Source organism: Ranitomeya variabilis, chromosome 6, assembly GCF_051348905.1.
Source record: "Ranitomeya variabilis isolate aRanVar5 chromosome 6, aRanVar5.hap1, whole genome shotgun sequence".
Lineage (NCBI taxonomy): Eukaryota > Metazoa > Chordata > Amphibia > Anura > Dendrobatidae > Ranitomeya > Ranitomeya variabilis.
The window spans coordinates 157,734,039-158,022,396 of record NC_135237.1 but is presented as its reverse complement, the minus strand read 5'-3'; the positions used below and the strand labels follow the sequence as shown (position 1 = coordinate 158,022,396).

Here is a 288,358-nt window from a genome sequence, read left to right as displayed (position 1 = left end):
AATAAGAAAATGGAAGACATACATGACCACTGATAATCTCCCTCGATCTGGGGCTCCACGCAAGATCTCATCCCGTGGGGTCAAAATCATCACAAGAACAGTGAGCAAAAATCCCAGAACCACACGGGGGACCTAGTGAGTGACCTGCATAGAGCTGGGACCACCTTAACAAAGGCTACAATCAGTAACACACTACACCACCAGGGACTTAGATCCTGCAGTGCCAGATGTGTCACTCTGCTTAAGCTAGTACATGTCAGGGCCCATGTGAAATTTGCAAGAGAACATTTGAATTATCCCGAAGAGTATTGGGAGAATGTCATATGGTCTGAAGAAACCAAAGTAGAACTGTTTGGTAGAAAAAAAAATCATTGTGTTTGGAGGAGACAGAATGCTGAGTTGCATCCAAAAAACACCATACCTACTGTGAAGCATGGGGTTGGCAGCATCATGCTTTGGAGCTGTTTCTCTGCAAAGAGACCAGAACAACTGATCCGTGTACATGAAAGAATGAATGGGGCCATGTATCGTGAAATTTTGAGTGCAAACCTTCCATCAGCAAGGGCATTGAAGATGAAACATGGATGGGTCTTACAGCATGATAATGATCCAAAGCACACAGCCAGGGCAGCAAAGGAGTGGCTTTGTAAGAAGCATATGAAGGTCCTGGAGTGGCCTAGCCAGTCTCCAGATTTCAACCCCACAGAAAACCTTTGGAGGGCGTTGAAAGTCCGTGGTGCCCAGCGACAGGCCCAAAACATCACTGCTCTAGAGGAGATCTGCATGGAGGAATGAGCCAACATACCACCAACAGTGTGTGCCAACCTTGTGAAGACTTACACAAAATGTTTGAACTCTGTCATTGCCAACAAAGGATGTATTCAAAATATTGAGATGAACTTCTGTTAATGACCAAATACTTATTTTCTACCATAATTTGCAAAATAAATCTTGCCAAATCAGACAAGGTGATTTTCTGGATTTGTTTTCTCATTTTGACTCCCATAGTTGTGGTCTACCTAAGATGTCAATTACAGGCCTCTCTCATCTTTTTAAGTGGGAGAACTTGCACAATTGGTGGCTGTGTAAGGAGGTTGCTTTCCCTGCTCCTTGCCTGGAACCACATAGTCAGACAGCTGGGTTGTTGGGGGGAAGACTTTCTGCCCTGGACAGAGGGGACATGGTGACTGCTGGGAAGAGAGAGGTGTGGTCAGAAAAGAGCGGGAGAGCAGAGAGAAGGCAGCGCGCCAAAGAGAGGGCAGGCTGCAGCGCCGTGCTCCCCTAAAAGTAGTGCTCCCCGTGAGGGCACTGAGGCTGAGATACCCACCAGAGTGAAGGCTGGATGTGGGGGTGTAGATTTGGAAGCCTCCTGAATCAGAGACAGTGACTGTGCAGCCCTGGTGACCGCAGTGACAAGCAAAGATCCCTGAGTGTGATAAGTAACTGCCCAGTGTGTGTGTGACAGCGTTATTACAGAGAGACTGTCAGCCTGGTACACAGAGGCTCCTGCAGCAGCGACGGAGGCTGTGCTATTTCCTGGTTCCAGTTTCACTTTGAGAAGAACAGGCTGCAGAGGCTTAACCCCGGACTTTCCAGGAGACACAGAAGAGACTTCAGGATCTCAAGCCCTGCTGGTGACTGTATCCACATTGGGAAATAAGGACCCTCCAGTCAGGACCTCCCTGGGCTGATAAGTTACCAGAACACTAGAGTTAACCCTTTTGATTCCGCTTAATTGTTGACTGTTTACTCCCTGCGAGGAGAATTTTACCCCTGTTAATAAATCCCCTTCAACAGTTGGTCTGTCTGTTCCGTGGTGACATACGCAACCCTGCACTCTATTACAGCTGACTAAATACTTTATTTCCCCACTGTACATGCACGCCTTGGCATGCTTTCAATGTGGATATTATTGATAATCTGAGGAATGTTCTAGATAATCCAGAGGTGCTGCAAGCCATGGCAGTTTGTTTAGACCTTGCAGATTGCTCATGTATCATAAGCAACATGTGGTCTAGTGTTGTGGTGTTACAATATGGCTCATGGGACACTGTGGAGAAATGGCCACACCACCACCAAATCAATGGTAATCAATGGTTCAGTGGTTAGCACTGTAGCCTTACAGTGGTGAGGAGCTGGGTTCAAACCACACCAAGGACAGCATTTACTCCCTGTTTTTGCATGGGATTCATCTGGGTACTCTGCTTTTTCCATACTGATAATGCATTTAGATTGTGAACTTTACAAGGGATAGTGATGATAATGTCTGTAAAGTGCTGTGGAAGTCAATGATATAATATAAGCAAATGAAATAAATATATAAGTGTGTAAAATAATGTAATTCCAAGATGTTAGGGTACCTGGAATGAAAACTAGATGGGTCTGACTAATTTACGTTATGTCATCCCACATCATAATCCCAGGAGCAAGACCAGTGTGACATTCCATCACAAAGGCCTGATTATGAAGTTGTACAAGTGGTCTCCAGACAAATCTTTGGCTATTATTGTGTCCAATACAAAAGCAAGACTCTTTGCTGAAAAGCTGCCAATGCTTCATTCCAGCCTCTGGTCTACATGAAGAGGTCTGTATGTCAGAACGCCACACCGGTTCTAGTCCTGGGGTTATGGTGTAGGGTAGCTTAATGTATGGTGGCTGAATCTCTAGTCTTCATTGCAGCTACACTAACAGCTTGGCGTTACATTGATTTGTCAGTAGAAACAATGGTATGGCCATTTCTTCAAAGTGTCATGGAAGCCATTTTTGAACAAAAAAACACCAAGACAAATGTTCATGCTACCATGAGCTGTATGCATGGCCTATGTATGCTGCTATGGCCTACATCATCTCTGGACTTGTTTCCCATTGAGCACATCTGGGATGTCATTGGTTGGCAATTGCAAGGGAGCAGTAAGCAGTGGATCTTAATGATTTGCGTGCTTATGTACATTCAGCGTGGCAGAACATTCCTCACACAACCATTAACTTCATCAATAGCATACAAGACATGTAAGTGCCTTAATTTCTGCACATGCTGCTAATACGGCAACAACTGCAACAACTTTAATGGTATAGACCTCTGCTTGCTGAATCCTTGCTTTAATTCATCTGTTGCATTGTACTCAATACTCACTGCTGTATATCCATGGCTGTGATCACTGTAGATATTATCTTGGGAAGGGTTAAAGCATAGAGATGGAGCCAGGACTAGTGTCTTTGATCATCTATCCACCCCCTGGTGTGTTGAGGAGCTGCTCAATTATCCCAAACCAGCTCCCACAATCCCTGTCTCCTGACCCTGTAGTGTGGTCTATAAATTTAGAAGCATTCACAGGGGTGCGCACTGTGTGGGGTGCATGCACGCATCCCCTCAGCAAAGCATCCCAACAGCTAAGCATCTGGAAGCAGTTAACCCATGGTAGTTAGTCAGGGCAGGAGACAGGTAACCCACACTTTGCTCTCCCTTTTATCCATGTGCTTTATTTCTATCCTCCTGCATTCCCTTGCCATCCACATTAACCGCAACATCCCCGCCCCATCACGACTCATACACATCAGCCCCTCTATGCTTCCCTCTCCCATGTACATGCAGCGCCCCAGAGTCCTGGTTGCTGCAGTAATGTTATTCTTCCACCAGGAGGAGTGATATTACGTCTGATGGCACTAAAGGAGTTCATCTTTCCAGGTATCACAGCATCACACCACACTTCACACTCCAATCCACCAGGGGGAGCCATGCTCCTATCTAGTAGGGCACTCCTCACAGAAGGGTAAAACTGGTGGTTTGGATAGAACGTTAGAGAGAAGCTGACTGGGCTTTGCCCAGGCAACACCTGTCAGGCAGACAGGGGGAAAGGAGGAACATCTGAGCTGCAGACAGAGGGTCCCTGTCAGGGGTGGGATCCTGGCAGAGGCCTAGCACGAGATAGAAAGCTACGGAGCTGCGCCTGTCCCACGTGTGGCAGTATCCTAAGAAAGGACATGAAGAGAAGTGTATTGTAGAGAGTGAGAAACGAAGTCACAGCACAAGGAGAAATCACCGGCAGGAGTTCTGCCCCGAGACAGGCAGCCTCCTTCTGAGGCGCGTAGCCGGTGGCCAGAACACCGAGGGAGTAATTGACTCTACGCATTACTTCAGAGAATGGCAGGACAGTCAATTTCAAGTTGGCTGCCCGACCTTAATACCTAAGAAGACACAGTGGCAAATTGTGGGGGTCGGGGCATCTCTAGGGTCCCTATAAACAAGCCTCAGGCCATCCCAGTCAAACGGGTTTGTCCTATCCATACCATCTGGGGGACAGAGAGGAAGACATAACATCTAGAAGCTCTACAAAAGTTGTGAGGACTATCCCGTGGTGCTCAGCAGGGAAGTACTACAACACACACAGGCGCTAGTAGGAACGCTACTGATTTCCACCTGGTTAAGAGAACTCTGGGATTTGCCTTCGGACCGTCCGGACTCTGCCTGCTCTGTGAATGGTACTCTGGACTGTGGACGCTGAAGTCTTCAGTAAAAGGTAAAGAGACTGCAACCTTTGTGTCCTCGTTATTCATTGCGCCTTACATCATCCACCATCATCACCTACACATCTGGGAAGCCCTGGGGACATACTTCACCTGTAGGAAGGTATACCATCTAGCTGCCATTCCATCACCCCAGCGGACCCCTATGCAGCGTCGGTCACCCTGGCCGAACACCACAGGTGGCGTCACGAACACCAGACAAACTACACCTTTAATTGGGCGCCCCTCAAAGGGCCACGGACCGGATCAGGCCACCGTGACATCCCCAGAACCGAGAGGGACCCGGTACCGAGTACCCCATTGCCCTGACGTGGGGGCGCTCCATACAGCTCCCATCCACTTCTCACTTTCCTGAAAAACCTCAGCCCATCTTGCCCAAACACATCGCATAAAAAAATTCTTACAATTTCAATAACTACTTGCTCTTTATCTTCTTACTCCTACTGATTTCGAGGGACATCTCCCCCAACCTCAACCCCTACCTCACATTGAAACCTTGCTAATCTTATTAATATTAGTTGCACTCCTTCATCTCCATCTTTAAATTGTGCCCTCTGGATTCCACGGTCTGTATGTAACAAACTTCCTTTCCTGCACAATTCCTTTCTAAACAACTCTCTTAATCTGTTGGCCCTCACCGAAACCTGGCTTCAGGATTCTGATGCTGTCTCCCCTGCTGCAATTTCCCATGGTGGCTTACAATTCTCCCATTCCCGAGACCCACAAACAGACTTGGTGGTGGAGTCGGCATACTCGTGTCCCCATACTGTCCAGGTCATCCCCCCAGTTCCATCACTCTCATTCCCTTCTTTTGAGGTCCACAACATCAGGCTCTACCGTCCCCTCTCCCTCAGAGTATACTGGCCCCCAGGCTCACCCACCCACCCACTTCCTTGACCATTTCTCTGCCTGGCTGCCGCACTTCATGTCCTCAGTAAACCCAACCCTTATCCTGGGAGACTTCAACATCCCCATTAACAGCCCCACTTCCACATCTGCATCCCAGCTTCTATCACTAACCACTTCTCTCACCCTCTCACAGCTCTCAACCTCTGAAACACACAAAGACGGTAACACCCTTGACCTGGTCGTTGTCCGACTCTGTTCAATCTCCTACCTAGATAACTCACCGCTTCCCCCCTCTGACCACAAAATTGTAGATCCTTCACGCTCACAAATCCTCACCCACCCCAGCACACTCCTACCTACCATACATCCCAGGGTCCGTCACTGAATGACGGCACACCGCTAGCGCACGCCCATTGTGGGCTTGCGCTAGCGATGCGTCCCACATAGGACTTAATGGCGGCGTTAACGGACTGCGTTACACTGCGGACGCCTCTAACGCAGTGTGAACCCAGCCTTAATTAAACACAGCTGGACTCCAATGAAGGAGTAGAGCCATCTCAAGGAGGATCACAAGGAAATGGACAGCCTGTGACTTAAATATGAGTGTCTGACAAAGGGTCTGAATACTTATGACCATATGATCTTTCAGTTTTTCTTTTTTATTAAATTTGCAAAATTTCTACATTTCTGTTTTATTCAGTCAAGATAGGGTGCAGAGTGTACATTAATGAGAAAAAAATGAACTTTTTTTGAATTACCAAATGGCTGCAATGAAATAAAGAGTGAAAAATTTAAAGGGGTCTGAATACTTTCCGTACCCACTGTACATGGCTTCCTTTCAAGTCTCTGGAGGACCTGTCCCCTCAATGTACATGGCTTTCTTTCAAGTCACTCTCTGAAGGACCTGTCCCCTTTATGTATTACATGTAGGCCATCCATTTTGCATATAATGCTACATTTCCTTTTTCCATGTGCTCTACTAGAAATCTATAGAAAATGTATTTTTACCTGGCAACAATAGTCGATGTGGAAGTGGTGTAAAGAATGACGCTTCAATGTATGGAGAAACTGTCATTTTATACCATCTGCTTCTGGAGGGTAAAATCCCTTTTCTTTTTTTCGTTATCATCAGGAGCATTACTGTATATGTGCCATCATTTTATAGTCCCTGGCATTAATTTATGTATACCCCTAAAGTTTCCATTATTATAAAGGAAGATCAGAAAGAGAGACTTACAGCTATTTATCTCTCCAGCATGAGTGCGGCTTACACTGCAAGCAGCAGGGACAGATTTATCATCTGTGCATTGCAGTTTTGACTAAGAAAGTCATAATCTTTCCTGTTGCAAATGGACTTCCTGCTGGGCCTCTCTGAATCATCTACAGCATCAATTAAACAAGCTGAACCCTCATAAATATTAATAAGGAAAATCACGATGCATCCATCTTATTAATATGGATACAATATCCTTTGATTATTACTGTATGAAAAAGCTTGTTTATGATTTGAGAACGATGCAGCAAAGTCACATCTAAACGACAGCACATAAAAGCAACTCATTTATTAGGAACATTGCTTTCATCCAATACATTCAGAGTTTTATAATGGCGCTGTCCCTCACCATTGGTCATGCAGAGCCCCATGCTTCAACATAACATTTCCATAATATCTGCACGTTGTCAATCACAAGGCTGCAAAATGCACTAATATCAAAGACTATAATGTCAGCAGAGTTCTATGAATCTGCGGCCATCTGACCTGGCCTAATGCAAATACTGCTGTTCAGCTGCTGACCGTCCAGGTGGTGGGTATCATGTCATATGTCTAGTGGAGTTTCACTATAGCTACCCTCTTATTACTGAGCCACCATAAAACATCCATTTGTCTACACTACACTATCAGATATTACTACTTTCCACCACAACAAATATTAAAATGGTTGTCCGGTCATCTAATATTGATGATGAGCTATCCATAGTATATGTCATCAATATGAGACCGATGGGGTCTGACACCCGGCACCCCTACTGATCAGTTTTTATTAGCTACTGTGTAGCTCTTGGCTGCTGCTGCTTCGCATTGAATTGATTTCTGCTGATCAGCTCCATTTAATGCTTACATCAGGTCTCTAATAACAGCTGATCACTGGGGATGCCATGCATCGGACCCCCACCAATCTGAAATTGACGATCTATAGTAAGTGGAGCTCATAAATATTAGATGCTTCGACAAACACTTTAATATATGTACTGGTGAAAAAGTAGTAATATGTGGTGGTGTATTCATCAGTGTTAAATGCCTTGGCAACCCTTTAAATCTCCTTTACTTCTGACTGACCTGACATCCTCAGTTCTTATATTCGTAAAGAGTTTCAGGGCTCATGTGGTTGATATACTTGCATGAAAATGCAGCGCCCCAGAGTCCTAGTCGTTGCAGTACTGTCGCTCCGCCGCTAAGGGGAGTGATGGTATGTCTGATGGCACTAAAGGAGTTCACCTGACCAGGTATCACAGACACACATTACACTTCACACTCCGGCCACCAGGGGGAGTGGTTCTATCTAGTAGGCCACTCCCCACACATTGGTAAAACTGGGGGTTGGACAGGAAGTCAGCGAGAAAGTAGCTGGGAAGAGCTAGAGAGAGGACCTGTCAGGGGTGGGATCCTGGCAGAGTCCTAGAAAGGGGACAGATCGTTACGGAGTTGTGCCTGTGCCTTACAGCGGCAGACTCTTAAGGAAGGACGAGAAGCGAGGTTTACTGTGGAGAAGTGAAGAACGGAAATACATCGAAAAGGAGATAATACCAGAAGGAGTCGTGCCTCAAGATCAGCAACATCCTTCTGAGGCGCGTAGCCGGTGGCCGGAACGCCGAGAAAGTAAGAGACTCTAGGCATTACTTTAAACCATGGGCGGGCAGTTAACCATAGGTTGGCTGTCTCACCACTACACCTAACGAAGACAACGGAGGCAAACTGTGGGAGAGGGGCGTCCCTAGGGTCCCTATAAAATAGCTCCAGGCCTACCCCGTCATACGGGTGCGTCCTATCCATATCATCTGGGGGATGAAGAGAGAGAGAGGAAGAACAGGTATATACACGACAGTTGTGAGGACTATCCCGTGGTGCGCAGCAGGGAAGTACTACAACACACAGGCGCTAGAAGGTAGACACTGATTTCCACCTGTAAAGGGAACTCTGGATGTGCCTTTGGACCGGCCGGTCTCAGACAGCCCTGTTAGCAGTGCTCTGGATTGCGGACCCCGAAGCCTTCAGTAAAGAGGTAAAGAGACTGCAACCCTGTGTCCTCGTTATTCATTGCGACCTGCACCACGCACCACCACCTACAACTTTCATTGGACGCCCCTTAGCAGGGTCACGGACCGGGTCTAGCCACCGTGACAACCCCAGAACTGATGTAAAGTAAGCTGCGGAGACACCATCACGTGTTTCTCAACGCAAGCAATGAATAGCCAGGCCTTTCTCCGGGAAGGAACAACCACGGGAAGGGCAGCATCCAATAAAGGAGAATATCCAATAAAGGAAGACCACCTATGCCAAGCATGGTATCCATCCACAAACAGCTGTTTCGGGGTTTTTGCCCCTCATCAGTGTGGAGTAGGAAACTCGCTATTAAAGAAACACGTGATGGTGTCTCCGCAGTGTTGGATGTTTTGGTCTCCCCGAGGTCATTCATCTGTTCCTTCATAGCCTTTCACCAGGCACTGCTCCTAATAGCCAGTTTCCTACTCCACACTGATGAGGGGCAAAAACCCTGAAACAGCTGTTTGTGGATGGATACCATGCTTGGCATAGGTGGTCTTCCTTTATTGGATATTCTCCTTTATTGGATGCTGCCCTTCCCGTGGTTGTTCCTTCCCGGAGAAAGGCCTGGCTATTCATTGCTTGCGTTGAGAAACACGTGATGGTGTCTCCGCAGCTTACTTTACATGCGTTTGCCTATTTCCCATAAGGGATGGGGGCAGTGTTCTGGATCACTGCGTTGAGAAACACGTGATGGTGTCTCCGCAGTGTTGGATGTTTTGCTCTCCCCGAGGTCATTCATCTGTTCCTTCATAACCCCAGAACTGAGACAGAGAGGCCCGGTACCGAGTACCCCACGGCCCTGCCTCTGGGGGCGCTCCAAAAACTAAAGTGCAGAACTAGTGTGCAGAACTAGCAATCACATCCAGACCACGGAGCCTAGAAGCCCAAGGACCATTCTGCCATATTAAAAATACCAGTATTATACTGTAAGTAGAACATCTTTGGCGTGAGCTCTTGTGTATACAATTGATGAAATTCACCAAGTAAATATATTTCTAATGGAGCTATTGATATGAAATTCTTACCAGATGTCGGTAATAATAACCCATCCAATCAACACAGGCAAATAAATCAAACCATATTTGTCCATAAATTAAGTTATGTGTGATAATGACAAATGAAATGACAATGGGATAATAATTTAACATGCTTAATGAAATTGAAGTAATACTTTGTACAAAAGCCTTTGTTGGTAATGACAGCTCCAAACGCCTCCAGTATGAAGAAACTAGTCACATGCATTGCTCAGATGTGATTAGGGTGAATTCTTACAAAAAAATACACTTCACACCCTAAAGGTTCTGTGGGCTCATTATATGAACTCTGAGCTTTTGTTCCTTCCATAAATTTTCTATTGGCTTCAGGTCAAGTGATTGGATGGGCAATTCTAGCAGCTTTAGTTTATCTCTCAGCCTAACTGAGGTGACAAAAGACTGACTGGCACTTTCAAGCTAATGTGAACAGGTGCATACATGGAGCAGCCATCTCCATATACAATAAACAAAAAAAGTTGCACTCTGTAGTGCTAAAGCATGTCTATGTGAAATATGTGAAATATGAATAGCAATACTGCTTCTGGATACTAGGAATAAATTGAGAAGCTTAGCACACAATTAGGCCAATTTATGCATGCCCAGCAGCCAACGACAAGGCGGTCTCAGATCTGCTGGGTCCTACATGTCTAGTGTAAATACCTCTCTAAGGCCACGTTCACACTTTCAGTATTTGGTCAGTATTTTACCTCAGTATTTGTAAGCCAAAACCAGGAGTGGAACAATCAGAGGAAAAGTAAAATAGAAACTCGTCACCACTTCTATATTTATCAGCCACTCCTGGTTTTTTCTTACAAATACTGAGGTAAAATACTGACCAAATACTGAATGTGTGAACAAGGCCTAAGACTGAAGTCTGAATTTCTGAGAAATTTAGCCTTTTTGGACATGTGCACTCCCACTCCCAATAGCCACAGGTGATTTTATGTAGTTAGCTGGTCCACTCCTGACCCATAAATTGTAGGCTTTTTTTTTGCCCAGGAGAGGTGACAAAACAGGACAGGGACCCAATTATGAAGGGCGCTTTGACGTGGCCATTGGGCTCACATACATTGGCCAATTTATGTGCGAAGTACCTTCCTTTTTTTCATAGCAATTTTCGCAGATACATTTTTCATGTGTACATTATATAGCGCTTTTTTCCTATTTTCAATGGCAGTAATGCATTTTCAATGTACTAGAGTAATCATTCTTGGTAAATAATGCTGCAACCTTTATAGTTTTTCAACTTATATGTTTTTTTTGGTTGTTCACACTAGCTTGGATGTACTGGTCTTGTTCTCTATTTGAATTTCTGAGTAGACATGAACACCTCTCTTCAAAGCCTGAATTTATGGGTAGGTAGGATCCTGTTGCAATTAAAATCCACCACATGCTGAAGGGCGGAGTGCTCAGTCAGAGAGCTAACATACAATGACAAAAAGACTGACTGGCACTTCCAAGCTAGTGTGAACAGATTCATACTAGGAGCAGCCATCTCCATATACAATAAACAAAAAAGTTGCACTCTGTAGTGCTAAAGCATGTCAATGTGAAATATATGAAATATGAATAACAATACTACTTCTGGATACTAGGAATAAATGAGACACTTAGCACATAACTGGCCAATTCATGCATGCCCAGCAACCGACAACAAGGCGGTCTCCGATCTGCTGGGTCCTACGTGCCTAGTGTGAATATTGTATATGGAGGTAGCTGCCTTAGTTGGCACCTGTTCACACTAGCTTGGAAGTGCCAGGCAGTCTTTTTGTCATTTGTATATTAGCTCTCTGACCGAGCACTCCGCTCTCCGGCATATGAAGGATTTTAATTGAAACAGGGTCCTACCTACCCATGGCCAAATTATGTGATAAGCATCTCAGTTTTTTAAAAGTACCCATAAGCAGTATTGCTATTCATATACCAGACATTAGCTATCTTCAGCAGACCAGCTGAAGATAGCTGAGCACTGTACTTAGTCCCATAAGCAATAGCTAGCCACAGATTTTAAAGCCACAATTTTAGAGCAACTATGGTGTATGCCAAAAGTTGTAATTCTCTCTACTGCCATAGACGCGGCTCCTATTGGTTTATAATTTCCCCTTAGGTCTGTATCTAACTTTATGGCTTTTGCATATTTTTTTAATCACTATAAAATCTTGTTTTAATCTAAAAAAGCAACTCATATGTACCTTACTTTTACTGCATATATTTATTATACATTCTTGCGTTGTTATATGATGAGTCTGTTCTTTTTATTATATGCTTGCTGACGCTACAAATTACAAAAGTTGCTGGAAAGGAAATTCAAGCAAATATGTCAAAAGTAGTAAACTTGGTGCACACCACAGTTATAAACAAAAAAACCTGTTACTTTTATCCCCCATACCAATTTTAGGATGAAAAATAGGTAGGGTTAACCAAGCAGAACATGGCTTGCTACAGTCTGAAAGATTTATCTGTAAGCAGCACAAATCTATATCAGCTAACAAAAAACACATGAGTGGACACATTTTCCTGCATTTCAATAAATATTCCAACCACTATAATAGATTGGTTGACATCCTAGACCCAGGGAATCTCGATATGGATAAACAGCAATACTAATAACAACTATTGATCTACAGCAGCTTTATGGTTCTTTTGAGACAGTGTTTAGTGTTGTAAATGATGAGTCTGCAATACAATGTGATAAAATAATCTGAGTTAAAGAGAATCTAACTAATTTATAATGAGTCTCAGGATGGATGGATGGATGGATGGATGGAAATGTAGATGAATGGATGGATGGATGGATGGATGGATGGATGGAAATGTAGATGAATAGATGGAAGGATAGATGGATTGATAGAAATAGAGATGGATGGATGGATAGAAATATAAATTAATGGATGGATGGATACATGGTTATCTAGATGAATAGATGGATGGATGGTAATGTAGATGAATGAATGGATGGAAATGTAGATGAATAGATGGATGGAAATGTAGATGAATAGATGGAAGGATAGATGGATTGATAGAAATAGAGATGGATGGATGGATAGAAATATAAATTAATGGATGGATGAGTAAATGGTTATCTAGATGAATAGATGGATGGATGGTAATACAGATGAATAGATGGATGGATGGATAGAAATACAAGTGAATTGATGGATCAATGGATGGATAGAAATATATATGGGGTAAATGAATTGATAGAAATATAGATGGATGGATGGACAGATGGTTTCAAACCTTTGACCAGCATAAACGTATATTCAGAAAAGAGACAGCACTTCATAGCAACTTTAGCTGCAAAAAACCCTTTGCCTTTTATTCACCCGAGTGAGATGTAACATTTCAATTCAACGTGTACATGCCCTTTTTAAAGAAGCACTCCTCCCATCAAAGTTGTTATACCAGTGATTCATTGCAGTCATCATAATATACAGCACTATGTACTTACAATTGCTCATTTTGCCTTTTTACCCAGTAAATTCTTCTCTTTTCTCTGCTCTATGTAGAAGCAGGAAGTCTTTTGTCCCTGCATCTATCATTCTCCTCTTTAACTCCTGACCCAGCTGCTCCGCTCCTTCCTCTACCAGGAACTTTTGCAGTGACTCATGACTCATACAGGGAAAATATACCTGTTTCTACATAGAGCTTAGAAGGATTGTCAATTTTTAATCATGTGAGGCCATACACCTAACAGAAAAGAGAATAATTAACTGGGTAGAAAGGCAAAATAAGCAAATGTAAGTACACAGTGTTATATGATATGATGACTGCAATATATTATTAGGATAAAAATTTTGATGGGAGTGCTTCTTTAAGGTTTGACAAAAGCTTCTACACAGTGGGCCGAAACACTGCATATCACACAGGCGAATAAAAGTATTTTTTTTTTTTTTTTTTGCAAATTGAAAGAAAAAGAAGCAATACTGTGTAGTCATGGTGGAATAGGTTAAAACAAGCCTTATCCAGATTACATAAAAGTTACCCAACAGGCAGTTAATGGTCTAAAATCAGTAATGATTTTATACTCGACTGACTAAAACCATGTCGTGTTCCACTGTCACTTATATTGTGATGCCTGTGATTGACCAAAGTGTTCAGGCAACTGGAATCCGATGACGTGATGCAAAACCGATGAGTTTCTCTTCCAGTGAACTGACTGCTGGAGCCCATCACAGGCCACCATTGCCAAGTGACAAACGAATGGGTGGCCATTACTTTATGTTCTAGCCAAGAGCACCTTAAGCCATGAGGGAACAGTCTGTTGTTTATAGCATCATTCATTATTCAAGACCATTACGGGCCTATTGGGTAATTTCTATTTAAAGGGAATCTGTCAGCTGATACAGTGGCATGTTAAAGTTTGGGCACCCATGGTCAAAATTACCGTTATTGTGAATAGTTTAGCAAGTTGAAAATTAAATGATCTCTAAAAGGCCTAAAGTTAAAGATGACATATTTCCTTTGTATTTTCTTATGTATTTCCTTTGTATTTCCTTATGTATTTAAAATAAATATATGTTTTTTCATCTTTTACATTCTAAAAATTTCAAAGGAGACAAAGGAAAATGGGTGGATGCAAAAGTTTTGAGATATGTGTGCTCAGATAACTTTGACTAAGATTTCAGACCTTATTTAGCCTGTTATGGTTATGGTTTGTTCAGTATCATTATTAGGAAAGGCCAGGTGATGCAAATTTCTCAGCTTTATAAAAATCCACCCTCCTCTAACCTTGTTCCAAAACCAGCAGCCATGGGTTCTTCTAAGCAGCTGCATAGCCCTCTGAAAATGAAAATGGTCGAGGTCCATAAAGCAGGAGAAGGCTGTAAGAAGATAGCAAAACGTTTTCAAGTTTTCCTTTTCTCAGTTTGAAATGTAATTAAGAAATGGCAGTTAACAGGAACAATGGAAGTCAAGATAAGGTCTTGAAGACCAAGCAAAATTTCAATGAGAGCTGCTCATAGGGTTGATAGAAAAGCAAATCAGAACCCCCACTTGACTGCAAAAGACCTTCAGAAAGATTTAGCAGACTCTGGAGTTGTGGTGCATTGTTCTACTGTTCAGAGACACCTGTACAAATATGGCCTTCATGGAAGAGTCATTGGAAGAGTCGTCAGAAGAAAACCTCTCCTCCATCCTTACCATAAAATTCAGCATCAAAATTACGCAAAAGAACATCTAAACAAGCCCGATGCATTTCGGAAACAAGTCATGTGGACTGATGATGTTAAAATAGTACTCTTTGGTCACAATGAACTAAGGTATGTGTGTAGAACAAAGGGCACAGAATTTTAGGAAAAGAACATTTTTGCCAACCATTAAGCACGGGAGTGGAACAATCATTCTTTGGGATTGTGTTGCAGCCAATGGCATGAGAAACGTTTCACGGGTAGAGGGAAGAATTCAATGAAATTTCAATACATTTTTTGTTTGCATCAAGAATTTATGTGACTCATCCCCTTAAAGAAAAATACATAAAAATATACCTAAAAAGAGTATTGGATGTTTAAAGAATTGTATAATAGCTTAGAGTAGAGTAGGGCCAGGCGAAAAGAGTCTGCCTTGTTGTGGTGGCGACTTAAAAAATTTTTTTTGGCCAGAACAAAAGCTGCTGGCTATGTATATGATATGGTGTTTTATGGCAACTACTAATATCTGATTAGTGAGGATGTGGTGTAGAAGAGGAGTTTTTCCAAAAGTGGGTGATGAGACTGTGCAAGGTTCGAGGGGTGGAGCCGGAGATGGGGTGGAGCATGGGCAGAGTCTCAAGGAGGCCCGAAAATGTTGTCAGTATTGGGCTCTAAAATTCCTAGTGGCAGCCCTGCTACTGGGGACTAACTAAGCAGGGTGCCCAAACTTTTGCATCTGCCCATTAACCTTTTAAAAATGTAACAGCTTGCAAAAAAGAAGACTGAGAGGAGACTTAATAGCTGTCTACAAATATCTCAAGGGCTGTCACATTCTAGAAGCATCATCTTTATTCTCATTTGCACAAGGAAAGACTAGAAACAATGGGATGAAACTGAATGGGAGGAGACACAGATTAGATATTAGAAAAAACTTTTTGACAGCGAGGGTGATCAATGAGTGGAACAGGCTGCCATGAGAGGTGGTGACGAGTTCTCCTTCCATGGAAGTCTTCAAACAGAGGCTGGACAGACATCTGTCTGGGATGATTTAGTGAATACTGCTTTGAGCAGGGGGTTGGAACAGATGACACAAGTGGTCCCTTCCAACTCTATTATTCTATGATTCTAGATGAATATATATATATATATATATATATATATATATATATATATATATATATATACTGTAGATATATATATATAATTGTCTAAGGGGTACATCCGTCTGTCCTTCTGTCTGTTTATCTGTCACGGATATTCATTGGTCGCGGCCTCTGTCTGTCATGGAATCCAAGTCGCTGATTGGTCTCGCCAGCTGCCTGTCATGGCTGCCGCCACCAATCAGCGACGACCACAGTCCGATTAGTCCATCCCTACTCCCCTGCAGTCAGTGCCCTGCGCCCGCTCCATACTCCCTGCAGTCACCGCTCACACAGGGTTAATGCCAGCGGTAACAGACCGCGTTATGCAGCGGGTAACTCACTCCGTTACCACCGCTATTAACCCTGTGTGACCAAGTTTTTACTATTGATGCTTCCTATGCAGCGTCAATAGTAAAAACATCTAATGTTAAAAATAATAAAAAAAATAAAAAATCATTATATACTCACCTTCCGCCACCTTTCCCGCTCCTCGCGACATTCCGGTGCCAAGGATGGTATGCGAGAAGGACCTTCCATGACATCACGGTCATGTGACCGTGACGTCATCACAGGCCCTGCGCGCCTGCGCGAGAAGGACCTGCCATGACGTCACAGTCATGTGACCATGACGTCATCACACCCTGGGACCGGAAGCTGCCGCCTCACTGGGCAATATACTATGTGGCTGGGCAATATACTACGTTGCTGGGCAATATACTACGTAACTGGGCAATATACTACGTGCCTGGGCAATATACTACGTCACTGGGCAATATACTACATAACTGGGCAATATACTGCGTGGCTGGGCAATATACTATGTCACTGGGCAATATACTACATCACTGGGCAATATACTACGTCACTGGGCAATATACTACATAACTGGGCAATATACTACGTCACTGGGCAATATACTACGTAACTGGGCAATATACTACGTGGCTGGGCAATATACTACGTCACTGGGCAATATACTACGTGGCTGGGCAATATACTACGTCGCTGGGCAATATACTACGTAACTGGGCAATATAGTACGTGGCTGGGCAATATACTGCGTCAGTGGGCAATATACTACGTCACTGGGCAATATACTACGTTACTGGGCAATATACTACGTAACTGGGCAATATACTACGTCACTGGGCAATATACTACGTAACTGGGCAATATACTACGTGGCTGGGCAATATACTACGTGGACATGCATATTCTAGAATACCTGATGCGTTAGAATCGGGCCACCATCTAGTATATATATATATATATATATATATATATATATATATACATACATATATTTGCCTAAAATACAAAAAAAATGTGTCATCTTTAACTTTAGGCCGTTTAGAGATCATTTCATCTTCAACTTACTTTACTGGTCACAATATCAGTCTGAATGGGCCTCAATACAAATGCACAAGCAGGGTGCAGCGGACCCAAACAAAATGGCAAATGCACAGGTGCAATACCTAATGAAACAGCCAGCCTTCAATCAGGGTTTGGCCGTGTGGTACACCAATGCACTGAGATACATACCATTGGCCCAAATGGTTCTGTACACTGTGGCCTCTGTTCACACAGGATGCACTTTAGCACTGGGCAGCCCACCATAGGGCGTCATTAATAGGCTGGAGCCAGATGCTTGCATTCCTTATGTGAACACGCCACATACAGAGTATGTATCTCAGTGCATTGGTGTACCACACGGCCAAACCCTGATTGAAGGCTTCCTGTTTCATTAGGTATTGTACCTGTGCATTTGCTATTTTGTTTGGGTCCGCTGCACCCTGCTTGTGCATTTGTATTGAGGCCCATTCAGACAGGTAAGCATCTCTGCCTTTTTTGGTGTCTTTTCTTGAATTTTTCCTTTTTTGGTGTTTTTCATTTTTCATTTTTCTGGTCACAATATCAGTAATTTTGACGAGGGGTGTTCAAACTTTTACATGCCACTGTACATGTTGCCCAAACGGTGGTCAGCAGCATGTATAAGCCACTGGCTGTGCGATCACAGTTATTTATGTTTGTTTCTAAAATGCTGCGGGGACCCACCTGTATGACTAGTAAATAGCGCGGTTCAATTCCCGGCAGAAATTAAAATTACCATATTTTTCGAACTATAAGACGCACTTTTTTCCTCCAAAAATTTGGAGGAAAATGGGGGTGCATCTTATAGTCCGGATGTACCTGCTGTGGATGGGGAGATGGGCAAGCAGCAGCGGTGGGACAGCGAGTCACAGGAAGCAGGAGCCGGATGCTTTGGTTAACATCTGTGCCGACTGCTAAAAAGAAATGATTATTCACTGCTCTCCATGCCCATGGGAGTGGAGCGCAGTGAATATTCATTTCTCTTTAATAGCGGACACGCTGTAAGCCACAGCCGACTGCTTCCTGCATGCATGGGCTGGGCTCAGGAAGTGTGCCCGCTACTTAAGGGAATGAATAATCACTGCTATCCACTTCCATAGGTGAGGAGAGCAGTGAATAATCATTGCTCTTTAATAGCTGGCACAGTAGTTGTAGTCGCCGGCTTCCTGCAGCTGCCAGGCGATCACATGTGCCCATTATTAAAGATCAATGAATATTCACTGCTCCACACCCCCATAGTCCTGGCATTGAAAGCAGTGGGTATTTCGGCAGATATTCTTTGGTTGTAAGCAGTGCATGACATCACTGTCATGCACAGATTACAAGCATAAATCAGCTGTTGGCATCAGAACAGGATGCTGCGAGGGAGCACAGGGAAGGTAAGTAGAATGGTTTATGTTTTTTAATGTTTTTCAGATGGGTGCCATGCATACCAGGATAGGGATGAGGGGGCCATATGTACCACGATAGTGATGAGGGGGCCATACATACCAGAATGGGGATGAGGGGACCATACATACCACGATAGGGATGAGGGGGCTATGCATACCAGGATAGGGATGAGTGGGCCATACATACCATGATGGTGATCAGGGGACCATGTATACTAGGATAGGGACGAGGTGGCCATGCATACCAGGATAGGGATGAGGGGGCCATGCATACCAAGATAGGGATGAGGGGACCATGCATACCAGGATAGGGATGAGGGGGCCATGCATACTAGGATAGGGATGAGGGGTCCATGCATACCTGGATAAGGATGAGGGGGCCATGTATACACAGATTGGGGGCATGTATATATACCAGGATGGGGGGATATTAGTACAGAATTGACCACATTTTTTGCTTCAGTTTCTTTTTTCTATTTTCCTTCTCTAAAACCTAAGTGCATGTATCACAGCTATTACAAACATACATAGCTGTGATACATGCTGTCCACAGTTGTTCAGGATGAATCAGCTGACAGGTAACCCGCACAACCCCTCTGAGCTACTGTCACAATAATAGGAGAAAAAGCAAAAAAACGCAGCACTGCAACTCGGCAAATGAATGAGTGAAGTCCTTTATTCACCTATTAAGTAGATAAGTGGATTGATAGATTAGATAGATAGTTATTGCTTGAGAAAGGTTCTGTGATAGGACCGAAATGTCATCACGTGGGCTAATACATCTTGCCTATTAATGGTAAAAAGCCACTTTTATCTCGATAGATAGATATAGATAGATGGATAGATAGATTGCATAGTATATCAAAAAGAACGGGTGGACATCATAGTGAGTGGCTTCTTCTTTCTTCAACACCCCAGTATCTCCAGTTTCAAATTGGAAAGACTGTGGCCAGCAGTGTAATCAGCCTCTTCTTACCTCAGCACTTTGGGTATCCCCAGTATTAGATCAGAGTATCCACAACACAAAAAGAGAGGGGAAGTATCTTCTGACTGCATTTGCTCACAGGCAGGGCCGTATTTAGAGTTTCTGCTGCACTAGGCACTTTTAGAGCTGCCTCCCCCTTTGGTGAGTATGACACTATCGGCAGTGACTTTGGCAAGAATCGCTGATGTGAAAGTCGCCTTTTGCAGCAGATTGGGCAGTTTTTCTGCATCTGCCGCGTAACAGATCACTTACGGCAACACTGTGTTCGGCCTCATTCATTCCCTATGGGATTTGCGGCACTTGCCATGATCTGGCAAATGTGGTACCATACCTCCCAACTTTTGAAGAAGGGAAGGAGGTATAAAGTTTGCAGCGCGCGTAGTGCGCCGCGGCAAATTTTAGCCCTTGCCTCTGACCACACCCATTTTACAACTAGTCACACCCATATCCACGTCCCAACCACAGCCATTTAGCACTGCTGATCACACTGTTTCATATACAATAATTATAAACAAAAAAAAATATGGCCACAGTGCTCCATACTGTATAATGGCCACACATGATGCTCAATACTGTATAATGGCCACACATGATGCACCATACTGTATAATGGCCCCACATGATGCTCAATACTGTATAATGGCCACACATGATGCTCAATACTGTATAACGGCCACCACACATGATGCTCCATACTGTATAATGGCCACACACAGTTCTCCATACAGTATAATGTGTTGTGAACTCTATTTTTGTGCTCCCTCTAGTGGTCACAAGCGGTACTGTGTAGTGTTGTCTTTCTGCAGGTTGGCAGCATCAGCTGGTTCGTTATCCTTGGTTGGTTTCCTATTTAGCTCACCTGGATACTCAGTTCCTTGCCTGCTATCAATGTATTCAGTGCTCTTCAGATTCCTTGTGTCTACCTTGCTCCCAGTCTCTCCAAGACAAGCTAAGTTTTTGTTTGATCATTTTTTGATTATCAGCGTTCATTATGTTTTTAGTCCAGCTCGCTAAAATGTGATTTCCTCGCTTGCTGGTTGCTCTAGGGGACTGAGTTTCTCCCCCCACACCGTTAGTTGGTGTGGGGGTTCTTGAAATCTCAGAGTGGATATTTTGTAAGGGTTTTTTACTGACCGCATAGATTCCCTTTTCTATTTTCTGCTATCTAGTATTAGTGGGCCTCATTTGCTGAATCTGCTTTCACCCCTGTGTATGTGCCTTCCTCCTACCTCACCGTTATTATTTGTTGGGGGCTTCTATATCTTTGGGGATTATTTCTCTGGAGGCAAGAGAGGTCTTTCTTTCTCTCTAGGGGTAGTTAGTTCCTCAGGCTGGCTCGAGACGTCTAGGATTTTTAAGCACGTTCACCGGCTACTTCTAGTGTGTTTGGATAGGTTCAGATTTGCGGTCAGTCCAGTTTGCCACCTCCCTAGAGCTTGTCCTATGTTTGTTACTTAGCTGGAGTAATTTGTGATCCTCAACCACTAAGGATCATAACAGTATAGCAGTCCCAAAAAGTGTTTAATGCATCGCAGAAGTGGGATAAAAAGAAGACCTGAGTACATTTTTTTTTTTCTCCTCCCGCTTTTCCTTTGCTGCAGTCTGTTTAGCTTCTTTCATCCCCTTGAACTCTGGGTGGTTTTGAGCTCAGCTGCAGACATGAATGTTCAGACTCTGACTTCTAGTGTGGATCATCTTACTGCACGGGTGCAAAGTATTCAGGATTTTGTTATTCATAGCCCTATGTCAGAACCAAAGATACCCATTCCTGAGTTGTTTTCTGGAGATAGATCTAGGTTTCTAAATTTTAAGAATAATTGTAAGTTATTTCTATCTCTGAGACCTCGTTCCTCTGGTGATTCCGCTCAGCAAGTTAAAATTGTTATCTCCTTGTTGCGTGGCGACCCTCAAGATTGGGCTTTCTCTCTGGCGCCAGGAGATCCTGCATTGCTTAATGTAGATGCATTTTTTCTGGCTCTTGGACTGCTTTATGAAGAGCCTAATCTTGAGAATCAGGCAGAAAAAGCGTTGCTGGCTATCTCTCAAGGTCAGGATGAAGCAGAGGTGTATTGTCAAAAATTTCGGAAATGGTCGGTGCTTACTCAATGGAATGAGTGTGCCCTGGCTGCAAATTTCAGAGAAGGTCTTTCTGAGGCCGTTAAGAATGTTATGGTGGGGTTTCCCACCCCTACAAGTCTGAGTGATTCTATGGCTTTAGCCATTCAGGTTGATCGGCGTTTGCGGGAGCGCAAATCTGCTCATCCTTTGGCGGTATTTTCTGAACAGAGACCTGAGTCTATGCAATGTGATTGAACTCTGACCAGAATTGAGCGACAAAGTCATAGACGTCAAAATGGGTTGTGCTTTTACTGTGGTGATTCTACTCATGTTATCTCAGCATGCTCTAAACGCTTAAAAAAAATCGCTAAACCTGTCACCATTGGTACTATACAGCCTAAATTTATTTTGTCTGTTACTTTGATTTGTTCTTTGTCGTCCTACCCGGTTATGGCTTTTGTGGATTCGGGTGCTGCCCTGAATCTGATGGATTTGTCGTTTGCCAGGCGCTGTGGTTTTGTCCTGGAGCCTTTGGAATTTCCTATTCCTCTGAGGGGAATTGATGCTACGCCATTGGCTGAGAATAAGCCTCAGTATTGGACGCAAATGACCATGTGCATGACTCCCGTACATCAGAAGGTGATTCGCTTTCTTGTTCTGCATAATTTGCATGATGTTGTCGTTTTGAGTCTGCCATGGCTGCAAGCTCATAATCCAGTTTTAGATTGGAAAGCTATGTCTGTGTCAAGTTGGGGTTGTCAGGGAATTCATGGCGATACTCCGTTGGTGTCTATTGCTTCTTCCACTCCTTCTGAGGTCCCTGAGTTTTTGTCTGACTACCAGGATGTATTTGATGAGCCCAGGTCCAGTGCCCTGCCCCCTCATAGGGATTGTGACTGTGCTATAAATTTAATTCCTGGTAGTAAATTCCCTAAGGGACGACTTTTTAATTTGTCTATACCAGAGCATGCCGCGATGCGGAGTTATATAAAGGAGTCTTTGGAGAAGGGACATATTCGCCCATCCTCTTCCCCTCTTGGTGCAGGATTTTTTTTTGTGGCCAAGAAGGACGGTTCTTTGAGACCTTGTATAGATTATCGTCTTCTGAATAAAATCACAGTCAAATTTCAGTATCCTTTGCCACTATTGTCTGATTTGTTTGCTCGGATTAAGGGTGCCAGTTGGTTCACCAAGATAGATCTCCGTGGTGCGTATAACCTTGTGCGCATTAAGCAGGGAGATGAATGGAAAACAGCATTTAATACGCCCGAAGGCCATTTTGAGTACTTAGTGATGCCTTTTGGACTCTCTAATGCTCCTTCTGTGTTTCAGTCCTTCATGCATGACATCTTCCGAGATAAATTTATGATTGTTTATCTGGATGACATTTTGGTCTTTTCTGATGATTGGGAGTCCCATGTGAAGCAGGTCAGGATGGTGTTTCAGGTCCTGCGTGCTAATGCTTTATTTGTGAAGGGCTCAAAATGCCTCTTCGGAGTACAGAAGGTCTCCTTTTTGGGTTTTATTTTTTCTCCTTCTACTATGGAGATGGACCCAGTCAAGGTCCAGGCTATTCATGACTGGACTCAGCCCACGTCTGTTAAGAGTCTTCAGAAGTTCTTGGGTTTTGCTAATTTTTACCGTCGTTTCATCGCTAATTTTTCTAGCGTGGTTAAACCTTTGACGGATTTGACCAAGAAGGGTTCTGATGTGACTAATTGGTCTCCTGCGGCCGTGGAGGCCTTTCGGGAGCTGAAGCACCGGTTTTCTTCAGCTCCAGTCTTATGTCAGCCAGATGTCTCTCTCCCCTTCCAGGTCGAGGTTGATGCTTCTGAGATTGGAGCAGGGGCTGTTTTGTCGCAGAGAAGCTCTGATGGCTCTGTGATGAAGCCATGTGCTTTCTTTTCAGGAAAATTTTCGCCTGCCGAGCGGAATTATGAAGTTGGTAATCGGGAGTTGTTGGCTATGAAGTGGGCATTTGAGGAGTGGCGACATTGGCTCGAAGGAGCTAAACATCGTGTGGTGGTCTTGACTGATCACAAAAATCTGATTTACCTTGAATCTGCCAAGCGTCTGAATCCTAGACAAGCTCGTTGGTCGTTGTTTTTCTCCCGTTTCAACTTCGTGGTCTCATACCTGCCTGGTTCGAAGAACGTGAAAGCTGATGCACTTTCTAGGAGTTTTGTGCCTGACTCTCCGGGAGTTTCTGAGCCGGCTGGTATTCTCAGAGAGGGAGTGATTTTGTCTGCCATTTCCCCAGATTTGCGACGAGTGCTGCAGAAATTTCAGGCGGATAGACCTGACCGTTGTCCACCAGAGAGACTGTTTGTCCCGGATAGATGGACCTGCAGAGTTATTTCTGAGGTTCATTCTTCGGTGTTGGCGGGTCATCCTGGGATTTTTGGTACCAGAGATTGGTGGCTAGGTCCTTCTGGTGGCCTTCCTTGTCGCGGGATGTGTGTTCCTTTGTGCAGTCTTGTGGGATTTGTGCTCGGGGCTAAGCCTTGCTGTTCTCGTGCCAGCGGTTTGCTTTTGCCTTTGCCTGTTCCGAAAAGGCCTTGGACGCACATTTCCATGGATTTTATTTCGGATCTTCCAGTATCTCAGAAAATGTCTGTCATCTGGGTGGTGTGTGATCGTTTTTCCAAGATGGTCCATTTGGTGCCCTTGCCTAAGTTGCCTTCTTCCTCCGATTTGGTTCCTCTATTTTTTCAGAATGTGGTTCGTTCGCACGGCATTCCTGAAAATATTGTGTCTGATAGAGGATCCCAGTTTGTGTCCAGGTTTTGGCGGACTTTTTGTGCTAAGATGGGCATTGATTTGTCTTTTTCGTCGGCCTTCCATCCTCAGACTAATGGCCAAACCGAGCGAACTAATCAGACGTTGGAAACTTATTTGAGATGTTTTGTTTCTGCTGATCAGGATGATTGGGTGACTTTTTTGCCATTGGCCGAGTTTGCCCTTAATAATCGGGCTAGTTCTGCTACTTTGGTTTCGCCTTTTTTCTGCAACTCTGGTTTCCATCCTCGTTTTTCCTCGGGTCAGGTTGAGCCTTCTGACTGTCCTGGGGTGGATTCTGTGGTGGATAGGTTGCAGCAGATTTGGAACCATGTGGTGGACAATTTGAGGTTGTCACAGGAGAAGGCTCAGCGCTTTGCCAACCGCCGCCGCGGTGTGGGTCCCCGACTTCGTGTTGGGGAGTTGGTGTGGCTGACTTCTCGGTATGTTCCTATGAAGGTCTCCTCTCTTAAATTCAAGCCTCGCTTCATCGGTCCTTATAAGATCTTGGAAATCCTTAACCCGGTGTCTTTTCGTTTGGATCTCCCAGCATCGTTTGCCATTCATAATGTGTTCCATAGGTCTTTGTTGCGGAGGTATGTGGTACCTGTGGTTCCTTCTGTTGAGCCTCCTGCTCCGGTGCTGGTTGAGGGCGAATTGGAGTACGTGGTGGAGAAGATTTTGGATTCTCGTATCTCTAGACGGAGGCTTCAGTATTTGGTTAAGTGGAAGGGCTATGGTCAGGAGGATAATTCCTGGGTTGTCGCCTCTGATGTTCATGCGGCCGATTTGGTTCGTGCCTTCCACACGGCTCATCCTGATCGCCCTGGGGGTCTTGATGAGGGTTCGGTGACCCCTCCTCAAGGGGGGGGTACTGTTGTGAACTCTATTTTTGGGCTCCCTCTAGTGGTCACAAGCGGTACTGTGTAGTGTTGTCTTTCTGCAGGTTGGCAGCATCAGCTGGTTCTTTATCCTTGGTTGGTTTCCTATTTAGCTCACCTGGAGACTCAGTTCCTTGCCTGCTATCAATGTATTCAGTGCTCTTCAGATTCCTTGTGTCTACCTTGCTCCCAGTCTCTCCAAGACAAGCTAAGTTTTTGTTTGATCATTTTTTGATTATCAGCGTTCATTATGTTTTTAGTCCAGCTCGCTAAAATGTGATTTCCTCGCTTGCTGGTTGCTCTAGGGGACTGAGTTTCTCCCCCCACACCGTTAGTTGGTGTGGGGGTTCTTGAAATCTCAGAGTGGATATTTTGTAATGTATAATGGCCACACAGTGCTCCATACTGTATAATGGCCACACATAGTGCTCCATACTGTATAATGGTCACACATAGTGCTCCATACTGTATAATGGCCACACAGTTTTCCATACTATATAATGATCCCACATGATGCTCAATACTGTATAATGGCCACACATGATGCTCCATACTGTATAACGGCCACACATGATGCTCCATACTGTATAATGGCCATTGGCCACACATGATGCTCCATACTGTATAACGGCCACACATGATGCTCCATACTGTATAATGGCCATTGGCCACACATGATGCTCCATACTGTATAACGGCCACACATGATGCTCAATACTGATATCCTGAGACACAAAAATACACAAAGAAAATGGGAGACATTTATTAGCATCCTGGATAGGACCTGTGCACAGTATATACCGTATGGGAATAAACATACTAGAAATAGGAGGAAACCAATATGGCTAAATAGAGCTGTAAGGGGCGCAATAAGGGACAAAAAGAAAGCATTTAGAGAATTAAAGGAAGTAGGTAGTGAGGAGGCATTAAATAAATACAGAAAATTAAATAAATTCTGTAAAAAGCAAATCAAGGCAGCAAAGATTGAGACAGAGAGACTCATTGCCAGAGAGAGTAAAAATAATCCCAAAATATTCTTTAACTATATAAATAGTAAGAAACTAAAAAATGACAGTGTTGGCCCCCTTAAAAATAGTCTGGGTGAAATGGTGGATGAGGATGAGGAAAAAGCCAATATGCTAAATGACTTTTTTTCATCAGTATTTACAAAAGAAAATCCCATGGCAGACAAAATGACTAGTGATAAAAATTCCCCATTAAATGTCACCTGCTTAACCCAGCAGGAAGTACAGCGGCGTCTAAAAATAACTAAAATTGATAAATCTCCGGGCCCGGATGGGATACACCCCCGAGTACTGCAGGAACTAAGTACAGTCATTGATAGACCATTATTTTTAATCTTTAAAGACTCCATAATAACAGGGTCTGTACCACAGGACTGGCGTATAGCAAATGTGGTGCCAATATTCAAAAAAGGGGCAAAAACTGAACTCGGTAATTATAGGCCAGTAAGCTTAACCTCTACTGTGGGTAAAATCCTGGAGGGCATTCTAAGGGATGCTATGCTGGAGTATCTGAAGAGGAATAACCTCATGACCCAGTATCAGCACGGGTTTACTAGGGACCGTTCATGTCAGACTAATTTGATCAGCTTCTATGAAGAGGCAAGTTCCGGACTGGACCAAGGGAACCCAGTGGACGTAGTATATATGGACTTTTCCAAAGCTTTTGATACGGTGCCACACAAAAGGTTGTTACATAAAATGAGAGTAATGGGGATAGGGGAAAATATGTGTAAGTGGGTTGAGAGCTGGCTCAGGGATAGGAAACAAAGGGTGGTTATTAATGGAGCACACTCGGACTGGGTCACGGTTAGCAGTGGGGTACCACAGGGGTCAGTATTGGGCCCTCTTCTTTTTAACATATTTATTAATGACCTTGTAGGGGGCATTCAGAGTAGAATTTCAATATTTGCAGATGACACTAAACTCTGCAGGGTAATCAATACAGGGGAGGACAATTTTATATTACAGGATGATTTATGTAAACTAGAAGCTTGGGCTGATAAATGGCAAATGAGCTTTAATGGGGATAAATGTAAGGTCATGCACTTGGGTAGAAGTAATAAGATGTATAACTATGTGCTTAATTCTAAAACTCTGGGCAAAACCATCAATGAAAAAGACCTGGGTGTATGGGTGGATGACAAACTCATATTCAGTGGCCAGTGTCAGGCAGCTGCTACAAAGGCAAATAAAATAATGGGATGTATTAAAAGAGGCATAGATGCTCATGAGGAGAACATAATTTTACCTCTATACAAGTCACTAGTTCGACCTCACTTAGAATACTGTGCACAGTTCTGGTCTCCGGTGTATAAGAAAGACATAGCTGAACTGGAGCGGGTGCAGAGAAGAGCGACCAAGGTTATTAGAGGACTGGGGGGTCTGCAATACCAAGATAGGTTATTACACTTGGGGCTATTTAGTTTGGAAAAAGGAAGACTAAGGGGTGATCTTATTTTAATGTATAAATATATGAGGGGACAGTACAAAGACCTTTCTGGTGATCTTTTTAATCATAGACCTGAGACAGGGACAAGGGGGCATCCTCTACGTCTGGAGGAAAGAAGGTTTAAGCATAATAACAGACGCGGATTCTTTACTGTAAGAGCAGTGAGACTATGGAACTCTCTGCCGTATGATGTTGTAATGAGTGATTCATTAATTAAATTTAAGAGGGGACTGGATACCTTTCTGGAAAAGTATAATGTTACAGGGTATATACACTAGATTCCTTGATAAGGCGTTGATCCAGGGAACTAGTCTGATTGCCGTATGTGGAGTCGGGAAGGAATTTTTTTCCCCATGGCGGAGTTACTCTTTGCCACATGGGTTTTTTTTGCCTTCCCCTGGATCAACATGTTAGGGCATGTTAGGTTAGGCTATGGGTTGAACTAGATGGACTTACAGTCTTCCTTCAACCTTAATAACTATGTAACTATGTAACTATACTGTATAATGGCCACACAGTTCTCCATACTGTATAATGATCCCACATGATGCTTAATACTGTATAATGACCCCCCTCCTGTATGCATGGCTCATATTCCACCCCCCTGTATGCATGGCTCATATTTCCCCCTGTTTGCATGGCTCATATTTCCCCCTCCTGTATGCATGGCTCATATTTCCCCCTCCTGTATGCATGGCTCATATTCCCCCCCCCCTGTATGCATGGCTCATATTTCCCCCTCCTGTATGCATGGCTCATATTTCCCCCTCCTGTATGCATGGCTCATATTCCCCCCCTGTATGCATGGCTCATATTCCCCCTCCTGTATGCATGGCTCATATTCCCCCCCTGTATGCATGCCTTATATTCCCCCCTGTATGCATGGCTCATCTCTCCACCCCACCCCCGCTCCCATCTTGAATGGCGCGGCTTACCGTCCTCCTTCATTCCCCCTCCCCTGTCCCCCCGTCCCTCCGTCCCTCATACTTACCTGTTCCTCACCGCGCGGCCGCGCCGACATCCCTCTGGCTCTGTCCTGACTCCCGGCGCAGCACCTTCTTCCTGCGTGAGCGGTCGTGTGATACCGCTCATTAAGGTCATGAATATGTGCATATTCATGGCCTTAATGAGCGGTACCACGTGACCGCTCATTCAGGAGCGCTGCAGAAGCCGAGACCAGGCATCGCTGGAGCAGGGTGAGTATCGTCTTCAAGGAGGGTGGGTGGGAGGCGGGCGAGTGTCCAGGGGGGGAGAGGGGGGGCGGGGCGGGGTCGGTCGGGAGGTGACCCAGCTTTTATATAAAAAAAAACAACAAACCTTGCTCAGGTGCCGCCCCCTGCATTGTCCCCGCCCTAGGCACCTGCCTTCACGTGCCTAGTGGCAAATACGGCCCTGCTCACAGGCACCTACTGTATAATAAGATTTCATGACAAAAAAAGGTAAAAATAATATTTTTTCTTGTTCAGTACCACCATTCTTTTTTTTTAGGTTTCTTTGCCTGCATTGTGATCTGTATATTAAATTATTTATTGCACCAGCAACGTTTTTGTATTGACACTGGTATTGGCGAAGTCTAACGAGGAAAGCCACCAACCGACCCCCACCTTATCATCAACCCACCCGAAAATAAACCAATTAAAATAAAACCAGGACACCAAATTCTTTTTGGAATAATTATTGCCCAGCAGCCTTTATTTAAAACAACAAACATAAAAACAGTCAAGAATAAAATAACATTAAACGCTGGGAGGAGTCTTTGAAGCTCTCAAAATCTGGTGATTAACAAATATATAAAGTGAACACAAGTCAGCCCACAATTTTATTCCCAGCCGTTACCCCACTGGCTCAGGAGCACCATAACCACAAGGGTTCCAATGTTCACTCAAACATCCTGGGGATCCGACAACCTTGCTGACTTCCCCACCCCATTTCACCAAATCCAAAACATATTAAATGCCAAAAAAGAGGAAACCATATTCCCATGGATGCCCCATACCAATTTCCAACCAACTTCAAGGACTCCCCCAACCTCCACAACGCGGGCCTTTGAACACCTCAAAGTCCCGAGGCCCCACCACACCGAAAAGCCATGGCCCTTTCAATGCCCTCCTGTAAGCCAAGTGCCCAAATATCATTGCCCACAGCATTCAAATGAACCCCATTCCCCATCAGGCAACCAAAAATCGTCCACCCCTTTTTCCAACTCAAAGTGCCTCACAGCCACACCCCAATTCCGCAAAATGAATGCAGACACTGCCCTATTGACCTTAATCCTGGCTTTGTTAGTTTTGGCCACTGACCTCGCATTCCGCCAACATAGTCGCGGCACAATCTTAGACCACACAGTGGTAATCCTGGAGTATGACAACCACAGCCGCAACAAGTCATGCTTAATATCCTTTACTAACTCCCTGAAAGGCTGGACCCCCAAATCATTGTCACCCACATGCAACACCAAAATGTCCGGGGCCCTGTCCAACCGGGCGCTGCCATAAAATACCTGATTCCAAGTCATTCCCCGGAAGCTGAGCAACCTGATGACAGCCGCACTCCTGGGAAAACCAAGCTGTCTACCTTCCTTCCTCACATCAGCTCACAAAGCTCCCCAATGGACATACGAATGGCAAAGAAAAACAAGGCTCTAAGAATTCAAAAGGGGGGAAAACCATTAAACAGAAACTCTCACAAACTAAAGCTCGAAACCACCCCCTCCGGCCTGACATAACCACGATAACACCTGTACCGCCATCTCCCAATATGCTGTACTGCTGCAGCTCCGAGCCCTCCTAATGCCGCCTCCATTGCCGCCCCAATATGAAATGAATGAGGCGCAAAACGAGATTCATCCAAACCCAGCCTGCGCACACCCTTTCTAAATATAGCAGTGAACTGGTACCTGGACAAAAAGGACCCATCCGCATGACATAATAAAGGACCAACATAGCTGGGCTTCAAGGAATGAAAATGTTGCAAACACTCAACTGGACACATAAATGAACCCTGGACAGGGCCCAAAACGACCAGCTTACCCTTACCCTCTTGGTCCGTTTTAGACCTGCACAGCCAGAACTCCGCTCTATTTGCAGTAATCACCACATCCTTGGCTAAAAGACCCCCCGATGAGCTTTTACCCGGCACCACTAACTCACCGGCCCTAAGAGCCCCAAAAAATGCGAGGGAAAAGGCCAACCTAAAAAGACAGATTTCGAAAAATGAACTGCAAATTGATCCCAACACCCCCCCAGCCTTTCCAAAAGGCCAAAAGAAACTGGACGCCTAACATCGCCATGACTCTTAACTCTATGAAAACCCCTGGCAGCCTGTTTCACCAGGAACAGTTTAGTCAGATCAGGTTTCCCCTGCATTCTAAAACCGAACGCCAGGGCGGCTGACAGCAGCGAAACGTTCGCCGAAGACCAACCCTCTGCCAAACCACTACCCAGCCACAAAAGCAATACTCACATCTGATGCTCTGCAGACAGTGGACCCACGCTCGCAGCCAACAAACCCTCCCACGAATACCAAACCGCCTGGTAAGCTGCCCAGGTCTTAGGAACCAACAAAGCCCTGGTCAACGACTCCGTGGCACGGAGACCACACTCCAAAGCACTTCCGGGCATTACAGCCCCACTACCTCCGACTCCAGAGCCAGCATGCGAAAACAGTCCAACTGTGAACGAGAAAGAGAATCAGCAATAGCATTCTTGACCCCTGGCACATGAGTCGCCATCACATAAGAATTCAAAGACAAAGAAACCTGTACCAGTTGACGAAGTACTTGCACCACCGGAGGCGATGATACCGTAAGGCTGTTAATCGCACACACCACCCCCATATTGTCACAATTGAAACGCACACGCCTATCTTAAAACTCCTGCTTGCACAAGTGAACAGCCACCAAAATCGGAAAAATCTCAGTGCAATATTCCTGACCAAGCCCGAAAAAAACCAAGCCTCCAGCCAATGTGCCGCACACCACTGACCCCTGAAATATGCTCCAAAACCAATTCCACCAGACGCATCTGTGAACAAATCCAAATTCCCATTATCCACTGTCTCCTCCATGAGCATTGAATGACCATTGTACTGCTCCAAAAACGTATTCCAAACTGCCAAATCCTAAAAATAAAAATTGTTATGCGGAAAACCGAATAAAGTGATGAGGAGCAGAAACACCCGCAGTGGCACTGGCTAACCTCTGCGAAAAAACTTGCCCCATCGGGATAATCCAACACGCAAAATTCAGCTTTCCCAAAAGCGACTGCAGATCACGCATGGACAGCTTCATCAGACGTTGCGCCCTAGCAACCTCCTTCCTCAAATCGATCACTTTTTCCTCAGGCAAAGAAATTCCCATTCAACAGTGTCAATAACAATACCCAAAAAACGTAAACAAGTAGATGGACCCTCCATCTTACCAGGGGCCAGCGGCACCCTGAAATGCCCTGCAACGCACTCTAATGTCCTCAAAAGTGTCTGACAGCATGGTGGCCCATCCGGGACAACGCACAAAAAGTCATCCAGATAATGGATCACAGAGTCAAGACTGGAAACATCCCGAACCACCCATTCCAAAAAAAGAACTGAAAGCCTCAAAGTACACACAAGACAATGAACAGCCCATAGGCAAGCACCGATCTATGAAAAATTCCCCTTTACAAAAACAGCCCAACGACTTAGACCTATCCAGATGCAGTGGCAGTAAATGAAAAGCAGACTCATTATCCATCTTCGCCAACAAAGCCCCTTTATCACACGTTTTGACCGACCGATCTGCCTCATCAAAAGAAGTGTAGACCACGGAGCAGAGCTCCGGATCAATTCGATCGTTCACTGACATGCCCCGGGGATAAGATAGATGATGAATGAGCCGAAACTTATTTGGTTCTTTCTTGGGCACCACCCCCAAGGGTGAAACTACCAAATCCTCATATAAAGGACAACTAAACAGACCCGCCATATGACCCAAAGCAACATCCTTACCTACTACATCCCCATAAATTTCAGCCAACCAGAGGTTTTTAAGCACCCGGGGGATGATAAAAGGAGGGACGGGGATCATAAAACCAACTTTAAATCCTAGTAACAAAAATGCTGCTTTCTCCCTATCAGGGTATTTATTTAGATAGGTGACCATCCTTTCCAACGTCACTGGAGTCCCCCCATGAGAATTAGTGCCCCCTGCTCTGGGCTTTCCTATCTTGAAGCATCTGGCAGCCCCATGCGAAGAGCCATTGCAATGGGAGCAGAGGTGTTTAAACTTACAATTGGCTCTGAACTTGTACTGGCTATCGTTGAACTGTCAGCATAATTCAAATTTTTTACTTTCAGCCAGCCCTGTCTGGCCCCCGGCCCCTGCAGTGCAGGACTGACTGTTGACGTGGCCTGCAGACCTGGCCCACACCTGAAAGGAATTACCCGATCTATTGGCTGCAATAATCCTCAGCCACAGGCCTATATCTTTTTGATCCCACCTAATCGCAGGCCTTATCGCCTTCCTCTGCCGAAATTGCTCATCATAACGAAGCCAAGCTTGTCCCCCATAAGTCCTACGGGCCTCCCCAATGGAGTCCATGTAACAAAATAGGGGAGAGCAATTCTCCGGAGCCTTTTCCCCAATCACGCTCACCAAAATGGCAAAACCCTGTAACCAGTTCACAAAAGTTTGAGGGATCAGCCACCACCTTCGCTTCTGCTCTTCCTCCTTCTTACTATTGTCCTTCTTTCCCTTGTCTAAATTGAATTTCTCCAAAGTAAGCAGGGAAAAAATCTCAGCATAATCATCCTTCCAGACTTTTTCCCTGACTTCATTTTTAAGGTGCGCCCCCAACGGACCCTCGAAGCACACATAAACTTCCCCATGTGCCCTGTCATCTAAATTAATTCTGCACTCCTTTTCTTTCTCTGTCTGCACCAACACTGACATGGGATCAGAAAGCCTACACAGCCCCTCAAGCGACCTCTTCGGCCAAACATACCCTCCAGCTTTCGGACCTACCCAAGCAGCTAAATGCCCAGGTACCACCACTCCTCTTTCCAGACGGGTAAGCAAATCCCGCACGTTATTCAAAACCTCCCTTACACTCCCGCTAACTGGATCCTCTGTACCCCCAACTCCCCCCACAGGGGCCTACGTCAACCCTTTCACTATCCCTTAAAACAGGGGACAACAATATCTGTGGAGATGGACAAGACACAGTAATACTCACAGGGCTGTGTGGGGGCTGTGAGGGGGCTGTGACCCCTCCAGCCGGAAAAGAGGAATCCAGACGTCCATCCGCTGCGCTGTTCCCACTCCTCATGCCATCCAGAGGCCCCAGCATCCCAGATGTTCCTGACATCCCGGGAAGATGATACAGAAGGGAAAAGGAAGATCCCGACCGATGCACTGCACCAGCAATATGTGCCTGCGCTGGTGGACCCGCAGCGCACGGCCCGCTGTCCGAAACCCCCAGCAACAGGGGAGAAGATGTCACCAGCTCCACACTAGGTGCAGGAGAACCCCTGTTGCAGACAAAGAACGAGCCGCCACCCCCAAGCCCGAATGGATGCCGCCCACCGTTGCCCCGTCTCATCGCAGTGAAGTGTCTCTCCATGGTGCAGAGGCAGGCCGCCCAGCTGGTATCTCGCCATGGCAGCCCCTGTGATGTCACCTCTCCCAGAAGGCCTGGCGCGCGTTGACTCCGCCCACACTGCTACATGTTAAAGGCCTAGATGCCGCCGCCAGACCCAGTCTGACATTTGGATTCTTCCCAGACCAAGGCCTGCTGGCACGAGATCTGATTGGCGTCCAGCCTGGAGGGTCCCCGGAGGGGTTCCTGCTCCTCTGCTGGGTCCTGGGAGCAGCATCCGGCAACAGCCTGTCTGGAGGCCTCATCCGACAAGGACGCCGCTCACGGGAGGGGGGCTCCCCAGCAGACCTCCCTGTCCCTCCGATGATACCGGTCACCTGCTTCTCTAGCCAGCCATGGAGCTGCAAAGCTGCCGCGGCCCTCAGGCTCTCCAAGATCTGGTCCACATCGGCCATGGTGAGTGAAGGATGTGGGAAGAATCGATCGTGACCCCTGGAGAGTGGGAAGTGATAAAACCCTCCCCAATCCCTGCCATATAACCAGCCCCACCAACCCCCACCCCCTCATGAATATCCTCTACCTTCCCCAACCACTGTCATGCCGGCCTCCACCCACGCTGGGGGGGAGGTGCAGCTTTGCTCCAGCCTTTTCTATCTTTCAATAACTCACAAACTAACAAGCTATATAAAACAAGAAGGGAATATAGGGAGAGAAATGGGAAGCACAGACTTCTGAATGTAGTAGTTAGTTTCCAAAGGTGTATACTCAGTGTGAATCCACTCACCTTTTGGTGTCTTGAGATACTGCGTATAGATTCAATCCATGGATCACTCCATTCCTCTTTCCATTCAGTTTGCTGCAGAGATCTGGGAACTGATGAGCGCACTGAACAGTGCTTTCATAGGCGATAACACTTTGTAAATATTTTTCCCAGCAATATGTGCTCCTGAAGGATGATGATGGAACTCGATATTCTGATTCAAGGATGATTTTTATTTCAAACTAGAATTCAACCAGTTTTGACTTCTTAGAGTTTTTCTCAGGTATAATGTCATGCATGACATTATACCTGAGAAGACTCTAAGAATTCAAAACTAACAAGGTAGAAAAGACATTGAAACTAACAAGTTAGATTACATTTACTTTATGTTTTCTGAACCCTTCTAAAAATTGTAGCACATTAATAAATATATCTACCTCATAGAGGACTGCCTACAACTCTGTTAGACAGGAATTTAAAAAGTATTACATTTCATTTATTTCCATGTTTGTTCTGCTAAAAAATGTGACGACTGTATCATCTGGCATCCAAGCAACATAAAACGTGTTACAGTGCATGGAGTTTGTGTAACGTGTTGCGGAGCAGCAGCCATGGGTGGGGGAACTCGTCTTCCATGACCTGGCAAGCTACATGAAAATAAGCGTCTTGGCTGGGTGTGTGGGCTTTGTCTGAGGTGGTGCTATGCCCTTGCAGGCCTCATGATGTCGGCAAATTTAGCAGGCCAGGACCGGATGTTGTTGTAACGAATAGAAACGGAGGCACAGATGTAGAAGTTCACATTCGTATTTATTAAGGCTTGATGTGGAACCACTAGACCACAGTCCGGGGGGGCTCCAAAGGGGGAGTTACTGCATGAGCCCCAGACACCCGTAGTAAATCCCCTCGAACAGGGACAGAATGGGATGCCTGGAGGACACGGGTGCTACCTTCAGTTAGACCCCGTACTCGTGGCGGCTGTCCCAGCGGAACAGACGGACCAGCAAGGTGTTGCAGAGCTGACTGGAGGATACCGGGTGTATGAGTAGAAGCTGGCACCGGGAGTACTGGCGTGGTCCGGAAGTGAGGCTGCCGGACTGGCAGGACTAGACGGGTCCAGCGTAGATACTGCGGATGCAGTCCAGAATAACTGGGTTACTGGTAGCAGAAGATCTGTGGAGACAGACAGAATAAGCGGAGTTCCTTGCAGATACTTCAGAAACAGAAGCGCATGATAACAGGAACCAGAAGTTAGCAACAGTAGATACTTGTTGCTCCAGCGCCCTCCCTATGATGGAAGGGCTAGAAATAGTAGATAAACACACATCATTGGTTAGAGGCAACATTTGGAAAATGCACACTGTCTTTTTTAGAGACCGGGAGCGCGCGCGCGTGCGACATAAGAACCCTGCCAGGGAACCTGCTGGCTGCATGCCAGGAAGCAGGAGAGGAAGGAGGAGTGGGGGCTGTGTCCAGACAGCGTGAAGCCAGCACAGAGTGAGAGTCCTGACGGAGACCCCCTGGAGGTACAGTAAACAGACCGGGTGTAACAGTATCCCCCTCTTTACGCCCCCTCTTTTTCAAGCCTGCATAGAATTTTTTCAGAAGAAGAGGAGCACGGATATTCTCTCTAGGCTCCCATGACCTCTCCTCAGGACTAAAGCCCCTCCAATGCACCAAAAAATATATCTTACCCCTTATCCTTTTAGTGGCCAAGATATTCTCTACCTCAAAAACATCCTCCTCACTGACGGGATCTGGAGTGGAACCAGGATCTTTAAAAAATGAACTCAAAAGTACGGGTTTGAGGAGGGAAACATGAAAAGAATTAAGCACTCGTAAGGAAGCCGGCAGTTTCAATTTGTACGAGACTGCGTTAATCCGTTTCAGGACTTCAAATGGACCGATGAAGCGGGGACCCAGTTTGTAAGAGGGCATCTTCAGACGGATATACTTGGAGGAGAGCCATACCTTATCCAATGGCCGGAAGGAGGGAGCCTCCAGACGTCTTTTGTCCGCATGCTTCGTCATACATAGTGAAGCTCTCTCTAAGGTAACCTTGGTGTCGCTCCATACTTTCGAGAATTCCTCCGTAAAGTTATCAGCTGCAGGAACGCCAGAAGACCCAGAGATGGGAAGCGGAATCCTGGGTTGGAGCCCAAACACAATCTGAAAGGGAGATTTACCAGAAGACTCACTTATTTGATTGTTGTATGAGAATTCTGCCCAAGGCAGCAACATGATCCAGTCATCATGATGTACGTTGACGAAGTGACGCAATCCTGTCAGAATTTGATTGGTCCTCTCTACTTGCCCATTGGATTGAGGGTGATATGCAGAAGAGAAGTCCAGCTCCACTTGTACAGACTTAAAAAGTGCTCTCCAGAACTTGGAGGTGAACTGGACACCCCTGTCGGATACGATGTGGACAGGAAACCCATGAAGACAGAAGATATGTTGAATGAAATGATCAGCGAGCTCTGAAGCAGATGGGAGACCAGGTAATGGAACAAAATGCGCCATCTTCGAAAAAAAGGATCCACCACAACCCAGATGACTGAACAGCCAGAGGAGACAGGGAGATCAGTAATAAAGTCCATTGCGGTGTGCTGCCAGGGTACTGAAGGAACAAACAGAGGTAATAACCGCCCGGAGGGCAAACGCTTATCAGTCTTGTTGCGAGCACACGAAGGACAGGCAGCAACATACTCCTGAACATCTTTGCCCATGGTAGGCCACCAGTAGTAACGGGAGATGAGTTGCAGAGTCTTCCTTTGTCCGGCATGACCGGCCAACTTAGAAGAATGACCCTACCGAAGAACTCGTTTCCGATCTGAAGTAGATACAAAGGTTTTACCTGGAGAGAGTCGAGCAAGATTAACCGCGGCCACCAACACTAATCTGGACGGTTCAATGATGTGGTGCGGTCCTTCCACTAAATCGGGAGACAAAAACGCTCTGGAAAGTGCATCGGCTTTAATGTTCTTATCAGCTGGTCGGAAATGAAGAACAAAATTAAATCGAGCAAAAAACAAGGCCCACCAGGCTTGACGAGGATTCAGTCTCTGAGCAGATTGAAGATAAGCAAGATTCTTATGATCTGTGTAAATGATAACCTGATGAGCAGCACCCTCAAGAAGGTGACGCCACTCCTGCAGAGCTAACTTGATAGCCAATAATTCACGATCTCCTACGGAGTAATTTCTCTCAGAAACGGAAAAGACTTTCGAGAAAAATCCACAGGTGACCATCCGGCCGGACGACGACTTCTGGGTGAGAACTGCACCAGCACCTATGGAGGAAGCGTCTACCTCAAGCAAAAATTGTTTTTCGGAGTCCGGTCGATGAAGTATGGGTGCGGAGGAGAAGGCCTGCTTTAGGGAAGTAAAAGCCTCCTCAGCCTCAGGTGTCCATCTCTTGGCATTCGCGCCTTTCCGGGTCAAAGCCGAAATGGGTGCCACTCGAGTGGAAAAATTTGGAATGAACAAACGGTAATAGTTGGCGAACCCCAGGAACCGTTGTATTGCCTTCAGACCGCATGGGCGAGGCCACTTTAGAATGGCGGATACCTTCTCTGGATCCATCTTTAAACCTGTAGATGAGACAATATAACCCAGGAAAGGCAGAGAGGATTGCTCAAAGAGACACTTTTCAATTTTAGCATAAAGTCTGTTCTCCCTGAGTCTTTGTAAGACCATACGTACTTGTCTCCGGTGGGAAGCTAAATCAGCAGAGAAGATCAGAATGTCGTCCAGGTAAACAACAACACAAGAAAAAAGCAGATCTCTGAAAATGTCATTTACAAATTCCTGAAACACTGCTGGTGCATTACTTAGCTCAAATGGCATTACCAGGTATTCGTAATGTCCGTCCCGGGTGTTAAAGGCGGTCTTCCATTCGTCTGCCTTACGAATGCGTATCAGATTGTAAGCCCCTCTGAGATCCAGTTTGGTGAAAATTTTAGACCCCCTAAGATGACCAAACAATTCTGAAATTAACGGCAACGGATACCTGTTCTTTACCGTATTCTGGTTCCGACCCCTGTAATCGATACAGGGTCATAGAGATCCATCCTTTTTCTTCACGAAGAAGAATCCAGCTCCAGCAGGCGAGGAAGACTTCCAGATGAATCCTCTGTCCAGGTTCTCCTGAATGTATTCAGACATGGACTGAGTCTCTGCTTGAGAAAGAGGATAGATCCGTCCACGTGGAGGAGACGCTCCGGGAAGCAGATCAATGGGGCAATCATACGACCTGTATGGAGGTAATCTCTCTACCTCCTTTTTCCCAAAGACATCAGCGAAGGACCATTAAGGAGACGGCAAACCCGGCAGGGCTTTAGGTTGTACTGGAGGAAGAGCAGGACAAACCAGAATGATACATCGATCAAAGCAAGAATCTCCCCAGCGCAGGATCTCTCCCGTCCTCCAATTTAGAACAGGTTCATGCATCCGGAACCAGGGTAGACCTAGAAGCAAGGGGTGAGACAAAAACAGATTCTTTCAGAATGGGTTAGACCTACCCAAAAGGCACAGTCTGGAACCATATGGACTCCGACAGGGGTCTGCAATCCACAGATGTCACTTGCAACGGTTCCGATAAATGCTGGAATGGAATCTGATAATGATCCACTACCGCCTGCCGAATAAGGTTCCCGGCGGCACCAGAATCCAGGTGACAGAACTCAGAAAATCTCGTCTTGCTGAAGGCCACAGAGATTGTTATTTGCAGAGCTGGAGAGAGATGATCCTTACCTAGGGTAGCCTCTCCTACAAACCCTAGGCACTGGAGTTTCCCAGTCTCTTAGGACAAGAGCGGATATAATGCTTGGCACTGCCACAGTAGAAACAGCTCCCCTCCAGGCGACGCGCCTCCTGGCAACGGTTGACCAGATTTACACGATCCACCTCCATAGCCACAGGAGTGGAAGACAAAGATGGTGAGTTCGCAGATTTAGGAGCACAAGCAACCTGGTGATTGGATTCTTTTTCACGTCTGATCTCGTTGGACCGTTCCTGAAACCATAGATCAACCCGAACTGCCAGGGAAATCAGGTCATCCAGAACAGTAGGCAAGTCTCGTCCTGCCAACTCATGCTTAACTCGTCCAGATAGTCCCTGCCAGAAGGTAGCCACCAAAGCCTCATTGTTCCAGGAAAGTTCAGACGAAAGAGTATGGAACTGCACCGCATACTGAGCCACCGTAAGAGCCTCCTGTCGTAGTCGAAGAAGAGCAGAAGCTGTCGACGTAGTATGACCAGGTTCGTCAAAGGTCTTGCGGAATGCCTCTAGAAAAGACTGGAGATTAGTAACGAATGGATCCACCCTCTCCCACAGCAGATTCATCCAGGCGAGCGCCTCTCCATCAAGGTGGGACATGATGAAGCCAACTTTGGCCAAATCAGAAGCAAACCTATGCCCCAATAGTTCGAAGTGCAGTGTGCACTGATTTATGAACCCTCGACACAAAACGGGGTCGCCGCGGAAGCGGGTGGGAGCCGCCAAGCGAGAATCCTTACTTGCTATGCAGTTAGATACCTGGACACAGGTGGCAGGAGCAGGTGCAATCGAAGAAGCCAGACTATCCAGGCGAGCAGATATGTTGTGCAGGAAAGGCATGATTTTATCCTGTTGCTCCCTCAGCTGGGAGATCTCCTGACGTAACTCCATGACTGGTGATTTCTGGGATCCAGTGGATTCCGTGGCCGGAGCAATCTGTAACAAATGGAAACTGAGGCACAGATGTAGAAGTTCACATTCGTATTTATTAAGGTTTGGTGTGGAACCACTAGACCACAGTCCGGGGGGGCTCCGAAGGGGGCGTTACTGCGTGAGCCCCAGACACCCATAGTAAGTCCCCTCGAACAATGACAGAATGGAATGCCTGGAGGACACAGGTGCTACCTTCAGTTAGACCCCGTACTCGTGGCGGCTGTCCCAGAGGAACAGACGGACCAGCAAGGTTAGCGGGTGTTGCAGAGCTGACTGGAGGATACCGGGTGTATGAGTAGAAGCTGGCACCGGGAGTACTGGCGTGGTCCGGAAGTGAGGCTGGCGGACTGGCAGGACTAGACGGGTCCAGCGTAGATACTGCGGATGCAGTCCAGAATAACTGGGTTACTGGTAGCAGAAGATCTGTGGAGACAGACAGAATAAGCGGAGTTCCTTGCAGATACTTCAGAAACAGAAGCGCATGATAACAGGAACCGGAAGTTAGCAACAGTAGATACTTGTTGCTCCAGTGCCCTCCCTATGGTGGAAGGGCTAGAAATAGTAGATAAACACACGTCATTGGTTAGAGGCAACATTTGGAAAATGCACACTGCCTCTTTAAGAGACCGGGAGCGAGCGCGCGTGCGACCTAAGAACCCTGCCAGTGAACCTGCTGGCCACACGCCAGGAAGCAGGAGAGGAAGGAGGAGTGGGGGCTGTGTCCAGACAGCGTGAAGTTGGCACAGAGCGAGAGTCCCAACGGAGACCCCCTGGAGGTACAGTAAACAGACCGGGTGTAACAGTTGTAAAGTTCAGTGAAGGAGACCACCACTCAAAAATAATCTGTCTTTTACTGAACATCAGTGCAGATAGGGGTATATACAGTGGATAGCATGTACAAAACTTTATGGACATTTCTCTTAACACACGGAATATCTTCATACACATTCTCTTTTTCCTTTCCTAAACTCACTCGATTTGGCCTCAGTTATTTCCTTTGTCTTCAACACCACCCAGCACAGTGCTTCGGGAGCATTCCTTGTCCCTGCACTGCAGTGCAGTCAGCAAGAGTCCTGTACTTCCACCTGTTGCTCCGTATCCTTATGTCACTTTGGCCTTTACTTAGCTTCCCTGTTTGTCGACGCCTTGGAATTACCTCTTGGGGCACTCTCTTCGTCTCGTGCTCCCTGCTCCGATTCATCCCGTTACCTCGTTAGCTTGTGAATAGCTAGGCCTCCTGTCCCTGGTCCAGTAAATAACTCACTCCGGCTATCACTATGCCTCTGTCTCTACTCTGGTCCTCGCTATCCGTTGCCTCAGTTTGCCTCTTATTTCAGGGACACCCAGTTCACGTAGCTCTGTTCACTGATCTGACCATAGGTCTGCTTCTAGTGGGCACCGGACCCTATATTTCTTCCTAACAGGAAATCCCCACTGTCCCTTCAATTTAGTTCCTCCAACTTCGGGCTAGTCCCAACCATTAACCGTAACTGTCCATATTAACTCCCTAGTGCTGGGCATACGACAACTCTATTACTAATAACATATGTCACTAAACATATTACACATTCAAAAGCATTATAACAATACATGTGTCTTCAAGGGGGAACATGGGCAACATTTCCATCTTCTTAGAGGATCTTCACATGCCATTTTAAGGGTATGTGCACACGTAGAAAAGTCCACTGTGGATTTTTCCGCAGCGGATTTGATAAATCCGCAGGTCAAAAGCACTGCTTTTTTCCTGCGGATTTATTGCGGATTTACCGCTGATTTACCGCGGTTTTTGTGCGGATTCCACTGCGGTTTTACACCTGCGGTTTTCTATTATGGAGCAGGTGTAAAACTGCTGCGGATTCCGCACAAAGAATTGACATGCTGCGGAATGTAAACCGCTGCTTTTCCGTGCGTTTTTTTCCGCAGCATGTGCACTGCGGATTGCGTTTCCCATAGGTTTACATTGTACTGTAAACGCATGGGAAACTGCTGCGGATCCACAGCTGCGGAAACGCTGCGGATCCGCAGCAAAATCCGCAGCGTGTGCACATAGTCATTTACACAGAAATGTAATTCAGATGAAGATAGAAGATAGAGTAATTTTGCTGGAATTCACTTAGCCCTAAATGCAGAGAGTAAGGCCTCTTTCACACTTCCGTCTTTTTGTTTCCGTCAAAATGTGTTGTTTTGTGGAAAAAACGGATTGTGCAAATTTGCCCGCTGGATCCATCTTTTTCTTATAGACTTGTATTAGCGACGGATTACGACGCATGGCCTCACGTTTCGTCCATCGTGCGCAGGATCCATTGGAACTTGTTGATCTGTCGTTTGGAAAAAACTTACAAAGAAACATTTTTTGTCTGCGTCGGAAAAACATACAACGACGTCGTTGGCTAGAATGGAAGCCTATGGATGCAGGATCCGTCACTGTCCATCAAATGATGGAATCCAGGGCTGGATTCCATTTTTTTACACTGAGCATGCTCCAAATTTGTATTTAGTAGCCAATTGGCCAGACAGCCCCAAATCTATATAAACCAGCCATGTGGCTTCATTCCTCAATGTGCCAGCAAGAAGGATAGAAGCCAGCAAGAGGACTACCAGCCAGCCGAATACCAGCCAGCCAGAGGCCTGCAGCCAGCCAGTGTCCTGCCAGCCAGAGGACTACCAGCCAGCCAGAGTCCTGCCAGCCAGCCAGCAAGGGGCCTGCCAGCCAGAGGACTACTAGCCAGCCAGAGTCCTGCCAGCCAGCCAGCAAGAGGCCTGCCAGCCAGAGGACTACCACCCAGCCAGAGGCCTGCCAGCCAGCCAGCCAGCCAGCAAGAGGCCTGCCAGCCAGGGGACTTCCAGCCAGCCAGTGTCCTGCCAGCCAGCGTGAGTCCTGCCAGTGTTTTTTTCTTGTGTGTGTGTGTCCAGCTGTGGTTGCTTAGTTTTATTATTGCTGTCATGTATTTCCAAAGTAGTGTGGCGTGTCTGCGGCGTGTGTGGTATGTGTGTGTAAAATGCGGTGTGTGTGCGGCGTGTGTGGCATGTGTGTGTATTGACAGTGTGTGTGTGCGGCGTGTGTGGCATGGGTGTGTAATGGCGGCGTGTGTGTGTGTGCGTGTCTGTGTGTCCATGTTTTGTTTTTTTTTAACAACTTTACATGTATTTTAAACAAAGTTCCGCGGTGTGTTTGTGTGTGTGTGGCATGTGTGTGCGTAGAGTGTGTTCCTTTTTTTGTTACAAAATTTGCATTTAATGTACTTGCATTTAAAATAAAGAGCAGTGTAACTCCTACTTGTGATGTTAAAAACTAAAATTTTAAACAAAAAAAAAGCAAATAATAATTTTTTTTCCTAAAACTGTACGTAATATCATTTCACAAAGGTAAATTTTACAGTGTGGTTTATGTAAAACTGGAACGCACAACATGCAATACAGAGTTGGTTGAGGGTATATTTGTTTAAATAAAATGTGTATGAAAATGTGGATAGCAGAAATTGAGAATTTTAATTTTTTTAATGGATTTTTAAAAATAGCATATGTGGTCAATAGATTTTCAACTGGGCTTTAGGTTTTTAAACTTTGAAGGAGGGTATTGTTTGCAAGGATTAGGTTTTTTTTGAGGGGGGGTAAGGGTTTGCCAGCTTGCGCATAGCGCATATTATGGAAGGAGGATATCAAGCTCAGACTTGTGTGCCTTTGGTATATTTTTGGGGGTTACAGAAGGGTAATTTTTTTGCTTACTTGCACATTGCTCAGATATAAAATTTGAGCGGGGTGGTTTATAAACCTATTAAATTACTTAGCTTTTTTTTTTGTTGTGGGTCCTATGGGGATTATTTTAGGGGGAGATTTTTAAATCCTACTAGCTGTGGAGCAACTTTTTATGTTCTAATTCAGCTGCCTACATATAATTTTATAATTGTGTTTATACTTGCAGTACAAGGCCATACCAGACAAAACATCAGGGTGCAACCGGACAAACAAGCCAGCAGGGACCAACCAGGCCAGCAAGCAGAACTCCTGATGTAAGTATTAAAGAACACAAAGCTTTGCATATAGTTTGTATAGTAGCTAACAAGTGTCTTTATACTTGCAGTACCAGGCCATACCAGGCCAAACATTAGGGAGCAACTGGACAAACAAGCCAGCAGGGACCAACCAGGCCAGCAAGCAAGTGTCTTTATACTTGCAGATCGAAAAAAAACCCCATTATGTCTTCTTCTGGGAGCCCTCCTTCACAGCTTCAGCGTATTGAGTTAATTTAACAATAATTTTTTTTCTTTTTGTTCTTGTTAAAATTTTGAGTTTAACGCTATATGCATTAATTATGTTTTCACAGGAAGCTGAAGCAGCAGAGGGCCTCCCAGAAGGAGACCGGGTGGGTGGAGAAATGCCCGGAGCGAACACGCAGAGTGTAAGTTGTGCAGAAACAGTTCCTACAGACATCACAGTGCACCCAACACATAAAAAACAGATCATCATACATCACAGTACACACAAAACATATGCCTGCATCCAACATAATTTTTTAATTTTTTCTAGTCTGCTGCACATTCTGGCCAAGGCCGTCAAGGTCTTCCCAGCAGCTCCCAAGGTCGGTGTCATGATCGCAGCTGCGGTCAGCCTCCAGTAAGTACTTTTTTTTAATTCGATGTGGATTTCAGTTTAATTATTATTTTTTGTTTGTTTTTTAACAGTCTTCACAGCGTGCTCCCGACTCGGATGGTGAGGATGGGGGTATTTATGTGGACCGCCTCATCGAAGAGGTACATGAGCCATTAGCCATGCTAATCAATTTATCACCCGTCGGCTCTGGGAGCAAATATGCATCATCGTTGTGGACAACTGGGAGGACCGCGAACCTAGGCAGCAGACTCAAGCACCTAAGTATTCCCTTTTCAGTAATTTAGGTTGCAGGACGGAATGTGTTGTAAACAAAATATTTTTTTTTTCACTTTACAGGTGAAAGGGTAATGAAGCAGTGGCGGTCACTCAGGGATCGCTTCAAGAGGGAGTTCAACAAGGAGATGCAGGCCCTGAGTGGATCAGGAGGACACAGGAGCCAATATAAGTACAGCAGGGCCCTGTCGTTCCTCCGGTTGACAATGGTTAGCAGAAGGTAAATATTCCACAGCCCATTTATGAAGTCACAATGTTTACCTGTCTAACCTTATTTTTTTGTTTCAGCCAGGGCTATGTAATATCAATTTATTAATTTTCGCTTTTCTTTCACAGCACCATCTGCAGCACACGGGAGCCTGCTGCTGCGTTGGACCCCTCTGGAGCGATCCCACAGGAGTCCGCCACCGGGGACCATGTCCCTAGACACCACCCCTCTGACACTTCATCTGACCCTTCCCTCACATCTGATCCCTCGGCCCCATCCACCAGCGCTGAAGGATCATCTCAGACTTCTTCACATGAAGCTGCTGTTGACGAGTTAGCTTTCCCTTTACTCCACCCCTCTGATGCTGCCACCTCTAGAACACCTTTAGGTTCTGGGCGGCAGCACCAGAGGGGTCAGGAAAGGAGCTATTCGCCTGACTTCTTGCATCTGAATACAGCCTTCCAGAACTCGATCAAGCTTTTGGCCGAGCAAATGACTGCTGGGTTCAACATGTTGAATAAAAGCATCCTTGAACTCAGCAGTCGACTGGAAAGGATGCATTCAGATGCAAGTCAGTCGCCGAATAATATTTTTTCAGGCAGTACTAGCGCGCATGGAAAATCTAACTCCTGACAAGCAGATGCATGTAATGCAAGGCTGCCATGCTGCTAGCGCAGGCCACCTCCCAAGCCCCTCCACCTACCCCGGTAGTTGGTCCCACACTTCCCCCAGCCACTGTCTCTCCTACCAATCCTTCCCAGTACCAAAATCCTCCCCAGTACCAAAACCTTTCCAGTACCAAAATCCCTCCCAGTACACAAACTCTTGCCGTTTCCAAAATCCGTCCCAGTTCCAAAATCCGTCCGAGTTCCAAATGCCTTCCCACAGTTTCCTTCCCCATTACATATTCCTTCCCCGACCCAGCTTCCTGTACCTTATAATTTCCCACCTACAACAACCCAACCCCCCGCCCAACCTGTCCTCTCTGCTCAACCTCATGTTTTCTCCCCCCCTTCCACTTCTGATCAACCCCAACCCGGTCGCCTTTCCCCCACTATTGAAATGGTCCACCCTGCCAGCCCCTAGAATACTATCTCCACCCAACAGTTTACCAATCTGTAAAATTGTAAATAAAAACATTTTTGGTTTCAAAAAGCATTTATTGTCAATTGTATTTACAGGTCCTTCTCAAAAAATTAGCATATAGTGTTAAATTTCATTATTTACCATAATGTAATGATTACAATTAAACTTTCATATATTATAGATTCATTATCCACCAACTGAAATTTGTCAGGTCTTTTATTGTTTTAATACTGATGATTTTGGCCTACAACTCCTGATAACCCAAAAAACCTGTCTCAATAAATTAGCATATCAAGAAAAGGTTCTCTAAACGACCTATTACCCTAATCTTCTGAATCAACTAATTAACTCTAAACACATGCAAAAGATACCTGAGGCTTTTAAAAACTCCCTGCCTGGTTCATTACTCAAAACCCCCATCATGGGTAAGACTAGCGACCTGACAGATGTCAAGAAGGCCATCATTGACACCCTCAAGCAAGAGGGTAAGACCCAGAAAGAAATTTCTCAACAAATAGGCTGTTCCCAGAGTGCTGTATCAAGGCACCTCAATGGTAAGTCTGTTGGAAGGAAACAATGTGGCAGAAAACGCTGTACAACGAGAAGAGGTGACCGGACCCTGAGGAAGATTGTGGAGAAGGACCGATTCCAGACCTTGGGGAACCTGAGGAAGCAGTGGACTGAGTCTGGTGTGGAAACATCCAGAGCCACCGTGCACAGGCGTGTGCAGGAAATGGGCTACAGGTGCCGCATTCCCCAGGTAAAGCCACTTTTGAACCATAAACAGCGGCAGAAGCGCCTGACCTGGTACTTTTTTCTGATGAAAGCAAATTTTGCATGTCATTCGGAAATCAAGGTGCCAGAGTCTGGAGGAAGACTGGGGAGAAGGAAATGCCAAAATGCCTGAAGTCCAGTGTCAAGTACCCACAGTCAGTGATGGTGTGGGGTGCCATGCCAGCTGCTGGTGTTGGTCCACTGTGTTTCATCAAGGGCAGGGTCAATGCAGCTAGCTATCAGGAGATTTTGGAGCACTTCATGCTTCCATCGGCTGAAATGCTTTATGGAGATGAAGATTTCATTTTTCAGCACGACCTGGCACCTGCTCACAGTGCCAAAACCACTGGTAAATGGTTTACTGACCATGGTATTACTGTGCTCAATTGGCCTGCCAACTCTCCTGACCTGAACCCCATAGAGAATCTGTGGGATATTGTGAAGAGAAAGTTGAGAGACGCAAGACCCAACACTCTGGATGAGCTTAAGGCCGCTATTGAAGCATCCTGGGCCTCCATAACATCTCAGCAGTGTCACAGGCTGATTGCCTCCATGCCACGCCGCATTGAAGCAGTCATTTCTGCCAAAGGATTCCCGACCAAGTATTGAGTGCATAACTGAACATTATTATTTGATGGTTTTTTTGTTTGTTATTAAAAAACACTTTTATTTGATTGGACGGGTGAAATATGCTAATTTATTGAGACAGGTTTTTTGGGTTATCAGGAGTTGTAGGCCAAAATCATCAGTATTAAAACAATAAAAGACCTGACAAATTTCAGTTGGTGGATAATGAATCTATAATATATGAAAGTTTAATTGTAATCATTACATTATGGTAAATAATGAAATGTAACACTATATGCTAATTTTTTGAGAAGGACCTGTATATACGATTTGGTATAAAAGGTACAAAGCATAAAACACTAGTTGTAAAGGTAAAAAAAGGTTGTTTTACAAAAAAACATACACAACTTTACAGAAAGATATAAAACTTGGTGTAAAACAAAAAACATGGTATAATCACAAGTAGGGTTGAGCAAAACGGGTCGGCCATTTTCAGAAGTCGACGACTTTTGGCAAAGTCGGGTTTCATGAAACCCGACCCGACCCCTGTGTGGGGTCGGCCATGAGGTCGGCGATCTTCTGAATCTGGTATCGGAATTCCGATACCGAGTTCCGATATGTTTGCGATATCGGAACTCGATATCGGAATCCACATTTAAGTGTAAAATAAAGAATTAAAATAAAAAATATTGATATACTCACCTCTCCGACGCAGCCTGGACATCGCCGCTGGTAACCGGCATCTTCCATTTCTAAGAATGGCGCTTGAAAGACCTTTCGATGACGTCACGGCTTGTGATTGGTCGCGGCGGCCCACGTGACCGCTGAGCGACCAATCACAACAAGCCGTGACGTAATTCTCAGGTCCTAAATTCCTCATTCTAGGAATTTAGGCCATGAGAATTACGTCACGGCTTGTGATTGGTCGCTGAGCGGTCACGTGGGACGCCGCGACCAATCACAAGCCGTGACGTCATCGAAAGGTCCTTCACGAGCTGATTCTTAAGAAGGAAGGCTGCCGGAAAGAAGCAGGGTGTGTCCGAGGGTGAGTATATACCTAATAGGAATATACTCACCCTCGGCTTCTTTCCAGCAGCCTTCCTTCTTAAGAATCAGCGCGTGAAGGACCTTTCGATTACGTCACGGCTTGTGATTGGTCGCGGCGGCCCACGTGACCGCTCAGCGACCAATCACAAGCCGTGACGTAATTCTCATGGCCTAAATTCCTAGAATGAGGAATTTAGGACCTGAGAATTACGTCACGGCTTGTTGTGATTGGTCGCTCAGCGGTCACGTGGGCCGCCGCGACCAATCACAAGCCGTGACGTCATCGAAAAGGTCTTTCAAGCGCCATTCTTAGGAACGGAAGATGCCAATTACTACCAGGGCGCGTCAGAGGGTGAGTATATCAATATTTTTTATTTTAATTCTTTATTTTACACTTAAATATGGATCCCAGGGCCTGAAGGAGAGTTTCCTCTCCTTCAGACCCTGGGAACCATAGTATCCCATTGCACTGCATTGGGTTTCGCGTTTCGGCCGACCCCGACCCCGACTTTTTTATAGGATCGGACGATTTCACTCGACCCGACTTTTGAGAAAGTCGGGTTTCGTGAAACCCGACCCGATCCTATAAAAATAAAAGTCGCTCAACCCTAATCACAAGTGTTACTTCAGCAGGTATAAAATCAGAAGTGTGACTTCAGCAATAAGTTTGGTAATCCAAACATACATTATATAAAAACACAAAACATATCAAACCATGTTATCCTGCCATTCAACTGGTGACATAAAGTAATCTGCAAATTTGTCCCTCACTCTGGAAACTGCAACAGTGCTATAAAAAGTTATATTTTGATAGACACGCAAGGTGGTTTCAGACTCATTTTTCTCCATGGCAAGCTGTTCCTTGGATAGGACAAAATTGTGCAGCACCACATAAGCCTTCACACCACCTCATCCACAGTCTCAGTTTTCAGTTTGATAGCAGTCAATAGAACTCGCCATTGTGCAGTTAAAATCCCGAAGGCACACTCCACCACTCGTCTCGCTCTTGTTAACTGATAATTAAATAAGATTTTCCTTCGTGTTAATCCACTACTCGCATATGGTTTGAGCAGGTGTGGTAAAAGTTGGAAGGCTTTATCACCAACACACACAAATGTCATTGGTGGGCCAGGGGTTCCAGGGAGTGGTCTTGGAGGTGGAAAATGATATGTGTCTCCGTATAAACAACGCCCCATTGCAGACATTTTAAAACCTGAGAATCATTGGCGCGGCGATAGGCACCAATATCCACCACTATGAATTGCATTACAAATAATAACTATTACAATCTACCAGCAACAACATTACAGTTAGTCTGATGAATGAGGAACCATAAAAAAAATAAATAAATAAAGGCTTACCGAAGTGTCACCTCACCATCAAACGCTCCGCTGGTGATATTGAAAAGCGCAAATAGGTGTCCTTTCTCCGGATTAGTTCTCCAACCCGTTCCACCAAAACATCAAAATTTTCAGTTCTCATGCGTACATAATTGAAGAACTTCTCTGGGTTTTGCCTCAATTCCATGTACAGCGTTGAATGGACACCATAGGTCAATCGCTGTGCAGTGATCGGATGGATCCAAAGGCATCGGCGACGTCGCTGATGAAGGATGCGCTGTCTTGTTTCCTCCTTTTCATGAACAATCACTGCCAACCTATTGGCCTCAAAAGCAAAATCCGCATAGATGGTCACAATATTTGCTATAACTCCTTCCATTTCTGCTACTTGCTCTAAAACCTCTCAAAGATGGGGTGTTAAAACACTCAATATATAGGTTTCCATTATTTTCCAGTAGCCAATCACATTTGAGAGCCTCCGATTTGGAGGTATGAAAACGGATCTGCCAAAAAAAGGATGAAATGGATAGAAAAGACGGATGCGGCAGATGCAGCAGATCCTGTTTTTCGACAGATCCGTCTAACGGATCCGGCAAAAATCTGAATCCGTTGCATCCGTTTTCCACTATTTTTGATGGATCTGTCGCTCAGTTGTGACGACTGATTGTGACTGACGCCAGAAGAGGGAAATGTGAAAGAGGCCTAACACTAAAATCACCCCATGACATTGCTGGCTAAATATGGAATTTAATGACTTAAAAATTTCCTACAGAGTAAAAACAATATGAGAAATTCATGAAGCTACAGTCCATTCTGTAAACATTATCTTTTAGAACAAAATATGCTGAAAAGATCAATATCTCTGTTAGGTGTCGAGTTCCCGCCTCTGCACAGGGGGAATATTGAACCATCTCCACTGCGGTCTCCCATTCTTCTCCAGCCGCGGTGGAGTCTGCTCAGCAGAGACATCGGTCCCAGCGTCTTGCTCAGTCTTACTCTGTGCATAGGGTTACTGCTACTTTTCCAGCTTCTGCTATTGAAGCCAATGCTGGGCAGCGGCGAGCAGACGCTTTTGGGACAAAATCCTGCTTTTCCCCTTCTGAGCATGCCCAGGGCAAGATCTCCCATTGGAGATCGAAGGTCACATGCTCAGATACTGCAGCAGATCCCATTGGTCCTCCAGGAAGGTCCTGAAGGTGCTCAACTTCTGTGGCAGCTTCCCATTGGTCCTTCTGGGAAGGTCCTGTACATGCTGCATCTATAAAAGGTTCGCATGACCGCACGGCCATGCGCTAGTGTACATTTGTATACGTGTGGGTGTTGATGTGTGCAAGTCGTTCTTAAATATCCCCTCCCTTGTGTATGACTGCTCGCGAAAGGTGGATGCTTGCTGTCTAGCCCCCGACTAAACTGTCAACATAAAGACACACGATACAGCGTCTATTGCTGTAGCCACCAGTGCGGCGCCGTGCGCTTATAGAGCGCTTTCCTATCCCTAGTTTGGGTGGTTAGTGGCGTCCGCCAAAGCGGCACAGCACGCACTCTTGTGCTTTAAATTATATTTTTCTGTTACTTTGACACCCCAGTTGCGGTGTCGAGCGCAAGTGGTCTGAACATGCTCTAATCCTGTGTCTTGGGATAGAGTCCTAAGACTCCTTGCTTGCACTCTTGCTGCGGTACCGCGGCCCTGTGACGCAACAGGGTTTGCTTCCTTCACACAGGGTGAAGATAACCCGTGTGTGTATCCACATTGTACCGCCATATAGTCCGTCATTACTCAGCAGGTTCCATCTCTGCACAGTGGACCCCGGGCTGCGAACGCACCTTATACCATCTCTCTTATAATTTGGTGCGTTCCGCTAGTCCTAACAATCTCTTTCTGTGAAATGACTATGTGGAACTAGCAATTTATTCAATAAACCCCTGTTTCTTCTGGCCTTAGGAGTTCAATGGGGGTCTTAGTCATACTTAGTGATTGAAAGCTATCTATTGTGGCAGTTCAACTTGCTCAGCGGTATACAGAGTTATAAAACAGAAACACTATCTCTTTAAATCTTCGGTTGGTTTATTAAATGGTGGCATAAACCAACAAAAAGGGGAAAGTAAACATAGCCATTCAGGCAAAAACAGGAAAATAACAAAGAAAAACAAAAATGCTGTTCACAGTCCATACATTTGTGGGGAGCTTCACACTCTATAGCACCACAGGTTCAGTCTTTCCTCAGGACACAAACCAATGGAGAATCCTCCCTCCAGTCCTGCTGAATAAAGACTGCTTCTGGAGCCCAACTATTTAAGCCCCAGACCATGTAACTCCTCCCTCATGTGACTGACCACATGACTGTGACATCACATATGTCCTGTCTGCACACGGCGGTGCTGGCTCTGCAGGTGGAGATAAGATGGACATCCTCCCATGCACTTTACAGATGGACACATAAAAACCAGTCCATTTATGCAACTTAGCTTAATCCTCACAACACTTAATATGTAATACTCTGGATCTCACATCACTGACGCCATTAAGCGTAGTGACACATATTTCTACTCCAGTACTTTACCAGTGTCTTTGTCTGTACACTCATACAGAGAAAGCTCCCCATCACTGAGTGGGACCTTCCATTGGACTTTAAAGCCTTGAATGAGCTGGGATTTAAATGATTAGATTAATAGTTACACTGAGGCTTTTCCTACAAATCTAGACATCAATCTGCTCTGCTCCTCCTGCCTTATAATATGCTCAATGCAGAGTAGACTGCATTTTCAACATGTGATATTCCCTTTAAAATGCAGTTACAGTATATTTTAGATGTGTTGACGTTACTGCAAAGGTCCCAGGGGCTGAGGTGTTCTGTCGAACACTAGGTACCACTGAGATGGCTTCTTATGGGTGTGTTTGATGTTATTCATTCATGTTTCCCACTCAGGCTGCATACCACCATATGACTCAAGAACCTCAGATGTAGTGTATTAGCAAAGAAAGATTCGGTCCATTTTATGTAAATAAAGTGAACTTTTCTGACGAAACAGATGTAACTTACAGTGGTGGAAAATAAGTATTTGATCTCTTGCTTATTTTGTAAGTTTTCGCACTGTCAAAGACATGTACAGTCTATAATTTTAAGGGTAGGTTAATTTTAACATTGAGAGAATATCAAAAATGAAATCCAAAAAATCAAATTGTATAAATTATATAAATTAATTTGCATTTTGCAGTGAGAAATAAGTATTTGATCCCACTGGCAAACAAGACTTAATACTTGGTGGCAAAACTCGTATTGGCAAGCACAGCAATCAGATTTTTTTTGCAGTTGATGATGAGGTTCGTGCACATGTCAGGAGGAATTTTGGTCCACGCCTCTTTGCAGATCATCTCTAAGTCATTAAGATTTGAGGCTGTTGCATGGCAACTCAGATCTTCAACTCCCTCCATAAGCTTCCTATGGGATTAAGGTCTGGAGACTGGCTAGGCCACTCCATGACCTTAACCTTTTTGAGTCACTCCTTTATTGCCTTGGCTGTATGTTTTGGGTCATTGTCTTGCTGGAAGACCCAGCCATGACCCATTTTTAATGTCCTGGTGGAGGGAAGGAGGTTGTCACTCAGGATTTTTCGGTAGATGGCTCCATCCATTCTCCTATTGATGTGGTGAAGTAGTCCTGTGGCCTTATCAGGGAAACACCCCCAAAACATAATATTTCCACCTCCATGCTTGAGAGCAGAGACTGTGTTCTTTGGGTTATAGACAGCATTTCTTTTCCTCCAAACATGGCGAGTTGAGTGAATGCCGAAGACCTCAATTTTGTCTCATCTGACCACAGAACCTTCTCCCAATCATTCACACAATCATCCAGGTGTTCATGGGCAAATTTCAGACGGGCCTGCACATGTGCCTTCTTGATCAGGGGACCTTGTGGACACTGCAGGATTTTAGTTTTAGGCTGATCTCTCACCTTCCTCATGATCAAGGATACCCCACGAGGTGAGATTTTGCATGGTGCCCCAGATCGATGTTGATTGTCAGTCATTTTGTATTTCTTCCATTTTCTTACTATTGCACCAACAGTTGACTCCTTCTCACCCAGCGTCTTACTTATGGTTTTGTAGCCCATTCCACCGTGACATGCTTATAAAGCTCTTTGTTCTTGCCCATGTTGTAGAGGTTAGAGTCTGACCGATTAATTGAGTCTGTGGACAGGAGTTTTTTTTTTATAAAGGTGACTATGTAAGACAGTTGTCTTTAATGCAGGTAGCAAGTTGATTAGGAGCGTCTAACTGGTCTGTAGGAACCAGAACTCTTAACGGGATCAAATATTTATTACTGCAAAATGCAAATAAATTTATATAATTTATACAATGTGATTTTCTGGATTTTATTTTTGATATTGTATCTCTCAATGTTAAAATTAACCCACCCTTAAAATTATAGAGTGTTCATGTCTTTGTCAGTGGGCAAACATACAAATTCAGCATGGGATCAAATACCTATTTCTCCCACTGTATATTCAATAGCTAGCAGGTATGGAGCTTGTTACTCACAACTTCTGCATTGCACAGAGGCACAAATATATCAGTTCCATGTGGCGGCACATCACTTGTTAGCAACAACAGTGTTGTAATACATCAAACAATGCTTGAATGCTCCATCTTTGCTAACTGTTCTTCACTGACTACAGCCCTTTCCAGCTGTACCCATGTCTGGCCTGGCAAGTCCAGGATTCCTTCATTAAGACTCACAGGTCCGGCCTACAATTTGCCTTCTCAGACCCAACTTTGGCTGTGTTGTCTCAGGGTTACCAACAACTGACATCTATATCTCCGTACCCACTGCAGCTGAGCTCTCTTTTCCCATCTGTTCCAGTTATCCGACTGGGATATGTCGTCATACCATAAATTAACTAATACCATTATCATATAAAAGGTCCTGCAATGCCTGCACATGAGGAAAGAGACATAGCAAATCAGAAAAAGTATACTACATTTCTAATTGGAGGTGTTTGCTAATATTATTACACCTACAGCATATTTGGGTAGGATCTTGGAGATGGGAATACTCCTTTAACCCTAGCCTATAACGGCCAGCTGACTGGCTACTCTCCTAATCCAACCACCATTTGAAGACACCATGGATGTGCAGAGAGAGACTTGGTGGGAAGGGTGCCTTTCCCACCAATTAACCCCTTCGGGAGAGGGACATCTAATACATGGTAGTACCATTTGTTCTTCTCCTGAAGGTCCAGGGTCCACCACGGCATTACACTGTAAATTAACAAATACCATTACTATATAACAATGTATAAATAATTACATGATACGCTGACTTAGTGGATAAAATTTTGGCCACGGCTTTTATTTATATTATATAGAAATATTCCAAAATTCATCAAAACTCATGTATCAGACTCGTACATGTCATGCTCCTGGATTCAATCCCTTGAGTTTGTGTTCTGTGGTTGGCTTCTCTTTCTGCCGAAACACACTTTTTCTTTGAGTGTTTGGGTTCTGTTCTCTGGCTGCAGTCTGTCTAACTTAATACTGGTGTTCTTCATTTCCTCTGTTTGTCTGTCCTATCACTTCTTGGATGCAGCCTTAACTACCTTCCCCTGCTGGTGTTTCTGCTGGTGATAGATTTTGGCTGCAGCTGTTTTGTGTATGATTTCTGTATTCCTGGTAAGCCGCCATTGTATGGTGGCGCTATTGCATTGTCTTAGGGTGCCAGCCTCCGTAGTCAGGCAGGGACAGACCAGAGTCAGAGAAGGGCTTTACGTTGCCTGAATAGGGACCTGTCAGGTTCAGGTATTTGTCTCCCTGGTTTGTATGTTACCTGTGTAACTGTGCTTTGGCAGTCATGACAGTACACCAATAACCAAAGCTTAGCTAAAACTCAAGCCCGATAACCCAAAAAAGACATGCTGTCTATTAAGTTATCTGAATGACTGACCCCAACTGTCCATCTTGCCTTAAAGGGAACCTGTCACCAGATATAAAGCTGTTAAACTGCAGATTAACCACATATTTGCAGGTTAGCAGAGTTATGATGCTATCTGGCATCTGCACGTGGCCAAATGCAGCAGGGAGAAAATTATCTGTATTCTCCCCACCAGCATTCGGTATTCAGTCTCAGGGGCGGCGCTGGTTCAATCACCGCTGAGTATACAGAGCGGCTGCTGTAAGCGCTCCTGGCCCTCACTGACAGCTGGCCTCAATGTCAGTATCAGTCAGAGCTAGGGGCGTGGTTACAGTGGCCACCCTGTATACTCAGAGCAGTGACTGAAGCAGTGCCGCCCCACCACTATAACTGAATACCGAATGCTGGCGGGAAGCATAAAGATCATTTTGTCCCGCTACGTTTGGCTGCGTGCAGGCGCCGGACAGCATCATAACGCTGTTAACCTGCAGATTAACCCTATATCTGCAGGTTAATAGCGTTATTCGTGGTGACAGGTTCCCTTTAACTAGACAAGCATGGCTCCGCCCCACCAAGGGCTATCTCTATCATAGCCTGTAGACTCAAATTAAAAATATTATTACCAACTTCAGATGAATGCACCAAATCCTCGCGCAAAAGGTCAGGCACACCACCATCTAAGTCAGCGTGACAAAAGGAGAAACAGTCAATTGTTGGCATGAACTTACACATAGATCTATTTAAACGTTTCCATAATTTTTTATTTGACCAAAAGCAATCTAGAAACAATTTCAGAAAAGATCATTTTGACACCAGGAATTAGTCTTCAGATTTCCAGCAAACTTTTCTTCATTTGGAATAATAGTTCCACTGTCACTACTTTCCCAATGTCGTTTCCTCCTAAATGAATGATAACAATATCAGGTGCTGGAGATCAGCCGCTCATCATGAGTACTTGATTAATTAAGCTACCCCAAACTTTAACTTTGTCAGAAGACAATAATAGGTTTGGCCCATAACACTACTGCTGCGCTCTGCATTCCGCCCAGGGAATGAAGGAACTACCCAAGATCTAGACTGTATAACCTATAAAAACTATAAAAAATATATTAGTGCCAATATTAATTCCTAATGTACAATTGATAACAAATTGACTCCCATCTACCTAGCTTCTTTATCACTTCTTTGCTCAAACCCAATTTGGCAACCTTGGTTGCAGCCACAATACGGAAGGAGTATGTAGAGAAATACGTATTGTCTGGACCCAAGTTAGACACTTATGTAGGATACTCCTAAACTGAAACTGGGTCAGTGGTTCACCAGACTGTATAAGCAATTGATTACCCCCTGCCAGGTGCAAACTTACATATGCTTTGACTAGACAAATTGCACATATATTGTGAATACATTAATCTCAACCAATTGCCCTTTCCTGACTGATCAGTTCTCATCTAGTTATATGTAGTATAGTATAGCCCGCCCTGCCCGATACATTCATAAAGCCTAAACCACCTATTCCCAGTTTACTGCTTGGTAGCAATTCCCCTATAAGCAGAGAGCTGAAAATAGTAGGGAAGCAGCTGTGCAAAATAGTAATGTTTCAAATGAATGAAAACATCATGCATGTGCCATGATGCATAAATCCCGTAGCGTAGACGCAGTAAAGTGACATCTGCCATCCTGGGCACAATGATCCTTCTTGTAACCCTTTAAAACTTGCTTCACCAAAAAAATAACTGTTTAGTGGCCGTTGACTAAAAAAGAAAAAAAGACACCTATCAAATTTCTCACTACGGAGGAATATGCAAGCCTTTTTTAAAAAAACACCAAACAGCAAGGTGTCCTGCTCCAAATTTTTGAACATACTGTATCCCAATCTCTGCTTTTACAGAAACTCGACCACAGCCCCCCGTGCTGTCAAATAACCTTTCCATGTCGACGTTACCTCTGAGCGCTGAAAAAGCTCCATCACTAGGACCAGACTAATCCCCATAGATTCTCAGGACAATCCTCGCCCATGAATTAGGCGTCTGGCAAGACTGGAGAATTTGTTGAACTGGAATTGAGAAAGCGAATCTGCTATTAAATTGGATTTACTCTCAATATATACCACCTTCAACCAAAAATAAAATTTAAACATACAGTAGAAGGACCAACTGCCTAATCAATTTTACCACTGGACTACATCTCGACGATAAACAATTTATTGCAAACACTGCACCTTTATTATCTGATGTCAGCCAAATGCGTTTGTTAGCAAAACTTCATCCCCAAATAACCACATCTAGTACAGGTGTTCCATCGATAATTCGTTACTCTGATGATTTTTTTTTGTGTTGGTCCAGGTCAGGTTCATTGGTATGTTCAGTTTTATTGGTGACGGTAAAAAGGTGGCTGAATTGTTTTTTATATTGATTTTGATTGCTAATATAGCCATGGATTGTAGACTTCCAGAAGACAAGCTTGTTGACTTGCGGCTGGTGGTAGCGGCTTTGATTTTAACCGAAAAAGTTAAATTGAAAGTGGTACAGACTTTGTTGGGTAAGCTTAACTTTGCTTGCCAAATTATGCCAGTGAGCTGGGTGTTTTCAAAGCAATTGACAGCAGCCATATCAGGGAAGTCTGACCAGCATCATTTTGTTCACATTACTCAGGAGATCAAGGCTGATTTGGTGGTTTGGGATTCATTTTTAAAATGGTCGCACATTGTGAATGGATAAGGTGGTGTTCAATGGTTGATTGCAGCTTTACACGGATGCTGATCGCTCAGTTGGTTTTAGTGTATTCTTTCGGTCTCACTGGTGTACTGTAAATTGGCCTCTGTCATGGCATGCAGCAGGTTTAGTGAGGAATTTGTAATTGTTGGAAATATTTCCTCTTGTAGTGGCTCTTGAGCTGTGGGGGTCAGAATTTATTGGAAAAAATGTGTTTTTATTGTGACAATTTGTCGGCAGTGTACGCAATAAATTAACTTTCAGTAGGTTATCTGCGTTATTTGGTGTTGCGGTGTTTAGAGTGAAATGTGTGCATAAGGGCTAGACATGTTCCAGGGATGTCCAATGAAGTGGCTGTCTCGTTTTCAGGTCAACAGATTTTGAGATTTGTTACCTTGGGCAGACAAAGTAGAAGCAGAATGTTCTAATTTGCTGTGGAACCTGGTGAAAGTGTAGTGTAGTTATTAAGGGAAAAAGAAATTCAAACCTACAGGAACATGTGTGAAAGTGATTGCCCTCTAAACCTAATAACTGGTTGGGCCACCTTAGCAACAACAACTGCAATAAAGCATTTGCGATAACTGGCAATGAGTCTTTTACAACACTCTGGAGGAATTTTGGCCTACTCATCTTTGTGGAATTGTTGTAATTCAGCCACATTGGAGGGTTTCCGTACATGAACTGCCTTTTTAAGGTTATGCCACAACATCTCAATAAGATTAAGGTCAGGATATCGACTAGGCCATTCCAGTCTAAATTATGTTTTTCTTAAGTCATTCAGAGGTGGACTTGCTAGTGTATTTTGGATCATTTTCCTGCTGCATAACCCAAGTGTGCTTGAGGTCTCGAACAGATGGCCGGACATTGTCCTTCAGGATTTTTTAGCAGATAACAGAATTCACAGTTCCATTTACCACAGCAAGTCTTACAGGTCCTGAAGCAGCAAAACAGCCCCAGACCATCACACTACCACCACCATATTTTACTGTTAGTATGATGTTCCTTTTCTGAAATGCTGTGTTACTTCTACGCCAGATATAATGGGACATAAACCTTCCAAAAATTTCAACTACACAGATTATTCTCCAAAAGTCTTGTAGATATCAAGATGTTTTCTGGCAAAACTGAGACAAGGTTTTATATTGTTACTGCTCAGATTTTTTTCTTGGAACTCTGCCATGCAGGCCATTTTTGCCCAGTCTCTTTCATATGGTGGAGTCATGAACACTGATCTTAACTGAGGTAAGTGAGGCCTACAGTTATTGGAATGTTGTTTTGAGGTCTTTTGTGACCTTTTGGATGAGTCGTCGCTATGTCGCTATGCTCTTGGGGTAATTTTGGTTGACCGGCCACTGTTTTTCGCCATTTGTGTATAATGGCTCACACTGTGATTCACTGGAGTCCCAAAGCTTGAGAAATGTCTGTATAATCTTTTCCAGACTGATGGATCTCAATTCCTTTCTTTCTCATTTGTTCCAAAATTTCTTTGAATTGCGGCATGTCTAGCTTTTGAGGAACTTTTGGTCTACTTCACTTTGTCAGGTAGGTCCTATTTAAGTGACTTCTTGATTGAGAACAGGTGTGGCAGTAATCAGGCCCCCGTGTGCCTAGGGAATTTGAACTCAGCTTCCCAAACATTTGATAAAGCACAGTTAACCCCTTCATGACCTTGGGATTTTTCGTTTTTCCGTGTTCATTTTTCGCTCCTCTCCTTCCCAGAGCCATAACTTTTTTATTTTTCCATCAATATGGCCATGTGAGAGCTTATTTTTTGCGGGACAAGTTGTACTTTTGAACGACACTATTGGTTTTACCATGTCGTGTACTAGAAAACGGGGAAAAAATTCCAAGTGCGGTGAAATTGTAAAAAAAGTGCAATCCCACACTTGTTTTTTGTTTGGCTTTTTTGCTAGGTTCACTAAATGCTAAAACTGACCTGCCATTATGATTCTCCAGGTCATTACGAGTTCATAGACACCTAACTTGACTAGGTGATTTTTTATCTAAGTGGTGAAAAAAAATTCCAAACTTTGCTAAAAAAAAAAAAAAAAATTGCGCCATTTTCCGATACCCGTAGCGTCTCCATTTTTCATGACCTGGGGTCGGTTGAGGGCTTATTTTTTGTGTGCCGAGCTGGTGTTTTTAATGATATCATTTTGGTGCAGATACCTTCTTTTGATCGCCTGTTATTGCATTTTAATGCAATGTCGCGGTGACCAAAAAAACGTAATTCTGGCGTTTCAAATTTTTTTCTCGCTACGCTGTTTAGCGATCAGGTTAATGCTTTTTTTATTGATAGATTGGGCGATTCTGAACGTGGCAATACCAAATATGTGCAGGTTTGATTTTTTTTTTATTGATTTATTTTGAATGGGGCGAAAGGGGGGTGATTTAAACTTTTCTATTTTTTTTATTTTTTTCACATTTTTCTTTACTTTTTTTTTTTACTTTTGCCATGCTTCAATAGCCTCCATGGGAGGCTAGAAGCTGGCACAACTTGATCGCCTCTGCTACATAGCAGCGATCATCAGATCGCTGCTATGCAGCAGAAATGCAGGTGTGCTATGAGCGCCGACCACAGGGTGGCGCTCATAGCTACCGGCGATCAGTAACCATAGAGGTCTCAAGAACCTCTATGGTTACTCTGCAGAAGCATCGCAGCCCCCGATCATGTGACGGGGGTCAGCGATGCTTCATTTCCGGCCGCCCGGCCGGAAGCGCCGGTTAAATGCCGCTGTCAGCGTTTGACAGCGGCATTTAACTAGTTAATAGCGGCGGGTGAATCGCGATTTCACCCGCCGCTATTGCGGGCACATGTCAGCTGTTCAAAACAGCTGACATGTCCCGGCTTTGATGCGGGCTCACCGCCGGAGCCCTGCATCAAAGCGGGGGATCTGACCTCGGACGTACTATCCAGTCCGAGGTCAGAAAGGGGTTAATATATGTTTTAAGTGGGAGGGGCAATCACTTTTTCACATAGGGCACTGTAGGTTTGAGTTTTTGTTTTTCCCTTAATAATACAGACCTTCATGTAAAAACTGCATTCCGTGTTTACTTGTGATATCTTTGTCTAATATTTAATTTTTTTGGTGATCTGAAACATTGAAATGTTATAAACATGCAAAAGAATAGGAAATCAGGAAGGGGCCAAACATTTTTTCACACAACTGTAGGTTATTTTTAGTATTATCGGTTTTGAGGCAGGATTTTGTATCCGGGAGATTGGTTTCAGTGGTGTCGCAGAGGTTAGTGGCATTGGCATTTTTGTTTAAATTGGAAGGCGTAAGTGATGTAACAAAGGAATTTAAGGTGAACCAGGCGCTGAAACGTTTTTGAAAAAAGCAATAACTTGGGATAGAAGGAGACTGGTTTCCTTTGATCATTTGGCTAGGTTGATATGTTGTGTGTATCCCTCTAAATATGAGGTGTTGTTATTTTCAGCAGCTTTTGTTTTGGCTTTTTATTGTGTTTTTCGTATTATTGTATTGTTTAGACCTTCATGGTTAGTTGAAGGGATGTTTGCTTATTACCGTATTTTTCGGACTACAAGACGCACTTTTTCCCCCCCAAAAAAGGGAGTAAAATAGGGGGTGCGTCTTACAGTCGTAATGCAGGCTTACCCGGTGTGGTGGTGGCGGCAGAGGTGCGGCGACAGAGGTGCGGCGGGAGAGGTGCGGTATGGCGTGCGCAGGGTCCCTTCCACCGGTGAGGTGACGCAGCGGCCCGGAATGCAATGTGAGCAGCAGAGCAGGGTTGATCACCGGTTTATCCGTGGCGGCGGCCATGTTCCTGAGGCTGCTCGTGCGCAGATGGAGTGCTCTGCTTCATGGGGCTTCAGGAAAATGGCCACGGGAGGCCGCGCGTGCGCAGATGGAGATCACGGCGGCCATTTTCCTGAAGCTGAGTTTGCAGATTTAGATCTTGGCTTCAGGAAAATGGCCGCCGCGATCTCCATCTGCGCACGCGCGGCCTCCCGCGGCCATTTTCCTGAAGCCCCGGGAAGCAGAGCACTCCATCTGCGCACGCGTGGCCTCGGGAAGATGGCTGCCGCCACCGATAAACCGGTGATTAACCCGGCTCTGCTGCTCACATTGTATACCGGGAAGCACCTGTGGAAGGGACCCTGCGCACACCATACCACTCATCATCCCTGCACCTCTTCTACCACCACAGCACTGCTGCAACCCCTCCATGGACACCAGGCCGTGGCGTCCCCCACCTAAGCAGGAAGGGACCCTGCTCAGGTGCACGCCACACCGCATCACCCCACCTCTGCCGACACCATGCCTCCTGTGACCCTGCTCTGCCACCGCCAGCCCTCAGGTAAGATACTGTAAATTTGGACAATAAGACGGACCCCCATCTTATAAAAATCTTTTTTTGCAATTTTCACCCCAAATTTGGGGTGCCCCTTATGGTCCGGTGCGTCTTATAGTCCGAAAAATACGGTAACCGACAGGGTGGAATATTTTCTACGGTGTTCTAAGGAGGATTAGGATGGTCGAGGCAAGCTGGTGGTTTTGTATGCAATTCTTAGTCATGAGGCAATGGTGAAATGCTTTGTGGAAATCCGAGATGGTTTTCCAGATTTGTTTATGAGGCATAGGGTGGTTCTACACTTTCAAAATATCAATTCAATGTGGTTTTTAAGCAATGTTTGTTGAGTATGGGTGAGAGACCCAAGGAATATGGGTCACATTCTTTTTGTATTGGGGCGGCGACAGAGGCTTCACGCTGGGGTTTGGGAGAAAAGATTATTCGCCGTAATGGGCGTTGCGTATCAGCATGGTTTCGTTCCTATGTTCGCCCTCACCTTGTTTCTGTATAAGGATGAGTGGGCCTGGACCCGTTTTATGTGGTTTGGTGATAGTAATTTGTGTATTAATATGATGGCTGCTTTGTTTCACAATAGGTGTGTGCTTAATTTGGATTCTGGGCCACTCTGATGTGTTCTAGGGGGTGTTGCGGGACGATGTTCATCCAGATGATCAGCAGCTCGGGAAGGCCAGTTTCACGGCACGGATCTAATGGCTTCGAATTCATGGTATGACTTGTGGGAGGATTTTACCCAAAGTCTCATATTATTGCAGAATGGATCAACCACCAAATGTACTGGTATTGCATGTGTGAGGAAATGACCTGGCAGTTAGATCTTATTGGGAGTTAATTAGAGACATCAAGTTTGATCCTTAAAGGTTGTGGTCATCTTATCTGGGAATTATTATCATTTTGTCTGCTATTGTGGCACGTGTGAGTTGGAAGAATGCAAAATATTAAGACCAGGATTAAATTCAACAAAACAGTGTCTCGTTTTGTGGCAAGGAATGGCAGAATTATGGTGAGACACAATGATTTGGAGGGAACACTTGAGGTCGGATGGAGTTCATCTCAATACGATTGGCATTAACTTATGGATGTTGTTCTTAAGGGATGCTATTGAGCGAGTCTTTGGGGTTTAGCGGAACCAGGCCACGTAAGGTGTCATTTGGCCAGGTTTGTGGTGGGGATAGGACTAGTTCAGATGCTGGTTATTGATAAGGTCCATTTTGGTGGGAAGTCACTAGTGAGAATAGTGGCTTCTGTTACAGGTCAAGGTAACGTGTGGGCGTAGGTTCTGCAAGGGTAGGGGTATTAATTACGGGATATTAATACCTCATCCCTGAGCTGGTGTGTTGTGATTAGGTTATCCACTGGGGTTGCTTCTGGACCAGACTTATCTGTTGTAATTATATATGTAATGATTACATGGTTATTGTTTGTAATGTTTTGCAGCACCATTGCTGGGGCTGCCTCAGGTTGTGTGTGTAATTTTTAATAAAAGGCTGCTCTGGCCATTTAACCCAAGCAGTCGTGTGTTTTATTTAATGGGGTTTGTAAGAAAAGAGGTTTGTGGGAACAGTATGACTAAATCCTTTCTTGGATTGTCATGTCTTTATTGTCTTTATAAGTACCCCCTGAATTGTAAAGTGCTGCAGAATATGTTGGCGCTATATAAATAAAATTGTTATTATTATTATGATTATTTGGGACTACAAAATCTGAAGTAAACTGCTATGACAATTATTAGTAAAACCTAGTGGACATAACATCGGAGATGCCAATAAAGCTGTAGGTGCCTGGGGAACCATGAATGCTTCTATTTAGAGCCATATAGTAGACAAATGAATGATTGACTGACAGGTATCACAATGAACTTCAGGGGCCAAGAGAGTTGGCCAACCTGCCAGGCATTTATCTGGGTAGTTGTGATGACCATTTGAGATTGGAAACTGGCAGGTGAGCAAAGGTTTGCAGCACATATGTGATATACTATATAACTATAGTAGATTCAGATATTGCCATGGCAATTGTGACGGGCGCAAAGTGTAATACATGACATAAAAGCTGGATTATATAGTGTAATGCCACAATCACTATCTTAAGATGTATGTGTCTTTTACCAGATATGTACTTTCTTTGTAGCATGTTATCACTACATACTGTACATTGAAATCTCTGATCTTGTAATTTCAGGTTTAGTAGGGGGCATCAGCACGTCCCAGCAATATGCTGTATGTGTATGCAGGATTAGGGTGAAAGATTTTCTACTATTTCTTTTTTAAGAAATGCAGTTATTTCATAGGTCCTGTAAAATAATCCAGGGTTATCCTCATTTTTACAGCATTTATGACTGTGAGAATAAAAAACAAAGAGAGCACTTTCCTTGGACGCATATTAACCCAGACTCCCACAAGGCCTACATTAATGTGAATATTTAATGCCCTCACTTTGAAGTCTTCACACAGCGCAGTACCGGCAGAATCAAAAGGAAATCCTAGTTACGAGGTGTGCAGGAACTGTGTGACATGTTACTATCTGATCCCTCGGTCTCCTGATGAGCCAGCTTATTAAAGTGGCCACATTCATAAACTATAGACTTTGAATACTGCTGTACAGATCAATTACTACATTATAACTCAAAAATTGCTTCGATGGATAACGCCATGTTTATTGCTCTATGCTATGCTGATAAAAGGCATCCTTGAGTTTTGGCTAGCTAGCGTGTGATTCATCTCTTCCTTCTTCCGCAGTGGTGACAAATTACCCTTACAAGAGATGAGTAAGGACAGTCCATGGACAGTCATCAGATCCGTAGCACCACTGTTCACATTGGGGACCTTGTTATATGGATTGGGTTCTGCCTGTACGCCAGCAATAAAGCAGACAAGTCTTAAAATGCCAATCTTTATAAAACCATTCGGACAAGATATTACTTCAGCCACTCTCACCTTTCTCGGGCTTACTATTCTCACCACCACATTTTTATATGATATTTTAATGATAATTCCTCTATCTGAAGATGAAAATTGGATAAAAACACTGATTAACATCAATGCATTTTTTTCTATATTTAAAAAAAGAACAAATGCCTGAATGAGGCCTTACAGCATTAAACATATTGCCTAGATGCCAGTAGGTCACCAAATCCCTCCCCCATCCTGGTATAATATCCCCCATCATGGATATCCTTCCTGGTATAATGTCCCCCATTCTATAGCAATGTCCAACATCCTGGGCCTCTTCCTGGTATAATGACCTCTATCCTGTACCCATCTGCTATACTAACCCCCATCCAGGGCCCTTCTGATGTATTGTGCTCCATCATGAGCCCCTTCCTGTTAATACCCCCATCCTGACCCTTTCCTGTAACCATGTCCTCTATCTTGGTATATAATCCTCCATCATAGGTCCCCTTCCTGGTATAATGTCCTCCATCCTCTAACAATGTCTCCCATCCTGGGCCACTTCCTGTTATAATGTCCCCCATTCTATAGCAATGTCCCCATCCTGGGCCTCTTCCTGGTATAATGACCTCCATCCTGGATCCATTCTGCTACACTATCCCCCATCCTGGGCTCTTCCAAGTGTAATGTACTTCATCCTGGACCCCTTCCTGTTATAATACCCCTCATCCTGGTATACTGTCCCTCATTCTGAAATCCTTACTGGTATAATGACCTCCATCCTGGACCCATTTGGCTATACTAACCCCCATCCTGAGCCCTTCTGGTGTATTTTGCTCCATCATGGGCCCCTTCCTGCTATAATACCCCTCATCCTGGTATTTGCCCCTCATCCATGACCCCTTCCTGGTATATTGTTCATGTTGAAAACATTTTAAAAATAAAAATAAACAACTCTTCTTACCTTCCTCCACTCCCACATCTTGCAGCGTCCTCTTCTGGAGCCAGAAGCTGACTTCAGTGTGCACATGATGTCACTGCCATGTGCTGCTCGTGACTGGCACGCCAACGTCAGCTGCGGACCTCTGATTGCCCGGCCACATGTACTGCAGTTCAGGGTCCCTATGCTGCAATACACTTCAGCTGAATGTGCATCCTCAGACACACATCCAGATGAAATAGGCTCTGCCATCGGCGCTTCCCCTTCCCACACTACGCCCCTGTTAATTATATACCACAATACATCTTACTTTTATCAATATCTTCCCCCTTCCTCCTAATTTTCTGTGTGCCCCTTCTATCTCCCACCTCCTGATTTACCCCCTTCCCACCCTACCTTTTTTCAGTGTGCTTTGTTTTATTGCCCCTATCTTTATAGTTCTGAGGTTATATGCCACTGTTCTTTTTCCATGAGTTGCTGTGACATGATCGGTATGAAGTGGTGAAGTTGTATATCTAATTAAACTTTTGCTTGCACTGATAAAACACAATAACATACTAGAAATAGATATAATAAGTAATGTAAATAAATAGATAGTTAAAAAATAATAAAACAAAAAGGTTCCCTGCCCAGAACCACTTGTTTCAAGCCGAATTCTACAGAGAACTCTCCTCAATGCTTTTAGCCCTATACAAACATGCTACTTTTTTAATAAGCAGCACTTTGATGGCAGCTTTGTGTAGTCCCGAGGCTCAGAATGATTCCAATTGGTTTTGGTGCAGTAGCCTTCACTGTCAATGTCCAAAGACCACTACTTTGAAAATTTGAAGTTTCATGCCCCTTTTATGTCTAATGTACACTTTTTACCATCTTGTTACAACGTACTCACTTATATGGCGCTATCATATTCCACAGAACTTTACAGACATTATCATCGCTGTCCCCATTGGGGCTCACAATCTAAATTCCCTATCAGGATGTCTTTGGAGAGTGAAAGGAAACTGGAGTACCCGGAGAAAGCCCAACAAACAATGGGGAGAACATACAAACTTCTTGCACATGTTGTCCTTGGTGGGATTTGAACCCAGGACCCCAATGCTGCAAAGTAACAGTGCTAACCACTGAGCCACCGTGGTGCTGAGATAAGTTTTCACTTTCACATTTTTAACCATGTTTTTATGCACGTCTGAAACCAATGAATACTGATAGGATGGAGGCCAGATGGTGTGCACAGTAAGTTGGGATACAGTTTTTTGGGGAATCTGACGGAAACCCCGGTGTGGAGCACTGTATAAGGGTGAACCTATATAATGAGGTAAAGGTAACCCTATTGCAATATCTCAGCTCAGTGAGCTCCAGCAGACACCCCATGAGGAGTGGAGCGCTCGGTGTTAGGTGCTGTATAGCCATAGACACTGCATTACTCCCATGACATGGAGCAGAGCCCGGCAGTACAGTCTGTACCATCACTGGATGCTTCACAGGCCACTGACACGGCAACAATAATAATGTAATATGAAAGATCTCATTACTGCTGCCATAAAGAAACACGACAGGGAGGGAAGGAGGGAGGGAGGTGTAAAAGGCCAGCACCCCCTCCTCCTAATCCCCTCCTCGCTGTGTGTTCTCAGGCTTTCCTCTCCGTCCATTTCCATCAGGGATCAAGCTTACAATTCCATCCTGCCTTCCCTTCCCAGCTGCTATTTCTTTCTTCATTTTTCCCGTCCCCTCCCGCATCCTTTTTTTTGTGTTCGCTTTCGCACATGATCAGCATCCTCGCCCCCTCTGTCATCTGATGAGGATGAGCCTGTAACCAGCGCCGGAGTCCCACGATCAATCTTCTATACTCTGCTTTTGTTTTGATTGTCCTGATGATCTAGAATCCGCTATGTGAGTCCACAACAAATGGAGGACACCCTAAACTAAAGGCTGGAGCAGTGAGTTGTTTGGGGGGACTCTACTGCTGTCATTACTATCTGTGGAGAACTAGCCATCGATGCTGGGCGAAGAAGGGCTGATCACTGGGTTGATGTCTTAAAGGAAGTGCTTGAGACATGAAGAGTTTGCAGTGTGCTGGTTTCTTCTTGCTGTCACTGCTGCTGGAGGTAAGCACAGGTCACAGCCAGGACTACTGTCACACTGCTGGGGGTTGTCCTCAATTCTGGATGTCATCCGCTCACCATATTGCAACATGATGTGATATTACAAATGATGGAAAGCAGTTTCTATTCCAGAGATCTCCCAACATCCACCCTCCTTTGTTCCACAAACTGCTCTCCTAGCTTCTATATATGGCTCTAAAATCTTCAGCTAAGGCGCCCAGTGACACCCTCCTACTATGTCTATACCTGATGAGCAAGGGTGTCACTTCTAACAGATTAGTCAACTTGTATAATTCATTGTGTAAGGAAGCATTGGAAATATCCGAAATAACAAAATCCCTCTTGACATTAGTTCATGCCTCTCCATCCCCGATACCTTTTCTCATAGCCCACATTTACATATTTACCAATGAAATAATTTTACATCCTGTTCCAGCCAATAATTGCAAAGTAATAACTGCTGCAGAACATCTTATATACTCTAAAAGAAATGGCACTTCTAAATACTTTTAGGAACACCGTCATTGCTGTCTTTCAAGAGGCTCCGCAGCAGCTGAGATGTGCATTAGTAATGTAGCTAGGTGTCTGGACTCAGGGGCAAGGCCATCTAAATGTCTTCTTGCTTCTCTTGCCAGCTGCAGCCTTTCCTTTGTTTCATTCATTATTTACAGCAGGAAAAAATAAAAGCCTGTACTCAGCATAGTATGAAATGTAAGGCCTTACTGCTACTGTACTCTTCCTGCATGTGTGCGTCCATTGTTCTCCCAGAGCGCTGTGATTTCTCGCTTTTATTCTAAGCTCCTTTCTTCTCCCACGCGTTTTACATGCGTTATATTTGTTTACAAGCTAGTTATTGTTATGTGACATGTGTGGATGCATTGTATTCACTGTGTGAATGGACTAGTGTAACTTTAACCGGTTTGTGCCTCTTCCCCTGGAAAGCATAACAGATTTGTTAAGGCTCCGGGTTATTAATAAATTCTGTTGCTGTCGTGATCAATACTCCTCTGTTGTACATGTAAATGAGGTCAAAAAGTGAAACTCAAACAGAGCAGCTGTGTATCCGGTACGGCTAGAGCGAGGCACAACCTTATAGACGTCTGACGGTCTCGGATAAGTAAAAGAATGCACTTGTCATTTGACATTTCGGAATGTAGACGACAGGTTTCTAGAAAGATGTGCTGCCTGGGTCATGAATATAATTACAATTATCGACAAATATCCCGCTTCTCCAATTATCAATAAATATTCCGCGTCTCCAATTATCAATAAATATTAATAAATATTCCGCGTCTCCTTCCGCTCTTCACAATCCCTGAGTTTTATTTCTTAAAGTCACATTTGTGTATTTGTGCCCCACGCCCCTACAGACAATATGACTCCACCTTTTTAAAAAAAAAAAATTGAGCCACAGACAAAGAATCTATGACCCACCTTTATAACGACTGGCATGTCACGCACTATTCTAAAAGACAAGTCCGTTTGGAGGGAATTTTGCCAAATGTATTAAAAAACTCACAACTCATAATAATTTGTTGCATTTTGGTCTGTCCTAAAGTAAGAAGCCTAGCTATACACCTGGTATGAGTATGCATAAATTTGCATAATTTTCTACTTTAGGTGTTAATAAATGTGCCTAAAAGCTGCAGACCACACCCACTTTCAGTACATTATGACTTATATATTGTTATAGCAAAAATAATGGCGGAACTAAGATGGTCTTTGGAATGAGATGTAATGTATAATTTCCAATTTGGGGAGAACCCCAAATAAACCCTCACTAGACGACCATAAAACATGGTGAAACATGTCGGGGGGAACCTGGTGCTAAAATTTGTTGTCCTATTCTGTCAATATGTATTAGCATACCGGGTGCTATACACTTTCTAAATATAAATTATCAGGAATACTGGATAAAATAACTGCAGACTTCTGAGACAGATTAGGGACAAAACATTTTATACATACATATGAAGCGCCCCCACACCGCCGCAGGGCCGAGGGGTACCCGGAGCCGGGCCTCTAGGTCTCAGTCCTGGGGTTGTCACGGTGGCTAGACCCGGTCCGTGGCCCTGTCCGTCAGTGGGGGACGTCCGGTGCAATAAGTGGTAGTAATGGTAGCGATGGAGCGGTACGGTTGTGGGGTGTAAGTCGCGGTAAATAACGAGGACACCAGGTTGCAGTCTCTTTACCTCTTTACTGGAGATCTCTGAGTCCTCAGTCCGGAACACGGTTCACCAGGCTACGCAAGTCCGGCCGGTCCAATGGCACCTCCAGAGTTCTCCTCTCAGGTGGAAATCTGTGCCTTCCTTCTAGCGCTATGTGTTGTAGTCCTTCCCTGCTGTGCTCACGGAAAGTAACCCCACAACGGTTGTGTCTGTTTCTTAAGTTCCCTCACAACTCGATTTGATGTTCCTCTGTAATCCACCCCTTCCCTGTATTCAGGTTGGAATGGCACCCGTTTGTCAGGTAGGCCTGGAGTTCTTCCGGGACCCTAGAGTCGCCCCTCTCCCGCAATTGCCCCCCAAGACTTCATAGGTGATATGTGGTAGACAGCCCGCCTGAGACCGACTGTCCTGCCGCTGTTTGGAGTATGGCTTGAAGCTGTATTCTAATCCACTCCCTCGGCGTTCCGGCCACCGGTATTGCGCCTCAGCAGGGTGCTGCCTCTTTCAGCACAACCCCTGCTGGTATTCTCCTTCTGCTTGATCTCGTTTCTCACTCAGCACAATCTATCTCGCTTCTAGTCCTTTCTTGAGTCCCGCCGCTTCCAGGAGCCTGCGCGGACCCGTTACGTTCTTTCAATGCCAAGCCTCTGCCAGGATCCCACCCCTGGCAGAGACCCTACAGTCTCTCCCTTCACAACACCCCCTGCCACAGGGTGTTGCTCCGTTCAATCCCGTCAGCGTTCTCTCTAACTTCCTGCCTGACCCCCAGTTTACCCACTATGGTGGGGAGTGGCCTAATGAATAGCACCCTTAGCTCCCCCCGGAGGCCCAGCTGTGAAACATATTGGTGTCTGTGATACCTGATTGGAGGAACTCCTTCGGTGCCATCGAACGTACCATGGCTCCCCTTAGCGGCGAAGCCACAGCACTGCAACGACCAGAACTCTGGGGCGCTGCACATACATACATACTTTATTTTCATTCACAGAAATAAAAGTTACATTTTATGGTCTTCTAGTGAGGGTTTATTTGGGGTTCTCCCCAATTTGGAAGTTATACATTGTTGTCCAAAAGTGCGCCATCATTTGCAACTTTTTTTATCTCAGTTTTTAGCAAATATTTACTTAAACTGTGGTACTTTCTAATAAAATAATTAGAATAACCGACAGATCGTTCCTCATGTCATGTACTGTACATGCATGGGAGAGACTTGACAAGTCACTGGAGAAGGGTTCACCAGACTTGTCGGGCCCTTTTTGTGACTCCAGGCCAGCTTTTCAAACTATATTTACTCTGAAACTCCACAGCATTTCACAAGTAAAGCTAGCGATACATTCTATGGCTGGAGGCCTAATGATGTTTTGGCTGATCGTTCAGCTGGCAGCCATCTCTCCCACTCACTAGGCCACACTGTGTTCTCTACAAGAAAGCTGCCACCTGATACGTTGGCTTATCTCTGGGAGAACATTGTGATTGGGTGAGAAATTGGACATGCGCTATCATCACTTCTCCAGACAATAAATTGGCACCCCATTACCCACTGGACCATCAGCCTAACCTGTCAATATCATCAGGTTGGGCTGATATTAGTCAGATGTGTATGGGGGCTTTAAACTTACCTGGCAACAATCATGCAACCAACCCATGGTTTGGACAGCATCAATCTAGTGACAGGTTCCCTTTAAAGTGTGTTGCAGATTGAACAATTGTTTAAAGAACAAACTTAATGCCAACACAGCCATACATATTTTAGTCTTCATTTGCTCAGGTACAAACAATCATTCTTTAAACATAAAAAATCTTTTATCCTACATTGTGAGGAAAAAAATCAAACTTTGACTACTTTAAAGGGTGACTGGCTGTGATCGGTCCTTTGAATGCTTGTCTTCTGCTTATCAGCCTGACGGAATGGATCTTTAGGACCCTAGGCCAACGTCCAAAAAACAACCCCACTGCATTTTCCTTCCTCCATCAAACTTTCCAGGTGGCACAATTTATCCAGACAGGCAATGTTCTCCAGACTCATTTTCACTGGCGCAGTCCAGCTTTGCATGCAGCTACTCGGTCATGGACACCCATGCCATGACGCTCGTGGCTCACCATTTTTGTGTTGCTGTTAATACCAGGGGAGGTTGGAGCTCGGCAGTCACTGAGTCATCAGAGCGTTGGTGACTTTGAGGTTACTGAGGGTGCAGCGCCCCAGAGTCCTGGTCGTTGCAGTAATGTCATTCTTCCACCAGGGGGAGTGATATTACGTCTGATGGCAATAAAGGAGATCTCCTGTCCAGGTATCACAGACACACCACACACTTCACACTCCAGTCCACCAGGGGGAGCAAAGGTTCTATCCACTAGGCCACTCCTCACAGTTAGGTAAAACTGGTGGGTTGGTTAGAAAGTGAGGGAGTTCCTGGCCGGAGACCGAGAGAGAAGGGTCTCCAGACCGAGCTGGCTGGAGTGGGTTCCAGCCAGATCCAGACTGCGGTCTGTGGAGGATGAGGGTCCACGGAGCTGTGCCTTCCCCACGTGCGGCAGCATCCAAAGAAAGAGACATTGAAAGGAAGTGTGTTGTAGTGAGTGAGAAACGAAGGCGTGTCAACAAGTGGATACCAGAGAGGATAGTAGACGAGAGGAGCTGCATCCTTCAGGTGCGCATTCCGGTAGCCAGAATACCGAGGGAGTAAAGTGCTCTATGCCATTGCTTCAGAGACTGGCAGGACAGTCGATTCCAAGTTGGCTGCCCTACCTTAATACCTAAGAAGACACGGTGGCAACTTGTGGGGGTCGTGGGGTCTCTAGGGTCCCTATAAACAAGCCTCAGGCCATCAGTCATACGGGTTTTGTTGTATCCGACCACAGGGAACAGAGAGAGAAGAGTAATAACAGAGCTTAAGCAAGTGAGGACCTACTGTGTTGCTGTGCGCATAGGAAGGCTATTGCATTCCACCTGGATAAGGAGACTCTAGATTTGCCTTCAGACCAGCCAGACTCTGCCTACCCTGTGATCCGGCGCCCAGGACTGTGGACACTGAAGCCCTCAGTAAAAGTTAAAGAGACTGCAACCTTGTGTCCTCATTCTTTACTGCGCCTCGCACCATCCAGCAACTACACTCTGGGAAGCCCTGGGGATACACTCCACCTGAGGGGAGGTATACCATCAAGCTGCCATAACATCACCCCAGCGGACCCCCAAGCAGCGTCGGTCACCCTGACCGAATACCACAGGTGGCGTCAGGAACATTCATTCTATAAACTCTTGTGCTGTCATTACTGGACGCCCCTCAAAGGGCCACGGGCCGGGTCGGGCCACCGTGACATCCACCGAACCGAGGGACCCGGTACCGAGTACCCCATTGCCCTTGCATGGGGGCGATCCAAGTGCATAGTACATACAGTACAGACCAAAAGTTTGGACACACCTTCCCATTTAAAGATTTTTCTGTATTTTCATGACTCTGAAAATTGTACATTCACACTGAAGGCATCAAAACTATGAATTAACACATGTGGAATTATATACTTAGCAAAAAACTGTGAAACAACTGAAATTATGTCTTATATTCTAGGTTCTTCAAAGTAGCCACCTTTTGCTTTGATGACTGCTTTGCACACTCTTGGCATTCTCTTGATGAGCTTTAAGAGGAATTCCCCACAAAGGTTTGCTTCATGGAGAGAAACTGAACATGTAGAGCCCGATGCAGCCTGGGCGCCAGTGCTTATAAGTTGTGGGTCCATGTACTACTCTGGGCACAGCTATACAGTAATCATGATCCCTCTCAGCCAAACATGCTTTTGAATGGATGTTCAATAGGTAAATTAACCCCCAGGGGCACCATTTAGATAGACATTAAATAGCTACACTAGTTCAAAGAGGATTATCTGATGAAAGTTTAGCGCCAGAATTACACAACTCTGTTCTGAGGGCCTTCTAATTCTTCCCTACATGTTCTATTTCATTGGACTTCATTTTGACAAGTTTAAAAACCCTTCAACTTTTTTTTTGCAACTTCCATGAAACTATCATTTCATATTCTCAATATAAAAGGTTTGTAGGGCTCCAAACTTATTATCTGTTTGACTTGGCACTTTGCTGATTTCAATTTTTGGAGCTGTTGTCTGCATTATGGATAACCCCTTTAAAATGTATCGTTAAGCGAAAGCTGACAATTCAGTGAGTGTTTCCTAGAATCTCATGCGGTCCAAGGCATTCCACTGAGGGGGCTATGCATTTTCTATTTAAATATTTTTAGGCATAAGTACACATTAGAGAGCTAAATCTGAATAATGTAATAATAATGTATGACCTAAAAAAAAGAAACAAGCTGAGATGGAAATCTGTAAAATCAAGCCAAATATATATTTAGAGTTTTCATTCAGAATCGATTATATTTAATGAGAATCTAGACAGGGATGGAGGCTGTGTCTTGTGAAGGTCATTGGCAGAATATCCAAAAAATATCCAAAAAAGGAAGGATACAAATCTTTAGGATTTTCCTCCTACCAAGAAACTTTATAGAGGAGCTACAGGTTATGTATTATAGATATTTTACTGCTATAGTTTAATGTTGAATGGGACATTAAAAAATAATCTAAATGTAAAATGTTGATATCTTGCTTAGAATTCAGATTAGATTTTATGTAGCGGCAGTGGTGTCTATTTGCATGGATAAGTATTGTAAGTCCACTAGAATTTGCTCTTCTTAAATGGAACTTGAAGGATCCAGATATGGTTAGCTCTTGCCTTCTTATTTTATCCTCGTTTTACCCGTGTTACCATTTTACATTTTGATCAAGTGATTTTTATGAGGTCCACCAAGATCAAATTCCAATTTGTCTCTAGTATCCATTATGTGTAACATTCGTTCTCTCTTTGATAGAAATCAATAAAAGGTTGTCAAAAGCCCAATAATATTATCTTCTCCAATATTGAATTATAGTGCTTGAAGCAATGGGTTTCTTGCAGGGCAGCAGAAGATCATAAGTGCAGTTGTTGTAATGCGCAGTACAGTGGGTCTATTCATTCTGGAGATTTTATTAGAAGAGTCAACCAAGGCAGATGCTTTTGGGCTCTATGTGCCATGAAATCTCCGGCTATACAAATATAATTACATTGATAATGACAATATCACCTAGATAGTTGTTTGGGATTTAAAGAGCACTTATCACCAATCTGTGGCTTTTGTTTAATAAGAGAGTGGACAGCCCCAGACTGGGGATTTTATTTAAAATTTTACTGTAAAAATTGATCACAAGTGCTCCTAATGCCACCTGAAAGGGCCCAACCTTCTCTCAAAGTCTGGCCCAATCATCTCCCAAAGTCTGGCCCAACCTTCTAACAAAGTCTGGCCCAACCTTCTAACAAAGTCTGGTCCAACATTCTCCCAAAGTCTGGCCCAACCTTCTCCCAAAGTCTGGCCCAACTAGCAAACAAAGTCTGGCCTAACCTTCTAACATAGTCTGGCCCAACCTTCTCCCAAAGTCTGGCCCAACCTTCTCCCAAAGTCTGGCCCTACCGTCTACCAAAGTCTAGCCCAACTTTCTAGGTTGTAGGACCCGTGCATGCAGAGCACTTACATAGTAACACAGTAGCATAGTTAGCAAGGCTGAAAAAAGACATTTGTCCATCCAGTTCAGCCTATATTCCGTCAGAATAAATTCCCAGATCTACGTCCTTCTAAAGAACCTAATAACTGTAAGATAAAATATTGTTACGTTCCAGGAAGACATCTAGGCCTCTCTTGAACCCCTCAACTGAGTTCTCCATCACCACCTCCTCAGGCAAGGAATTCTAGATTCTCACTGCCCTAACACTAAAGAATCCTCTTCTATGCTGGTGGAAAAACCTTCTCGCCTCCAGATGCAGAGAATGCACCCTTGTGACCGTCACCTTCCTTGGTATAAACAGATCCTCGGAGAGATATTTGTATTGTCCTCTTATATACTTATACATGGTTATTAGATCTCCCCTCAGTCGTCTTTTTTCTAGACTAAATAACCCTAATTTTGCTACTGTCTCTGGGTATTGTAGTTCCCCCACTTCATGGCCACTCTTGCAGTGAAAGAGTAAGGTCTTGCGAGACCTCACGATATCTTGCTCTTTACACTAATCCAACGCTGCTGCTACTTTCCTGAGCTGTTACCTAATGGTAACCACTTTATTGATGTCATTGTTCGGTAACACTGTGAGGTGACCAGAGTGGTAGTCATGGCGAAGGGCTGTTGTGTTCCCACACCCTGGCAACCCGCAAAGAAATTATGAAGTCTTATCTGTCGTGTGATGTGTGTGCAGTACAAGTCACACACTATTGGGTTAGAGTCCTCCTCAGGTTGTAGCGTCCCGATTTCCATCAGCATCACACAATGATTATCAGAGTCCAAGTTCATTTTCAACAACACAGCTTTACTCAGCTCATCCAGTTCAGTCACAGGCCTCGCACAGTAAATCTCATTGATCATATATCCTTTCCTCTGTGCTGTACCTTGTCCTCCTGAAATTCCTTGTTCCCGTACCGTACCTTCCGATACCGCAGCTTCCAGACTAGCCAGATTAGTTTGTGCCTGGGATACCCTGGCCGTTTTCCCCTCCGAGGGCGAAACAGAGAATGGCGCTTTCCAATCCAGACTGTAGGCCTAGGACATTCCGGTTCTTCCCACCTTACCTAGCTGCTATTACTCTCTTGCTGCACTTGTCCTCTCGTGCTCATGTAACCTTCGGCCTTGAGGCCCTGGACCGCTGGGCTCCTCTTGAACATGTTACTGCAGCGACCTCACTTTTCATCATCCCACACTCTAACTAAACCCAGGAAGTATCTGAACTATAACTACCCTGGCTCCTTCTACCCAGAAATCCTCTACTTCTTATCCTAACATAATCTTATCTCCTAATCTATAGTGCCCCCACTGTACTAAACTGTATATTACCCATTACTTTACTAAACCTTACTCTAACACTGTATCTCCCTATCTCTCTCCCTAGTCCATAAAGATACATAACTTACACAGTACACAAACATCATAACATTATTTAGCGTATTACTACACAATCAAACAGTACCGCATAACACACCATTTTACACATAAAACTTACCCACTTTATTAGGAAGGAACATGAAGGGATGCAGGGCATAACTTTGCCCCCCAGCACACCCCTTACAACACCTCAGTCAAATATATGGCAGCACTTGGCTAGCACAAAAAGCAAGATTTTGCGAATTCGACAGAATGTGTATATCTATTTAGTGGTACTCAGAATACATCTTTTTGAGGTAAGACAATAGTATTTTTAAATTAAGTGACTTACAAATTGCCTATATAGCACATTAGCTATGAATTAGCTTGGGCTGTTTAACTGTATAGTGACCAATTCTAGATGATATTGGAGAACTAGATTAATAATAATTCCCTAATACAATATTTTAATAATATATTAATACAATATTTTATTTGCTGAAATGTATAATGGAAATGGTTACTACAATAATGGGTATATTTCAGGCTGTTGACATGAATGTGAAATTACATTTTAGACATGTAGTATAATTTTAAAGGATACTTCCAATCCTACATGACTATCCTTGGCTTGTTTTCTTTGTATCACTTAGTTTACTGGATGCAGCAGCTGTGACAGAATCAGTTTTCTATGCTGCAGATTTAGCAGAACTTGTAATGTTAGCCCTACCCCCACCACTGCTCGACAGCTTTCTCTGTACACTGTATATTGACAGAGAGCCACTAATTGGTAGTGGGGAATGGTTGGACTAGTAAGCACAAGGAAGCTAGTCAGGTAGTGCTAATCTCATTATAATTAAATACTGATTTGTATTTTTTAAACAGAAACACACAACCCAGTAAGTGACACATCCCGGGAATCAGGGTCTCTTTGCCTACATTATGCTGCTCTCAGAACTCATAGTAAAAACTTGCTGACAGATTCCCTTTAAAAAAAGAGTGAGCAGCCCAAGACTGGTTATTTTATTATACATTAGTTTGTGTCAAAACTACCCAAAGAATGTCTCTGAATGTGCTTGACTTTCTACCAAAGTCGGACCCGAGCTTCCATGTTGTTGGATTTCAGCATGCAGAGTGTGTAAGGTTCGGCCAGGCTGAGGACACCGGGTTCTCTGTGTCCTGGCCTCCCCTCACAGAAAAATAATATTCTTCTGTCAGCATACCTGTGTCTTCTCTCTCTACACCGTCAGGGACTCCTCTGCGGTGCTGTGGACTTTCTGTAGTCGTCTTTACAAGAATTGAGACACAGTCCGTTTCAAATGCAAAACGAAGAACTTTACTCAATTCACTCTGCAGAACATTCTTGTCAGAATCAGCATACACATCATGCTCCATACTGTACACATCCTGCATCTTCCCTGTACTCAGCCCCATGTCCTTCAGTACGGGGTAATAATGCCTTAGGCACTACCGCAGCATTCTCCTTGTCCAGACTCACTACTTATGGGTTCTTCCTCATCTGTTTCACCCCAGATTTGAGAGTATCTGCCCATGCAATGATCTACCACATCTTGAACTATCTGCGCCCTGTACTTTCCCGGACCGCTTCCTTTCTTCCACTCCGAACTGCAGTAGCTCTGCTGCTGTGTACTGTCCTTCTGACCCTATAGGACTCTGAATGACTGTATTCTCCACTAGCAACGTTATGCGGCTGCTGCGGTGTCCTGGGCTTAGAGCCCGTGTGGATGCTTCAGGCGCCTTAGCCCTTCTGCACTTCCTAACATAACACACTTGCTTACCACACAGCAGCCCCTCCTACAGTAACCATTTACTTACACTAAGTTTCCATATATACTATAAATGCTATAGTGCCCCCCATCTAGTGGTCAAACATTAACACTACACTTTCCCTATTAAAAGTACAAAATACAATACCTAATATTACAACACTTGATATTCATTACTGCACAAAGAAACATATTATAATATGTATGTTTTACAGGAAACGGTAATACACGTATTAGTGTAGCAGTACCGTTATTTATAGGCGGTAATACATACACTCATGTAGCAGTACCACAGTATAGCAGCAAGTACACACTAACTTATGTTACACTAGAACATACGGTACCGGGACCTATTAAGGAGGAAAGGTAGAGCATAAAAATTATTCAATCCCCATACAAGTGGATCCCACAACCTTCAACTCTTGTCAATCGGTCTCTAGCAGCAGAGATACTGAGACGGATTAGTGGAAGTTGGAGTCCTTTGCATACAGTTCAACTGGACAATGTCAAATGCACTACATGCTGGGAAGTGAAAACAAAGGAGTTCCAGCACCCATAATGCTGGGAGAATGCTGATCAAGAAAAACCTGCCCATTCAAAAATATTGGGTAGCAAGTTACAGAGTATGAGAACTGGTTTGGTTCCTAGACATATTACGGTAGATGTGCACCCAAAGCAGTTTTACCTATATGACTACTCTTTAGGCAATACTGTCACTTTTCAGAGAGGAAAGGTGGCAGTGGGGGGCATATTCAGAAAAACAAAAATTTCACATGACATACTTTTTTATGCTTTCCTTTTTCTTTTTCCTTTTTTTGTACAAGTCTCTTAACTCAGTACTCAGTACAACTGTATGTATATCACCTAGTAAAAATGAAGTTGCAGTACACAGCCAATATCTAATGGGGACTGAGGCAGTTGTGGTGCTGTAATACAACTTTCCTATTCACATCTGTGCAAATGCAGCACAGATGGAAGAAGTAACAAGACTCAATGTCAGATGTCACACACCCAAAAGTTTTCGTTTAGCTAAACAGAACATAAATATCCCGTACATCATGTACCAGGATAGCTAAGAAGGGGTTGTCCTTGTGGTGGAGAACCCCTTCATCAATCAGGTGCATCATATATTGATCCAATCCGAATTGCTAAGTTGCACCTCTCATTGTTAACTCTCCTTGACTATACTGACCCTGTGAAAATGTTTCACAGTCAAGAAATCACAACAATAGCCAGTTAGATATTTAGGAAAGTAAGTGGCACATGACGCAAACAATTCATTACCCCCAACCATTCCCTGATCATCATGGGACAATTAGTTGGTTCAGGTTTAACGACAAGCTTCACTTTATAGTATACGTTTGGAAACTTTTATCTATAAATGCCGTATTACTGCTCAACTGTTAAGGCGGAAATTCACTTTGAAATCAGCAGAAAGGTACAAGGTTCCCTGCAGATATCTGTCTGATAAAATACATGTATATATTCATGTAAAGGCTACAACTTGTATTTTCTACTTGGATTGTGAGAAGTTTCCTTACAATTACAAATGAACATCTTTCTCCGGCTGATCTCTGGCTGCGCATTGTCTCTTGGCAGACGTCCACCTGGGCATCAGTAAGAAGACTTGCACTTCTCAGCATGCCAGTGTTTTCAATTCAAATCATTTTTTTTCTTGTTCCATCCATGCAAGTCAGTGCGTCTTGCGAGATTATATCCATTACTATTCCTTAGCAGTTTTATTAATGCCGTTATGTACAGCCCCTTGTACAAATATTAACTGTATAACTACCATATCAGTCAACTGCTGGTTTCTCAATTATTGGAGATCTTGGACTATTAGTTTTTTTGGAATAGGAAGCTTATAAACAAAGCATAAAGAATGATAAATGATATCATTTGGAATTTTAGTTTCATTGATATGCCTATTGCAGTTAGTTGTGATTGGAAATTACCGTGTTTCTAATCCATATGCGGATCTGCTGGCTGGTATGCATCACAAATCCAATTTTCACTTTCTGTTTATACTAAGGATTTTTTAAGGCTATGTGCACACGTCAGGATTTCTGGCAGAAATTTTCCTGACAAAAACCGGACATTTCTGCCAGAAATCCACATGCGTTTTTACTGCGATTTTACCGCGTTTTACCGCGATTTTACCGCGTTTTACCACGGTTTTTTTGCGTTTCTTCCCAATGCATAGAATAGCAGGAAAAGTGCGATAAAAGCGCAAAATTAGTGAACATGCTGCTTTTTTTACCGCAATGCGTTTTTTTCGCGGAAAAAAAACGCATCATGTGCACAAAAATTGCAGAACGCATTCTAAATGATAGGATGCATAATGCATGCGTTTTTAATAGCTTTTAATACTTTTTGTAGCGTTTTTATCGCAAAAAAACGCGAAAAACCCTGAACATGTGCACATACCCTTAAAAAGCCACAGTAGATTTGCTAAGATAATTAAAGGGAGATTCTCAAGTTATCTCTCGAACAGCACACGAATCTGCACTCTCCTTAGTTTCCTTACTTTTCCTTACTGTTTTTTAGCAGAGCGGCTCTTTGTTAAGTGACAGTTCTGGTGACTAGTAGAATTGTGGTATTAGTAGAACTATAAAGCTCAGCACAAGTTCTGCTGTAACACATTCAGCTATCAGTATTTTGCTCTGGCGTGTACACTGCTAGCTCTGCATTTACACATTAGTGATGGTCCATCCCACTCTCTTGGTGATCTGGCTCTCTTGGCTCCACTCACCAAAAAAAGCAGACTGTTTTGGATCCTTAATGGATCCCTATTAAATATGTGTTCACCGCGGGTGAACACATATTTAAGATGACATTAATGCTGCCAAAACTCCATCTACCTGCGGCCTCTTCCCTGCCTACTTGCAGCTAGCCAATTAAATTGATGAGTGGTGGGGTTTGATTTGGGTGGGCAGGATTACATTCGTCGAACACCCTAATTTTACTCCAGGTGAGACCCCTGATTCACATTAGGGAGCTAGCTCTTTGTCTCGGTTCCTTCATGAACAACCCATCACTATTACACATAAAGATAACAGGGAATTTGGACAAGCACATGGTTCCAGACAGCAAGTGCAGAGAACCATGATTAGGAGACCTGCTCTAAAAAACTACTAGCTGGGGATTTATAGCAGCATCTCTCTTCAGAAGATGAGAGGGAGAGTGATGAAAGGAGTTGAGAAGCTAACTGTTGTATAGAAATCAATGGTTTTAAAAAGCTGACTGGAATGTTTAGAATTAACTCCTCTTCTGGAATGTAACTGCTGTGCACAATAGGCTCTGGGTAAGCACTTGTGGATGAGCTCCATGGAAATCAGCTGTACACTATAAAAGACAAAAGCTCTCATCACAGGAGAATGACTGTGGATGCAAAAGGTGAGTCAATTGTAGAGTTGCTTATTTTCATGCTTTCTAATTAACTAAATCAATTTAAGAACGTGAGAATATTCCTTTAAGTTCCTTGTAAATATGGCCTTCATTGTAAACTTCTGTATTTTTTAAATGGTTGCCTTGACTTGACAAACACTTACTATGACTGATAAGAGCGTAAGGAATATCATAGATCCTTGGAAACCAAAGTGTAGAGATGAAAGTTATCAGAAATACCATTTATCTATGTGCCATAACGTTACCCACAGCATCCTCTAATGAAAGTAGGTGATCACTGGATTTATAGTAGTCATACTAATTGTCATGTTTAATGGTAAAGAGGTTAACCAATTTGGGCAATTGTAATAAAGTGGGTTTTCAGACTCTGCTGAAAGAGTCCTTTCATAAATGAAGACTAATAAATATAACCTAACATTCATTCACCCAAAATCACCAACTAACCTGAGGCCCCAATTATCTGAACGCCATATGGAGAGAAGAATAACTTTTTTTAAATTTGTTTGCCACTTATTTTTCAAGAACAGAACAATAACCTAATAGAAGCCCAAAACATCACATTTAAAGCAATACCCACAGTATAACTTTGGATTTGGCTAATTTAAAACGTAACTATACATGTAGACTAAGTCTGCTGTAATAATCCATGTATTCTATACTCATCTATGGCCTCTTTCATCAAAAATAGAAGGGTATTATAATTTCAGTGCTCTCATGTTAGCTAGGGTTAAAACTAAAGGATGGCAAGTGGTCATTGAAAACAATGTATGTGATGGGCAACCATTGATTTTAATGGGCGTCTGTCAACATTTAAATAAAAAATCCTGAAATTAAAAAAAAGGAAAAGTGGTTTGTGGCGCTAGTCACTACTCGCGGATAAGCTGGGAGGCTGGGTAGTCAAGAGGTCCATAGTCAAAAGCCAGAAGAGTATGTTATAGATGGAGGGTTGAGAATAGGGTTGAGCGAAACGGACAGGACAAATTCAAAAATCGCCGACTTTCGGCAAAGTCGGGTTTCATGAAACCCGACCCGATCCTAGTGTGGGATCGGCAATGCGGTCGGCGATCTCCGCGCCAAAGTCGCGTTTCATATGACACTTTCACCGCCATTTTTCAGCCAATGAAGGAGGATGCAGAGTGTGGGCAGCATTGATGACATAGGTCTCGGTCCCCACCATCTTAGAGAAGGGCATGACAGTGATTGGCTTACTTTCTGCGGCGTCACAGGGGGTATAAAGGGGCGTGCACGCCGACCGCCATCTTACTTCTGCCGATCTTAGCATAGGGAGAGGTTGCTGCAGCTTCATCAGAATAAGGGATATAGTTAGGGAGGGAAAATTAACCCCCAAACCGCTTGTACTGTAGCGATTTCCACTGTCCAACGCCACCTTTTTTTTTGCAGGGACAGTGGAGGCTATATTTTTGTGCATCAGCTCTGTAGCTTATTAGGCTGCCTTATAAGGCTCCCTGATAGCTGCATTGCTGTTTGCACGGTGCTGTGCAAACCAACTGCTTTTTTAAAAGCAAAAATCCTGTTGCTCCTTTCTGCACAGTTATCTTGTTTATTTGTCCACAGTGCACTTTTGTGTGCAGCAGTCCTTTTTATTGCTGCCATACTTGTCCTGAGATCATTGTAGGTAGATTGAAATTGTACTACAGTCCTTGTATTTTTTCATATATCTTCCAGTCACTTTCTGCCACTTACATTGTGTTGTTTTATACATTGGGCCTGAGTTTTGGTTCATTCTCCCCCCAAAAAAGGGAGATTCAAATTCTCACAAAGTGGATATACTACAGTCCTGTTAGTTTGTCGTATATCAGCCAGCCACTTTCTGCCACTTACATTGTGTTGTTTTATACACTGGGCCTGAGTTTTGGTTCAGTCTCCCCCCAAAAAAAGGGAGATTCAAATTCTCACAAAGTGGATATACTTCAGTCCTGTTAGTTTGTCGTATATCAGCCAGCCACTTTCTGCCACTTACATTGTGTTGTTTTATACACTGGGCCTGAGTTTTTGTTCAGTCTCCCCCCCAAAAAAGGAGATTCAAATTCTCACAAAGAGGATATACTACAGTCCTGTTAGTTTGTCGTATATCAGCCAGCCACTTTCTGCCACTTACATTGTGTTGTTTTATACACTGGGCCTGAGTTTTTGTTCAGTCTCCCCAACAAAAAAGGAGATTCAAATTCTCAGCAAGTTTATATACACCTTCTACCTTGTTTTACAGTACCATATAACGGTTGTTATTTTGGTTAGATTTTCAAAAAAATGAGGAAGTCTGGTGGAAGAGACCGTGGGCGGTCGTTGCCAGCTGGTACTGATGGTGGTGGTGGTGGTGGTGCATCTGGTGGTAGTGGCAAAAGCACAATAGCACCTAAGGCTGGAAGTGTTGAGCCAGCGTCATCGTCAGGCTACACAAGGCCTTGAAGGCTCCCTTATCTGGGAGTAGGAAAACAGCTTTTAAAGCCGGAGCAGCAGGAAAAAATTTGGCTTTCCTTGCTGACTCAGCCTCTAGCTCTTTCGCCTCCTCTTCAGAAAGTTCCAAATATAAAAGCAGCGAGTCGTCAGTGGATGCTCCCGGTCAGGAACAAGACGTTTCCTTGTGTCCTTCACACAAACCAAAAGTGAAGGATGCGTCAGGCGACACTGCAGGGTACTCCATGGAGCTCTTTACACATACCGTGCCCGGGTTGGAAAGGTAAATTGTTAACTGCCCATTACAAGATGAATCGGACATGGAGTGCAATGATGCACAGCCACAGCTAGATTATTATGCTGTTCCATTGACTCAGATCACTACATTGCCCTTGCAGTGTACTGAGCCAGAATCTGACCCTGATGAGACTATGGTGCCCCGTCCTGAACGCTATAGCACCTTACACGGTGACACAGAGGAAGGTGCACATGACATTGAAGAGGAGGTGATAGATAACCCAGTTGTTGACCCAGATTGGCAGCCATTGGGGGATGAGGGTGCCTCTGCCAGTAGTTCAGAAGCGGAGGAGGATGATACGCAGCAGCCATCTACATCGCAACAGCTGTCATCTGGCATGCCCGTATCAGGCCAAAAACGTGTGTCAAAAACAAAAACAGTTTTAGGACAGCGTGGCCATCCGGTGAAAGTAGCACAGCGTGCAATGCCTGAAAAAGCATTCAATAGTAGGAAGAGTGCAGTGTGGCAATTTTTTAACCAAGATCCGAATGATCAGTCAAAAGTTATCTGCAAGAAATGCTCAAAGACCTGTAGCAGAGGGAAGAATCTTCAAAATGTAAATACAACGTGCATGCATAGACATTTAACCAGCATGCACTTACAAGCCTGGACTAACTACCAAACTTCACGTACCGTTGGTGCACCTGCTCAGAATGAAGGTAGTCAGCAACGCTACATTGCTTCCTTCACTGTAAGCCCACCGGTTAGGACACCACCAGCAGCAAATGTAGAGGTATCGTCGCAAGGCCAAAGCAGTCAGGGAATCACAAGGTTATTGGTAGGAAACACTGTATGTAGGCCAACATCAAGAATACCATCACCAACCCTCTCTCAATCCGCCATGTCCACCACCACTGCTAATTCCACCATATGCAGCTCTCCAGTCCAGCTCACCCTACAAGAGACTCTCGTTAGGAAAAGAAAGTACTCATCCTCTCATCCGCGCACACAGGGTTTGAACTCCCACATTGCTATACTAATCTTGTTAGAGATGATGCCCTACCGGTTGGTTGAAAGCGAAGCTTTCAAAGACCTGATGGCCTACGCAGTACCACGCTATGACCTACCCAGTCAGCACTTCTTTGAGAAAAAAGCCATCCCAGCCCTCCACCAGCGTGTCAAAGACCGCATTGTCCATGCACTGAGGCAATCAGTCAGTGGAAAGGTGCACCTCACAACAGATGCATGGACCAGTAGGCATGGCCAGGGATGTTACGTGTCCATCACGGCACACTGGGTTAATGTGGTGGATGCAGGGTCCACAGGGGACAGCCATAGTGGGACAGTTATGCCTAGCCCACGGTCTAGGAAACAGTTGGCTGTAGTCGTTCGCCACCCCTCCTCCTCCTCCTCCTCCGAAAGCTCATCCACAGAGCGCAGTCGCACGACCACTCCATCCGCAGCTGCCAGTGTTGAACACGAGGTGTCCCATTATCCAACAGCTAGTGGTAAGCGTCAGCAGGCTGTGTTACAAATTAAGTGTTTGGGCGACAACAGACACAGCGCGGAAGTACTGGCCGAGTACTTGCAGCAAGAAACTCAGTCATGGCTGGGCAGTGTACATCTTGAGGCAGGCAAGGTAGTCAGTGATAACGGAAGGAATTTTATGGCTGCCATAGCCCTTTCAGAACTGAAACACATACCTTGCCTGGCTCACACCTTGAACCTGGTGGTGCAGTGCTTCCTGAAAAATTATCTGGGGTTACCAGCCCTGCTCCTGAAGGTGCGAAGACTTTGCTTGCACATCCGCCGGTCGCCCGTACACTCCAGCCGTATGCTGAACCATAAGCGATCGCTGAATCTTCCCCAGCACCGCCTAATAATCGACGTTGCAACAAGGTGGAACTCCACACTGTACATGGTTCAGAGGCTGTGCGAACAGAGGCGTGCTGTAATTTATTTGTGGGAGGATACACATACACGGGCAGGCACTTGGATGGCAGACATGGAGTTGTCTGGTGTGCAGTGGTTGAAGCTACAAGACCTCTGTCAAGTCCTTCAGTGTTTTGAGGAATGGGAATGCACATGGCTGGTAAGTGCAGACGACGCCATCATAAGCATGAGCATTCCACTAATGCGTCTGCTGATGCAAAGTTTGACGCACATTAAGGAGCAGGCGTCTGCGGCCGAGGAGGAGGGAAGCCTTGATGACAGTCAGCCATTGTCTGCTCAGGGAACTGTCCTGGACGAGGTGGCGGATGAAGAGGAGGAGGATGATGGGGATGAATATTTATTGAAGGAGGATGCTTCTCAGGGGGCAATAGAAACTGGTGGCGTTGCAAGGTCAGGCACTGGGTTTTTGCGGGACACAAGTGATGTTGATTTGCATGAAAGTGCTCCTCAACCCAGGACAAGCAGTGAATTGACACCTGGAACATTGGCCCACATGGCTGAGTATGCCTTGCATATCCTAAAAAGGGACCCCCGCATTATGAAAATGATGACCGATGACGATTACTGGTTGGCCTGCCTCCTGGATGCACGATATAAAGGAAAATTTCAAAATATCATGTCACATGAGAACCGTGAGCAAATATTGGCTACCAAACAAGCAACTCTTGTAGACCGTTTGGTTCAGGCATTCCCAGCACACAGCGGCGGTGATGGTTCTCACACGAGCCGTAGGGGGCAACATGGCAGAGGTGTTAGAGGTGCACAAATCCAAAATGGCGTTGGACAGAGGGGTTTTATGACCAGGTTGTGGAGTGATTTAGCAATGACCGCTGACACGACAGGTACTGCTGCATCGATTCAAAGTGACAGGAGACAGCATTTGTCCAGTATGGTTACGAACTACTATTCCTCCCTTATCGATGTTCTCCCTCACAGGTCATTCCCCTTTGATTACTGGGCATCTAAAATAGAGACCTGGCCTGAATTGGCAGAATATGCATTACAGGAGCTCGCTTGCCCTGCAGCTAGTGGCTATCAGAAAGAGTCTTCAGTGCTGCTGATTCAATACTGAACGAAAAAAGGACACGTCTGGCTACCCGAAATGTTGATGATCTAACCTTCATTAAAATGAACCAATCATGGATTTCAAATTATTTGGCCCCACCTTCCCCTGCTGACATGTAGCTTGCCTAAAAAATGTCTTGCTTTTGGCCTCCTCTTACTGACTGCTCCATTTCCTCCATTTGCAGCTGCTGAATGTCCACCATAGGCCATTTTTATACCTCCCTAAATGGGCTGACTCCCCCCACAGGGCCGTAGTCACCACCTGGCGCAAGCACTCGTGCGAGTGCCGTTTGCCTAGACAGGTGGGTGTGCCCACTCTTGGGCGACGGCACTGGCACAGGGTCCCTCATAGTACAATGAAGTGTCTCTGACGGTGGTGGTGCACAACCAACGTCAGACACACCGTCGTAATATGAGGGGCCCTGTGCCAGTACCGCCACCCACGAGAGAGTGTCCCCCCCCCCAGCTCGAACAGTGCTCTACCACTTGCAATACTTACCTCTCCCTGCTCCACCACTGTGTAGTCTGGGCTGTTAAATCCTTCAATGGCACTGCCAATACAAATTTGTTGAAATGATAGATGATAGTTAAAATACACAGGGGCCCTGGCCTCCAGTTAGACCAGTTAATACTTTGCGCCTACTACCACTGTCTGCTACTCAGCAGAGGAGCCCACCCCTGTACCTAGCTATGCCACCTGTTTATTTATGAACAATTTTTGGGCAGACATTTAGCCCACTTTATTATTTGGGCCTACTAACTGTGTCTGCCGCTCATTACAGTTGTCCTCCACTGAACAAATCAATGCCGCCTGTTTAGTCCTGTTACCACATTTGAACTGCATTTAGCCCACTTTATTATTTGGGCCTACTAACTATGTCTGCCGCTCATTACAGTTGTCCTCCACTGAACAAAGTAATGCCGCCTGTTTAGTCCTGTTACCAATTGTGAACTGCATTTAGCCTACTTTATTATTTGGGTCTACTAACTGTGTCTGCCGCTCATTACAGTTGTCCTCCACTGAACAAAGCAATGCCGCCTGTTTAGTCCTGTTACCAATTTTGAACTGCATTTAGCCTACTTTATTATTTGGGCCTACTAACTGTGTCTGCCGCTCATTACAGTTGTCCTCCACTGAACAAAGCAATGCCGCCTGTTTAGTCCTGTTACCAATTGTGAACTGCATTTAGCCTACTTTATTATTTGGGTCTACTAACTGTGTCTGCCGGTCATTGCAGTTGTCCTCCACTGAACAAAGCAATGCTGCCTGTTTAGTCCTGTTACCACATTTGAACTGCATTTAGCCCACTTTATTATTTGGACCTACTAACTGTGTCTGCCGGTCATTACAGTTGTCCTCCACTGAACAAAGCAATGCCGCCTGTTTAGTCCTGTTACCAATTTTGAACTGCATTTAGCCTACTTTATTATTTGGGCCTACTAACTGTGTCTGCCGCTCATTACAGTTGTCCTCCACTGAACAAAGCAATGCCGCCTGTTTAGTCCTGTTACCAATTGTGAACTGCATTTAGCCTACTTTATTATTTGGGTCTACTAACTGTGTCTGCCGGTCATTACAGTTGTCCTCCACTGAACAAAGCAATGCTGCCTGTTTAGTCCTGTTACCACATTTGAACTGCATTTAGCCCACTTTATTATTTGGGCCTACTAACTGTGTCTGCCGGTCATTACAGTTGTCCTCCACTGAACAAAGCAATGCCGCCTGTTTAGTCCTGTTATCAATTTTGAACTGCATTTAGCCTACTTTATTATTTGGGCCTATATCTGTGTTTCCTCCTCATCCTGCCCATTGCCCAGCCACTGCTAGATGAGTCTACTGGTATATTGACCCAGACCACTACATTCCCCTTGCACTCTACACAGCCAGAATCTGACCCTGCTGAAAGTCAGGTTCCCCTTCCCGCATACTATACCACCTTACACGGGGACAAAGAGGAAGGTGCAGCTGAAAGTGCAGGTTCCTTCATCAGGTGGGGGGCATACTCATTGGCAGTGTTACTGGCACAGGGCCCCTCATAGTACGTAAAAGGGAGGCGCCACCCGCCGTCAAACACACCGCCGTACTATGAGGGGCCCTGTGTCAGTGACGTCGCCAATGAGTATGCCCCCCCCTCCTGATGAAGGAACCTGCACTTTCATCTGCACCTTCCTACGAACGAGTGGGCCCCCCCTGCTTGCTCAGGATCACAGCACTTGCAAAGCTGAAATACTTACCTCTCCCTGCTCCACCGCCGTGACGCCAAATGACCCCCAGTTTTCAATGCCTAACTATTATTATAAAGTAAATTAAGATTGACAAGCTTAAGTAATAAGAATTGATGTTTTTGGCATTAAAATGGGCACTGTAGGTGTTTTCCTGTCCTCCACTCACTGCCGACTTTGATTCCCCATTGACTTACATTGGGTTTCGTGTTTCAGTCGGCCCCCGACTTTTCGCAATAATTGGCCAATTTCACCCGACCTGACTTTTGACAAAGTCGGGTTTCGCGAAACACGACTCGATCCGAAAAAAGTAAAAGTCGCTCAACTCTAGTTGCGATGAAGGCATAGTCAGGAAACAGTCCGACGTCAATATTCCAAGAAGGTAGCAGATCACGACAAAAGGGCTAGGCAAACGGATGGTCAAGACAAATCCTAGGTCAACCAGCACAGATCAGAATATGTGGCTCTGAGCACTGAGGACACACACACCTCATGAGTAAAGCTACAAATGGCAGCAATCAAAGGCAGAGAGCTGGTTAAATAGCCAGGTAATTACTCTGGACAAAAGACACATGGATGAAGCCCTGCACACTCTAGGCCTGATTGAACAACTAAACGGTCACTCCAGACATTGACAGCTCAGCACGACCCATTCCTAGGATGGCAGAACTGCGTCCATACACTCAGATAGGTGGAATTCTTGACATGTTTCCTGAAGAAAATCCTACAGTACAGGGACTATTCAAAATTTAAGAAAAAGACTGTGTATATGTAGTGAGCACAGAGGTGATACAATTTAACAAGTCTGCGAATGCCATTTCCATTTTCAGATCTCATTACTCAGCAGGACAGCTTATATGTGATGGTCAGCTCTGTCTTGAGCATTGTGTGGACGCCATTACTTTTGGTGACAGTGTTCTTAGCTATTCATAAGTTAAAATCGGCTTTCAATCCTTATACTTTTTTGCACTTTGGTATTAGTAGACTTTTTAAAGTAATGGATTAATTCTGTATATAATACGACATATGGGATTTTCTCCAGCCACATGGTGCTAGTTGTCATATTTAATTCCACTGCTGATACACACTCAATTAGTGAAAATATTCTTGTGAATTTAGTCTTAGCTTGTCCAAATATCCAGAGTCTATAGTCAAAATATCATTTAAATACACAAGAAAACTATAAAGATGTAATCAATATTTCATCATTTTTTCTACAGAGATAATAAGAATCAGGCATGTTGAATTTTGATAGCCCAATGCTATGTTGTCAGTAGATAAGCAGAGACCAAAGGGACATGTCTCTTATCTCCCTTTTTCTTATGGTAATAAGCATAAGCTTGGTTGAGGCCCTGTATCTACAGTAATGATTCACCGCTGAGTAATATGTCTGATGCAACCCAACCTGTTTACATTTTGGGCTAAAGATGTTCCCTAGCCAGTGCTTACCTCCTGAACTGGGTTTGTCAGTGTCTGACATATGTATACTAGAAACAGTAACTTATGTCACGAGAAAAGAGAGACTTTGCTGAATTGTAAAAATGTTTTGTAAAGGCAACTCTATAATTTTTTTAGGGCATAGACCAAATAAATTTTGAACATATACCCCTCAACAATGAAGGAAAAGTTGTGAAATTATGGAAATCACAGGACTGATAGACATGTTCCAGGTACACTAACAGCTTGGCATTACATTGATTTGGTCATGAAACCAGTGGTACAAACATTTCTTCATAGTGTCCGAGGAGCCATTTTTCAACAGGACAACATTAGATAGCTTGTTGCTCATGCTAATGTGAGCAGCCTGTGTGGCCTAAAAGTACTACCATGGACTTCAGCATCTCTGGACTTTTCTTGTATTGAGCTTATCTGGAATATCATTGGTTGGCAATTGCAAAGGATGCTGCCAGCAGCAGATCTTGATGATTTGCATGCTCAAGTGCATTTAGCATGGCAGAACATTACGCAGACAACCACTAATAGCAGACAAGGAGTGTAAGTGCATGTATTACTACACATGCTCCTCATACATGACGCTGAACAAATCAAGATGTTTTGAATATTTTTTGTTTCCATTTTTTCATCATTTGCATATCATTAACATATTTATCAGACCTGTGACTTCCATAATTCCATGACGTTTCCTTTTCCTTCTTGGTGTTGAAGTTTAAATGTTGAGGAGTGTATGTATATGGAACCATCATTATAGCTGTATTAGGTGATAATTGTTGAACATTTCAGCAGAATCATTATCATTCATTGTTGGAGAATGAAGTATTACATGTGTGACATACGTCAACCATTACCACCATCATCATCACCAATGAATTCAGGAAGATATCTGATACAATAAACTGCTAAGAGGTTGAGCAACACAGTCTAGGGAGGATCTACAGACATATGAACAAGCTGTAACAACACAGCGCTGTTCCATAGCATAAGCCTGCAGCTGTTGAATGTTTGAACAATAATATGCTGAGCTATTTCCCACATCAGTAACATTAAACATACTCCATTTTAAGATTTTGGTTCACAGTTACATTTGCATTTTCCATTTTTGAAGTTCAGATCCAGTAAGAACTACAGTCTTAAAAGATGCTAGCCAAAATGAAAGCAAAGGGAGCTTTTACTTTGAAACTGCTAGAGTAGTGTTCAAGAAACGTTACCTAGCAGCCTATGTGAAAAGTAGGTCAAAATGATACTGCTGCGTTGGTGTGGCTTTTATTTATAACATCTCAAATAATCTATAAAAAATAACATGGTGCTTCTCACTGAAGACAAGTAGCCCTCATTCACACTTCAGTTTTTCATCTGTATTTTTGTTCTATTTTTTGATGGGTGGAAATCAGAAATGGATTCAAGACAGAGAATTCACTTTTGGTTTTGGATTTTGGAAAAGAAGAACAGTGATCAAATACTAAAATGTGTGAGCCGCCCTTGTGTTTCATCTCTTTCTATGCCAAAGCCCAGATGTGTGTTTCCGTATGGGCATGAATTGCCATCTATAATGTATACTGTGCTGAAACATACAAACCTATCCAACCATGATAAGATATGTTTTTAATAAGACAAAATGTTTTGACAGGTAGGTTTAACCTCTTCTGTGCTATGTTAGCCTCAGGTTTCAGAATGCTTCCAAAACATTGCATAACCAATGCTTGGAGAGGCTTTACTTTAAGGATGTGACCTGTGCGTGGATTATTCTTTGCTGGGTGGACGCCAGGTTCACTGTGGCTTATTTAGAGCATTACAATAGATTTTTAAAGTTGGCGAACTCCTTCCTGGTCCTTTACATAAAATCTATGTATGGAAGTCTTATCCATTCTTAAATTGTACAAAGTAGGGAAAGAAAATTATTATTTAAAGGATCTTTCCAGTTTTCTGTAAATCCACCTTTAACTATTATGTTTTTGAAATATCTTTTTGGTATACTCTGGCCCTTATTCATCATTGCCTTTGCTCCTATTTTTTGCCTAGTTTTGTGTATTTTATACCTTTTTGTTTGCACCTTTTTTAAGTTTATTTTATACATGCACTGCTCGTCTGTTTGTTATTCGCTTTGTGGGATAAGTTTGATGATTCAAGATGTTTTCGGCTGATTCATCAACTGCGACTTTCGAAAAAGTTTCAAATTTTGGTGCAACTCCACTTCATTTTCCCCCTGATGTGGTTTTATGCTCATCTTTTTTTTACAAAAGTCACCTGATTTTTTGAAAAAGATTAGACTTTTTGCTCAAAAAGACGCAAAGGCAGTTAATGATAGGAAGAATCAGGGGCCACAGGATACATTCCGTTGTCACCATGTTTATGCACCACACTTATGAACCTGTCGCGTATATGACCCTCGGGTATGAGGCTGTCATGTATTAGTGTCACAAGACTACCTGAGTCTAGTAGGGAGTAGTGATGGGGGAACCCCTGGATGTTTGGGTCTGGACGAACAGTTAAAAAATGTTAGGTTAAGGTATCTGAACCTGAACCCCATTCACTTGAATGGGGGTCCTGAACACCCAGTGTTTGCCACGTTGTCTTGTGCATGACAGCGCTGCAAACACTGCATCTGATCGGCTGTAAAATCATTACTGCCAGTCAGAGATCTGCGGTTCCCATTTTGTCATTTGACAGAGTGAGCCCGCAGCTGTGATCGGAGGTAAAAAGTTTACCTCTAGTCACTGGCGTCAGCTGACTACTTCCATCAGCCTATGCCTGCTGCCCCTAATAAAGTATTATATTTGCAATAAAAACACACTTTTACTTTTTTATTTAAAAATAAAAAAACACAGTTTTTCTCTCCTAATGCCCATTCCACTAAAGTCATGGTCTCCTGTATAAAAACAAAAATAAAAAACAACCATATCCCTCACCACCAGTCCACTGTTCTGTACCACACCATAATCCATGTATTTTGTAATTCTGTCCCATTCCATTTTTTTTTTAATTATTAGTTTAGAGAGCAGGCGTCGGTGGTATTAACTTACGTCTGGTCAGAGCCGCTGGTGTTCAGGGTGTCAAACCCGAACAGTAACACGTCTGTGAAATCCTGGTAAAATCCTTGTTCGGGGTCCGTGCTTGATCAGTAGGTGTTCGGTACGGACCCCGAACTTTACTGTTCAGGTTTGCACGTCTTTAGTAGGTAGGTGACAGGACAACCATTCAGTCTGATTTTACACACTTGTGGCTCAGTCATGACATGACCGAACTCACAACACCTCCAACACTGGACCAGCCTGGGTTTTCTAAACAAGGACCAGAATTTTTCCTGGCAGCCACTTCCATCACCCCTTGGACAGTGAGACATTTCTGATTGAGAGTTGGTTGGCGGCTCCTTGCGGGTGATGGGTTGGGGGAAGCATCCTGGAGATTTCCCTCCATAGTGACAAATCTCTCCACCAACTCCACGAGTTGATCCACACTCCAGCAATCACCATGGCTGACCCAGCGCTGTAGTTTAATGGTAAGGCCATGGGGTCGTTCCATGATTTGTGCTGGTGTGCAGACATCGGGTTCCAAACATTTCTTTACCAAATGAAATAAATCAAACATGGGGAGATCTGTCTGACTGGTATTCCCAGGCCCGGACCTGTCTAGCCCGCACCATTGCCATGACCACTAGGTGAGCAAGAATCTCAAATTTCAGTTTAGCATAGTCTTGCATATCTTGCTCACTAAGATCATGGTAGGCTTTTTGAGATTCTCTAATCAAGTAGGACACAAGTACATCCACCCATTCTTCCGTGAGGAGCTGCTCCCTTTGGGTCACCGGTTCAAAGATAGTGAGATAAGTCTCCACATCATCATCTGGAGTCATTTTTTGCATGATGCATTGAATCACCTCCCTGGCATACCACAACATGGGGCCTCTAGCTGGCCTTGTCTTAGAGCGCACCACAACTACATTCTTTAAACAATGCCATATTCTCCAGGATTAGGCGGGTGGTCTGCTCCTGGGCCTGGCGCTGTTGCTCCAAGGCTCGTTTCTGGGCTTGGATCAGAGTTTTGATCACTTCCTCCGTAGTCCAGGCTTGTGACTGCATAACATTCAGTGACTGGCCTCAGGACATCAGCCGGACACTCCCCAAACCGCAGGGTAGACAAACCTTTGGAAGCACATGGATTCCCCATAAATGCTTCTCCTGCCTCCAGGAGTCTTCTTGAACTTATCAATTCACAGCAACAGCACACTGCAACCCTCACTGTCCCGTGAAGCATTTATGTCATATCGTTGCCCTTAGAAACCTGAATGCCCGCATTCTCCACAATATTGTAAAACACTAGGGGTGTTGTAGGATGGCATGGCAGGGACATACAGTACAGACCAAAAGTTTGGACACACCTTCTCATTTAAAGATTTTTCTGTATTTTCATGAATATGAAAATTGTACATTCACACTTAAGGCATCAAAACTATGAATTGACACATGTGGAATTGTATACTTAACAAAAAAGTGTGAAACAACTGAAAATATGTCTTATATTCTAGGTTCTTCGAAGTAGTCACCTTTTGCTTTGATGACTGCTTTGCACACTCTTGGCATTCTCTTGATGAGCTTCATGAGGTAGTCACCGGGAATGGTCTTCCAACAATCTTGACGGAGTTCCCAGAGATGCTTAGCACTTGTTGGCCCTTTTGCCTTCACTCTGCCTCACCCCAAACCATCTCGATTGGGTTCAGGTCTGGTGACTGTGGAGGCCAGGTCATCTGGCATAGCACCCCATCACTCTCCTTCTTGGTCAAATAGCCCTTACACAGCCTGGAGGTGTGTTTGGGGTCATTGTCCTGTTGAAAAATAAATGATGGTCCAACTAAACACAAACCAGATGGAATACCATGCCGCTGCAAGATGCTGTGGTAGCCATGCTGGTTCAGTAGGCCTTCAATTTTGAATAAATCCCCAACAGTGTCACCAGCAAAGCACCCCCACACCATCACACCTCCTCCTCCATGCTTCATGGTGGGAACCAGGCATGTAGAGTCCATCCATTCACCTTTTCTGCATCGCACAAAGACACAGTGGTTGGAACCAAAGATCTCAAATTTGGACTCATCAGATCAAAGCACAGATTTCCACTGGTCCAATGTCCATTCCTTGTGTTCTTTAGTCCAAACAAGTCTCTTCTGCTTGTTGCCTGTCCTTTGCAGTGGTTTCCTAGCAGCTATTTTACCATGAAGGCCTGTTGCACAAAGTCTCCTCCTAACAGTTGTTGTAGAGATGTGTCTGCTGCTATGCTAAAACTCTGTGTGGCATTGACCTGGTCTCTAATCTGAGCTGCTGTTAACCTGCGATTTCTGAGGCTGGTGACTCGGATAAACTTATCCTCAGAAGCAGAGGTGACTCTTGGTCTTCCTTTCCTGGGGCGATCCTCATGTGAGCCAGTTTCTTTGTAGCGCTTGATGGTTTTTGATACTACACTTGGGGACAATTTAAAAGTTTTCCCAATTTTTGGACTGACTGACCTTCATTTCTTAAAGCAATGATGGTCACTCATTTTTCTTTACTTAGCTGCTTTTTTCTTGCCATAATACAAAGTCTAACAGTCTATTCAGTAGGACTGTCAGCTGTGTATCCACCAGACTTCTGCACAACTCAACTGATCGTTCCAACCCCATTTATAAGGCAAGAAATTCCACTTATTAAACCTGACAGGGCACACCTGTGAAGTGAAAACCATTCCCGGTGACTACCTCTTGAAGCTCATCAAGAGAATGCAAAGAATGTGCAAAGCAGTCATCAAAGCAAAAGGTGGCTACTTTGAAGAACCTAGAATATAAGACATAATTTCAGTTGTTTCACACTTTTTTGTTAAGTATGTAATTCCACATGTGTTAATTCATAGTTTTGATGCCTTCAGTGTGAATGTACAATTTTCAAAGTCATGAAAATACAGAAAAATCTTTAAATGAGAAGGTGTGTCCAAACTGTTGGTCTGTACTGTATACAGAAACAGTCCTTATAAAGGAAACCTAGAGGTTTTATTTTCAGACAAAATGCAGCAAACAACAAAGACTTGCCCAGCTAGATGCTAACAAATACAACATACCTCTGACTATCGCTACCAGGGATGTGTGCGGGGCTTGGCTCTCCAGCACCTCAGTGTTTAGCACCATCATGCATCTCCTTCTCAGAGACACACCATATCAGTCCGGAGGCTGTGTTTCTCTGAAACTTTTCCTTCAGCCTTTTCTGTGTCTGTAATGAGACTACCTGTCTCAGTTGAGCTGGCTAAGCCTCCAATACTACCCGTACTGGACCAGGAGTAGGAGTGATGAGTCCCACTACCAAATCCTAGTCCTCACCACTCCATTAAAAACTGGCCCGGAGCTACAATGAATAAAACGGCTCAGCACCTAATCTGCTGCACCAACCTGTACTAAACGGCTTTTAATATCTCTCCCAGCTTAACTTTCTGGGAGAGATATGCACTCTGTCCAGTATACTCCATGTCGTCCGCCTACTATCTATCTATCTATCACTGTGCTAAGGCTGAACAGTGAATCCACTGTGCTGAGCGATCATAATGTTGATATGCTAAGAATGTAGTAGAAGGGATGGAAATTGCAATTACAGGAAGGATGGATTAAAACATTTTTACATCATGCCTTATTATTTTGTACCATCTTATAAGTTTCCTCTTAAAGGGAACCTGTCACCAGAATTTGGCGGGCCATTTTTCGGTCCGATGGGCTGTGTTTTCGGGTCTTTTATTCACCCCTTCCTTTTCCCGCTGGCCGCACGCTGGCTGCAATATTGTCTTGAAGTTGATTCGCTTTCCTCCGCAAGATTGCCTTGCGCACGCACAGTATGCTTTGCCCAACTGCGGGCAAAGCTGAAAAGCATTAGTGCGCATGCGACGGCGCACTATGCCCCGGAACACAGCAAAATACTTCCAGGACATAGTGCCCGCAGTTGGGCAAAGCATACTGTGCGTGCGCAAGGCAAGATTGCCTTGCGCACGCGTGTTCTACGGAGGAAAGCGAATCAACTTCAAGACAATATTGCTGCCAGCGGGAAAGGAAGGGGTGAATAAAAGACCCGAAAACACCGCCCATCGGACCGAAAAAAGCGCCCACCAAATTCAGGTGACAGGTTCCCTTTAAATATTTGTTTCCAGACACTTCAGCTTAATAATGGTATCTTAGCACCCACTGAGACACAGTATAGAGCTTTATTCTCTGCTCCAATAGAGCCCATTAATAGCTTTCTTCTTCATCTTTGTATATAGAACCGTGGAGGTGCTTTGTTTTGCAGTTTTTTTTGTTATAAAATGCATAAATTTGTGTTGAACTTTTGTAATGAACTTGACACTTGTGAATAAGCATTTTCATACAAAACAAAGGGCTTTGAGCTAATATAGTGCTGGTGGGCCTGTATGTGACCCATTTTTCTGATGGATCTCACACTTCGTATTATGCAGTGGGAGATGTAAGAACTTGCTATGACATTGGATAGGACTGCTCATTTTGTATGTAATGAATAAAAAGCAACCATATGAAGATTGTATGGCAGTAAATGGAGGACCTCTTGCTCTTTGCACCACACACCCTCAGGCACTCTGGCGGTGGAGGGGGGGGGGCAGATTTATCATGACTGTAGTATATACAGGTTTAAAAAAATTGAAAAAGCAGCAAATTTATCAAAAGCTACATTCCACATAATAAATCTAGTGCAAGTTTAGACTGTTCTAACATCAAAGAATGAAATCTATACCGACAATAAGCAGGTGCAGATTTGCATCACAATTTGCAGTAATTTTGGTATAAAGCCTAAAGGGAACCTGTTAGGTCCGATAATGCTATTAGCGTGCAGATATAGGGTTAACCTGCATGTTAATAGCCTTATGAAAGTGCCTGACCGCTGTACTGAAAATTCAATACCCAGGAGAAAATGTGCTTTATTTCTCCTGGAAGGTGCCAGCTTTCAGTCATGGAGGAGTGCCTACACAGCTTCAGTCATCGCTCACAGCACCATGAGCGGCAACTGTACATACCCCTAGGCACAATGACAGCTGCAGTCAATCAAAGTGCCAGGGTGTGCTCATAGCCGCAGCTCTCTGTGTACTATGTGGTTACTATAGACACGCCGGCACATCTATATGACTGAAAGCCGGTGGATCCAGGGAAAAATAAAGTTAATTTTCATCTGGATGCCACATTTTCAGTATGGCGGTCAGACACCTTCATAACACTATTAACCTGCAGATTAACCCTATATCTTCAGGTTCATAGTGTTATCTGACACCAGAAATTCACTTTAAATGGGATGTCCTCAAATGTAAAAGTTAACCATAATGGGCCTAAGATGGTGTAAGAAATTAATAAACTATACTTTTCTACTGGACCTAACTCAGTACTGTGACCCCGCTGGTCTACCTACATCACCTACAGGGCCTATCAACATCTGGATGGGGGTCACGCATGGTGGCCGCAACTAATCATCAGCCACTGCTTGACTACAGCCTTCACATTTTGTCTATAGAGCCAGATAGCTTATTCTTCCAGTTCAGACAGAACGTGAAAGCTGCAGCCTATCTGTGGAGTACCATCACCTCTACAAACAATTAGTTGTAAAGGGTGCCAAAAATCAATCTCCCATTGATCCAATATTGATGCTCTATCCTAAGAATTGGATAAGAAATGAATAACCCAATTTAATATTGTTTATGATTTGTGGTGGTGAATTTTACCCTATAATACACCTCAGATGCTGCAGAAGAGTCAGAAGATAATTCCTGTTATACCCATGAATGATAATGCTTCTATTCTTTTTTTTGTCTAAAAGTGATTGGCACTGGAAAAAAATATTAATTCTGGAGGAAGAGCTAAGGAATGTCTATATAGCACCGCTCATCTGTATAATGGACTTAGAATGATGACATCAGAATTGTATTGTTTATACACTCCTCAATAGTGTACATTCATAAGCAAGAAGAGAAAGTTGAGGAATTAAGGAAATCATATGATTGATAGACATGTTAATGATATGCACATTATCCGCTAATAGTAGCTCACTTTACAATTGCTGACCAATGAATCCCCAGATTTGATGGGAGGTCTGTAGACACTGCAGGCCATGGTAGCATGTTTAGGCCCCACAGGCTGTTTACTGTAGCATTAGCAATATGCGGCCTGGCATCATCTTGAAAAACATCTTCTTTGACAAATTGGAGAAATGGCCATTCCACTGGTTCTATGATTGATCTGTAGTAGTGGTAGAGGTGATGATCTGCCCCCTGACACTCAAAAGGGGTTGAATGTGTGTTTCTGAAGGTAGAGCTCCCTGGAGCTGCAGTTTAGCCTAGGTAGGGTTAACTGTTTCGACCGGCCCAGTAGAGGAAGGGGGAAGTCTTAAAGGGAAGGTGCCACCAGTTTTCTTGTAGTTTGTTTTTTTGTGAAATTAAGCTTAAAATAGTAAATAAAATGTATTAATGCAATGTTTGCACTGTTTGCAAACATTTCTATATGAAAAATATTATATATTTTCTTACAAATATATATATTGACCACTAGGGGGAGCATTTTCCGTTTTAGACCTCAAGCAGCTATAGTAAGACTTACCAGCTTTACTGTTAGCTGGAAAATCTGGGCAGTAACTGCTGACATCAGCATTTCCCTCCCCTTTTGGGTGGTCTAATATCCCTGGGGCAGAATGAAGAGCAGCATTACAGGGCAGCGCCATTTTGTGTGTGACTGACCTGTGATCTGCTATCACCAGCAGTTAGTGCATCAGAAGCACAGTTAAGGCCCCGTCTCACATAGCGATTTACCAACGATCACGACCAGCGATACGACCTGGCCGTGATCGTTGGTAAGTCGTTGTGTGGTCGCTGGGGAGCTGTCACACAGACAGCTCTCTCCAACGACCAACGATCAGGGGAACGACTTCGGCATCGTTGAAACTGTCTTCAACGATGCCGAAGTCCCCCTGCAGCACCCGGGTAACCAGGGTAAACATCGGGTTACTAAGCGCAGGGCCGCGCTTAGTAACCCGATGTTTACCCTGGTTACCAGCGTAAATGTAAAAAAAACCAAACAGTACATACTTACCATCTGATGTCCGTCAGGTCCCCCGGCGTCTGCTTCCTGCTCTGACTGAGCCGCCGTACAGTGAGAGCAGAGCGCAGCGGTGACGTCACTGCTGTGATCTGCTCTCACTTTCCGGCCGGCAGTCAGTCAGAGCAGGAAGCAGACGCCGGGGGACCTGACGGACATCAGATGGTAAGTATGTACTGTTTGGTTTTTTTTACATTTACGCTGGTAACCAGGGTAAACATCGGGTTACTAAGCACGGCCCTGCGCTTAGTAACCCGATGTTTACCCTGGTTACCAGTGAAGACATCGCTGGATCGGTGTCACACACACCGATTCAGCGATGTCAGCGGGACCTCAACGACCAAAAAAAGGTCCAGGCCATTCCGACACGACCAGCGATCTCACAGCAGGGGCCTGATCGCTGGTACGTGTCACACATAGCGAGATCGCTACTGAGGTCGCTGTTGCGTCACAAAACTAGTGACTCAGCAGCGATCTCGCTAGCGATCTCGCTATGTGAGACGGGGCCTTTAGTTTATGTGGTGTTTATGTATGGAGCAGCATTGTCTGTGCAGAGCTGTCTGTGACTCATCCCTCAGTAAGATAAGAAGGAGCTCCAGGTCTGCAGTGAATGGCCAGGCATTGTGGAGGGAGGGGAGAGATACATTGTATGGCAGAGAGAGGTGTCAGGTGTCACCTCTCTCTGCAGGCTGTGAATGCAGCTTAATGGAGTGAATGGAGCTCCTGTGATAGAGAGTAAGTGGAGCTCGGCAGAGAGCACTGGGCTATAATGAAATGGCTGCTAGTCACACCTACAGCAGTGAGTTGTGCAGCCCACAGAGGCGTGCCCAGCTCACTGCTAACACCTCTCCAATGTTAAAGATAGGGTCCTCGCCGGTCTATTATCTCCTATGTCCATGGGGTGCTGTAAAATTACACTGTTAGTGCCCTGCTACTGCTGCAAAACCAAGATGTCAGCCCCCAGTTCCTTCTTTAAACACATATAACACACGAAATCTGTTTCACATGCATTTAAAACTTGGTTATAGCAGCATGTTATGCTACATTACAGTGATTTATTAATGATCTACAAACGCGGTACCTTACCTTTAAGAGTATTAGTGGCAAGTCCAGGAAGTGACAGTCGGTTGTGAGCAGTGACAAGCAGCAGGCTCAGGTCTGGGGCTGCTAGGAACAGCATAACCTAAGAACCTTGAGGCAGTGGATTGTCAGAGAACCCCTCCGCACAAGTCCCCATTGCCGGCCTGGGAATCTCTAAATAGATGTTGGGGCCTGGGGGCACATTGTGCCTGTGAAGCTGCAGGAGAAATTGGATTGAAACCCTAAGAGGCAAAGTGAGATGGAATCCAGAATTACTGATAGAAAAGGAGAAGATTCCGTAAAGCCTGATAAAATAGTAAGGGGGATGTTCTACCTATACCGAGAACCAGGGCTGAAGTTTTGTCCGGTACCTGTGGGAAAGATGACAAACCGTTGGGTCTTATGTTCTATACCTGCCTGTAAATACTGCCAGTCTCCAAGTAACAGTTTGGTTGTTTTTATGAACTTCGTGTCTCCTGAATTGATTGCTGCCCTGTTTCCAGAAGAGGGTTTCCTGGAGTCAGAAGAGGCTTGCAGTCCTGAAGTAAGTGTGATGCGCCCCACACACAGCAGTGCACCGGGACTGGCGCACGTGTTGTCTGTAGGATGGCAAAGTGATTATCAAGGAAGATAGTGGATTATATCCGCGCTGCCAGACAATTCAGAATGCAAAATATGGTTAAAGGATGATGGTGGTTTATGCTACGCGTTTTGTATAACGTGGGATAAGACCCTATTTGCGCTCCTTGTTTTCCTACAGTTTGCACTACTAGGATGCCAAAGTGAATCAGAACAGAATGTTGCCCATAACTACCTCACTTGGACATCTTGCATTTGGCAGAGCCGGCAGGATGTACCGTAGCCAGACCCCTATAGCCTTCATTCAACGTACACTAACAGCTTTGTGTTACATTGATTTGGACAAGAGATCAGTGGTACTGCCGTGTCTCAGGATCCAGTTATTAAAACAACAACGCCAGGCTACATGTTGCTCATACTACTGTACGCATCCTGTGTTGACTAAACATGATATCATGGCCTACAGCATCACCAGACATGTCTCCCACCCAAGCACATCTGGAACGTCATTGGCAGTTGCAAAGGGGGCTGATTCTTTGCCCAAGTGCATTCAGCATGGCAGAACATTCCTCAGACAAACATTATTAAGTGCACTTACAGATGTTTTGACAGTTTTTTAATTTTTTTGAATATAATTAACAAATCTATCATCAATCTTCAGATTTCCATACTTCCACAACTTTTTCTTCTTGAGTAGAGTTGAGCGACTTTTACTTTTTTTGGATCGAGTCGGGTTTCGCGAAACCCGACTTTGTCAAAAGTCGGGTTGGGTGAAATCGGCTGATTATTGCGAAAAGTCGGGGGCCGACTGAAACACGAAACCCAATGCAAGTCAATGGGGAATCAAAGTCGGCAGTGAGTGGAGGACAGGAAAACACCTACAGTGCCCATTTTAATGCCAAAAACATCAATTCTTTTTACTTAAGCTTGTCAATCTTAATTTACTTTATAATAATAGTTGAAAACTGGGGGTCATTTGACTAAAGTTGTGGGGGGGTAGGGCTGGCTCAAAATTTTCGTGGGCCCAGGAAACGCGGAATACGTCACGGCGGTGGAGCAGGGAGAGGTAAGTATTTCAACTTTGCAAGTGCTATGATCCTGAGCAAGCAGGGGGGGCCCACTCATTGGCACTGGCACAGGGCCCCTCATAGTACGGCGGTGTGTTTGACGGTGAGTGGCACCTCCCACTGGCAGAGACACTTTTGCGTACTATGAGGGGCCCTGTGCCAGTGACGTCGCCAACGAGTATGCCCCACCTGATGAAGGAACCTGCACTTTCATCTGCACCTTCCTCTTTGTCCACGTGTAAGGTGGTATAGTATGCGGGAAGGGGAACCTGACTTTCAGCAGGGTCAGATTCTGGCTGTGTAGAGTGCAAGGGGAATGTAGTGGTCTTGGTCAATGTACCAGCAGACTCATCTAGCAGTGGCTGGGCAATGGGCAGGATGAGGAGGAAACAGATATAGACCCAAATAATAAAGTAGGCTAAATGCAGTTCAAAATTGGTAACAGGACTAAACCGGCGGCATTGCTTTGTTCAGTGGAGGAAAACTGTAATGAGTGGCAGACACAGTTAGTAGGCCCAAATAATAAAGCAGGCTAAATGCAGTTCACATGTGGTAACAGGACTAAACAGGCGGCATTGCTTTGTTCAGTGGAGGAAAACTGTAATGAGTGGCAGACACAGTTAGTATGCCCAAATAATAAAGTGGGCTAAATGCAGTTCAAATGTGGTAACAGGACTAAACAGGCGGCATTGCTTTGTTCAGTGGAGGAAAACTGTAATGAGTGGCAGACACCTTTAGTAGGCCCAAATAATAAAGTGGGCTAAATATCTGCCAAAAAATTGTTCATAAATAAACAGGCGACATTGCTTTGCTCAGTGTCGGAAAATTGTAATGAGTAGCAGACTAAGATAGTAGGCCCAAATAATAAAGTGGGCTAAATGTCTGCCAAAAAATTGTTCATAAATAAACAGGTGGCATAGCTACTGTAGGTACAGGGGTGGCCTCCTCTGCTGAGTAGCAGACAGTGGTAGTAGGCGCAAAGTATTACCTGGTCCAAATGGAGGCCAGGGCCCCTGTATATTTTAACTATCATCTATCATTTCAACAAATTTGTATTGGCAGTGCCATTGAAGGATTTAACAGCCCAGACTACACAGTGGTGGAGCAGGGAGAGGTAAGTATTGCAAGTGGTAGAGCACTGTTCGAGCTGGGGGGGAACACTCTCTCGTGGGCGGCGGTACTGTCACAGGGCCGCTCATATTATGACGGTGTGTCTGACGATGGTTGTGCACCACCACATCAGAGACACTTCATTGTACTATGAGGGACCCTGCGCCAGTGCCGTCGCCCAAGAGTAGGCACACCCACCTGTCCAGGCAAATGGCACTCGCACGGGTGCTTGCGCCAGGTGGTGACCACGGCCCTGTGGGGGGAGTCAGCCCATTTAGGGAGGTATGAAAATGGTGGACATTCAGCAGCTGCAAATGGAGGAATTAGAGCAGTCAGTAGAGGAGGCCAAAAGCAAGACATTTTTTAGGCAAGCTATGTGTCAGCAGGGGAAGGTGGGGCAAAATAATTTGAAATCCATGATTGGTTCATTTTAATGAAGGTTAGATCATCAACATTTTGGGTAGCCAGACGTGTCCTTTTTTTGGTCAGTATTGAACCCGCAGCACTGAAGACTCTTTCTGATAGCACACTAGCAGCAGGGCAAGCGAGCTCCTGTAATGCATATTCTGCCAATTCAGGCCAGGTGTCTATTTTAGATGCCCAGTAATCAAAGGGGAATGACCTGTGAGGGAGAATATCGATAAGGGAGGAAAAGTAGTTCGTAACCATACTGGACAAATGCTGTCTCCTGTCACTTTGAATCGATGCAGCAGTATCTGTTGTGTCAGCAGTCATTGCGAAATCACTCCACAACCTGGTCATAAAACCCTTCTGTCCAACGCCACTTCGGATTTGGGCACCTCTAACACCTCTGCCATGTTGCCCCCTACGGCTCGTGTGAGAACCATCACCGCCGCTGTGTGCTGGGAATGCCTGAACCAAACGGTCTACAAGAGTTGCTTGTTTGGTAGCCAATATTTGCTCAAGGTTCCCATGTGGCATGATATTTTGTAATTTTCCTTTGTATAGTGTATCCAGGAGACAGGCCAGCCAGTAATCGTCATCGGTCATCATTTTGCTAATGCGGGGATCCCTTTTTAGGATACGCAAGGCATACTCAGCCATGTGGGCCAATGTTCCAGGTGTCAATTCACAGCTTGTGCTGGGTTGAGGAGCACTTTCTTGCAAATCAACATCACTTGTGTCCCGCAAAAACCCTGAACCTGACCTTGCAACGCCACCAGTTTCTATTGCCCCCTGAGAAGCATCCTCCTCCCATAAATATTCATCACCATCCTCCTCCTCCTCTTCGTCCGCCACATTGAAGAGGACAAACTAACAGGACTGAAGTATATCCACTTTGTGAGAATTTGAATCTCACTTTTTTTTGCGGGAGACTGAACCAAAACTCAGGCCCAGTGTATATAACAATGCACTGTAAGTGGCAGAAAGTGGCTGGCTGACATACGACAAACTAACAGGACTGAAGTATATCCACTTTGTGAGAATTTGAATCTCACTTTTTTTGGGGGGAGACTGAACCAAAACTCAGGCCCTGTGCATAAAAGAACACAATGTAAGTGGCAGAAAGTGGCTGGCTGATATACGACAAACTAACAGGACTGAAGTATATCCACTTTGTGAGAATTTGAATCTCACTTTTTTTTTTTGGAGACTGAACCAAAACTCAGGCCCAGTGTATATAACAACGCAATCTAAGTGGCAGAAAGTGGCTGGCTGACATACGACAAACTAACAGGACTGAAGTATATCAACTTTGTGAGAATTTGAATCTCACTTTTTTTTTTTGGAGACTGAACCAAAACTCAGGCCCAGTGTATAAAACAACACAATGTAAGTGGCAGAAAGTGGCTGGCTGATATACGACAAACTATCAGGACTGAAGTATTTCCACAGTGTGAGAATTTGAATCTCACTTTTTTGGGGGGAGACTGAACCAAAACTCAGGCCCTGTGCATAAAACAACACAATGTAAGTGGCAGAAAGTGGCTGGAAGATATATGAGAAAATACAAGGACTGTAGTACAATTTCAATCTCCCTACAATGATCTCAGGACAAGTATGGCAGCAATAAAAAGGACTGCTGCACACAAAAGTGTGGACAAATAAACAAGATAACTGTGCAGAAAGGAGCAACAGGATTTTTGCTTTTAAAAAAGCAGTTAGTTTGCACAGCAGCATGTGTAGCGCCCCCACTGCTGCAGGGCCGAGGGGTACCTGGTACCGGGCCTCTTGGTCTCTGCTCTGGGGTTGTCACGGTGGCTAGGCCCCGGTCCGTGACCCTGCTGAGGGGCGCACAGTGAATGATGTGACGGATGTAGATGGTGCGGTGCAGTAAATAACGAGGACACCAGGTTGCAGTCTCTTTACCTCTTTACTGAAGGTTTTAGAGACCTCAGTCCAGAGCGCTGTCCGCCGGGTTGTCAGAGACCGGCCGGTCCAAAGGCATATCAGGAGTTCTCTTTACAGGTGGGAATCAGTGTCTACCTTCTAGCGCTGGGTGTTGTAGTCCTTCCCTGCTGAGCTCCCGGGATAGTCCTCACAACTGAATCTGTCTGTCTCTGATGTTCGTTCTCTCCGTCCCCCAGGTGATATGGTAGGACGCACCCGTATGACGGGGTAGGCCTGGAGTTCTTCCGGGACCCTAGAGTCGCCCCTCTCCCACAGCTGCCTCCGATGTCTGCTTAGGTGATTTGTGTGAGACAGCCAACCTATAATTGGCTGCCCTGCCGTGGTTTGCAGTAGTACTTAGAGTCTCTTACTTGCTCGGCGTTCCGGCCACCGACTGTTTGCGCCTCAGAAGGATGTTGCCTCGGTCTAACAGCACGACTCCTTCTGGTCCTAATTCCTCTTTTCTGTATTCCCGTTGTTCACTGGTTAGTTCTGCTCTTAGGAGTCTGCCAGGATCCCATCCCTGACAGGTCCTCTCACCAGCTCTCCCCAGTTACTTCTCTCTCTGTCTTCCTGTCCAACCCCCAGTTTTACCAGAGTGTGAGGAGTGGCCTACTAGATAGAACCGCCCCCCCTGGTGGCCGGAGTGTGAAGTGTAGTGTGAGTGTTACCTGGTCAGAGAAACTCCTTTAGTGCAATCAGACGTAACATCACTCCCCTTAGTGGCAGAGCGACATTACTGCAACGACCAGGACTCTGGGGCGCTGCACTCCCCCCCGGTTAAATCCAGTACTCCCGGACTGGGAAAACAAGAACAATAATACATGTTAACAGAAAACACACACAATTTTGAAATAGCATAAACAATTAAACATAACAGTGCTTCCCTTTATGGGAGGTGAGGACTCTTGAACGTTGCAAAAGTTAGGTCATGCACAGTTTATGACTCCCAGTTCAATGGTTGAAACAGCGGGGACCCCGGGTAAACAAAGGGGTCCCCCTTTTGAAAGTTTTTGAGCAATTCAGCGTCCATTACTCTATTGTCCATTTTATAACCTGTAACAAAAATATGTGCACAAACATTTTCAACTAGATAGCAGCCCTTATCAATACCTCCAAGTTTTGTAGCGGAGGGGAGTTTGGTTCTGAGTGCTGCGTGTGGACCTTCGCAGCGCAGGGGTTGCTATTGGCCTAACAGGGCCCGCTATGCTTGCTACCGCTGGTGTAGTGCACTGTCTTCTAACTACACTTCTAGTGAGTCTGGGTAGCACTGGCAGGTTGGGGCTCTCTGAGCTGCTGCTATCAACAGTAGGTACAGCAGGTTCACCGATAGCAGAGGGAGGATTTGCCGGTTCAACGGTTGGCATGGCATTTTCAGGTAGGGCTTGTTGAGGTTGCGGGGCCGGATGATCCGGTACCACCATCGCTTCTGGTGGGTCCGGCTGTTCAAACGTTAGAACAGGTACCACGATGGCCTGATTTATCTGAGTCCAGGACTGGGGAAAGTCACCAAGGACGGTATGGATCATCTTCTCCTTTCCCACCGGCGGGGAGATTCTTGGGGCCGTGTCCCTCTCTCTCAACTTATCGGGGCAGACCTTAAGGTGATCCCTGGATACCGCTGTCGAGGTCTCCCCTCTGTCCTTGCTGATGAGACAGACCTTTGTGTTGTTGAAGTCGGATGGCAGGATGGTATACGGTTCCGCTTCCCATTGGTCATCGAGCTTGTGTAATCTCCTCTTTCGTTTAAGTACTTGCTCACCAGGTGACAGGGGAATCGCAGGAGCGTGTTGGTTGTAGTCCCTTTCTTGTTTCTGCCTAGCCTGGGCGAGACTTCTTTCTACACACTCCTGTACTTCGCGGTACCTTCGCTGCCTCTCTGCATCCCAATCTGCATCCGGCGAGGTATCTTCGGGTACTAGGACCCCCATGTCCAGATCAACGGGTAACCGACTAGATCTTCCTCGCATCAGGTACGCTGGAGTACAGTTGGTGGAACTTACTGGGATGTGATTGTACATATCCACCAAGTCAGGCAACTTTATTGGCCACAGGTTCCGTTCCTCCACAGGCAAGGTCTTCAATAAATCGATTACCACTTGGTTCATCTTCTCACACATCCCGTTGGGTTGAGGATGGTACGGTGTGGTTCTGATCTTCTTACACCCGTACAGTTGACAGAATTCTTGGAACACTTCCGCTTCGAATGCAGGTCCCTGATCAGTCAGTACCTTCTCTGGGTAGCCATGGGGCCTACAAAAGTGCTGCTGGAAGGCCCTGGCGGCAGTCCTGGCCGTTAGATCCTTGACAGGTACAACCACCAAAAACCTGGAGTAGTGGTCCACGATGGTAAGGGCGTAGATATAGCCCGACCGGCTAGGTGTCAGCTTCACATGATCCAACGCGACCAGTTCGAGCGGCCGTTTGGTGATGATAGGCCGCAGGGGAGCCCGTTGACTGTCACGGTCCTTCCTGCGCAGACCACATGGACCACACTCCCGACACCACTTCTCAATGGTTCTCTTCATGCCAATCCAATAGAACCTCCCTCGGAGGAGCCTTTCCAGCTTCCTCCATCCGAAGTGTCCGGCTCCATCATGGTAGGCTCCCAGAACCATGGGTGCATCTCTCCTTGGCACCACTATCTGCCACACCAATTCGTGAGTACATGGGTCGATGCTCCTCCTGCACAACTTGCCATCATGGATAAACAGTTTGCTTCTCCCCTTCCACAGCTGTTGGGTCTCTTGTGGGTCATCTGGGCCAGGGTGCGACCCTGCCTGCGTCAAGAGCTCTTTCACCCGACGGACCGCGGGGTCACCATCCTGGGTTTCCGCCCACCCGTGATGGGGCAGGAGATTCAGCGTGTCATCCGGTTGGTTCTTGTGCTTGTTCTTCACATGATGAGAGCTCTGAGTGGCTTTGGGGTGATGGAATGCAGGCAGCTCCACCTCTTCAAGTGCCTCCGGGTCTTCTCCCGCTTCTGGCAAATTGGGCATTCGGGACAAGGCATCGGCATTGGCATTCTCGTGTCCTGCCCGGTACTTGATGGTGTAATCGTAGTTGGACAGCCGGGCCATCCATCACTGTTCCAAAGCCCCGAGTTTGGCAGTATCCAGATGCGTTAGCGGATTGTTGTCCGTGAAGATGGTGAATTTTGCGGAGGCCATGTAGTGTTTGAACCTCTCTGTCACTGCCCAGACAACGGCAAGGAATTCCAGCTTAAAGGAACTGTAGTTGTCAGGGTTCCTTTCCGTGGGACGGAGTTTCCTGCTGGCGTAAGCGATCACCCTTTCTTTGCCTTTCTGGACCTGAGACAGCACGGCTCCTAATCCCACATTACTGGCATCTGTGTACAGCACAAACGGTTGGTCGTATTCAGGGTAAGCCAGTACCTCTTCTCCCATCAGTGCCGACTTCAAACAGGTGAAGGATTCCTCCAGCTCCTTGTTCCAATCAAAGGGGGTGTTTCTCCCCTTGGTCTTCTTTGGTTGGCCCACCAACAGGTTTTGCAAGGGTGCGGCCTTCTTGGTGAAGTCCTTAATGAACCTTCGGTAATAGCCTACCAGCCCGAGGAACTGCCGGACTTCATGGAGGTCACTGGGCTTTGGCCAGTCCTTGATCACTGTGACCTTGTCGGGGTCTGGGGCCACTCCTTCAGCGCTCACCACATGGCCCAGGTACTGCACTTTAGGTTTCAGCAGATGACACTTGGACGGTTTCACCTTTAAGCCGAAGTTGGACAGGGCTTCAAACACCTCGGCCAGGTGCTTCAGATGGTCTTCGTAGGTCTTAGAGAAGACAATGACATCATCCAAATACAGCAGCACAGTTTCAAAGTTCATGTGTCCTAGGCAGCACTCCATCATCCTCTGGAACGTCCCGGGAGCATTGCACAATCCGAAGGGCATGTAGTTGAACTCGCAGAGACCCATTGGTGTCGTGAAGGCCGTCTTCTCTTTGTCCGCCTCCGCTACAGGAACCTGCCAGTACCCACTGGTGAGATCTAAGGTAGAGAAGTAGTTAGCAGATTTTAAGGCAGCCAGAGACTCCTCTATCCTGGGCAGTGGATATGCGTCCTTATGTGTAATGCGATTCAACTGCCTGTAATCAACACACATCCTCATGGTACCATCTTTCTTTTTAACAAGGACTAACGGAGCTGCCCAGGGGCTACAGCTGTCTCTCACCACCCCAGCCTCCTTCATTTCCCGCAGCATGTCCTTGGCACACTGGTGAGCTGGGGGTACAGGGCGATATCTCTCTTTTATGGGTCGGTGATCTCCCGTGGGGATGTGATGTTGGATCCCTTTCACCTGCCCAAAATCTAAGGGGTGTTTGCTGAATACCTGCTCGTACTCGTGTACCACCCTGTAGGCCCCCTGTTTTTGATGGGATGGGGTAGAGTCAGTGCCCACATGCAATTCCCGACACCAGTCTTTCGAGTGCTCTGCAGAACCTTTGTTCTCCGCCACGTTTGACGGAACCAAGGGTTCAGGTGTCTGTATCACACTATTATTGACAGTGAACAGTTTGGCGAGCGTGGTATACTTGGTGAGGTGAATCTCTTCCTCCCCACAATTGAGGACACGTACGGGCACTCTCCCCTGGCGGACGTCGACCACCCCCCGGGCTGTCAGAACAGTAGGCCTATTGTCTGAATATACGGGTTCTACCAAGGCCTGGTAGTCCTTACCCCTGAGGCCTATGGCTGCCCGACACCATATTAACATCTCACTCCTAGGGGGTATCGCGATGGGATTTGAATCACTCACAGTGACACGACCAATCTCACCACCAGTCAGCTCTACCTGCTGTCTCTGCATCAGAGCTCTGATTTCCTTCTGCAGGGCCCGTTGCTCGCTGTGGCCAGCGGTTTCTGCCACCTGTTGCAACAAAACAATAACTTCTGCAAGACAATTTTCTATAACATTAGTACCGAGAGTCATCATGGGATTACATTCTCAACGATCAATATCAACAATCACAATCCCTTGGGCTTTCAATTCCACCCGCCCCACCTTGATGGTGACCTCCTTATACCCCACTTGTGGTAACGGCTGACCATTACTGGCTATTATGGTGAAATCATCGTCAGGGCCACGAGTAATATCAGCGTCCTCCCAATACCGTTTATAAAGCACGTAAGGTATAGTTGTCACCTGAGAACCGGTGTCCAGCAAAGCGTTCAAGGGGATTCCATCAACCACTACAGGGAGAACTGGTCGTCCTCCAATATACTTGGTTCTCCAATGCTGCGGGCCTGACCGTCCTACTCCTGGGGGTTGGCCCTTTGCCCCAGGGGTTGCTCGTTTAAAGGACAGTACCTTGCAAGGTGGCCCACCTGGTGACATCGGCGGCAGATGGGTCGTCCATCCTGATGGAAGCGATCGCTGTCCCGGCCTCTGGTCGGTGGGGTCCTCTTCTGTCGCGTCCAGGGGACATCTTCTGGTCCGGAGGCTAGCTGGATCTTTTCCTTGGGGGCCTCCTGTAGGGACTGCACCGTCCGGGCTAGGGCAGCAACGCTCTTGGTCAGCTCCTGCATCTGAAGACGGAGTCCTGCAGGGGAGTCGTCCTCGAAGCTCTGGGCGTCGGCCTCCGCTGCAACTGGGGTATCCGATGCCACCTCCTGGTGGTATGTGAGAGCGGGGCGCCTGGGTGGTATTACGCGGCTGGGCTGTCGCTCCTGCAATGCCTGGATAGCCTTATCTTTGAATTGCGCAAAAGTCAAGTCTGGATTTTGCATGGCCAGGAAGTGCAATTGGCCCCGCTGGTGACTGCACAGAAGCCCCTCAATGAACCGCTCCTTCAGAAGTTTTTCCTCATCTTGCATGCTGCCGGGGTCACTCTGCTTGATGGCCCGCATCGCCTCTTGGAGATTAAGGGCATAGTCCCGTAAGCTATCCTGCGGCCTTTGTTTGCATCCATAGAAAGTCAGTTTAATTTCTGTAGCAGTGCGAGTATCGAAGGTGGCTTTCAGCTTTGCAAAAATCTGTTGTGCAGTTCCCTTATCCTCGGCGGGCCAGGACTTCAATTCTCTCAGAGCCGCCCCAAAGAGTTGGCCGGTTATCATATGAACCTTCTGAGGCTCTGTCAGGGGATAGAACTCGAGCAGGCTGCAGAGCCCTTCTTTAAAGTCAGTGAATGTATGCGACTCCCCCGAGTATCGTGGGAGCCAGGTCGCTCCGGGCAGGTACGGCATGGAGAAGGGCATTATAGCTTTTGTGTTAGCGGCAGTGTCCGACTGGATGAGGGGGACAGCGGGTTCTGTGGCAACTGGTGGTGGCATTAGGGCCGCGGCTTCACTCGCTGCGGGGACCGGAGCTGCCCCTGCGTCCGCGGCTGCGGCCGCCACCTCCTCTCCTCCCGACTCGGACATGGCTGTCCCTTCCTCCCACTAACCTACTGAAGGTCGGAGTTCCTCTTCCGGGATTGGCGTCTTACTGCGCTTTCCGTTCCGTGCTTCTTTTGGCTGGTTCCGCCCACGAAGCTAAGGCTCCTCCCTCCGTGCGCGGCAATGGCGAATTTTTGGCGGTAAATGGCAATACACAGTCCAAGCACAATAAATCACAGTTCCAAGGCACACATGACCTGATTCTTCAGGCTTAAGTAGATCCTGTTCGTGACGCCAAGTTGTAGCGCCCCCACTGCTGCAGGGCGAGGGGTACCCAGTACCGGGCCTCTTGGTCTCTGCTCTGGGGTTGTCACGGTGGCTAGGCCCCGGTCCGTGACCCTGCCGAGGGGCGCACAGTGAATGATGTGACGGATGTAGATGGTGCGGTGCAGTAAATAACGAGGACACCAGGTTGCAGTCTCTTTACCTCTTTACTGAAGGTTTTAGAGACCTCAGTCCAGAGCGCTGTCCGCCGGGTTGTCAGAGACCGGCCGGTCCAAAGGCATATCAGGAGTTCTCTTTACAGGTGGGAATCAGTGTCTACCTTCTAGCGCTGGGTGTTGTAGTCCTTCCCTGCTGAGCTCCCAGGATAGTCCTCACAACTGAATCTGTCTGTCTCTGATGTTCGTTCTCTCCGTCCCCCAGGTGATATGGTAGGACGCACCCGTATGACGGGGTAGGCCTGGAGTTCTTCCGGGACCCTAGAGTCGCCCCTCTCCCACAGCTGCCTCCGATGTCTGCTTAGGTGATTTGTGTGAGACAGCCAACCTATAATTGGCTGCCCTGCCGTGGTTTGCAGTAGTACTTAGAGTCTCTTACTTGCTCGGCGTTCCGGCCACCGACTGTTTGCGCCTCAGAAGGATGTTGCCTCGGTCTAACAGCACGACTCCTTCTGGTCCTAATTCCTCTTTTCTGTATTCCCGTTGTTCACTGGTTAGTTCTGCTCTTAGGAGTCTGCCAGGATCCCATCCCTGACAGGTCCTCTCACCAGCTCTCCCCAGTTACTTCTCTCTCTGTCTTCCTGTCCAACCCCCAGTTTTACCAGAGTGTGAGGAGTGGCCTACTAGATAGAACCGCCCCCCCTGGTGGCCGGAGTGTGAAGTGTAGTGTGAGTGTTACCTGGTCAGAGAAACTGCTTTAGTGCAATCAGACGTAACATCACTCCCCTTAGTGGCAGAGCGACATTACTGCAACGACCAGGACTCTGGGGCGCTGCACATGCAAACAGCAATGCAGCTATCAGGGAGCCTTATAAGGCAGCCTAATAAGCTACAGAGCTGATGCACAAAAAAATAGCCTCCACTGTCCCTGCAAATCAAAGGTTGTGTTGGACAGTGGAAATCGCTACAGCACAAGCAGTTTGGGGGTTAATCTTCCCTCCCTAACTATATCCCTGCTTCTGATGCAGCTGCAGCAACCTCTCCCTATGCTAAGATCGGCAGAAGTAAGATGGCGGTCGGCGTGCACGCCCCTTTATACCCCCTGTGACGCCGCAGAAAGCAAGCCAATCACTGTCATGCCCTTCTCTAAGATGGTGGGGACCGAGACCTATGTCATCACGCTGCCCACACTCTGCGTCCTCCTTCATTGGCTGAGAAATGGCGCTGAAAGCGTCATATGAAACGCGACTTTTGCGCGCAGATCGCCGACCTCATGGCCAATCCCACACTAGGATCGGGTCGGGTTTCATGAAACCCGACTTTGCTGAAAGTCGGCGATTTTTGAATTTGTCCTATCCGTTTTGCTCAACCCCATTCTTGAGATTATATATATATATATATATATATATATATATATATATATATATATATATTTCAATGTTGAGGAGTGTATAAATATCATACAGACATGTCAGTGGAAGATTTTCATCAAGAGATGAGACATCTCTGACCTTCTACTGCTCTGCAGTCACAGCCTGTATTATACTCCGGAGCAGCATTTATAATGTGTCGGAAGCGCATTTCATCCCTGTGACCCTGTGTATTTGTGTGTTACATAATGTAATGTATTATACAGTTACTTCTGCCCAGAAATACTCTTTCAACTTTCATGCGGACACAATGTTTATTAATATAGACTATATTCATTCATAATCATGACTTGCTTACATTTTAGAGGGGTTAAACCACAAGCCGCAGAAGCTTGTGAATCAGAGCTGTCTATCATTGATATATTCTGTGTCCTAATAGCAGTAATGTTAGGATGTGGCAGTGTCACATCTCTGCAAGCTGAACTCATTACAATAAGGTTAAAAAGGTTGACTTTATACGTGTTACTAAGGGTTTAATTGACTCATTTTAACTGAGTGTTCATTTCACCAGCAGAGGTATAATTTCAGACCCCATCTTCCGCCTTCCTGGATTTTTCCAAATGATTTTCACCTACGTTTGTTTTAGTTACTTCTTTTTTTTGGCATATTATTATTATCTTCCTCTCGGTTTCTGTAAGACTACTTTAAAGTACCCTTTTCTTTTTCTTTTACCTCCTGCTATTTTTACATTATTCAGGTCATTGCTGCCATTTTGAAAAAAAGTTTTACGGAAAATAATAAAAGTGGCTGTTTTAAAGTCTATTATATTAGAACAATCAGCCTGAAATAAGAACTGTATGCAGGAGTTGAATAGCAGGAGCTCTTCAGACTGGAAAAGAGACTAATTCCTTGGTTTTTAAAAGGGAATGTGTCATCAAAAAATGACATATTACCGGTATTTAAATCAGATTTTTATGTTAAATATACAATTTAAAGAATTTTGATAGTTTTTTTAATAAATTTCTCATGACATTAGCTTTATTAAATATTATACTAGGCCACTAGACTCTCACCTTAGAAAAGTATTGCACGTTTTTCAAATGGACATTAGCAGCAATAGGTGGGGAGGAGTGGAACTGTTGTAAGGGGTTACAAAAGACAGTATTATTCCTCACACTTGTCCCGGTAAATTGATGATTCTTGTCTTGCTGTGTAAATAGTGTTGTATACTGCATACTGTAAGATATGCATTATGTTGTAGCTTAGGGAAAGTGCAGGTAGTAGTTAGGACACTAGATGGGGCACAATAGTGTATTTAGATAACTAATAGGAGGAGTCTGTGGCTAAGCCAGGAGCATTTCCTGAATGTAGGCGAAGGTACAGGGAGCCCAAGGCGTCCTGTAGGGCTGTAGAGCCGCCAGGACTCTGCAACAGTGACTCTGCAATGTTTTAAGCAAAGGGCCCAGCCATCCAGGGCCAGTGAGCCAGAAGTGCAGCAGAATAAGAACGCAGGTCGTTCCAAGATATGGCAGCTTTCTACATGGGCAGATGCCCTCATGTCTGATGTGAAACAGAAAAGGGAACTCGTGAACGTAGTGAAGCTGAACAGGGAGGACCCTGCGGTATCGGTTGAGATGGGACGAGCCAGGTACAAACTGAAGGACATAGGGAACAGCACAGGGAAAGTGAAGGATGTGAACGGTTCAGAACTCTGTGTTGATGCTGTAACTGATGTGGACGTGCTGTGATTGAAAACAAGTAAACTTCTATGTTTAAAGTTGAAATTGGACTCTGTCTCCATTTGTGCAACAAAGCCAGCAGCAGAACTTCAGCCGCCCAGATGGGACCCTGACAGTGCAGATGGTGTAGCTGAAGGTACGCTGAAAAGGGGACACTGTTTTCATGTGGCGGGAGACCAGTGCGCATGTAAACAGATATTCTCAGCCATGACTACGGCCCTGGCGCTCCCTCACACTGTGACCATCACCAACTGTGAATGGTGTAACCTATGTTATATATTGTGTATAGAGGCTGGGGCGTTCCGTTCATAGGAGCAGACCATCATTACAATTTCAGCGGTATCCGCTTCTTCATTGAAGAGATTGGTGGATTAGGGAGCCAACAGCCCGCTCATCTGAGACAAAGTACTTTGCATGTGCAAAGACGTCATTACATTGCGCCTTCAGGGAAAAGCCTCAGTGCTCACACTGTACAGACCCAAGCAATGAGCCGAAGGAATGTGGCTAGTTGAGTGGTGTTGTTTTTTTGTTTTTTTTAAATGTCAATACTTGTGTTGGAAGCATACTAAGTGAGATGCTCTAGTAGGGGCATCATACTGAGTGAGGGCCTGTGGGGGCATCAAACTGAGTGAGGGGGTTTAGTGACATTATACAAAGTGAGGGACATTGAGGACCATCATATTGAGGAAAGCAATGTAGAAACCGTCATACAAATGCGGGAATGAGGATGAGGGAGCCATTATATTAAGTGAGGGGCTGTGGGAGCCATCATATTGAGTGAGGGGCTGCGGGAGCCATCATATTAACTGAGGGGCTGTGGGAACCATCATATTAAGTGAGGGGCTGTGGGAGCCATCTTATTAAGTGAGGGGCTCTGGGAGCTATCATACTAAGTGTAGGGCTGTGGGGGCCATCATACTGAGTAGGGTCTGTGCATACTCTATAATGGCCATGAAAGAGGTATCATAGGTGAAAACACTAAGAGGTTTAGAGGCTTCAATAGGGGCATAATCACAGTGAACCTGCTTCCATGCATGTCCAGCTCTGTTTATAAAAGTTGGGAGATATGACCCCCCTCTTCCTTTAACAAATATTTTGGGGGGAGAGGCGTAGGGGTAAGATTAGAGATTTTTTATGGGCCCTATGATTTCTATGTACACCTCATTGTAATCTTGTCGGTAATGATGAGTCTGAATGTACACAAGTGCCGCTCACAAAATTAGAATATCATCAAAAAGTTAATTGATTACAGTTTTTCAATACAAAAAGTGAAACTCGTATATTATATAGAGTCACTACAAACAGTGATCTATTTCAAGTGTTTATTTCTGTTAATGTTGATGTTTATGGCTTACACTGAATGAAAACTCAAAAGTCATTATCTCAGTAAATTAGAATACTTTAAAACACCAGCTTGAGAAATAATTTTAAAATCCGAAAAGTTGGCCTACTGAAATGTATGTTCAGTAAATATACTTGGTCGGGGCTCCTTTTGCATCAGTTACTGCATTAATGCAGTGTGGAATGGAAGCGATCAGCCTGTGGCACTGCTGAGGTGCTATGGAAGCCCAGGTTGCTTTGATAGCAGCCTTGAGCTCATCTGCATTCTTTGGTCTGGTGTCTCTCATCTTCCTCTGACAATACCCCATAGACTCTCTATGGGGTTAAGATCAGGCGAGTTTGCTGGCAAATCAAGCACAGTGATACTGTTGTTTGTAAACCAGGTATTGGTACTTTTGGCAGTGTGGAGAGGTGCCAAGTCCTGCTGGAGAAAGATGAATTTCCATCCCCAGCTTGTCGGCAGTGGGAAGCATGAAGTGCTCTAAAATTTCCTGGTAGATGGCTGCGCTCATTTTGATAATGATAAAACACAGTGGACCTACACCAGCCGATTACATGGCTCCCCAAACCATCACTGATTGTAGAACCTTCACACTAGACCTCCAGCACCTTGGATTGTGTACCTCTCCACTCCTCCTCCAGACCCTGGGACCTTGATTTCCAAATGAAATGGAAAATTTACTTTCATCTGAAAACAACACCTTGGACCACTGAGCAACAGTCCAGTTCTTTTTCTCCCTGGCCCAGGTAAGACACGTCTGGTATTACCTATTGGTCATGAGTGGCTTGACACAAGGAATGCTACACTTTTAACCCATGTCCTTGATACGTTTGTGTGTGATGGCTCTTGAAGCAATGTCTCCAGCAGAAGTCCACTCTTTGTGAATCACCCCCAAATTTTTGAATGGCCTTTTCTTAACAATCCTTTCAAGGCTGTGTTTATCCCGGTTGCTTGTGCACCTTTTTCTAACACACTTTTTCCTTCCACTCAACTTTCTATTAGTATGCTTGGATAAAGCACTGTGTGAACAGCCAGCTTCTTTAGCAATGACCTTTTGTGGCTTTCCCTCTTTGTGGAATGTGTCAATGACTTATTTCTGGACATCTGTCAAGTTAGCAATCTGGGTAGTAGGTCTAGGAGAGCTGTCCTTGGCTGTAGGGCTAAGAGTGCTGTTCCTGGATAGTAGGGCTAAGAGCGCTGACCTTGGCTTGTAGGGCAAAAGAGGTTTGCCAGACCTCAGAGTCCAAGATGGACTGCTCCCTATGCTGTTCCTGGGTAGTAGATCTAGGAGAGCTGTTCTTGAGTAGTAGGGCTAAGAGTACTGTTCCTGGGTAGTAGGTCTGGGAGAGCTTTCCCTGAGTACCAGGACTAAGAGCCCTGTCTTGTCCTGTCTAGTTGAGCTATAAGAGCTATTCCTTGGTAGTAGGACTAAGACAGCTGTCCCTGGGCAAATAGTCTAAGAAAGATGTCCCTGGGTAGCTGGCCTAAGAGAGCTATTTCTGGGTAGTAAGGCTAAGAGAGCTGTCCCTGGGTAGTAGGGCTAAGAGAGCTGACCTTGACTTGTAGGGCTAAGAGAGCTGTGCCAGACCAAAATGGACTGCTCCTTACGCTAAGTATTGGCTGCATCTGCTCTGATTCAAAGATAGAAACTGCTCACTTGCTTGCCGTTCCCCCTGCTAAGTACTGGCTACTTCAGTTCTGATTTAATGATTCAAAGATTGAGCCTGTTTCCTTTCCTTTTGCCACCCCCTTTCTTAAATGTAGGCTGACTTCGTCCTCTCAATTTCAAAGATTGTGCCCTCCTCTACTAAGTGCTGGATGCGTAAATTCAGATTCCAAGATAACACCAGTTTCTCCACCCCCTCTGCTATTTGCTGGCTGTGTCAATGTAGAACACAGCCAGTACTTAATAGAAGGGATGGTGTTAGTACATGGGGAGGGTGCTATCATGGAGTTTGAGCTCTGGCGCACTCCTTCACACTGCTCTTTAAAAGAAATGAACAGGCAGTAGACACAGAAGGACTAGCTCCATGCTGGGAAAATAAAGAGCTGGTCCTTCTGTGTTCTGACCTTGCAGGCCACATAAAATGTTGTCGCGGACGTTGAGTTTGACACCCCTGCTATATGGCCATCATACTTCTAGTAGCTCACTTCTCCAATTCAAATGAGCTTTATTGCCAGGATCAAATACACATTAGCATTGCCAAAGCAAGTGTGGTGCTACCAACTCTGCTTGCTGCCCCTCCCCTACACTAACTGTTGGAATGTTAATCACACTGAGGTCTGCTGTGCTCCAGCACATGTAATCTCTCTGCAGTGAGGAGAGCAAATTGCATCATTACGTCTAAAGGCCCCGTCTCACACAGCGACGCTGCAGCGATACAGACAACGATGCTGATCGCTGCAGCATCGCTGTTTTGTCGCTGTGTGGTCGCTGGGGAGCTGTCACACAGACAGCTCTCTCCAGCGACCAACGATCAGGGGAACGACTTCGGCATCGTTGAAACTGTCTTCAACGATGCCGAAGTCCCCCTGCAGCACCCAGGTAACCAGGGTAAACATCGGGTTACTAAGCGCAGGGCCGCGCTTAGTAACCCGATGTTTACCCTGGTTACCAAAAAAAACAAACAGTACATACTCACCATCTGTTGCCCGTCAGGTCCCTTGCCGTCTGCTTCCCGCTCTGACTGTGTGCCGCCGTACAGTGAGAGCAGAGCGCAGCGGTGACGTCACTGCTGTGCTGTGCTCTCACTTTACGGCGGCAGTCAGAGCAGGAAGCAGAGATCGCTACTGAGGTCGCTGTTGCGTCACAAAACTTGTGACTCAGCAGAGATCTCGCTAGCGATCTCGCTATGTGAGACGGGGCCTTAAGGCTACTTTCACACTAGCGTCATGCACTGCACGTCGCTATGTGACGTTGCGGCCCACCGACGCTAGCAGTGAAAGCGCCACACAACGGGGGCAGCGGATGCTGTTTTTCAACGCATCCGCTGCCCCACTGTGAGGTGCGGGGAGGAGGGGGCGGAGTTCCAGCCGCGCATGCGCGGTCGGAAATGCTGCAGACGACGCACCAAAAAACGGTACATGCAACGTTTTTTGGTGGCAACGGTCCGACGGAACACGACGCAACTGTCGCACGACGGTTGCGACGTGTGGCAATGCGTCGCACTGCGTCGCTGGTGCAAGTCAATGGAGAAAAAACGCATCCTGCAAGCACTTTTGCAGGATGCGTTTTTTCTACAAAACGACGCATAGCGACGTTTAGTGCACAACGCTGGTGTGAAAGTAGCTTAACACAGAGCCTGTTCAAAGTGGATGTATGTAGATAACTGTTTAGGATTGGCAGAGCCGGCAGTACTATGAGAGATGAGTTACTAGAAGCTTTTGCAATGATACTCAACTATGCAGCACTGCCCTGCTCCCCATACTTTTGGAAATGAGAGAAAAAAGTTGTTACTTAGTCATCATGCTCAGATCTGCTGTTCTCCAGCATGTTATCACTTTGTAGTGAGGAAAGCAGACTGTCTGTCAATACATGTCTCACACTGAAAAATATGTGAAAGAATGAGCTCAGCTTTCAAATGCATACATACCATATATGAAAAGCGTTCAGTCACACTGCTCTAAGAAGGGATTTTCTACTGCCTATGAGATTGCATGTAAAGGACTGAACTAATGGTTTTCATTGCTCAAGCAAATGCATTGCAGTCACTGAACAAGAAAGGCATGCTTAAGGGTATAGTCAAATGTGGTACATTTATTCCATAAATTTCAGCAACTGAAAATTAGTTATTTACAGCTGAATGGAGTTTTTTTTCAGTGGAAGTACCATATATGGATTTCTGTATGTCTCATTCCGAAAAATGGTCAGTTGTAGAATTCAGATCCAATATTTGGATGAGCACTTGCTATAATTCAGTATTTTTTGTACCATTATATATATAGAAACTAAAAAACATTAATATGATTATCATCAGCATCCAAAAACTGCAACTCATGGAGACTTTTTGGGGTAAAGGAAGTCTTTCAAGCATTAAAGGGGTCAGGTAAGAACACCCTAGACTGCTATTTAGATTCTACCAAATGTTATAAAATGCTCCATCATCTCCATGTAATTAGTAACATCACAGGAAATGTTAATAAGGACTATTGATGTTGTGGCCATTCTCAAAATGATTTTCATGTACGGCACGTTTGGTGATGTGTGACTAAATGTAGAGAATCTCCTAGCTACAATGCTATATGACCATCAATAGAATAAAATAATGGTGTGGTAGTTGTATAGACTAGTGCCTGTGGTGGCTGTCTGATGGGGTGGTAGTATGGTATTACAGTTGTATTATGCTGCTGTTGTATTGTACACCAAAAGAGGCCTACAAAAATAATTGATCGGGCCACAGAATGTTCAGTTCAAACAAATAATTTATTGTAAACAGCTGAGATAAAAATTCATTGCTTAACATATACAATTTTCATAATATACATTTTTCATAGTATACAGAATGCCTCCAATCCAAAAACTAGTTCCATGTGTAGTGCAATACACAATAAAACAATAACCCAATTATGGTATACAATGAGGTAAGTCAAAAATAGCTTATTCCCCAGTTATTATTAGCATAATTAATAGGTACTATACCAAATAATTTACCTAAAGAAGGGAGGGATAGACCATGCTAAACTGCCAATGTACATAGATATATAACTGTTTTTTTCCAACAGCCTGTAAGGCTTGTATAGTAATATATACCAGTTAATCCATTATAAATATGGTCCAAACCATATGTTTAAGTGCCAATGTGCATTCATATATAGCTATTAAGCCGAGACAGCCTGCAAGGCTTGTATAATCATATATACCAAGGTTAGTCCGTCATAATATAACCAAAACCATAAGATACTAATTGGCACCCAAGTTGTCAATGCTAACAGAACGGTCAAACATAGACCGCAACTACGGTACATTCATAAGGTCATAGTTACCTCCTGTGCACTCACACAGAACCAGCAAGAAAACCCCTACGCGCGTTTCGATAAGTTCTTCCGGGGGCGTCTGATGAAGGGAGGAGGTGAGGGTCTATTTAAACCAGTTTCCAGCCAATCATCCTTGCACTATTTGAATAAGATCTTAATTACCATACATATATGAAAAGGTCCGGTGTTATATCCGGAGCGCCAGACACCTGGTGACGTAACTATGCTGTGCCGGGTTGCCTAGCAACCCTGACGCTCCTAGATGGAAAAGCCGCCTCATAACCACTCCATATATCTAGCCGCCCACCCTGTGTAGTGCGCAGCTGCAGAGATGGAATGTCCTCTTGCCAGGTAACCATGATGTTACAAGTAAGCCGAACCGCCACACATTGGAGCGCCATTGCGCCGCTGCGGAAATGAAGTATCCTGTTACCCGGCAACCAACATGTTACAAGTGAGCCGGACCGCCACACATTGGAGCGCCAGACCTCTAGTGACGTAGCTATGCTCTGCCGCGTTGCCTAGCGATAATGACGCTTGCAGCTGAAAAAGCCGCCTCATACCTATTCGGTATACCCGTGGAAGTGGAGTGTTATGTTACCCGGCAACCAGAGTGTTACAGATAAACCAAGCCGCCACACAATCTAAAACAAACAAATATCAAAATCACGGCATATAAATAAGTCGGAAGGAATTCCTAAAAGCTTATAAACACGCCCTAGGTTGCTAAACGCATGATAATACCCTATGAGGCAGCATAGCACTCAGGCCATATTACAGAGACCATCTCATGGTTACACCTATAACAGGATATGTAAATCATTCCCCTGGATCATTACCCAATAATTTAACTGTTATATTATATCCTTGAGCTATCTAGGTACACCATAACCGTCACCACGTTAACAAATAGTACAAGGAAATATAACACAATTAAGCCTAAGATATTGTTAAAAGTCCTAAAACTAAAACGAACCCATGACATAGACAGGATATCAATTGTTATATTCAACACACCTAAATTTAGTTGTTGACTCCAAAAAGACTTAACCCCACCAACACCGAGTTCCTTGGTTAACTCCGGTTCGTTTTAGTTTTAGGACTTTTAACAATATCTTAGATATTTATTGGGTTGCTGTTGTATTGTGTAGTGTTTTTATGTGCTTCTGTTAATTGATATCGAGGGTGTATAGTGTGCTGGCTGTATGGTGTGGTAGTTGTATAATGTAGCAATATGTTATATGTTCATGTGGCCTCTAGGGGTCTCACTACTTTTATGTGTGTTCTATATTCGTTGTTTGGGAACTTGTTGGATGTTGTTGCACACGGGATTCATGTAATGGAGGTTGAGACATGATGTGAATAAAGAGCCTGGAGATACTCAAAGAGTGTGATTCATGACAGGATTCATCAAACAGAACATGGTGGCAGCCGGGCACAGAACCTGCAAATTCTCAGAGCTTATATGAGGCTGGAACTGCACAGATCACTGCAACTGTAAGTACAGATTCCCTGACAGTACAGCAAAATGGAGACTGGTCTGAAGCCCCCTCAGAGACTGGATGTCACTTCATGTAATCTGTCCCAGACCTGGAGACATTGGAAGGAAGAGTTTACACTGTATGTGCATCTGACTGTGGGCCCCACTGACGACAAACGGAAAGTAAAGCTGTTTTATTACCTAATTGGGGAAAATGGCAGCGAATTAGCCCACACCTTGCTCCTGCAGCGCCCCAGAGTCCTGGTCGTTGCAGTGCTGTGGCTTCGCCGCTAAGGGGAGCCATGGTACGTTCGATGGCACCGAAGGAGTTCCTCCAATCAGGTATCACAGACACCAATATGTTTCACAGCAGGGCCTCCGGGGGGAGCTAAGGGTGCTATTCATTAGGCCACTCCCCACCATAGTGGGAAAACTGGGGGTCAGGCAGGAAGTTAGTGAGAACGCTGACGGGATTGAACGGAGCAACACCCTGTGGCAGGGGGTGTTGTGAAGGGAGAGACTGTAGGGTCTCTGCCAGGGGTGGGATCCTGGCAGAGGCTTGGCATTGAAAGAACGTAACGGGTCCGCGCAGGCTCCTGGAAGCGGCGGGACTCAGGAAAGGACTAGAAGCGAGATAGATTGTGCTGAGTGAGAAACGAGATCAAGCAGAAGGAGAATACCAGCAGGGGTTTTGTTGAAAGAGGCAGCACCCTGCTGAGGCACAATACCGGTGGCCGGAACGCCGAGGGAGTGGATTAGAATACAGCTTCAAGCCATACTCCAAACAGCGGCAGGACAGTCGGTCTCAGGTGGGCTGTCTACCACATATCACCTATGAAGTCTTGGGGGGCAATTGCGGGAGAGGGGCGACTCTAGGGTCCCGGAAGAACTCCAGGCCTACCTGACAAACGGGTGCCATTCCAACCTGAATACAGGGAAGGGGTGGATTACAGAGGAACATCAAATCGAGTTGTGAGGGAACTTAAGAAACAGACACAACCGTTGTGGGGTTACTTTCCGTAAGCACAGCAGGGAAGGACTACAACACATAGCGCTAGAAGGAAGGCACAGATTTCCACCTGAGAGGAGAACTCTGGAGGTGCCATTGGACCGGCCGGACTTGCGTAGCCTGGTGAACCGTGTTCTGGACTGAGGACTCAGAGATCTCCAGTAAAGAGGTAAAGAGACTGCAACCTGGTGTCCTCGTTATTTACCGCGACTTACACCCCACAACCGCACCGCTACATCGCTACCATTACTACTACCTATTTCACCGGACGTCCCCCACTGATGGACAGGGCCACGGACCGGGTCTAGCCACCGTGACAACCCCGAGACTGAGAACTAGAGGCCCGGCTCCGGGTAGCCCTCGGCCCTGCGGCGGTGTGGGGGCGCTCCAACTTGGCGTCACGAACAGGATCTACTTAAGCCTGAAGAATCAGGTCATGTGTGCCTAGAGACTGTGATTTGTTGTGCTTGGACTGTACTTTATTACAAAGACTGTGCTGCGCCAGTTGCCGCCAAAATCCGCCGCCATTGCAGCGCTGAGGAGAGCGCAGGAAGAGAAGAGGGGCGTGGAGTGGGCGTAGACGAGCTGGAGAGCGCGAACAGCAATGGCCGCCCAGTCTAAGTATTTTTGTGTCCTGAGGACGTGCCCGTCAACAGCTGAGGTACGCCTCCTGATCTTGGTCGGAGGGTGGAGACCATGGGGACGGGGCCGCCCACGGAAGAGACCGCGGGAAGAAGACGCGGGAAAAGAGCAAGAAATGGCGGCACCAGAAGCACCATGCGGAGCTGAATCGGCCCAGTCTGAGGCCGTAGCATCTGAGATAGGCTCCGAAACGCCGCTGCTGCGAGGTCTGACCCTTACCGAGCCCCCGATGGGCCGACCTCCGTTGCCGCTATCGGAGGAACGTGTGGCTGCAGCCGAGGCCCGCCAGCTGGCCCGCCGACTGAGGGCTGATGCCCGCGTACTCACCAGGGGAGGCCAACCCAGCGAGATCAAGCTGTCTCCCATTGCCCCTTACCCGGTCCCGGCTGGAGGCACCCTACCTACACCGGGTCTGAAGATCATGCCGGATGCGGAGCACTTACGGCGCCTTATGGCAGGGTGGCGGAGCCGGCCCCAGCCTGCAGAACAAGTGGACTTGGTTGGTGTCCCCGAGATCCCGCCCTCACACTGGGGTGTTGTGGTGGCCTTCCATCCCCAGCAAGGGAGAGGGGTCATACAGGAGATCGGGGAGCCGATCCAGGTCCGGGTGGACCGAGAAGAGGTGGAACCTTCTGGCAGGCGGTTTGATTGTAACCTGGAGCCGGGGGACGCCGTCACCTATACGAGGTGGAGAAGGAACACCAGTGAGACGGGCTGGTTTGCCCGGGGGGTCCAACGATGTGTCGCCCTCCAGGCTGCTGCTGGGACACCAGAAGAGGATAGTCCCGGAGGAAAGGCAGCGGGACCCGGCCCTGCGAAACCGCAAGAAGTCCAGCCTCGCCGCGCACCAGAGGGACGTGTGCATCTGCCGGCAAGGAGGACCTCCCGGCGGGGAATTCTATCCTTACTGGGACCAGAACGGCGTCCTGGCTCACCGGGCCGATCTGTTGGTCTGGTGAGGCCAGAAAAGAGATCACCTTCCGCTGAACCTCAGTAAGATATTGCTTCAGAAAATGTAAATAGTTGCTATTTTATTGTTTTAACTGTTCCTGTTGCTGCTAAACCCGTCCAGGGTAAACTTTAAAAGGTGACCCCTTTGTTGACCCGGGGTCACTATTGTTGCTTTTCCTTGAAGTTTTGCACAAAAGTTACACAAACTGTGAAATCATGGACTGTGCATGATTCGAACTTCCGTTGTAAATAGTTTGCACCTTCTTAAAGGTGCTTCCTACTGGTTTTAGCCAAAGACACTTTGCGAAGATGTTTGCCCTATTGGTTTGAGCCAGAGACACTTTGTGAAGATACCTTTTCTACCGGTTCTAGTTAAAGACACTTTGCGAAGATACCATACTGGAACCTTTGCGTGGGCTGGTAGGCTGAGAGAACGAGCTACCTCAGAGAGACTTGGTCCCCTCTTAAAGGGGATGTGAAGAATTGAACTTGAGAGAGATACTGTTGCAGAACAGTAAAGCTATAATGATGCTAGAAAAGAATGTAACTGTTTTCCATGAAAAGTTAAATGTGTTCAATTTGTTTGAAATGTGAAACCTGAATAATGTTTTGAAAGGTGCAGAGAGCCCGTAGGGGTAGATGTAGAGATCTGCATAGCTGAAAGTAAAGAAGTAATGATGAAGGTGAGGATAGAAGGTAAACCCTGCGTCCCCATAGAAAGTTACTTTGTTACTAAGGACAGAAAGTGAACCCGTAGGGGTTAGAGAGTGAGTCCTTAAAGGAGCCGAGAAGAGCGGGCTCAGAGTTCTTTAAACGAAAGGAATGTTATGTATATACTATGTATAGTAGCGAAAGGCAGTAGGCCCTGGCTGAACGGGGCGGTCCTGTAAAAGAAAGGAGAGGCAGTAGGTCTGGTGCCATAGGGACAGGCGGTCCTGCAGGTTCAAAGTAGGAGAATGTGAAGTTACCTTACCCTGTAATGTGATTACAGGAAGGCCTTTGGTAAACTAAGAGTGTATGTTTCTTAAAGGCAATGTTAATTTATTGTTCCAGAATTTGCACTAAGTAGAATACCCGGTTGGGTAACAGGAGTTATGTATAGCCTGTAATTTATAAAGTTGACTATGTTTGTAACGTTAAAAGTGTCCTCACCTCCCATAAAGGGAAGCCTGTTCAAGTATACTTATCGTTTTGCACTCAACAAAATTGTATGTCTTTTTGCTAATCTGTATTGTTGTTTTTCTTCCCAGTCCCGGAGTACTGTGTTTAACCAGGGGGGAGTGCAGCGCCCCAGAGTCCTGGTCGTTGCAGTGCTGTGGCTTCGCCGCTAAGGGGAGCCATGGTACGTTCGATGGCACCGAAGGAGTTCCTCCAATCAGGTATCACAGACACCAATATGTTTCACAGCAGGGCCTCCGGGGGGAGCTAAGGGTGCTATTCATTAGGCCACTCCCCACCATAGTGGGAAAACTGGGGGTCAGGCAGGAAGTTAGTGAGAACGCTGACGGGATTGAACGGAGCAACACCCTGTGGCAGGGGGTGTTGTGAAGGGAGAGACTGTAGGGTCTCTGCCAGGGGTGGGATCCTGGCAGAGGCTTGGCATTGAAAGAACGTAACGGGTCCGCGCAGGCTCCTGGAAGCGGCGGGACTCAGGAAAGGACTAGAAGCGAGATAGATTGTGCTGAGTGAGAAACGAGATCAAGCAGAAGGAGAATACCAGCAGGGGTTTTGTTGAAAGAGGCAGCACCCTGCTGAGGCGCAATACCGGTGGCCGGAACGCCGAGGGAGTGGATTAGAATACAGCTTCAAGCCATACTCCAAACAGCGGCAGGACAGTCGGTCTCAGGCGGGCTGTCTACCACATATCACCTATGAAGTCTTGGGGGGCAATTGCGGGAGAGGGGCGACTCTAGGGTCCCGGAAGAACTCCAGGCCTACCTGACAAACGGGTGCCATTCCAACCTGAATACAGGGAAGGGGTGGATTACAGAGGAACATCAAATCGAGTTGTGAGGGAACTTAAGAAACAGACACAACCGTTGTGGGGTTACTTTCCGTAAGCACAGCAGGGAAGGACTACAACACATAGCGCTAGAAGGAAGGCACAGATTTCCACCTGAGAGGAGAACTCTGGAGGTGCCATTGGACCGGCCGGACTTGCGTAGCCTGGTGAACCGTGTTCTGGACTGAGGACTCAGAGATCTCCAGTAAAGAGGTAAAGAGACTGCAACCTGGTGTCCTCGTTATTTACCGCGACTTACACCCCACAACCGCACCGCTACATCGCTACCATTACTACTACCTATTTCACCGGACGTCCCCCACTGACGGACAGGGCCACGGACCGGGTCTAGCCACCGTGACAACCCCGAGACTGAGAACTAGAGGCCCGGCTCCGGGTACCCCTCGGCCCTGCGGCGGTGTGGGGGCGCTCCACTCCCAGACACAGACAACCTCCTCCTAGCAGACATTGTGCAGGCATTTGATAAACACTGTGACCCAAAGAAGAATGAGACAGTGGAAAGATATAAGTTTTTCACAAGACATCAGGAGGATGGTGAAAATGTGGACAGATATCTGACAGAGCTGAGGAGACTTGCAGAAACATGTGGCTTTGGAGAGATCAGGGACAGTCTAATCAAGGACAGAATGGTGTGTGGCATAAAGGACAGTCATCTCAAAGAAAGATTACTGAGAGAGGAAGGCATGACTTTAGAGAAATGTATGCAAATCTGCAGGGCTGCTGAGCTCACACAGCACAGCCTGAAGATGATGGCAGGCACCAGTGAGAATGATGATGACAAAGTACATGCAGTATCTATGAAAGGAAAGACAGGACCAGACTACCCTATAAACACTGTCCACTGCAAGTATTGTGGGAAAAGACATGAGAGAGACAAAACCAAGTGTCCAGCATATGGGGAAACCTGCAGGTCATGTGGCAAGAAGAATCATTCCTCTGCTGTCTGCAGGCAGGGAAGAGGCAAACAGTACAGACAGCTCCACGCTGTGACACCAGACACTGACAGTGCAGAGGACATTACATGGCTACAAATGCAGTCTACAACAGAGAAAGTCAATGTAGTCGGGCAGTCAGTAGTGAAGGATGCCAAGCAGCTTTATGCAACATTCTTGTTGGATGAGAAGCCCATTAGATTTCAGCTGGATTGTGGAGCAAGCTGCAATGTAATTTCATTTGATCTGCTAAACAAACAGGTTTCTATTGAGCCAACTGACAAGGTACTGGTGATGTACAACAAAAGTGTTCTGAAACCAATGGGGACATGTAAGCTAAAAATACGAAACCCATGTAACAGAAAGAGTTATAGAGTTGAATTTACCGTGTTACGGGGTGGTAACCATGTACCATTACTGGGAGTAAAAGCAGTTCAGGCAATGGACTTAATAAAAGTACAGTCTCAGAACATTATGTCTGTTGAAGTTGCCCAGGATATACAAAATCCAAAACTAAATGCAGAGCACAACTTGGACATGCAGAAAATAAAAGCAGAGTATGCTGATGTATTTGAAGGTGATGGGTGCCTTGAAGGTAAATATAGGCTAGAAATTGACAACACAGTGCAGCCCACCAGATTACCCACAAGAAGAGTGCCTGTAGCTTTAATGCAACCGCTGAAAGTAGAACTGCAAGATCTACAGAGAAGAGGCATGATAGCACCAGTCCACAAGAGCACAGATTGGATCAGCAGTTTGGTCATAGTGCAGAAACCATCGGGCAAGTTAAGAATATGTATTGATCCTAAGCCACTCAACAAGGCGTTGAAACGAAACCATTACCCAATGCCAACATTAGATGATGTCCTACCAGATTTATCAAAGGCTAAAATATTTTCTGTATGTGATGTAAAAAATGGATTCTGGCATGTGGCCCTGACTGAAGATTCAAGTTTATTGACAACATTTTCTTCACCATTTGGACGCTTTAAATGGCTGAAAATGCCCATGGGACTAAAACCTGCTCCAGAGATATTCCAGCAGAAATTGATGCAGGCTTTGGAAGGACTTACTGGAGTGAAGACAATAGCGGATGATATCCTGGTAGTGGGAGAAGGTGAAAATATGGAATCTGCAATCAAGGATCACGATCAGAAGATGATACAATTTTTGGACAGATGCAGAGAAAAAAACATAAAGCTGAATTTGGACAAATTCAAATTGAAAATGACAGAAGTGGCCTATATTGGTCATCGACTGACTTCAACTGGGGTCAGAGTGGATCCTGAAAAGGTGAGAGCAATACAAGATTTGCCTACCCCTACTGATGTTTCTGGAGTACAACGATTTTTGGGCATGGTGAATTATCTCTCAAAATTTTGCGGACATCTGTCAGACATGTGTGAGCCACTGAGACAGCTAACCCACAAAGATGTGCGCTGGGAATGGACAGAAAGCCAGGAAACTGCTTTCCGAGCAGTAAAGAATGCCATTGCAGATACAGCAACCCTAAAGTATTTCGATCCAGATCGAGAAGTGGTGGTACAATGTGATGCTTCGGAAAAAGGCCTTGGAGCCACATTAATGCAGAACAAACAGCCAATTACATTTGCAAGCAGAGCCCTTACAACAACAGAGCAGGGATATGCGCAGATTGAGAAGGAACTACTGGCTGTGGTATTTGGGATGGAGAAGTTTCACCAGTACACCTATGGTCGACGGGTAACAGTGCAGTCGGATCACAAACCATTGGAGAGCATTACAAAGAAACCATTACTAAATGCCCCAAAGAGACTACAGCGCATGCTGTTGCGACTTCAGAAATATGATGTTGACATCGGGTACTGTCCAGGAAGAGACTTACTGATTGCAGATACGCTAAGCAGAGCTTACCTTCCTAGCACAAAGGATGAGGAGGAAGACATTGAAACCATCAACATGTGTAACTACCTTGCAGTGTCAAAAGAAAAGGTCAAGCAAATCCAGACTTTTACAGAGAAGGATAAAAGTCTCCAGAGTTTAAAAACTGTCATCTTGCACGGCTGGCCAAAATACAAGCAGCATGCTCCGAGGGAAGTCTCACCATTCTTCCACATAAGAGATGAATTGTCAGTGCAGCAAGGAATCATCTTTAAAGGAGACAGGGCTGTTATACCTGAAGTTCTCAGAAGAGACATATTGAAAACATTGCACTCTTCTCACTTAGGCATGGAAGGATGCCTACGTCGTGCACGAGAATCAGTTTATTGGCCAGGAATGAATGACCACATAAAAAATTACATAGCACAATGTGAAATATGTGCATCCTACAATGATAAGCAACCAAAGGAGACATTGCAACCTCATGAAATTCCACATTGGTGCAGGACACAAGGGCGAGAACAGTGATTAAAAAACTCAAGGCCCATTTTGCCAGGTATGGCATTCCAGATATCGTTTTCTCTGACAATGCGGCACAGTTTACGTCGGAAGAATTCAAAACTTTCAGTAAGAAGTGGGAATTTGAACACCAGACGTCTTCTCCGAGATATCCTCAGAGTAATGGGAAAGCAGAGTCAGCAGTAAAAACGGCCAAAAGACTCATGCAGAAAGCACACCAGGCGGGTGCTGATGTATATCTGTCTATACTGGATCATAGAAACACACCCACCCAAGGCCTAGACAGCAGTCCGGCACAGAGGCTCATGAGTAAGCGTACAAAGACACTCGTACCAACTGCGTGTCATCTGTTAGAGCCAAAGCTGCTGGGAAACATCGAAGCTAAATTACAGAAGAATCAAGCGAGGCAAGCTTTCTATTACAATAAATCTGCAAAGGATCTGCCTGAGCTCCAGAGAAATGACAACATTCGGCTGCAGCCAAGCAGCACATTTGACACACACTGGCAAAAGGCGAAGGTTGTCCAGAAACTGGGACCTCGGTCCTACGAAATTCTAACAGAGGACGGAAGAAGACTAAGGAGGAATCGGAGATATTTGAGGAAAACGCGAGAAAGAGATGATTCATGGCCTTTTGAACAGTATTCATGGCCTTTTGAACAGTATCCAGACACCCAAGACAACGAGGCAGAAAGTACAAGTCAGGCACCAACAGTGACAGCTGACCATCAGGGTGAGGACTCTGGCCAGAGACAGACAATATCAGAAGAACTACCAGATGTACCAGATGTAGAAAGGGACACATCTTATATCACCAGAGCTGGCAGAATTAGCAAAAAGCCGGCGCACCTCAAAGATTATATCTAACTGGATGTACTAGGGAAATTTCTAACTTTGTCATAGTATACTTTAGTTTAGTATTTTTTATTGTTCCTCCAGTTAAAAGAGAAAGGATGTAGCAATATGTTATATGTTCATGTGGCCTCTAGGGGTCTCACTACTTTTATGTGTGTTCTATATTCGTTGTTTGGGAACTTGTTGGATGTTGTTGCACACGGGATTCATGTAATGGAGGTTGAGACATGATGTGAATAAAGAGCCTGGAGATACTCAAAGAGTGTGATTCATGACAAGATTCATCAAACAGAACATATAATGAGGTGGCTGTATGGTGTGGTGATTACGTATAATGTTGTGGATGTAACGTAATTTTTTTTAGTGCGGTGGCTTGTACATATTGTGTTGTGCATGGTGGCGGTATATTGAGGTAATTGTATGGTGCAGTGTGTGTATTGTGTGGTGGTTGCATGGTTTGGTGGTTGTTTGGTGGTGCAGCTGTATTTTGTGGTGGTTATATGGTGTGATGTTGTATGGTGTAGTGGCTTAATGATGTGGTTGTATAGTGCAGTGGCTGTGTAGTGTGGAGATTATGTATAGTGTGTTGGATGTATGGTGTGGGTTTTTTTAGTGTGGTGGCTTTGAAATTGGTGTTGAGGTTGTATGGTATGGTGGTTGTTTGGAGTGGTGAGTGTATGGTGTGTTGGCTTTATGGTTTGGTGGTCGTATGGTGCTACAGTTGTATTGTGTGGTGGCTATATGGTGTGATAGTTGTATGCTGTGGTGGTTTTATGATGACGTTGTATATTGAGATTGCTGTATAGCTTTTTTGGCTGTATGCTGTGGTGGTAGCACAGTGACATGGATGTATGGTGTGCTGGTTTTATAGTATGGTGGATTTAATGTATAGTGTTGCGGTTGTATGATGTGGTTGTTTGGTGTAGTAATTGTATGGTGTGTTGGCTGTATGATTTGGTGGTTATAAGGTGTGGTAGATGTATGGTATGGTGGCTGCATGGTGCTGTGATGTCATGGTGTAGTAGTTGAATGGTGTGATGGCTGTATGTTGCAGTGGCTCTGTGGTGTTGTGGTGGCTGTATGCTGTGGTAATTTTAAAGTTAGATTAGTAATCCAGGGTACCTATCAAATATATAAATCATAACAAACCCTATAAAATACAAATTTTATTCCTTAATTTAAAATGCTACCAAACCTGTGGCTAGTGGCTACCACCACACAAACTAACAAACACAGTGAACCAAAAACTGATTTAAGGGATACTATTTCCCTGTTGTGGTGCCTACACTGATACTTTCCTAGCTGCGGGGGTTGACACCCTAGGGGAAGCGATGTGGCGTCCCCGTTCAACCATGGCTAGCGCTAGGGTCCCTAGATACACCCTGCCAAATCCATTGGGCCCCTCTACTCAGATAAGTAGCTAAAGAAAGTGTCTAAACAAAGGTCACACCTATAACTAAGGAAATCCTGATTCCCAAACCATAGAGTTAATAATAGAGAACATGTATCTTAGCATAAGGCGGCAATATACATAGATTTGGCATGATACCGGTCTATACTTTTATATATATATATGTAACAATATAGTACCAATACACAGACCTCCGTGCCCAAAATTATCAGCACCTAATCATCATCTAGATATAATCGCCACAGATTTTTCTTATTTCTTATGCCGTGCTTTTGAGATACTGTGACAGGTAGAATGGTACAATCAGAACAAGCAGGGTACTCATCCTTAGACCGTATGCCGCCCGCCTTCGATAAACATCGCCTCAATGCGTTTCGCCCCTGTGGCTCATCAAAAGGCCCGATCTCATAACATGTGTCTCGATAGTATGTGATGTATTCAATCTCAATATACTAACCTCGGTTTAAAAAGGCCCGCTCGAGTGCATATGATGCCGCCCCACTTCCTGTTTGTTGACAGGAAGTGCGCCTCTCCCTCTGCACCATGGGTAGAGGATGTGTATTGTGCATGTTCCCGATGGAAAGCATCTCTAAACACGGTGTTCCAATATAGTGCAGCTCGTAGGTACTTTCCTTCTCCTTGCGCATACGTGAAGTGGAACGCAACTCCATCTCATCAGCGTTCCACCCCTCCTCTTATTTATAAAGCCGGAAGTGCGCCTCTTAGTGGATAGAGAGTATTCATTGCGCATACTCCCGGTGGAACGCAAATGCAGCTATTGCATTTCCCTGTCATTCAACACACATATTGCCGGCTTGTAAGTAATCCCATATCATTGCGCATGCCTCAAATGGAGCGCATCTCAATCTTTTTGAGCTCCAACAAAGAATAGCATAGAAAATCGCCGATTAAGCAAATTTATGAGATATCGCAAAAACACTCACATATATATTTAAATATTACAGGGCAACTATTACCCTCCAATCCTGGGCTAAATCAGAAACCAATTAAAAACTTATGCGATTCCATTAGGTTACCTATAGACAGCGGGTCAGTAAATCCGAGGAATATTTTTTATCACAAGGTTCTTCACAGTAATCTGTGTAACCCCCTAAAAAACGGGGGGATCAACTAGAGTAAAGCATAAGTAGATTCCTCATTAAATAGTCATAGTCCCGCTACAAACATAAGGAAAACAGGATGGGCCGAGGAAAAACAAAGACCTATAAAGAAAAATCTATAAACAATGGCTGTATGCTGTGGTTGTATGGTGTGATGGCAGTATGGTGTTATGGTTATATGTTGTGGTGGCGCTATGATGTGGTTGTTTGGTGTTGTGGTTGTATAGTGTTGTGATTTTATGGTGTGGTGGCTGTATAGTGTGTTTGTATGATGTGGTTGTTGTATTGTGTTTTGGTTGTACAATGAAGTGGCTGTATTGTGTGTTGGCTTTATGATGTGGTGTTTGTATGGTGTAGTTATTGAATGGTGTGGTGGCTGTATGTTTTGGTGGCTCTATGGTGTTGTGGTGGCTGTATGCTGTTGTGGTTGTATGGTGTGGTGGTAGTATGGTGTTATGTTGCGGTGGCTCTATGGTGTTACAAAGTGCAAAGCAGAAAACAGGAGCAAGGCACACACGCAGAGGAACAACGATTACAGACAAATAATCTGGGTCACCTATCTCAAACCGAGTAGACTGAAGTATAACCGACTCAGAACCCAGGAACTACCAGCATTAAATAGCCGCCCCAGAGCCAAAGAGAGATGGACTAATATAACCCAGACCTGACCAGGAAGGAGCCAGAACCAGCCCATCCAGAGTCATGACAACATCTCCTCTACTTATAAATCTTTGCAGGCATCTCTACAATTTATCTTCTAAAACAAACTTTATCATTCTGCTAGACAGACGTAGACATCTTGAAATATTGATTTAGCTTGGGTATCACTACTTTATGTACAGTAAAGTGGCGTATTCTTTGTGCTTTAGCGTTCCTCATATTGTCCTGACAGTGATGTATTCTCCAAACACCTGGGCTGACGTTTCATTTCAGTGTATCCTTCCATCCAGTCTCCATGGGCCTCTTCTGGCGTTAGTACAGCTGTGTTGTGACAAGAACTCGTCATTTCCATAGAGAGAGATGGCATCAGATTACTCATGGGAGTACTTCAGCAACAGGATGGAGAATTATCATACTGGCTTTATCATTTTCCTGACAGAGTGGTTTTATTACAATGTAGATACATTTAGCTATTGTATTAGATTAATGTAACTTTTCACTTTCAGAATGCCATATATAACTGAGGAGGACCTAATATTCTTGTCATACTGACTGTGGCTTTTGAAGGATCCGTGTCAAATATTACAGATCTTTTTAGTTCTGGTTAAGATCTATGAGCTGATCATTGTTATGAGTAGTGTATTCTTATCCAGAATAAGGTAAAGATTTCAGTTTTTGTGCCATTTTTTAAGTCCGTGTGCGCATAATTTTGCTCCTGATTTATTAATTTGACATACGATATATCAAAAACGTTGCACAGCAAAAATTATTTGTTTAATTTATTTAATATTCCATTAGTGCACACCAATCGTCTTTATGCCAAGTACAGTTGCTCAAGCAGTCACAAATAATAATTGTCATATGCTCACCCTTGTCAAAAAATGACAAACTTGGTACATAGACATTAAAAATTAAAAAAAAACAAAACAACGAAAAAGGATCAGAAAAAAACTCACTACAAAAAAGTTAAAAAAAATGCCCAAAATTGGTGCAAAGATGATAAATTCTCTCCGGTTGGCTAAAGTATCTTCTAAGTAATGTACAATGTTGTATTTCATTGAACAGGCTGAATACATGTGGAGATTCCCTAACAAACAGGCAACCCCCACATGTATTCAGGCTGTCTAGCAGTCGCAACTCATGCAGCTGCAGTGACGAAAACTAAATCTCCGAGCACGCCGAAATACTCAGAGACCACCCGAGCGTGCTCAGAGAAGCTCGAGTAACGAGTATACTCACCCATCACTAATTGCCACTGACCATGGATTTATTTTTAGACCATTTTATATAAGAAAAGGTTACATAATACATTGCTCCCCAGATTTAAAAATGAATACTTTTTTTTGAAGGGTTATTCCAAAACAAGCATTTTTGCAAGAAAGTAAAATCTTAACATTTCTTATAATGTTAGTAGCATTTTCTACAGGGGATTTTTTTTTTAATTTGAGACAGCTCCTCCAGCAAGTCTCTGTCTCTCCTCTCGCTAAATTAGAGTAGAGGTGCTGCTAAAGAGCGCAGTGCCACCTCTGTAATCTCATTCACTGCCTATGTAGAGCGCAGCAATCAAGAGGAGTTTTTCATTGGCTGCTTTGCTCTGCATAGGCAGCAACTAACATGACAACTCCTTTCATTATACTGAGATCTCTTACAACTCGGTTGCTGCCTATGCAGAGGGCAGAAGCTGATGCCACTTTATCTTGACTGTTGTAGTCTTCATAGGAGCCTGTAGCACCAACCAAGATGCCAAAGCAGCCCCTAGGTGCTTCATTCATCTAGCTTACTGAAGGTGGGTGACATCCTTGACATCCTCAGTGGCCAATGCAAATCCTTGCTAAACAGGTATGCCAGGAGAGCAGGCAGGTCCTAGTGATATAGAATTAAGGCAATAATGATCTGTAAGATAAAAAATACTCAGTTTTGCTCTTCCCTTGGAAACAAGATGTGTGAAGCATGCCCTTCTTTCCTATTAATACAGCCATCACGCAATCGAGGTTAATGCTGCATCAGCTTGTCTGTGACTGTGCAATTAGGGCAGAATCCCTGGAGAAAGATAATTACACTCGCTGCCGTATTATCTCACTTTCTGCTGGTCGCCCTACGGCAGCAGGTGTTCTCTGGGCTTTTTTTATTAAACTATAATTATCTTATTTGTAATTCATATACTATAAATCATGTCCTGCAGTCTTGTTGCTGATTAGTTATATTAGATTTTGCCAGCATTAAATTTGAAGCCAAAACAATAACTGAACCTCATTAAATGCAATAGTAGTCAAAAAAAAAGTCAACATGGATATACTAATTTAATTTCAATTACTTTTATATTTGTTACATTTTGTTAAGTTGTATGCTAAATGAATCATAGTAATATAATAATATAAAATAATGATTTGTCCATTTTTTCTTGTGAACCCCTTTTGTGTCGACCTCTGGTTTCTTGTAGTTGACAACTCACTATAAGGTTGGGGTCAGACGAGCGTATGGCATCCGATGCGAGAGCATCAGATGCGATATGCTAATGACCCTTGGCTCCTGCTCTGCTGTGAGCGTGAGCCGAGTGTCACGCGTCTGTGCTCCGAGCCTCTCGCACAGTGATTATCGGAGCACAGCGAATGAATTTCTCCATCTCCTCCATTGTCGGGGTAAGCATATAACACACATCACTCGGATGATATCCGAGTGATGTGCGTTGTCTCATTCTCACCCATAGGCTTATATGAGTGCGACTGAGACAAGAAAAACGAGGAAAAAAAAGATGTGAGCTGCCCCATAGATGAATACTGGTCCGAGTGCTAGGCAATGTTTTATCGCATAGCACTCGTCCATATTATACGGTAGTGTGACTCCGGCCTTACACAGAGGCTCAACTTCAATCTGGGTGGGAGTTCTCTAGAGATCCAGGAGGGTCTTCTTCTTCTGCATGGAAACCCCAGCCTGAACTCTGGGCATACTCATGCTTAAAAGAAAGGAGAATGAAGCAAATATGAGGATTATGTTTTAGGAGGTTAAATTGTGTTAGACCAAGTAGAAATAATACAAATATAGAAAAAAGTACAAGAAAATACATAGCACAAAATAACAACAATGTTACAAAATCGCAGGTTGTGGAGTGCCACTTGGAGCAGCAGGGATGCCAATGTAATTGGAAGCAGAATAATCCTCGGAGGTGGACCCTGGTACCATGGGCGGACATACCGCTGGTTAAACCGGTGTGGCTGCATCAGGGCCCGGAAGCTCCAGGGGGCCCCTGCAGGGCGGCTAATAATAAGGGCAATCTGGCCAGTTTATCCAGCCCCGAGGCTCCAGGGAGCTCCTGGCCAGATTGCCCTCATGTGCGGTGGGCAGGGTGCAGTCTCTGCAGCTCCGCTGCCTGCAAGAGAAAATAGCAGCGGAGCAGAGCTGCAGGGAATGGATCCATCCTGCTTCCTGCCCGAGCTTCCTGTCTCACACAGCGGCTGCTGAATGACATCATCATTCAGTGCCGCGGCTGTGCGAGACAGGAAGCTGCAGGCGATGGCTTCAGGATACCATGCGCAGAGGTGAGGTGTGCGTTTGTGTGTGTATGTATGTGTAGAGAGGTGAATGGTGCTGTGTGTGTCTGTGTGTGTGTGTGTGTGTATGTGTATGCAGAGAGGTGAATGGTGTTGTGTGTGTCTGTCTGTGTGTGTGTATATGTATGCAGAGAGGTGAATGGTGCTTTGTGTGTGTGTCTGTCTGTGTGTGTATGCAGAGAGGTGAATGGTGCTCTGTGTGTATGTGTATGCAGAGGTGAAGGGTGTTGCGTGTGTCTGTCTGTGTGTGTGTGTATGTATATGCAGAGAGGTGAATGGTGCTCTGTGTGTGTCTGTCTGTGTGTGTATGTGTATGCAGAGAGGTGAATGGTGCTCTGTGTGTATGTGTATGCAGAGAGGTGAATGGTGTTGTGTGTGTCTGTGTGTGTATGTGTATGTGTATGCAGAGAGGTGAATGGTGCTCTGTATGTGTGTGTCTGTCTGTGTGTATGTGTATGCAGAGAGGTGAATGGTGCTCTGTGTGCATGTGTATGCAGAGAGGTGAATGGTGTTGCGTGTGTCTGTCTGTGTGTGTATGTATATGCAGAGAGGTTAATGGTGCTCTGTGTGTGTGCAGAGAGGTGAATGGTTCTCTGTGTGTGTGTGTATGTGTATGCAGAGAGGTGAATGGTGCTGTGTGTCTGTGTGTGTGTAGGTGGAGGAGAGGGCAATGATGGGGTGATGGGGCAGAAGGTAATGATTGGGTTGATGGAGAGGGCAATGATGGGGTGATGGGGCAGAATGCAATGATTGGGTTGATAGAGAGGGTAATGATGGGGTGATGGGGCAGAAGGCAATGATTGGGTTGACGGAGAGGGCAATGATGGGGCAGAAGGAAATGATTGGGTTGAAGGAGAGGGCAATGATGGGGTGGTGGGGGGGAAAGCAATGATGGGGTAGTGTAAAGGGCAATAATGGGGGTGGTGGGGGAGGAGGAAATGATGGAGGTGATGTAATGGTCAATGATGGGGTGGTGGGAGAAAAGACAATGATGGTGGTGGAGGAAAGGGCAATGATGGGGATGGTGGGGGAGGAGGAAATTATGGAGGTCGTGGAATGGGTTATTATGGGTGAGGAAACAATAATGATGGCAGTCGAAAGGACAATGATGGAGTGGTGGGGTGGATGCAATGATGAAGGTGGTGGATTGGGTAATGATGGGGGTGGTGGAGAGGAGGAAATGATGGAGGTCATGGAATGGGTAATGATGGGGGTGGTGGGAGAGAAGACAATGATGATACCGGTGGAAAGGACAATGATGGGGGTGGTGGGGGAGGAGCAAATGATGGAGGTGGTGGAATGGGTAATGATGGGGTGGTGGAGGAGAAGGCAATGATGGTGGCAGTGGAAAGGACAATGATAGGGTGGTGGGGAGGAGGAAATGATGGAGGTGGTGGAATGGGCAATAATGGGGTGGTGGGGAGAAAGCAATGATGGAGGTGGTGAAGAGGGCAGTCATGGGGGAGAGGGCAATAATGGGATGCGGGGGGAGGAGGACAATGAGGGGTGTGAGGGATAGATGGAAGGGGGATTTATAATGGATTTAGTATCAGGGGGAGGTGGAGGAAGACGTTAATATCGATTATTATGTCTAACACAGTCCCTTAGTATAAAGTGTACTCACTTATTATGTATAGCCCAGTCCCTTAGTATATAGCGTACTCAGTTATGTATAGCACAGTCCCTTAGTGTATAGTGTACTAACTTATTATGTATAACACCATCCTTAGTTGCATAATTTCCTCTTTTGTTATGTATAACACCATCCCTTATTACAGTACGTACCATCGTCTTTAGTTATATATGATGCCCTCCCTTATTATATAGCTTCCTCTGCTGTTATGTACAGTGCTGTCTCTTACATAGTGTATTCTTGTTATTTTTGTTATTCACAGCTCCCTCTTTTATTACATAGTACCCTCTCTTGTTAGATATAAAGTGACTACTGATGGAGGAGCCGGTGACTAGACGACCAGTCATCAGCTCCTCCTTTAGAAAAGAAGCTTTCCCATGCTCCATCAGCCATCATTGCATTATACAGCTAACAAGACAGGACGGTATGTATTAAAAAACAGTGCTCTATAAAATCCAATATGTAAGGAACGGTGCTGTACATAACAAGAGAGGGCACTGTATAATAAGGGACAGCAATATACATAATAAAGGAGACTATGTATTATATACTTATATACATGTATGTGTGTGTATATATATATATATATATATATATATATATATATATGTAGCTTCTTTGTCGCCTTAAAAGGAGGGGGGCCCTCCTGAGGCTCACACTAGTTTATACAGATTCTGTATTTGTACATGCACTTTATCGATATATACTTTCTTTTCTGCCTCATACCTGTCTATGTAGACTCAACATTTGCACATGCATTGGCACTTTTTTCGATATTTATTACAGCTGAGTATGTACTTTTTTCTATTTTTATTGTAGCCAAATTGTGTTGGCACACTTTATTTACTAATTATTTTTGATGTTTGTCCACTTTTAGGACTATTGATTAAGATATTTTTTGTGAGAACTCTACTGACACCTGCTGGTGTATATGAAATATATATATTTATTGTCCTCTATTTATTGTATATGATCTACTTAGGGATATATTCTCGGTTAATTTATTGGATTGCTTTGGGGTTACTCTGCCTTGTCCCCATTTTTTATGTATTATGTATATTCTTTACTATTGTTGTTTTTAATCTTCACCAATAAAATATTTTGTATTTTATATTTGGCTAGTACTTCCCCTTTCTTTTGATATACTGTGTCCAACCCTGCCTGGTATTCATGGTGACTCTCGGGACTGGTGGGTTTGTAGAGGTCAGGCCTCTTCAGGATTGTTGTCCCTCCCGTTAGAGTGAGCTGGGGAGCTTTCAGGGCTTTCTATGAGCCTTTTGCATGTATTATCGGGTGTAACAATCTCTGAAGATCACACACAGCTTCCCTTTTAAACAGGTCATTTGGCTTTTTTCTTGTTCTTTAAAACAGGCGTTCTACAGGCCACTGGCAGTCGCACACAGAGGAAGGCCTTTGTCCAAGAACAGTATATGAGCCCTTGGTAGCCCAATAGCTCATCAGAATGGACAATGCCACCTGCTTTGAAGGTGGAAATAGTCCCCTTACCTTGGAATGCCAAGACTGCTAACCACTAGAGCATCAGTGTGACTACTGTTTAGCTTTTTATTTATATATTTTGTAACATTTTTTAGCCATTTTAAAAGATTTTAATAGAAAAAGTTGGACAAACTTTTAAAATAAACGGTACAATCTTTTACACTGATTTATGGATCGACATATTATTAGTCTGCTGGTACAGCTATGTTTGGGCTTCATAATGACTACTTGATTCTATTCACGTAAGGAACAAATTGATTACTTGATAAGAGAAGAATATACAGTATCTTACTGTTGCTTACACTAAATGCCCAAAATGTGCACAGCATGATGGGTAAAAAGGCTCTCATATAGTATTAAGGTTCTTTACTAAGTGAGAAATTACTTTACCAAACATAGTTATCACTATAGTGAAAACATGACAAGTATCCATTTCCAATAACTTCCCAGGATGCAGAAAGATGGAAAAAAAATCGACTTTCACAGGTTAAAGTGAAATCTGTCACCAAGTTTTTGCCACCTTATCTGAGAGTAGTAACATTTAGCTAAAGAGACCCTGATTCAAGCAATGTATCACTTAGTTTGCTGGATGCAGCAGCTGTGACACAGTCAGAGTTTTTATATGTACCATGAAGCAGAGCTGCGAAAGCTATCCACACCCACATCACAGCTTTCTGTGTATATTGTATATTGACAGTGAGCTGCTTATCACTAGTCAGACCAGGGCTCATGGAGCTGTAGATCAGGCATTGATAATCTATTGATAATCTTCTGTTGATAAAACATGTATGGAAACAGCACACAGTCTAATAAGTGACACATCCCTGAAATTGTGTCCCAGCCCCTACAACATGCTGTCCTCAGACAGATTCCCTTTAATCTCTCCTGGATTATCATGACATATTGAAATGAATTACTATTAAGACCCTGGCATGAGTATGTGTGCATTACTATACACAGTGCCGCCCATAAGGAGAATGTTCCCATATCATTGTAACTCTGTAATTAAACTTCAAGTTCAGCTACAAAGGAGACTCATTTCAGATGGAGAGGAGGTGACTAATTTTTATTTTTGCATTTGAATTCTTACTACTTTATGGTGATTTTAGAGTATTTTCTCGTATCTACCTGTACTTACAGCGCCTCTGAAAAGTATTCATACCCCTTGAACTTTTACACATTTTTTCCATGTTACACACAGAAACTGAAATGTATTTCTTTAGGTTTTTACGTGATATACCAACACAAAGTGGCAAGTATTTTGTGAATGTAAGGCCGGCGTCACACTCAGCGTAAGACAATACGGTCCGTTTTTTACGGCCGTAATACGGCCTTAATACGGAGAAATGTTCCCAAAATAGTGATCCGTATGTCATCTGTAGGCAGGGTGTGTCAGCGTATTTTGCGCATGGCATCCTCCGTATGTAATCCGTATGGCATCCGTACTGCGATATTTTCTCGCAGGCTTGCAAAACCGACATCTAATGGATTTATGTGCTCAAATGTTCGTTAAAACATATATACAGTATATATATATACACTCACTGGCCACTTTATTAGGTACACCTGTCCAACTTCTTGTTAACACTTAATTTCTAATCAGCCAATCACATGGCGGCAACTCAGTGCATTTAGGCATGTAGACATGGTCAAGACAATCTCCTGCAGTTCAAACCGAGCATCAGTATGGGGAAGAAAGGTGATTTGAGTGCCTTTGAACGTGGCATGGTTGTTGGTGCCAGAAGGGCTGGTCTGAGTATTTCAGAAACTGCTGATCTACTGGGATTTTCACGCACAACCATCTCTAGGGTTTACAGAGAATGGTCCGAAAAAGAAAAAAAATCCAGTGAGCGGCAGTTCTGTGGGTGGAAATGCCTTGTTGATGCCAGAGGTCAGAGGAGAATGGGCAGACTGGTTCGAGCTGATAGAAAGGCAACAGTGACTCAAATCGCCACCCGTTACAACCAAGGTAGGCCTAAGAGCATCTCTGAACGCACAGTGCATCGAACTTTGAGGCAGATGGGCTACAGCAGCAGAAGACCACACCGGGTACCACTCCTTTCAGCTAAGAACAGGAAACTGAGGCTACAATTTGTACAAGCTCATCGAAATTGGACAGTAGAAGATTGGAAAAACGTTGCTTGGTCTGATGAGTCTCGATTTCTGCTGCGACATTCGGATGGTAGGGTCAGAATTTGGCGTAAACAACATGAAAGCATGGATCCATCCTGCCTTGTATGGAGCATCTTTGGGATGTGCAGCCGACAAATCTGCGGCAACTGTGTGATGCCATCATGTCAATATGGACCAAAATCTCTGAGGAATGCTTCCAGCACCTTGTTGAATCTATGCCACGAAGAATTGAGGCAGTTCTGAAGGCAAAAGGGGGTCCAACCCGTTACTAGCATGGTGTACGTAATAAAGTGGCCGGTGAGTGTATATATGTCATTGAGACACATATATATATATTCTGTATTTATATTTAATTCAGCGCGATATATGTGAAAAGCCGGTAATTCAATTGCCGGCTTTTTATTTCTCCTTCACAAACCCGACAGGATATGAGACATGGTTTACATACAGTAAACCATCTCATATCCCCCTTTTTTTTGCATATTCCACACTACTAATGTTAGTAGTGTGTATGTGCAAAATTTGGGCGCTGTAGCTGCTAAAATAAAGGGTTAAATGGCGGAAAAAATTGGCGTGGGCTCCCGCGCAATTTTCTCCGCCAGAATGGTAAAGCCAGTGACTGAGGGCAGATATTAATAGCCAGGAGAGGGTCCATGGTTATTGGCCCCCCCTGGCTACAAACATCTGCCCCCAGCCACCCCAGAAAAGGCACATCTGGAAGATGCGTCTATTCTGGCACTTGGCCTCTCTCTTCCCACTCCCGTGTAGCGGTGGGATATGGGGTAATGAAGGGTTAATGTCACCTTGCTATTGTAAGGTGACATTAAGCCAGATTAATAATGGAGAGGCGTCAATTATGTCACCTATCCATTATTAATCCAATTGTATGAAAGGGTTAACAAACACACACACACATTATTAAAAAGTATTTTAATGAAATAAACAAACAGGTTGTTTTAGTATTTTATTGCTCTCTCAATCCATCCGGAAGACCCTCGCTTGGCAAAATAATAAACCAACAATATACATACCTTCGGATGAACTGTCAGGTCCCACGAAGTAAATCCATCTGAAGGGGTTAAATCATTTTACAGCCAGGAGCTGCGCTAAAGCACTCGCTCGTACCTGTAAACCCCGGGTGCTGAAAGGAAAGCTGGGTGATCTGTACTTACATTGAGTCGCGGTGAGGCGCCCTCTGGTGGATGAACTCATATGAACTCGAGCGTGGGAACTTTTCCAAGGCTGCAGTTCATGAGAACATGTGTGATCATGTGTGTGTGTGTGTGTTTTTTAACCCTTTCATACAATTGGATTAATAATGGATAGGTGACATAATTGACGCCTCTCCATTATTAATCTGGCTTAATGTCACCTTACAATAGCAAGGTGGCATTAACCCTTCATTACCCCATATCCCACCGCTACACGGGAGTGGGAAGAGAGTGGCCAAGTGCCAGAATAGGCGCATCTTCCAGATGTGCCTTTTCTGGGGTGGCTGGGGGCAGATGTTTGTAGCCAGGGGGGCCAATAACCATGGACCCTCTCCTGGCTATTAATATCTGCCCTCAGTCACTGGCTTTACCACTCTGGCGGAGAAAATTGCGCGGGAGCCCACGCAAATTTTTTACGCGATTTAACCCTTTATTTTACAAGCTACAGCGCCCAAATTTTGCACATACACACTACTAACATTAGTAGTGTGGAATATGCAAAAAAAAAGGGGATATGAGATGGTTTACTGTATGTAAACCATGTCTCATATCCTGTCGGGTTTGGGAAGGAGAAATGAAAAGCCAGCAATTGAATTACCGGCTTTTCACTAACAGCGCTGCGTATTTCTCGCAAGTCACACTGCTGGTCCGTGTGGAATCCGTATTTTTCTCGCCCCCATAGACTTTCATTGGCGTATTTTTTGCGCAATACGCTGACAAACGCAGCATGCTGCGATTTTGTACGGTCGTAGAAAGGCGTATATTACGGATGCGTTATATACGGCTGATAGGACCTGACCCATTGGGAATAATTGGGCCGTTTGTTAGGCGTGTTTTACGGACGTATTTTATGCGCTCTTACGTCCGTAAAACTCGCTAGTGTGACGGCAGCCTAAAGGAAATGATACATGGTTTTTCTAATTATTTAAAAACATAAATCTGAAAATCGTGATGTGCATTTGTATTTAGCCCCCCTAAGTCAATACTTTGTAGGACCACCTGTTGCTGCAAGTCTTTTGGGGTAGGTCTCTGCCAGTTTTGCTCATCTAGGGGCAATAATTTTGCCTATTCTTCTTTGCACACTACCTGTACCTCAGTGAGATTGGACGGAGAGCGTCTGTGAGCAGCCATTTTCTCGTCTTGTCACAGATTCTCAATAGGATTTAGGCCTGGACTTAAAAAAAAGTCTCATTTTCTTTACACTTCACAAATACTTGCTACTTTGTGTTGGTATATCACATAAAATCTGAAAAAATTACATTCAATTTTGTGGGTACAACATGAAAAAAAATGGAAAGGTTTACAGGGTATGAATACTTTTTCAAGGCATTGTACATTATATAAGGTGCTGTGAGTAGTTCTGATAAAACAGCAATGTACAAAGCGTCCTAGTCTGGCCCGCACAGATTTTGCGCTGAATATTCGCATGTGACATGTCAATATGATGGCCTTAGAAGGCCCCTGCTCAGGTCTCCAGCGCACGTTAATAAAATCTGCTTCACGCTGGAATGATTTTTTTTCCTTTCGTGATTTCACTAGCAGGGATTGATATCTACCTCCAGGGAGAAGGCTTTCAGAATTTGATAGCTTTGGTGCATTTTAGACAACCATGGGAAGGAAGCAAGTTAATAGCTGACCGAGGCATCTCAATGTCTTCTGGGAGTAGACATCTGTCGGCTGTTCTGTGCCGTTACACATACAGTATGTATGCTGCTCACACTCTTCTGGCATTACATACAGCACACAATAATGTTTATTTTTCGTCAAATAATACCTGATTATAATGCATTACATACAGCACAGTGGGTTGTGTGGGCATACGATGCGTTGGAGGTTTCCTAACGGCATTAGTCATCGAAAGGTTTTCTGAACTCTTATTATTCCTCCCTCTTTCTTTAGCTGTTATGGAGGAAACTTGCCATGGTTTACTGGCTTAATTATTTCTAAGACATTACAATTGGATTAGATTTCAGTTTTTTTGATCTTTTTTTAGTTTTCACAGCCATAGGACTGTGTGAAGTTCTACCACTGGCTAATAAGCACTGTATCATTAGCACTTCAAATCTACATTTTTGGGGATCGTTGTTGCAAGAGGAGAGGATGTAGCACTTACATGTAGCGCTTCTTTACAGGTGGCAATATGATGGAGGGATTGTAGGGATTCACATTCATTGGCAGCCATTAGCGTACACACAAGCAATGGGTTCTTGTCCAACAATGAAATGTTTATTGCTCTCAAAAACTTTGAAGGACTCAGCATAAAAATAGCCTCTTCTCGGCAAAAAGGTATATCAATATAAAGTAAAAAGTTCATACAGCAAATACGGGATTACCCGCTCAGATAACAGTCCAACTCTCTCACTTTTCCTCTTCCCATGCACAGACACCTCTGAGACAGCCCAGCTTTCTTAATTAGAACTTGCAAAGCCCGGACTGGAGGTATGGGAGTGACTATTCCCTCCTAAGCTCTTCTGGTCGCTCCTAAAACATGGATCCCTTATTTGGTCCCAATACAAAAACTCCCAGCAACCTACTGTTGCGGGAGCCTTCACCTCCGGGACTTACATCACTGAGGCTAGCCGCTTCTGTGACACATACCTTCCATCTAGGACTTTACTTCTGGCTTTTCTACACTATCTATTGTTGTATTTTATGTGTTAATAGAGATTGCATTTTGACACTTTCACAAATTCATAACATATTGATTAATCTCATCATGTACCTTTTGTGACTGGAGCTTAGTTTTAATGAAATGGTAATCCAAATATTTATCTGAATTACAGTGTATAGCTAAAAGACAAAGTTCTACCACCACTACAGGGAGCTTGGGAGCTTACAGCATACTGTGTTCAATGCGGGGCTGTCTAGGTTTGGTATGAAGGTCTGCAGTCATTCTACTTGACTGTAGACTGTAGAATCCTCGCTGAGCACACATCGCAATGCTGTCAGGAGTCCCTGGTGCAGGCATCGAGAGTGGGCGGTCATGTGACCACAAGTAAGCGATTTGCATATTTCCTGCCACATTCTGACTAGCAGTGTGCGGCCTTGCTCAATAAAATTAATCGAGGCTGAGCACATCTAGTTCGCACATGACCTCATGTATGCAAATCACATACTTGCAGTCACATGACCGCCCACACTTGCCAACAGGACCAAATCATGCTGTGCACACGCTATGAGGATTGACTACAGACTTTCATCCCAAGCATGAAAAACCCTTTAATAGTATACGGGAATCTCTTAAACTTCGCCTAGTGGTGGCATTGATATATCACTTAGCTATGACTGCAATGAATTGTAAGGATTGAATTTCAGCTCAGTTTCAATCCATATGTTTCTTTTTAGAAATCATTGAGTTTTAGTTCTTTTAAGGAAAAAAAACACATCAAATTGGTATTAACCTCTTATTGACTGACCAATCCAACTTTAACCTTAATGCCCATGCCAAATTTTTTAAATCTGACCAGTGTCTCTTCATGTGGTAACAATTCTGGAACACGTTAATGTATCCCACTGATTCTGAGCATTTTGAGCTCATAGGTACTACACAGAATTTGATAACATGAGGTCTTCATATTGAAAATGTTCATCTTTTTCATGAAAATATTGATTTATCCCAAATTTTTATTTTTTTCAAGAGGTGATATGAAAAAGCGGACCACTCCGTTTGTTACCCACTTTCTTCTGAGCGCAGTTATACCCCAAAGTCTGTTTGGACACACGGCAGGGCTTGGAAGAGAAGTGGGAACATTTGGTATTTGGAATGTAAATTTGGCTGGAATAGATTGCATTTACAGAGCCCCTGAGGTACCAAAACAACAGAAACCCCCACAAGTGACCTCAGTTTGGAAACTAGACCTATCAAAGAATTCATCTAGGGTTATGTTGAGCTTGTTGAACCAGTAGGCGCTTCACAGAACTATTTAAAATGTGGATGTGAATACTAAAATTATGTTTTTTTCAGCTAAAATTTTGTTCTCACCCCAAATTTGTAATTTTCACAATTGATAGTAGGAGAAAATGAACCTTGTAAGTTGTTATGCAATTTCTTCCAAACATGAAGATACCCCATATGTGGTCAAAAACTGCTATTTGGGCACTTAGTACATTGTGCCCTCTTACAGTGTAGAGCCCCAATATATTGCAGCACCCCCAACTTTTGCTTCTGACAACAGGCACCCCATGAATTGTTAATTGGGCTCTCCTCACTACAATAATGCCAAACATATGGCTGCTTACTGTGGTGTGGGCACAGTGGGGCTCAGAAGGATGTGGGCATTTAGATTTGGGAACAGAGATTTCACTGGATTTTATTTGAAGTAACATGAAAACCCCCTATATTTTCAGTGACAGACCACCGACCCGAATTGGGGCTCGTTTTGTGTGGATACGTTAGGGGTTTTATTGGTAATGGTAACATTTCGGGGTTCATAACATTTTTTGATCACTTCCAGTATAAGGCTGGATGTGTTCTACACTGAGCACTTACATCAGGTTTCCGTGTAAATCCAATAAAAATGTGATTCAGAACCCAACACAAACTACAGTATAATGACGCAGAGTGAGACACATTGGAGTCCGTCTGACTTCTGTTCCGGTGGTATCCTTCTTTTTAGATTTTTTTTAATAACATTTTATTACTTTTTTTTTAGATTTTTCAGACACAGAATGAACAAAAACCAGCAAAACAGTTATTGTTTTTATCTTTTTTTTGCACCATTCACAGTGTGGTAAAAGTGATAAGACCGATGTATTCTTCTAGTCCGTACTATTACAGCGACACCAGATTTACATTTTTTTATGCTTTGCTGCTTTTACACACTAAATACAATATTTTACAAAAATGTATTTATTTTTGCATCGTCATATATTCTGAGAGCTGCAACTTTTTATTTTTTTCTCAAATGAGCCATATTAGGGCTTATTTGCTGTGGGACAATTTGGTGTTTTTATTCATACTATTTTGTTTTTTACATATGAATTTTTGATCTTTATTTGTTCAATTGTTAGTGTGTTAGTTTGATGAATAAGCAACATTTTTGGTGTGTTTTTTTTAACGGTACTCGCAGTTTGAAATAAATAACATACCAGTTTTATTAATCTGATTGTTCTGGATGTGGCAAAACCAATTTTGTGTAATTTTTTTGTTTATCAGCTTTTCGGCATTTTTGTGTGCATTTTTTTTACTGTTTTGCACATTCTATTTTACAAATTTTTACTTTTTCACTAAGTCCCACTGTCGGACATGTAGAATTTTAACTTTGATCATTGATCTCAGGCACTGCAGTACTCATGTACTGCAGTGCCTGAGACCTGTCAGTGACTTACTGACAGAGTCTGTGAGACCCTGTCTGTTGATCTCACAGGCCACCGTACACTGAGTTTATCAGATGACCTCGGGTTACCATGGCAATGATCAACACCCAAGATTATGATCAGGGGGGAATATCATGGTCGATCCTGCCATAGGGAGTCTTTTAACCTCCTTTTAACCACTTAGATACTGATGTTGTGATTTATAGCTGTATTTAATGGGTTAATCTGTCCCAATCAGCTCCAAAACCGGCCAGGGCTGATACCGCATGGTGTCATCTCTCATACACAGTTGTCACCCACAGGAATTTCGGCAGAGGGGCGGCATCTTTCTCTTATTCCCGATGAAGGATTAAGGCCCATTTAATGTATATCGGTGGTTATGAAGGGGTTAAGGGTGGACTTTCACTTTACAGGAACTATTCCCATATGGGGCATGAGGGTCAGTACATAAGTCAGGGAATCTCAATCATTATATTTGATTTCCTGTGACCTCAACTCAGGTATCCAGTTTTAGTACTAGGCTGTCACAAGTTTGTCATGTCCTCCTGGGAGATCTGGGGTTAGGCATCTTAACGAACTGTGAATTGTAGGTCTTCCATTTAGCCTGTGTGTTTGTTCCTCATATTAAATGGACTTTGTTTCCTGTGGCGCTGAAGAGGTTAACAACTCTTTGTATGCTGGTTAGAGACATGCAGCTCCATCTCACAGCTGTTCCTGACCTGGTTTTAACCCTCTATAAAACCTGGATAGACCTTATCATTCCCGCCTGTGAAAGCTTTGCTTCCTGGCTTGCTGGAGTTGGTGTGCTGAAGTTAGAGTTCGTAGTTGCTGCTGGAGATTGTTGTCTGCTGCTTTTGGGTGTATGCTTTCTTCATCATCCTAATCCCATTTGGTTTGTACCTTCCTACCCTTCCCTTTATTCCTTTCTACCCTTGGTGAGTGTTTTGGTATTTAAGTTGCTTTGTGTTCTCCCTGTTTGTCTTAGGCTACTTTCACACTAGCGTTAAATGCATTCCGTCGTTTTGCCGAAAAAACGCATCCTGCAAAAGTGTTTGCAGGATGCGTTTTTTCGCCATTGATTAACATTAAGCAACGCATTGTGACGGATTGCCACATGTCGCACCCGTCGTGCGACGGATGCGTCGTGCACTGGCGGACCGTCGGGAGCAAAAAACGCTACATGTAACGTGTTTTGCTCACGACGGTCTGCTTTTTCCGACCGCGCATGCGCGGCCGGAACTCCGCCCCCACCTCCCCGCGCTTCCCCGCACCTCACAATGGGGCAGCGGATGCGCTGGAAAAATGCATCCGCTGCCACCGTTGTGCGGCGGAGACAACGCTAGCGTCGGGAACGTCGGCCCGACGCACAGCGACGGGCCGAGCCCGACGCTAGTGTGAAAGAAGCCTTACATGTATTTACACTAACACATCTGTCCCTGGCCTCCTGGGAGGGGGGAGCAGACAGCTTAGGACCTTAACAGGAGCATAGCAAGGTCAGAAACTCTGGCCACTCTACCTTTAAGAGTACCCCTGGGACAGGGATAGTTAGGGTACCTTCACACTAAGCGACGCTGCAGCGATATAGACAACGATGCCGATCGCTGCAGCATCGCTGTTTGGTCGCTGGAGAGCTGTCACACAGACAGCTCTCCAGCGACCAACGATGCAGAGGTCCCCGGGTAACCAGGGTAAACATCGGGTTGCTAAGCGCAGGGCCGCGCTTAGTAACCCGATGTTTACTCTGGTTACCAGTGTAAAATGTAAAAAAACAAACAGTACATACTCACCTTCGCGTCCCCCGGCGTCCGCTTCCTGCACTGACTGTGAGTGCCGGCCCTAACAGCAGAGCGGTGACATCACCGCTGTGCTGTGCTTTCACTTTACGGCCGGCGCTCAGTCAGTGCAGGAAGCGGACGCCGGGGACGCGAAGGTGAGTATGTACTGTTTGTTTTTTTACATTTTACACTGGTAACCAGGGTAAACATCGGGTTACTAAGCGCGGCCCTGCGCTTAGTAACCCGATATTTACCCTGGTTACCATTGTAAAACATCGCTGGTATCGTTGCTTTTGCTGTCAAACACAACGATACACGGCGATCTGACGACCAAATAAAGTTCTGAACTTTAACCAACGACCAGCGATATCACAGCAGGATCCTGATCGCTGCTGCCTGTCACACACAACAATATCGCTATCCAGGACGCTGCAACGTCACGGATCGCTAGCGATATCGTTTAGTGTGAAGGTACCTTTAGGGTCCCAGTTCTAGATACAGTTGTTTGTCCCCCCTTCCTTACCGAAAACAGTCACAGCATGACCTAGGCATAGGCATACTACAGTTTTCTCAGTGTTCTTTTAAGAGATCAAAAAGTGTAAGCAGATTATTCACCGTGTTCGACCAGGATTCCAAGGGCTTATCAGTAACATTGACTCAGGGGACCACTTTTCAGCTACATGCAAATATTACATTACCTCATTCACAAATTTACTTCTGCTTCGTTATAAAAATAAACTGGGTAGTTTCTTAAATGATTGATGAGATGTTGCTTTTGTCTTTTCATAGTGAATCGAGTATATGTAGGCAACAATTGCTCATATAGGATGGTAGTGAGACACCTGCAAAGGTGCCCACCAAGGGGTTTACTTGTCCCCCTGTGGTCCAGACCGAGCCTGATCAAGGGAATGTGTTGTCAGAAAATGACTTATTGTTTGACTTGAGCTATTATCGTTAACATATTTTGTCAATTTTGCTTGTCATTATTTATATTGATAAAAATAATTCTAAAATCTTGCAGAATTTTTTCCCGTAATTGTCACTTTTCAGAAATCATGATATTATCATCACAGGCAGGATTATAAATAAAAGTATAATCCTATATATAACAAACATAGGATCACATTACAAACAATAGATTATACTTGCAGATCACATCCTACCCCTCCCTGCACAAGGACACCTGCACAGATCACAGAGCATTGGTTGTGTTTAGTATTGCAGATGAGCCCCATTTAACACAATATTGCTTACGTTCAATAGATAGTCTATTAACTAGGTCTTTACTATTTCTAAAACTAAAGCACACAAGTTCTTCTAGTCTTGTACAAACCATTCAGGTTTTCCATACATTGAGGGAATTACAGGGAATCTATTGATAGGATTAACCCTCCTAAGTCGCCTATATGGGAATGTAGGTCATAGGAAGCTGAATAAAGTGATACACTGTATCTGTAATACGATGTCTAATTCCAGAGAAATCCAAATTTTTCTTATATGTAATAAGCTGTTTAGGACTATGGGCCGGACACTGATCTGCATGAGAATCTGCCTCCAGAGCCTATTTTACATGAATTAGGGCATTACCAGTGTGATGTGTAATGGCCGCTCTCTGCTCTCCTGATCTCACTGCAGAGCTGTGTGTGATTATTCCTGACATCTGCAGGTTCCTCTCAGCTTCAGCTTCCAGCTCACAGGCAGACAGAGCTGCAATAGTGTTACAATGCAGCAGAGCTGTGAGAGTTGCAGCTGTTAATGTTTGCTATGAGACAAACTTCAGTTCTACTGTTCTTTCTTTGTTACTTGTCTCTCACTATTAATGCCCCTTTAATTAAAAATAATCTCTGGAGGCAGATTCTCATGCAGATCAGTGTCCGGCCCATAATCCTAAACAGCTCATTTCCATGTAAGAAAAGCATGGATTTCTCTGGAATAAGACATCAGTTCACAGGTATCAAGGTATCATTTTATTCAGCTTCCTATGACTTACATGCTCATTTAGTTGGCTTTAGAGGGTTCAACCTACTGACAAATTCCCTTTAAAATATAAAGTTAGCAGCAAACATTGTTTACCAGTTATATTCCTCTACAGCTTCAGCCACTATGCTCCAGTAATCTCTAACTGTCCTGGGGCCAGTCAACATTTAAGAAAAGTGATTGCTGAGGCCAGTGATTGGATGCAGTGGTCATATGGTGGTAAGAAATGTAATCACTGCCGAAAGTAGACCAGTGGGGACAACTGGAGCATGGGTGCTGCAAAAGCTGGGGATTTAACATCCTTTGTGTTTATTTTACAATTCTCAGATAACCCCTTTAATTAATCTGAGCTCCCTTTTGATGTATCATGTGCTGCATTATATTTTCACTCTTATTCTTTATCAGACAAGTTTTGTTCTTAATAATTTGAAACCCATGGCAGATTCTCATCCAGCTGTTTTTTTCCAACTATAACAAGGTATTTCCTCAGTCATTCTGCATTATTCAAATAATAAATTGTAGCGTTATGACATTGTTGTTGGAATTGACATTTTACTTGTCATTCGTGTCTTACAGATGAGTACAGTGGAGTGCAGGATTGAAAAGTAGTAATTTCTAAATCAAATGCTATAACATATTTCAAAATAATGATGGTAAAGATTAGGATACAAGACATATTTTTCTCTACAACAGAATAATAAATACTGTTTTTAAACTATTGATCTAAGGGAGTTCTTTATTCGCTAGAGAAGTGCTTCCCATCCATTCCAGGCTCAGTACCCTGTAGGCGAAGAACTATGTGCCCCCAAAGCTACATTACATCACAATCTAATGTCAGATAGACTGCAAATTAGATTGGAGGCAAATTACACAGCATTGTAGCCATTAGTGCCAATTAAAGGGAACCTGTCACCCCTAAAATCGATGATGAGGTAAGCTCACCGTCATCAGGGGCTTATCTACAGCATTACAGAATGCTGTAGATAAGCCCCTGATGTTACCTAAAAGAGGTTAGATTATACTCACCCAGGGGCGGTCCCGTTGCAGTCCGGTCCGATGGGTGTTGCGGTCCGGTCCAGCTCCTCCTATCTTCATTCCATGACGTCCTCTTCTGGTCTTCACGCCGCAGCGTATTTTGTCTGCCCTGTTGAGGGCAGAGCAAAGTACTGCAGTATGCAGGCACCGGGCCTCTCTGACCTTTCTGGCGCCTGCGCACTGCAGTACTTTGCTCTGACCTCAACAGGGCAGACAAAGTATGCCTGCACCAGAGCCGTGGCATGAAGACCAGAAGAGGACGTCATGGAATGAAGATGGGAGGCGCTGAACCGGACCTGAGACGCCTATTGGAGCGGGACCGCCACTGGGTGAGTATAATCTAACCTCTTTTTCTCATCTTTCAGGTAACATCGGCGGCTTATCTACAGCATTACAGAATGCTGTAGATAAGCCCCTGATGACGGTGAGCTTACCTCACCATCGATTTTGGGGGTGACAGGTTCCCTTTAACATTTAAATCTTACACAAATGTATACGTATAAAGAGGGGCATACTTAGAAATCACACAGCCCTACAGCAAAAGTTATAAATCCCCCTCTTGCCCTAGAAAATATTCAGCAGGGGTCATAACACACAGTAATTATGCAACTATTGAAATCCCTTAGTGTTCTAACCCACAGTACTCCTTTCATTGCCGTATGATACCTCCACAGTGATCCCTCCCCCACAATTTTACCCCACAGCCCCCCACACCATTACACTAAGATGACACCACGGTGCCTCCAGCAAGGTATAACACCCCACAGTACCCCAAACACAGCATAATACCTCCACAGCATGATGCCACTGAAGTACAACCCCCCATAGTATTATGTCATGATAGCTCCCCCACACACAGTATCATGGCCCCCACATAGTATGACGACCTGCCAGTATTATGCCCCACAGCCCCCACTCAATATGATACCCCCACACAGTATCATTACCACCACTGTGCTGAGACACATTAAGAACGGTCACTTGGTATAATTCTCCCACAGTCCCTAATCAGCATGATGGCCCCTTACATAGTAAAATGACCCCCTACAGTCCTCCACTCAATATGATAGCCACGATTATCCCCCACTCATTATGGTTGCCCCCACAGCTGTTTTTTTTTTAAAATTGCAATTATGCTGACCTTTTCTATTCTGGCGTGCGGCTACCCAGCTACTCCCACATGGTGTGTTTATGCCACCTGTCTCCAATTAGTACATACAGTATATATAAGAGTTGACCGCACTCCATATTGAAAGCTGTGACAAAGACGCCGGAGTTGCGGCGTTTGAAACGCATTGCATTGCCCTCCCACCTCTCTATTTTTTCATGACAAGGATGTATTTTTAAAAAATCTATTTTTTAAATAAACACATTGGTTTTACCTGGAGCTGGACTTTCCTCTTGTTTTCTGCACACCCAACTCTTTGCTGCAGGGTTTTTAAATGGAATCTGTGGCTATGGGCCACTTGTTAGACCCAGCCTGGAGGGAGCAAACCGCCCCACTACCATCCTATAGTTCGCGCCAAAAAATAAAAGCCCTTGCTGGATTTTCTTTAATCTGCCATGGGCAAAAAGCTTGTCAAAGACCAAACTAATTCTGCATTGCAACCACAGCTATACCTGTGACTGCAATGCACTCCAGGAGCCTTCATACGCTTCCATGTGCATCCTGGGGGACACATAGCGACCCTCTCATATAACATCTGTCACTGTCTCACAGTGTGCACCGTCCAATTATCAGATGTACTTGCAGCATGCTGAGATATTTTTCTCATGCCAAGTTGGCATAAGAAAATAAAGCAGATCTGCCCTACCCCATGGTATAGCATTGGGCCTAGTGCTGATAAAACATCAGATAGCACTTGGCTGTGTTAGACGCTAGTGTGAGAGAGCCCTTAGAGTCAGTCCATGCTGCAGATAGCACAGGTACAACTCCTGCGCCCGTACCATCCCCGAGACAAAACCGTGCACCCGATTGTGGGAAGTAACCTGAAATATGAAGCTAAAGTTATATTTTTCCATTTTATTTTCCTTTTACAAGATGCAGAACAGTTACCAATTATGCAATGTGTGCAAGAAGCTTAAACGGGTAAAACTCCAATCAATTGAAGAAAGCAGGAATCGTTCTAATAAAGTTTAAGTTCCAGACAATTTGTAGTATTCCGTTGTGGGCAATTCACTTTAATAAGAAGCAGGAAAAAACAAAAATCGGATTTCTTATTATTTTTATTGTAGAACTGTAAAACTATAGTGTCATATGTCTAATGCGGAACACGTTCTCATGAGATCATCATCCTTTATGTCTGCTTTATTAGCTGCTGTGATTGTTCGACTCCTTGGTAGCAGCTTGGGCCATTCTCCGAGCATGGAATGTATTAGGCCTTTTAACACGCAACTCCCACGCTCCCGGATGCTAATTAGACACTACAGAGCGGATAATAGAAAGATCCGCAGCCAAGACAAGGACAAAAGAAAGTTCAGATGTGGTGTAAGTGTTATTATTCTGTGTACAGACAATAAGTGTGGTCGTGTATGTGTGAACCTTATTCCGCCGTTGTGACGCCACTGCCAAGATGTTACTATGGAGTTTGCCACACAGCTGGGCCAATAACCAAGCTAAAAGTGGCTACTGGAATAAATGTCCTTTGCTTTTTAACCCCAGAGTATGCAGGTGTTTTACAACACTTTATTAAAATCTCAATTTGTTTTTGTGCTGCTAAAAAAAAACCAAATTAAAATATCATAATATTAGTTTAAAGAGGGAGTTACGGAACTTTAACACGTCAGGACAAAGTTGGGCAAAATTTTGACAATTTTTGCCTATTACTTATGTTTTCATTTTGGACACAAATGATGTAAGCAGATGTCAAATAATAATTGTTACCTGCCCACACTTTGATTAGTTGCATTATGTTTATATTATTTTCAGATTTTTATTCTGGCACCATCATGTGTTCATGTCAATACCAGCACTTAGCTTTTAAATTCACTGCACCATTTAAAGAAGTTGAAAGCAAGCCAATTATCAATGAGTGTTAATAAATGCAAAAATCTGTAATATTGTAATTTCCATACATGCAGATTGAGAAAGTGGGAATCTTTTATTTATTTTTAAGACCTTATAGAAGTTATCAAACTTTTAACAAACAGCTAACTATGTGAATAAGTTGAATTGACTCTACATCAGCTAATGGTAGGAATTTTTTTAAGTACTCCTTAGGAAATGTATTGTTTTTGCTTTTGAAAGCAAGTGAACACGATAAATAAATCAGTTTAGATATGTTTATAAGTAAACATATTAGTCCAAATAAGCAAAAACCACATTTAAGATATCATAAATACACAAGGCTAGCCATAATTAGACAGGCCACACGAATGTATAGTTCAAAATTAATAATTTTATTAGTATCAACAATGATTAAAAATTCAAGTACATATATACAGACCAATTATATAGTTAGAAAGTACCTCCGATCAAATAAACAAGTCCCATGTGAGTGTCTCCTGTAATCTAAATTAATCAAATTAGCGGCTATCCACAAAATGGTGAATTGCTATTCAAGGCATAGTAATGATGGTGAACGATACCTAGATAGCACAGTACAGTACAAGCTTTACCATATACACTCCACTGACTTTTTGGTGTGCATAAATTGTTGTATATACCAAACATGGTGCACAGTGGTATTTAGATTCCTCCATATATGCATTTATAGCTATTTTTTGCATCTGCTATTTTTGGTTTATATCAAGTGGTAGTTTTTATTGGCAAGCCATACCGGTGTTTAGGTGTTACCCTCGGTATTAACTATTTAGCCATACATACTCCATTGACCTTTTTGGCACGCATGAAGGATATATACCCATAGTATACTGTACTGTGCTATCTAGGTATCGTTCACCATCATTACTATGCCTTGAATAGCAATTCACCATTTTGTGGATAGCCGCTAATTTGATTAATTTAGATTACAGGAGACATTCACATGGGACTTGTTTATTTGATCGGAGGTACGTTCTAACTATATAATTGGTCTGTATATATGTACTTGAATTTTTAATCATTGTTGATACTAATAAAATTATTAATTTTGAACTATACATTCGTGTGGCCTGTCTAATTTAGATATGTTTATAGTTGTAATCTCCAGAAGACATAAAATGTTATTGAAACATCTGAACCAAATACAAAATAAAACCCTTTTTTTACAGTACTGCAGTGCAGGTGGTTTATAAAAGCCCATTCATGACATTTCTAGATTAATTTTCTTAGTTCTAACTTAATTTAAAGCAACAACAAAAACTGAATACGCTAACAGGAAAGATATATATCTTGGTACCGTGTTAGCCAGTGGATAGAAAAATATTTAAAATTGAGAGTCCTCAGTGGTTTATACCTTTCAATGGCTAACTGAAAAGACGGTAACAAATTGCAAGCTTTCGAGACTACTCCGGTCTCTTCATCATGCATAGCCTAATAGAAATTCTGAAGAATCACATATATATGCACAACATAGCATAGAAAAATGCCATAGATAAGACAGGTGATGTGAAGCAGAATTACCATTATGTGAGTGATAAACAGTTATGTTCATAAATATTGGATTTATGCTTTTTTTTACATCAATTAAGGAATTTGCTCCTCAGACCGTGTGGGGCCATCACAACATAAAACCAGACCCCAATCAGAGGACAATAAAACATTCACACTCCTTATCTATGAACTGTTCCAATATTTATGGACATAACTGCTTATCTCTCACATAATGGTAATTCTGCTTCACGTCACCTGTTTTATCTATGGCATTATTTCTGGGCTGTATTGTGCATAAATATGTGATTCTTCATAATTTCTATTAGGCTATGCCTGATGATGAGATCAGAGTAGTCTCGAAATCTTGCAATTTGTTACCATCTTTTCAGTTAGCCATTAAAAGGTATCAACCACTGAGGACTCTCAATTTTAAATATTTTTGTATACGCTAATAAATGTATCTTTTATATCTGATGAGTCTGATGAATTTTCTGTGACAATCCATGCCGGAATGTCAAAATAATTGTGATATTAAAATGAGCATTTAATAAGGAGAGAGAGAGTTCATGAATTCAAGTGTATTCAGTCTTTGTCCACCAAGCCTGACAGTGGCAGCTTGTTCTGAGCACTGAGAGAGTTCATCTGCAGCAAGAATGATGGAGGAGCTGTTAATGAGACAAGGTCGGTGGTAATTTATTTTAAACATTCAGAAAATATTTTCACATCTAGTACACCTGCCTCATAAGGTCTAAGATCTCCATTTAATAATGTATCCAGTGTAATTTTGATACCTGGTGACAGATATGCTGTAATCATATAAAATAAGAAAAAAGTAGTGACACAATAACACTGACGTCTGTATATGTGCACTTCAGTGTCAAGCTTACATGAAACTTTGGAACCGTAGTGTAAGTCAATATCTCCCCATAGTAGTGGTCAGAATGGATAATTTTTCTAGTCAGATCTCCTATATATGTAAATATTTTACAGTACTTTTGGACATTTTGCAGTACGGTACTTTGAGTCAAGAGTGAGAGATAGGCTAAGGTTTGCTCAGTAACAGAGAAACAGACTGGCAATGTAAAGTGTGCCTGGACTTGTCTGAGAAAAAGCTACATGGGCATATAAATAATTTGGGTGGTAAAATCACCCAAATTATTCATTTTCAGTAGCCACTAATAAAAGCAAATGGTATGAAACACAATGTAAGATAGACATTGTTGTAATGTTTCTCCAACACCATCACGTCTCTGTTACTCTGCTTGTATTATTACTGTAATGGCAGGTGCACTGTACAGAACTAAGAACAAATGACAAGAATCAACACACAGGTCAATCTTCAGGGATCTTTCTTCTCTATCAAATGTACAGCAAACCAAAGAATTCCACATTTTTTCCGCAGAACACTGCTCTGAGTCGTTGGCCGGGCCAATTCTAGCTTCCCAATGCCTGAGTCAGAGATTAAAAATGTTCTCCTCTCACTGTACCACATTCCTACAAAAAAATGAATAAAGAATCAATTTACATGTAAAAATCTCTATCTCTAACTTACATTAAACGTCTCTGTGATTGTATTGTCTCATGATTCATGCACAACCCTCATTTCAGTGGCGGACTCTAGTAGAAAAGGTCCCCTGTGCAAGAACAGTATATGGGCCCTTTGCGGTCCAATAGTTCTGTTTTCTGACTCGTAAAAGGTAGTGGCCCCCTTATCTCTTGGACCCCTGAGCAGCTGCACCAATGATATGTCCGCCCATGTCTTAACTCTTCCTATCAACCTCTTTTTTAGTATCTTCTATTACTAGCACGTCTCTGTGTGGGTCACATAACTATTTGTCTTCCTGCTCTGTCACTCCTAATCCGAGCACCAGAATCAGACGGAATGGCAAGAGGGCATCACTGATGAAGTAAAGCAACGCTTCAATGATTGACAGACTTCAGCACTGCAGGAATGCCAGTGGGTTGCAAAGGCAACCTGAGGCCTATCCCTTTGCCTATCACACCCTGATAGGTTAATTGTCAGTCAAACACTGAAAGGTTGGATAATATGATGAAAGGATTGCACGTTCAAGTACCCTTGTTTGACTAATAAGCAATGAAAAAAAAGAAAAAAGTAAAAAGTAAAAAAAAAAAAGTTTATTTATAAAAAATATCAACCCCTCCCCACAGAGAGCCACATTCATAACAACCGGCACTGTAAAACTATACTGTTTTTTCAACTTGTATAGTGATCGCCATTGAAAAAAACCCATGCAGAACAATGCTATTATTTATTGGCTCAAAAAGAATTAAATAAAAAGTGATTCAAAAGTCGTATATATTCCAAAATGCTATCAATAAAAGCTATAGAAACCACATCTCGTTACACAAAAAGCAAGCCCTTATTTAACACTGTAGACAGAAAAATGAAAAGTTAGGGTTCTTATGATATGATGACCCAAAAAAATTTGTTTTTCTTTTTTAAAACAGTAATTTTTCTTATATAAAAGTAGTAAAACATAAAAAAGGTTTTGACACAATCGAATCCACCCGCAGAATAAGACTACAATCACACATGAGTGAGCGTTATCATCCTAGAGAAATGGACAGATTTTTTTCTCTGTTTGTGATCTTAGTTGCTTCCATTTTTTCTCATCCATTTTTTTCACTGAACATTTTTCATCCATTGATTCTAAATAATGTATAAGTAAAAAACATATGAAACGTGGATGGAACTTTGTAGTATGAAGTATGTCTTCTGTATTTTATCTGTTTTACTTGGATCCACAAAGACTTTAATTGTGATCTGTAAGTTAGATAAGAATAGGACACGCTCTGAGCCTCATGGACCGGAGACACCGACCTGTTTTTAAAAATGATGTTTGTATAGATCAATGACATTCTATGGGTCAGTGTGCTGTCTGAGAAAAAAAAACAGACAGAACTAGGACATGTCACACTGATGTGTGAAGTTAAAGTTTCGATTAAATTGCGCAGTGATCTCTGTGCAAAATGATTTTTGGTTCATGTCTAATGCCAAAATAAAAGAATTAACAAGTGATTAAAAAGTTGAATGTTCCCAAAAATAGTAACTGTATAAGTACAGCTTGTCCTGTAAAAAAGCCTTAATATAGCTCATATATGGAAAAATAAGAATGTTTCGGGCAACAGAATATGGTGACCCAAAAAAATATTTATTTTTAAAGTCCTTTCTTGTGCAAAAGTGGAATTTTTTTTAAACGCCCTGTATAAAGTTGGTATTGTTATGATTGTATCAACCTGAAGAATAAATATAAGGTCAGGGTCACACTTGCAACTGCAATGCGAGAAACTCGCCTCAATACCCGGTACTGCCGGGACCGGAGTGTGCGGCTGCATGTATTTCTATGCCGCTGAATGTTCCGGTCCCGAGTGCCGGGTATTGATGCAAGAGACTCACGCGAGTTTCTCACATTGCAGTTGCAAGTGTGACCCCGGCCAAACATGACAATTATATACAATAAAGAAGGATGTTTACCAAAATTAAGTAAAGTATAGAATTGCTGATTTTTTTGTTATTTTTCCTTCCCAAAAAAAGTCATAAAAAATGATCAAAAAGTCGCATCTACAGCAAAATTGCACCAACGAAAACTACAGCTTGCAATGAAAATAAAATAACCCTTCACATAGCCCCACTGACGGATGGAGAACTGGCTTTTAGAACATGGCAGCAAAAAATCTACTTTTTTTCTGCATAAGAAATAAATAAAAACATAGAAATTTGGTATTGTGATAATCATGCTGACCCAAATTTAAAACACAAAAGAAAAGAGTGTTAGATTTGTTTATATTCCTTACAATACAAAGTTTTTAAAAGTTATTATTTATTTTAAAGGACTATTAATTCCATGGTGCTTTACATGTGAATAGGGTTAGATACATATTACATTTAAAAAACACAGTAAATAAACTGACAGGCTGGTTCAGAGGGGAGAAGACCTTGCCCTCACCGAATTACAATCTACAAGGTAATGGGGACCAGACAGTAGGTGGAGGGAGTTGCAGCAAAATCCTGAAAAGATTAGTCTTCAGGTTGTGTCTGAAGGTTCCAAATGTGGGACACAATCAGACCTACTAAGGCATTGAATGCCAGAGGATGGGGGATGCTCAAGAAAAATCTTGGAGGTGATTCAGTGAAGAACATACGAGAGCAGAAGAAAGAAGGAGGTTATGTGAGCATCAGAGATTATGTGTGGGAAGTATGGGGAGATTAGTTTGGAGACATATAGAGTAGACAGATTATGGACAGCTTTATAGGTCACTGTTAGTATAATTTAAACTGGATTTCTTGGGGAATTAGAAAGGGCAAGGGCAGAGGTAAAAGAGTAGCAAGGGGAGAGATTGATTAATTGGGCCAGAGTTAAGGATAGACTGGATGGTATGAGAGTGTTAGTTAGATCACAGAGGAGGATATTGCAGTAGTTGAGGTAGGACATGAAAAGAACATGCACTAACATTTTAGTATATTTTGGGTTGAGGAAAGGACAAATTCTGGAACTTTTTTTACTTGGAGGAGGCAATAGGTGGTAAGTGCATTGATGTATGGTTTGAACAACAGGGCAGTCACCCTGACTTGGGATACATGGGAAAGTGTGATGCCATTTCATTAGAAAGACAGATGATGAGTAAGGATTTGTCCACATTAAGTTAAAGAAATAGTGATGAGAAGGAGAACATGGTTGAAACTATGGAATTCTGGACAGCAGAAAGATGATAATTGGGCCAGAAAGGTGGATGTGATTATAATCAGCATATAGGTGGTGCTGGAAGCCATGGGACTTTATGTGTTGAGTTGTTCTGATTCAGGGTTATAGATGGAGAAGAATAGGGGGTCACAGGACAGAGCCTTAAGGAGAGAGGGGGTGGTGGAAATGGGAGATGCTAAATATGTAATGTAGGCAGAGATTCAGTAGATGGCACTGTCTTTGATGCCAAGGGAAGAGAGGATCTGGTCGAGAAGGAAGTTATCAGCTGTTTCGTAGGAAGAGGCAGGATTAGAAAGAGGAGTACAAACTAGTGCTTGCTAGCTTTGGCAGTTAGTAAGTCTTTTTTTCCAGCTTTGTTTAGGGCAGTTTCAGTGGACTGGTAGGCATGGAAGCCAGATTATAGGTTGTCAAAGAGTGTGTTAGGTGAGAGATGAGAGGAAAGTTAAGTTCAATGTGGACATGCCCCAAAATGATACCACTGACAAATACAACTCATCCCTAAAAAAACAAAGCACTCATATGACTATGTTGCTGGAAAAAATAAAAAAAGTAATCATTCCTGGAAACGCCACAATAAAAAAGTAAAAAATAAATAATTATTTGTCAAAAAGGCAAAAACAGGTTGTGACACTAAGGGGTTAATAATGATATAGATATACTGTCTGCTGAAAATGTGGACAGCCCCTTTTTAAATTAAGTAGTCTTCCTTTTAAAATAAAAACACCATATATTCAGCTCTCACACCGACACCGTTCCAGCAATATCGGCATAGGGTCTCCCTGGAATCGATTGAAATTGTTATGCCAATTGAGCCTAGCAGTCAATCATCAACCATTACCTCGGATCAAGTTATTACTTCTACTTCTCTGAAGTTCCTCTGATTGTGTTAACCTTGGGCAAGCGAAAGAGGTCAGAGCGCAGCAGGCCAATAACAGTGCTGATTGGCTACAGGGCTCATGTGGCATAACAATGTTATTCAAGACACGGCACCGACATCTCTGTAGCAGTACCTGTACAGGAAATGAGTACTGTATATGGCGTTTTTAATTTATTAAGGGGACAATTTCATTTAAAAGGTGGTTGTCCAGGTAATGGACATCCCCCTTAATTTGTTTAGTGGAATTAAGCATGGTTTGTGATGAAAAACTTTAGTGTCAAGTCAATGATATACAGTATATGACATAAAGTCTGAGGGGTGGTGTGAAAGCCAAAATCACCGTTTATGCTTTGAAGGTACGATCCCTGTTTGCAGTCGCGGGTTTGGCCACCCCATGTGAGATTAACTCACTAGTGTAGTTCATGGGGGCTATAGAAAGCTCAAACTGCTTTATCTATACATGACACAAATGTTCTGACCATCACTTCATGCCTTGAAGTAAGCATAACGCAATGTTACTTGGATTTTTGATCACAAAGTCATATTTGGATAGTCACTTTCTTACATAATAGGACATTATGTTCACTGAATTGATCTGTCCTGTTTTTCAGTGCACTGAAGCCAAAAAACACTGCTGGTACTTTGAAGGATTATATCCCACATATTACATGTGAGTATTACTGTGCTTCCCGATTTATATTTCCATTATGTGTTGACTGTAAATTAAAGGATTGTACCGCCTGCATTTTTTACTCACTAAAACCAGATCCTGAAACATTTTTTTATTTATAGATGTTTGACAGCAGCCACATGGTCTATAGACAGCAATAATATGGAGATGTTCAAAGGGCCGGTTTTAGGCAAAGTGGGGCCCTAGGCAAAGTTTAAAATGGGGCCCCAAATGCTAACATATTGCACATCATACAGAAGCAGTCCAGTAAAAAAACATGATATATATATATATATATTGTGGAAGGTTGGCTCACTTAACTGCTCACGTGTGGTTAAAGTCTCTGGGTGGTTTATTTAATCATAAACCAAAAACCCAAAATGGTAACAAAAAAATATACAGTCCTGCCCATGTCCTCTGGGACAACTCATACGGCAGCTTTTGCAGGAGCTAGCAGTCAAAAGGCTTCCTACTTCCATACAACACAGACAGCGGAAAAAAAAACTGGTTGGACATTTATTTTCCCAGCAATACCCTTGAGGTGGAGATATAGTGAGTAGGAATCCCACCCATCCCTTACCTACTCACCTAAAAACCCACCCACAACATGGCCGCTTAACTCCTTCAGCACATAGCATGCTGAAAAGAAACTTATGGGTTTCTAGATCATGGAGGAAAGCAATCTCCGTGACACATACAGTACAGACCAAAAGTTGGGACACACCTTCTCATTTAAAGATTTTTCTGTATTTTCATGACTATGAAAATTGTACATTTACACTGAAGGCATCAACACTATGACCAAGAAGAACTTTGACCAAGAAGGAGAGTCATCAGACCTGAACTTAATCGAGATGGTTTGGGGTGAGCTGGACCGCAGAGTGAAGTCAAAAGGGCCAACAAGTGCTAAGCATCTCTGGGAACTCCTTCAAGATTGTTGGAAGACCATTCCCGGTGACTACCTCTTGAAGCTCATCAAGAGAATGCCAAGAGTGTGCAAAGCAGTCATCAAAGCAAAAGGTGGCTACTTTGAAGAACCTAGAATATAAGACATATTTTCAGTTGTTTCACACTTTTTTGTTAAGTATATAATTCCACATGTGTTAATTCATAGTTTTGATGCCTTCAGTGTGAATGTACCATTTTCATAGTCATGAAAATACAGAAAAATCTTTAAATGAGAAGGTGTGTCCAAACTTTTGGTCTGTACTGTATATCCCATCACATACAGTGCCAGTGATATATCTAATATATAAAGCTGAATGTGTGTGTGTGTGTATGTATGTATGTATGTATGTATGTCCGGGATTGGCATCTGAACCGTAGCAGCTACAGCCACAAAATTTTGCACAGTCACACGTCTGGACCCCGAGAGCGTCATAGGCTATGTTGTGAGGTGAAATTTTAACCCCGCGCTTTCCAATTCACCAAACAATTTTGCCCCTATCTACATAATGGGGAAAAAGTGAAAGGAAAAGTGTTGGAGGCGTCGCAGCTACAGGCACAAAATTTTGCACAGTCACACGTCTGGACCCTGAGAGCGTCAAAGCTATATTGTGAGGTGAAATTTTAACCCCGCGCTTTCCAAGTCACCAAACAATTTTGCCCCTATCTACATAATGGGGAAAAAATGAAAGGAAAAGTGTTGGAGGCAAATTAACAGCTGCCAGATGTGAACAAGGGGGACTTAAAGAATGACAGCGATGGCACCAAAGAGTATATACTGTACAGTTGCTAAGGTGGGGCCCCAACATGGGATAATCACACCACCACGGGGATATGAACACACACACAAAATGCGCCACACACTACCACGTGCTCGAACACATATACCACCCTCAGTGCACATTTCACCACACATACACCAACCTCGCCACATAAAAGTAGAAACACAAAAGTCGCCGCTCAAAACTCGCCACGCGCAAAACTCTCAACATGCAAAACTCGCCACACGTGCAAAACTCGCCACACGCAAAACTTGCACACGCAGAAAAATTGCCACACGCAGAAAAATTGCCACATGCACAAAAGTTGCAACACATGCAAAAGTTGCCTCACACAAAACTTGCACATACTCAAAAGGCACCACACATAAAACTCGCCACGCGCAAAACTCGCCATGCGCAAAACTTGCTGCACACAACTTGCTACACTAACCTGTCACATGCAACTCGACACACAAAAAGTTGCTACACGCATGTCGCCACACAAAACTCATCTCACAAAAGTCCCTACATGCATGTCGCCACACGCAACTCAACACACACAACTTGACACACGAAACTCGCCCTAAAACACACACAAGTCTGGTATCCTTCAAAAATAAAAATCTGATTAATAAGCAGACAAACTACAAGAGCAACAAATGTACCATATAGGAATCCGGCAGCTGTCAGTCACATGACCAGTCTATTATGTGTATGTGTGAGCTAATATATACTGCCAGGGGGTGGGCTTACTGTTGGCTGGGGATTTATCAGGCTGCCATTTTAGCTTACAAATACTGAGGTAAAAATACTGACCAAATAACGTGTGAACGAGGGCTAATACAGGAGGAGATGGCATACAGCTATATACTATATACAGGAGATGACACACAGGTATATACTATTTACAGGGGAGATGACACACAGGTATATACTATATACAGGAGGAGATGACACACAGATATATACTATATACAGGAGAGATGACACACAGGTATATACTATATAGAGGAGGAGATGACATACAGGTACATACTACATACAGGAGGAGATGACATACAGGTATATACTATATACAGGAGGAGATGACACACAGGTATATACTATATACAGGAGCAGATTACCTACAGGTATATAGTATATACAGGAGGAGATGACACAGGTATATGCTATGTATAGGAGGAGATGACATACAGGTATATACTATATACAGGAGATGACACACAGATATATACTATATATAGGTGAGATGACACACAGGTATATACTATATACAGGAGATTACATACAGGTATATCTAATATATAAAGCTGAATGTGTGTATGTATGTATGTGTGTATGTCCGGGATTGGCATCTGTACCGTCGCAGCTACAGCCACAAAATTTTGCACAGTCACACGTCTGGACCCCGAGAGCGTCATAGGCTATGTTGTGAGGTGAAATTTTAACCCCGCGCGTTCCAATTCACCAAACAATTTTGCTCCTATCTACATAATGGGGAAAAAGTGAAGGGAAAAGTGTTGGAGGAAAATTGACAGCTGCCAGATGTGAACAATGAGGACTTAAAGAATGAGAGCGATGGCGACAAAGAGTATATACCGTACAGTTGCTAAGGTGGGGCCCCGACATGGGATACTCACCACACACGGGGATATGAACACAAACACAAAATGCGCCACACACTACCACGTGCTTGAACACATATACCACCCTCAGCACACATTTCACCACACACACACACCAACCTCGCCACATAAAAGTCGAAACACAAAAGTCACCACTCAAAACTCGCTACATGCAAAACTCGCCATATGCAAAACTAGGCTCACGCAAAACTCGCCACACGTGCAAAACTCACCTCATGGAAAACTCACCTCATGCAAAACTTGCACACACAGAAAAATTGCCACATGTACAAAAGTTGCACCACATGCAAAAGTTGCCTCACACAAAACTTGCACATACTCAAAATGCACCACACATAAAACTCGCCACGCGCAAAACTCGCCATGCACAAATCTTGCTGCACACAACTTGCTACACTAACCTGTCACATGCAACTCAACACACAAAATGTTGCTACACGCATGTCGCCACACAAAACTCATCTCACAAAAGTCGCTACATGCATGTCGCCACACGCAACTCAACACACACAACTTGACACATAAAACTCGCCCTAAAACACACACAAGTCTGGTATTGTCCTTCAAAAATAAAAATCTGATTAATAAGCAAACTACAAGAGCAACAAATGTACCATATAGGAAATACGGCAGCTGTCAGTCACATGACCTGTCTATTATGTGTATGTGTGAGCTAATATATACTGCCAGGGGGGAGGGCTTCCTGTTGGCTGGGGATTTATCAGGCTGCCAATAGCAACCAATCACAGCTCAGCTTCTATTTTGCTACAGTTAATTAACCTGAGCTCTGATTGGTTAATATAGGCAACAAAGACATTCTCAGTATAACAAAGCTAATATATGTTGTGAAATGCTTCTATTTGCTTAGTTTTTGCCTTTTAATAATTACATTTCTATCTATTTGTTTTGTGGTTTTTGTGTGCAGAATAAATTTTTGTTAACACATTCTATTTTGCTAACAGCAGTCATTAACCCGGGCGAAGCCGGGTAGTACAGCTAGTATATATATATATATGCAGCACCCCAGAGTCCTGGTTGTTGCAGTACTGTGGCTCCGCCACTATGGGGAGCTATGGTACGTCTGATTGCACTAAGGAGTTTCTCTGACCAGGTACACTCTCACCACACTTCACACTCCGGCCACCAGGGGGGGTGGTCCTATCTAGTAGGCCACTCCTCACAACTCTGGTAAAACTGGGGGTTGGACAGGAAGACAGGGAGAAGTAGCTGGGAAGAGCTAGTGAGAGGACCTGTCAGGGATGGGATCCTGGCAGCCTCCTCAGAGCAGAACTAACCAGTAAACAACGGGAATACAGAAAAGGAGAAATACCAGAAGGGGTCTTGCTGTTAGACCGAGGCAACATCCTTCTGAGGCACAAACAGTCGGTGGCCGGAACGCCGAGCAAGTAAGAGACTTTAAGTACATTGCAAACCACGGCAGGACAGCTAATTACAGGTTGGCTGTCTCACTTAACACCTAAGCAGACAACGGAGGCAGCTGTGGGAGAGGGGCGACTCTAGGGTCCCGGAAGAACTCCAGGCCTACCCCGTCATACGGGTGCGTCCTACCATATCACCTGGAGGACGGAGAAAGAACAGTAGAGACAGAAAGAAACAGTTGTGAGGACTATCCCGGGAGCTCAGCAGGGAAGGACTACAACACACAGCGCTAGAAGGTAGATACTGATTCCCACCTGTAAGGAGAACTCCTGATGTGTCGTTGGACCGGCCGGTCTCTGAAAACCCAGTTAACAGCGCTCTGGACTGAGGTCTCCAACATCTTCAGTAAAGAGGTAAAGAGACTGCAACCTGGTGTCTTCATTATTTACCGCGACCTGCACCGTTACAACACCACTTATTGCACCGGACGTCCCCCACTGACGGACAGGGCCACGGACCGGGTCTAGCCACCGTGACAACCCCAGAACTGAGACTCAGAGGCCCGGCTCCGGGTACCCCTCGGCCCTGCGGCGGTGTGGGGGCGCTCCAAACTTGGCGTCACGAACAGGATTTACTTAAGCCTGAAGAATCAGGTCATGTGTGCCTTGGAACTGTGATCTATCGTGCTTGGACTGTACTTTATTGAGAGAACTGTGTGCTACTGCTTGCCGCGGAAAGTTACCGCCAAAATTCGCCATTGCCGCGCGCGGAGGGAGGAGCCTTAGCTACGTGGGCGGGATCAGCCAAAAGAAGCGCGGAACGGAAAGCGCGGTGAGGTGCCAATCCCGGAAGAGGAACTCCGACCTCCAGCAGGTTAGTGGGAGGAAGGGACGGCCATGTCCGAGTCGGGAGGAGAGGAGGTGGCGGTCGCAGCCGCGGACGCAGGGGCAGCTCCGGTCCCCGCAGCGGGCGAAGCCGCGGCCCTAATACCACCACTGGCTGCCGCAGAACCCGCTGCCCCCATCAGCCAGTCGGACACCGCCGCTAATGCAAAAGCCATAATGCCCTTCTCCATGCCCTACCTGCCCGGAGCGGCCTGGCTCCCACGATACTCTGGGGAGGCGCATACGTTCACTGACTTTAAAGAAGGGCTCTGCAGCCTGCTCGAGTTCTATCCCCTAACCGAGCCCCAGAAGGTCCATATGATAACCGGCCAACTCTTTGGGGCGGCTCTGAGAGAATTGAAATCCTGGCCCGCTGAGGATAAAGGAACTGCACAACAGATTTTTGCCAAGCTTAAAGCCACCTTTGATACTCGCACTGCTACAGAAATTAAACTGACTTTTTATGGATGCAAACAAAGGTCACAGGATAGCTTGCGGGACTATGCCCTTAATCTCCAGGAAGCGATGCGGGCCATTAAGCAGAGTGACCCCGGCAGCATGCAGGATGAGGATAAAATCCTGAAGGAGCGGTTCATTGAGGGGCTCCTGTGCAGTCACCAGCGGGGCCAATTGCACTTCCTGGCCATGCAAAATCCAGACTTGACTTTTGCGCAGTTTAAAGATAAAGCTATCCAGGCATTGCAGGAGCGACAGCCCAGCCGCGCAGTACCACCTAGGCGCCCTGCTCTCACATACCACCAGGAGGTGGCATCGGATACCTCAGTTGCCGTGGAGGCCGACGCCCAGAGCTTCGAGGACGACTCCCCTGCAGGACTCCGTCTCCAGATGCAAGAGCTAACCAAGAGCGTTGCTGCCCTGGCCCGGACGGTGCAGTCCCTACAGGAGGCCCCCAAAGAGAAGATCCAGTTGGCTTCCAGCCCGGAGGATGTCCCTTGGATGCGACAGAGGAGGACTCCGCCGACCAGGAGCCGGCCCGACGATCGCTTCCACCAGGATGGACGACCCATCTGCCGCCGCTGTCACCAGGTGGGCCATCTTGCAAGGTACTGTCCTTTAAACGAGCAACCCCTGGGGCAAAGGGCCAACCCCCAGGAGTAGGACGGTCAGGCCCGCAGCATTGGAGAACCAAGTATATTGGAGGACGACCAGTTCTCCCTGTAGTGATTGATGGAATCCCCTTGAATGCTTTGCTGGACACCGGTTCTCAGGTGACGACTATACCTTACGTGCTCTACAAACGGTATTGGGAGGACGCTGATATTACTCGTGGCCCTGACGATGATTTCACCATAATCGCCAGTAATGGTCAGCCGTTGCCACAAGTGGGGTATAAGGAGGTCACCATCAAAATAGGGCGGGTGGAGTTGAAAGCCCAAGGGATTGTGATTGTAGATATTGATCGTCGAGAATGTAATCCCATGATGACTCTTGGTACTAATGTTATAGAAAATTGTCTTGCAGAAGTGATTGTTTTGTTGCAACAGGTGGCAGAAAACGCTGGCCACAGTGAGCAACGTGCCCTGCAGAAGGAAATCAGAGCTCTGATGCAGAGACAGCAGGTAGAGCTGACTGGTGGTGAGATTGGTCGTGTCACTGTAAGTGATTCAAACCCCATCGCGATACCCCCCAAAAGTGAAATGTTAATATGGTGTCGAGCAGCCATAGGCCTCAGGGGTAAGGAATACCAGGCCTTGGTAGAACCTGTATATTCAGACAATAGGCCTACTGTTCTGACAGCCCGGGGGGTGGTCGACGTCCGACAGGGGAGAGTGCCCGTACGTGTCCTCAATTGTGGGGAGGAAGAGGTCCACCTAACCAAGTATACCACGCTCGCCAAACTGTTCACTGTCAATAATAGTGTAATACAGACACCTGAACCCTTGGTCCCGTCAAACGTGGCGGAGAACAAAGGTTCTGCCGAGCACTTGAAAGACTGGTGTCGGGAATTGCATGTGGGCACTGACTCTACCCCATCTCATCAAATACAGGGGGCTTACAGAGTGGTACACGAGTACGAGCAGGTATTCAGCAAACACCCCTCAGATTTTGGGCAGGTGAAAGGGATCCAACATCACATCCCCACGGGAGATCACCGACCCATAAAAGAGAGATATCGCCCTGTACCCCCAGCTCATTACCAGTGTGCCAAGGACATGTTGCGAGAAATGAAGGAGGCTGGGGTGGTGAGAGACAGCTGTAGCCCCTGGGCGGCTCCGTTAGTCCTTGTTAAAAAGAAAGATGGTACAATGAGGATGTGTGTTGATTACAGACAGTTGAATCGCATTACACATAAGGACGCATACCCACTGCCCAGGATAGAGGAGTCTCTGGCTGCCTTAAAATCTGCTAACTATTTCTCTACCTTAGATCTCACCAGTGGGTACTGGCAGGTTCCTGTGGCGGAGGCGGACAAAGAGAAGACGGCCTTCACGACGCCAATGGGCCTCTGTGAGTTCAACTACATGCCCTTCGGATTGTGCAATGCTCCCGGAACGTTCCAGAGGATGATGGAGAGCTGCCTGGGACACCTGAACTTTGAAACCGTGCTGCTATATCTGGATGACATCATAGTCTTCTCTAAAACCTACGAAGACCATCTGAAGCACCTGGCCGAGGTGTTTGAAGCCTTGTCCAACTTCGGCCTAAAAGTGAAACCGTCCAAGTGTCATCTGCTGAAACCTAAAGTGCAGTACCTGGGCCATGTGGTGAGCGCTGAAGGAGTGGCCCCAGACCCCGACAAGGTCACAGTGATCAAGGACTGGCCAAAGCCCAGTGACCTCCACGAAGTCCGGCAGTTCCTCGGGCTGGTAGGCTATTACCGGAGGTTCATTAAAGACTTCACCAAAAAGGCCGCACCCTTGCAAAACCTGTTGGTGGGCCAACCAAAGAAGACCAGGGGGAAGAACACCCCCTTTGACTGGAACGGGGAGCTGGAGGAATCCTTCACCTGCTTGAAGTCGGCGCTGACAGGGGAAGAGGTACTGGCTTACCCCAAATACGACCAACCGTTTGTGTTGTACACAGATGCCAGTAATGTGGGACTAGGAGCCGTGCTGTCTCAAGTCCAGAAAGGCAAGGAAAGAGTGATCGCTTACGCAAGCAGGAAACTCCGTCCCACAGAAAGGAACCCTGACAACTACAGTTCCTTCAAACTGGAGTTCCTTGCCCTTGTCTGGGCAGTGACAGAGAGGTTTAAGCACTACCTGGCCTCTGCGAAATTCACCGTCTTCACGGACAACAATCCGCTAACGCATCTGGATACTGCCAAACTCGGGGCTTTGGAACAGCGGTGGATGGCCCGGCTGTCCAACTATGATTTCACCATCAAATACCGGGCAGGGCACCAGAATGCCAATGCCGATGCTCTGTCCCGAATGCCCAATTTACCGGAAGTGGGAGAAGACCCGGAGGCACTGGAAGAGGTGGAGCTGCCTGCCTTCCATCGCCCCAAAGCCACTCAGAACTCTCACCATGTGAAGAACAGGCACAAGAACCAACTGGATGCCATGCTGAATCCCCTGCCCCACCACGGATGGGCAGAAACCCAGGATAGTGACCCCGCGGTCCGTCAGGTGAAGGAACTCTTGACGCAGGCTGGCTTGCACCCTGGCCCAGATGATCCACAAGAGACCCAACAGCTGTGGAAGGGGAGAAGCAAACTGTTTATCCATGATGGCAAGTTGTGCAGGAGGAGCATGGACCCACGTACTCATGAATTGGTGTGGCAGATAGTGGTGCCAAGGCGAGATGCGCCCATGGTTCTGGGAGCCTACCATGATGGAGCCGGACACTTCGGATGGAAGAAGCTGGAGAAGCTGCTCCGAGGGAGGTTCTATTGGATTGGTATGAAGAGAACCATTGAGAAGTGGTGTCGGGAGTGTGGTCCATGTAGTCTGCGCAGGAAGGACCGTGACAGTCAACGGGCTCCCCTGCGGCCTATCATCACCAAACGGCCGCTCGAACTGGTCGCGCTGGACCATGTGAAGCTGACACCTAGCCGGTCGGGCTATATCTACGCCCTTACCATCGTGGACCACTACTCCAGGTTTTTGGTGGTTGTGCCTGTCAAGGATCTAACAGCTAGGACTGCTGCCAGGGCCTTCCAGCAGCACTTTTGTAGGCCCCATGGCTACCCAGAGAAAGTACTGACCGATCAGGGGCCTGCATTCGAAGCGGAAGTGTTCCAAGAATTCTGCCAGTTGTACGGGTGTAAGAAGATCAGAACTACACCGTACCACCCTCAAACCAACGGGATGTGCGAGAAGATGAACCAGGTGGTAATTGATTTATTGAAGACCTTACCGGTGGAGGAACGGAACCTGTGGCCGACAAAGTTGCCTGACTTAGTGGATATGTACAATCACATCCCCGTAAGTTCCACCAACTGTACTCCAGCGTACCTGATGCGAGGAAGATCTAGTCGGTTACCCGTTGATCTGGACATGGGGGTCCTAGTACCCGAAGATACCTCGCCGGATGCGGATTGGGATGCAGAAAGGCAGCGAAGGTACCGCGAAGTACAAGAGAGTGTAGAAAGAAGTCTCGCCCAGGCTAGGCAGAAGCAAGAAAGGGACTACAACCAACACGCTCCTGCGATTCCCCTGTCACCTGGTGAGCAAGTACTTAAACGAAAGAGGAGATTACACAAGCTCGATGACCAATGGGAAGCAGAGCCGTATACCATCCTGCCATCCGACTTCGACAACACAAAGGTCTGTCTCATCAGCAAGGACAGGGGAGAGACTTCGACAGCGGTATCCAGGGATCACCTTAAGGTCTGCCCCGATAAGTTAAAAGAGAGGGGCACGGCCCCAGAAGTCTCCCCGCCGGTAGAAAAGGAGAAGATGTTCCATACTGTCCTTGGTGACTTTCCCCAGTCCTGGACTCAGATAAATCAGGCCATCGTGATACCTGTTCTAACGTTTCCACAGCCGGACCCACCAGAAACAATGGTGGTACCAGATCATCCGGCCCCGCAACCTCAACAAGCCTTACCTGATGAAGCCCTGCCAATCGTTGAACCGGCAAGTCCCCCCTCTGCTATCAGTGAATCTGCTGTACCCACTGTTGATAACCGCAGCTCTGAGAGCCCCGACCTGCCAGTGCTACCCAGACTCACTAGAAGTGTAGTTAGAAGACAGCGCACTACACCAGCGGTAGCAAGCATAGCGGGCCCTGTTAGGCCAATAGCAACCCCTGCGCTGTGAAGGTCCACACGCAGCACTCAAAATCAAACCCCCCTCCGCTACAAAACTTGGAGGTATTGATAAGGGCTGCTATTTAATTGAAAATGTTTGTATGCATATCTTTTTGTTACAGGTTTTTAAATGGACACTAGAGTAATGGACGGTGAATTGCTCAAAAACTTTCGTAAGGGGGACCCCTTTGTTTACCCGGGGTCCCCGCCGTTTCAATCACTGAACTGAGAGTCATAAACTGTGCATGACCTAACTTTTGCAACGTTCAAGAATCCTCACCTCCCGTAAAGGGAAGCATTGTTATGTTCAATTGTTATGCTATTTCAAAAATTTGTGTGTTTCCTGTTAACATGTATTATTGTTCTTGTTTTCCCAGTCCCGGAGTACTGGATTTAACCGGGGGGGAGTGCAGCACCCCAGAGTCCTGGTTGTTGCAGTACTGTGGCTCCGCCACTATGGGGAGCTATGGTACGTCTGATTGCACTAAGGAGTTTCTCTGACCAGGTACACTCTCACCACACTTCACACTCCGGCCACCAGGGGGGGTGGTCCTATCTAGTAGGCCACTCCTCACAACTCTGGTAAAACTGGGGGTTGGACAGGAAGACAGGGAGAAGTAGCTGGGAAGAGCTAGTGAGAGGACCTGTCAGGGATGGGATCCTGGCAGCCTCCTCAGAGCAGAACTAACCAGTAAACAACGGGAATACAGAAAAGGAGAAATACCAGAAGGGGTCTTGCTGTTAGACCGAGGCAACATCCTTCTGAGGCACAAACAGTCGGTGGCCGGAACGCCGAGCAAGTAAGAGACTTTAAGTACATTGCAAACCACGGCAGGACAGCTAATTACAGGTTGGCTGTCTCACTTAACACCTAAGCAGACAACGGAGGCAGCTGTGGGAGAGGGGCGACTCTAGGGTCCCGGAAGAACTCCAGGCCTACCCCGTCATACGGGTGCGTCCTACCATATCACCTGGAGGACGGAGAAAGAACAGTAGAGACAGAAAGAAACAGTTGTGAGGACTATCCCGGGAGCTCAGCAGGGAAGGACTACAACACACAGCGCTAGAAGGTAGATACTGATTGCCACCTGTAAGGAGAACTCCTGATGTGTCGTTGGACCGGCCGGTCTCTGAAAACCCAGTTAACAGCGCTCTGGACTGAGGTCTCCAACATCTTCAGTAAAGAGGTAAAGAGACTGCAACCTGGTGTCTTCATTATTTACCGCGACCTGCACCGTTACAACACCACTTATTGCACCGGACGTCCCCCACTGACGGACAGGGCCACGGACCGGGTCTAGCCACCGTGACAACCCCAGAACTGAGACTCAGAGGCCCGGCTCCGGGTACCCCTTGGCCCTGCGGCGGTGTGGGGGCGCTCCATATATATACACATATATGCATACATGCACATCCACCACTTACTATAGGTGATGTATAGGTGTTGTATTTTGTTCACGTACAACAAAAATGTCAGCACTCTAAGTGTAAGTTGGTGAAAAAAATTTGGTCATTTATTCGTCCATTTATGTGCCACGTTTCGACTCTTCAAACTGTGAGCCTCCAGCCACCTCACACAATAATCTCTGCACAGATCACAGAGCATGTATATATACAGTATAAATGTTATCCCTTCCTGCATTTCTGTGTCATATTAAATCCATTTAATATATACTGTATATACAATCCAAATGCCCACAAAATTTGCGCTGTGTAAAATGTACAGAAAACAAGAATGCAAAGATTTTGAAAAATGCTATAGCCTTATTTCATTCATAGCTAGAGATGAGCGGGTTGATCTGTGAATAATCAAATTTCCTGAAGTTTGCGGTAACACACAGATAAAAATCACTTTAAGATTCAATAAGCAGTTCGCCAAAAAAATCTGTGACATTTCCAACATGGCTGAAGCATCAGAGAGCAAGCTAATTCATTTTTGTGGGCTTTGCCATAATGCCCTACAGCTATGATATCTAGCGGATTATCATAACACGTACAGAGTTGGTCAGTACCTAGTCCATCACAGATCCTCGGTTACCAGTGGAGCGCAGATTGTAGGGCAGAGTGGTTTTTAATCTCCAGAGTTACAGTGGGAAGGCAGACTGCTGTATTTCTCGAGCGAGGATCACATTGCAATTCTCGGACTGACCATTGCTCTCCTGACCTGAGCGAGACAGCTGCATAGAAATAAATCATGCTGTCAAGCTGAGGTCAGGAGAGGTGACGGGCCAGTCCATGTAGTGCGATGCAATCATTGCATGAGTTATATGGCAGTCTGTCTGCGCTCTAATTCTCTCTCTCCTGTAGAATGTGAGCTGTTATGGTTAGTGGAGTCCTTTCTACTGTAGTGTGTAAGCCCTTATGGTCAGCATAGTCATCTCTCTCTCACTATTTATTTCTCACTCTAGAGTGTAAGCTCTTATGATCAGTGGGATCCCTTTTCTTTTTCTTTCTTTCTTTCTTTCTTTCTTTCTTTCTTTCTTTCTTTCTTTCTTTCTTTCTTTCTTTCTTTCTTTCTTTCTTTCTTTCTTTCTTTCTTTCTTTCTTTCTTTCTTTCTTTCCCCCACATGTATTTTCCAAGCATTTACAAGTTTTCCAATATTGAGATTTAAGAGAATTAATTCGGAGCCAATAGAGTTTTCTGGGAAAATTAGACGAAGTTAGCGAATTCAGATTTTTAAAGATCTACTCTTCTCTGTTCATGAAAAAACATGTCCCCTTCTCATTTCCATCTCGTTAAAAAGATATCTACTTTAGAAATTGATGGCAGAAAAACATCTCATAAAAGTTGGGACAAGGCCATGTCTACCATTGCGTAGCATCCCCACTTCTTTTTACAACAGTCTCAAAATGTCTGTTTTGGAACGTTTTTTTGGAATTTGAGTTGTATATATGCAGTATGTGAGAATATATATATAGGTAATACTTTTCAGTGTAATTCTGCCTGTAATGGTAATAGGAGGTCTGCAGAAGATTGATGGTTGCAAGATTTCAGGGTTTTTTTAAGTACAGATAATTACAGAAAAAATTAAAAAAAGCACTTTTAAATATATTTAAATTGTAAAAACAAACAAAGTGTACAGAAGTTCTTATGAAACCATGGGCGATGTTTGCATACTAATTGTATGTAAGTGTGGGTTATATGCTAAAACGAATTGTGGAAGGAAAAAGTGTGGTCGAAAAAGAATAAGCAACCGGGATAACCGCGGCCTTGAAAGGATTATTAAGAAAAGGCCATTCATGTATTTGGGTGGGATTCACAAGGAATGGACATTGCTTCAAGAATCACCACACACAGATGTATCCAGGACATGGGCTACAAGTGTTGCATTCCTTGTGTCAAGCCACTCATGACCAATAAACAACACCAGAAGCGTATTACCTGGGCCAAGGAGAAAAAGAACTGGACTGTTGCTCGGTGGTCCAAGGTGTTGTTTTCAGATGAAAGTAAATTTTGCATTTTATTTGGAAATCAAGCTCCACAGTCTGGAGGAAGAGTGGAGAGGCACACAATCCAAGCTGCTTAAGGTCTAGTGTGAAGTTTCCACAATCAGTGATGGTTTGGGGAGCCATGTCATCTGCAGGTGTAGGTCCACTATGTTTTATCAAGACCGAAGTGAGCGCAGCCGTCTACCAGGAAATTTTGGAGCACTTCATGCTTCCCTCTGCCGACAAGCAATTTGGAGATGGAAATTTCATTCTCCAGCAGGACTTGGCCTCACTGCCAAAAGTACCAATACCTGGTTTACAAACAACAGTATCACTGTGCTTGATTGGCCAGCAAACTCGCCTGAATCTATGGGGTATTGTCAATAGGAAGATGAGAGACACCAGACCCAACAATGCAGATGAGGTGAAGGCTGCTATCAAAGCAACCTGGGCTTCCATAACACCTCAGCAGTGCCACAGGCTTATTGCCTCCATGCCACGCTACATTTATGCAGTAATTGATGCAAAAGGAACCCCGACCAAGTATTGAGTGCTTTTACTGAAATACATTTCAGTATGCCAACATTTTGGATTTTAAAATAATTTTTTCAAGCTGGTGTTATAAAGTATTCTAATTTACTGAGATAATGATTTGGGGGTTTTCATTGGCTGTAAGCCATAATCATCAACATTAACAGAAATAAACACTTGAAATAGATCACTATGTTTGCAATGACTCTATATAATATATGAGTTTAACTTTTTGCATTGAAGAACTGAAATAAATTAACGTTTTGATGATATTCTAATTTAGTGAGAAGCACTTGTACATATATTGCACATTATATGAGAGAAAAAAAATATTCAATCCACATCTAGTGTCCTATTTAGCTTAACAGGAGCTGTATACAACTGCATAAAGGCAGGGGTGTCCAAGGCATGAATTTCAGTATCTTACCCACCACCCATAGCCTTAGGGTATTTGTGCGTGTTGAGTTGAGAAATTTTTACAAGGTTTCTGCATCTCTTTGGCAGCAAAACTGCTGTGGCAAAAATACGCGGTTTGCCACATTTTCTGGTGCATTTTTGCCTCTGTTTTGTATGCATTTTTGCATGCATTTTTTTGGACAGCAATGAATGCTTTTTTTAGCTAAATAAAGATATTTAAAAAGAAAAATTTCTGATGTGACTGCTCTCAAGAACAGCCAGCTACACACTGACACAGGAGGTAATCGCTCTTGCAGTGTATAGCGCTGAGCTGCGCTCAGAGAGTTCACTGGAGTTCATCAGCTGATGAGCCCCAGTGATCTCCCATATGGCACCAGCACTGCATTTGAAAGTTCTCACGCAGTTGAGGTGCCGTGAGATGACTGGAGCTCATCAGCTGATGAACTCCAGTGAACTCTCTCAGCGCAGCTCAACGCTATACACTGCAGAAATGATGAAGCTCCTGTCAGTGTATCGCTGGTGACTAGTTAGAGCAGTCACATCTCCCGATGTGACTTTTCTACACGTGATATCGCCATGGAACAGTCTGTATTACATGGACTAAGGTGGACAGGGGACTATATGGTGGTTTGTTATTTTTGATTGTTTACAGGAGACAAAGGCATCGGGGATTGGGCACTAAGGTGAGTATATATTTTTTTATTTTTCATTTTTTATAGGAGACAAGGGCATGAGAGATTTGGTGTTAGGTGAGTATAATGTGTTTTTTATTTCTATTTGAATATGTACTTAATTATTTTACATGTTTTATTTTTTTTTTAAGTTTGAGCACAGGCGCTGGCTGCTGGGAGACTTTTTCTTTCATCAGTGGCTCCGGCTATCACTGTTATTAATGACAGCAGATGTAGCGTGATGGGAGGAGTAGTCTCTCATCAGCCGACTCGTGCTGACCTGCGGTAAGCTTTTTACTGCGGATCACAGTATCTCTGCTGGTTCATGCCGACATCTGACAGCGTGACCCCGCAGTACTCTGACGAAGGTAGAGATCTTATCGGTGGTACTGCCACACTGGTGTTTCCCATGCTGATACACAGATGACAGCGTGGTAAACACCATAGGAAACCTGTAAAAACGCAAACAAAAACTCAGCAAATCAGCAAACATTTTTATACCTCCGTTTTTTCTACTGATTTGACTGACTCAATTGGTCAATGGTTACAAACGCTAAAAATCTGCACAAATATTGACATGCTGTAGAAAAAAAGCACTGTAAATACGCAAGGAAAATTAGTGATCATGTGCACAGTACTTCAGGATTCTCATTGAATTAATGATTCCATAGCGTTTTTGGCTCATTTCCGAGCAGAAAAACAGTGTGAAAATGGACCAAAAATTCACTGTGTGCACATAGCCTTCAAGTCTGACAAAATAGATAGAAGATAATTCATAGAATTGAATTAAAGAGAAAGTGCTCAGCATTTACTGGGACCTACAGCATTATCAGATGATTATATAAAAAAATTAAAAAGGCAGATTTTTTTCCTTAATCCACGCCTCAATTGCACCATGGGCAGCCATGTCCTGAGCCTACCCTTCTTCTCAATTGCTATTCACCTCTCTTTAAGAGCATACGGTTGCCATGGCAATCAGTGATTTCCTCAGCTGTCTCCCAGACAGCCTAAAGTAAATGTTGGCAAAGTCTTCTTGCCTGCAGATCATTGTACATGCGTATGTAAGCGTGGTGGACTGTACTATTGTGTTCCTACCAGAGGCAAAGCTAGGGTTTTGGTTCAGGGGGCGCGAAACTTCTGAGTGGGCCCCTAACCAGGTAACCTTGAATACAGCTGGGTGACGCACCCTAATAGTGGAGGAGAACCTCAGCAGATGACCGCGCTGTTACTGAAGATAGTGTGCAACCTGTAAAGCGCTGCGCAATATGTTAGCGCTATATAAAAATAAAGATTATTATTATTATTATTATCTCTATATAAAGACCAACATGGATATTACTGCCATATGGTCAGTGGTAGACACCAGCCCTGCAGAACATATAAGTGATCACAGCAGAGTTACAGATAGTGACTTACCGTTCTTTCTGATGGAATCATTCACTTTTCCCGTCTTTTCCATCTGGCGCGCCGATACAGTTACAGTAGCATGGCTCCCGGTGGTCCCCCCGGTAGCTACACTACTGGTTCCTACCCCTGAAGATATTAATCGCACTATGTGGTACATTAGAATGAGAGCAGTATCATGCGGTTTTAGATATATTCTGTAATGTATAATGTATAGAGCATTGTTAGCATAGTAGGCAAAGTGTGCAGCACGACTATAGGGAATGTAAAGTATAAGATATTTATTTATTACACATTTCTTATATAGCTCTATCATATTCCACAGTGCTTTACATACATTATCATCGCTGTCCCCATTGGTGATCACAATCTAAATTCCCTATCAGTATGTCTTTGGAATGTGGGAGGAAACCCACACAAACACTGGGAGAACATACAAACTCCTCCCAGATGTTGTCCTTGATGGGATTTGAACCTAGGACCCCAATGCTGCAAAGCAACAGTGCTATCCACTAAGATAAGTGATATAATACAAAGGTTAGGTTTTAGGACATAAGGAAGTGACCATAGTAGGATAAGATAGACTTTGGTAAGCAGCATAAATGCAAGATGTTTAATGTATGCAAATGCAATGCATAGTGTTGCTAAAAGTATATCTGGAATAGCCAAGAGAGACACCTTTACAATAATTAAGCCTAACTTTTAATAATCAATATCTAAAAGACCAAATGGACAATTCTTAACAACATACAATAGTGATAAAGTGCAAAAAGTGCTCATGTAAACAAGTGCTCAGTAAAAAAATGGTTTTGTCTCACCAAATCTGTAGTTTCCTTAGTGGGAGCATCTGTTTAAATTGAAGGGGGGGGAGAGAGTTTCTATACTACCCCGGTAGTGCCCCTTTAGTGCTCCCGCCCTGACAAGGGCAGTCCCCAAGTCAGACTAATAAACTGTACCCACCAATGCCATGTACACTTCCCTACGCGTTTCCTCTCCCATATGGGAGATTCATCAGGGGAAAATGTAAAATATTATGGGGATTCTTTTAAAGAAGGAGAGAAGCCCCTACATTGGGAGGTAGCTACAGTGTCTGTCATGTTCTCAATGGCAAGAGAACATAGCATCAGCATATATAGGAACTAGCTCTTGGAAGATGGGAACTGAGCTGACCATGAACTAAACCTAACACACAACTAGCAGTGGCCGGGTAGCATGCCTACGTTGATTCTAGATGCCCAGCACCAGCCGGAGGACTAAATAATGCTAGCAGAGGAAAATATTAGTCCTAGCTCACCTCTAGAGAAATACCCCAAAAGGAGACAGAGGCCCCCCACATGTATTGGCGGTGAATTAAGATGAAATAACAAACGTAGTATGAAAATAGGTTTAGCAAATTTGAGGTCCACTTACTACATAGCAGAAGACAGAAAGGACACTTTCATGGTCAGCTGAAAACCCTATCAAAACACCATCCAGGAATTACTTTAAAACTCTGGCATTAACTCATAACACCAGAGTGGCAATTCCTGTTCACAAGAGCTTTCCAGACACAGTAACGAAACTACAGCTGTGAACTGGAACAAAAATGCAAAAACAAACATGGACAAGAGTCCAACTTATCTAGTAGTTGTCTAGGAGCAGGAACAAGCACAGAGAGGCTTCTGATAACATTGTTGACCGGCAAGCAACTAACAGAGCAGCAAGGTTATATAGCGACTCCCACATCTTGATGGGAACAGGTGAACAGAGAAGATGAAAACACCAGTTCAATTCCACCAGTAGCCACCGGGGGAGCCCAGAATCCAAATTCACAACAGTACCCCCCCCTCAAGGAGGGGGCACAGAACCCTCACCAGAACCACCAGGGCGATCAGGATGGGCCCTATGAAAGGCACGAACCAGATCAGAGGCATGAACATCAGATGCATTCACCCAAGAATTATCCTCCTGGCCGTATCCCTTCCACTTGACCAGATACTGGAGTCTCCGTCTGGAAACACGAGAGTCTAAGATTTTCTCCACAACGTACTCCAACTCACCCTCAACCAACACCGGAGCAGGAGGCTCAACGGAAGGCACAACCGGTACCTCATACCTGCGCAATAATGACCGATGAAAAACGTTATGAATAGAGAAGGATGCAGGGAGGTCCAAACGGAAGGAAACAGGGTTAAGAATCTCCAATATCTTATACGGGCCGATGAACCGAGGCTTAAACTTAGGAGAAGAGACCCTCATAGGGACAAAACGAGAAGACAACCACACCAAATCCCCAACACAAAGCCGAGGACCAACACGACGGTGGCGGTTGGCAAAAAGCTGAGTCTTCTCCTGGGACAACCTCAAATTGTCCACCACCTGCCCCCAGATCTGATGCAATCTCTCCACCACAGCATCCACTCCAGGACAATCCGAAGATTCCACCTGACCAGAGGAAAATCGAGGATGAAACCCCGAATTACAGAAAAACGGGGACACCAAAGTGGCAGAGCTGGCCCGATTATTGAGAGCGAACTCTGCCAATGGCAAAAAAGCAACCCAATCATCCTGGTCAGCAGACACAAAACACCTCAGATATGTCTCCAGGGTCTGATTAGTCCGCTCGGTCTGGCCATTCGTCTGAGGATGGAAAGCGGACGAAAAAGATAAATCTATGCCCATCCTAGCACAGAATGCCCGCCAAAATCTAGACACGAATTGGGTCCCTCTGTCAGAAATGATATTCTCAGGAATACCATGCAAACGAACAACATTTTGAAAAAACAGAGGAACCAACTCGGAAGAAGAAGGCAACTTGGGCAGAGGAACCAAATGGACCATCTTAGAGAAACGGTCACACACCACCCAGATGACAGACATCTTCTGAGAAACAGGCAGATCTGAAATAAAATCCATCGAGATGTGCGTCCAAGGCCTCTTAGGAATGGGCAAGGGCAACAATAATCCACTAGCCCGAGAGCAACAAGGCTTGGCCCGAGCACAAACGTCACAAGACTGCACAAAGCCTCGCACATCTCGTGACAGGGAAGGCCACCAGAAGGACCTTGCCACCAAATCCCTGGTACCAAAAATGCCAGGATGACCTGCCAACGCAGAAGAATGAACCTCAGAGATGACTCTACTGGTCCAATCATCAGGAACAAACAGTTTATCAGGTGGGCAACGATCCGGTCTATCCGCCTGAAACTCCTGCAAGGCCCGCCGCAGGTCTGGAGAAACGGCTGACAATACCACTCCATCCTTAAGGATACCTGTGGGCTCAGAGTTACCAGGCGAGTCAGGCTCAAAACTCCTAGAAAGGGCATCCGCCTTAACATTCTTAGAACCCGGTAGGTATGACACCACAAAATTAAACCGAGAGAAAAATAATGACCAGCGCGCCTGTCTAGGATTCAGGCGCCTGGCGGTCTCAAGATAAATCAAGTTTTTGTGGTCAGTCAATACCACCACCTGATGTCTGGCCCCCTCAAGCCAATGACGCCACTCCTCAAAAGCCCACTTCATGGCCAAAAGCTCCCGATTCCCAACATCATAATTCCGCTCAGCGGGCGAAAATTTACGGGAAAAGAAGGCACAAGGCCTCATCACGGAGCAGTCAGAACTTTTCTGCGACAACACTGCCCCAGCTCCGATCTCAGAAGCGTCGACCTCAACCTGAAAAGGTAGAGCAACATCAGGCTGACGCAACACAGGGGCAGAGGAAAAACGGCGCTTAAGCTCCCGAAAGGCCTCCACAGCGTCAGGGGACCAATCAGCAACATCAGCACCCTTCTTAGTCAAATCGGTCAATGGCTTAGCAATATCCGAAAAACCAGCAATAAATCGACGATAAAAGTTAGCAAAGCCCAAAAATTTCTGAAGACTCTTAAGAGAAGAGGGCTGCGTCCAATCACAAATAGCTTGAACCTTGACAGGATCCATTTCAATGGAAGAGGGAGAAAAAATATATCCCAAAAAGGAAATCCTCTGTACCCCAAAAACACACTTAGAACCCTTCACACACAAAGAATTAGACCGCAAAACCTGAAAAACCCTCCTGACTTGCTGGACATGAGAGTCCCAGTCATCCGAAAAAATCAGAATATCATCCAGATACACAATCATAAATTTATCCAAATAATCGCGAAAAATATCATGCATAAAGGACTGGAAAACTGACGGAGCATTTGAAAGACCAAAAGGCATCACTAAATACTCAAAGTGGCCCTCGGGCGTATTAAATGCGGTTTTCCACTCATCCCCCTGCCTGATTCGCACCAAATTATACGCCCCACGAAGGTCAATCTTAGAGAACCACTTGGCCCCCTTTATGCGAGCAAACAAATCAGTCAGCAACGGCAATGGGTATTGATATTTTACAGTGATTTTATTCAAAAGCCGATAATCGATACATGGTCTCAAAGAGCCGTCTTTTTTTGACACAAAGAAAAAACCGGCTCCTAAGGGAGATGACGATGGACGAATATGTCCCTTTTCCAAGGACTCCTTTATATATTCTCGCATAGCAGCATGTTCAGGCACAGACAGATTAAATAAACGACCCTTTGGGTATTTACTACCCGGGATTAAATCTATGGCACAATCGCACTCTCGGTGCGGAGGTAATGAACCAAGCTTGGATTCTTCAAAGACGTCACGATAGTCAGACAGGAACTCAGGAATTTCAGAGGGAATAGATGATGAAATGGAAACCACAGGTACATCCCCATGAGCCCCCTTACATCCCCAGCTCAACACAGACATAGCTCTCCAGTCGAGGACTGGGTTGTGAGATTGCAGCCAAGGCAATCCTAGCACCAAATCATCATGTAGATTATACAGCACCAGAAAGCGAATAATCTCCTGGTGATCCGGATTAATACGCATAGTTACTTGTGTCCAGTATTGTGGTTTATTATTAGCCAATGGGGTGGAGTCAATCCCCTTCAGAGGAATAAGAGTCTCCAAAGGCTCTAAATCATACCCACAGCGTTTGGCAAAGGACCAATCCATAAGACTCAAAGCGGCGCCAGAGTCGACATAGGCGTCCGTGGTAATAGATGACAAAGAGCAAATCAAGGTCACAGATAGAATAAACTTAGACGGTAAGGTGCAAATGGAAACAGATTTATCAAGCTTTTTAGTGCGCTTAGAGCATGCTGATATAACATGAGTAGAATCACCACAATAGAAACACAACCCATTTTTCCGTCTAAAATTCTGCCGCTCGCTTCGGGACAGAATTCTATCACACTGCATACTCTCTGGCGACTTCTCAGTGGACACTGCCAGATGGTGCACTGGTTTGCGCTCCCGCAAACGCCTATCGATCTGAATAGCCATTGTCATGGACTCATTCAGACCCGCAGGCACAGGGAACCCCACCATAACCTCCTTAATGGCATCAGAGAGACCCTCTCTGAAAGTCGCCGCCAGGGCGCACTCATTCCACTGAGTAAGCACAGACCATTTACGGAATCTTTGACAGTAAATTTCCGCTTCATCTTGCCCCTGAGATAGGGACATCAAAGTTTTTTCTGCCTGAAGCTCCAAATGAGGTTCGTCATAAAGCAACCCCAAGGCCAGAAAAAACGCATCCACATTGAGCAACGCAGGATCCCCTGGTGTCAATGAAAAAGCCCAGTCTTGAGGGTCGCCCCGGAGCAAGGAAATCACAATCCTGACCTGCTGTGCAGGGTCTCCGGCAGAGCGAAATTTCAGGGACAAAAATAATTTGCAATTATTTCGAAAATTCTGAAACCCAGATCTATTCCCCGAGAAAAATTCCGGCCAAGGAATTCTCGGCTCAGATACAGGTGCATGAAAAACAAAGTCTTGCAAATTTTGTACCTTCGTGGCGAGATTATTCAAACCTGCATTTACACTCTGAAGATCCATTACAAACAGGTGGACACAGAGCCATTCAAGGGTTAAGAGGAGGTAAGAAGCAGCTAGACAGCAATTAAGGGCTAGGCAGCAAAACTCTGAGGGGAAAAAAAAAAAAAAAAAAAAAATTCCCTTAAACACTTCTTTTTCTCCTGCTTCAGCCCAAACAATTAACACTTTGTGGGCCGGTCAAACTGTCATGTTCTCAATGGCAAGAGAACATAGCATCAGCATATATAGGAACTAGCTCTTGGAAGATGGGAACTGAGCTGACCATGAACTAAACCTAACACACAACTAGCAGTGGCCGGGTAGCATGCCTACGTTGATTCTAGATGCCCAGCACCAGCCGGAGGACTAAATAATGCTAGCAGAGGAAAATATTAGTCCTAGCTCACCTCTAGAGAAATACCCCAAAAGGAGACAGAGGCCCCCCACATGTATTGGCGGTGAATTAAGATGAAATAACAAACGTAGTATGAAAATAGGTTTAGCAAATTTGAGGTCCACTTACTACATAGCAGAAGACAGAAAGGACACTTTCATGGTCAGCTGAAAACCCTATCAAAACACCATCCAGGAATTACTTTAAAACTCTGGCATTAACTCATAACACCAGAGTGGCAATTCCTGTTCACAAGAGCTTTCCAGACACAGTAACGAAACTACAGCTGTGAACTGGAACAAAAATGCAAAAACAAACATGGACAAGAGTCCAACTTATCTAGTAGTTGTCTAGGAGCAGGAACAAGCACAGAGAGGCTTCTGATAACATTGTTGACCGGCAAGCAACTAACAGAGCAGCAAGGTTATATAGCGACTCCCACATCTTGATGGGAACAGGTGAACAGAGAAGATGAAAACACCAGTTCAATTCCACCAGTAGCCACCGGGGGAGCCCAGAATCCAAATTCACAACAAGTGTCCTATACCCAGGGTCTCAGGTTCGGACTAATTCATTGTTTGGTCTACCCCCCCTTCAATTTATACAGATGCTCCCGCTAAGGAAACTACAGATTTGGTGAGACAAAACCATTTTTTTACTGAGCACTGGTTTACTTGAGCACTTTTTGCACTTTATCACTATTGTATGTTGTTGAGAATTGTCCATTTGGTCTTTTAGATATTTATTATTAAAAGTTAGGTTTTATTATAGTAAAGGTGTCTCTCTTGGCTATTCTGGATATCTACATTTAGAGGACCTATAGGGTTTTGAGAAATAACACGCCCCGTGTTGTTTGCTTATTTCTAAAAGTATATCTTTCAGCTGTAGACATAGGGACGGACATAGTTACGTTTCGAGCATAGTCATAGTGGGAGGGGCAAGCTCCAGTAAAAAGGGACTGCTTCCTGATATCAGACCAGATAGGGATGTACCGTAACCAGGGTGAAGTTCAAGTTGCAGTGGATGAGCATCCATCGTTCGGGGCAGTGGGAAGCCTTACTGGAATCTCTTGTGGATATTCCTGCAACGTCTGGAGCTCAAGGCTCAGTACAGGTACTATGAAGAGTGCCTTATTCTCTGGCATAAAGGGGTTGATGGACTTGGAACCGCGTGAAGGGAAGATAGCAGATCCCGGGTACCAGGGCCGTGGGGTACCCGGTCCAGTGTTCACAGGGGGATGTCATGTGGCGGTGACTCGGTCCGTAGCCCTGGGTGCTCATGTAAAAGGGGAAGGTCTCTAAAGGGATTTGGTGAATAGGGTTTATGTTCGTGATGCCACCTGTGGTATTCGGTCAGTGGGGACCGACGCTGCTTTAAGGGGTCCTCTGGGGTGATGTTATGGCAGCTCGATGGTATAACTTCCCACAGGTGAAGTGTATCTTCAGGGCTCCCGGTGTGTAGATGGAAGATGGTGAATGGCGCAGTGAAGAACGAGGACACAGGTTTGCAGTCTCTTTACCTTGTTTACTGAAGACTTCAGGCAGCTACAGTCCAGGGTACCAGATCAGAGGACAGACAGGGTCCGGTCAGTTTGGAAGCGAATCCAGAGTCCACTCTACCAGGTGGAGTTAAAAGCCTTCCTCTAGCGCGGTGGTGTTGTAGTCCCTTACTGCCTATGGCTTCAGATAAGGTCCTCACAGTTCTTCTCTCTGTCCCCCATATAGGATAGGACAATACCTGCATGACAGGTAACTCGAGCCTTTTTACAGGGACTCTAGCACGCCCCGGGCTCTATGTGTTACTGTGTCTCAGGTGTGTGTGGCGGACAGGTAACTTGCAGTTCAGCTGTCCTGCCAATCTCTGCTGTAAGTCGTAGAGTCCCTTACAACCTTGGTGGTCCGGCTACCGGTTATCTGCGCTTCAGAGGGAGGCAGCCTGCTCATAGCTGGTCTCCCTTGATGTTGCTCTCCTGTGCTTCGCTCTCCTTCATGCTCACTGAATAATGTTCGGCTTTCTGTATGTCTCTTTCCAGGAGCTGTAGTACTTCAGACTACATGGCCCCTTCAGACCTTCTGACCCTCTAGGTCGGTCTGCTCCCTTCCGTCTCTCTGACAAGCTGAACTCACTTTCCCTCCAAACCACAATATATATAAAGGGGAGTCACCTAGTAAATAGAATCAAAAGCTCCCCCTTGTGGCCTGGAGTGTGAACATGTTGTGTGTATGGTGGTTACCTGATAAAAGATATCCTTCATCGCTTTCAAATGTAACATCACTCTCCCCGTGAGGAAAGCAATGCTACTGTGATGACCAGGACCCTGGGGTGCCACACTGTACTGGACAGAAAATCCCAGGGGCTGACTGGAACAGTAAATATAAGGATAGTCATGGAGGAATGGATAGTAATGCTGAAGATGCCCTGTATTAAGGAACAGGAATTAAGAAGTGGTGTAAACCAATACTGCATTTTACAATCTGATGAACTTGAACTTTCCAGTTAATTGTTGCATAAGGCCGGCAACTGAATGTGATGCACCCCACTACTGACAGTACATTGGGACTGGGATACAATTTTCCTGTAAAGTGCTAGGACGTTATAAAGCAGCATCTTGTCCACGGCTACCACCCTTGGTCACTTTCCACTTATCTGGCTACCGTAATTGTTCCTTTACTATTGACTCTTCACTGTGTAGATTTGAGGTTGTGGGTTATAATAATCATCTAAGCGGGTTAATGATGCAACAAATTTTTATTCTTTACGTTCATGGTCTTACAACATCTCTGGGTAGATGGCCAAAATACATTGCCCTCACTCCACAAGTAGTAGTTCCATTGCCCCCATACCAGGCGATACCCACTGTCTCCCAACATTTTGCTGTCCGACAACTTTTGTATCTCCTGCCAGTATAGTCTATAGTCACAGTCCATGCTCTTCAAGACAACAGATAACACGACCGTAGCATGTGTATCTAGCTCCAGCCAGCAAGCAATCTCCAATCTCCATAGGCCTTACATACATGGGCACCAGGACCTAAACAAAAGAACTTCAACCCCCAACATCACCGCACCAACTCCATCACTAAACATGTGGCATATTGTTCTCCCTCTCCTGGGATCAGCCCCCTGGATGGGCAGAGGTGTTCACCCCCTCCCTCTTAGGCTAAGTGCACACATTGCAGAATTGCCGTGGAAATTTCCGCAGCAATTCTGCAGCTCCTGCCGCGGGTATATCGCATGCGGAATTGGCATGCATATTCCCGCAGAAAACTAGCGTTTTGCAAGCATAATTACCGTGCAGAATGCTAGCATTTTCCAAGCGATCTGTAGCATCGCTTGGAAAACTGATTGACAGGTTGGTCACACTTGTCAAACATAGTGTTTGACAAGTGTGACCAACTTTTTACTATTGATGCTGCCTATGCAGCATCAATAGTAAAAGATAGAATGTTAAAAATAATAAAAAAAAATAAAAAAAATGGTTATACTCACCTTCCGCAAACAGCCGATCTCCTCAGCGGCTTCCGTTCCTATAGATGGTGTGTGTGCAGGACCTTCGATGACGTCGCGGTCACGTGACCGCGACGTCATTGCGGTCATGTGACCGCGACGTCATCGCAGGTCCTTCACACACACCATCTATAGGAACAGAAGTGGCCACGTGCACCGCTGAGAGGCGGGAAGGCTCCGGGGCCATCAGAGGGTGAGTATATCACGATTTTTTATTTTAATTCTTTTTTTTTTAACAATTATATGGTGCCCAGTCCGTGGAGGAGAGTCTCCTCTCCTCCACCCTGGGTACCAACCGCACATGATCTGCTTACTTTCCGCATGGTGGGCATAGCCCCATGAGGGAAGTAAGCAGATCAATGCATTCCTATGTGTGTGGAATCCCCGCGATTCCGCAAATTTAATGAACATGCTGCATTTTTTTCTGGAATGCGATTCCGCTCAGGAAAAAAATGCAGCATGTGCACAAAAAATGCGGATTGCATTCTATTAAATAGGATGCTTAATATGAGTGTTTTTTTCACGGTTTTATAGCGTTTTTATAGCGAAAAAACGCAAAAAACCGCGAAAAATCTGCTACGTGTGCACATAGCCTTAAACATTTGCTGAAGAATATTCCCGAAGCCAAGTCTCCAGCCTGTCTGCAGGGCTATGTATTAAGGATGCCCACTGTAGAGAAGCGCAAAGACACAAATGTCCCCAACAGATGCAGGACAGAATTGCTAATGTAGGCCTTATATATACATGAGATCCAGCCAGCATATCTTTGTCTACTTACTGTCACTGAATGGAAACATTGATTTGAGAGGATGAACACTTTCCAGGCGAGATTTGTGCACCTTAAACTGATGAGCAAGCAAGTCTCTAATAAATACAACAATAAGATTGATGTACCAGTGCTCTGTGCTAAAAAAAAGTCTGTGGCCAGCTCCTCACATTCACCCTTAAGTCTGTCGCCTGGTTCTCAGTAAGTAAAAACTCTTGGACTATTACCTGACAGATCCGTAGTCATGGGGTAGACTAAAAGCTTATACTAGGAACCAGGTGACAAATTGAATGGCCAAGACAAGAGTGTAATCCAGGAACAAATCTGAGTTAACGATCACATGGACGTTGTGTCAATAAAACATGAATGATAATTCAGGTATACACATGTAGTCTGATTTGCAGGCAAAAAGACATTGCCAACTTTTGCTTTAAAAGGGTTGTCTTTTGTAGTCTATTCTTAGTATATAGGTCATCATCAATGCATCAGATCGGTGGAGTGCGACACCCAATCAATATCCCCACTGATCAGGGTACTGCACATCCACTGCAGCAAATATACAAGATGGACCCATGTATTTCTGCTCTGCAACTAAGCACATCAACCCACCGCTGTCAACGAGAATGGCTGATTGGCAGTGGGTGCCAGGTGTTTGCATTCCAACCTATCTGATATTGATGACCTATCCTAAAGATAGCCATCAATACAAAGAACCGGAGAACCCCTTTAGCACGTTAATGACCGGGCCAATTTTTACAATTCTGACCACTGTCCCTTTATGAGGTTATAACTCTGGAACGCTCCAACGGATCTTGGCGATTCTGACACTGTTTTCTCGTGACATATTGTACTTCATGATAGTGGCAAAATTACTTCGATATAACTTGCGTTTATTTGTGAAACAAACGGAAATTTGGCAAAAATTTTGAAAATTTTCGCAATTTTCCAAATTTGAATTTTTATGCCCTTAAATCACAGAGATATGTCACGCAAAATACTTAATAGGTAACATTTCCCACATGTCTACTTTACATCAGCACAATTTAGGAACCAACATTTTTTTGTTAGGGAGTTATAAGGGTTAAAAGTTGACCAGCAATTTCTCATTTTTACAACACCATTTTTTTTTTAGGGACCACATCTCATTTGAAGTCATTTTGAGGGGTCTATATGATAGAAAATACCCAAGTGTGACACCATTCTAAAAACTGCACCCTCAAGGTGCTCAAAGCCACATTCAAGAAGTTTATTAACCCTTCAGGTGTTTCACGGAAATTTTTGGAATGTTTAAATAAAAATTAACATTTAACTTTTTTTTTTTTTACACAAAATTTATTTCAGCTCCAATTTGTTTTATTTTACCAAGGGTAACAGGAGAAAATGGACCCCAAAAGTAGTTGTGCAATTTGTCCTGAGTACGCCGATACCCCATATGTGGGGGTAAACCACTGTTTGGGCGCATAGCAGAGCTCAGAAGGGAAGGAGCACCATTTGACTTTTCAATGCAAAATTGACTGGAATTAAGATGGGACACCATGTTGCGTTTGGAGAGCCCCTGATGTGCCTAAACATTGAAACCCCCCACAAGTGACACCATTTTGGAAAGTAGACCCCTTAAGGAACTTATCTAGATGCGTGGTGAGCACTTTGACCCAACAAGTGCTTCACAGAAGTTTATAATGCAGAGCCGTAAAAATAAAAAATCATATTTTTTCACAAAAATGATCTTTTCGCCCCCAATTTTTTATTTTCCCAAGGGTAAGAGAAGAAATTGGACCCCAAAAGTTGTTGTGCAATATCTCCTGAGTACGCTGATACCCGATATGTGGGGGTAAATGACTGTTTGGGTGCATGGCAGAGCTCGAAAGGGAAGGAGCGCCGTTTGACTTTTCAATGCAAAATTGACTGGAATTGAGATGGGACACCATGTCGCGTTTGGAGAGCCCCTGATGTGCCTAAACATTAAACCCCCCCACAAGTGACACCATATTGGAAACTAGACCTACCAAGGAACTTATCTAGATGTGTTGTGAGAACTTTGAACCCCCAAGTGTTTCAGTACAGTTTACAACGCAGAGCCGTGAAAAATAAAAAATCCTTTTTTTTCCCACAAAAATGATTTTTAGCCCCCCAAATTTATATTTTCCCAAGGGTAACAAGAGAACTTGGACCCCAAAAGATGTTGTCCAATTTGTCCCGAGTACGCTGATGCCCCATATGTTGGGGTAAACCCCTGTTTGGGCACACGGGAAAGCTCGGAAGGTAAGGAGCACTGTTTTACTTTTTCAATGCAGAATTGGCTGGAATTGAGATCGGACGCCATGTCGCGTTTGGAGAGCCCCTGATGTGCCTAAACAGTGGAAACTCCCTAATTCTAACTGAAACCCTAATCCAAACACACCCCTAACCCTAATCCCAACGGTAACCCTAACCACACCCCTAACCCTGACACACCCCTAACTCTAATCCCAACCCTACTCCCAACCGTAAATGTAATCCAAACCCTAACCCTAACTTTAGCCCCAACCCTAACCCTAACTTTAGCCCCAACCCTAACTCTAACTTTAGTTTCAACCCTAGCCCCAACCCTAACCCTAACCCTAGCCCTAGACCTAACCCTAGCCCTAAACCTAGCCCTAACCCTAGCCCTAACCCTAACCCTAGCCCTAACCCTAATGGGAAAATGGAAATAAATAAATTTTTTTAATTTTATTATTTTTCCCTAACTAAGGGGGTGATGAAGGGGGGTTTGATTTACTTTTATAGCATTTTTTATAGCGGATTTTTATGATTGGCAGCTGTCACACACTAAAAGACGCTTTTTATAGCAAAAAAGTTTTTGCGTCTCCACATTTTGAGACCTATAATTTTTCCATATTTTGGTCCACAGAGTCATGTGAGGTCTTGTTTTTTGCGGGACGAGTTGACGTTTTTATTGGTAACATTTTTGGACACGTGGCAGTTTTTGATTTTCCACGTTTGGTAAAATCAATAAAGCATTTTTATTCTTCGGGTCAGTACGATTACAGCGATACCTCATTTATATCATTTTTTTTATGTTTTGGCGCTTTTATACGATAAAAACTATTTTATAGAATAAATAATTATTTTGGCATCGCTTTATTCTGAGGACTATAACTTTTTTATTTTTTCTTTGATGACGCTGTATCATGGCTCGTTTTTTGCGGGACAAGATGATGTTTTCAGCAGTACCATGGTTATTTATATCCATCTTTTTGATCGCGTGTTATTCCACTTTTTGTTCGGTGGTATGATAATAAAGCGTTGTTTTTTGCCTCGTTTTTTTTTTTTTCCCCTAGGTGTTCACTGAAGGGGTTAACAGTTTTATAGGTTGGGTCGTTACGGACGCGGCGATACTAAATATGTGTACTTTTATTATTTTTTTTTATTTAGATAAAGAATTGTATTTATGGGAATAATATATATATTTTTTCTTTATTTAGGAATTTTTTTTTATTATTTTTTTTTTACACATGTGGAAATTTTTTTTTTTACATTTTTACTTTGTCCCGGGGGGTACATCACAGATCGCTGATCTGACAGTTTGCACAGCACTCTGTCAGATCGGCGATCTGATTTACAGTGCTGCAGGCTTACCAAGCTTCTGCTCTGAGCAGGCACTTGGTAAGCCACTCCCTGCAGGACCCGGATGCAGCCCCGCGGCCATTTTGGATCCGGGGACTGCAGGGAGAGGAGGTAAGAGACCCTCGGAGCAATGCGATCACATCGCGTTGTTCCGGGGGTCTCAGGGAAGCCCGCAGGGAGCCCCCTCCCTGCGTGATGCTTCCCTGTACCGCTGGCACACCGCGATCATGTTTGATCGCGGTGTGCCGGGGGTTAATGTGCCGGGGGCGGTCCGTGACCGCTCCTGGCACATAGTGCCGGATGTCAGCTGCGATAGTCAGCTGACACCCGGCCGCGATCAGCCGCGCTCCCCCGTGAGCGCGGCCGATCGCACTGGATGTACTATCCCGTCGGTGGTCATATGGGCCCACCCCAACTCGACGGGATAGTACGTCCAATGTCAGAAAGGGGTTAAATAGGCTGCCTGTAAAATGTCTTCTCAGAGAAATCTGCTCCTTTCTCTGTCAAAACTGAGCAGTCATTATCGATTTTCTCAATTCTCAAGTAAATTTTGTATTCAGTGAAGACAGACTTTCCCATTACTGAGATAGAAGCTGATGGCTGCTACTGAAGAGGGTCTATCTAGATCGGAAGGGGAGGAGGAGGAAGGCGCTCTGCCTCTAGCTCCTCCCCCTCCTGTCTACATAGAATCCGTAGCAACTGCCATCTCCTATCTCAGTAATGGGAAAGATTTTACCTCAGAATTGAGAATTTTGATAATGACTGATCAGTTTTGGCAAAGAAGCAGAATTCTCTGATAAGATATAATACAAAGTTGCTTATTTTCATGTGTACTATTGATTCATGAAGCAAATATTAAAATGACAGTTCTCTGGTGAGAAGAATAACATGGCTCAACATAGAAGCTGGATTTTCTGAGTAACTTTTTAACATCTGCATAATAGAACAGAGAATCTGTGCTTGACAGTGAACAGAGACCTATGGCATAGTGAAATAAAAGCAACTTTCTTTTAACCAGTTTCTGATAATACAAAAAGCCTGTGTGAAGGATGGCACCAGAGAGATCAAGCAGAATCCCACCGCTGCCACCACATGTGACAAACCTCGCCACCCCACCTGACGTCACTATTACATCAGAGGGATCACATGGTACGGTCTCCTCACTTACACTAATGTGACATTCCGCACCCCTGGAGACACTTAAGGTCAGCTTGGCACAGTTTTACATAGACACCACCCTGTCCTCACGGGCCCCGACGGAAGGAGAGTGAGAGGATGCGGCCCACGCAGTCGCTGACGTGGCACCACACTTGGGCACAACCATAACAGGCTTAGAGGCCCCTTTCACCAGTAAAACAGAGCGCGGCTAGCCAGGTAGGACTACCACCAGTTCCTCGTTAGATATAAGTCTGGTCCGTTAACGGGATTATATCGGGCTAAAAACCAGCCCCGGTAGCATGGAAGGTTAAAACCCGAGAACACGGACGTGTGGATTTGTGGATCTAGATAAAAGAGCAGCCCAATGTTAAATTATATATTTAATTGCCTTAAGGGCACACTAGACAATATACTATATTCACAATGGTTTTACATGTGCAACGGTCAGATATGCAAATACAGGTGAAGTGCAAAAGATATAAGCAGATGAATTATGTCAATTACCGATGTGATGTTTGACGATGTGTGTTGGGCCACATGGGGACATGGGGTTGTCAGCTAGTTCCTTCATAGCACGTTACTCAACATGCCCCCCCCTTTTTGAAGTGAACAGCAGGCATGACAAAGAGAGGGAGCACATGGTTTTACACATGATTTTTTCATGCTTTTTTGTTTACCAAAGACACCATACTGACATCTTAGTTTTTTTTACCAAAAAATGGGGATATGTCCTACACTGGGTCGATTTGCAGACAAAATTTGCCCATTAGGGTGAATAAATTGTAAAAAATAGCATATGGATGCTACCAGAAGCCAGTGTTGTTTTACAGACAAAAAAGATGGGTACACAGTAGTGCTGATTGAGCACTAAAATGCTTGAGTGCTCAGTACTCGAATAAAGCAGATCGGACGCTCGGACTGTCTTGACTTGAGTACGTACAGGGTATAGTGGAAATCAATGGGAAACTCAAGTATTTTTCCAGAAGACCCTAGGGGGAGGGCTCGGGAGGCAGGAGAATCGCTCAAATGGAGGGAAAAGCACATCTCTGACTCCCAAGTCGCCGCTGGGAACAATATTATCAGAGCATTACGCCACATTTCACATTTGTGGACTAACAGTAAAACATACAAAATTGTCATGCTGCTGCAATGCAGTTAGGTGCAGGTTTCACTAGATGGCAGTAGAGAGGAAGCAGGTAGGCACCTAAACAAGGCTAACCTGCAGTGAAACAGTGAGGCTACCACAGGTGGCAGCAGAATAGTCAAGACAAACCAGGTCAAATCCTAGACTGTAGCGGAGTACCAAAGGAATAAGCAAAATCACGGTCAGAGACAAGCCTAGGGGTCAGTAACAGTCAGGAGCACATAAGCCAAAAGACAAATAACAGAAACAGGTCAGGTCAAAACCAGGGAGTCTGCACACTAAAGAGAAACACTGAGTCAAGATGGGAATGGGAAAACAGAGACACTGGTTCAGACAGCAAATGCAGCAGGACAAATCAGAGCAATCAGAGTCAGCTTACAGCAGTACTAGGCAGAAAATATAACTGACATGATCTGCAGGACACAGCGAGGCTAAATAGCAATGAAAACACAAAAAAGCACAGTAAAACCAAAAACACTCTGTTGCAAAAAAATCACAGTAGACAGCAAGTGCTGGTAAAAAGATGGAAAAAACAGGGTATTTGGTTGATACGTTTTTTGCAAAAAATGTATATTAAGCCGCTCTACCAAACGTCAAGGTATACCCATATCAGAGCAGTCCTAGCTAATGTATGTAATCCCTATCTGATGTATTTAAAACCTGGTCATATGTGCAATACCTGTATGAGCAGGATTCAGAAAAGGAATGTCCATGTGGACACGCTGGACAGAACGGCTCCTGTGCGCACAGCTCAAAAAAAAAGGGGTGGAGGCCTCCCCAGTCTTGTGGACACAAGAAAACAATTATGTGAAACCAGAACACATGAGCTGCGCGCACGGTGAACAAGCCCGTAGAGACATGCTCACACCACCAAGAGACTTGAAAACACAAAAAAGCACAGTAAAACCAAAAACACTCTGCTGCAAAAAAATCACAGTAGACAGCAAGTGCTGGTAAAAAGATGGAAAAAACAGGGTATTTGGTTGATACGTTTTTTGCAAAAAATGTATATTAAGCCGCTCTACCAAATGTCAAGGTATACCCATGTCAGAGCAGTCCTTGCTAATGTATGTAATCCCTATCTGATGTATTTAAAACCTGGTCATATGTACAATACCTGTATGAGCAGGATTCAGAAAAGGAATGTCCATGTGGACACGCTGGACAGAACGGCTCTTGTGTGCACAGCTCAAAAAAAGAGGGGTGGAGGCCTCCCCAGTCTTGTGGACACAAGAAAACAATTATGTGAAACCAGAACACATGAGCTGCGCGCACGTTGAACAAGCCCGTAGAGACATGTTCACACCACCAAGAGACTTGAAAACACAAAAAAAGGCTAAATAGCAAACCTGAGACTTGACTGAGGCTGAGAAAAGTTAACCCCTGACATGATCAGACCGGGTAAAGGGAAGACAGGACTCAAAACCCGATCTGGATCATGACAAAAAACAAAAATAAAATGGATTTTTCAGCAAATAATGTTAGTAAACATTCTTTCCTGTATAATGACTTGTATATAAGGTAAAATTAAAAAGAGAATAAAAAACACCTCCTCCACCTCTTAATAGCCATGCCATCTCTCACACTATTTCTCCGTTGCATATGACTACAGTAGATGACATAGTAGAGGGGGAAATAAAACTACCCCCACCAGTAGTCACCGGTAAATGTAGTAGTTTTACTTAACATTGTAACATTTTACTACCCTATCTGGGCATGTGGTGTGTGTGACATGGTCAGACACATCCTGCTTAACTTTTGAAGGAGGGACTCTGAAACTCACAAAGCCTATGGGGACAATGCAAGAACTTCCAAAAATTAGAAGGAAGAGGAACTCCAATACACCCTATATTAGACATAAAGGACGGCCTCATATACTGTGTCTCATCATTATCTCCCTCTTGAGACACTAATTGCCGTTCCCCACCGTCTTGTTCTGACCATGGCCGCTCAAAATCAATGGCTACCCAGAATCAATAAATGGAAATGCTAAGACCTCCCTAAGCGTCCGAGTGTGAGATCACGTTTCTCCTTGGAGTCGCCATGGTGGGAGGAAGGAGGATCAGAGTGTGGATTTCGTGGTCCAGACTCTTGGCTAGTGAGACTGGGCCACGTGGAAGACAAGGTGATGCTGGGAAACATATTGGAAGCATTATCTACCATCCAACTGACCGCCTATTCACACTGTTCTGGCTTCAAGAGTGATGTCCCACGCCCCCCTGCAAAGTGAGACAGGAAGCTAATCTCGTGGATGAGCGTGTTTGTTGTTCTCCTGCAACAGGCACATTTTCACCTGGCCACGGCCTCGGCCTCTACATGCACCATCAGGAGCATGTCCACTTCCCCATCCGTTACAGCACGCCTTGCGCATTTCAAATTAGATATACAATATGTGCTTGCAAACTTTACAGTATTAATGGGGAAAATAAAATGTGTAGCCCTGAAAAGGACTTTTGTTTTTAATTTGCTGCAGCAGTATATCTATAGAAGGACTTTAAGGCAATAAATGCTGCCTATATGCCTGTAATCCAAAACCATCCCTCCTCCACCAGCTAGCCATACACTGAATGCAGGTAACAGCGGTTTTACTAGAGAATGGGCACTATGTAGCCCTGAAAAGAATGTCTGCTTTAAAATAAGTTCTCTCTGAACTGCTTCCTGAAAACAGTGTACCAAGCATCATCATTAAATAAGACTCATTGACGCGATGTGGCCGGCCAATCACAGTAATGCCAGTAGCTAACATGGCTACTGAATTAACGTGTATGACAGGCAATCTCTGCTTCTTTATTGACTGTCTAACATCCGTGAAACATGGCGCTCGAACACCCTCGATACTTGACCGAGTAACGACTGTACGCAAGCACCCCGATGCTCTCTTGACTATGGAGCAGTGGCGAGCACGCTCGCTAATAATTACTACACTATCATTTTTTGAGGTCAAGAAAGAAAAAACAGAAGTGAGAATTCCGTCTTATACTCTAAGTAGATATAAGATCTTTCTAGCTTCTGCACAGTCAATTTTAGATGGAAGCAGCCATTGTGGTTTTATACATGGATGTCACTATGCCCTGTTTGTGTTCTGACTACTTTGATGTTCTCTGTTGAATATGTGAGAAAATGGCTTTTCTTTGTTCCTGATACATTTCATTCACATGTACAGTAACTAACTTTATAGTCATTTCTTACAATATAACTTATGGATGATTTTTACTGTATCTACTATATAATTGTCTAAGGGTCACTTCTTTCTTTCTGTCTGTCCTTCTACTGTCTGTCACGGAAATCCCAAATCGCTGATTGGTCGCTGCAAAACAGCCACGACCAATCAGCGACGGGCACAGTCCGTGGCAAAATGGCTGCTCCTTACTCCCCGCAGTCAGTGCCTGCAGTCCATACTCCCCTCCAGTCAGCACTCACACAGGATTAATGGCAGCGTTAACGGACCGCGTTATGCCGCGGTGTAACGCACTCCGTTAACGCTGCTATTAACCCTGTGTGACCAACTTTTTACTATTGATGCTGCCTATGCAGCATCAATAGTAAAAAGATCTAATGTTAAAAATAATTAAAAAAATAAAAAATAGTTATATTACTCACCGTCCGTCGGCCCCTCGGATCCAGAACAGACCTTTCCCGTTCCTCGCGACGCTCCGGTGTCCGCTCCATGCATTGCGATCTCACGAGATGATGACATAGCGGTCTCGCGAGACCGCTACCTCATCATCTCGTGAGACCGCAATGCACTCTTGGCACCGGAGCGCGCGAGGAGCATCGGTAAACGCTTCGCCTGGATCCGGGGGCCAACGAAAGGTGAGTATATAACTATTTTTTATTTTAATTCTTTTTTTTAGCAGGGATATGATGCCCACATTGCTATATACTACGTGGGCTGCGCAATATACTATGTGGGCTGTGCAATATACTATGTGGGCTGTGCAATATACTGCATGGGCTGTGCAATATACTGCGTGGGCTGTGCAATATACTGCGTGGGCTGTGCAATGTACTACGTGGGCTGTGCAATGTACTACGTGGGCTGTGCAATGTACTACATGGGCTGTGCAATGTACTACATGGGCTGTGCAATATACTGCGTGGGTTGTGCTATATACTACGTGGGCGGTGCAATATACTATGTGGGCTGTGCAATATACTACGTGGGCTGTGCAATATACTACGTGGCTGTGCAATATACTATGTGGGCTGCGCAATATACTACCTGGGCTGTGCAGTATACTACATGGGCTGTGCAATATACTACATGGGCTGTGCAATATACTACATGGGCTGTGCAATATACTGCATGGGCTGTGCAATATACTACATGGGCTGTGCAATATACTGCGTGGGCTGTGCAATGTACTACGGGGGCTGCGCAATGTACTACGTGGGCTGTGCAATGTACTACGTGGGCTGTGCAATATACTGCGTGGGCTGTGCTATATACTACGTGGGCTGTGCTATATACTACGTGGGCTGTTCAATATACTACGTGGGCTGTGCAATATACTACGTGGCTGTGCAATATACTACGTGGCTATGCTATATACTATGTGGGCTGTGCTATATACTACGTGGGCTGTGTTATACACTCTGTGGCCTGTGTTATACACTGTGTGGGCTGTGTTATACACTATGTGGGCTGTGTTATACAGTACGTTGGCTGTGTTATATACTGCGTGCGTGGGCTGTTATATACTGTACTACATGGCTGTGTTATATGCTATGTGGGCTGTTATACACTCCGTGGGCTGTGCTATATACTACGTGGCTGTGCTATATACTCCGTGGGCTGTGTTATATACTACGTGGCTGTGCTATATACTCTGTGGGCTGTGCTATATAATCCGTGGGCTGTGCTATATACTACGCGGCTGTGCTATATACTACGTGGCTGTGCTATATACTACTTGGCTGTGCAATATACTACGTGGCTGTGCAATATACTACGTGGCTGTGCTATTTACTACGTGGGCTCTTATATACTACGTGGCTGTGCTATATACTACGTGGCCGGCCACGAACAATCAGCGACAGGCGCAGTCCGGCCGCGAATTGGCGCGGGATTTGAACCATGCTTCACTAATTGGTTGCGGCCGGCCGAATCCTGTGTATTTAATGTATTATTCTAAAATCTTCAGAAATAAACTACATACATATTCTAGAATACCCGGTGCGTTAGAATCGGGCTACCATCTAGTAAGTTATAATCAGACACAAATGCTTGTCATCAGATCTACATGTTAATGTAAAAATGCTGTTGTCTCCTTGCGTGTTCATATCACAACCTAGAAGAGACACATTAAATAAAAGATGACTTGCACACATTTCACACCCACATATAAAATATGCAGCACTCTTTACCTAGTAATGTGCAAGTCAAGTTTCTATGACAAGTTATTAATAATTTAACTCTCTTTTATCCCTGGAATTTCTGCCAGCGTTCATTTATCTGCATTGCCATTACCATCCATTTTTGTACATTACTGGAAGACTTTTGTATTTAAAATTCCCAAGCTGATCGCACATGTTCATATTTGATTAACATCCAGCCTAACAAGCAGATTGCTGCAATGTGTAATTTCTCCCATAAAATGTTCAAATATTCAAAATTAAAGATGTATCTCCTGTTTTGGATTTTCAGACAATAGATAATTTCTTGTGGTTTTCTGGGAGCGGAGATACCCATTTATGCTTCTTTGTTCTTAGAGTCGCTCTCTGGGAACAGAAAAAACATATATAACTAAAGGAAATGTTGTTATAAATAAATTCCTAAACACTTTTAATTTGCAAATTACATTCATTTTGTCTAGAGAGGCAATCACTATAGAATTAAGATGGTCGCCAACTACTCTGACAGAAACCTGTCCTAGAATGTTAGGACAGGAGCCACTGAGCATGTGCTGTAGGAAGTAGTATGACCTGGAAATATATGGAGATACCTACAGTATACCATGTGTTGTCACTCATAGCACCCCTGGTATCTCTAGTATTAGATCACAAAGACAGGGTGGCCAGTAGTGTGAGCAGCCTCTACTTAACTCAACACCCCTGCTATCTCTCATAGTAGATCAGATAGGGTAGGCTGCAGTGTAAGGGTACTGTCTCACAGTGGCACTTTGGTCGCGATGACGGCACGATCCGTGACGCTCCAGCGTCGCTCCATTATCGCTCCAGCGTCGTAGACTGCGGTCACTCTTTGCAATGCAGGGCGCTGGAGCGATAATTTCATGACGTATTTACGATGTAGAAGCCGTTGGTTACTGTGCGCACATCGTATACAACCTTTGTTACACGATGCAATCATGCCGCCACAGCGGGACACTTGACGACGAAAGAAAGTTTCAAACGATCTGCTACGACGTACGATTCTCAGCGGGGTCCCTGATCGCAGTAGCGTGTCAGACACAGCGATATCGTAAGTATATCGCTGGAACGTCACGGATCGTGCCGTCGTAGCGACCAAAGTGCCACTGTGAGACGGTACCCTAAGAGGCCTCTTCTTAATTCAGTACACTTCTTATCTCCAGTATTAGACCATAAAGACAGGGTCTACAACACTGTGGGCATCCTCCTATTATCTCAGCAATCCTGGAATCTCCTGTATTAGGTGAGAAAGATAGGATAGGCAGCCATCTGAGCATTATTAGAAGAGAAAGACGGGGTGGACAGTGGTATGAGCTGCTTTTCTTACCTCAGCACCCCTGGTATATCCAGTATTGATCAGAAAGATAGGGTAGAAAACACTGTGGGTGTCCGTTTCTTACCTCAGCAATCCTGATATCTCCAATGTTAAATCAGAAAGAAAGGGTGGTCAAGAGCGTAAGCAGCATCTTCTTACCTCAATATCCCTGGTATCTCCAGTATTAGATGAGATAAACATGGTGGACAGCGATGCGAGCAGCCTCTTCTTACCTCAGCACTCCTTGAATCTTGGTTATTAGCTCATAAAGGCAGGGTAGACAGCAGTGAGAGCAGCTTCTTCTTACCTCAGCACTACCGGTGTCTCATGTATTATATCAGATACACATGTAATGATCACACGGCCACCTCAACACCATCGGAGCTACTGCAACCCCTGACCTACTGTCGCCTTCCCCATAATCCTGTAGAATGTAAGCCCGCAAGGGCAGGGTCCTCGCCCCTCTGTATCAGTCTGTCATTGGTAGTTTGTTTACTGTAAGTGATATCTGTAATTTGTATGTAACCCCTTCTCATGTACAGCACCATGGAATTAATGGTGCTATATAAATAATAATAACAATAATAATAGACATGGTGGACAGCTGTGTGATCAGCCTCTTTCCTCTGCTCCCCTGCTAACTCCTGTATTTGATGAGAAAGACAATATAGACAGCCCTATGAGCAACCTCTTATTTCCTCAGCAGTCCTTGTATCTCTGGTATTAGATAGGAAAGACAGGGTGGACAGCAGTGTGGGCAGCCTCTGCCTACCACAGTACCCCTGGTATCTCCAGTATACTGTATATTAAAGTATATCAGAACACAGTTCATTAAGAATAAAAATGTGCAAAAAGGCAAAGCAGAAAAAGAGGGGGTGCAAAAAAAATTGTTTTATATCACCCACAAAGAAAGTCCTAGTGCAGTCCAGTGTTTGCTCCAAATGTCTCACATAAAGAGTACTCTGCTCATATGAGATGGAGATATAAGTGGGGTGTGTTTAAGACAGTGCTGCTGGAAGTGCTTACAGTGCAAAAGAACAGGGTAGAAAAAGTGCATGTGCAGCGCCCCAGAGTCCTGGTCGTTGCAGTACTGACGCTCCGCCGCTAAGGGGAGTGATGGTACGTCTGATGGCACTTAAGGAGTTCACCTGACCAGGTATCACAGTCACACTATACACTTCACATTCTGGCCACCAGGGGGAGCAAAGGGTTCTATGTATTAGGCCACTCCTCACAATCTGGTAAAACTGGGGGCTGGATAGGAAGTTTGTCAGAAGCTGACTGGGTTGGATCCAGGCAACATCCTGTGGCAGAGGGTGTTGCAGGGGAAGATTCAGGGGGGTCTCTGTCAGGGGTGGGATCCTGACAGTGGCCTAGCGAACAGAACAGAACGTTACGGAGCCGCGCCTGCACCCGTTGCGGCGGCATCCTAAGAAAGGAAACGAAGCAAGGTTTATTGTAGAGAAGTGAGAAACGAGATCGCAGCAAAAAGGAGATAAAGCCAGTAGGAGTCGTGCCGTAAGATCGAGGAAACATCCTACTGAGGCACGTAGCCGGGGGCCGGAACGCAGAGGAAGTATTAGGCTCCAAGCAATACTTCAAACAGCGGCAGGACAGTTAATTTTGGGTTGGCTGTCTCACCTAAATCACCTAAGCAGACATAGGGGGCAATTGTGGGAGAGGGGCGTCACTAGGGTCCCGGAAGAACTCCAGGCCTACCCGTCATACGGGTGCGTCCTATACATATTATCTGGGGGACGGAGAAAGAACATCAGAACAGATATGAGTTGTGAGAGAAGAACATCAGAAACAAACACAACAGTTGTGAGAACTATCCCGTGGTGCTCAGCAGGGAGGTACTACAACACACAGGCGATAGAAGGTAGGCACTGATTTCCACCTGCAAAGGAAACTCTGGATGTGCCTTCGGACCGGCCGGTCTCAGCCAGCCCTGTTAGCAGTATTCTGGATTGCGGATCCTGAAGCCTTCAGTAAAGAGGTAAAGAGACTGCAACCCTGTGTCCTCGTTATTCATCGCACCTTGCACCACGCACCACCATCACACCTTTCATTGGACGCCCCTTAGCAGGGTCACGGACCGGGTCTAGCCACCGTGACAACCCCAGAACTGAGAGAGGCCCGATACCGAGTACCCCGCGGCCCTGCATCTGGGGGCGCTCCACATGTGCTTGGCTCATACTTACAGTACAGACCAAAAGTTTGGACACACCTTCTCATTTAAAGATTTTTCTGTATTTTCATGACTATGAAAATTGTACATTCACACTGTAGGCATCAAAACTATGAATTAACACATGTGGAATTATATACTTAACAAAAAAGTGGGAAACAACTGAAATTATGTCTTATATTCTAGGTTCTTCAAAGTAGCCACCTTTTGCTTTGATGACTGCTTTGCACACTCTTGGCATTCTCTTGATAAGCTTCAAAAGGTAGTCACCGGGAATGGTCTTCCAACAATCTTGAAGGAGTTCCCAGAGATACTTAGCACTTGTTTGCCCTTTTGCCTTCACTCTGCGGTCCAGCTCTCCCCAAACCATCTTGACTGGGTTCAGGTCTGGTGACTGTGGAGGCCAGGTCATCTGGCGTAGCACCCCATCACTCTCCTTCTTGGTCAAGTAGCCCTTACACAGCCTGGAGGTGTGTTTGGGGTCATTGTCCTGTTGAAAAATAAATGATGGTCCAACTAAACGCAAACCGGATGGAATAGCATGCAGCTGCAAGATGCTGTGGTAGCCATGCTGGTTCAGTATGCCTTCAATTTTGAATAAATCCCCAACAGTGTCACCAGCAAAGCACCATCACACCTCCTCCTCCATGCTTCATGGTGGGAACCAGGCATGTACAGTCCATCCGCTCACCTTTTCTGCATCGCACAAAGACACGGTGGTTGGAACCAAAGATCTCAAATTTGGACTCATCAGACCAAAGCACAGATTTCCACTGGTCTAATGTCCATTCCTTGTGTTCTTTAGCCCAAACAAGTTTTTTCTGCTTGTTGCCTGTCCTTAGCAGTGGTTTCCTAGCAGCTATTTTACCATGAAAGCCCGCTGCACAAAGTCTCCTCTTAACAGTTGTTGTAGAGATGTCTGCTGCTATAACTCTGTGTGGCATTGACCTGGTCTCTAATCTGAGCTGCTGTTAACCTGCGATTTCTGAGGCTGGTGACTTGGATAAACTTATCCTCAGAAGCAGAGGTGACTCTTGGTCTTCCTTTCCTGGGGCGGTCCTCATGTGAGCCAGTTTCTTTGTAGCTCTTGATGGTTTTTGCCACTGCACTTGGGGACACTTTCAAAGTTTTCCCAATTTTTTGGACTGACTGACCTTCATTTCTTAAAGTAATGATGGCCACTCGTTTTTCTTTACTTAGCTGCTTTTTTCTTGCCATAATACAAATTCTATCAGTCTGTTCAGTAGGACTATCAGCTAAAAATCTTTAAATGAGAAAGTGTGTCCAAACTTTTGGTCTGTACTGTACATAATAACACAATGAGTAAACCCTGCCCTGCTGCCCCTGGTGGATCACGATTCCACCCGCTGCTGTCTCGGGCACATGTTAGCTGTTCAAAACAGCTGACATGTGTCCAGGCGTAAAGATGTGTTCTCACCGCCGGAGCCCACATCAAAGGGAGGGAGTCCGACGTGGGCGTACTATTACACCCAACGTCAGAAAAGGGTTAAGGTCATGGAGTAGCCTAGCCAGTCTCCAGACCATAATCCTATAGAAAACTTATGGAGGAAGTTGTCAAGCGACAGCCTCAAAATCTTAATGATTTAGAGATGATCTGTAAAGAGGAGTGGACCAAAATTCCCCCTGACATGTGCACAAGCCTCATCATCAACTACAAAAAACATCTGACTGCTGTGCTTGCCAACAAGGGTTTTGCCACCAAGTATTAAGTCTTGTTTGCCAGAGGGATCAAATACTTATTTCTCACTGCAAAATGCAAATAAATGTATATAATTTATGCAATGTGATTTTCTGGATTTTATTTTTCAGATTCTACCTCTCAATGTTAAAATTAACCTACCCTTAAAATTATAGACTGTTCATGTCTTTGTCAGTGGGCAAGTTTACAAAATCAGCAAAATCCCTTTTTTTTCACACTGTAAATCGAATGAGCTGTTCCCAGATTTATGTTCTATGGTACCAGATTTATTGGTACATTAACAGAGCAGATAGGTCTTTGCCAGAAATGTTACAATGTATATTGTGACATGCTCAGTGATAAAGACCTTATTACATTGATGCATCTCAGCTATTAGAATAATATGTTATTTGTATATAGTTGCTCATTCAGTGTGGGGATGGAGTTTAGTCATTTAGCCCTCTATTTGAGCAGAAACCGATTGTGTGATAAAGAAAACTGTATGCAGAAAATGTGCAGAAAGCAATTTGTACTCATTTTACTGTCGTGTACTGTATATTCATATAGTGACAGGTTATTTATTGCCAAGTGTATTAGGGTGAAAATAGTGAGACCAGATGAAGCTGAAAAGTGCTGGTAGCAGGATATTATAACACTATACTTGCAGGCTTTCCCTGTTTAATGGAGTACATAACTCCACCAGCAACGTATTGCGTATTTTTAGTAATCATGATCTGAGAAATATAACATTCTATGAATAAAAGTTGCTGGAAATCACTGTTAAATGGCTACAGAAACAAGTCTCCTGAATTGTGGGATAATTTGAATTACTTAAAGAATGTTTATACAAGAAGGAATATTAGTATTTGATTCAATAATGGCTTCTTGGATAAACAAAAGATAGTTAACATGGTTCTTAAAGTGAGTCTGTCGATAGAAAATTAGTGTTCAAACCAAGCACATTACCTTGTGGGGGACAGAGTCCTTAATACAGGTAGATAATATTTTTTTAAATACTGCCTGTACCACATGCCTCACCAGAGAGGTTTGAGAGATTAGGGAGGTGAAAAAGTGGCTCCGTAATTGGTGCTGGAAGGAGGGTTTGGGGTTCGTGAGAACTGGGATGACTTTTCTTGGAAATACTGGGTCTACGCTAGTGATGGCTGCACCTAAATGGAGAGGGTACAACTGTGCTAGAGGAAAAAATGTTGAAGGTTGGAGGAGTATTTAACCTAGGGAGGGTGGGGGGTGGGCAATTACTGTACAGCTGGAGAAGATAGTGTAGATTGTCAGAGGTGTAGCATTGGGAGGCAGGCAGGTCTTCTTCCCGGGCACAGCCAGCAGGTCTGCCTAATGCGGTTGTATGAAATGTCTCTCCTGGTCTGCATTTTGGTGCCCCCAAGACTGCTAGTTAGCCATTCTCTGAGGCAGCTGTCAAGCTGACAGTCGGCTCAGAGAAGGTGCAGCGCATCGGCTTCCAGTGTAGAATTGTACTTGCATCTTTCATACGAGAGTAGTTGAAGATCTGAGTGCCAGGTAAGAGCGATCTCATCAGTGTGATCAGGTCATGTGCTGATGTCACTTTCCAACTCTGCAGAGGCACACATCAGTGGTAGGTGCTCCAGACCAGAAAAGCTGAAGGATTCATTGTAACGGGGGGGGGGGGGGGGAATTTAGGGTTGGGGTTTAGTGTTTGGGGAAAATTTAGTGTGATAGGGAGATTTAGAGTGGAGGGAGGGGTGAGGAAGATTTAGTGTAACGGGGTGGGGAAGATTTGAGGTCACAAGTTTGGAGAGCAAGGAAGGGACAGGTGCAGGCACAATATGGAAAGCGGGAGAAATTTAAAGACATAGTATGAGGAGCAAGTGGATAGGTGGGGGCATGTATGAGGAAATAGTTTGGAGGGATGGGTGCAGACACAATATGGTGAGTTTTGGGATATGTGCAGAAATAGTATGGGGAGTTAGTGTGATGGGATGTGGGCAGACACAGTATGGGGAGCGAGGGTGAAAGGATGTGTGCAGACACAGAATGGGAAGTGGGGGATGTATGAGGAGGCAGTATGGAGAGCAAGGGGTAAATATATTAGGAGACAGTATGGTTAGCAGTGGGGTAGTGAGAGAAGACAGTTTGAGGAGGGAGGGGGAAATATGTGAGAAGTCTATTGAGGGGAATAGTGTGAGGAGGCAGTATGGGGGGAGAAAAGTGTGAGTGGGCACAGAATAGAGACTGAGAACTGCGGGTGATAGCATGGGGGACAGTGTAAGGGTTCAGCCAGGAGGTGACAGTATGCCAAGGAGGGGGAGTGTAATGAGGGGGCACAGCATACAGACTGGGTCCTATAGAGGAGACACAGTGTGATGGGATAGTGTGAAGAGGAGGCCTGGTATGGGAAGGAAAGGACAGTGTGGAGCACATGTACCATAAAAGGGACAGTATGGGGGTTATATTTTGTGCAGGGAATATAGTGATGCTGACTAATTCTCATATTTTTATTTATGTTTGAAGCATTAAAGGGGTTGTTCAAGGTTGTGCACATTGCACGCTGTCAGGATTCTCTGATGCTGGCAATTTACATACATGCGGTCATGTGCCGACTAGGCATTCGTGGCCTCTCTCAATGAAAATGAATTGTGCGAGACAGAAAAAGTGTAGTCAAAATGAGGCCAGAAGTATACAAATCGCATACTTGTGCTGACAAGAACATCCACTCTTGCCACCAGCAAGAGAGAATCCTATAAGTCAGCAGTGCATGCGCTGTAAGAATTTAGAAGTCTGCTGTCACATAGAGTGACTGCAGACTTTCATCTCAAACCTGGACAAGCCTTTTAATTATAAGATGAAGCATTATGGCATGCTAGTGCTAACAGCATGTAATATCCTCACTGTCAGGATTCAGTTCTGCTTGCTGGTTCCAGCAGTCATCACATGGCCACTTCACTTATATGCAATTTTTATGCTTATGGTCACATGACAATTAGCGTCTCTTCCTGCTTCTCAGTAGTATATAGCAGATGGTAATCCAATCTTAATAGGTAGGGATTAGCGTATCGAAATAGGTGTGTATGATAAAACTAATATACTTTATTAGGATCAATTAAAATTAAAAATACAAAAACAAATACAGGTGCACGTACAAAAACAAACAAATTAGCGTTGGTACTGCACACTAAATTATAGTAATCACCTAGGAACCCATAGGATGTCCTATCCTTATTGGCATAATCGGATACTTGTGCTCTATGTCAAATCAGGCCTATAAAAGCATTGTGCAATATTCACATACCCAAGTGGTTCATCTCCCACAATCAATATTGCATGCTTTTTATAAAGGGTCTGAATACTTATGACCATGTGATATTTCAGTTTTTAATAAATTTGCAAAAATTTCTACATTTCTGCTTTTTTTCAGTCAAGATGGGGTGCAGAATGTACATTAATGAGAAAAAAATGAACTTTTTTGAATTTACCAAATGGCTGCAATGAAACAAAGACTGAAAAATTTAAAGGGGTCTGAAGACTTTCCATACCCACTGTATCCTATGGGAATAAACAAGCTAGAAATTGGAGGAAACCACTTTGGCTAAATAGAGCTGTAATGAATAGGTGTCTTATTGACATCTCTCCATTATTAACCAGGCTTAATGTCACCTTACATTAGCAAGGTGACATTAATCCCTTATTACCCTATATCCCACTGCTACTTCGGAGTGAGAAGAGCGTGGCTAAGAGCCAGAATAGGCCCATCTTACAGGTGTGCCTTTTCTGGGGTGGCTGGGGCAGATGTTTTTAGCCAGGGGGGCAATAGCCATGGTCCCTCTCTAGGCTATTAATATCTGCCCTCAGTCACTGGCTTTCCCACTCTGGCGGAGAAAATTGCACGGGAGCCCACGATAGTTTTTTCCGTGCTTTAACCCTTTATTTTAACACCTAGAGCTCCCAAATTTTACACACAGACACTTCTAACATTATTAGTGAGGAATATATAGAAATATAATGGATATGATACGATTTACTGTATGTAAACCATGTCTCATATCCTGTCGGGTTTGATAAGGAGATAGCAAAAGCCGGCAATTGAATTACCGGCTTTTAAGCTATCTAGCTCTGTATTAAATATAAACATATATATATATATATATATATATATATATATATATATATATATATCAATGAAGAGAGAAGAAGAAGAAGGAGCGCACTTCACAGGAGATCCATTGCAGGTAACTTTTATTGAAGCACGTAGTACATCTTCACGGCCGAGGGTGCTGGGGAGGGAGTGTGGCTGTGCGGGACAACAGCTGTTTCGCGCTTGACTGGCGCTTCAACAGGTCCGTGAGAATGGCTGCAAGAACGCTGGGTGAAATAGGGTCAGGTGTGGGGAGGGTGTGTACCTCCCATCCACTTCCCCCCATGCAATTCCGCCTCCACCTCACCTTGTGACGAGATAAAACATACTTTAAAAACAATGCACTGATTTATACAAAAAATGTCAAAATAGAAACAATCAAATAAGGACAAAAGAAACAAACAAGGAGAGTTTAACATATAATTCTAATATAGAAAAATACTGGAACTAGGAAGAATCTATTCTATTCCAAAGCGAAGCTCTGCACAGACTATGATAACTACCAGGCTATTATGGGACACAGTAATGATTATAGAAAGCGGGCAAACTAAAACGACTTTTAAAGTTACAGAAAAATGGACATGTCTACCCTATCATTAAAACCTAAAGGGCCCATCGCTTGTGATTGCATAATCCACCTAGCTTCCTTCTGTAGGAGCATATTATGTAAATCGCCCCCTCTTTTGGGTAAAGTGACCGTGTCTATGCCTGCAAATGACAGGACATTAGGGTCCCCACCGTGTCTATCCCGAACGTGTTCAATAAGGCGGGGTACGCCTTTGCCAGTTGAAATGGTATTACAGTGTTCACGAAAGCGCATGTATAAACACCTAATTGTCTTGCCTATGTAAAAACGTCCGCAAGGACAATATATAACATAGACCACGTATTTAGTTTTGCATGTTATGAGAGAATTAACTATGTGTTTAATTGGTCCAATATTAAAGTGCCGTCCTGTTAGATGATTTTTGCAATATGCGCAATGTCCACAACGGAAATTTCCTTTTGGTGCGCCTGATTTTAACCAATTATTGCACTCACCCGGTAAACGATTATGCACTAAAATGTCTCTCAAATTTGTGCTACGTTTATTTGATATCAAAGGACCCCTTTTCACAATGTCAACAAGGTCTCTATCTTTTTCAAGGATATGCCAATTCTTGCGTATAGCGCTCCGTATGAAGCTATCAATTGGACTAAATTGAAAACTGAAATTAAAACGTTTACCTGCGGACATATCCCTATTACTGTTATTGTGGTTACTGACGGATTTTTCTCTTGCTTCCTGTAATAGTTTAACAGGATACCCTCTATTTTCTAGCCTGTGTATTAATTCATTAGATTGTGCCCTAGCACCTTCTTGTGTGCTGTTGGCTCTCTTTACCCGTAGAAGTTGGCTATATGGGAGGGATCGTTTGACATGTGTAGGGTGATAACTGTTATAATGAAGTAGGGAATTTGTTGCCACTGGCTTCCTATACAATGTTGTACTGAGAGTGCCATTTATTGCCTCAACGGTAACATCCAGAAAATTAAGACTACAGCCACCAAATTCGGAAGTGAAAGACATATTCATATGGTTATCATTCAGGTAGGAAACAAAGGAGTTAAATGTCTGCTCGGGGCCGTCCCACACAAAAATCATGTCATCGACATATCTTCTATAATATTTTATGTGCTTAAGATACACATTTTGTGCTGCATAGATATATTTTTCCTCGAAGAGGCTTAAAAATAAATTGGCGAAAGTGCATGCTGCCGGAGTTCCCATTGCGGTCCCGATAACTTGCTTGTACCAAACATCACGGAAGGTGAACGCATTGTGTGTTAATATAAATTGTAAGCCCCCACACACAAAGTCAATAAATGTCTGAGACCGATCAGTGGATTCCAAAATGACTCTAATAGATTCCACACCCAACTTCTGGGGGATCTTGGTATATAGATTGGATACATCCACTGACGCTAAAGCGAACCCCGTTTGCCATTGAAAGTGTTTGATTGATTTTAAAAAAGCATCTGTATCTTTAAGATACGATGGAACACTGCTCAATATGGGCCGTAATAACCAATCAATGTATTTTGACAGGGGTTCCGTTAAAGATCCCACCCCGGAAACTATGGGACGTCCGGGTGGGTTGGTCTCTGACTTGTGAATTTTGGGGACATAATACCAATGGGGCCTGATAGGGAACTCCGGCAGCAGCTTCTCAGCCTTGCTTTGTGAAATAATGCCTACTTCTACCGAATTTTTCAAGAAAGTCTGTAATGAGCCTTTAAATTTTTGTGTGGGATCTTGTGGCAATCTGGTGTATGTGACCTCATCAGCTAATTGCCTGTAGGCTTCTTTCAAATATTAATTTTTAGGGATAAGCACAATTTTTCCTCCCTTATCTGCTTGTCTTATTACTGTATCGGACCACTTTGAAATTTCTCTCAATGCCTTACATTCCATATTGGACAAATTGGAGGGCGCATTTGCATATAGCAACGCCTCGACATCTTTCGTAACCAATGTTTCAAACAGGTCGATCACATTCCCTGGGGAAGTTGGTGGCATGTATCTGGATGAAACTCCCCCTGAGAAGGGAGTTATAGGCACCATGGGAGTATCTGTAGTAGTGGCGAAATCATCCGTCAGATGGGGCATTACTGTCGAGTCTGACGGATGATTTCGCCACTACTACAGATACTCCCATGGTGCCTATAACTCCCTTCTCAGGGGGAGTTTCATCCAGATACATGCCACCAACTTCCCCAGGGAATGTGATCGACCTGTTTGAAACATTGGTTACGAAAGATGTCGAGGCGTTGCTATATGCAAATGCGCCCTCTAATTTGTCCAATATGGAATGTAAGGCATTGAGAGAAATTTCAAAGTGGTCCGATACAGTAATAAGACAAGCAGATAAGGGAGGAAAAATTGTGCTTATCCCTAAAAATTAATATTTGAAAGAAGCCTACAGGCAATTAGCTGATGAGGTCACATACACCAGATTGCCACAAGATCCCACACAAAAATTTAAAGGGTCATTACAGACTTTCTTGAAAAATTCGGTAGAAGTAGGCATTATTTCACAAAGCAAGGCTGAGAAGCTGCTGCCGGAGTTCCCTATCAGGCCCCATTGGTATTATGTCCCCAAAATTCACAAGTCAGAGACCAACCCACCCGGACGTCCCATAGTTTCCGGGGTGGGATCTTTAACGGAACCCCTGTCAAAATACATTGATTGGTTATTACGGCCCATATTGAGCAGTGTTCCATCGTATCTTAAAGATACAGATGCTTTTTTAAAATCAATCAAACACTTTCAATGGCAAACGGGGTTCGCTTTAGCGTCAGTGGATGTATCCAATCTATATACCAAGATCCCCCAGAAGTTGGGTGTGGAATCTATTAGAGTCATTTTGGAATCCACTGATTGGTCTCAGACATTTATTGACTTTGTGTGTGGGGGCTTACAATTTATATTAACACACAATGCGTTCACCTTCCGTGATGTTTGGTACAAGCAAGTTATCGGGACCGCAATGGGAACTCCGGCAGCATGCACTTTCGCCAATTTATTTTTAAGCCTCTTCGAGGAAAAATATATCTATGCAGCACAAAATGTGTATCTTAAGCACATAAAATATTATAGAAGATATGTCGATGACATGATTTTTGTGTGGGACGGCCCCGAGCAGACATTTAACTCCTTTGTTTCCTACCTGAATGATAACCATATGAATATGTCTTTCACTTCCGAATTTGGTGGCTGTAGTCTTAATTTTCTGGATGTTACCGTTGAGGCAATAAATGGCACTCTCAGTACAACATTGTATAGGAAGCCAGTGGCAACAAATTCCCTACTTCATTATAACAGTTATCACCCTACACATGTCAAACGATCCCTCCCATATAGCCAACTTCTACGGGTAAAGAGAGCCAACAGCACACAAGAAGGTGCTAGGGCACAATCTAATGAATTAATACACAGGCTAGAAAATAGAGGGTATCCTGTTAAACTATTACAGGAAGCAAGAGAAAAATCCGTCAGTAACCACAATAACAGTAATAGGGATATGTCCGCAGGTAAACGTTTTAATTTCAGTTTTCAATTTAGTCCAATTGATAGCTTCATACGGAGCGCTATACGCAAGAATTGGCATATCCTTGAAAAAGATAGAGACCTTGTTGACATTGTGAAAAGGGGTCCTTTGATATCAAATAAACGTAGCACAAATTTGAGAGACATTTTAGTGCATAATCGTTTACCGGGTGAGTGCAATAATTGGTTAAAATCAGGCGCACCAAAAGGAAATTTCCGTTGTGGACATTGCGCATATTGCAAAAATCATCTAACAGGACGGCACTTTAATATTGGACCAATTAAACACATAGTTAATTCTCTCATAACATGCAAAACTAAATACGTGGTCTATGTTATATATTGTCCTTGCGGACGTTTTTACATAGGCAAGACAATTAGGTGTTTATACATGCGCTTTCGTGAACACTGTAATACCATTTCAACTGGCAAAGGCGTACCCCGCCTTATTGAACACGTTCGGGATAGACACGGTGGGGACCCTAATGTCCTGTCATTTGCAGGCATAGACACGGTCACTTTACCCAAAAGAGGGGGCGATTTACATAATATGCTCCTACAGAAGGAAGCTAGGTGGATTATGCAATCACAAGCGATGGGCCCTTTAGGTTTTAATGATAGGGTAGACATGTCCATTTTTCTGTAACTTTAAAAGTCGTTTTAGTTGCCCGCTTTCTATAATCATTACTGTGTCCCATAATAGCCTGGTAGTTATCATAGTCTGTGCAGAGCTTCGCTTTGGAATAGAATAGATTCTTCCTAGTTCCAGTATTTTTCTATATTAGAATTATATGTTAAACTCTCCTTGTTTGTTTCTTTTGTCCTTATTTGATTGTTTCTATTTTGACATTTTTTGTATAAATCAGTGCATTGTTTTTAAAGTATGTTTTATCTCGTCACAAGGTGAGGTGGAGGCGGAATTGCATGGGGGGAAGTGGATGGGAGGTACACACCCTCCCCACACCTGACCCTATTTCACCCAGCGTTCTTGCAGCCATTCTCACGGACCTGTTGAAGCGCCAGTCAAGCGCGAAACAGCTGTTGTCCCGCACAGCCACACTCCCTCCCCAGCACCCTCGGCCGTGAAGATGTACTACGTGCTTCAATAAAAGTTACCTGCAATGGATCTCCTGTGAAGTGCGCTCCTTCTTCTTCTCTCTTCATTGATTTATAACACTGGATTTCTGTGGAGTCTGGCACCCAGGATTGAAGACGACGGCAAGCTTTGTGCAGGTGAGCGGTTCCCCACCACGCTTTCCATAGACTGTTAGTGCGGTCCGTTTTCTTTTCTTTTGTTCATGGATATATATATATATATATGTGTGTGTGTGTGTGTGTCACACGCATGGTCCATGTGTAATCTGTATTTTTCTCACCCCCATAGACGTTCATTGGTGGATTTTTTGCGCAATATGCTGACAAACGCAGCATGCTGCGATTTTCTCAGCCCGTAAAATATGGCTGAGAAATATACTGCTGATGGTAGCTGCCCCATAGAAAAACATTGGTCCGCGTGCAATGCGTTGTTTTTGCACCTCTCCCTCGTCCATATTCCTCTCTAGTGTGATCCCGGCCTTAGATTAATATGGACTATTTTGGTCTCTGATTTATAAGAAGGACAGAGCTGAACTAGAGTGTAAGTAGAACAATCAAGTTTAATAAAGAAATGGGTGAACTGCAAAACCATACAGGTTATCAAACCTGGGGTTACTCAGTTTGTAAAAACAAAGATCTCATTACAATGCAATAATGTATGAGGGGACATTACAGAGATCTTTCTAATGATCTGTTTATTACCTACGCCTGCAATGCTGAAAAAAAATTTAAACATAACCACAGATGGTGATTCTTTACTGTAAAAGTAGTGAGACTATGGAACTCTCTACTGCATGACGTTGTAATGGTGGATTCACAATAAAAGTTCAAGAAGGGCCTGGATGTGGTTCTTGAAGGATATAATATACATGTTATGGGCACTAGATTATTAACAAGCTGGGATTTGACCTTTGGTACTACGCGTAGACCTGCGTAGTTCCTTATCTAACATGACCGCTGTTACTGTAGTGGACGCACTAGTGAGTGTACTATCTGTAGGCCTGCATTGTGAAGGTAAATTGGGCAAGAGTCTGCGTCTTCTTAAATTCACCATAGGTCTGACAAGTTCACCAATAGCAGAGGGTGGAGTCTCTGGTTCCACTGCTGGGGTGACATTTGCTGCTTGAACCTGTTGGTGCAGAGCTTCTTCTGGTTCAGGATGCTCTGGAATCACATTCTGTTTTGGTATTTCCAGCCGAGGAAAAGTCAAGACAGGTATCACGATGGCCTGATGTACTTGAGTCCAAGACTGGGGAAAATCTCCAAGAACCGTGTAAATCATCTTCTCTTCCATAAGGGGATATGTTCCTGCATCGGTTTCTCTGTTCCTCAATTTATCAGGGCATTTCTTGAGATGGTCTCTGGATAATGCCGTCGAAGTTTCTCTTCCATCTTTGCTGATAAGACAGACTTTAGTATTGTCAAAGTTGAATGGTAAGATGGTATATGCTTCTGCTTCCCACTGATCATCAAGTTTGTTCATTCTCCTTTTACGCTTTAACACTTGTTCACCTGGTGACAAGGGAATTGCAGGAGCACGTTGGTTGTAGTCTCTCTCTTGTTTTTGTCTTGCTTGAGATAGACTTCTTTCTACACACTCTTGTACTTGGCGGTACCTTTGTTGTCTTTCTGTATCCCAATCTGCATCAGATGATGGATTTTCTGGGGTTAGGACTCCCATATCCAGATCAACAGGTAGTTTGCTGGATCTTCCTCTCATCAGGTATGCTGGAGTACAGTTGGTGGAATTCACTAGAATGTGTTTGTACAAATCTACCAAGTCTGGCAACTTTTCTGGCCATAAGTTCCTTTCCTGTATAGGTAAGGTTTTCAGTAGGCCAATCACTACTTGGTTCATCTTTTCGCACATTCCATTGGTCTGTGGGTGATATGGAGTTGTTCTGATCTTTTTGCATCCATACAGGTTGCAGAACTCTTGAAACACTTCCGCTTCAAAGGCTGGACCTTGATCAGTAAGGACCTTCTCTGGGTATCCGTGTGGTCTACAAAAGTACCATTGGAAGGCCTTGGCTGCTGTTCTTGCTGTCAGATCCTTGACAGGTACAACTACCAGGCATCTGGAGTAGTGTTCCACGATGGTCAGGGCGTAGACATAGCCTGACCGGCTTGGAGTTAGCTTCACATGATCTAGCACGACCAATTCAAGTGGCTGTTTGGTGACTATGGGCTGTAGGGGAGCCCTCAGACTGTCACGGTCCTTTCTGCGCAGGCTACATGGGCCACACTCTCTGCACCACTTTTCGATGGTTTTTCTCATGCCAACCCAGTAGAACCTTTCACGAAGTAGACTCTCCAACTTCTTCCATCCGAAGTATCCTGCTCCATCGTGGTACGCTTCCAGAACCATTGGCGCATCTTGTCTTGGGACCACTATCTGCCAAACCAACTCATGAGTGCGTGGGTCAATGTTTCTCCGGCACAGCTTACCATCGTAGATAGTTTGCCTTTCTCCTTCCACAGTTATCACGTCTCTTGTGGATCATCTGGGCCAGGGTGTGAACCTGCCTGTGTCAGGAGTTCTTTCACCCGACGGACCACGGGGTCACTGTCCTGGGTCTCTGCCCATCCATGGTGGGGCAGGGGATTCGAGCTCCCCCTTCTGGTCTGGAGTGTGAACATGTTGCATGCATTGTGTTACCTGACAAAGAGATCTCCTTCATTGCCTTCAAACGTAATATCACCCTCCCGAGAGGAAAGCAATACCACTGCGACGACCAGGACCCTGGGGTGCCGCACATGTATATGGGATGTGGAGCATATCTGGACATAGCTTGCAGTATTGAGACTACTGTGCAATGCGTTCTTTATGGCACGTGATGTTATACAACCAAACAATTGTATAACTATACAGATGCAGACGTCCATACACATGCACACATATATATTAATAAACAGATTTAGGATAGAAAAATGTGGTTTTTATTATCAATACAGTCTTTCTTTTCGGCAATTTTGACAAACGAGGCTCGGTGTATTGCATCTAGGTGTGGGTGCTCTGCTTAAACAGGTTTAAATTGCACAATTTCAATTCTGTGGACTCCAGTACTGGGTAAGAGGATTTTGTTTCACTATCTTTGTGTGTTGTTTACACAATTTGCATAATTTGGCATAATTCATACAGGAACCTTAAGAAAACTGTTTATTTTACAAAAAAACGAACCTTAGCCTTTGCCTTTGATAGCAGCCATAGTAAGTGATATAGTTATTGATACTAGTTGTACAGGAGGCAATATGGTTTGAAGGTTTGGGTCTGTATGATTAAGGGTCGTTCCTCTTTTCCATGTTATTTATATGTGATTTCTATGATTGATATGGTGCTGGATGCCACCTTGTGGTGTCCTTATTCTGCAATTTACATGTATGTGTGTTTTTCTGATCTACTCTTTAGTGTTCAATAAAGATTGTGTATTTATTTTTAAACAATCCTTTTGTCCTCCTTTTTGAAACACGATTTTGTTGGAGTTGTCTTTTTAGGGGCCAAGTTTCTATTCTTTGCTATCCGTTAAATATGAGTCTTAGTTTATGTATATTGATTACTTTTGTATCGCCTACATGAACAGTGTTACAAATCAAGTACACCCCAATATGGCAAAGGTAATCCCTAATAGCAGTGGCCCCTGTCAGCAGGATAACATTCGCTGACACACTGAAAAAATGGTTTAGGTAAATTCTGCATTTTGATTTGTACACGGAAAATAGTTTCCTTCGTAACATGAGTTCATCTTATTATTGCTGTCTACAAATCAGAAAAATATTTTTATAAGGAAGTCATATTTTCCAATAGATGGACTAGGTTTACAACGTTTATATAGGAACTCAGTTACATTGTGGTTTCCACTGTTCATCTTAATAGGAGAAGTGTTAAGATTTGCTTTATACATTTTTTCGTTTTCAAGTTCTTTTTTTTTCCAATCCGCCAAATAAGAAACATATTGTAGGGATAGCTAAGTATTCAGTTCGTAGGTCACACATCATTATCCATGATGATTCTTTGATGTTGAATTCTATTCAGGAGGCCAACTTTTTTTACAATTTCACTGCTAGAAGCAATTGAATCCTCAGATTGGCGGTTTCACGCCTGTGAGGCTAGTTGTCTAGGTAACAGCAGAAATAAGGTTTATAATGATATTTAGAATTGCACGGCAATAAATGACAGAGAGAGTAACAAGTCCGCCTGCAATAGTTGTGTAAGTATCTGAATTGTATTTAATTGTAAAAAATGTTTCATCTATAGAATCCTTATATGGACAATATGCATGCAATTGGAGAAAAAAATTAAGATCACCTAATCATAAGGTGATATTACAATAACTGCTGTAGATTTTTGTATAATAGGTAACCCTATTCCGCCAGAGCAATCAGTCCACCTGCTGAAGCTCTTATTATAAAATTGATAGGAGGGGAAGCCATGATCAGCCAAGCTTTGTTCTTGCTGTTTCCACATGAAAATGTAGTATCACATGGTTACTAGTGATGATCGAATAGTGAAATATTCGAATTCGGTAAAATCAGCATGAATAATTTCTAATATCCGTGTATTTCTACCGAATAATGAATCCAATGCAAGTCAATGGGAAAGGCGAATATTTTTCTGCTTGACTCAACAAACAGGTCTGGGTAAATGGGAAAAAAGCTGAAATGGATGGGAAAGAGCTAAAACTAAATGGGAAAAGCATGGAGAAGATGCTGGCATGCCTTTCTAACTCACATGTGGTATCTGGAGTAATGTTGTCAGACTATTGTGCCGGTTTTACAGTATTTTAAAAAGACCTACCAAACCAACATTTTTTTTTAAAGGGAACCTATCACCCCGTTTTTTAAAAATTAGATAAAAATAGTGTGAAATAGGGGCAGAGCTGGGCTTTACATTAGTGCCTTTTTGGTGCCTTTACACCCCCGTTAGGCTGCCGAAATACCTTTGTGAAGTGGCCGTTTTGTCCTGTCACTCAAGTTGGTCAGGTCGGATGGGCGTGGTCACAGCGCTGTTTCTCCCCCAGATCAGGCTCATCATTACGTTGGTGGCGTAGTGGTGTGCGCATGTCCAAAGAGAAGATCCACTGCCCAGGAGATTCAAAACAGCGCGGTCTACGCTATTCGCCGTTTACCGGTGGGCGCGGCCATCTTTCCTGTGGCCGTGCGTGCGCAGATGGAGCGCTCTGCTGCCCGGGGCTTCAGGAAAATGGCCGCCGCGATCTCCATCTGCGCACGCGCGGCCACAGGAAAGATGGCCGCGCCCACCGGTAAACGGCGAATAGCGTAGACCGCGCTGTTTTGAATCTCCTGGGCAGTGGATCTTCTCTTTGGACATGCGCACACCACTACGCCACCAACGTAATGATGAGCCTGATCTGGGGGAGAAACAGCGCTGTGACCACGCCCATCCGACCTGACCAACTTGAGTGACAGGACAAAATGGCCACTTCACAAAGGTATTTCGGCAGCCTAACGGGGGTGTAAAGGCACCAAAAAGGCACTAATGTAAAGCCCAGCTCTGCCCCTATTTCACACTATTTTTATCTAATCTTTAAAAAACGGGGTGATAGGTTCCCTTTAAGGGAAAAATACTAAGAAACATTTTTTTCCTTCGTAATTACATATATACAGTATAATTCAAAATAAAAATAAAAAATATACCTACCCTTTAGCATATGTTCACACGGAGTGGTTTGACTTTAGTTTTTCCTTTAATCTTTGTAAGGGTTCTCACTCCTACATTTGGAAGGTCCCTCCCTTATGCCAAATAGTTAGCCAGATAGTGGAATACATATTCTCCATCCCTTTACAATGCCATTTCAAACATGCCCATTTGAATTTTGGGCTTTGCTCGCCACCACCACCATGTCCACCGCCATGTCATTATGCGTCCCTTTCTGACAATTAGCAGAGTGCCAGCAGGTGCCGTGAAACCTGAGTTTGGAAAGGGCCCTCAGGTGGCCCTGTATCATAAATTTGGGAGAGCTCTCACTTGAACATTTCAGAAGTCCCTCCCTCATGTAAAATAGTTAGCAAGATAGTGGAATACATATTCCACATCCCTTTACAATGCCAACTAAAACATGTCTATTTGAATTTTGGGCTTTGCCAGCCACCACCACCATGTCCACCGCCATGTCAATTTGCAGCCCTCACTTACAATTTGCAGAGTGCCAGCAGGTGCCGTAAAACCTGATTTTGGTAAGAGCTCTCAGGTAGCCCTGAATCATACATTTGGGAGAGCTTTCATGCCTACATTCGGGAGGTCCTTCCCTCATGCCAAATAGTTAGCCAGATAATGGAATACATATTCCGCATCACTTTACAATGCCATTTCAAACATGCCCATTTGAATTTTGGGCTTTGCCTGCCACCACCACCATGTCCACCACCATGTCATTATGTGGCACTCGCTGACAATTAGCAGAGTGCTGTGAAACCTGTGTTTTTTAAGCTCCACAGTTCATTTTTGTTCCGAATGGAACAACTGTCATAGCGGGTGAAGCCGCTGTAAGGTGAATATAATACAGGAGTTGGGGGAGCTGTATGATCAATGTCAGTAAATTGGATTCTACCAGACACCGAAAGCATTAGAATTAAATTCTGAGTATAGTGTATGCAAGCGAGGGCCTGTATTGTGGTCAATGTGTCAGGCCTGAAACCCATGTTAGGAACATATACAAGCCTCATTTTACTTGCAAGCAGCCTCTTCAAGGGAAAGAGACAATAGTGCCAATGAACCAATCTGCACAAGCCTTCGCATTTTCTATTGGTTTAATAAATAGAGTATCTTTATCTAGCAGTTGTGCGACTGGCGCAAAGACTGCAGAGATACGCAAACATTACTATTTTTCTCTAATTTTCGTGATTCTGCTGTTGCCATGTGTAATAATGCTGATATCTTAAAAAAAATTGGCACACATTACTAGATATATTGAATTTGTACATAACACCTCTGTGAGGGTACTTGTCAAAAATCAAGCCAGGAATTTTTTTTTCATAAGCATTAAGCATATGAAAAAGGGTGGCTTTAAGTGATGTGGATGTGGTGGTGCCCGCCAAGGCCATGTTACGGATCAGAAAGTGACTGATCTAGTTCTAGCTTCCTGTCATAATATGGTCAGTGCGGTACACCTCTGATGAACCCAGACAGTTGCCAGGATGTTGTGGGTTGGATGGCAGACAAACGCTCCAGTGTGTTGACAAGCATCACCACGAAGTCTTCCACACAGTCCAGTCTCAGTAGCCAAGAGGCTGCGCCTCTGAATCCTCAACCTGGTCCTCCTTCCTCCCACCATCAAGAGTCTCAGGAGACATATGACCCCAACGCTGGCAACTCTGAGGAGCTGTTTACGTTCCCTTGTAATTTGTCAGGCCTCTTAATGTGCACCATTAAAGAGGGTCAAGAGGAGGTGGAGTGCAGTGATGCCCAAACATTTGAGGACCCATGGCCAGGAGAAAGTCACGTTGGGGAAGGTAAATTCATGTCTGAAGAGGTGGAGGATAATCATGATGCGCAGTTGCCATCAGGTCAGCCTAAAATCGCAACGAAGAAGGAGGATCAGATAGAGGAATTGAAGATGATGTGGTCGATCATGAGGCCACTGATCCAACCTGGAAAGGTGGAATACCTAACGAGCATAGCAGTGCAGACAGGGATCGGCCCATAGCACAAAAACAGGCAAGAAGAGGTAGTGGTTTGACCAGAGGGCTAACTCAGTCAACTGTTCCACAGAACCCCTCGTACTCGGCTAGATAACAGGCCAAGGGTGCGTTGTTCCCCTGTATGACAGTTATTCTGAAATTCCTTCAGACAAAACAACTGTAATTTGCATCATCTGCCAAACAAAGCTAAGAGGCAAGAAAACTGCCAACTTGAGCACCACCAGCATGCAAAAGCACATGGCAGCCAAGCACCCTAGTAGGTGGGCGGAAGGCCTGCATACAAAATCTTTGTCTGATGGTGAAACCACTGCCCCTTCCCCTGTGTTATGGCCTTCCCAATCTGCTGTCCATGAAGCAGGCACTGATGCCTCCTGCCCACAACCTGCAGTTGCACAGACACAACAGTCAGCAACCATGTCCAGTTCGTTGTCCCAGCACAGCGTTCACTTGTCCCTGCCCCAGAGGTTTAACAGAAAGAAGAAATATCGACCCACCAACAGACCAAAAGGCTAAACACCCACATAGCCAGATTGGTAGCCCTGGAAATAATGCCGTTTTGACTTGTGGGAACCAGGTGCAACTTGGGAGGGAAATGTCCACCATTTGACACATTTTCATGAGACCGTCACATCAGCAAGGGCTATTTGTGGGTGTAACTATGACGAAGAGGGAGAAGTTGACCAAGATGGTGAAGGACTACTTAAGTGACCATACCAGCATCCTTTCTTATTCTTCAGTGCTCTTTAACTATTGGTTGTCCAAGCTCCACATTTGGCCCGACCTCTCCTTCTACACCTCGGAGATGCTGCCATGCCCTGCTGCAAGTGTGTTGTCTGAGCGGGTTTTTAGTTTGGCTGGTGCAATCATAACGGATAGGCGCACATGGCTGTCCATGAAAAATGCAGACAGGCTGACTCTTCTAAAATTGAACAAGGGCTGGATTTCTGGCAACTTTGTAAGCCCTATGGATGATAGCAACGTAATGTAAAAGCAGCCCAAATGTTTTGTTTTGGAAGTTGTCTTAACATCTTAACATCCATAGCATACCATTCTAACCCATTTTGTCATCTCCTCCTCCTCCTGCTTCAGCAACAATTGCTTAGTGGTAATGTATGTATACCCTATGTGGCTAATGTTTTGTACTTTGTGAAAATTTAGCACATTGTGCAATGGTAAAATTTGTACTCCCTATCGATTCCCTTGATGACACTTGCCAACAATGGAGTAATGAAGTTTATTGCCCCTACTAAATTGTCATGTATGATTATCTCTACCCAGATTGCGCCAGTCGTACAACTGCTAGACAAATATTAGGTATTTTAAGTGGAAAATAGCAGAGAGCTGCAGCATGTACTTACAATGATGAGAACACCCAGGTGCCTGCCTTTTGCACATTCACACTGTGGCCATTTAACAGACAAGACCTAGAATAACAAAAAAAAGAGCAAATACCCTCCAGTAAGTAAGTAAATAAATAGTAACAGTACATGTCAATAGCATTAGGTATTTAGTTGACACTATTTTGTTCAAAAGAGCGTAAAAGCCATCCAACAATGACAAGGTGTACCCAATCAGGATGATCACAAACTATTATAGTTCACCTCGCTATATGTCAGTAAACCTCAAAATAGACAGGGACCCAGAGATGACTGTATTGCACGTGCCCATGGGCTTCTGACACATAGTGGATTGAAGTACAAAAGTTAGTGACTATCCTGATTGGGTACACCTTGTCACGGTTGGATGGCCTTTACGCTCTTTTGATCCAAATAATGTAAACCAAGTACCCTATGTTATTTACATGTATTATTATTATTTACAGTATTTACTTAGCACAGGATATTTGCTCATTTTGTTGTTATTCTAGGTTTTGCCTGATAGTAATGTATATGATATAAATAGTATTGGTCTAAGTTTTCTTACAGATTACTTAGTAGTGAATGATCAGTTTTGTTCCAATCATTCCATTGTCCCACACTCTGACTCTCAAAATTGTAACCAATGATGGAAACTTTGTTTATTTAAAGGTTTTTTTCCACTAAATTCATATATCCCCTATCCGCAGAGTAGGTGATAAATATATGATCATTTGGATTTGAATGCTGTAGCCACTGTTCCTTTGATTTGGAAGTTTCAAAGTCCTATTTATAAATGGAATATTAGTACACATTCTCAATTTGTTTACTTCCATGATTTTCCTTCAGTACCATAGAAGTGAATAGAGCCAGTGTCTAACTCCAATTACAGAGGAGACCTTGGAACCGTCATCCTACCCTTTAGCCTGTTGATGGATAATACATGTATTTAGAGGAGCAACCCCTTTAAGCTTAACTGTGATGTAATAATTACTTCATCAGGGGATGATCATTTTACAAATCACAAAAATTTGTTTTATGGCATATAGAAGGCATCTGACTACTTTCTATTGTAGTTTAGTTGTTAAAAAGTGGCATGTTAATTGTCAGACCCCACATGATCAGACTTTCATGGCATACTTCAGAGGACAGGCTATAGAAGACATTCACTGAGAAATCCTGTAAATGTTGGATTAAAGAAATGTTACTGCACTTATGATTTTGTTTCAAGCATATAATTAGGTAACTTCGTATTTGTTTCTCCCATCTGTCTGTCTCCCATCTGTGCATCATCAGCTTCAAATGAACATGATTTGCAACCTAAAAATAAGCTGTTTGCTGCTTTGCCGCACAGCATTTAGTTTACTGGTTACAGTATGTTTTTGCTTCCCTGCCACTTTGCTCTGATTCCTGCTTTGCTCTTTCAGTGAATACTGTATAATTCTCAGGTTATTATATATGATGAGGCTTTTAAATCTTACTTGGTTAAATATTTAACTTCTGAAAAATATAACAATGAAAAAAAGAATGTAAAGACGAAAATGTGCTCATAACCATTGTCAAGAAGAGTTTTTAACAACACCAGGATTTGAAGAAATATCAAAAACTGCGTAAATCTTCAAAAAGTTTTTTGCTTATTGACTCAATAGCCTCCACCCAACCGTTGGATCTATTTTCTGTTTTTCATATATCTTGAAAAGGTTCTTAAAAAGAGTGCCTGCCCCCCATACCACTATCCCGCCAACAAAAAAGGTGGATAAGGTATAACTTGCTAATTTCTAGTGGTGAAATCACTAGGACTCCCAGTAACCCCAACATCAAGGCCCTGGAACCTTAAGAATGGGGTTCTGCAGCCTCTCGTGGCATCCTGTTCCACTCATTGATCACCCTCACTGTCAAAAAGTTTTTTCTAATATCTAATCTGTCTCTTCTCTGTTATGATCTGGTGGCCTAAGAGCAGCATGGGACGTACTCTGGAGAAGGTGGTACCTGTACTGACCGCAGACCCTGAACCTAACACCGCAACTAGAAGTAGCCGTGGAATGTACCTAGCGCTCCCTAGACATCTCGACACAGCCAGAGGACTAATTACCCCTAGAGATAGAAAAGGGAAAACTATCTTGCCTCAGAGAAAATCCCCAAAGAACAGACAGCCCCCCACAAATATTGACTGTGAGAGGAGAGGGAAAAACATACACAGACTGAAATGAGAATTTAGCAAAGGAGGCCACTTCTAGCTAAATAGAAAGGACAGGACAGAGTACTATGCGGACAGTATTAAAATACTAGAAAATATCCACCACAGAAAATACAAAAACTCCACAGCTAACTAAAGACATGGAGGGTATATCTGCATCTCCAGAGATACCAGCTTGGCTAAACAAATCCTTATACAGACCAAGCTGGACAAGACAAAACATGGAAAATAACTGAACAATAAGACCACAGCATGTGGACAGCAAAATCAAGGCCAGAACTTATCTTCGTTGAAAAGAACTGCAAAGCAGAAGAGACCAGGCAGGGATGTGAATCCTCCAGGAACAATGGACAACTGGCACTGACTAAAGGGCGAAGCAAGACTAAATAGCCCTGTCCAAATTGCAAAAAGTGAAAACACCTGATAAATGCTGTGATTCAGAGACAGCAGCGCTACCACTTACAACCACCGGAGGGAGCCCAAGAGCAGAATTCACAACACTTCTCCCTTTGAGTTTCATTTCATTGCTTCTTGTGTTTCCTTGTGCAAATCCCTTCAGATATTTGTAGACAGCAATTAATGCTCATCTTGGCCTTCTTTTTTGCAAGCTATACATTCCCAGATCCTTTAGCCTTTCCTTGTAGGACATAGTTTGCAATCCTCTCAACATCCTGGTAGCTCTTTTCTGAACTTGTTCCAGTTTTTCGATGTCTTTTTTTAAATGTGGTGCCCAGAACTGGACAAGGTATTCGAGATGAGGCCTGACAAAGGAGGAGTAGAGGGGGATAATTATTTCACGCGATCCAGACTTTATGCTTTTCTTAATACATCCCAGAACTGTGTTTGCTGCTGCATCACACTGTTGATTCATGTGCAGTCTGTGATCTATTAGTATATCCATTAGTTTTTCACACATTCTGTTGCTTAGTTCTATTCCTCCTATTCTGTAGATATATATTTTTTGTTTTTCTTGCCCAGATGTAGAATCTTGCATTTCTTCCTGTTAAATACCATTACCAAATACTATTAGTCGCTGCCCAATGTCCACGCTATTATTTTTTATAACCCTTTAATGTACACCATATTTTTTTACCCAAAATATCCTCTGCTTTCATCTTGTTCTGCATATTATTGCAACCAAAGCTATGAGAAATTTATAAATGATTCTTCTGTATGTGTTCCATCTCACAAATCTGAAACAAAAGAGAGACTTACTCAGATTGGTGTTTTATCTTTGACTCTTTTATGATGAAGCAAAAAAAATGCCAACATTCTGGCTTCACTCTCTCCATGTACTTGCTTATATAGCACCATTTCTTCCACAGCACTTAACAGGAATTATGACCACTGTCCCCATTGAGGCTCACAATCTAATCTTTAGAATGTGGAAGGAAACCGATGCAAACTCCTTGAGGATGTTGTGTTTGGTGGGATTTGAACACAGTGCTAGAAGGTTACAGTGCTAAGAACCGAGCCTCCGTGTTGCCCAATCTGTCCCTTTTCTCCCACTGTTGTAAATTGTTCAGAACTAAAAAGAGTGGCAAATCTTATTGCAAATATATAATGCGCTAAAATATGCAACTTTTTTATCACAGAAAACTGACACAAATCTGTTAATAAATCTTCAAATCTCCCAAATCTTTATCTGGCTAAAAGTCATTTGGCCATTCCCCTCTGTCAGTTATGGGATGCTTAACCTACATATGTGCCTAATGATTGTCAAAATTAGAACACTTTGCATAATCAAATGAAAGATTTTAAATGCTATATATTCTACCATACTGCAGTTGGATTTTTTATTTCATACAAAATAAATGCATCCATAGGTAAAAAAATCATAAAAAGAATTAATAAATCTCCAAAAAAAAGGAAATGCCAGGCCAAACGTTGAAATAAAATACACTTTATTGAGACATAACAAAATAATAACAAAAATCTCATAATAATTACTATTGTTATAATACAAATTATCCAATATCCAATGTTGTTATAATACAAATTATCCAATATTAAAATTAAAATTCAAGTAAATTGGCTTATTAACTTTGAAAAAAACATACCGGTATATAGGAAGGCTATTCATAAGTCTCAACAAATATTGGCCCCATGGATTGATGGTCTGGGTCTAGCATCAAGAGAATTAATGAGATTTTAATTGGGTGTAATTTAATTTGGAGGATGGGACTGGGGTAGAAGTTTACTAATATTATAATATATGATTTATATTTGCTACCTATGGTTGAAATATATGATAATTTTGAATAAGACAGACAAAATTTTGTTTTGACAGTTGTTATAGCTTTTATTGGTAAAAATTGTAGCTTTTAGACTCAAATAATCTGATGTAAGGTATAGGTATGTCTTGTGGACTTACTCAATATGGTGACAAATCTGATGGTATTTGTTTTCTTTCTTTTTTTTGGTATGTTATTGATATTATTTAAATTATTTTCTATATGTGTTTTTTAAATGTTTTTTTTAACTGTATTGTAAAAACCTCAATAAAAATGTTTACTTAACTAAACAAAGTAGAGTTCAAATAGCGAAGAAAAATAAAACACAGGAAACCATACATGGTTAAAAATATGTTGCAGGTAAATTTGTGTGGATAGATACATACATAAGTAAGCAAGTAGGTACAATTACACCTACATAGAGATGGGCAAACCCTAATAGTAAAGTTTGGGGTCCGTACCAAACACCTAGTGCTCGTGCACAGACCCTGAAAACGGACGTCTCCAGGAAGTCAGTGTTACTGTTCGGGTTCGGCACCCCGAACATGGGATGTTTCCCATACTGCCATCTGCAGTGAGTAGTACCCTAAGTGAGGTCACTGGAGTTCATCAGCTATGAACTCCAGTGAACTTTCTCACAGCAGCTCAGCACTACACACTGCAGGAGCAAATCTGTTCCTGTGCCAGCGTGAGGCAGCTGGGGGGGAAACGGTCACTGATGTGACTGCTCTCTAAATCATGCTGATCATTGTGGGACAGTATTGATTATCTTCACATCGGACAGGTGAAGGATATGGTTGTTTATTATTTTTCTACTTTTCCAGGGAACATGGGCATCGTTGGATTAGGTATAGAGGTGAGTATTATGGTTGATTATTATTTTCTGTTTTACATGTGACATGGGCTTCAGTGGATTAGGTGTAAGGGTGAGTATATCTGTGCTTTTTTATTTTTATTTCAAATAAAGGAGTCTGTGTCATTATTTCAATCAAAGATTATTACAATCTAACTATGGGTTTAGTGGTGGTGGTGCCTTATAGACAGCTCTCCATTACTAACTCCTGTACCTAATGTCAGCCTCCAATACAAAGCTGACATCAACCCTGCAACTATTATCCCACTTACCACCACACTAGGGCAAGTGGGAAAATCGAGTCTAAGCGCCAGATTTGGCACATCTTGGCACACTTGCCACAGCACAAGGGTAAGTGAGAAGAGTCTGGCATAGCTCCAGAATTGGTGCATCAAATAGATGGATAGATTTTCTGGGCAGGCTGCATGACCCTTTACCAGTCTGAGAATACATGACCCCAGCAGTTTGATTTCGCTTGGATGGTTGTCAAAAATGGAGGAGACCCTATACCATTTTTTACAATTTATTTAAATAATTTAAAAAACCCTCTATTCTTGATGACCAGCCATGATAAAGTTGACAGCTGAGGGATGCAGCCAGCAGCTGTCAGTTTTGCCTGCTCTGGTAATCAAAATAAAGAAGAGACCCCACATTATTTTTTTAAAATGTATTTATTTATAGCACAGGCGTCGGCTGTTAAATACTTCCATCAGCGACGCCTTCTCTCACTGTTCTCAAAAATAGCAGGCGTAAGCTGATGAGAGTAGTACTTTCTCATCAGCCAATGCCTGTGACTGGCGGTAATCTTTTTACTGCTGGTCACAGCTGCTGGCTCATGCTGTCATCTGACAGCATGGAAATCACAGCTCTCTAACCGGCAGAAATGATATTACCGCTGATCAGAGCTCGTGTTTGTTGTGCTGTCATGTAGATGACAGCATGGCAAACAACAGATGTTGGGGCCTCCAATTCTTTTGATTGGGGTCCGGGTACCATTTTGGTACCCAAATCAAACTTTTTTTGGATGTTCGGCCGAACCCACACATCTACTGGTTTGCCCGTCACTACACATAAGTCAAAAAATGGCAGAGAGAAAGGTGAGAATAAGGCAAGAGTAATGGCTCACATATTGTAGCAAATAGTGCCACACACCAGGGAGCACACAGCATCCAACACGTTTTGCACAACATGTTTCATCTGGGGGTGGATTAAAATGCAAGTCGAGTGCCATGTGCTCCCTGGCATGTGACAGTATTTGTTGCAATACGTAAGCCTTGCCTTTGATATTTTTATCTCTTGCCTATGATATTTTATACCATTTTTGCACATGCCTATCATAAATTTCCTGTGACCAAAGAGAAGAAAGTAGCGTGTAAAGGTAAGGATCACCACAAACAATATAACAAATAACAATATTAATTTTATTAAGACAATTAAAGTTAGACAAGCCACAAACAAGTTAAAAACAATTAAAAAACCACAAGGTTAACAAATGAACAACAGTGTTGAGGGCCTTGTAAGTGCCCCCCACGCACAAAGAGACTTTCATCCACTATGTGCACTGGGAGTGTGTTATGAATATGATAAAACACACTAGGCTACTCAGGATGGTAACCAGAGTTGATGAGGCTCACCAGGATAAATCCTGCAAATTAACAGATAGCATAAATTTCATGCATTCTATGTACAACTGTGCAATTACTTTCCAGTCTCTATTTGGGCTAAATTTTAATACAGGATATGTTTTTATTTATTTCTCAATAAGGCGACTTCTTTCATTCGTGGAATTATAAAATATATTTAACAAACCCCATTTTAACACAACAAAAAAGAGATTTTGTCTAGATTTTGGCTGCACAATAGCTGAAATCTTTGGTGACCTCTATACTGTATATTTTTCCATTTTTTTTAGTTTTGTTTATTTTTTGGTATTGGTTGCACATGACATTTCTTATGAGCCTTACTACTAATTTAGATTTTAAGACGAAGTTTAAATGATGTATATTTTTATTGAAGGTATTATATTGTAGTTTAACATTGCCTTTGATTTGTTATATGATTAATCTTGTTTATACATTTTTCAGCTGCCCATGAGCAAACTGTTTGGCCATAATGAGTTTATAAGCTCTGTAGAGCTTTGTCCTTTCAGTCAAGTTCTTCCCAGAATTTCAGCTTTGCTATAATATCAGGAGTCTTAGGACATCCTGTTTATCATGAGTCATAAGAAATAAATTGCTCAAATGAATCAGATTTGCTTCAGGATTTTTTTGGAGGAGGTTGTGATGATAAGAATTACATCTCTATTATTTTATTGTTGTGAAATCGTGATGACCAGTTTACCCTACAGTATATGTATGCAAGTCAGGAGGCAATTAAGTATTTGGGTAGTCATTTTAGCATGTCATTTATGGGGTATGATTCTTGTATGAATTGACTAGTTAGGAATGTGATGATGATGATGATGATGATTACTATATTGCATAATGGAATTGTCCAAGATATTAAATTATTAGCCAATTGTAAAGAAAAGTCCCCCAAAAATAACAGCCTAAAATTGTTATGTGCTGGAATAGCTACTCTGTAGTGACTCGCATTGGACGAGCAAAAGCGTGGTCACAGATGCACTTTGCGCAAGCCACCACTGCTAGGCAAGTCCTTAGGGGACAGGATATTCTCCACCTGCTGCTGAAGGTGAGGGGGGCTTTACAGAGTAAATTCAAAGCTAGCAAAAAAACCCCAATGAAAACCAAAGGGAAACCCCAGGAGAATAGCTCATAAAGAAGAACCAATAACGACAATTAGCAAATACTGAGAAGCAACCACAGCCCAACCAGCAAGCACTCACTATACACCTACACAAATGAACTGAACTAGAAGCAGGGCTTAAATAGCCAGCCCAAATCTAAGGAATTAGGTGATGATGCCTTCCTCCCAGTCATGTCCAGGTAGCCACTTCCCTCACCTGCATGGCAGGGTGCACACATTCCCACTAATGGTTAACACCAGGCATTGCCTGGCAACTGGGTGACACATTGTCCCATGTCTCCCGGGCCGCAAAACCAATGGGAAGCATGGCGTCCTGTGTTTCCTCATCATTCACCACTTCCACACACGAGGCACCGCCATGTGTAGTCGCACCACCCAAGTGACCGCTAGCTCTGCCTCCAGCGTACACAGACTGGTGCAGGAGTCTGGAAACTGGAGGAGGACGATTGTGTCCACCGAAGGTATTCCTAACAAAAATAACCACTTAACCTTATTGCACTAAGTTGAGAATAGATACGTTCATATACAATATACCTGAAAATATTAAGTAAACAACTGAGTACAGGAATATTGGTCTGTATATACAGTAGATGTATGTAATACTCGCATCTATTGAGGTAGACTACTACATCAAAATGCTAATGTATGGCCAGCTTGAAACCAAAGTAAAGCTCCTGTAATTCATTGCAAAATTTGTAACAGGGATTCTTGTGCCACTTATGATATCGGTGTCAAGGGCTTTGAATCAGCTATAGGCACCAGGGTCCAGGTGTGACTGCTACTTCTGCAACACCTACAGTACAGTTATGCCTTGTCGACAGCATGTCAGTGATCACCTTTGTAAGAAGACTTTCTATGGTTTGTGTATCTCAGCACTACAGTGTGATGCTACTTCTTCCCCCCCCCCCCGGTCTTGACCAGAGGTGACAATCCTCCCAATACTCTTTTCTTTTCAGTTTGTGATCTTTCTAGAACACTTTGTCTTGCTTTTGTTAACTAAAATGATCACTATGTGTTTATTGTTGAAAATACAATATACTGCTTTTTTGTAGATGCAGAGCATATGAAGACTGCTGTGGATCAAGATGTTGTGTACGGGCACTCTCCATCCAACGGCTATGGTATTTTTGGTAGGTTACCTTATTTAAGTGCCTTGAACCAGCATTAAAGGCATTTCATCACAGTGATCATAGGCTCATAGGCACATTATGATAACATTATGCTAACATCTATATGCAGATGTTAAAGGTGTTTTCTGCTAAGGTCATTTTTAATTGTAGGGTGCTCTTTTCTTGGGATTCAAAGAACACAAGGCAGAAAGTGCTCAATTGTACAACACAGATTAATGAAGCATTTTTCAGTGCCCATTGAATATCATGTCCAATTGATTGTTCATGTGTAAGGTGAGGCACTCATCTCGGGTGCCCAGGCACGTTACATTAAAGTAGAGGTCCTGGCTGGGTGTGTAGACTTGTGCTGTGAGGGTATTATGCCCATACAGGATACAGGCCACATGTAACCAATGATTCTGGTTTGCCAGGACCAGATGTATTACAGTTCAATGAGGGAGACCACCATTCAACAATAAACTCTTTACTAAACAGCAATTTGGAAATTGTTATATACAAGGGAGAGCGGGTACAAAGTCTTATGGACATTTCCTTTGCAATATGAAGCATTTTCCATACGGTTTCCTTAGTAGTATACTCCAGGGACCTCTATGCTAACTGTTTCTCCCTACTTCACCACAACCCAGCTTTAACGCTACAGTAATGATTAACAAGTCACCTTTACTTGTTCAGTGGCTCCGGATCTTATTTCTTCCAGTACTGGCGCCCTGGAACTCATTCACTAGTCTCAGTCTCTCAGTCCTGTTTAGGCCTATTACCTCTCAGTGCTACAAGCTCAAGTTCCTGTGGCTAGGCATTAGTGATGAGCAAATATACTCGTTACTTTAGATTTCCCAAGCACGCTCGGGTGACCTCCGAGTATTTTTTAGTGCTCAGAGATTTAGTTTTCCTTACCTCAGCTGAATGATTTATATCTCTTAGCCAGCTTGATTACATGTGGGGATTCCCTAGCAACCAGGCAACCCCCACATGTACTTATGCTGGCTAACAGATGTAAATCATTCAGCTGTGGTGATGAAAACTAAATCTCCGAGCACTAAAAAATACTCGTAGGTCACCTGAGCGTGCTCGGAAAATCTCGAGTAACAAGTATATTCGCTCATCACTACTAGGCATCCTCTCATAGGACCTATCTCCGGAAGACCACTGTCTTTCTATCACTTATCCTCAGGATTTCGCTATCAATCTTTTTTGGTCTCCACTCATTTTAGCTCACACTTGTAAGCGACACTACTCATTCTGCACTCCAGACCCAATCTGTCTCCCTAGCAGGAACTAGTTGTTCTCCCTATGTTACGGAACCCACAGCACTCAGAATATGTTGTGCAGTTATATGTATGTATAATAGGTTCCATGTGAGATGCATCAGCCCACAGGCTGTGCCCTGGGCAGAGGGGACAAGATATCCCCCTTCTGACATCCCCCACCTTTGTAATTCCCACAGTAAATATCGGCAGGCTCCGGCCACCTGCGGCTATTGTAATGTATGTCTGGCCTGCCGCTTTTCAATTGGCCTGCCCTCTGTATCTGTGTGATAAATATTCTGTGTCCTGTGAGTAAAGTGTTGTCACACCGGAAATACGTGGAGAAGCAGTGATCTTTTATATGCGCCCATGTAACCAAGGAATTCCAGCCAGCGTCCTTCATTCAGACTCCAGCCAAAGCAGAGTGGACCTCCTGAACCATGGGTGGTACTGAAAGAGGTACCCCAGCACGGTAGACCCCGTTACACTGGTGGCAGACAGCGGGATATGATACCCCATCTACAGGAGGAAAGGTATGAATGGAAAACAACTACCAGAAGTTAAAGAGGACTACATTAAAAGATCTGATGGAAGCCCAAGGGTTAATCGCCAGCAACAAAAGAAAAGCGGATTTGATAGCAGCCATCATGGAACACGACAGTGCAGCGCTCCCCAATGTGAACGTGGAGGAGACTGAATTCCAGAGGGAGGTAAAGATCCGACTGGCGTTCTATGGCCCAAACCCTGCAGTAGAGATCATACGAGAGGTGATGGCTGATGTGCGTACTGATCTGAAGGAAAAGATGGCCGAGCGGACCAGGATAGAGCTAGCCAAGATGGAGATGGCAGAGCCGACCAAAGTGGAGCTGGCCAAGATGGAGATGACAGAGCGGAGAGAGGAGAGTCAGCGAGCAGGGGGAGCTCTGGCCTCCGACCAGGTAACTTCAACAGTAAGCCACAAAAAGATCCAGTATAATGCCTTCTGACAGTTGGGGGAGGCAGAGGAAGACATTGATGGCTTTCTGCAGGACTTTGAGCGGCAGTGTGCCCTTCATCAAGTGAAGCCGGAGGAACGGGTTCAGATTCTCGCCAGCAAGCTGACAGGCCGGGCAGCTGGTGCCTATCGCACGGTACCTGATGAGGACTGTATGGACTATGAGCGGATCAAAAAAGTGATCTTGGCCCGGTATGCGCTGACACCAGAGGCATACCGCCAAAAGTTCCGCGGACTTATAAAACGCGTAACCGGTACCCACGCTGAATGGGCCTGTAAATTACGGCGGTCACTGCTACAGTGGGTACAGGGGAGCCAAGCAACCACTAAGGAGGACGTCCTCCAGCTCTTCTTGTTAGAACGATTCTTTAATGGACTAACCCCTGAGACGCTTGAGGAGGCCGCTCGTCTGGCCGATGAACATCATGATGCCAGGAGGCCTCAGTTGTCCGGATCAAAGATAGTCACTAGGGGTCCACCCATAGACCTGGAGGGCCCCAAACCACAGAAGATTGTAGGGGGACCAGCTAAAAAGCCGGCCTATCACAGTCACCCTGGGGCGCGATGCCACACCTGCCATCAGCTGGGCCACCTGCAAAGACAATGTCCCAACCGGACTCAGCATACCCACTGGCCAAAGGCGGGAACAGCTACCTTCAGCCGGGCCGCTGTACACTGCTACCAAGGCGAAGCTGACCTGGCATTGGAGGCTACAACTAACCAGGGGGTGGAAGAGATGGAGGAAGTGCTGCATGAAGTAGACCCCGTGCAGGCAGCCCGGGCAGACAATCGACAACAGCATTGACAGGTCGTGTGGGTTAATGGGAAACGTATGCAGGGACTAAGAGATTCCGGGGCAACTTTGACCCTTGTGAAGCCTCATCTTGTCCGGGACCAAGAGAAGACGGACTGGACAGTGGCAGTCCGTGTAGCAGGGGGAGCCATACATCGACTGCCCACTGCCAGGATTCACCTCAACTGGGGAGTCGGAGATGGCCTTTTTGAGGTCGGCTTGATGGAGGATTTGCCTGCAGACGTATTGCTGGGAAATGACTTGGGGCCCATGTTGTCTGCCTTGTCGGTTGCCCCTCTGGCTGAGACATATCCTGTGACCACCCGGAGACAAGCTCAAGCTGCGGAGGCGGAATCACACTCAGAGGAGGCCCAGGTAAGACCTCCCAGCCCTACACGTATTCCCATAGCCAGACACATTTCTTTGGCCACCCCGCTGAATTTAAGAGGAAGTTACTTGAGGATCCTTCATTGGAGGGATATCGTGGGAAGGCACAGGAGGGGAGAGGGGTACTGGAAGGGGAACAGTTTGTATGGAAGCAGGGACTCCTCTACCGAATCATGGAGCAGCACCACACAGGGATGAGCCCCACTATAAAACGACAGCTGGTAGTTCCCAAGAAGTATAGGCAGGAGTTACTGCGAATCTCTCATGACATACCCTTGGCCGGGCACTTCGGCGTCAGTCGCACCAGGCATCGTCTGACCCAAAACTTCTTTTGGCCGGGGGTAACCTATGATGTTCCTCAGTACTGCCAGACCTGTGACAGTTGCCAGCGCATTGGCAAGAGGGGAGATCGATGCAAGGCCAAATTACACCCCCTCCCCATTGTGGAGGAACCCTTTAGCAAAGTAGCGGTCGATCTGATAGGGCCGTTAGCCAAACCCAGTCCATCAGGGAAAAGGTATATATTGACAGTGGTGGATTATGCCACACGGTATCCAGAGGTGGTTGCGTTACCTAACATACTGGCAGAGATGGTGGCGGCTGCCCTGCTCCAGGTTTTCTCACTGGTTAGATTTCCCCGGGAGATTATCTCGGACCAGGGTACCCAGTTTACAGCAGAGGTGACCAACCAACTGTGGAAGCTGTGCGGCGTAAAGTCCATTAGAAGCGCCCCGTACCACCCGCAAACCAATGGGTTGTGTGAATGCTTTAACGGGACGTTAAAACAACTCATTGGGACTTTTACCAGGACCTACAGGGACTGGGAGAAATTCTTGCCACACCTCCTGTTTGCCTATCGGGAGGTGCCCCAAGAATCCATGTGGTTTTCCCCGTTCGAACTGGTATACGGGAGGCGGGTAAGGGGACCCCTAGACTTAGTGCTAGAACACTGGGAAGGGGAGGGCATCATAGAAGGGGTACCTATTGTACCCTATGTGCTGGAATTCCGGGACCGCCTACAGGAGCTGACCCAGGCTGTATGTGGGAACATGCAGGTGGCCCAGCGGCGCCAGTGCGTATGGTACGATTGGAGGGCCAGAGAACGCACCTTGCAAATAGGACAGAAGGTCCTGATGTTAGAGCCCACTAGGCAGAACAAGTTCCAAGCTGCATGGCAGGGGCCCTACCAGGTAGTGGGGAAAATAGCCGACACCACCTATAATGTCGCCAATTGTGATGACCCCAGGGTTATCCACATGTTCCACGTGAATATGCTGAAGCCCTACCGGGAGCGCCCTGAAGAGGTAGTGGCCATCTGTGCACCTGAAGCAAAGGATTTAGCTGGACTTCCCTTGCCTGATGTCTTAGGGGAAAGGACTCAGTCCAAAACATGGGACCAGGTACACTTGGGTGAAGACCTAGGTCCCCGGGAGAGACAGCAGGCGGAGACGTTGTTGAGGCAGCGACAGAGGATGTTTTTGGGGAGACCAGGGTACACTCACCTGGCACAACACAAGGTTGAGACCCAGGATCAGACCCCCCTGCGATAACCCCCCTTCCGCGTCCCTGAGTCTGTACGAGAAGGGATGCGACAAGAGATACAAGAGATGTTGCGTTTAGGGGTCATTGAAGAGTCAGATAGTCCCTGGGCATCCCCCGTAGTGTTAGTGCCCAAGAAGGATGGGACTACACGGTTTTGTGTAGACTATCGCAAGCTCAATGAGAAAACGGTGACGGATGCGTATCCCATGCCGCTCGTGGATGAGTTGTTAGACCGGCTGGCAGGAGCAAAGTATTTGACCACCATCGATCTATGCAAAGGCTACAGGCAGATTCCCCTTAGTCCTGACGCTATTCCCAAGTCGACATTTGTCACCCTGTTCGGCTTATTCCAGTTTCGAGTTATGCCATTCGGGATGAAGAATGCCCCGGCGACCTTCCAGAGGCTGGCTGACCGGCTTCTGGATGGTCTCCAGAACTATGCTTGTGCCTACCTGGATGACATCGCCATCTACAGCGCGACATGGGAAGAGCATCTAAATCACCTAGAGACAGTGTTGGACAGGATCCACAAGGCCGGAATCACCCTGAACCCAAACAAGTGTTACGTGGGCAAAGCAGAGGTTCAGTATTTAGGGCATTGGATGGGAAGTGGGAAACAGCGACCAGAACCAGCCAAGATTGAGGCCATAGCTAAATGGCCCACCCCACGCACTAAAACCCAGGTCATGGCGTTTCTAGGGACACCGGGGTATTACAGGAAATTCGTTCCCAATTACAGCAGCGTAGCCAAGCCCCTCACTGATCTGACCTGTAAGAACCAACCCCGCCAGGTAACCTGGACCCCAGAGTGTGAGGAAGCCTTCCGCCAGCTAAAGGATGCCCTCACCAATACCCCTGTATTGGCCGCACCCGATCCAACTAAACATTTCCTTGTTCACATGGACGCTTCTATGTTTGGATTGGGGGCAGTACTGAGCCAAGTTGGGCCGGACGGCCAAGAACACCCGGTAGCTTACCTGAGTCGGAAACTACTGCCCCGTGAAGTAAGCTATGCGGCCATCGAGAAGGAGTGCCTGGCGGTAGTATGGGCACTCAAAAAGTTGCAACCATATTTGTATGGACGACAGTTTTCCCTCCTAATGGACCATAATCCCCTAGTCTGGCTTAATCGGGTCTCCGGAGATAACGCCAGATTACTGCGGTGGAGTTTAGCCCTACAACCTCTGGACTTCACCATCCACTACAGACCCGGCAAACAAAACGGTAACGCCGATAGACTAAGTCGACAAACGGAACTTGTACCAACCCCATAAACTTCGGTCATCCCCAAACCAATCCGTTAAGGATCAGACTGTGTATGGCAATCGCGTCGCTGAAAAGGGGAGCCGTGTTACGGAACCCCCCAGCACTCAGAATATGTTGTGCAGTTATATGTATGTATAATAGGTTCCATGTGAGATGCATCAGCCCACAGGCTGCGCCCTGGGCAGAGGGGACAAGATATCCCCCTTCTGACATCCCCCACCTTTGTAATTCCCACAGTAAATATCGGCAGGCTCCGGCCACCTGCGGCTATTGTAATGTATGTCTGGCCTGCCGCTTTTCAATTGGCCTGCCCTCTGTATCTGTGTGATATATATTCTGTGTCCTGTGAGTAAAGTGTTGTCACACTGGAAATACGTGGAGAAGCAGTGATCTTTTATATGCACCCATGTAACCAAGGAATTCCAGCCAGCGTCCTTCATTCAGACTCCAGCCAAAGCAGAATGGACCTCCTGAACCACGGGGTGGTACTGAAAGAGGTACCCCAGCACGGTAGACCCCGTTACACCCTAACACTAGCCCCGCTCCCTGTAGGCTAGTATCAAACATTAACTTTCAACATTCCTTACACTATGCATTACATTACTTATCTTACATTACCACACACTATACATTACACAGGCAAACATCACAATATAATACAAGTCACTTCACATGACACAATATTTACAAACGACGCAAGACATTATTCACATTATAATACATTGATGAATTTGGTGTCTTCAGGTGACACATGTACTGCACAGATACTCGAAGTCTTCCAGAGTATCTGCAGTGGTTACATCACATTAATAATACGTATCACCGTTGTAGCCAATCACTGAGCTCACCATAGTGAGGTGTCCGACAAGCTGCTGAGCTCCGTGATTGGCTACAGAGATGATGCACACTGTTGATGTGATGTCACCACTGCAGCCAATACACTGAGAACTGAGCAGTGGTGAGGAACCAGCACTAAACTTGGGAAGGGTGAATACCTGCTTTATTTGGTAATATAAGTATTTTAGAGCATTGGGGTCTATATAGTTGAAAAAGTGGAAAAACCCTTTAAGCCCAAACCCAGTACCTAATATCTGTTCTTAGTCCAGGTCTATATGGTGACATTGTCTTTGATTGTGACCCTTACTCAAAGCATTACTTTACAGGCATCTGAATATGGCTTCAATTTAATGAAAGACCATGGGATGAGCTGTATATCTGCAATTGACTGTAAGGGTATGTTTCAACGTTCAGGAAACGCTGCGTGTTTGACGCTGCGCAGAGCCGCAGCGTCAAACACGCAGCGTCAAACACGCAGCGTCCAGATGTTACAGCATAGTGGAGGGGATTTTATCAAATCCCGTCTCCACTATGCATGGTAACACGCACCCGGCGGCCCTGCGATTCCGGACATGCGGCGCGTCTTTTAAGATCGCAGCATGTCTGTTTACCTTGCGGCGCCGCTGCGCCGCCGCAAGGTAAAACACAGGGCCCTATGTGTGGGGTGCGATGATTCCGGATGTGTGCAATGAACACATCCGGCATCATCGCGTCACAGAAGGGGGCGGAGCTTAGGGCGGAGCAGGTTTGCCACTCCGTCCAAACCGCCGGCCATCCTGAAGGTGGACACGTACCCTTATAAGTAGTAACAGCAGTATAACAGATGAAGATTTTCCTAAGGTCATGCTTCTATTACACAATAACATATTCTGCTCTCGTTCTCTAGGTTTCTACTGATGATGGGAGTTTTGTTTTGTTGCGGAGCAGGATTCTTCATTAGGAGGCGAATGTATCCACCATTGCTTGTTGAAGAACCAACATTTAATGTATCTTACACAAGGCAAACACCTGGGCCTCCACCAGGTCTGGACATCATTTTACATATTTTTAAAAGTCATTGTAGGAAAATCATACACGTGCATATGTATCACTATATATACTGGTTTTCCGAAGTAATAATTCATAAGGTTTTTTCGATCCTACAAAATCTTTGGGCTTTTCATATAAAAGGAACAAATCCTTCAAGGTGTTCAACAAGTTAACTAACGTTTGCTGCCACTTTTTCAACTACAAAAGAGTGAATGTAGGGTTCAATCTGGTATACATCAGTAGATGTACCAGGGTGCAGGATATGGTGCTCACTACACTCTTGTTACATTCTGGCCAGTGCTAGTAATTGAAGAAACAATCCCAGAAAGAATTTTGTTATATGGTCCATGTGTAATGTATGGAAGGTAAATAGTATTGGCACTAATTTTACCAGTGGCTTTATTACCCCTGAGTTATCAGCTCCCTTATGGTCATTCACTGAACACTATGAATTACACATCTGTGGCACCCCAGGAGCTCGGGTACCACAGTAGTGCTGCCTTCCTCTCGGAGAGGGTAGTGCTATGTCTGGAGTCAAGTGGGATTCCCTTTGGTAGGTTATCACACACACAACACCTTCCAAATCCAGGCCAGGGGGGGGACCTCAAGACCCTGTTTTAGGGCAGCTTTCCCGGATAAAGATCCTGGCTTGGAGGAGGAGCTAGTTCAGTTAGTGCAGACAGTCTGTGTGCGGGGACAGACAGCACAGTGGAAATACAGGACTCCAGGAGGCCACGAGTAGGCCCCAGGGAGTCAGTGCGCAGAGAATCCGGGAACTGGGAGCCCCAGGCTTATGTGGATTATAATACACAGAGCAGAACCGGAGGGCATTGAATTACATGGACTTCGCCCAAATTTACCTGTGGCACAGCAACTCCTTAGAGTTTGGAGTAACCGTGAAGGACCCCAGTAGGCACGGCTCAAGCTGCCTGCCATACAGGTACCTGTCCCAGGACAGGAGAACGAATAAGGACCTTGTTTGAGGCACTTAGTGGCAGCAGGGACCTCAGAGACAGTAGCGCAGAGTGGAAGGCCCCCATCTGACCTACCCAAGGGACCCCGCTTGTCTCTGGACTGCCAGGACTCCTAAACCAACCTGTTGCTGGTACCCTGGACTGTGGCCTGTCATCCACAAGTGCACCAGGTAAAGACTTATCACTTGTCTCCTCCATTTATTCACTGGCTACACCATCTACACCACACACCATAGGACCCCAGGGACCCCGCTTCACCTGTGGGAAGTGTAACATCTGGGCTGCCGCAACATCCCCCAGGGCACCCCTTTAATGCAGTGTCGGTCCCACAACTGACCGAACTCCACAGGTGGCGTCACGACAAACCTTGAACATTTAACCCCCTTTAAAGTTGAGGCCCAGGACCACGGACTGGGTGGCAGCCACCGTGACATCCCCCCTTTGCGACCGGACCCGGTACCGAGTATCCCACTGGGAGCGTCACATCCTTTTCACTGTGAAACAGAATTCAGCTTCTCTATGATTTCTTATAAGAGTTGCATCAAGTTTCTAACTAGAAATGATCCAGAGATTAAAAGTATAGGTCAAGTGGTGCAGTGCAGGACTAAAATAACTCAGAAATAAAGCTAATGGTAATACAATTAAAATATTATATTAAATTACTTTATATTATATATTACATTTTGTAAATTACAAATTAACTTTCATTTGTTTTTCTGGGACTGTCTCTTTAAGGAAAACTGAATCAATATTGAGTGTTGAAGTATGATTATTGCTCTGAACTGAGGGTAATAATAAATACAAAAATAGCCTGATGTATCTCTTTATATCTATCTAGCCTTTATCATATTTTTTTTTAACTCCTCTTTGATGATGCAGTGACTAGCTTGGTGAGACATAATTTAATTAATTTAATTAATACACTATAAAAAATGCCATAATCTATAATATTTATAATCTATATAATATTCCATAACATTTGTCCCGCTATATTTTTATTTACATGCCTTTTATGAACAGTAATTTTTAATAGAGTTCACATTTTAAAGGGAATATGTCACCAGATGTTTGCTACTTAATCTAAGAAGATTAAAATGTAGAGACAGATCCCTTGATTGCAGCAATGAGTCACTTACTAATCTGCTAAAGGTAATTTTTATAAAATCATTGTTGTATCAGCAGGAGATTATTACTAGCAGACTATTTGGCCTGCTGTCAGGTAGTCCAACCACGCCCCCAGCACTGATCAGCAGCTTTCTGCTTATGCACAGTGTACACAGAAAGCTGCCTGTGCTGTGCAGTGGTGTGGGCGAGGTTATAGAGAGCTCAGCAATCAGAGAACTGCTAGATCAGTAGCAGATTAATCAATTTTTAATAAGAGCAGCAGAGCCCAGTAAAATAAGTGATACATTGCTGGAATCAGGGTCTCTGCCCCTACATCGTGCTGCTCTCAGATAGAGTAGCAAAACCCTGGTGACAAATTCCCTTTAAGTGGTTGCTCATGACAGTTTAAAAAATTGCCTCAAAGCAGGAAATCCTAAGCTCTACTAAGCTCTACTAAGCTCTTTTGATAATTGGAAATCAGTTTTTCTGATAACTGTGAAGGCATTTGATTGCTCGGCTTCTTTGTAGAATTGTCTTAATGCAGCCAGATTGGCAGTAATTAGTCCTGTGTGTGTCTATTCTAATCAATTTTAATTCATTTACTTAAACAGTTCACTGAGTAAACAAGGGGACAGTTCATTATTCACACGGTTCCTTAAATGATTGGAATAAGCATGCACAACCGCAGGAAGTTAAATGATCTGTAGGTTTCTGAAACGTGAGATGGAACTTAGAGTACTGTTAAGAGATCTACATACTGTAAGCATGAGAAGAATAAGCCAAATTACGTGTAGATGATATCACTGATCCACCTAATTTTTTAAGAACTTTTTAATTGTTTTTGAGAGTATCCTTCCCTCATCTGATCAGTGTGACTCTGTGTGAACCAGGTTTGGGATCAGCCGAAATGTTAAAACTAAAAGCTCACAGTTTTTTGTTTTTTTTGAGAAGTCACAATTGATATGGATTCAATAAAAAGCAAAGAATATATGAGAGTAGAGATGGGCGAACCCTAACAGTAAAGTTCGGCATCCGTACCAAACACCTACTGTTCGGGCACGTACGCCGAACATGGACTTCACCAGGAAGTCCATGTTACTGTTTGGGTTTGGCCCCCCTGAAACACCAGGTGCATGACCGCACGACAAATACTGGTTCTGATGATCGGTAAAATCATTACTGCTGGTCAGACAGCCGCCGTTCCCACGCTGTCAAATGACGGTGTGAGCCCGCAGCTGTGATTGGTGGTATAAAGTTTACCTCTGGTCATTTGCATCAGCTGGTGGGACTACTTCTGGCGCTAATAACAGTAAGAGCAGGCGGCAGCGCTTTAAATAAATTATAATAAAAAAAATGGCCCTGTATTTTTGATAACCAGCCAGGCAAACTAACAGTTGTGGGCTGCAACCCTCAGCTGTCAACTTTAGCAAGGTTGATTATCAAGAATAGAGGGGTCCCCACAGCGGTGTTTTTAATTATTTAAATAGATGATTTTAAAAAATGTGGGGTCCCCCCACTTTTGACAATCAGCCTTGCTAAAGCAGATAGCTGACGGCTGGAATTCTCAGGCTGGTAAGGAGCCATGGATAGTGAACATCGGAGAGGTGAGGGATATTGTTTATTTAGTTTTGTTTTATTACAGGAGATGAGGGATTCAATGAAATTAGGTGTTAGGTGAGTATAACTGTATTTGTTATTTTTAAATTAAAAAGGAAATTTTTATTTTAAATAAAAGACTTTATTTCGGCTATGTGTTTACTTACAATATAGGATTAGTAATGGATAGGTGTCTTATAGATGCCTCTCCATTACTAAGCCGTGGGCTTGATGTCACCGGACAATACAAAAGTGACATCAACCACACAAATATGAACCCCACTTGCCACTGCTAAAGGGCAAGTGGGAAGAGTCAGGCAAAGCGCCAGAATTGGGGCATCTAATAGATGCGCCTTTTCTGGGCAGCTGTGGGCTGCTATTTTTAGCCGTGGGGGAATATCTATGGCCTCTTACCAGCCGGAGAATACCAACCCCCAGCTGTCTGTTTTAGCAAGGCTGGTTGTCTAAAATGGGGGGATACCACAGCATTTTTTAAAAATTATTTATTTAAATAATTTTAAAAAACAGCGTAGGGACCTCTCTATTCTTGATAACTAACCTTGTTAAAGCTGTCAGCTGAGGGTTGAAGCTCCCAGCTGTCAGTTTTGTCTGACTGGTTATCAAAAATACAGGGGAACCCACTCAATTTTTTTAAATTATGTATTTAGAGCGCAGGCGCCAGCTGATGAATACTCCCATTAGCCGCACCTGCACTCGCTGTTATTAGCGGCAGCAGACGCCGGCTGATGGGAGCAGTAGTCCCATCAGCTGATGCCAGTGACGGGAGGTAAACTTTATACCTCTAATCTCAGCTGCCGGATCATGCTGTCATTAGACAGCGTGGGAACTGCGGCTTTCTGACCGGCGGTAATCATTTTACCGCCGATCAAAAGCAGTGTTTGCCGCGCTGTCATGCACATAACAGCATGGCAAACACTGGATGTTCGAGCCCCTTATTCAAGTGAATGGGGTTCGGATTCGGGTCTGAGTACTGTCCTGGTACCCAAACCCAAACTTATTTTTAACTGTTCGGCCGAACCCGTCAGACCCGAACATCCAGGGGTCCGCCCATTTGTATGTGAGTGCTCTGTATTTTTACTTTCCACACTGTATAATGGCTCCTTAGTAGCTCTCACAGTGCATAATGACCCCCACACTGGAAAAATGGCCCTTCAGTAACACCCACACAGTATAATGCACCTTAGTAGCCCCCCACTGTTTGATAACCCCCCACACTGTACAATGGCATCACTGTAGCCCTCACATTGTATAATTGTACCCACAGTATACCCCACACTGTATTATGCACCCCACATAGTATTATGGCCCCACATTAGCTCCCACAGTGTATGATGGCCCTCACAGTAGCCCCCACCCTGTATCATAGCCCTTTTAATAGACACCATACTATCATTGCACCCTAAGTAGCCCTCACAGCCCCTGAAACGAGTGTCACCAATGACGCTTCATTTCAGATAGGGGCAGGGGCTAGAGCTTTCACACGCACAGTTTTTCACACGTACCGGAGACACTGACACGCATAGATACATTCAAGTGAATGGGTTTATGCACATTTCAGTGTGTTTCAACGGATCGTGTGTCCGTGAGTAAAACACATTGACGTGTCTGTCAGACAGCGCAAGCAGGGGAGAATGATGAGAGTTATATTCAAGTGAGAACAATGACAGCAGGCAGCTGCTGATGGGACTATTACTCCCATCAGCCTACACCAGTTGCCGCTAATAACAGTGACAGCAGGAGTGTCTGATGGGAGTATTCAGCTGGCACCAGTGCTGTAAATAAATAAATGAAAAACCCGGTGTGGATTCCCCTCTATTTTCTATAACCAGCCAGGTTTTGGTTTATTACAGGAGACAAAGGCTTCAGTGGAATTAGATGTTTGGTGAGTATAACTGTGTTTGTTACTTTTAAATAAAAATGGAAAACTGGGTTTTGTTTTATTTCTAATAAAAGACTTTATCCTGGCTGTGTGTTTATTTACCAAGTAGCTATAAGATTAGTAATGGATAGGTGTCTTATAGATGCCTCTCCATTACTAAGCTGTGGGCTTGATGACAATACAAAGGTGATATCAACCTCACAAATATGAACCCCACTTGCTACAGCTACAGGGCAAGTAGGAAGAATCGGGCCAAGCGCCAGAATTGGCGCATCTAATAGCTGCACCTTTTCTGGGCAGCTGCAGGCTGCTATTTTTAGGCTCCAGAGGCCTATATTAATGGCCCCTTAACAGCCTGAGAATACGAGCCCCCAGCTGTCAGCTTTAGAAAGGCTGGTTGTCAAAAATGGGGGACATCTGCCATTTTTTAATCTAAATAAATAATTTAAATAATTGAAAAAACAGCATGGGGACCCATCTATTCTTGATAACCAGCCTTGCTGAAGCTGACAGCTGATGTTTGCATCCCCCAGCTGTGAGTTTTTCCTGCCTGGTTATAGAAAATAGAGGGGAACCCACGCCTGGTTTTTCATTCACCTACTTATAGCGAAGGCGGCGGGTGAGGAATACTGCCGTCAGCCGCTCCGGCTGTCATTGTTATTAGTGGCAGCAGGAGGCTGATGGGAGTAATGGCCCCATCAGCAAACTCCTGCTGTCATTGTTCTCATTTGAATATAACTCTCATCATTCTCCCCTCTAATGCTGATCGCCGGCAGAGCAGGGGAGTAAAATGAGAGGCACTTTCAGCACCAGGCCCCGGGGAACAGCGCTTACTATAGCGCTTCTTCCCTGGTGCCCGTCCATGTGGTACTGATGCGGCACATGGGAGGCACACGGTTGCCACACGTGTGCCACAAATATTACACACACGGACACACAAACACTGTCATCTCTGGTACCATATTATTCCGGTCCCGGAAATATCAGGACATGTGAAACCGGTCTAAGTGTTAGGCTGCCATCACACTAGCAGTATTTGGTCAGTATTATACATCAGTATTTGTAAGCCAAAACCAGGAGTGGAACAAATAAAGGAAAAGTATAATAGAAACATATACTCCACTTCTGCATTTATCACCCACTCCTGGTTTTGGCTTACAAATACTGATGTAAAATACTGACCAAATACTGCTAGTATGACACCGGCCTTACAATGAGAAGAAAAAAGTGGTATGGGGCAGATACCAGTGTTGAGAGGAAGGAAACAACCCTAGCCTTTACAAAGAGCAAATCACACAAGCTGAATTGTATTAGAGTGTATAGAGGAGTTGAAGCAGACAAACAGGACAGTCTGCAGTGTAGAGAGAAAGGAGAGAACTCTGCACAGGGAGGGAGAATATCCCTCGTTCCTCAGCATCTGGCTACAGTCACACTATCAATAATTTGATCAGTATTTCACATCAGTATTTGAAAGCCAAAACCAGATGAGGAACAATTAGAGGAAAAGTATAATAGAAACACCTGGAACAATGCTGCATTTTTGACCCACTCCTGGTTTTGGTTTACAAATACTGATGTGAAATGCTGACCAATTACCAATTACGGATAGTGTGACTGTAGCCTCAGTATCTATCAGCACAGTGTATCCCTCTACAGATATCCCTCATAGGCTGCCGTCACACTAGCAGTATTTGGTCAGTATTTTACCTCAGTATTTGTAAGCCAAGACCAGGAGTGGAACAATCTGAGGAAAAGTATAATAGAAACACGTCACCACTTCTGTATTTATCACCCACTTCTGGTTTTGACTTACAAATACTGATGTGAAATACTGACCAAATACTGATGGTGTGACTGTAGCCATAGACTGTAGAATCATGATGCAGTACAGGACTAAAGCTGTGCTAATACACGAGAAGTAGTGAGGGCGGCAGCATCCTGTCCACACAGGCCTCACATCCAGCATGTATTAGTAGGAGGGACACCTTCACATAAGAAAATTTCACAATGTATATCAGCGGGTGTGAACATGAATAAAAAAGTAGTGCAGCCTGAAACTTAATGCAGTTTAGTTTGACTCAAGGTAATTCCAACTTTGTGTAAAAGTCATTTTTGCATGTCAGTGGTGTTGATAGTCTGAACTCCTAATATGGGACAGTTATCTGATGTATTTAATTTTATATTGCAGGACCTCAACAGCCAGGAATGCCATATTATTCTGATCCAGGGGGAAACCCAGCCCCACCTTCATTTCACATGCAGCCAAACTCCCCTCAAGGAAACCCAGCTTTCCCACCGCCTCCGTCCTACTACAACACACCTCCACCACCTTACGAGCAAGTGGTGAAATCTTGCAAATGAAGCAATTTTGCACTTGGCAATTTTTTTTCTAATATCTGACTTTTTACAACTTTACCATGAGGAGGACTCTCTCTTGGCATGATGATTGATCTATTGGTATGAAGTATTGGAAGCCCAGATCTGGTTAGAGGGGACAGTAATGCTGTAACATGATTGCAGTCATGACAATTTTTCAGAATTACAGTTTATGTTAACGTCTTGGCACTAGCATGGGGTATGATGATTAATTGCGCTCCTCCATTGCTAAGAAAGCAGTTTTTTCTAGTTTAATTTATTTTTTTTCTACACGTTCCTTAGTACGTAGCTCTTTTATTGTATCTATGCTGGTGGTGTACAGTACATATCGTCGCCTAGTTTGCCTATTATTCTCGAGTGCTAGCAGAATATGCAGTATCTACAATAAAAGGCATGCTCTTCATGGAAACCATGTTGGATAAGTTGTGTTTTTCATAAAAAGTTTAGGTTTCTGCTATTAGTCATTATGTTTGTTCTGTTTTGCCTAGTAATAAAAGGGACCTTACAAATGGCAACAAGTTCATGTGACAAACTCACATCTCAAATTCTCTACTGTGGATTTCAGAGCTCAATGCACTGTATACAGAGCTCATAAAGATATATTATAGAAATAATCATCATAACAATTTAGATAAAACCATGTCAAAGGAGGAAATGGCTACTCAAAGATCACCTATGAAAAATAAAAGTCCAAAAGATAGCATGAAGTGTAATGAAGTGATGGTGCTAAATGATACATTGCTGGACTATATAGTGAAGTTTCATTTTAGTGACACAATAGAGATTATTTTGGGAAAGACAGAATCATGTCATTTTAGGCAGAAAGTTAAATATTCTTAATGTAGCTAGAAGTAATTCAGGGCACATAAACAGTGATTTTTCTTTTATGCAAAAAAGAATGGTCTGAGTGTCTTTTGTCAGAGTGTCACCAGAGTTTGGTCAGTGTTAGTTTTTACCATCAAAGTTTGGTCAGTGTCAGTTTTTACCATTAAAGTTTGATCAGAGTTTGAACAGTTTTTCTTGGATGAAAAACAAAAATGATGCAGGTTTCTCAAGATTCTTCTATCAACCGGTTTGTTAAAAACAGACAGAAGACAGATGGCATCAGAGTGCTGTACAGTTTTATCACAGATCCATAGATTTGCATTGGCAATTTAGATCTGACACTTGGATCAATATTGACAAGTGTTTGTGCTTTTGTGGAGACTACTTGGTCAGGGGGAAAAAAAATGGACATGTGAACTACCACATACACTATTATAGGTATGAGTGAAAAACATGGATATCACTCTATAAGAAAATATGACTTGTGAAAGAGCCAAAATAGGGGGAAATCACACACTAAAACAGTGGCAGAAATGTCTGCAGCAAAATCTGAATTCATCTTATTGGAACTTTCAGAAAAGCATATGCTTATTGCCAAAGCAACGAGATTCAGGAAAAAAATTCATTATCATTTTCAGAAATTTCTTGAACAAAATTCATCATTAAAGAAGCCCTCCTCACATGAAAATTTGTATCCTCTTAATATATTGCAATCATCATATTACATAGCACTGTGCACTTACAATTGCTCCTTTTGGTATTGTACCCAGCTAATTCTTCTCTTTTCCATTAGGTCTATGACATCACATGATTACAAACAGACTAGCTGAATCCTTCTAAGCTCTAAGTAGAACAGGTGGTCAATTTTTCCCTGCATAAGTCATCAATGCAAAGGGTAGGAGGGAGCAGCTGGGTCAGGAGTTGGAGGGGAATGATAAATGATGGGACAAGAGACTTTATGTTTTTAAATAGAGAAAAATAGTCTAGCAACCTGTACACACTTTGGTCTATTTCCATGCCCAAATGAACTATTACTGATTGTTCATTGTACATTGCAAGATCACACATTTGTAAAAATATAATTTCACTCAATGAACATGCATTTTGCTTTTTATCGGGTAATCATCAGCCTTTATAGACTGCAAGATTATCGTGAAACTAGGAACACTTGTTCATAATAATTATGCAGTGTAAATGCACCCTGGATTTGCCCAATCCAAAAGTTAGACATGTTAAACATGGCTACTCAATGAGGTTGTAGAACACATCATATCAAGCATGTCTTAAACTACGTTGGATACTGAATGAAAGTGTGAAAGTGTTATAGTATGAATTGTTGCAATGGCACTCATATAGTCATACACATAGTAATCAATGGACCAAAACTATACCTCTGTATGCTTTGTATTTCATACAGATTTATAGAGAATTGTATCATCACATTAAATATTTCAAAGTGCCTATAGCAATGTAATACTGGACCTTCGGTACCTTGTGTGCCAATCTACAAGCTCTGTTCCTTGCGGTCTTAGTCTTGTTCCTCAAAGTGAATGTTCACCTTTAGGGATGAACAGACCCTTTATGAAAAAAGGTCAGTTTGGGTACCAGAATGGTTTAAGAACTTGATCCTGAATGTGGATCCCAATTCAATTGAATGGGGGGGCCAAAAAATCTGGCAATTCCCACCCTGTCATCTGTGTGAAAGAGTGGGAAACACCGGCTCTGACTGGCGGTAACCTTACTGAAGTCACCGCCGATCACAGTCACTGGGTATCGTGGTTTGTACGCTGTCACACAGAGGACAGCATGTGAGCCAGCAGCTGTGACCAGCAGGGAAAAGGGTACCACCAGTCAGGCATTGGCTGATGACTACTACTCTCATCATTCGTCTCGCTGACAGCTGCAAAAGAAGGCGACGCTGATGAGAGTATTCACCAGTCGGCATCCGTGCATAGTAAGTAAGATGTCAGTGAGATATATAATTAGTGCAGCGGGCCCCCTTATATTTAATACCTAGCTGAGGGAAAGCAATCAGCTGGGGGCTGGTGTTGTTATTCTGGGAAGAGGCCAATATCCATGAAGCTTCCCACACTATTAATAACAGATCACAGCTGTCTGCATAGCCTTTACTGGTTAGTAAAAAGAGGGGGGCTGAAAAAAATGATTTGGGGTCCCCCCTATTTTTAATAACCAGCAAAGGCTAAGCAGACAGCTGCGCACTGATATTAATAGACTGGGGAGGACCTATTGATATGGGCCCCCTCCCAAACTAGCAACACCTGTCCTCAACCATCTTAGAAATGGCGCAAACATTAGATGTGCCAATTCTGGTGCTTAGCTTTGGCTCTTCTCGCTTGCCCTGGTGCGTTGGGAAGTGGGGTAATGGTTTTGGAGTTGATGTCAGCTGTGTAATGACCCTTGATATCAAGTCCAAGTGTTAGTAATGATGAAGCGTCTTTAAGACACACCCATTACTAACCCCATAGTCAAAAGTAATAAACAAGTACACAGAGAAAAGTCCTTTAATTGTACAAAACACTCTTTGACTCTCTTTTACCAATTTGTTACCTTTAAAAAATAAAATAATTCAAAGTGGTTCACTATAAATCTATCCCATGACTATCCCCAACTCCGCTACATCCAGATGAAGTGCTGATCCCCAACTCTGCTACATCAGTAATGTGACTGTTCAGCACGGTGTCCAGAACACACTGACAGTAGCGCGTGAATCCGGCTGCTGTGAAGAGTACTGACATCAGTAAGCTTATTGCAATTTGTAGCCAATGAACTGCGGTAAACTTACTGACATCACAGCTCATAGCATGAGAAAATTCTCACGCTGAGAGAAGTAATGTCAGGAAGGTTACCACAGTTCCTCGGCTATGAACTTGGATAACCTTATTGATGGCAGCACTTATTGGAGAATCCGGATTCACAAGCTACTGTCAGTGTTTTCCGGCAGCCGTACTGAGCAGTCACATTATAGATGTTATTGCTCATCAATGCATCCAGATGTTGCAGAGTCGGGGATCGTCGTGGGATGTGGGATGGATCTATGGCAGACCACTGAATTATTTTATTTTTTAAGGTAATAAATGGGTAAAAGAGGATCGGGAGTGTTTTGGACTTTTCTCTGTGTGTGTTTATTACTTTTGACAACAGGGTTATAAATGTGGGTCTCTTATAGATGCCTCTCCTTTACTAACCTCTAGGCTTGATGTTAGCTGTGCCAACCACAAAATATTACTCGCTTGCCAATGCACCAGGGCAAACAGGAAGAGCCAAGCAAAATGCCAGAATTAGCAAATCTAATGGATGCGCCTTTTCTAGGGAGACTACAAGCTGCTATTTTTAGGCTGGGGAAGGCTAAATATTCATGGATCTACCCAGCCTGAGAATATCAGCCACCAGCTGTCTGCTTTACCTTGTTGGCTGGTTATCCAAAATAGACGGGCTGTAATGTAGCCAGAAGTGCCCACACTGGAAAAGCTTGTTGATTGCTGAACCCGAACAGTAACACGGACTCCTGGGAGAAGTCCTAGATGTCCAGTATGGACAATACTACATGCACTTGGGCACACAAATCATCAAGATCTGCCGCTAGCCACCCTCCTTTGCAACTGCCAACTATTGATGTCCAAGATGTGCTTGATGGAAGACATCTCCAGAAATGCTGTTGGTAATGGTAGTACGTATAAGCCATACAGGCTGCTCATACTAGCATAACAACATGCAACTTGGCATTGTTGTGGTGAAAAATGGCTCCTGTGACACTATGGAGAAATGGTTGCTACACTGAGATGTTAGTGTACACCTGGAATGAAGACTAGAAGAGTCTGGCTATACATTACGCCTCCCCAGATCATAAATCCTTGAGTAGAAGAGGTGTGGCTTTATCTTGTGAAGACCTCTCCATGGCATTGCTCACATAGTCTCTGGATGAAAACCGTAGGCTGGAATGGAGCAAAGGAAGATGGAATAGAGGTGTATCCATCAGTCTCTTCTGCAATGAGTCTCGTTTTTGTCTTGGACACAACAATAGCTGGCGATTGGTCTGGACACTGCAACACCATGAAGAGGCCTTCATGAGGGAACGTCACACCAATCCTATTTTCGGAATTATGGTGTGAGATGGAATAATGTACAGTAGCCAGACCCCCATTAGCCTTCATTCCAGCAGCAGATCAGCATGACCACATGCATTCAGTGAGGCAGAACATTCTTCAGATCATTAATAACCTCACTAATAGCATGACAAGGCGTGTAAGTGCAGGTATTTATACATAGGTTGCACATACTCGAAAAAATTGAAGTTTTGAAAATTGTTACAATTGTTTCATTTACATATCATTAACATTCGCATTAATTGTATGATTTCCATAATTCTACGACTTTTCCTCATTGGTATTGCAATTTCCATGTTGAAGAGTATACTAGATAGAACAACTTATGATATAGTGGTCAACCCCTTTAACTTTAGTATTCTTTACTGCATGATTTCTTGATATATGAACAGAAATCATTAGGAAACATTCAGCACCTTTTTTTTAATACACCGCATTGTACACTAGGTGGGCTTCAGAACTTATTGCATACAATCATAAAAAATTGGATATATTTAATGAAAGTCTGCTTATCCATAAATTCCAGTTTTGTTGGATTGCATATTGGGTTGTGAGTTTACATGAACAGTGTCCTCACTAAAACTTTACAATTGCAGTATTGGTTGGTACCAATGGGTCAACTTTATTTAAAACGTGACAATACGAGGACCTAACACCAGAAATAATCTGTCGGGGGCAATATACCAAAATTTGAGGTTCTCATGCCAGACTTGAATGTAAAGTCATACCAAAATTATTAAGCAGGCCTCTTAATAAATTATGTTCATCCTCTGTCTTTTCTGGAGTAACCAATCAAGAAGAAATAATAAGAGCAGCGTCCAATCCAGGTGGAATCAAGAGGTTGGAAAAATGCTTTATTCCGCCATGATACGGTATGACGTTTCGACCAGTAGAAGGTCAAGTACTTTTATTACTTCTTCTTGATTGCTGTTATTTTCTGAGTAGGTTCCGTGGATCAAGAGCGGGTGTCCTAACTTAGGCCGGTTTCACACGTCAGTGGCTCCGGTACGTGAGGTGACAGTTTCCTCACGTACCGGAGACACTGACACACGTAGACCCATTAAAATCAATGCATCTGTGCAGATGTCATTGATTTTTTGCGGACCGTGTCTCCGTGTGCCAAACACGGAGACACGTCAGTGTTCGTCGGAGCGCACGTATTACACGGACCCATTAAAGTCAATGGGTCCGTGTAAAACACGCACCTCACACGGACGTTCTCCGTGTGGCGTGCAGGAGACAGCGCTACAGTAAGCGCTGTCCCCCCCACATGGTGCTGAAGCCGCGATTCATATCTTCTGTGCAGCAGTGTTTGCTGTAAAGAAGATATGAATAATAGTGTTTAAAAGAAAGATCTATCTGTCCGACGCCCTCCCACCCCCTGTGCGCCCCCCCCGCCCCCTGTGCGCCCCCCCGCTGTTCTGAAAATACTCACCACTTCCCTCGTTGGCTGTCGCTGCTTCCTGTCCTGACCGCACCTTCTACTGTATGCGGTCACGTGGGGCCGCCGATTACAGTCATGAATATGCGGCTCCACCTCCCATAGGACAGATAGATCTTTCTTTTAAACACTATTATTCATATCTTCTATGCAGCAAACGCTGCTGCACAGAAGATATGAATCGCGGATTCAGCACCAGATGCTGGTACGTGTGGTACCCAGCACGGTGCGTGTGGTACCCAGTGGGCACACGGGCGGCACACGTGTGCCGCAAGTGTGCCACACTGATGTACACCAGAAACGTAGGGGCACACGGACACGGATAATTCCGGTACCGATTGTTTCCGGTACCGGAATTATCTGGACGTGTGGGACAGGCCTTAGTGAGTGCTGTCAGCCTTCTTATATGTGTTTTGTCTGGAGCACCGTCTGCAGAGAACACTCAGACCAGTACTGTCAATTACCACTGAGAAAAGCCTAGAAATGCAAAATCAATAGGTGGAATAGTGAACTGATTATTGGTGACGCCCAGAGTGTACCAATTACTCAAATTATCAAATGAAATTTTTATAGGGGTCATATGCCCTATAGGCTATGTGCTTAGTTTATACTTTTGCATCAACACTCAAAACCTGTTTCAGTCAAAGCAAAACTTTTTCTTTTCATTGCAGTTCCACTTTATATAGAGCAATAATTGAACTTTCATAAAAATCAGATTTCATATGTAGGTGTAGGCCGTGTTCACACAATGTCCTCTCGATGCATTTTTTTCTGAGAGTTTCCAAAATTGCTGTAAAACTGGTGTGTTTACCCCTCATGCAAAAAAATGCATTGTGTGAACACGGCCATATGTAAGTAGAGTGGTTAACAATGTTAAGCTGTCACCCTTATAAAGGGTGGGGGAGGGGGGTCTATGTCCAGTTTATGTTTTCTGCTGTAAATTCTTTCCAAGTATACTTAATGTTGCAATATAAATTGGAGACAGTGTTTAATGTGTGAAATGGAAGGTGATCTAGGATGACAAAAATATATATAGATGGTTGACATAGATGGCGGACAATTTCTTCTGTGTAAAACACAAAAGATTAGAGTTGCAAATGTGTATTTCTGCAACTAATAAAGTGATTGCATTGCCAAGAACCTGTTTTTCGGACTATTTTGAGAGTCACCTATTCCACACTGTATGTGGCAGCTTAACGTTTCATTCACATGTCCGATTTTTCCATGTACGAGAAAACGGACCCATTATTTTGATCAGATTTTGAGTGTCATCCATTTTTTTATGTGTGGAGGAATAAAAAATGTAAAAAAAAGTGTGTCCACCTTCTCCATTCTGACAATCTGTTAAAATTTAAAGTGTGGCATTATATTTCACGGATCCATTGACTACCACTGACAATTTTGATTTGACGCTCAAAATTGGACATGTCTCCGCAATTTTTTTAGAACATCTCAGTCCGTGAAAAACCAAAGACATGTGAATGGCCCCATAGACTATCATAGGAACAAGTGCTAGCTATGAAAACCAAGGATAGTACTCATATGGAAAAATCGGACGTGTGAGTGAGCCCTACGGCTGTGCTTTTAAGGTAAAAAGCTGTATTTTTGGACCCTAAAGGGTTAGTGGACCTTTTAAAGTGTGTGGTCCTTGGGTCAAGGCACGTGCATTACGATACCTGTTATTGCTGAACCCTATCTTTATCTTTTTTTAAAAAGTGGAGTGCCATATATCTGCGGGAACAAGAAGTAGAATTACTTTTGAACAGTTATTATTGTACTGCTGTTTTAACCCCTAAGGATATGTTTACACATTATGTGTTTACTACGTATTTTGTTGCTGAAATTTCTGCAATTGTCCAATTTCTCCCCCCCTAAAAAACCCTTTATATGAATGGAACTGATTTTCAGACACAAAAATTTTTGCAACAAAATCTGCAACATGTGCTTTTTCCCTAACAGTCTATTTTCCTCCAATTTATTAAAAGCTTTTACACAGTAGCGATGCTTTGTGTATTTATTTTTACATGACTTGACTATTTCTTCTTGGCATTAAGCTGAATGCGTGTGAAAGCCTCAATTTGTGGTAGTTTTGTTACTTCCATGATACTAAATCCAATAATCCATCACTTTCAAGACCAGATGGCTTCTAGATTATCACCTTTTCTGGGTCATCAGACTGAGATTAGGATACCAATAAAATAAATCTGCCCTGGAATATACAGTAAATGATGGACATTTCCTACAGCTTATAACTTTAAAATTCCTGATATTTTTGTGACGTGTCGTTTCAGGTGACTTTCAGAAAAAGCAATGTGTGTACATGTGTGTATTTACCTGCACCAGTATAAGTTGCTTCTTTGGACATTAGGTGAGGGCAACTTCATTTTATTTTTCTAGTATACGCTGTATATAGTTGTGGCCAAAAGTTTTGAGACTGATACAAATTTTGCTCTTTACAACGTTTGCTGCATTCGTGTGTTAAGATCTTTTAGTCAGATGTGTGTATGGTATACTGAAGTGCAATTATAAGCATTTGAAAAGTTTTAAAACTTTTTTGACAAAGTTTATGCAATGACGCAAAATTTATTATGTTGGCTGTTATGTTTCAAGAATTCAGCAATTCTACATTGCATGCTAGATATCAGCTTTTAGGCCAAATTCAGACTGATGGCAACCTTTTCTTGACTAATTAGTGCTTGGAGTTTATCACAATTTCTGTCTTATTATTTCTTCACCTGCTTTTTGCGGATTGACCACAGAAGGATTGATATCTGGGGCCTTTCCTGGTAATAGACCCAAAATTTCAATGTTTTGTTCACCGACCACATATTTATCATGCCTTATGACTTGTTGTTTCATTATGCTGGAAAAAGCAAGTTTATAGACCATTATTTACTATAGAATTGTTCTTAGGCAAAACCGACAGTAAGCCTATTCCTTTGAATGGAAAGCAATCACATACAGTGGGGGAAAAAAGTATTTAGTCGGTGAACAATTGTGCAAGTTCTCCCACTTACAAAGATGAGAGAGGCCTGTAATTGACATCATAGGTAGACCACAACTATGAGAGTCAAAATGAGAAAACAAATCCAGAAAATTACCTTGTCTGATTTGGCAAGATTTTTTTTGCAAATTATGGTGGGAAATAAGTATTTGGTAATTAACAAAAGTTCATCTCAATATTTTGCTATATATCCTTTGTTGGCAATGACAGTGGCCAAACCCATTTCTGTAAGTCTTCACAAGGTTGCCACACACTGTTGGTGGTATGTTGGTCCATTCCTCTATGCAGATCTCCTCTAGAGCAGTGATGTTTTGGGCCTGTCGCTGGGCAACATGGACTTTCAACCCCCTCTAAAAGTTTTCTATGAGGTTGAGATCTGGAGGCTGGCTAAGCCACTCCAGGACCTTCATATGCTTCTTACGAAGCCACTCCTTCGCTGGTCTGGTGGTGTGCTTTGGATCATTATCATGCTGAAAGACCCATCCACGTTTCATCTTCAATGCCCTTGCTGATACATGGCCCCATTCATTCTTTCACGTACATGGATCAGTCGTCCTGGTCCCTTTGCAGAGACACAGCTCCAAAGCATGATGTTTCCACCCCCATACTTCACAGTAGGTATAGTGTTCTTTGGATGCAACTCAGCATTCTGTCTCCTCCAAAAAGGACGAGTTTTGTTTCTACCAAACAGATCTTTTGCCTGCAGCACTGAGTACTGCCTGCAGGACTGAGTTACGGTGGCCTCCAATTTACCCACACTCCTCGCTCCGGCAACAGACATGGTGGAGGAGTGGGTATCCTTCTTTCTAAAAACTGCTCCTTCAACCCTATCCAACCCCCACCCTCCCTTATCCTCCCTTCTTTCGAGGTTCACTCTGTCCGTATTTACGCTCCCACCAATCTCCAAATGGCTGTCATACCGACCACCGGGCTCAGCCACTGCCTTCATCGACCAATTCTCCACCTGGCTCCTTCACTTTCTCTCTGCCGACATCCCCACCATCATCATGGGTGACTTTAATATCCCTACTGACACCCACCAGCCAGCAGCCTCCAAACTACTGGCCCTTACTTCATCCTTTGGACTCACCCATTGGTCCACCACAGCCACCCACACAGACGGACATACACTAGACCTCATCTTCACCCGCCTTTGTTCCTTATCTAATCTCACAAACTCTCCCTTCCCCCTATCTGACCACCATCTACTCATCTTCTCATCCTTGTCCTCCTCACCTGCCCCCCATGTCCAGCCATTACCACATCCTCGCAGAAACCTCGCACATCTAGACACTCACAGACTCTCAGACTCTCTCCTACCCCTGTCCTCCATATCTTCACTGCACGACACAGACAGCGCCACCGCTTTCTATAACTTGACCCTCACATCAGCCATAGACTCAGTCGCCCCTCTCACGCATGGCACAGCGCGACAAACCAATAGGCAACCTTGGCATAACAATGTCACAAAAAAACTTCGACAAGCATCCAGGGTTGCGGAGCGGCGTTGGAAGAAAACACGCCTGCCAGATGACTTCACTGCCTTCAAACAAGCTACATTTGACTTCAAATCAGCCCTCACCTCTGCTAAACAGACCTATTTCACTAACCTTGTATCTTCACTATCCTACAACCCAAAACAACTGTTCAGCACATTTAACTCTCTTCTCCGCCCACCACTACCACCTCCAACTCCCTTCATCTCTTCCGAGGACTTTGCCACCTACTTCAAAAACAAGATCGACCAAACAAGGCAAACCTTTACTTGTCCACTACCCCAACCACTCCATATACCAGACCTCTGCCCTTCCCTAATAACCTCCCTCTCCAACATCACTGAAGGAGAGCTTACTCGCCTCTTTTCCAAATCACACCTCACCACCTGTGCACTTGACCCCATCCCTTCCCACCTGCTCCCCAACCTCACTAACACGCTTATTCCAGCCCTAACCCATCTCTTCAACCTATCGCTCTCTTCTGGTACCTTCCCCTCTGCCTTCAAACATGCCACCATCACACCCATCCTCAAAAAAACTAACCTTGACCCAACTGCTATGCCCAGCTATCGCCCCATATCACTGCTCCCGTTTGCTTCAAAACTCCTTGAGCAGCATGTCCATGGTCAACTTTCCTCCCACCTCTCATCTAACTCTCTCCTTGACAACCTCCAATCTGGCTTCCGCCCCCACCACTCCACCGAAACTGCCCTGCCAAAAATTACTACACTGTGTTCCAAATTATTATGCAAATAACATTTCCTCATATTTTCTCTAAATTACCTATCTGAATTGCAGTCATTGTTATTTTCCAGTCATCTACTATTCTAGTATAATTGAAATGCTTTGGAACAAACTGCCTATGAAAACAGTATCTTTTTAAAAAAAATAAACACTGAAAATGCATGTTCCAAATTATTATGCACAGCAGAGTTTTCAACCTTTTTTATTTTATTTTGAACAAAAAAATGGTCAATTGTGAAGTTGTAAGCATTATCAGCTTATTAAAAAATTAAATCAAACAGTTTTCAAGTGAAAACTTTATTCTAGGTGATGTTACATTTGCACATAGGACCCTTTGTTTGAAAGAAGCTTCTGAACTCTCTCGTCCATTGAATTTGTCAGTTTTTGGATGGTTTCTGCTTCAATTGTTTTGCATGTGGACAGAATACCCTCCCAGAGCTGTTGCTTAGATGTGAACTGCCTCCCGCCATCATAGACACTCCTTTTGATGATGCTCCAGAGGTTCTCAATGGGGTTGAGGTCAGGGGAAGATGGTGGCCGCACCATAAGTTTGTCCTCTTTTACGCCCATAGCAGCCAGAGATGCAGATGTGTTTTTTGCAGCATGAGATGGTGCATTATCATGCATGAAAATGATCTTGCTGTGGAAAGCACGGTTCTTCCTCTTGAACCATGGCAGGAAGTGTTGTTTTAGAAACTCCACGTAGATTATGGAGTTCATCTTTACCCCTTCAGGGATCATAAAGGGGCCGACAATCTCTCTCCCCATGATTCCAGCCCAAAACATTACTCCACCTCCTCCGTGTTGGCGCCTTAGTCGTGTTTTCATGGGGTGTCCATCAACCAGACATCCACCACTCCATCCATCTGGACCATCGAGCTTTGCACGGCACTCATCGGTGAACAAACAGTTTGGAAGTCAGTCTTCATGTATCGTTTGGCCCACTGGAGCCGTTTCTACTTGTGTGCAGTGGATAGAGGTGGTCGACAGGATGGCTTACGCACCTCTGAAGGACCCTGCATCTTGTTGTTCTGGGGACGTTGGAGGCACCAGCAGCTTCAAAAACTTGTCTGCTGCTATGACAAGGCATTTTTGCAGCTGCTCTTTAAACCTTACGCAATTGCCTGTTGGAAAGAGTCCTCAATTTTTCCTTATCAGCACACACACGTGTGTGCTGAGAATCAGCTACATACTTCTTGATTGTGCGATGATCACGATGAAATGTCTTGGCAATGTTGATTGTAGTCATGCCTTGACCTAAATACTCCACAATTTGTTGCTTCTCAGCAGCCGACACATCCTTTTTCCATTTGGCCAAAAATGTAGGCTGCTTAATAATGTGGAACAGCCTTCTTAAGTAGTCTTGCCTTTATTTGGACACACCTGCCAAACTAATTTGCACAGGTATCTGCAATTGCTTTCAGTGATTTAAAGAGCCCTGACACACATCATCATCAATGAGTTTAAATGACAAACAAAAAAATTCTAACCTTATCACTCCTAAACTCTTTGTGCATAATAATTTGGAACACAGTGTAATGACCTAGTCACAGCCAAAGCTAACAGACAGTTCTCCATCCTCCTCCTTCTTGACCTGTCCTCTGCTTTCGACACAGTCGATCACTGCCTACTGCTACAGATTCTTTCTTCCCTTGGCATCAAAGACCTTTCCCTGTCCTGGATTGCCTCATACCTATCTAACCGCACATTTAGCGTTTCCCACTCCCACACTACCTCCTCACCCCGCCCCCTCTCTGTTGGAGTCCCTCAAGGCTCTGTCCTAGGACCCCTACGTTTTTCCATCTATACCCTTGGCCTAGGACAACTCATAAAGTCCCATGGCTTCCAGTACCACCTGTATGCAGACGACACTCAGATCTACCTCTCTGGCCCAGATGTCACCTCCCTGCTGTCCAGAATCCCGAAGTGTCTGTCATCCATATCCTCCTTCTTCACCTCTCGCTTCCTAAAACTCAATGTAGACAAAACCGAATTCATCATCTTTCCCCCACCTCACGTATCCCCCCTACCCAATCTATCTATAATGGTGAACGGCATTAAATACTGATCCTGTAATGAAAAAAATATTGGAAAATGGGGTAAAATTTGTTTCGAAAAGGGGTCTGACTATCGGGAATGAATAGGGTTAATTTCAGTACAGCAGATCAAACAAATTGGTTGGCAACAAAAGGCTACTATGGGTGTAGCTATAAAACATGGGGTGCTGGCAGGGATATGAACAATACCAAACAGTTTGTTTCTTATCAGACAGGAGAAACTTTCAATGTAAAATCGATGATGAATTGTGAGAGCACATATCTAGTGTACCTTATCTCATGTGAGAAATGCAGAGTGCAATATGTTGAGTGCACCACCAGAACACTGCACAAACGGTTATCAGAACATAGTTATGATGCACAAAACCGTTCAACATGCAGTTTGTCTGGTGTTTCTAAGCATTTTCTGCATGCTCACTCCGGTGATGTGTCTGATTTAAAAATCACTGCAATTGAAAAAATAAATATAAGACACCGAGGAGGGGACATAGTGCATGAAAAAAAATGCTGGATTCTGCGTTTAAACACAAGAGCTCCCTTAGGTTTGAATCAGAAAACAGATTTAAATTATTTTTATTAATAAAAATAAATAAAGGGCTTTTTTTTGTTTTTTTTTCTTTCTCTGCAGAAATAATCTTTGGCATGTTGCTCCATAGTTTTTGATCTACATGTGATATGTGGTTTCTTGTGTGTATGGTGTTCCTTATTGAGTGTATGTGTTCTAACATTGATTATTCATCAGATGTTTCACAAATGTCATTTCCTCTCCTGAGCAGGATATCAAGTCAGGAGTTTTTTGTTTTTTTTTTTACTTATTATGATTAAGACCCACTCATGGGTCAAAACGCATAAAGTTTTATTCTCATGTGGGACTAGCTATCCCATTCTGTCTTGATCTCCAACAATGATTTTAAGAGGATTTGAATAAAGTTAAAAGCTTTTTATTATCAAGAAGATGTGCTGGATTATTATGGATTAACTTTGCATGCGGGCTTGAACGCTATTCCATGAACCTTCGTGGATAACTGCACCTACTGTGGACAATTCAAAGGTGAGCTGATTAACTTTTTTCTTATATTTCACTTGGAACAGAGTCTCCTTATATAGTTCACTATTGTCCTTCAAGCCATCATTCATAGGTCAAGGGGTAGGTGTGATCAGGTTAACTCACATTGTCAGATTATTTATAGTTTATCCTTCAATGTTTGTAAGTCAACAAACTGCATGGCCCGGTACAATGTGTAATCAACATATTAGCAAACATTATTGTTCAGTGACCCTGCATCCCTATTTTTGCAAAGATAACAGTACAATAAACTGTAGGAGCTTATATAAGAGATAAATAACAACCATTCATCCATTTACAAATATCAATACAACCTACAAGAAGAGTCAATACTTCAGACAACAGTTTATGATTCTGGGCCTACTGAATTTACATCTGGCATAATTAAGAAGAAATGCTGTATCATCACAATGATGCTTCCGAGTAGCGATCAACCTCAGAGATGACCCATTCTTCCTCCCCTTGCAAGGACACAAAAAGAGACTACCACCATCAGAGTCTCTTCTGATTCTGTCCGGTCCATCCCAACTCCCACCATTGGCCCGAGCTCCATCCTCCTTAAAAGAGAATCGATCACACACACGTATAATAGCTGGCCAGAGGACAACTCTGTCGGACTCCAAACACAACTTCAAAAGCGTCATTAATCCATTCGTTCACGAGTAGAAAAGTTTCTGCCCCTCTGTACCATACTTTTAACTAATCGATAAACCTCCCAGGCAGACCATACCCCAGAAGTACGGGCCAGAGGTACTCTTGATTCACCCAGACAAAAGCCTTTGCCTGGTTTAAGGTCTAAAGGTCTTAAACTCAGATGTTAATCCATCTGGACCTGGTGCTTTTTGGGCCGGAGGCCATCAATCGCCAGTCTCACTTCTTCTTCCCTGACTGCCTCCACAAAAGTGAGAAGAGAGGGGTTATCTCCTGGCTCAGGAATGGTTTCAGCTAAGAAAGCCAACATCCCATCCTGATCTAGATACCTCCTTCCGAAGAGGTGTGAGTAGAAGGACTTGACCACTTCAAGGATCCCTGATTTGGATCCATCCAGGGAACCTGTATTGTCTATCAGTCCTGTAACCAGCTTACAACTCACTGACATCCTACAGTTTCTGTAAGGGTCGGTTGATCGGTATCTCCCAAAATTCCTCTAAAAACCAAGCATGTGCCACCCTTTCTTTAAAGATCTTCCACCACTCTGACTTATTGCTACAGAGATCCAAGAGTGGTACCTGACTGAGCAAACTCCTCAAAAGACTGTCTTACTTCCACTTCTTCCAAAATTGATGAAATCAGCTCCTGTAGAAACTTTCCCTGGGTCTCTGCAACATTGAAAGAAAAAGAAATTAAACAGTGTTTGCCGGACACTGCCGAAGAGATGGCTTTCTCCTTTAAAAAAAATCCTATCTATCCTAGTCTTACTGCTACCACTATGAAAGGTGAAACCACTGTGACCAGGGGTGTGCCGGATGATGACATCCACTAGGTGAGCTTCACTTACTATGCTATTTAGAGCTAGAGCTATGCCATCATAAGCCAGCCAGTCCTTGGAACCTCCCCTATAATAGGATCTAGTTACTGTGTTAAAATCTCCTCTGGAGACCACCTGCTGGATTGTAAAATGATAGGGCTTAATCTTCAGGAAGAGACACTTACTTGTTATGATCTGGTGGCCTAGGAGCAGCATGAGACGTACTCTGGAGAAGGTGGTACCTGTACTGACCGCAGACCCTGAACTTAACACTGCAACTAGAAGTAGCCGTGGAATGTACCTAACACTCCCTAGACATCTCGACACAGCCGGAGGACTAAATACCCCTAGAGATAGAAAAGGGAAAACTATCTTGCCTCAGAGAAAATCCCCAAAGGATAGACAGCCCCCACAAATATTGACTGTGAGAGGAGAGGGAAATAACATACGCAGACTGAAATCAGGATTTAGCAAAGGAGGCCACTCTAGCTAAATAGAAAGGATAGGACAGAGTACTATGTGATCAGTATTAAAACACTAGAAAATATCCACCACAGAAAATACAAAATCTCCACATCTAACTAAAGATATGGAGGGTATATCTGCATCTCCAGAGATACCAGCTTGGCTGAACAAATCCTTATGCAGACCAAGCTGGACAAGACAAAAACATGGAAAAGAACTGAACAATAAAGCCCACAGCATGTGGACTGCAAAAAACAAAGCCAGAACTTATCTTTGTTGAAATGAACAGCAAAGCAGGAGAGACCAGGCAGGGATGTGAATCCTCCAGGAACAATGGACAACTGGCACTGACTAAAGGGTCAAGCAAGACTAAATAGCCCAGTCAGAATTGCAATAAGTGAACACACCTGATGAATGCAGCGATCCAAAGACAGCAGCGCTACCACTTATAACCACCGGAGGGAGCCCAAGAGCAGAATTCACAACAGTACCCCCCCCCCTTGAAGAGGGGTCACCGAACCCTCACCAAAGCCCCCAGGCCGATCAGGACGAGCCAAATGAAAGGCACGAACCAAATCGTCAGCATGAACATCGGAGGCAACAACCCAAGAATTATCCTCCTGGCCATAACCCTTCCATTTGACAAGATACTGAAGCTTCCTCCTCGAAATACGAGAATCCAAAATCTTCTCAACCACATACTCCAACTCCCCATCAATCAACACCGCGGCAGGAGGATCAACAGAGGGAACAACGGGCACCACATATTTCCGCAACAAAGATCTATGAAAAACATTATGGATGGAAAAAGATGCTGGAAGGGTCAAACGAAAAGACACAGGATTGATAATCTCAGAAATCCTATAAGGACCAATAAACCGAGGCTTGAACTTAGGGGAAGAAACCTTCATAGGAACATGACGGGAAGACAACCAGACCAAATCCCCAACCCGAAGTCGGGAACCAACACACCGACGAGCCTCCTCCTGAGACAACACCAAATTGTCCACAACATGAGCCCAAATTTGCTGCAACCTGTCAACCACAGAGTCCACCCCAGGACAATCAGAAGGCTCAACCTGCCCTGAAGAAAAACAAGGATGAAAACCAGAATTACAAAAGAAGGGTGAAACCAAGGTAGCAGAACTAGCCCGATTATTAAGGGCAAACTCGGCCAATGGCAAGAAAGCCACCCAATCATCCTGATCGGCAGACACAAAGCATCTCAAATAAGTTTCCAAAGTCTGGTTAGTTCGCTCGGTTTGGCCATTTGTCTGAGGATGAAATGCGGAAGAAAAAGACAAATCAATGCCCAGCCTAGCACAAAAGGCCCGCCAAAACCTAGAAACAAACTGGGAACCTCTATCGGACACAATATTCTCCGGAATGCCATGCAAACGAACCACATGCTGGAAAAACAACGGAACCAAATCAGAGGAGGAAGGCAATTTAGGCAAAGGTACCAAATGAACCATCTTAGAAAATCGGTCACAAACCACCCAGATAACCGACATCCTCTGGGAAACTGGAAGATCTGAAATAAAATCCATAGAAATATGCATCCAAGGCCTCTCAGGGACCGGCAAAGGCAAAAGCAACCCACTAGCGCGGGAACAGCAAGGCTTGGCCCGCGCACAAGTCCCACAGGACTGCACAAAAGAACGCACATCCTGTGACAAAGAAGGCCACCAAAAGGACCTACCAAACAAATCTCTGGTACCAAATATCCCAGGATGGCCAGCCAACACAGAACAATGAACCTCAGAAATCACTTTACTAGTCCATCTGTCAGGAACAAACAGTTTCCCCACTGGACAGCGGTCAGGTTTATCAGCCTGAAATTCCTGAAGAACCCGTCGTAAATCAGGGGAGATGGCAGAAAGAATCACCCCTTCCTTCAGAATGCCGACCGGCTCAAGGACCCCAGGGGAATCAGGCAAAAAGCTCCTAGAGAGGGCATCAGCCTTAACATTCTTAGAACCCGGAAGATACGAGACCACAAAATCAAAACGGGAGGAAAACAGGGACCATCGGGCCTGTCTAGGATTCAGCCGTTTGGCAGACTCGAGGTAAATCAGATTCTTATGATCGGTCAAGACCACAATACGGTGCTTGGCCCCCTCAAGCCAATGTCGCCACTCCTCAAATGCCCACTTCATAGCCAACAACTCATGATTGCCGACATCATAATTGCGTTCCGCAGGCGAAAACTTTCGAGAAAAGAAGGCACACGGTTTCATCAAGGAACCATCAGAATTCCTCTGAGACAAAACGGCCCCTGCCCCAATCTCAGAAGTGTCAACCTCCACCTGAAAAGGAAGAGAAACATCCAGCTGACGCAACACAGGGGCAAAAGTAAATCGGCGTTTAAGCTCCTGAAAGGCAGAAACAGCCGCAGAGGACCAATTTGTCACATCAGCGCCTTACTTCATCAAATCGGTCAGGGGTTTAACCACACTGGAGAAGTTGGCAATGAAACGGCGATAAAAATTAGCAAAGCCCAAAAATTTCTGAAGGCTCTTCACGGATGTGGGCTGGATCCAATCATGAATGGCCTGAACCTTAACCGGATCCATTTCTATAGATGAGGGAGAAAAAATGAAGCCCAAAAAAGAAACCTTGTGTACTCTAAAGAGGCACTTGGACCCCTTCACAAACAAGGCATTATCACGAAGGATCTGAAATACCATCCTGACTTGTTTCACATGAGACTCCCAATCATCTGAAAAAATAAAAATATCATCCAAATATACAATCATGAATTTATCAAGATAATTCCGAAATATATCATGCATGAAGGACTGAAACACAGATGGAGCATTAGAGAGTCCGAATGGCATCACAAGGTATTCAAAATGGCCTTCGGGCGTATTAAACGCAGTTTTCCATTCGTCACCCTGCTTAATACGAACAAGATTATATGCCCCTCGAAGGTCAATCCTAGTAAACCAACTAGCCCCCTTAATCCTAGCAAACAAATCAGAAAGCAAAGGCAAAGGGTATTGGAATTTGTCCGTGATCTTATTCAAGAGGCGATAATCAATACAGGGTCTCAAGGAGCCATCCTTCTTGGCAACAAAAAAAAAACCTGCTCCCAATGGTGAAGAAGATGGCCGAATATGCCCCTTCTCCAAAGACTCCTTCACATAGCTCCGCATGGCGGCATGTTCTGGCACAGACAGGTTGAAAAGTCGGCCCTTAGGGAACTTACAGCCTGGAATCAACTCAATAGCACAATCACAGTCCCTATGCGGTGGAAGGGAACTGGATTTGAGCTCATCGAATACATCCTGGAAATCTGACAAAAACTCAGGAATTTCAGAAGAGGGGGAGGAGGAAATTGACATCAAAGGAACGTCACCATGAACCCCCTGACAACCCCAACTAGTCACAGACATAGATTTCCAATCCAATACCGGATTATGCACCTGTAACCATGGGAAACCCAGCACAATAGCATCATGCAAATTATGCAACACCAGAAAACGACAATCTTCCTGATGGGCTGGCGCCATGCACATGGTCAGCTGTGTCCAAAACTGAGGTTTATTTTTAGCCAACGGTGTAGCATCAATGCCCCTCAAAGGAATAGGACTCTGCAAAGGCTGCAAGGGGAAACCACAATGTCTGGCAAATTCTAAGTCCATTAAGTTTAAAGCGGCGCCTGAATCCACAAATGCCATGACAGAAAATGACGATAATGAGCAGATCAGGGTCACAGATAACAGAAATTTGGGTTGTACAGTACTGATGGTAACGGAACTTGCGATTCTCTTGGTACGCTTAGGACAATCAGAAATAACATGAGCAGAATCGCCGCAGTAAAAACACAACCTATTCTGACGTCTGAATCCTTGTCGTTCAGCTCTAGACACAATCCTATCACACTGCATAGGCTCAGGACTCCGCTCGGAAGACAATGCCAAAGTGTGCACAACTCTGCGCTCGCGCAAGCGCCGATCAATCTGAATGGCCAGAGACAAAGAATCACTCAGACTAGCAGGCATGGGGAACCCCACCATAACGTCTTTAACGGATTCAGAAAGACCCTTTCTGAAAATTGCCGCCAAGGCATCCTCATTCCATTTAGTCAGCACAGACCATTTTCTAAATTTCTGGCAATACGATTCTGCCGCTTCTTGACCCTGACACAGGGCCAACAAGGTCTTCTCAGCATGATCCACTGAATTAGGTTCATCATACAATAACCCTAGCGCTTGAAAAAAGGTGTCTACATTAAGCAAAGCAGGATTCCCAGATTCCAGGGAAAATGCCAAATCCTGAGGATCGCCACGCAGCAGAGAGATGACTGTTTTAACTTGCTGGGTGGGATCACCAGAGGAACGGGGTTTCAGAGAAAAAAACAGTTTACAGTTAATTTTAAAGCTCAAAAATTTGGACCTGTCCCCAAAAAACAAATCAGGAGTTGGAATTCTAGGCTCTAAAACCGGAGTCTGAACGATATAATCGGAAATATCCTGTACTCTAGCAGCAAGTTGATCCACACGAGAAGCCAATCCCTGAACATCCATGCCAGCGCCAAACTCCTGAGCCACCCAGAGGTAAAGAGGGAAGAAAAGACACAACAGACTACAGAAAAAAAAATGGCTCAGCACTTTCCTTCCCTTCTTCTGAGATGCGATTAACTCATTGTTGGCCAGTTGTACTGTTATGATCTGGTGGCCTAGGAGCAGCATGAGACATACTCTGGAGAAGGTGGTACCTGTACTGACCGCAGACCCTGAACTTAACACCGCAACTAGAAGTAGCCGTGGAATGTACCTAACACTCCCTAGACATCTCAACACAGCCGGAGGACTAAATACCCCTAGAGATAGAAAAGGGAAAACTATCTTGCTTCAGAGAAAATCCCCAAAGGATAGACAGCCCCCCACAAATATTGACTGTGAGAGGAGAGGGAAATAACATACGCAGACTGAAATCAGGATTTAGCAAAGGAGGCCACTCTAGCTAAATAGAAAGGATAGGACAGAGTACTATGCGGTCAGTATTAAAACACTAGAAAATATCCACCACAGAAAATACAAAATCTCCACATCTAACTAAAGATATGGAGGGTATATCTGCATCTCCAGAGATACCAGCTTGGCTGAACAAATCCTTATGCAGACCCAGCTGGACAAGACAAAAACATGGAAAAGAACTGAACAATAAAGCCCACAGCATGTGGACTGCAAAAAACAAAGCCAGAACTTATCTTTGTTGAAATGAACAGCAAAGCAGGAGAGACCAGGCAGGGATGTGAATCCTCCAGGAACAATGGACAACTGGCACTGACTAAAGGGTCAAGCAAGACTAAATAGCCCAGTCAGAATTGCAATAAGTGAACACACCTGATGAATGCAGCGATCCAAAGACAGCAGCGCTACCACTTATAACCACCGGAGGGAGCCCAAGAGCAGAATTCAACACCTACTATCCTACTTGGACTGTGGGCCATAGATGTTGATGAACCAAAGCTCCTCTTCTCTCATGATGATGTCAAAAGACCAGGCACCTCCCATTTCTAACTTGATTACGTGTCAGCATTCCACCAATGTAGCCTTAAAAAGGACCACCACCCCGCTATACGGCTCGGCAGCAAGAGATCAGTATGAGGGCCCACTCCCTCTTTGCTTTATAAATGGACCCCATGTCTGTTAGTCTGGTCTCCTGCAAAAACAAAATACCAGCCTCAAGTCGGGTGGAAAAATCAAAGGCCATATATCTAGCTGCATCCAAATTTAAGCTGGCTACATTAATTGATGCCAGAGTCAACAGGGTGGGTTTCCCATCTTGAGTATCCGAGTTAGATGGCCTTTTCCTTTACCCCACCCCGTTTTTCTTTCTCTCAGTGGTGAAAACAGACCCCCCCTTCCTCTTTAAGGATACTGAGACATCCATTGCCTCCCCCGACACTTTTTTGCATCCTTACACAGGGATAGCCCCCCCAGAGAAATGAATGCCTCCGGAGGACAGTCCCCACCACCCTCAAACGACCCCTTGGTGTTGCCCCCAGAACCTTAACCCTGACCCTTCTCAGCAGAGTCGTCGAGGTCTTGAAACCAATTGTAGTGAGCGATCAGAGATGAAATTGTGAGCCTTTCCTCAGGCACCCTCTCAGTCAGGGGTTGAGACTTTTTAGCTCCCTTCTTTTTCTTTTTGAGGAACCTGAGTCATCCTTTTTTCTAGGTTGTTCCACAACCTACTCATCCAAACTTTCATATCGGGAGAAATCCGTAGGATCAGCCAACTCTTCCTTCTCCATCCTCCTGAACTCCTTGCACACTCCTTCCTCCCCTGGGGCCTCAAAAACACACATCACTGTCTCCAGGGAGGGAACAGACATCACCCCCAGGTTTCCTGGGGCTCCGTGTCCTTTCCTGATCCTCCTGCCACCTCTGATAAGCGGTATTTCTGGTCTTGTCCTTCTTTACTTGACCCTCAACCCCCTCCCCGCTGCCATCGCCAGCCTCAGAAGTTGTACCGCCAGGGACCCCTCTCGGCTTCCACCTGCCTGGCCAGAGATGACATTAGAGAAGCAACTGTATAGGTGACCTAGATCACCACAACTAATGTCACCAGAGGATGCAGCTAGATGGCCTACTCCCCACTCAAGGCATATTTTTGTACCTTGTATCTCACACTAAAGTGGTGGGGATCGCTGCACCTGTGGCAAATCTTTAGCTGCCCCTATTAGAAGACCAGGATCCTATCCCTCCCTAGGACTGCCAAGGAAGGGATGTGGGTGACAGCACCACCTGAACATTTTAACCTCATCATGAAGGTCCAATCCCTGACCAGATGCCAAATTCGTTCCGATTCTTCTTTGGGTCTTCCTTGACTTTCCTGTACTGGCTAAGCCACGTCATTATATCGACTCCAGAAAGTGGCTCGTTACTTGTCAGCACGGTTGTTCTGCCCATTAATGTGCAGCAAGTTAATTCACAATGTAATACCAGTTGTCACCATTAGAGGTCATTTGGCACACATTTATCCTGCTCCTGTATTCAGGAGAATTTCGCTTTAAGCCCTGTGTTCTGACTAGAACCGCCCCCCTGGTTTCCCGGGCAAGAGTAGCCATTTTCCCTTGAGTCTTACACACATGTTCCTGGCTCTTTCTTCCTGTAGATCATTGCTCTTGATAAGCGTATTCCGGTGAGGCACAAATGTACTTACATGTGTGTGTTATGTAAGAAATTAAGAATCTGTATATGCAGTCACCATGCAATGTACTGCGTAGTTAGGTATATTGTGCAATGTATCCTGCACTTTATTATAATGCCTTTGCACTGCTTACAGATAGATTGCATTTCTGTATAGAGCAGAATAGTGTTGCAGCATGTATTTGCCTTTGATATTATAACTGGATTCCTGTGTTGTAATGTTACTGTGTACCCTCTGTAATGTGAGTTACTGATATAATTGCACTCTGTATCATGCTTTTGTCTCTGTTATCTGCCAGTACTGATACATTGTTTATTCCCTTTGTAGTTTGTACCCATTATCGTCCACTGTTCGTCATCTCAATAAATATAGACTTAAGAATCCATACAGTCTGTTTACTGGGAAGTGGATGAGGGTTAGCTGTATGCTGAAATCCACACGGCACCATAAGTGGAGGAAGGCAGAACAACGGTCACTATCTTTTTCCCACTGCCTGTATGGAAGTCTCGCCAGCCAAGCTTTTCTTTCACCAGCTCATAATTCCACCAAAATAGCTCCAGGTTCTCCAGTCGAATAAAGCTGATGTTGAAAGTAGAGGTCCCAAAAGGATGCATCAGGGCAAAGATGTTGGTTGCTTGAAATCCATCTTCAGGAGAAGCTCCACCACTTTAGCCCTTGGCAGACATGCTTCACCACCCCTCCATCAAAGATGGACCACATTCCTCCTGGTGGCCCCTGGCCCGGTTGTCGGAAGGGACCATACGGTTCCCCTCTCTTTCTTCTTGGAAGGCAGCCAATCCATGCCTCTCTTTCCAGAAACACAAGTTCATCTCTCTTCTCCCTACATTGATCATATGCTATCCTATTTTGAGGGCCTGCAAGAAATGACTGTGCAAAACATTGCCCCCAGAGTCTGGAGATGAGGAAGACCTCCCGAGACCCTCCTGGAGCCCCAGCTGTGAGATCTGAAAAACTGCAAGGACCTGCAGCTGGGGGGGGGGGGGGCAAATGGACCAGCTCCCCCATCCCCACCCTCTGATACCTCTCCGACACTCTCTTCTATCACCACCTCTTCCACCCTACCCACATCCCTACTCACACCCTTGGATATTTCAATGCCAACATTATCAAGATCATCCTCTTCATTCATTCCATAGGCCACATTCTTAGCCGTGCTTACACAAGGCATACCATTTACATCATTCACACTAGAATCAATTCACCACCATTAATCTTCCTCATCTCATTTACACTACTACCCCCACTCACACCAGTGACAGATGCCCCACTCATGCCACTCCTTTTATCAATACCACATTTATTCACCACTTCAATTACAAGATTGCCACCCTCCAGTGACTTTGTTTTTGCTTTTCTTGGATTTTTACTGTAATGAGATTTTTAAGTGTTGCGGCTCTTTTAAGAGCTACACTGCAAGCTTTCAGCAACCTGCCCTGAACCTGGGACACTGCACTCACAGCAGAGGCAGGAACAAGCTTCACTCCTGCTTCCTCACTTCCACCACAGGACCTGACAAAGGTAAGGTCATGGGCAAAGTGGACACCACATCCATCGCAGAGGGTGCGGTCTTATATATTTTCACAGCATCTTCAACAGCCGCCTCTGGTTTCACAGCCGAAACCACACCTCCATGAATCAGCTGCGCCGGGGCACCTGACACCGATCTAGTACTAGATTTGTGTGCAGGGGGCCCTGGCACAGTGGCACACACCGCCAGAGATGCAGCCCTGACCATGCTCACTGCGGCCATGACAGCTACTGACCCCTGGATAGATGCCGCCCCTTTAGCATCCATCAGAGCTAGAGGGCCTGACACCGATATAGCTGTGGGTCTGCATGCAGGGGACCCCTGCCCTGTGGTAGATTCCAGTTGGAAATGCGGCCCTGGCTATTTTTGTTGCGGCCATGACGGCTGCTACAGACTCTGCCCTTTTAATTTTTTTCTGGTGTCGGGGTCTCTGAAAGTGATCCAGCAGCGGATCTAATACTTTACCACCCAACACCGGGACACTCTCCACGCCACACTCCATGCAGCTGTACACCCATTGCAGCCCTCTCTGCTACTGCCAGCAGAGACAGTGTCCTGCACAAGGTGGTCTGTATTCTTCACTCCCCCTTACTGCTGTACCCTGGGGGTACAACAGGGTCTGAGCTGGGGTGGGTAGGGGGGTCAAGGGGCCCAGGGAAGGGGATATAAACAAATTTCACCTCCGATGTTTTCTTTTTCTTCTTACTCCTCTTCTTTCTCTCTCCTGGGTGCCTCGTCAGTACAGACCTTGTCCACAAATGCTAACTGGTCAAAACAAACAGGGTATTCAAGTTGCCTGATCTGCTGCATGATGAGGTAGTTCCCCCCCCACTATTACTATCATCAGTGCCTTCCCCATCACTCCCTCTGCCCTCTGAAAAGCTGAAGTCAGATGGGAGAGCCGCTTGCTTAGGACTTATCCCGCTGAGCGCCGCCTGGAGATCGCTTACAAGGGTCCAGGGTGGGACCATTTCATTCTAATCCACCTATGTGGGACTCTGCGACCCCTCTGAAGTCCTTGATCTGTCCATGGCTCTTCTCTTGCAAGGGGCTGCTACCAGCCAAGATGAAGCTCCTCCTGTCCTTCAGCCTCTGGATTAACCCTTGCAGCCTTTTAACTATGGCTGAGTGCTCAGTTCTTCATGAGCTGGAGGCCTCCCACTTGTTTACCCACCTCTTCGTACTCACAGGGGTATGTATGCATGTGTGAACTATAGCTGGTTACAGGCTCCTGCAAGGTCTTAGTGCCCCAGTCATTAGGCACAGCCTCGGTACCTCTGCTTGTACCTGGCTTAGCTCCGGGAGGATCCACTGTGGCCATAGCTTCAGGCTCTGGGGGCTTGCAGCTCCCCGAGGTTCGTGTCCGGGGCCCCCAGCTTGCACCATCACAGTGTCAACAAGATCTTGTAGGTCCCCTAGCTGGTTCTTGTAGCCTCCCACCACCTACCGGCCTAGACCCGGAGGTGGAAGTCGGGGGCCTAGCTCCAGACTCCAGCCCCCAACACACTCTCTCCTCCTGGGAAGGTAGGGGTGAGTCCTGGATCCATGGGTTTTCTCCTTCCTAGGCTCGTTTGCACAGCAATTCGGTAGCTCCACCTCTTCCATCCACCCCACCTGCCAGCTGCTGGCAAACAGACTTGCTCTCCAATAGATCCTTGTTAAGGGATTTAAAGTACTCATTCCAATTACACAGCCATTCTAAAGAGTCCTGTTATTTAGTCTTAGTCACTACCTTACCGTGTCGGGAGTGGGAAATTTGCTTGCCTGCTACCTTGAATGAGGTAGCCATTTCTCAGGCTTCCCCTTTGGAAATTAACCCCGATTCTCCATTACTCATGGTCACCATGTAAGGGAGGGCATAGGGGGGTGCTCTGAAAGGAAAGCAGCTCGCTGTGTGGGGAGGTCCCGAAGAGGCAGGCATCTGAAAAACACCCTTTGCACGGGGAGGGCGAGGTGACTGGCCTTCAGAGGACCACACAACTGCCCTACCTCATCACCCGCTGCAGCCAAGGTGACTTAGGATCACTTGGGAGAGGGGCACGGGCATGGGGTCCTATGCAGCGCCTCTGTCAGGCTCAGACCTGCCTCAGCAGTGGGGGGTCCTTGACCCACCAGCAGATAGGTGCAAGGATTTGAAAAGGGGGTCTAGCTGTCAGGGTCCATTGTGCATTTAGCAAAAACAGAGTAAATGTAGTGGCACTGGGCATGAGGCGGAAAGCATTTTGGCACATGTTCTACTATCACCAACCATGTTGGTCATGTTGCGCTGCTTCATGTACTCCACCAACATGACCAGTGCTGATGATGCTATTCCACTTCTATGCCTGCTTGAAAAAACGCTCCAGGCGATGATGGATGAGGTTGTGGCACAGAAGGAAGAGGAGGGAAAAGGCCAATTCACACCATTATCAGGCCAGTTGTCCACACATGGTTCAGAGGGTGGGTTCCTGTACCAACAGCAGCCAGGTATACAACTGTCCAGCCTAGTGACAGCTTTGGAGGATGAGGCGGAACTGTTTTCACAGCACGTTGGCCTCAAAGCAGCCGTTGGGCATCACTGTAGTGTGGCTGGAGGGTTACAGAGGACCCAGACAATACACTTCCCACTGAGGACAGCTTGTTGTTGCCTCTAGGCAGCCTGGCACACATGGGCCAATACATGCTGCTGTGGCTGTGCATTGCATAGTTACCAGTGCTGATTACTGGGTGGCCACACTGCTGGATCCGCGCTACAAGAACCATCATTATTACCATCATGGATCAGAAAATGCGGGAATACAAGCACACATTGGTAGACACACTACTGATGGCGTTCCCACCTGAGAGCGGGGGCTCAGTGGAAGAACAAGGCAGAGGAGGAAGTCACCAATGCAGCAGGGGCACTGACACCACCTCGAAAGAGAGTGTTAGCATGGCCAAAATGTGGAAACCCATCCTCAGCATAAAACATCCGGCACCACAATCTGATACTGTCTGTATGAGCAGGAGGCAGAGCTTCAACAACGTGGTGTAAGAGTACGTGTCCACATGTCTCCACGTACTGAGTAATGGTTCTGCCCCATTTAACTTTTGGGTCTCCAAATTGGACACGGCCCAAGCTTGTCCTTTACGCCTTGAAAGTGATGGCATGCCCTGCAGCAACTGTACTGTTGGAACATGTGTTTAGGATGGCAGGGGGTGTGATTACAAAAAGGTGCATCCACCTGTCCACAGCCAATGTGGGCAAGCACAAATTCATCTAAATGAACCAGTCATGGATGTTACAGGACTTGTCTGTATCTTTGCCTGATTAAAGAAGTGTACCAGCCACACCTGGTCATTGTTATACTCCACCGCAGTTTGTTCGTTCTATTTGCCATTCACAATGTTTTGGGGCCTCCCCATATTAAAAAATAAAAAGAAGCAAACAAACAAAAAAACATAACACAAAATCAGTGTTGGCCACCTCATTCTCAGCCTCTTCTACCTACATGTCCACTTCCACCTCCTCCTCCTCCACTGGACCTCTGCCTCCTGCTTCAAGATAATTTATTTTATTCTATGTTATTTTAACCCCTTTACCCCCAAAAGTGGTTTGCACGTTAATGACCGGCCAATTTTTACAATTCTGACCACTGTCACTTTATAAGGTTATAACTCTGGAACACTTCAATGAATCCCGGTGATTCTGAGATTGTGTTCTCAGGACATATTGTAAATCATGATAGTGGTAAAATTTCCACAATTTTCCAACATTGAATTTTCATGCCCTTAAATCACAGAGATAATAAAATAGTTAATACATAACATTTTCCACATGTCTACTTTACATCAGCACAATTTGGAACCAAACTTTTTATTTGTTAGGAAGTTATAAGGGTTAAAAGTTGACCAGCGATTTTTCATTTTTCAAACAAAATTTACAAAACCATTTTTGTTTTTGTCATTTCTCTTGAGCATGCCGATACCCCATATGAGGGAGAAAACCACTGTTTGAGCGCATGGCAGAACTCGGAAGGGAAGGAGTGCCATTTGACTTTTTGAATGCAACATTTTCTGGAACAATTGGCGGACACCATGTCACGTTTGGAGAGCCTCTGATGTGCCTAAACAGTGAAAATCCCCCACAAGTGACACCATTTTGGAAACTAAACACACAGGGAACTGATCTAGATGTGTGGTGAGCACATTGAATCCCCAGGTGCTTCACAGAAGTTTACAATGTTGAGCCGTAAAAATAAAAAAAATCTAATTTTCTCCCCAAATATGTTTTTAGCCCAAAATATTGCATTACCATAATGGTAACAGGAGAAATTGCACCATACAATTTGTTGTGCAATTTCCCCTGAGTACACTGATACCCAACATGAGGGAGAAAACTACTGTTTGAGCGCACGGCAGGGCTTGAAAGGGAAGGAGCATCATTGACTTTTTGAATGTAAAATTTCCTGCAATCAATAGTGAACGTCATGTCCCATTTGAAGAGCCCCTGATGTGCCTAAACAGTGGAGCCCCCGACAAGTGACCCAGTTTTGGAAACTCGACCCCTCAAGGAATGTATTTAGATGCATGGTGATCACCTTGAACCCCCAGATGCTTCACAGAAGTTTATGACATTGAGCCGTGAAAATAATGAGATCACATTTTCCTCACAAAAAATTTATTTTAGCCCCAAATTTTGCATTTTCAGAAGTGTAACAGGAGAATTGTCACCATACAATTTATAGTGCAATTTCTCCTGAGTACGCTGATACCCCATTTAAGGCAGAAAACTACTGTTTGAGCAAGCGCTCAGCAGCACTCGGAAGGAAAGGAGCATCATTT

The 288,358-nt window shown here is 44.3% G+C and overlaps 1 protein-coding gene across 2 annotated transcripts; it reads left to right on the top strand.

The window, feature by feature from the left end:
• Positions 1–69,020: 69,020 nt before the first annotated feature.
• On the top strand, positions 69,021–266,537 carry VOPP1 (VOPP1 WW domain binding protein). Of its 2 annotated transcripts, none has more exons than XM_077269154.1 (5): positions 69,021–69,778; positions 170,249–170,307; positions 242,030–242,107; positions 250,057–250,193; positions 257,962–266,537. In XM_077269154.1, the coding sequence occupies exons 1-5, from the start codon at positions 69,728–69,730 to the stop codon at positions 258,132–258,134; spliced, it is 498 nt and encodes a 165-aa protein (XP_077125269.1). In that variant the 5' UTR covers positions 69,021–69,727; the 3' UTR covers positions 258,135–266,537. The 2 variants fall into 2 exon arrangements, with proteins under 2 accessions (XP_077125269.1, XP_077125268.1); XM_077269153.1 differs by lacking the exon at positions 69,021–69,778 and adding an exon at positions 161,853–161,990.
• Positions 266,538–288,358: the final 21,821 nt, after the last annotated feature.

Excerpts from the sequence above, each read along its gene's own strand:
- VOPP1 (XM_077269153.1), top strand. The coding sequence starts at position 161,868 with ATGGAATGTATTAGGCCTTTTAACACGCAACTCCCACGCTCCCGGATG. Across the intron at positions 170,308-242,029 it reads TTATATCCCACATATTACAT|ATGCAGAGCATATGAAGACT; the intron begins GTGAGTATTACT and ends GCTTTTTTGTAG. Across the intron at positions 242,108-250,056 it reads CAACGGCTATGGTATTTTTG|GTTTCTACTGATGATGGGAG; the intron begins GTAGGTTACCTT and ends CTCGTTCTCTAG.